This window comes from Anomaloglossus baeobatrachus, chromosome 4 (genome assembly GCF_048569485.1).
Source record: "Anomaloglossus baeobatrachus isolate aAnoBae1 chromosome 4, aAnoBae1.hap1, whole genome shotgun sequence".
NCBI classification, from domain to species: domain Eukaryota; kingdom Metazoa; phylum Chordata; class Amphibia; order Anura; family Aromobatidae; genus Anomaloglossus; species Anomaloglossus baeobatrachus.
This window is the reverse complement of record NC_134356.1, coordinates 449,190,249-449,450,793: the sequence shown is the minus strand read 5'-3', so window position 1 is coordinate 449,450,793 and position 260,545 is coordinate 449,190,249. Positions and strand designations below refer to the sequence as shown.

The window sequence follows — 260,545 nt, the reverse complement described above, 5'->3', positions numbered from 1 at the left end:
ATAATTGTGCTGACAGGTTCTCTTTAAATACTTACTCATCTGCGGCTCATTTTCAGTTAGCCATTAAAAGGTATCAACCACTGAGGACTCTCAGTTCTTTTAAACAATTTTTTTTTTTACTCATCTGCTGGTAATTTTGCTGACTGTATTTCTTTTACATTAACTAGAACTCTATAAGCCCATAGAGATGAGCGAACCCGAGGTTTGGTGTTCGTACCAAACACAGACTTTACACAAAAAACAGCGTTTGGTGGCTTTACATATGAACGCCACTCATGCAAGCATCGCTTTGCTTGAGTACGCTCGTTACAGTACAGCCAAGTGCGAGCCGCTTGCAGTATTTGATTGGCTCGGACTGGGGGTAACAACAGTGTGATTAGATGTAGTGTGCACCCAAGACAAATTTTATAAAATAAATAAAAATGGAAAAACCCCACTCACCCGCCCCCGGAAGTTATCTGTTTATAGCTGGCTGCATGTGGGCAGACACTTGAACTGCCAAACAGTGACTTCCATTGGGGTTCAGGTCAAGTTTGGATCCCAAACATATCTTGATTTAAAGTTCGGCTTAACCTGCCAAACCGAACTTTCACGGATCCGCTCATCTCTAGTCTTCCACAACAAGTTTCTTTGATGACGTAAGGTACCTTCACACTTAGCGATGCAGCAGCGATCCGACCAGCGATCTGACCTGGTCAGGATCGCTGCTGCATCGCTACATGGTCGCTGGTGAGCTGTCAAACAGGCAGATCTCACCAGCGACCACTGAACAGCCCCCAGCCAGCAGCGACGTGCAAGCGACGCTGCGCTTGCACGGAGCCGCCGACTGGAAGCTGCGGAGACTGGTAACTAAGGTAAACATCGGGTATGGTTACCCGATGTTTACATTAGTTACCAGCGCTGTGTGCAGGGAGCCGCGCACACTGCTTAGCGCTGGCTCCTTGCTCTCCTAGCTGCTGTACACATCGGCTTAATTAACCCGATGTGTACAGCAGCTACATGTGCAGAGAGCAGGAGCCGGCAGCACAGGCAGCGTGAGAGCTGCGGAGGCTGGTAACTAAGGTAAATATCGGGTAACCACCTTGGTTACCCGATGTTTATCTTGGTTACAGCTTACTGCAGCTGCCAGACGCCGGCTCCTGCTCCCTGCTCGCTTCATTTGTCGCTCTCTCGCTGTCACACACAGCGATCTGTGTGTCACAGCGGGAGAGCGGCTTTGAAGAAAACGAACCAGGGCTGTGTGTAACGAGCAGCGATCTCGCAGCAGGGGCCAGATCGCTGCTCAGTGTCACACACAGCGAGATCGCTAATGAGGTCACTGCTGCGTCACAAAAAGCGTGACTCAGCATCGATCTCGGCAGCGATCTCGCTATGTGTGAAGCACCCCTAACACATGTGATCTGTCCAAACAGAGCTTAAAGACTAAAGGGTGCTTTGCACGCTGCAACATTGCTAGCGATCTCGTTAGCAATGTGACAGAGATCGCAGATAAGATTTGCCGAGATTGCACATAGGTCATTTTTTGTAGCGCCGGTCACATGTGCGATCTCGGCAAATCGTATTTGCGATTTGGTGTGTTACATCGCTAAAGAGATCGCTAGCGATGTCACAGCATGTAAAGCACCCTTAAGGCCTTGGAGTTCCCCAATACTTGAAACATTGACTTTGATCAGTCATGGATATATGGAATTGTCTGTGAGATGATCCCAGGCAAGCAGTGCCCTAATTTCCAGCCCCCAGTGAGGTGAAGAGGTTGGCAGGCCAAATACTTTAACAGCTGTTTGTTGCTTTAGGTCATGTGCACACTAAAAACTGACTTTTTTTTTCTTTTTTTTTTTTTTAAACTTCTTTTCATTGAGTTTTAACCGAATTTCTTTTACAATCTGCTCTTATACAATCAAAACAGTCCCGCCCACCCCTCCCCCTGCTCTGCGTGCGACCACAAACAACTTAAAATGCTAACTTATGTAATTGCTATGTGTCCATTGAGCAGTTCAAGAAGGTACCAAGAGGTCTGTCCAAACTGAGATTTAAGTCTATCCTTAAGCACTGTAGCCAAGTTAGGTATAAATAAAAACCATGTTTCAAAGAAACGCTTAGTCAACTTCTACTTATTCGACAGGGCATCCAGCCAGTCCATTTTGAATATGAACATTAGTTTTGCTTGGATAAACACTAGAGAGGGTGCTTCAGGATTTACCCAGAGATGTAGGACACTTTTCCTAGTGGTCGAGGCCCAAATAGTTAACATTGACCTGGTACCTCTCGGAAGACTTTGTTGAGCCTCCTCCAACATGTTAAAAATCGCCCACTGTGGTGTCAGAGCAAACTGAATATTGTATGTGTTTTGTAAGACTGAGTGAACGCTTCTCCATACTCCCTGTATCTGAACACAGTCCCATAAGTGGTGAAACAGGTCAGTGTCTCTTATGCCACATTTAGAACAAGAGTATAAGGCATTTGTGTCCATTTTTGATTGAATTTTTGGCGTAATATATGCTCTATGTAGAATCATCAAGGCCATATCTGTGTAGCTACTGGACGACAGAAATTTATGTTGCAACAGCGTGGCTTGTAAAAAATCCTTTACCTCGAACTCTGGCATGTCTACCTTCCATTTTGCTGGACCTGTTGTTTTCCCCTCCCATGTCCAAACTGTACGCAACATTGAATAAACCTGACTAGTCGAGGATGCCTGGCTTCTTGCCCTCCTAAGAAAGTTATCCACACTTCCTCCAAGATCTCCCTTTGGCTTGTCAACAAGATATTTTTGTGCCAAGCTATGCGCCTGAAGAAAAAGAAAAGGCTGACCCACAAAAGCTGGAAATCGGTGTGCCGCCTTCTCGTAAGAAAGCAACGACCAATCAGGCTCCATTAGATCTGCAGCATAAGCACAACCCTGCATTGACAATGTTTCATAAATCCTCGGAGGGCGACCCTGAAGGAATCTCGGATTTCCAATAAAGGGTTGAAATGGGGAACTTGAAGTGTTAATTTTACCAAGTTTCCTCACCTTCCTCCACGTTTGTATAGTATGCCATAGTGTTGGATGATCCCTAACCTCACTCGGTATTTCCTCGTTCCCTAAATGCAGCAATGCTGTTAACGAGACTTGTGAACATAGCTGTTGTTCCAGTTGTACATTGGCAAAGTGAGATACTCCTCGCACCCAGTCCACCACATATCTAAAATTTGCTGCTAGATTATATCTGCCCAGATCTGGAAGATTTATGCCCCCTGCCCCTTTTGGTACTTGAAGCTTGATTAAGCTGATCCTAGTACGCCCCTTGTGCCCCCAAATGAATTTTCCAAAGGATGAATTTAGTAGCTTAATCTCTGATTTGCGTAGAAGCAACGGGAGAGTCTGAAATAAGAACATTATTTTGGGGAATGCTACCATTTTAATTAAGTGACATCGGCCCGAAAAGGATATTTTCAGATGTTTCCAAGATTGGAGTAGATGTATTAATGAATTTATAAGAGGCTTATAATTAATTTGATATAGTAACAAGGGGTTTGCTGGGAGCTGAATCCCCAAATATTTAATGGACCTGGTACACCACTGGAAGGGAAATAAGTTGTTATCAATTTTACCCGATTTGTACATTGCCAATGCCTCCAGTTTTTTTGTAATTCACCCTGAAGCCTGAGGCCTTTCCAAAATTATTCAATGTGTTCATTATCTCTGGAATCGCTTGAGAGGGATTGGCAATAAACAATAAAATTTCATCGGCAAAAGCCAAAAGTTTAATTGTTGTCCCACCGACTCTCATGCCCTGAAATATTGCTAAATTATGTAGGGTCCTCAACATTGGGTCCAGAGCCAAATTAAACAATAAAGGTGACAAGGGACACCCCTGCCTCATTCCCCTCTGTACCTCAAATGGCTCAGAGAATGTATTATTTATAGATAGTCTGGATTTGGGTTCTGTGTATATCATCTTGACAGCTTCGCAAAACCAGGATCCCACCTGGCGACATGCCAAAAGATTATGTAAATAGGCCCAAGAGACCCTGTCAAAGGCCTTGTCCGCATCAAGGCTAACTACTATATGTTTGGTACATCTATGCTTCCTGCTATAAGAGAGAGCCCCAATAACTGACTTTTTCTTAAGAAAAAAATCGGACCCTGTGAAAGAATCCCGCACCTGCGGTAAAAACTGCACCAAAACCGTGGTTTACTGCGGAATTGCTGCGGTTTTTCCGCAGGTTGGTCCCTGCGGGTTTTTACCAAAAATTAATGGCAAAACCACAGGGACCTGCGGAAAAGAAGTGACATGCACATTAATTCCGTGGGTAAATCCGCAGGTATAAAAAAAAATGCAGTGTGCGCACAGCATTTTTTTTTTTTTTTTTTTTTTTTTTTTAAATACCCATAGCTTTTGCTGGAGAATGACTGCAGAAATTTTAGACACATTTTCTGCAGCAAATCCGCGGTAAAATCCGCAGCGTGCGCACATAGCCTTAAGGTGGCTTTACACGCTACAACATCGCTAAAGCGATCTCGTTGGGGTCATGGATATTGTGACACACATCCGGCCGTGTTGGCGATGTCGTTGCGTGTGACACCTATTAGCGATTTTGAATCGTTGCAAAAACGTTCAAAATCGTTGACATCCCCCCCCCTAATCTCAATTATTGTTGCTGCTGCAGTAACGATGTTGTTCCTCGTTCCTACGGCAGCACACATAGCTACGTGTGACACCGCAGGAACAAGGAACCTCTCCTTACGTAAGTCCCGCCAGCAATGCGGAAGGAAGGAGGTGGGCGGGATGTCGGGATGTTCGTTGCGCTCACCTCCGCCCCTCCGCTTTGATTGGGCGCCCGCTTAGTGACGTCGCTGTTACGCTGAACAAACTGCTCCCTTAGAAAGGAGACTGTTCGCCGGTCACAGAGACGTCGCTAGGCAGGTAAGTAGTGTGACTGTTCCTAGCGATGTTGTGCGCCACGGGCAGCGATTTGCCCGTGTTGCACAACCGATGGGGGCGGGTACGCACGCTAGCGATATCGGTAACGATATCGCAGCGTGAAAAGCGGGCGTTACTGTGCTCACTCTCAATCTTTTGAACTTCTTTTCAGCAGCTTTGTGTCTTTCTAAACCTGATGTGGTTAAGAGGAGACCTGGCTATTCTTGTGAAGATTTCATCTTTGAACTTCTTGCTAGGTTATTCAATACAAATTTATAATAATAATAATTTTAAAAAAAAGTCAGCCAAAGATGACGCAAAGAAAAGACGCTTCAGGACAAAAGATGTGTTTTGGAAAAACACCAGGTTTACACACTTCTAAGGGTATGTGCGCACGTTGCTTTTTACCTGCTTTTTACCTGCTTTTTACCTGCTTTTTTGCTGCTTTTTCTTCTGCGCTGTTTAATGCCAAAATGGATGTGTTCTTCTATTCAAGCAAAGTCTATGGGAATTTGGGTTTCTTGTTCACACTATGTTGTTCAAAATGCTGCCTTTTTGTGGCAGAATTTTGGTCAAAAACTCAGCTTTGCAGTGCAAAACCCAAATGGCAAAAACAATTGACATGTTGCTTCTTTGAAAAGCTGAGTTTTTGACCAAAGTTCTGCCTCAAAAAGGCAGCATTTTGAACAACATAGTGTGAACAAGAAACCCAAATTCCCATAGACTTTGCTTGAATAGAAGAACACATCCATTTTGGCATTAAACAGCGCAGAAGAAAAAGCAGCAAAAAAGCAGGTAAAAAGCAGGTAAAAAGCAACGTGCGCACATACCCTAAAAGACATCACATGCACATACCATAAAGGGATTTGGAGAGATGAGTGTCAAGCCAACAGTGATTTAAGGGCTCTTTCATTAGGATAGCATGAAGTTTTATCTTTTTAAAAATATTACACAGACCACTCTTATCGTGCATTTTTTTTCCCCTTTTAAATGTGTTTTTAAAAAATGGGGGGAAAAAAATTGGATGTGTGCAGATTTTCTTTTCCTTATCCCTCATAGAATGTGATATCTGGCGATTCAGATGTAGCAACAAAAGGATTTGATAATCCTTTTGTTATTGAGCTGGTAGGCTTATTTGAAAAATAAAAAATCTTTTAACACTACCCATTCCAGTCTTCAAAACTAGCAGAGTCTAGAAAGGCATTAATTCCACCTTCTGCAAATGGATCAATTTGGTCTGTTTTACAAAACCCTGCAGGGGATCAGCTCTTATAGGATTCCATGACAAGACAGGGAAACACTAGCATTACAAAAAGACAAAGAATGACCTTTATGTTCTAAAATGATGGACCGACTGCAACACAGCTGGAATCCCTGTTACGCCATGTTCATACTAGCAAATTGAAAAATTGTCAGATTTTCAATCAGAAAAAGTGGAACATAGTCATGAACACCTATAAAGACAAAATTGTGGATATTTGCCACAGGTAAGTTTACAGGTGTGTTCCTAGCTTAATAATATAAAGAGATTCTATAAAAAAAAACAAAACAAACTACTGGGCACAGTTTATTTGATAAACAAACAAAAAAATCAATGTAAGGGCTCATGTGCACGTAACTGCTGAATATTCTTCAGCGATTTGACAGCACATGTGCGCGTCAAATCGCTGCAGAAACGCTGCATAATGGATGCAGTTTGGTTTTTTTTAAAAAAAAAAGACTTTCATGCGCTATGGCTGCTGCCCACACCATAGACAGAGTGGGAGCTGCATCCATAGCGCACGGAATAATTGACATGCTCATTTTATGAATGCACGGATTTGGGTCAAAATTTTAGCACTTAAATCGCTGCGTTCATAAAACCATCGTGCGCACGTATCATGCACAATCTTCATAGATAGTGCAGAGGACGCATGCAGTTACGCTGCAGTGCTATATCTAGCGTAAATGCATGCAATTACGCAACTAGCCAGGTTCACAATGTAATTTTGCCGAATTTTTTTGGAGAGTATGACAACTACATTTCTGGAAAGGTTATTGTATAAGTAATAAGAAAAACAATGTTTCCATTTGCCCTGACTCATACGCGGACGCCATATTGGATTTCACAAAATGGTTGACTTGACATCAATTTTCTTTATATATATCAGCTTGTAAATAATATAAACATACTTGATTTTCATAAACATACATTTTCAGGGCAAAGAAATGCAAGGGTATCCAAATAAATACTCTACATTCAACAAATTTTTTTTTTTTATTTGGTATTATTACTTGTTATACAAGTTGTCGTTCACGAACAATATACAGTGTAATGTTTTTAATTTTTTGATCCCACGAGACATTTACATATCGCCACCATCACTGTCATCATCACTTTCATACTGGATCTGGGTGTCCTCGTCGTTCTGACACTCACCGTCGCAGTGACAAAGATCGGTACAGGATAACGCATGTGTTTGGCAGGAACACCCTGCATAAGAACACTCTTTTTTGCATTTACAATTAATCATCTCAATTATTGCCTTTGGAGCTGGAAGAGCATCTGTCATGGTTGGTTTCAGCTGGCCATCCAAGTCTTTGTGGTAGCCATTCTGCATAGGATCCAGCAGAGAATCCTGCAAAGCAATGTTAGCCTGTCCCCACACTCTGGCTTGGATATGGACTCTGAGGACCTGTTGTTTTAGAGCTCCAAGTGTAGGAGGTAGCTTGTCACTTTCTGCCATGTGCTTGCAAAAAAGATGCCATCGCAGTTTGATTGTTGATGTATATACCTTTGGGAGAGTAAGCTAAACAGACGAAGCTAGCAAGTATTGACAACATAGCGTCTGTGACTTCTGTCTCTGTTGAAAGCATCTGCAGAGAACTGGTTACATCTGGAGTTGCCTTCATGTAAGCTTGCAGCCAGGTTGCTTTGCCTATACGAGAGAACCTTCCAGTGTTGTCTGCACCAGTGAATGCATGGAAGGCTGGCAAAGCCTGTGCTCTTTCTGCCCCTATGATTCTCCTTATTGGCTCTATCTCGATAATTCCTGGGACCATTGAAATGGATGTATTCTTCGGCATGAAGTCATAGTAAGCAATTAGTAACATCAGGACATCGGTATCTGGGGAGAAGAAAACCATCCTTGCATCCGGTGGGTTTCGTTGTGATGCCAGGATAGCCTGGTAAATCAACAGTGTGTCTGTTTCTTCATGATTGTTGTCGTCAAAAACTAATGACTGTATCACAAACAATTGGATTAGATTTAGGGGTACTTCTCACATAGCGAGAACGCTGCTGAGTCACAGGTTTTGTGACGTACCAGTGACCTCATTAGCGATCTCGTTGTGTGTGACACTAAGCAGCGACCTGGCCCCTGCTGTGAAATCGCTGATGGTTACACACACTGCTGGTTCATTTTTTGCTCGTTGCCCTCCCGCTGTGAAGCACACATCGCTGTGTTTGACAGCAAAAGAGCAACGATCTGAATGTGCAAGGAGCCGGCTTCTGTGGACGCTGGTAACCAAGGTACACATTGGGTAACTAAGCGAAGCGCTTTGATTGGTTACCCAATATTTACCTTGGCTACTAGCGTACGCCGCTCTCAGGCTACCAGTGCCGGCTCCCTGCTCCCGTAGCCAGAGTACACATCGGGTAACCAAGCAAAGCGCTTTGCTTAGTAACCCGATGTGTACCCTGGCTACGAGTGAAGGGAGACAGTGCTAAGTGGTGTGCGCTGGTAACCAGGGTGAATATCAGGTAACCAAGCATTTTGCTTAGTTACCCGATATTTACCTTGGTTACCAAGCGCAGCATTGTTTCCACGAGTCGCTGGTGGCTGGTCACTGGTGAGATCTGCCTGATTGACAGCTCACCAGCGACCATGTAGCGACGCACCAGCGATCCTGACCAGGTCCTACCGTGGTCGGAATCGCTGGTACATTGTTTAGTAAGACAGTACCCTTAGTCTTTGTTGCTCCTGGTACGCTCTGAAGAACAAGTTATGACCAGTGTTTGTGATGATGAGTTGTACTCTAGAGTCATTGCAGCAAGATAGTTTGTTAGGTTAGTCTTTGTATTGTCATGTGAAAGGAACCTGTTCATTGGGATCAGGGCCGGATTATAGGCGGGGCAGGCGGGGCTGGAGCCCAGGGGCCCCCACCAAAAGAGCTTCTAAGGGGGCCCCCACCATACTTGGCACTAGGCACCTGTCAGCATTTTTTTTTTCACACCCTCTCCCCCTCCGTAAAGACAGTCTAATAAATCAGCTGTGTTTTCGGAGGGGGGGGGGGCACCGCTATTTATTTGCATCTGCGTCTTTAAGACGCAAAAACAAACTGCGGGCACAGGACGCTGATTGACCTCGGAAGTACCAGCGGCCGCTTGAACTTCCGGGGTCAGAGGTGTGCTAATGCTCTCTGCTATGTGCTGCGGCCGTACCTAGAAGCAGGGGCACGGTGTGGTGGGCCGCTGTCTGCTGTCCCCGCTGCGCTCCTTACATGCCAGGCACACTAGCAGGAGCAGGAGGCAGCGCTGTGTGCCGGCTCTGCTGTGTGCCGGCTCTGCTGTGTGCCGGCTCTGCTGTGTGCCGGCTCTGCTGTGTGCCGGCATGTACACTGCAGAGGAGCGCAGCAGAGCCGATGACCGCAGCTTCCTGTTTCCGTTCCTATTCAAATGTATTTGCGTCTTTCAGACGTAAATACATTTGAACAGCGCGCCGGGACTGGGCCCCGCCCCCGACGTGCAGCAACGTGATGAGATCAGCACCTTGCTGACGTCATCACAGTGCTGCCGGCGCCACACTGGGGACATGAGGAAGCGAGCGCTCCATGAAGGAGCTGAAGAGACAGGTGTAATTAATGGGGATGAGTGAGGAGGGGCTGAGGACACAACGGGGAACATTTGTGAAGGAACACAGCTCTGTGACAGGCAGAGGAGGAGTACTGTATTCCGAGGGAGGGGGGGAGGCAGGAGTGTGTAGGGATGGAGCAGTGTAATTTGTGTGTGTAGGGGGTGATGAGGGTTGTATTGTGTGTGGGGGGAGGGGTAATGGAGGGTGCATTGTATTGTGTGTGGAGGGAGGGGTAATGGAGGGTGCACTGTATTGTGTGTGGGGGGAGGGGTAATGGAGGGTGTATTGTGTGTGGGGGGAGAGGTCATGAGGGGTGCAGTGTTTGTGTGTGGGGAGAGGTAATGAGGGGTGCATTGTATTGTGTGTGGGGAGGGGTAATGGAGGGTGCACTGTATTGTGTGTGAGGAGAGGGGTAATGGGGGGTGCATTGTATTGTGTGTGGGGGGAGGGGTAATGGAGGGTGTATTGTGTGTGGGGGGAGAGGTCATGAGGGGTGCAGTGTTTGTGTGTGGGGAGAGGTAATGAGGGGTGCATTGTATTGTGTGTGGGGAGGGGTAATGGAGGGTGCACTGTATTGTGTGTGAGGAGAGGGGTAATGGGGGGGGCATTGTATTGTGTGTGGGGGGGAGGGGTAATGTGTGTGGGGGGAGGGGTAATGGGGGTGCATTGTATTGTGTGTGTGTAGGGGGAGGGGTAATGGGGGGTGTATTGTATTGTGTGTGTGTGGGGAGGGGTAATGGGGGGTGCATTGTATTGTGTGGGGGGAGGGGTAATGGGGGGTGCATTAGATTTAGGGTGCATTGTATTGCATTGTATTGTGTGTGGGGAGGGGTAATGGGGGGTGCATTGTATTGTGTGTGGGGAGGGGTAATGGGGGGTGCATTGTATTGTGTGTGTGTGTGTGGGGAGGGGTAATGGGGGGTGCATTGTATTGTGTGTGTGTGTGTGTGTCTGTAGGGGGTGATGGGGGGTGCATTGTAGTGTGTGTGTGTGTGTGTGTGTGTGTGTGTCAGAGATGTGTGTGTAAGAAGCAGTACTGTGTGTATATATGAATTAGAGCAGTCTGTGCGCCCCCCCTCCCCAGAACTATATGGGTTCCCCAGAGCGCTGTCACCCATCGCAGTGATGAGTACACCACCAGAGCTGTTTGCCACTCCAGTAACGTCTATGCCCCCTGCCCCTCCTGTAATGTATATATCGTAGCCCCCAGCCCCTCCTGTGATGTATATACAGCAGTGCTGTCAGTGTGCAGTCATGTGTGTTAGTGACAGCCATCGTGAAACAGCCACATGTCCTGAAGGAGCTGGACGGAAACAAGCAGGAGAGGTGAGTGAGGCTGCTGGTGACTTTCCCATATTAATACCTGTAAGGGCTCATGCGCACGTAACTGCTGAATATTCTGCAGCGATGTGACAGCACATGTGCGCGTCAAATCGCTGCAGAAACACTGCATAATGGATGCAGTTTTTCTGTACAAAAAAAGCCGATTTCCTGCGCTCTGGCTGCTGCCCCCACCATAGACAGAGCGGGAGCTGCATCCATAGCGCACGGAATAATTGACATGCTCATTTTATGAACGCACGGATTTGGGTCAACATTTTAGCACCCAAATCGCTGCGTTCATAAAAGCAATGGGTGCACGTATCATGCACAATCTACATAGATTGTATAGGGGACGCAGGACGCATGCATTTACACTGCAGTGCTATACGCAGCGTAAATGCATGTAATTACGCAACGTGCGCACGAGCCCTAATGCGTCTGTGTCTGCATGTATGTCAGTGTATATAACTGTGCATATATTTGTCTGTTTATATGTATTTTTCTGAATTTGTCTTCAAATATGTATATACGCATGCCTGTATGTGTATGTGCGTGTCTGTGTGTGGATGGGGCCCACTGAGACTCACCCGGAGGCCACAAAAACCTGGAGCTGGCCCTGGCTGCCTTAACATTGGGATCAATAAAAAATATGTGACAAAAGCGGGCTTTACACGCTACAATATATCTAACGATGTCTTGGCGGGGTCACGTCGTAAGTGACGCACATCCGGCATCGTTAGTGATATTGTAGTGTGTGACAGCTACGTGCGACCCTGATTGTGCGTTAAAACGTTGATTGCATACACGTCGTTCATTTTCTAAAAATTGAACGTCTTTGTTCATCGTTCTTGAGGCAACACACATCGCTCCGTGTGATACCCCGGGAACGATGAACTGCAGCTTACCTGCGTCCCGCCGGCAATGCGGAGGGAAGGAGGTGGGCAGGATGTTTACGTCCCGCTCATCTCCGCCCCTCCGCTTCTATTGGCCGGCCGCTGTGTGACGTCCCTTTCACTTCAGGAAGTGGATGTTCGCCGCCCACAGCGAGGTCATTTGGAAGGTAAGTACATGTGACGGGGGTTAATAGTTTGTGCGACACGGGCAACAAATTGCCTGTTCCGCACATACGATGGGGGCGTGTGCGATCGCATACGAGATCGAAATGTGTAAAGCAGCCTTAACTCTACTTTCTGTGTGTAAGTGGACAGCTGTGATTTATCCTGGACTGTGTCTGTATTGTAGCACTGTAAATCTGAATGTGGCAGAACAGGATAAGATAAATGTTCATTGGATTTATATCTAAATGCTACGGTTCGTGCTCTACTGTTATGGCTAAAAATGTTAACGTTATGGGGCCCCCACCAGATTTTCTGCCCAGGGGCCCCCACCAACCTTAATCTGGCCCTGATTGGGATACATTTAATGTTTTTGTCATCTCTGACCTGATACTGAATTGGTGCTTTCCCTTGCCTTCTTTTATCCCTAGTAGCACTCTTGAGAGAATATTCCCTGTACGTATCAAATACAAGGATGATTTCATCATAATTTCCTGCCAGAGACATAAGCATGGCGTTGAAGCAGTAACTGAGATCCTTGACTGTCACTATCGTTGCTGGTTTCTTGGCCATCCTTTGGAGAAGAACTATTCCATCTTCCTGGGATATCTGGCAGCTTGGAGCATCTGATCTGGTGTCCATCCCACTGTGCAGATCTTCCTGCACAGTTTCTACTGTTGCCAACTTGTTGAGGACACTGATCAATTTTGACTTGTCAAGGCATGGTAAGATTGTACCATCTGGAGCAAAAAAAGGCTCTTGGTGTTACAGTGAATTCGTAGTTCCCTATTGCCGCTTTTTCATTTATGTCTCTGTTAGACCTTGCCAAGACCACCATTCTGCCATACAAGTTCTTGGTCTCCTTTAGATCCACAGTCTTGTCACGGAGTTTCACTGTGGTTTTCTTGTTTGCTGACATGAACATTTTGTTGTTTTCCTTCTTAACTGGTGCCCATAGGCTAACATCTCCATTGATTCGCTCAGACACGTACTCTTCATACAACTTTTGACCAGTATGATCTGCATTCAGGATCATTTTGACATAGTCATCAGGGATGTAGGCATGAGTGATCACATTGTGCAACTTGTCACCTACAACAGCAAATGGGTTTCCATGTTTCAAAATTGCTTCCTTTATCTTGTCAATAACGTGATGATACTTCTTGACTGCACCTGGCCCAAGGTCATGGTGCTCTTTTCTTTTGTCAAGTTCTAAATCAAACTGACTCGTAAACTCTTTGACTACACGGGAGAGTTCAGGTATGGCCATGAAGAATCTCTGTCGAGCATTACTATTGTTCGAGATGCCGACAATCCCAGAATGAATTTTTAGGACCTTGTTCAGTTGCTCGCATGCATGGTCTGCCCCAATAGATACAAAAGGGATTTCATTTTTTGTGACTGAAATGTTACCCGCTTTAATTTCTTCCCATGTTTCAGGGTGATTGTTCCTAAGGTCATCTTGGCCACAGTTGCTTGTATTTGATCCAGTAAAATGCAACGAAGAGCTTGTTCATCTGCTCTCTGGCTTGAAGATGAAGCTCAAGGTCAAGCTCAAGGAAAACACAACATAAATATGTGATTTCTGTACCTTTATGCAAATATATGTTTATATTATTTACAAGCTGATCTATATAAAGGAAAATTGATGTCAAGTCAGCCATTCTGTGAAATCCAATATGGCGTCCGCGTATGAGTCAGGGCAAATGGAAACATTGTTTTTCTTATTGCTTATACAATAACCTTTCCAGAAATGTATAGCTTTCATACTCTCCAAAAAATTCCGGCAAGGGTCAAAGTCGAAACATAGTGACCCTAACTAAACGTGCGCACGAGCCCTAAGCAAATGACTGTTCATTACACAAAGGCAAAGTGAGGCAAATAATGGTCAAGGGTTGACCCATAATAGAAATAAGGAGTTTGTATGTTCTTGCCATGTTTGTGTGGGTTTCCAGTTTCCTTCCACACTCCAAAGACATACTGATATGGAATTTAGATTGTGAGCCCCAATGGGCACAGTGATGATCATGTCTGTAAAGCGCTCTGGAATTAATGGCGCTATATAAGCATGCAAATCAAATAGTCACTACTTTCATATCAGTATATTGTATAACAAATCAAAATGGCAGCAATTCATATAAGATTAAAAAAGTGTGTGTAATAATACCTATAAAAATGAACATAAAACCATCAATGTTTAACATAAACATAATTCCCAAAACTACCCAAATCAGATATTCGAACATTAAAGGATGCAAATGATTATACCCAACTCAGTCACAAAAATACACATATGAATACCTCCAGAACATACCAGATGGGGGGAAATGCCATAATGCAGATGCCATGCTTACCAGCTCAATGTATCATTTTATGTACTAGCATCTGATTATTCCCACTTTTTTGCATTTTGTGTGGTATGTTTTTAATATATTAGTCATGGATGGGGAATATGTACATATAATAGGTATTAGAACACGATCTTTAATCACATATGAATTTTTTCACTTCTTGATTTTTTTTATACAATGTATGGCATGAAAGTAGTGACTGTAATAGCTCTTATCAACCTGTGACCATTATTTTCCGCACTTTTTCTTTGCATGATAACCAATTATCTCTTTGGAGTGTTTTTATGAAAAAAAATTGTTTAAAAGAACAGAGAGTCCTCAGTGGTTGATACCTTTTAATGGCTAACTGAAAAGATGGTAATAAATAGCAGCTTTCAAGCCTACGTAGGTCTCTTCATCAGGCATGGTAAAGCTGAGAACACACTGGGATTACTGCGAGTGCTTGCCTGACACTCGGCTCACGCTCGCAGTACAGCGGGAGCCGAGTGTCATGCGAGTGTGGTCCGATCATGCAATCAGATCACAACTGTGGAGGGGCGGGAGGGATTTATCTCCCTCTCTCCTCCGTAGCCGGTTGATGCGAGAATCGAACTGCTCTCGCGTTACACCGGTGTAACGCGATAGCAATGCGATTTTTCTCTCGCCCCATAGACTTGAATGGGTGCGACTGAAAAAAAACGGATTTTTGTGTACTCACCGTAAATTCGTTTTCTCTTAGCCATCATTGGCGGACACAGGACCATGGGTGTTATGCTGCCTATCCATAGGAGGACACTAAGTAGATGCAAAAGCATAGCTCCTCCTCTGCAGTATACACCCCCTGGCCGGGCCAGGCAACCTCAGTTTTAGTACACAAGCAGTAGGAGAAAAAAACAGTAAAAACTTCTCAACAGAGGAACATGAGAAAAGAAGAGTCATAACCAAATAAGGTACTGAGAGAACCAAGGCCCAACAGGGCAACAGGGTGGGTGCTGTGTTCCCCAATGATGGCTAAGAGAAAACGATTTTACGGTGAGTACACAAATATCCGTTTTTCTCTGACGCCTCATCGGAGGACACAGGACCATGGGACGTCCTAAAGCAGTCCATGGGTGGGAAACATAAAAGAAGACAACACAACCCAAGGACTAGGAACCAGTCCCAGACAGCTTGGAGCACCTACTGAGAGAGGTGCTCTACTGCCGTTTGCAGAATTTTCCTACCCAGTTTTGCCTCAGTTGAAACCTGGGTATGGACTCTGTAATGCTTTGAAAACGTATGTAGGCTAGACCAGGTCGCAGCCTTACACACCTGTTCCACTGAAGCCTGATGCCGAATCGCCCACGAAGCGCCAACTGCTCGCGTGGAATGAGCCCGCAGCCCACTAGGAATGGGCTTGAGTTGCAAGCGGTAGACTTCCTGGATCGCAGAGCGAATCCAGTGAGCCAGAGTCGCCTTTGAAGCTGCCTGTCCCTTCTTAGGCCCCTCAGGAATGACGAACAAAGAGTCCGTTTTCCTAAAGGGGGCTGTCCTGGATATGTAATATCTGAGAGCTCTGACGAGGTCTAACGAATGCAGAAACCTTTCCACCCTATGAACCGGGTTTGGACAAAAGGAAGGCAGAACAATGTCCTCGTTCAAATGAAACGGGGTAAGAACCTTTGGAAGGAACTCCGGAAGGGGGCGCAGAACCACCTTGTCCTGGTGAAAGATCAGAAAAGGCTTGCGGCAAGAGAGTGCTGCTAGCTCCGAAACCCGTCTGATGGACGTAATTGCCACCAGGAATATTACTTTCCAGGACAGAAAAGCAAGGGAGGATTCCTTGAGGGGTTCAAAGGGAGACCTCTGGAGACCGTCCAGAATGAGGTTGAGGTCCTATGGTTCCAGCGGCCGTTTGTACGGGGAAACTAGATGGGAAACGCCCTGGAGGAAGGTCTTGACTTGCGTTTTTTGAGCCAGGCGGCATTGGTAGAAGATTGAGAGCGCTGAGACCTGCCCTTTAAGGGAACTGAGAGCCAACCCCGCTTGCAAGCCAGGCTGTAGAAAGTCGAGAATTCTGGGGATGGCCAGGGGCATAGGCTGGATGTTAGTTTCCCTGCACCATGAAAGGAAGATTTTCTACGTACGGTGGTAAATGCGGGATGAAGCAGGCTTTCGGGCGCTGATCATGGTGGAAATAACCGCGGGGGAGAATCCCGCTCTTGTTAATACCCTGGTCTCAATGGCCATGCCGTCAGCTTCAGGGCTCTGGAGTTCTGTTTGGAAATGGGCCCTTGGGTCAGCAAGTCTGGGATGTCTGGAAGGCGCCACGGTGCGTCTGTGAGCATTTGTATTAATTCGGCATACCAGGCGCGCCTGGGCCAGTCCGGTGCTATCAGTATCAACGGGACTCCCTCTGCCTTGATCTTCCTGATTACCCGCGGCAGCAGGGGTAGAGGTGGAAATATGTAAGACAGGCGGAAGTGGTGCCAGGAGCAGACTAGAGCATCCGCGCCGATGGACTGCGGGTCGTGTGACCTGGCTATGAACGTGGGTACCTTTGCATTCAACCTTGAGGCCATTAGGTCCACGTCTGGTGTGCCCCAGCGAGTACAGATGTGTAGAAACACATCTGGGTGGAGAGACCATTCTCCGGCGGCCAGGCCTTGGCCACTTAGAAAGTCTGCTGCCCAGTTCTCTACCCCCGGTATGTGTACCGCTGATATCACTGATCCCGTCGATTCGGCCCAGCTGAGGATCTTGTGGGTCTCGAGATAAGCCGCTTTGCTGCGGGTGCCCCCCTGCCAAATGATATAGGCTACAGCTGTCGCATTGTCCGATTGGACTCGAATCTGACGACCCACTAGCAGAGGGCAGAACGCTCTGAGCGCGAGGAAGATCACGCGGAGTTCCAGGATGTTTATGGGTAGGAAAGACTCCTGGGGCGTCCAACATCCTTGAGCAGTGTGGTGCTGGTACACTGCTCCCCAGCCTAGGAGGCTGGCGTCTGTGGTCAGGACCAGCCAGTTCACTGGGAGAAAAGATCTCCCCTTTGATAGGGATGAGGACCGAAGCCACCAGTGGAGTGCGTACCTGACTGAAGGCGTCAGGTTAAGATGTCTGTGCAGGGAGAAGGGGCTCTTGTCCCAGGCCGCTAGAAGGGCTAGCTGCAGTGGGTGGAGGTGCAGTTGAGCAAAGGGTACTGCTTTCATAGCCGCCACCATCCTGCCGAGTACTTTCATGCTGAATCGAATGGAGCGAGACGGAGGACGTAGAAGGCAGCATACCGCTCGTTGAAGAGCGAACGCCTTGTCCTGAGGGAGAAGGATCAAACCCCGACGGGTCTCCAGGGACATGCCCAGGAAGGTGATGGATCGTGATGGGATAGGGGATGATTTGTCCAGATTCACTAGCCACCCTAAGCGGGATAGGGTGTCCACAGTGATCTGTACGCTGGTTGAGCAGTCGCGGAAGGAGGGGGCCTTGATGAGGAGGTCATCCAAGTAAGGGAGAACGACTACTCCCCTGGCGTGAAGGACGCTCATGGCGGCCGCCATGACTTTGGTGAAGACCCTTGGTGCGGTGGCAAGGCCGAAGGGTAGAGCTACGAATTGAAAGTGGGAGTCCTGAATTGAGAAGCGGAGGCACTTTTGGTGATCTGGGGCGATGGGTATGTGCAGGTACGCGTCCTTGATGTCTATGGAGGCGAGGAATTCCCCTTCGACCATGGATACAATAATGGACCTTAGGGACTCCATTCTGAATCTCCGTACGTGCACATATTTGTTTTGGTGTTTGAGGTCCAGGATGGGTCGAACTGACCCATCCTTTTTGGGGACCACAAAGAGGTTGGAATAAAAAAAACCCGAACTTCTTGTCGTCTGGGACAGGTATTATCACTCCTGCTGTTTGGAGCGAGTGGATTGCTGAGAAAAAAGCTTTGCGTCGTTTTCGAGTCTTTGGGGGGTTTGAGAGAAAGAACCGACTCGGGGGTCGGGTCTGAAATTCTATGTGGTAACCGGAAAACACAAGGTCTCGCACCCATTTGTCGTCTGAGGCGGCAGCCCAGATGTGTTGAAAGAGCCGCAGTCGACCTCCTACAATGAGTGTGTCTTCCGGGCGCCGAAGGAGTCATGAGGGCGGAAAACGTCGTGGCCGAGTCTCCCTAGTCCTGGACTGTTTCGGTCTAGGCTGCCATGACGAAGTGGGTTTCGGGGAGAGCTGAGAAGGTCGGTCCCTGCATAGTCCGTGGCTGGTGGCGGGGACAGCACGGGATGTGGACCAGCCAAATGAGTTCCGAAAGGAGCGGAATGAGGACTGTGGACGTCTGGTGAAGGACGTCCTGGACTTCAGCTGGGGAAGGGAGGTACTCTTTCCTCCTGTGGCATCAGAAATGAGCTTGTCCAGACGTTCTCCAAACAATCGGTCTGGAAAAAAGGGAAGGCCCGTGAGAGACTTCTTGGAGGCAGAGTCCGCTCACCATTGTTGGAGCCAGAGAGCTCTATGGATAGCTATGGTATTTGAGGCGGCAAACGCTGCGCAGGTAGCAGCGTCCATGGAGGCCTGCACGAGGTACTCCGCCGCAGCGGCAATTTGAGCTGTTATTTCTGTGAAGGTATGAGTGAACTGGGATTCCTCAAGCGAAGTGTTAAGGGATTCTGCCCAGACCGAGATCGCCTTTGCGACCCACACAGAGGCAAAGGAGGGTGAGAGGGAGGAACCCGCAGCCACAAAAGCAGAGCGGGCGAGGTGCTCCACCTGTCTGTCGGGTCCTTGATGGAGGGACCATCGGGTAAAGACAGGAGCGTCATTGTGGTAAGGCGGGTGACCGGGGGGTCGACCGAGGGCGGATCGGCCCAGCCCTTAGGAGCAGGTGAAGCAAAAGGGTACCGGGACTCCATGAGTTTTCGGTTACCGAAGCGCCTGTCAGGCTTCTCCCTTTGCTTTGACAGGATATCCTGAAACTCTGGGTGATCAGCGAAAACCTTTTGGGGTTTCCTTGCCCTCTTAAAGGAGACCGCATGGTCAGTGGTAGTGGATGGGGGATCCTCCGCATGCAGAGTTTGGTTCATTGCTGCTATAAGGGAGTCTATTGCAGTTTGATCATCTGGGGAGGCTGAAACCAAGGAATCCTCTTGGTATAAACAGCATTCTCCCTCCTCCAGCTCTTCAGAAGCCATGGAGCGTGTGGGAGAGCCTGCCCTGTGTGCTCCCGAGGGAGAGCCCGCTGGAGACACCAGGCCGTGTGCTCTTTTCCTGATCCCTGCAACCGGTGAAGCATGTGCCCGCATTACCTCAGAGGGATCCTCCATAGGGGTATCCTCAGGGTGCGTTCCGTCCAGGGACCCAGAAGGGTGTGGAGGACGACATTGCATAGCCAGCACCAGGTTCTGTGACAGATTTTCCATGGATTGGGACAGAAACTGAACCCATTCCGGTGGGCTGGGAGCCCTAGGCTCTGGGCTGACGGTTGCGGCGGTGGTGGCAGATGGGTCTTGGGGGGCTATAGGGGCACAGGACTCACAGAGAGAAGAGGTGTGTTTACGTGGTAGCTCAGCGTGGCAGGCAGTGCAGGCTGAATAATAGACTATGTGGGCCTTAGCACTCTTAGTGCCCTTAGAATTCTGCATGTTCCTAATAGGAGTATGCCAGGAGGGGGAGCAATGGTCAGCAGAGCTACAAGTGAAGCAAGCACCTCACCAGAATCAGCCGATGGCCCTGTCCTCAGGAAGGAGTAAGCTCTGTGGAGATTTTCCCACACTTTCCTGGGGGCGGGGCTTATAGCGGCCGCAGGGGGCGGGGCTTAGCGCCAAAAGAGCATGAAGAAATCAGTGTGCCCCCCCCTGCTGTGGGTAGTAAAAAACGGCGGAAAGGGAGCTTCTGATAGTTTTCCTCCCTCTCCCTCCAGTCAGCACACAGCTTGTCACTGGTGGTTATCAGCCGGCTTTTCTGCTAGAGCAAATAAAACAGAGCCAATAAACAGCGTGAGTTCCTGAGCTCTGTGCCCTCCCCCTGCCACCGGGAATTATCTGTGCAGGACTTTCTGGAAACAGCGAGTGACTTCCCCCCTCCTCCAGCCAGCAAGCTAGAGAAAAGTTAACACTGTGTGTTCAGGATCCTTGGGGCTCTCCTCCTTGCAATCAGCAAGGGACTTTCTCATAATAAATACTGTAAATTCAAGCTTCTGACAGATTTCAGTCCTGGGAGCCTTCCCTGCACCTTCTTTTCTCCCCTTGTCTGGGAAACCAGTTAGGGGGGATATCACCTTAAACACTGCTTCAGTCCAGGCAGTGAAAATAGCAGAGTCAGCTTGCTGTGTCCGGTCACACCGGTGCCATATTCAACTCAGAGCCTGCAAAGAGGGGCTGAGGAATTGGGCTATAGGGGCACAGGCCTCTACCCTGGGCTTTGGAAAATCGGTGTCTGTGGAACCCGTCGTCCAGCCCAGGATCCAGCGTTGCAGGAGGCGACACTCCACGTTCCCGCCCGTTGATGGTAGTGGGAGATCGGTCCCAAAAGGAAACCGTCGCCCTCAAAAAATAACAAACCTTGAAAGGAAGTGCCTCCTACAGACACTAAGCTAAAACTGAGGTTGCCTGGCCCGGCCAGGGGGTGTATACTGCAGAGGAGGAGCTATGCTTTTGCATCTACTTAGTGTCCTTCTATGGATAGGCAGCATAACACCCATGGTCCTGTCCCCCAATGAGGCGTCAGAGAAAGAATCGCATTACACTCGCAGCATGCTGCGACTGTTTTCTCGGTCCAATTATGGCTGAGAAAATAATCGCTCATGGGTACTGCACCACAGAGTAATATTGGTCTGAGTGGAAAGCGATTTTTTTATCGCATTTCACTCGCTCCGTTTTTCTCGCCGTGTGTCCTAGTCCTAACACAAAATCTGAAGAGTCACATATTTATACACAACAGGACATAGAATAGTGCAGTAAATAAGACAAGTTATGTGAAGCAGAACTATCAGTATGGCAAGGGGACAATCAGTTGTGGCAGTAAATATTGCAGCAGTTCATAGATAAGCAGTGTGAACATTTTATTGTCCTCTGATTGAGGTCTGGTTCACATTGTTTTTATGAAACGCCTTTAACCTTTGTCAATGGTAATGGTTATACCTGGCTCACTGTGTAAATTAGTAGGTGCTCAGAAAAAAAGAACGTACAATGAATAGAAAATTGTGGCACACTCAATGAAAAATGAGAAAATAGAGATGCTGGTGATGCTTCAAACGTATATTTTATTTGTGCAAGGATCAAAAACAATTTTTCACATTTCATCCAACGTTTCGACCGCGTGTTTTACGGTCTTTATCAAGGATGGAATTTATCTAAGATAAAAGATCAGATGGTCAACATCCATTATATACATTACTATACAACATGATTTGTTCCAAAAATCGTGCATGATTTGTCACAAAATTCTTATTATCTCACAGACTTTTTTTAAAACAGAAAAAATATACATTCATGAATGATATGACGGCATGGCAAAACATCTGGATATAATAAAAAATAGCCTAAGGAAAAGTAAGGGATTAACCATGATATATTGAACATAAAGTCATAGTCAGAACACCCACCTAATCTTGGGATGAGTGGGGTTGGTGATATTTGACAATTATTTGCCACAACGAATCAAATGAATAGATATGCTTGAGATCCTGTGCAAAATAGTGAAAATACTCTTGTGAATATCATCTGATATACGAATCTATCCCAAACAAACAGGCTCAAAAAAATTTTTTTACAAAAAGCTGAAAAAAATATATTTTTTTGATCTGAAAAAAATATATATTTTTCTGATCTTAGTGCGCACATAAATTATCTACCTTCTGCAACAAATTTTGATAGGCAGTTGATGATGAAATCCACTTTCATGAATGAGGCATCAAGGCGCCTGAATAAAGATATGCGAAGTATTCTAAACAAATATATGTTTCAGTATTAGTATGATTTATGCAACATACATAAGAGGAAAACACTGCGCACTGTAACCAATATATTTCTAGGGATTCTCCTATGTATACAATCAGAAAAAGTAAAGGACACATAAAGCATAAGACTACCTTGTACGCTTTGTCTTAACAGACGCAATAGGAGGAATTAGTAATTCTGTAAAGGGTATTCTCCTTTCTCTATAGGAAACAAATGACTCCATATTAAGGACATCATGAGAATCAACATGATAAAAAATGAATTCTCAGTATGTCAACCCCAATACAAGGCATATATAGCAATGAATGAACAATACATGAGAATTACCTTAGCCTGGTGTGAATAGATGAACCACCAGGACAATAGGTGATATGTGATGCCTGCTTTACACGCTTCAATAAATCTTTCAATCCGTCGTCGGGGTCAAGTTGTAAGTGACGCACATTCGGCATCGTTCGTGACGTATTTGTGTGTGACACCTACGTGTGATCAGGATTGAACGAAAATACGGTGATCGCATACACGTCGTTTATTCCTCATACATTGGACGTTTTGTTGTATGAACCTAGTCAATTGTAACGTGTGACATCCCTCATACGATTTTGATGTCTGTGGCTATGTGCGCAGGTGTGCGCTCTGCACCGCAGCTTAAAAAAGGTCTGCTTCAGAGCGCAGCTGAAAAGCTGCGTTCTGAAGCGCCTCACAATGTCTGTCATTCACTAATCTCTGTCAGTCGGTCACTATCTCTGTCCCTCTCTCTCTATCCATATCAGTCTATCCCTCTTACCCCCTCTCTCATACTCACCGATCTCCGATCTCCGGCCCGGCTCTGCACGGCATTCACACTGCTCCGGCGGCTTTTACTGTTTTGAAAAAGCCGGCCGCCCATTAAACAATCTCGTATTCCCTGCTTTTCCCGCCCACCGGTGCCTATGATTGGTTACAGTGAGACACGCCCCCACGCTGAGTGACAGGTGTCACACTGCACCCAATCACAGCAGCCGGTGGGCAGGTCTATACTGTGCAGTGAAATAAATAATTAAATAATCAAAAAAAACGGCGTGCGGTCCCCCCCAATTTTAAAACCAGCCAGATAAAGCCATACGGCTGAAGGCTGGTATTCTCAGGATGGGGAGCTCCACGTTATGGGGAGCCCCCCAGCCTAACAATATCAGTCAGCAGCCGCCCAGAATTGCCGCATACATTCGATGCGACAGTTCTGGGACTGTACCCGGCTCTTCCCGATTTGCCCTGGTGCGTTGGCAAATCGGGGTAATAAGAAGTTATTGGCAGCCCATAGCTGCCAATAAGTCCTAGGTTAATCATGTCAGGCGTCTATGAGACACCTTCCATGATTAATCTGTAAATTACAGTAAATAAACACACACACCCGAAAAAATCCTTTATTAGAAATAAAAAACACACACATATACCCTGGTTAACCACTTTAATCAGCCCCAAAAAGCCCTCCATGTCCGGCGTACTCCAGGATGGTCCAGCGTCGCATCCAGCGCTGCTGCATGGAGGTGACCGGAGCTGCAGCAGACACAGCCGCTCCGGTCACCTCCACGCAGCTAATGAAGACAGCCATGCGATCAGCTGAGCTGTCACTGAGGTTACCCGCTGTCACTGGATCCAGCGGTGGCCGCGGGTAACCTCAGTGACAGCTCAGCTGATCACGCTACTCACCTCAGTTGCTGCGTGGAGGTGAGAGGAGCAGCGGTGAGTAGCGCGATCAGCTGAGCTGTCACTGAGGTTACCCGCGGCCACCGCTGCATCCATCGCTGGATCCAGTGACAGCGGGTAACCTCAGTGACAGCTCAGCTGATCGTGCGGCTGTCTTCATTTGCTGTGTGGAGGTGACCGGAGCGGCTGTGTCAGCTGCAGCTCCGGTCACCTCCATGCAGCAGCGCTGGAAGCGACGCTGGACCATCCTGGAGTACGCCGGACAAGGAGGGCTTTTTGGGGCTGATTAAAGTGGTGAACCAGGGAATGTGTTTGTGTTTTTTATTTCTAATAAAGGATTTTTTCGGGCGTGTGTGTGTTTATTTACTGTAATTTACAGATTAATCATGGAAGGTGTCTCATAGACGCCTGACATGATTAATCTAGGACTTATTGGCAGCTATGGGCTGCCAATAACTCCTTATTACCCCGATTTGCCAACGCACCAGGGCAAATCGGGAAGAGCCGGGTACAGTCCCAGAACTGTTGCATCTAATGTATGCGGCAATTCTGGGCGGCTGTTGGCTGATATTGTTAGGCTGGGGGGCTCCCCATAATGTGGAGCTCCCCATCCTGAGAATACCAGCCTTCAGCCGTATGGCTTTATCTGGCTGGTTTTAAAATTGGGGGGGACCCGCACGCCGTTTTTTTTAATTATTTAATTATTTATTTCACTGCACAGTATAGACACGCCCACCGGCTGCTGTGATTGGGTGCAGTGTGACACCTGTCACTCAGCGTGGGGGCGTGTCTCACTGTAACCAATCATAGGCGCCGGTGGGCGGGGAAAGCAGGGAATACGAGATTGTTTAATGGGCGGCCGGCTTTTTCAAAACAGTAAAAGCCGCCGGAGCAGTGTGAATGCCGTGCAGCGCCGGGGATCGGGGATTGGTGAGTATATGAGAGAGGGCTGCTCAATTCACTTACTCAGGAGTTTAGCGGTCACCGGTGAGTCCTTCACAGGTGACCGCTAATCAGGACGCGACACAGACAAAGCCGCAGAATGACCATGAAGTCGGGTGAGGTTCACCCGAGTTCATTCTGACAGTGCGGCTCTGTCTGTGTCTGCTGTCATCTGCCATTCAGCTCTGCTACATGGCTGTCTGTGGCTGCTGTTAGCGGCCATGTAGCAGAGCTGAATGGCAGATGACATAGTAAAAACGCATCCCTACACATTACACATGCTTGGCAAGTCAATAAATAAAAAAAAAAAAGGGTGCCCAATGCATACGTCACAGAACACATGATCTAAAGGATCGCACACAAAATTGATCAATTTAACATAGACTACTAACGCTCGTGTGGCAGCAAATGAGCGACCTACGTTCAATCTCATTCAATCGCATATGCGACCTGGGCGTGTCACATCGCATACGAGATCGCACACCTAATTGTAAGGTATAAAGCTGGCTTTATATCTTTTTTAGGTTCCTTTTACCTCCCGTGACATTAACCACCCATGATCTGAACACGGCACTTCACCTCTCCAGAGCACTACCTGGCACTGTAATGCATGTTGATAGGTTTAGTATACCGCCAACAATAAGCGGTTTTCACTGTATAATGTTATTTGCACACTGGCTTATGCTCCATGCCCTGCAAATGTGCTGCACAATATACTGTGCGGCGGATGCGCGGGCGCGATCCATATGTCAGTACACCATGCCTCTTATTTATTCTGCATAATTCATATTCTGGCCGATGTTCTGCGCCCGGCGTCTGCGCGGTCCAAACTAATTGGGCTGCGCATACGTGGCGTGTACTACAACGCCCAGCACACACATGTCCATCCCTTGCAAGATAGGGGTGGGCATAACAGTCTAACACACCTCCTTGACACCACCTATCCCTTCACACTGACCGGTGCTCCAAGCCCCAAGCCTGCGCGGTACGCTGCGTTCCACTTCTGAAGGACGCGGCTGACACGTCATCCACACATACTGGCCTGTGCTCCGTGCCCGGCGCATGCGCGGTGCGTTCAGCGCACTGCGCATACGCGGCGTGCGCTCCACAGGTCAGCACACTGCGTTCCACTTAGCAGGAAGTGGACGCAGCCACTACTATATTAAGCGCCCTCACTTCAGCCACCCTGCACATTCTCCTGAGGGCCCCCACCCTGGATCACCAATTACAAGGTATACTAAGAGGCGTTTACCACTATTCTTTTACCTGACATAGACACTGAACCTTTTGTTGTCTCTTTATAGACCTATGTCTTTACAGCTTGGCTGTCTTCCCCCCCTAACCAAAAGTGTCTTGAGAGGTATGCACCTTACTGAGCACTTTTTTATTTGTAAAGCACGCCAGACTAATTGCCTAATGTTTGTCATACATCAGCAGGTTTTTCTGCATAGCCTTTCAGAGACGTGTCTCTTACATATCACCTATTGTCCTGGTGGTTCATCTATTCACACCAGGCTAAGGTAATTCTCATGTATTGTTCATTCATTGCTATATATGCCTTGTATTGGGGTTGACATACTGAGAATTCATTTTTTATCATGTTGATTCTCATGATGTCCTTAATATGGAGTCATTTGTTTCCTATAGAGAAAGGAGAATACCCTTTACAGAATTACTAATTCCTCCTATTGCGTCTGTTAAAGGGAACCTGTCATCAGAAATTTCGCCCAAAAGCTAAAAGATTCCCCCTCTGCAGCTCCTGGGCTGCATTCTAGGAAGATCCCTGTTATTATTGTGCCCCATGTGAGACCAAAATAAAGCCTTTATAAAGTTCTACCTTTTTGTATGCAGCTTCTGTAAATCCGTCCCGGGGGCGGGCTCTCTGCCGTCCGTTATTCTGCCTCCTGGTCCTGTATGCCGCCCCCATCGCTCCTTTCCATATCTGATGCACCGCCCACTGCTCCAGCCATCCCCGCGCATGCCCAGTGCCAGTCTCACAGGACTGAGCAGTTTGACCGCTGGTGACATGTGCGCAGACAAGTGATTATGGACGGGGCTGTGACTGTTATCAGCAAGTACCCGGCCATAATCTCTTGAGCGCGCAAACCTCTCCAGCGGTCAGACACACTGTGCTCAGGGTAGTGCTAGACTGTATGGGCTGCTTCCAGGGATGACGTCCCTTTGTCATGTGATAGGGGCGTGTTCAAAATACTATCACATGACAAAGGGACGTCATCCCTGAAAGCAGCCCATACAGTCTAGCACTACCCTGAGCACAGTGTGTCTGACCGCTGGAGAGGTTTGCGCGCTCAAGAGATTATGGCCGGGTACTTGCTGATAACAGTCACAGTCCCGTCCATAATCACTTGCCTGCGCACACGTCACCAGCGGTCAAACTGCTCAGTCCTGTGAGACTGGCACTGGGCATGCGCGGGGATGGCTGGAGCAGTGGGCGGTGCATCAGATATGGAAAGGAGCGATGGGGGCGGCATACAGGACCAGGAGGCAGAATAACGGACGGCAGAGAGCCCGCCCCCGTGACGAATTTACAGAAGCTGCATACAAAAAGGTAGAACTTTATAAAGGCTTTATTTTGGTCTCACATGGGGCACAATAATAACAGGGACCTTCCTAGAATGCAGCCCAGGAGCTGCAGAGGGGGAATCTTTTAGCTTTTGGGCGAAATTTCTGATGACAGGTTCCCTTTAAGACAAAGCGTACAAGGTAGTCTTATGCTTTATGTGTCCTTTACTTTTTCTGATTGTATACATAGGAGAATCCCTAGAAATATATTGGTTACAGTGCGCAGTGTTTTCCTCTTATGTATGTTGCATAAATCATACTAATACTGAAACATATATTTGTTTAGAATACTTCGCATATCTTTATTCAGGCGCCTTGATGCCTCATTCATGAAAGTGGATTTCATCATCAACTGCCTATCAAAATTTGTTGCAGAAGGTAGATAATTTATGTGCGCACTAAGATCAGAAAAATATATATTTTTTTCAGATCAAAAAAATATATTTTTTTCAGCTTTTTGTAAAAAAATTTTTTTGAGCCTGTTTGTTTGGGATAGATTCGTATATCAGATGATATTCACAAGAGTATTTTCACTATTTTGCACAGGATCTCAAGCATATCTATTCATTTGATTCGTTGTGGCAAATAATTGTCAAATATCACCAACCCCACTCATCCCAAGATTAGGTGGGTGTTCTGACTATGACTTTATGTTCAATATATCATGGTTAATCCCTTACTTTTCCTTAGGCTATTTTTTATTATATCCAGATGTTTTGCCATGCCGTCATATCATTCATGAATGTATATTTTTTCTGTTTTAAAAAAAGTCTGTGAGATAATAAGAATTTTGTGACAAATCATGCACGATTTTTGGAACACATCATGTTGTATAGTAATGTATATAATGGATGTTGACCATCTGATCTTTTATCCTAGATAAATTCCATCCTTGATAAAGACCGTAAAACACGCAGTCGAAACGTTGGATGAAATGTGAAAAATTGTTTTTGATCCTTGCACAAATAAAATATACGTTTGAAGCATCACCAGCATCTCTATTTTCTCATTTTTCATTGAGTGTGCCAGAATTTTCTATTCATTTAACCTTTGTCAGGCTGCATAATTTTGCCAAAATTTCTCGACCCCTTATCTCGGAAGGGGGTGGAGATATTTTATTGAAATTTGTCCAATATATTCTGGACCAAAACGGCTGAGATGTCACAAAATTTCAGCCCTCTATGGCTTTTCGGAAAAAAAAACATATTGCAATTTAAAAAGGGAATAGTTACAATTCAGCCGGACAAAGGTTAAAGAATAAAGGTTGATTTTTTTTTTATTTTTTATATATGCAGTAAGTGAGGTGAGCACTATCTACAGGGTGGGCCATAAGTATGGATACACCCTGATAAAATTGACGTGGTTGCGGATATCACCTTAACGTTTGTGGCATATTAGTACATGGGAGGGGGCCAAACATATGAGGCTGGGTGATGCCCATGGCGACCATCTGCAAAGCCGCCATTTTGAATTCAACTTTCCTTTTTTCAATAGGAAAGGGGTCATGTAACACATCAACCACATAGAGAATTGCACAAGAAAAACAATGGTGTGCTCATTTTTAACATAGATTTATTCATTATAAAGTTATTGACACGTTTGTGACATGGAGCAACGACAGTAACCCACTAAAGGATGTGCTCAAAGTGCTGCCCATTGTTTTGAATTGTCAATGCGATTCTCTTCTCCCACTCGACACACCGAGAGCAATACCGCAGATTCAGGATGTGGGGCACCTGAAACAATGGATACAGGAGGCCTGTGGTAGCATTTCTTCTGCGGTATTGCTCTCGGTGTGTCAAAAGTGGGAGAAACATAGTGCTAAAACATCACTTGAGTGTTTAAGGGGAAACGTATAAATGTATTGGAGTGGCCTAGGCAAAGCGCAGATCTTAATCCAATTGAGAATCTTTGGTCAGGCTTGAAGATTGCTGTTCACCAGAGGAAACCATCTAACTTGAAGGAGCTGGAGCAGATTTGCCTTGAGGAATGGGCATAAATCCCAGGGGCAAGATGTGGAAAGCTCAGAGACTTATCCAAAGCGACTTGCAGCTGTAATTGCAGCAAAAGGAGGCTCTACAAAGTACTGACATTAGGGGGTGAATACTAAGGCTATGTGCGCACTAGGCCGTTTTACCCGCGGATTTACCCGCAGATTTGCTGCGGAAATTTCTGGAGAAATGTCTGCAATCTTTGTACAGACATTTCCCAGCAAATCATATGAGAAAAAAAATAGCTGTGCGCACGCTGCGGATTTTTCTCAAGAAATTTCCTTGAGAAGATTTTCTTGAGAAAATTTCTTGAGAAAATGAGCATGTCAATTCTTTTCCGCAGGTACCTGTGGATTTCTGCAGTACAGCCTGCAAAATCCGCAGGGAACAACCTGCGGGAAAATCACGGCTAATCCGCGGTAAATCCGCATGCGGATTTGGTGCGGATTTTTTCCAGAGGTCCGGAAATCTTCCACTCCCAGAAGTTTCTCAAGAAATTTTCTTGAGAAACTTCACATTTCTAGTGCGCACAAAGCCTTATACACACTGACGTTTTCAGTTATTTTGTCCTATTTGGTGTTGGCTGCACAAAAAAGAAATATAAATGTTTGCAGTTGAAAGCATTGTTCTTTACATGATCTGATGCAAATCCTCCAAAAAATAAACCAAAACAGTGAACTTACAGGTTGTAAAGTAGCAAAATATGTCAAATGCCAAGGGGGTGAATACTTTAATAATCTGATGACAGCACAATGTAGGGATTTAAAAAGTAATTTCAGTGATGTGTCTTTTGTCAAGCTGTGTGCTGTTGTTTACTTCTAGTAAAAGATTTTATCACCAGGACCTTATCACTGCTTGGACTACAGAATGCCTGCAAGTTTAACCACGCCTTCTCCTGTAATAAGCAGCTCACAAGTCTATAGACTTTATACAGAAAGCTGAGGTGTGGGCGGGGACAGCTTTTTGAGCACTGCAAACATCTCTAATTGTGTCACAATGGCTGCACCTAGTACCAGTGCCACACCTGTCCGAAAATTTTGTTTGGTACTCTAGCTCTACTCTTCCGAAGGGAACATAGCGGAGCTCTAACCTCACACACATATTGGGGACAATTGTAGCACTTTTTGAGGAGGGGGGGACCTCATGGCTTTTTTTTTTATCTTGTAGAATTCATAAAAACATTTCCATAAAGCAATGGTAGACTTCTATGGGCAGCGAAGCGTCCTGTGTATGGATTTTTTACTAATGACTGAGAGCAAAGAACCAGAGTCGGTGTTGAAGGATCTGTTAACTTAAAAGTGTTATCCGCTACTGGTCAACCTCGGCTTAATCAATTTGGGACCTAATTTAAATGAAATATTCCCACCTCCTACAGTGGCACTGCTGTTCATAATAGGAACGTGACATTGTTGTGGTTGTATTATCTGTCAGCTGCAGCTCATCCAGTCCCGACAGAGTGGACATCTGCTCTGATGAATGGCTGCAGCTGAGTAGCCGCACACTGGCTGTAGCTTTCATATGATACAATGTCACGTCACCGTTGAAAAGAAGTGCCATAATCAAGGGATGATTGCCGCTGCAAGAGACAAGAATGCACCATTTTTATGTTATATTAGGTTTGAAATGAAGCTGTGGTTGTTCAGTAGGTTTCTTCATATTCCCCCCCACCTCCTTCAACATCTGCTAACAGCCTCTTTGTTCCTATGACCGATAAACTACGGATAGTAGCTTATGGAGGAGTTGATAGAAATAATGTTCAGCCAGTAGTATTTTACAGTGCGGACACTTTAAAGGGGCAATCTGGTTCTGGTCACTTGTTTCGGGACAGACGCACCACACCTGCTGCTCATGCACAGGATCCAGTAGCATCTGTAGGTGTGACGTCACCGTCTCGGCTCACCTCATGATACAGACGTCTGTTACTTCACTATTCATTGGCTTGTTGGACAGAAGCCCTGCAAAGTGCCTCCTACCTGTCAGTATCCCTGGTTAATTTTTATTAGTTGGAAATTAAATTAATTCTGCTCAATGTTAACATATTAACTATATTTTATATTAATTGTATCACCTAATATTGACCGGAATTAGGTATGCCGACATCCCCCTATATACAGCATGGGCCCCCACACAGTCCCCTATATACATCAATGGGCTCCACACAGTCCCCTATATTCAGCATGGGGCCCCACACAGTCCCCTATATTCAGCATGGGGCCCTACATAGTCCCCTATATACAGCATGGGCCCTCCCCACAATATACTCATTGCACTGCCATTTCCCCAATACTCTGCTCCAGTGCCTGGGGCTCCACTTCTTCTTGTGGCCAGCGTCAGTTGATGTTGCCATCATGTTGGCACGACACACAAGAGGTCACATGAGCTCCCATGTAGTGACGTCATTGTATCGGTTGTCTCAGTTGCACATGCTGATTGATACACCAATATATTCAACACAATCTGCATCTTGAGGATTCAGAGAACAGTAATATCGGTATGCCGGTTGGCGGAGACATGTTTTCAGCCTCAAGCTGTCTCAATCCGCCCTGGTACCGCACGAGGGCCATATTTTGCCAAAACCTGATTTAGATCATAGCATATTCATATGTGTAAATGGCGCAGTCACAGTTGAGATCTAAATCCCACTGAGACCCTGTGACAAAACTTGAAAATTGATAACAGAAGTTCTCCATCCAATCTCACTGGTTAGATAGAGCTATTTTGCAAAGAATAATGGTTAAAAATAAGACTTGCAACAGTAAATGCAGCAAAAGGTGGCCCTATAAAATATTGACTCGGGGGGCTGAATACAAATACATTTGACAATTTTCAGATTAGTATTTAAAAAAAATATTCCTAAAGCCATGTATAATTTCCTTTACACCTCACAAATACTTGCTGTATCACATAAAAGCCCAATAAAATACATTTAAGTTTGTGGGTGTAACATGAAAAAAGAAGGAAAAGTTCACGGGGTATAAATACTTTCTCAAGGCACTGCCGCTCCCACTTGTGATTAACACGGACTTTGCACTCGCACGAGTGCTAATAAATGGGGCAGTGTCTATCTATTTTTTTCTCATGCTGATCCTGCAAGAATGGCAGCATGCTATGTTTGGCAGAGAGTCTCACATCATACGCACCCATACAAGTCTATGGGTGCAAGTGAAACATCGTACTGCACTAGGATGTAATACGAGTACAGTGCAATATACGCACAGAGGCAGCGAAGAAAACGGAGAAAGCAATCTCTCCCTCTGCTCCCCACCTGTGATCCGATTGCAGAGCCTGAGCCGAGGGTCACTAGCATATCGCATTCGATGCTCTCACATCCGATACCATACGCTAGTGGGAGTGAGGCGTAAGTTGTATTCTGTATAATATTGCACTTGCTGAAATTGTAAACTTCTGGCTGGTATTTATTGACGATCTGTTGGTTCAACTCGACTTTGTTCCCACCAATTCTGCCCAGTTCCACATCCAAAATCAGTAAATTGGTATTCCCATCTCCGAGATGCTATCCCAATATGTAGTAGGTGTAATAATAAGATTAGCAAATATTTCCAATTAGAAATGTACCAGTAGTATTGTTCTCCTTATGAGCTATGTCACTGACCTCATGTGCAGGGCATTACAGCAGCTTAGGTATCCATGGTTATGACCATGAGCAACTGACTGACTATATGAGTGGCTATAACCATGGATACCTAAGCTGCAATGCCCTGCATATGAGGTAAGAGACATGGCTATATTATGAGAACTATACTATATTTCTAATTGGAGGGATTTGACAATATTGTTACGCTTATTACATATTGGGATAGGATCTTGGAGATGGCAATACCCCTTTAATACATTAGTCAAATTCCCCACTTTCCAGAGAAGCCATCGACATTGTTCAGCTCTAACATTAAAGGGAACCGGTTAGCAAAAAAGAAAAAAAAACAAACAGTATTTACCAGCTGGCATTTGTATTTGTTCTCGAAAGGGAAAGGAGATTCCAAGCACCACTCCAGTTTTTTTTTTATTTTTTTATTGGAGTGGGTGCTTTAAATGTAAGTCTCCTGCCCTCTATGTTACTGCCGCCATCTTCACCTGTTTCCAGCGCCGCTCTGGTCAGTCTCTGCTGACAGCTCCAATGTTTCATGGAGGTCACAAATCAGTGCATCTCTATAAGAGCCTTGTTCTGGCTCTCATAGACTTACAGTGTTGTTCATAAGTCCTGCATAGGCATAAAGAAAAATCTTAATTACTTACTGGTAATGGGATTCTTAGTAGCCCATGACAGCACCACCTGAGAGATAAGTTCCGCCCACATCAGGACAGGAAACCCACTGATAAAAAGGCGGCACCTCTCCTCCACATCAGTATGTTTACAGAGCCAGAGAGGACCAACAAAACAAAATCAGAAATTGTTAATCACACCACCACCAAGGAATACACCACTAACGGTAACACTCCCCGAAGGGTGCCCATAACCAGTGAAAAAAGGGGGGGGAACTAAGGGTGCTGTCATGGGCTTCTGAAAATCCCATTACCGGTAAATAATTAAGATTTTTCCCCTTCGCCCATGACAGCACCACCTGAGAGATTCTATAGGCCAATCACCTTAGGGAGGGACCACCGCTTGCAGAACCCGTCTACCGAAAGAAAGGTCAGCCGTAGAGGATAAGTCAAGTCTATAGTGACGAAAAAATGTAGAAGCAGAGGCCCAAGTGGCGGCCCTGCAAATTTGTTCAACAGAGACCTCAGCCCTTTCAGCCCACGAAGTGGAGACTGACCTAGTGGAGTGAGCCCTAATGTGAAGAGGAGCAGGGGCACCCTTGGCCGAGTAAGCTAGGGAGATGGCGTTCCGAAGCCATCGCGCCACAGTAGCCTTAGACACCTGGCAACCCTTAGTACTGCCCTGAAATGCCACAAAAAGGGCCTGGGACTTCCGCCAGTCCCTAGTCCTATCCAGGTAGGTAAGAAGGGCCCTTCTCACATCCAATCTATGAAGCCTGGCTTCCTTGTCATTTGAAGGAGGGTCACAAAAGGAGGGCAAAATAATTTCCTGTGACCTGTGAAAGGGCTTAACCACCTTAGGAAGGTAGGAAGGGTCTGTGCCCAATACCACTCTGTCTGCCAGAACCTGGGTATATGGATGGACAATAGAGAGTGCCTATAAATCCCCCACCTGCCTAGCAGACGTCAGTGCAATGAGGAGTGCCACTTTTAGGGATAGGATTTTAAGGGGAACTTCCGAGATGGGCTCAAAGGGAGTGTCTACAAGGGCATCCAGGACAAGATTCAAATCTCAGGGGGGCATACGAGGAATGAGAACCGGGGCAGATCTAGCACATGACCTAATAAAGCGGCTAATCCAGTGATTCCCAGCCAGGTTCTGATTATAAAGGGCACCTAGGGCTGAAACCTGGACTTTTAGGCCCTGTGCGCACTTACCGTTTTTTACCGCGGATTTCCTGCAGTTTTGCTGCAGAAAATGTTCATAACATCTCTGCAGTGAAAAACCTATGGGAAAAAAAAATGCTGTGCACACTATGCGGAATTTGACAGCTGCATGTTTTGCTGCGGGATTCCAGAAGCAAAAACAATTGCATGTCACTTCTTTTCCGCACGTCGCTGCGGGATTTCACTCCATTGACTGCCATGTAATCGTGAAATCCCGCAGGGAATAACGTAGGCAGCAAATTCTGTGCGGTTCATTGCGTTTTCCTGCGTTATTCCCTCCGGTATTTCGCGGTTTACCTGCGGTAATGTACATCGCTGCCTGCAGTTTGCAGGGAACTGATGTCATTATGACAGGAAAAGGAGCAGAGTAAACACACACACATCACAGACACACACAGACATCACAGACACAGACATATAGAATACACATAGAAAGCAAACGGAAATATAGAAAACAAAACACGTGGGCTCCGCCGTATTTTTACCTTCCAGCCGAGGTAAGCACACAGCGGCGGCCCGGTATTCTCAGGCTGGGGAGGGCGAGGGGCAGGGTTAATGTCCCCCGCCTCCCTCCCACCTCCCGCAGCCGAGAATATCAGCCGCAGCTGCCCCGGGACTGTCGCATGCATTATGCGACAGTCCCGGAGTGTCCCCGGCTCTTCTTGTTGCCGTGATGCGGTGGCAATCTAGGTAATGTAAGGAGTTAATGGCGGTGGATTGCCGTCATTAAGTCCAGGCTTGATCATGGCAGCGTCTATGAGAAGCTGACATGATCAACCCGTAAGTAAAGTGAAAAAACACACCACGAAAAATCCTTTATTTTAATTAAAAACACAAAAAAAGCTCCTGGTTCACCATTTTATTAACCCCCCCGAAACACACAGCTCCGGCGTAATCCACAGGTCCGGCGTAATCCACGTCCTGCGATGCTTGCATCCAGCCGCGACTGACAGTGCTGAATGCAGCCTCTCAAGGAGACAGCAGAGGTAACCACAGGGCATTTCCCACGGACGGTAATGTGAACTCACTACCGACCGTGAGAAATGCAGCATGTGCTCACTGGGACTCTATCTATCCCTCTATCTATTCTTCTGTCTATTTCTCTATCTATCTCAGAATGAAATGACTTTTTTTTTTCTTTTTTCAATGTGCATTATTGCATTGAATGCAATAAAGCACATGTACCAACCCGCACGCGGCAAAACCGCGAACAATACCGCGGTAAAACCGCGACAAACCGCATGCGGTTTTCGGGTGCGGTTTGCCGCGGTTTTTACCGCGGGTGCGGTAATCTTTCAATGCCTGCGGAATTTTCTTGAGACAATTCCATTTTCCAGTGCGCACAAAGCCTTAAGGTGTTAGTGGCCAGGCCCATTTCCACTCCTTTCTGAAGAAAATCCAAAATGGCCGAGATAGGAGGAGGACCCATCACCTGTGCACCGGAAACCTGCAGGAACTTTCGCCAGGCCCTGCCATAAATACCTGTGGTAACTGCCTTCCTACTTTTAAGGAGGGTAGATACCACGCCCTCCGAGAAGCCCCTGGCTAAGAGGACCTGCCACTCAAATGGCAGGCTGTCAGGTGGAGGGCAGGATCCCTGGCGTGGCAGACTGGGCCCTGCACGAGAAGGTCCATTTCCTCTGGAAGGACCCAAGGTTCTGATATTGCCAGCTTCTGAAGCCAGTAAAACCAGGCCCTCTTGGGCCAGAATGGAGCAATGAGGATTACATGAGCCTTGTCCTCCCGAATCTTCCTGAGCACTGCCGGGAGAAGGATCAAAGGAGGGAAGGCATACAGAAGACCCTGAGACCAGGATAACTGCATTGCGTCTATTGCCCAGGGACAATCTCTGGGATTGAGGGAGCAGAATTTCTCCAGCTTCCTGTTGGCCCTGGTTGCGAACAGGTCTAAAACCGACATCCCCAAAGATCTACGATCAACTAAAAGACTCGGGGGTTCAGGGCCCATTCCCCCTGACGGGGATGATGCCTGCTTAGGAAGTCCGCCTCTATGTTGTCCTTCCCAGGAATATGAAGGGCACGAAGGTGGAGACGGTGGGACTCCATTAGATGAAAGATCCGTATAGTGAGGGCAAGGAGTCGTGAGGACCTGGTGCCTCCTTGATGGTTCAGATAGGCCACCACTACTCTGTTGTCCGAAAAGACCTGAATACTCCGACCTGTAAGATAATGGAGGAAATCCTGGAGGGCCAGATTCACCGCCATGAGCTCCCTGAAGTTGGAAGACTGATTTCGTAACTGAGTGTCCCAAATACCCTGTAGCTTCTGAGAACCCAAGTGGGCCCCCCAGCCCAGGTGACTGGCATCGGTGGTAAAAATGTCTGGGACCCTGGGACACCATGCCACTCCTGCAGATAGATGCGTTAAGTCCTGCCACCAGGACAGGGAATGTAGGACTTCGGGATCTAACCGGATCAGGTGGTCCAAACAGCCTCCTGACCGTAGCTGCCAGCCCAGGACCTCTATCTGAAGGGATCGCATATGTATCTGAGCCCAGGGGACCGCGGGGATGCAGGCTGAAAGGGACCCTACCAGAGACATAGCTTGACGGAGGGACATTACCGGATTGTGAATTGCCGAGGTGACCAGAGAACGAATCCGGAGTTGTTTCTCCTCTGGGAGAAAGGACATCTGCGTGATCGAGTCCAGGATGAGACCCAGAAAGGCCTGACGTTGTAGAGGATGAAACCTGGACTTCTCCCGGTTTATGATCCAACCTAAGCCCTGAAGGATGGAGATTACTACCGCCACATGTGTTCTGCAGAGGGACTCGGATGGACTCACCAACAGGTCGTCCAAGTAAGGGACAATGAGGATCTGGTGAGACCTGATGTGCGCCATTACCTCTGCCATCAGTTTTGTGAAGACCCTTGGGGCCATGGAGATACCGAAGGCTAGTGCCCTGAACTGATAATGAAGCACCGATCCGTCCTTTTGATGGGCAAATCTGAGGAACTGCCGAGACGCAGGGTGAACTGGAACGTGATAATATGCGTCCTTTAAATTGAGGATTGCCATGAAACAGCCGGGATATAACAGTTTGATTGTAGACCGGACCGTCTCCATCTTGAAAGGGTGTTGTGCCAGATACTGATTGAGGACCCTGAGGTTGATGATTGTTCGAAAGGATTAGTCCGGTTTGCGGACTAGGAACAGAGGAGAATACATTCCCTGACCTCTTTCCCCCGTAGGAACCTGCTGTATGACCCTTTTCAAAAGGAGAGATTGGATCTCGTCCTCCAAGGCTCTGGCTTTCTCTGAGTCATGGATGTTACAACGAAATACCCCCGAGGGGGCGAACTGAGTTCTAAGGAGAGACCGTCTGAGATGACTCGCAGAATCCATTGGCTGGAAGAGATCCGTTCCCATGCGGGGAGGAAGAGAGAGAGCCTTCCTCCCACCGGGATGATGGCGTCATTGGCGACCTTTGGACTTTGAGGAGGAGGAAGGGGCAAACATATATCCAGACGTCTTTCGTCGTTTCTCCCGCCAGGAGTCCTGCTCCTTGGGGGGCTTCTTATGAAAAAACTGCTGTCTCCGAAAATGCCTATTACGTGGAAACTGCTGTTGTACAGTCGGAAAGCCCTGCTTTCTGTCCGATGCCTTGGAGAGGAGATCATCCAGTTGTGATCCAAAGAGAAAGTCTCCTTCACAGGGCATACTGCATAGACGGCCCTTGGATTGGACATCTCCCTTCCAAGATTTCAGCCATAGGGCCCGCCTGGCTGAATTGGAAAGGGCCGCAGCTTTGGCTGACAATGGAAGCATCGGCAAGAAATGCCGCTGCCCCTTGAATGCGAGGTATGGAGGAGAGGATCTCCTTTCGGGGTGTGTCATCTTTAAGCCGGTCTTCCAGCTGTTGGACCCAGAGGGAACGTGCGACACAGGTCCCCGCCACCGCTGGTCTTAGAGATCCCGTGGTAGCCTCCCAAGTGCTACGGAGAAACCCATCCGACTTTCGGTCCAGCTGATCACGGAGGGAACCGAAATCCTCAAAGGAAGGATTGTGGATTTGGATGCCTTTGCCACTGCCACATCGATCCTAGGAGTTTTGTCCCATGATGTGGCAGCGGCTTCATCAAAGGGATACTTTCTCTTCAAAGAGGAAATCGGCATTCTCTTTTCAGGTTTCTGCCACTGATCCCTTATCACTTCCTGGATCTTGTGGTGGATTGGGAAGACCTTTTTCTTTCTACTTTCCAGGCCTCCGAACATAAGGTCCTGTGTAGATTCATGACTCTTATCGTCCACCAGCCCCATAGTAGCGCAGACCGCCTTAACCATGGATGCTACCTCAGAGGGAGGAAAACACGGTCTGCCACCTTCATCCGAAGAAGAGGACAAGTCAGAATCTGAGGGAAAGGTAGGGGAAGAAAATCCAGAGCCCTTCTCAGAGCTATCGGACTTAGTGAACGATCCAGCCCGCTTCCTAGCTGCCTTCTTATGCTTCTTTGGAGCTGACTCGGACCTGGAGCCCATAGAATTCCGCACCTCGGCCCTAATAATGTCCCGTAACTCCGCCGTGAAACTCGGTGTTTCAGTACACAGGACCTTCTTAATACAGGAGGTACACAGGTCTTTCCGGTAATCAGAAGCCAGAGTCTCCTTGCACACCCCACATGATCTATAGTTCTTTTTTGAGGTATGCTCTTTGGGCACCTGAGAAATAATGGGACATAACGAAACATAAGGAAGCAATAAGACAGCAGGCAGTCACCCCCCAAGATGGCGGTTAAATACCGTTTTCGGTGATTTACGAGTTCCAGACTTCCTGGAATCAGAGTGACGACCCACCTGACTGGAGGGGCTTGCCCTGGCAGGGGGCGATCCCCCCTCTGCTGAGGGTGGGAAGCCTGAGAGTCCTTCGGCCTGTCTGGGACATCCTTCCCTGATGGGGAGCTGTCAGCCATCCTAACGGAGGAGATATACTCACCATATCCCCGTGAGCGTCACATCTTTATATCTCACGAATTTCAAATTTGCCGCCCGAATCCTGTTCCTGGGCGCCGCCATCTTGGCTGACCCCGCGCATGCACGGGGAAGAATTTCCGAGTGTTGCGTCACATCCTCTTCTCCCCCGGCGTGTACAGCAGCAGCAGGGCGCCCAGCACACGGGCTCCATGTGAGGACACCGCCGGGGGCGTCGCAGAGCAGAGCTCCCGCTCCAGGCTCGCGCCCCACCACCGCATAAGCATAAAGCCCTGGGGAGGTGCTTCCAGGCCCGAATGCCGGCTTTTGGTAAGTACCAATCTTGCACACTGGGACGGACCTGGGAGAATCCATGGGTTCGTCGCATCAGGACAGGAAACCAAAACTGATGTGGAGGAGAGGTGCCGCCTTTTTATCAGTGGGTTTCCTGTCCTGATGTGGAAGGAACCTATCTCTCAGGTGGTGCTGTCATGGGCGAAGGGGAAAAAGAGAATTTTGTTTACTTACCGTAAATTCTTTTTCTTATAGTTCCGACATGGGAGACCCAGACCATGGGTGTATAGCTTCTGCCTCCGGAGGACACACAAAGTACTACACTAAAAGTGTAGCTCCTCCCTCCGAGCATATACACCCCCTGGATGACAAATCTAACCAGTTTAGTGCAAAAGCTGAAGGAGGACATCCACCCATAAGTAGAGATAGAGTAAAACCCGGAATAACCGGAACCTCTGTCTACAACAGGGGTGGGGAACCTCAGGCCCGCGGGCCGTATGCGGCCCGCGACGACTTTTTATATGGCCCCTGGGCACATTGCTGGTGACTACTCCCGCGGCAGCCACGATCATGTCGGCTGCTGGCCCTTTAAATCACACATTGTGGTGCGCATAGCATAGGCTCTCAGCACAGTGGCCTGTACCAGTGTTCTTCCGACGTACTTTGTGGGCGGGATAAACGTGAGATACGCTCACGCTGTGTGCTCCTGTCCCACAGAAGAAGAGGAGCAGCTTTACCGGATTCCCTGCTGTATGTGCTATCTTACTCCTGTCTCCCTGCTTTTCATGCCTCACTGGGCTGTGCGAGTCCTGCCTCCCTGTGCTGTGTGACTCATGCCTCCTTGCTGTGCATGCCTCACCATGCTGAGTTAATCCTGCCTCCCTGCTGTGCATGTCTCCTCGTGGTGTGCAAGTCCTGCCTCCCTGCTGTGCATGCCTCCCCGGGCTGTGTGACTCATGCCTCCCTGGGCTGTGTGAATCATGCCTCCTTGCTGTGCATGCCTCACCATGCTGAGTGTATCCTGCCTTCCCTGGCTGTATGACTCATGCCTCCCTGCTGTGCAGGTCTCCTCGTGCTGTGCAAGTCCTGCCTCTCTGCTGTGCATGTCTCCCGGGCTGTGTGACTCATGCCTTCCAGTGCTGTGTGAGCCCTAATTCTTGTGCTGTGTGACTCATACCTCTCCCTCCCTGCTGTGCATTTCTCCTGGTGCTGTGCAAGTCCTGCCTCCCTGCTGTGCATGCCTCCCCGGGCTGTGTGACTCCTGCCTCCCTGCTGTGCATGTCTCCTCCTGCTGTGTGACTCATGTCTCCTGTGCTGTGCAAGTCCTGCCTCCCTGCTGTGCATGCCTCCCCGGGCTGTGTGAGCCCTGATTCTTGTGCTGTGTGACTCATACCTCTCCCTCCCTGCTGTGCATGTCTCCTGGTGCTGTGCAAGTCCTGCCTCCCTGCTGTGCATGCCTCCCCGGGCTGTGTGAGCCCTGATTCTTGTGCTGTGTGACTCATACCTCTCCCTCCCTGCTGTGCATGTCTCCTGGTGCTGTGCAAGTCCTGCCTCCCTGGGCTGTGTGACTTATGGCTTCCTGCAGTTTATGCCTCTCAGTGCTGTGTAACTCCTACCACCCCAGTGCTGTCTGTGTGTCCCCCCAGTGCAGTCCCAGCCCCTCCTGTGATGTGTATATACGCCCCCAGCCCCTCCTGTGATGTGTATATACGCCCCCAGCCCCTCCTGTGATGTGTATATACGCCCCCAGCCCCTCCTGTTATGTGTATATACGCCCCCAGCCCCTCCTGTGATGTTTATATACGCCCCCAGCCCCTCCTGTGATGTTTATATACGCCCCCAGCCCCTCCTGTGATGTTTATATAAGTCCCCAGCCCCTCCTGTGATGTGTATATACGCCCCCAGCCCCTCCTGTGATGTTTATGATTTACCCATTTGTTAACTACGCTCCCGACTGAGACAAACCTGGAAAAGCAGTTGTGAGAAGCAGCATGTTCAATATCGCCGAATATCACAGCCACAACAAAGAAAAGCAGCTCTAGCCACCATAGTTGGGGTGTAGGGGTGAGTTAAATTGTTTGACCAAATATATTAGGGTAAATTTCAAGCTGTTAATTTTTTGCGGCCCCCGAAGGTTGGTAGAAATTTCCAAATGGCCCCCGGCAGAAAAAAGGTTCCCCACCCCTGGTCTACAACAACAGCCGGTGAAAACACACGGAACAAGAACTGCCAACAGGCAACAGAGAGGGTGCTGGGTCTCCCATGTCGGAACTATAAGAAAAAGAATTTACGGTAAGTAAACAAAATTCTCTTTTTCTTCATCGTTCCTTATGGGAGACCCAGACCATGGGACGTCTCAAAGCAGTCCATGGGTGGGAAATAAACAGAAACTGAGAAGTAGGCAAAACCTAACTTCACAAATGGGCAACAGCCGCCTGAAGGATGCGTCTGCCCAAGCTCGCATCTGCAGAAGCATGAGCATGCACTTGGTAGTGCTTCGAAAAGGTGTGCAGACTAGACCAAGTGGCAGCCTGACAAACCTGCTGAGCCGTAGCCTGGTGCCTGAAAGCCCAAGAGGCACCGACAGCTCTGGTCGAGTGCGCCTTAATCCCCGGCGGGGGAGGCACCTGAGAACATTGGTAGGCATCGGATATGGCCGACCTAATCCAACGAGCCAGAGTCGGTTTAGAAGCCGAGAGACCCTTGCGCTGACCTGTGGTTAGCACAAAAAGAGAGGTGCACCGCCTGAGAGCGGCGGTGCGTGACACATAGATCCGGAGCGCCCGCACCAGATCTAAAGTATGCAACGCTTTCTCAAAGCGATGCACAGGGGCCGGACAAAGGGAAGGCAATGAAATGTCCTGGTTAAGGTGGAAAGGAGACACCACCTTAGGGAGAAAGTCCGGAGTCGGACGGAGAACCACCTTGTCTTGGTGAAAAACCAAAAAGGGTGACTCCGAAGAGAGCGCAGCCAAATCAGAGACTCTACTGAGAGAAGTTATGGCCACCAGAAAGACCACTTTCTGTGAAAGTCGAAACAAAGAAACCTCCCTAAGAGGCTCAAAGGGGGGTTTCTGTAAGGCCGTGAGGACCAGATTAAGGTCCCAGGGATCCAAAGGTCGCCGGTAAGGAGGAATGATGTGAGATGCGCCCTGCATGAAGGTGCGCACCTGAGCCAGTCGGGCGATACGCCGCTGGAACAACACTGACAGAGCCGAGACCTGTCCCTTGAGGGAATTGAGGGATAGTCCTAGCTGCAGACCGGACTGTAGAAAGGACAGGATGGTCGGCAAGGAAAACGGCCAAGGAGCATGGCCGGAAGAGCGACACCAGGACAGGAAAATTCTCCAAGTCCTGTGGTAAATCCTGGCCGAGGAAGACTTCCGAGCCTGAGTCATAGTGGAGATGACCTCGGAAGGAATGCCTGAAGCTGTCAGGATCCAGGACTCAAGAGCCACGCCGTCAATCTGAGAGCCGCAGAATTCTGGCGGAAAAACGGACCTTGAGAGAGAAGGTCTGGGCGGTCCGGGAGATGCCACGGCACCTCTCCGGACAGACGGAGCAGGTCTGGGTACCAAGCTCGCCTGGGCCAGTCTGGAGCAATGATTATGACCCGACGGCCCTCCATTCTGATCTTGCGCAGGACTCTGGGCAAGAGAGCTAGAGGGGGAAACACGTAGGCCAGACGGAACTGGGACCAATCCTGAACCAGCGCGTCCGCTGCCAAGGCCTGAGGATCGTGGGAGCGAGCCACGTAAACCGGGACCTTGTTGTTGTGCCGGGATGCCATTAGATCCACTTCCGGAGTGCCCCACTTGCGGCAGATTGACCGGAACACTGCCGGATGCAGGGCCCACTCGCCGCTGTCCACGGTTTGACGGCTGAGATAATCTGCCTCCCAGTTTTCTACGCCTGGAATGTGGACTGCGGATATGGTGGACTTGGAGTCCTCCGTCCACTGAAGGATGCGTTGAACCTCCAACATCGCCAGGCGGCTGCGAGTCCCGCCCTGGTGATTGATGTAGGCAACTGCTGTCGCGTTGTCCGACTGGACTCGAATGTGCTTGCCCGCCAACAGGTGGTGAAAGGCTACGAGAGCTAGGAGCACAGCTCTGATTTCCAGCACATTGATCAAGAGGGCTGATTCGGACGGAGTCCAAGTGCCCTGTGCTCGGTGGTGGAGAAATACTGCTCCCCAGCCGGAGAGACTGGCGTCCGTGGTGAGGATCACCGAGGACGGAGACAGGAAGGAGCGTCCCTGAGACAGAGAGAGGGGCCGAAGCCACCACTGAAGAGAGCTCCTGGTCTGTGGCGACAGAGCCACTAGCCTGTGCAAGGAAGAGGTCCACTTGTACCAAAAGCGGAGAATGTCCAGCTGCAGAGGACGCAGATGGAACTGGGCAAATGGAACCGCTTCCATTGACGCCACCATCTGACCCAGCACCTGCATGAGGTGCCTGATGGAATGACGGCGGGGCTTCAATAGAGAACGCACTGCCAGATGAAGGGACTGCTGTTTGACTAAGGGCAGCTTCACAAGTGCCGGCAGAGTCTCGAATTGCATCCCTAGGTACGTAAGTTTCTGGGTCGGGGTCAAAGTGGACTTGGGCAGATTGACAAGCCACCCGAATTGAACAAGCGTGGCGAGAGTGAGCGAGACACTCTGCTGACAGTCTGCACTGGACGAAGCCTTGACTAGAAGGTCGTCCAGGTAAGGAATCACTGCCAACCCCTGGAGGTGCAGAACCGCAACCACTGCTGCCATGACCTTGGTGAATACACGAGGGGCCGTGGCTGACCCGAAGGGGAGAGCCACGAATTGGAAATGTTCCTCTCCGATTGCAAAACGTAGCCAACGCTGGTGTGAAACTGCAATTGGCACATGCAGATAGGCATCTCTGATGTCGATGGATGCCAGGAAATCTCCTTGGGTCATTGAGGCAATGACTGATCGCAGAGACTCCATGCGAAAGTGCCGCACCTGAACATGCTTGTTGAGAAGCTTGAGATCCAGGATGGGCCGGAAGGAACCGTCCTTCTTGGGGACTAGGAAGAGGTTTGAGTAGAAACCTCTGAACCGTTCCCGGGCGGGAACCGGAACAATTACTCCGTTGGCCGCTTTTCTTCCAAATCTTTGAAATCAAAAATCAGATGAGAATGCATGTGTGTGCCTCCTGAACACAAAGCATTGAACTGGTTAGATTTGTCATCCAGGGGGTGTATATGCTCGGAGGGAGGAGCTACACTTTTAGTGTAGTACTTTGTGTGTCCTCCGGAGGCAGAAGCTATACACCCATGGTCTGGGTCTCCCATAAGGAACGATGAAGAAAACTATATATTTCATACTTCTGCATCTCTACAGTGAACCTGGTGGAACATATATGTTTTTGTAATCCCTCATTGTATTCCATACTCATTTTTGAATGTCCCAAGTGTATAAATTGTTATTGTATGTGCATTTTTGATATATTTTTTTTTTACAGCATAACCATACCTACACCAGTACGGTGTGTAGAATGGTGAACAGGTTTCTAAGTTCATTAACTTCCAATGCAAGTTCACACAGACTTAAATTTTACTTTTTAAGATTTATTATTTTTTATTTAATTTCAATGTCCTGAAAAGGGCCTTTTGAGTGTTTAGCGTCTAATACTTTATTGGCCAGCCTTTGCTCTTGAGCACCAACTTGCATCGCTGTGGCATTGAGTGAACAAGCTTCTGCAGATGTTCACAAGTGATGATGTGGTTCCAGGCCTATATCAGAGCCTCAATCAACTCTCTCTTGGTCCTTTTTTAGATATCTCTATTGATACCTAGTGCCACAAATTTTCAATTGGATTGAGGTCCAGGGACTGGCCTGGCCAGTCAATAGTAGCCACCTTGTTCTTTTTTTTCCATTCCGTTACTGTCTTAGCTCTGACAAGGAGCATTATCATCCTGGAAGATATAATCCCCTGAAAACAGGTGTTGAGCAGAAGGCAGCATTTTCTTATTAAGGATGTCTATGTATTTTTTTGCATTAACCATACCCTCCACAATATGAAGCCTTCCAACACCATTGGCTGCCATACAGCCCCAGACCATTACTTTTATCGGATGTGTCACAGAGAAGCTCAAACACTATGGCTTGTACTCTTCATGTGGAAACCATCTCACATAAGACTTGCCATTATTTCCTAAAATGCAAAAAGTGCTTTCATCACTAAATAGCACTTTTTCCCACTCCTCCTTCCTCCATTTTGAATATTTCAATGCCCACAGTTTAAGCCTTTGTCTTTGTATGGCTGTCATCAATGGCTTCTTACGGGCCTTCACCCTCTCAATCCTGCTTCGAAACATCTCTTCCTAACAGTTGATGTTGCTACCTCAATATTGCACTTTTCTTGCCATTCTCGCAGAAGCTGAGGAGAGGTGAGCTTTCCATTGGCAAGGGATGTTCTGATCAGTACTCTATCCTCCCTTTTAGTTGACTTTCTGGGCTGACCAGATCTGGGCCTGTCCTGGGTAATTCCAAGCTGCTTATGTTTCTACAAAATTCTTACAACTGTACTCTGATTACAGCCGACCTTCCTTGCGATCTGGGGGCCAGTATAACCCTCTTCATGTAGCACCACAACTCGCACACGATGCTCCGCTGACAAAAATCTGAAGGCTCCCATCATAAAGCTCTACAGTATGATTCACTAGATAGACCTACAGATAAAACAAACAAACTAAGCAGCAGATGTGATGCAATGTAATGGAATGTGATTGGCTGCCATATCCAGGTTATGATTGGTCACAAGAACCTCATCTGTGATTGGCTAATTTTGAATCTGAAGCTGTACAATATTTAGTTGTGCTTTCAATTCCCATATTGTTGCAATAATTTCAGGCAAAATTGCTTCAAAAGCGAAAAATATTACAGGGAGAGAATGCAAAATTGTTTTATGAACAAAACCATATATAATATGTCATATTAGCATCGAAGATATTCGACAAACGTTTAAAACTTGAAAAATCAATTTATCCTATGCAGGACTTATGAACACCAATGTACATTGAGACCTTGTGATGTAACTTCTGCCTTCAGGCCAGTCAGAAGTCATGGTTGCAAGATGGCGCTGCAGGACTGAAGCGGCGCTAAAAAGACGATTAACCAGCTGGAGGGTGAGTATTATAGAGGGCTGGGGGCTTACATCAAAGAGCCACTCCAGCACTGGAAAAAAACAACAAACAACGCTGGAGTGGTGCTTTAGGCAGCTGCCAGTTGTTGACGACAGCATGGGAGCAAACAAGTGGGCTTTCTCAGAACTGAAGGTGCCAAATCTGCAAGAATGTTTGAGCCACACCAATACACATTAGATAGTTGTGCGGTGGATCCAAAATTTAAGGGCTCAGTGCGCGGTCAGTAGTGCAAGATGAGTGTGGTGCTGCCTGAGCAGAAACCAATCCATACATTGTGATGAAAATGAAATACAATTGTGTAAACTGTAAAAGGGGTTTACGGACCCTAAAAAAATGATTTTAAAATGGTTGACATGTAAGATTAGTCACTTGCAAAGTTATGTTACCTATATACAGTACATTGGTAATCCAGGTATCAAATAGAAAAATAACTGAGAATTTTGACATTTATAAGCCAGTCCTAACCAACTGCACCAAAATGGGCAGAATCATGGTATGGCACATCCCTGGCAAATTCATCAAAATTTACGACACTTTACTGGCATAACTTGCTCTAGAAATATACTCCAGTCTTAGTGAATTAGGTGTGTCTTACCGTACCTGTCTCTTCATAAACCCCAGTGTTAAGGTGTTTGGTGTAAATCCATAAGTCTGCGGTCACTCTATATGACTGCAGACTTGTGAATCCTCACATCGCGAGCACTGTGTACTGTAAGGATCCTCCGGGGTCAGTACAGGGAACGGCGGGGTCACATGGCTGAGCGTATGCGATACAGACTCCTGGCCAGAATCCGACAAGATAGGCGCGGCCTCGCTCAATGCCCTTGCAAAACTTCTTCACATGACTGTTACCACTCATGGGCGATAGAAAAAGTCGAAAATAAAAAATTCCACATTTTTGGTTCTTAAAATATGTAACTCCTTGATATTTAGTGTTCCTAAAGGAACAATGATCGGAAGAAGGGAATTTTGTTTACTTACCGTAAATTCCTTTTCTTCTAGCTCCAATTGGGAGACCCAGACAATTGGGTGTATAGGCTATGCCTCCGGAGGCCGCACAAAGTATTACACTAAAAGTGTAAAGCCCCTCCCCTTCTGCCTATACACCCCCCGTGCTCCCACGGGCTCCTCAGTTTTGGTGCAAAAGCAAGAAGGAGGAAAAAATTATAAACTGGTTTAAAGTAAATTCAATCCGAAGGAATATCGGAGAACTGAAACCATTCAACATGAACAACATGTGTACACAAAAAAACAGGGGCGGGTGCTGGGTCTCCCAATTGGAGCTAGAAGAAAAGGAATTTACGGTAAGTAAACAAAATTCCCTTCTTCTTTGTCGCTCCATTGGGAGACCCAGACAATTGGGACGTCCAAAAGCAGTCCCTGGGTGGGTAAAATAATACCTCGTAATAGAGCCGTAAAACGGCCCCTTCCTACAGGTGGGCAACCGCCGCCTGAAGGACTCGTCTGCCTATGCTGGCATCCGCCGAAGCATAGGTATGCACCTGATAGTGTTTCGTGAAAGTGTGCAGGCTCGACCAGGTAGCCGCCTGACACACCTGCTGAGCCGTAGCCTGGTGCCTCAAAGCCCAGGACGCACCCACGGCTCTGGTAGAATGGGCCTTCAGCCCTGAAGGAACCGGAAGCCCAGCAGAACGGTAAGCTTCGAGAATTGGTTCCTTGATCCACCGAGCCAGGCTTGATTTGGAAGCCTGTGACCCTTTACGCTGGCCAGCGACAAGGACAAAGAGTGCATCCGAGCGGCGCAGGGGCGCCGTACGAGAAATGTAGAGTCTGAGTGCTCTCACCAGATCTAATCAAGTGCAAATCCTTTTCACATTGGTGAACTGGATGAGGACAAAAAGAGGGTAAGGAGATACCCTGATTGAGATGAAAGGGGGATACCACCTTAGGGAGAAATTCCGGAACCGGACGCAGAACCACCTTGTCCTGGTGAGACACCAGGAAAGGGGCTTTGCACGACAACGCTGCTAGCTCAAACACTCTCCGAATTGAAGTGACTGCTACTAGGAAAACCACTTTCTGCGAAAGGCGTGAGAGAGAAATATCCCTCATAGGCTCGAATGGTGGTTTCTGAAGAACCATCAGCACCCTGTTCAGATCCCAGGGTTCTAACAGCCGTTTGTAAGGAGGAACGATGTGACAAACCCCCTGCAGGAACGTGCGTACCTGTGGAAGTCTGGCTAGGCGCTTCTGGAAAAACACAGAGAGCGCTGAGACTTGTCCCTTAAGGGAGCCGAGCGACAAACCCTTTTCCAGTCCAAATTGAAGGAGGGACAGAAAAGGGGGCAAGGCAAATGGCCAGGGAGAAAAAACCCTGAGCAGAGCACCACGACAGGAAAATTTTCCACGTCCTGTGGTAGATCTTGGCGGACGTTGGTTTCCTAGCCTGTCTCATAGTGGCAATGACCTCTTGAGATAATCCTGAAGACGCTAGGATCCAGGACTCAATGGCCACACAGTCAGGTTGAGGGCCGCAGAATTCAGATGGGAAAAACGGCCCTTGAGACGGCAAGTCTGGTCGGTCTGGTAGTGCCCACGGTTGGCCGACCGTGAGATGCCACAGATCCGGGTACCACGACCTCCTCGGCCAGTCTGGAGCGACGAGGATGACGCGGCGGCAGTCGGCCCTGATCTTGCGTAACACTCTGGGCAACAGTGCCAACGGAGGGAACACGTAAGTGAGCTGAAACTGCGACCAGTCCTGAACTAAGGCGTCTGCCGCCATAGCTCTGGGATCTTGAGACCGTGCCATGAACGTCGGTACCTTGTTGTTGTGCCGGGACGCCATTAGGTCGACGTCCGGCATGCCCCAGCGGCAACATATCTCCTGAAACCCGTCCTGGTGAAGGGACCATTCCCCTGCGTCCATGCCCTGGCGACTGAGAAAGTCTGCTCCCCAGTTTTCTACGCCTGGGATGTGAACTGCGGATATGGTGGAGGCTGTGGCTTCCACCCACAGTAGAATCCGCCGGACTTCCTGGAAGGCTTGCCGACTGCGTGTCCCGCCTTGGTGGTTGATGTATGCCACCGCTGTGGAGTTGTCCGACTGAATTCGGATCTGCTTGCCTTCCAGCCACTGCTGGAACGCTTTTAGGGCCAGATACACTGCCCTGATCTCCAGAACATTGATCTGAAGCGAGGACTCTTGCTGAGTCCACGTACCCTGAGCCCTGTGGTGGAGAAAAACTGCTCCCCACCCTGACAGACTCGCGTCCGTCGTGACCACCGCCCAGGATGGGGGTAGGAAGGAATTCCCCCTCGATAATGAATTGGGAAGAAGCCACCACCGAAGGGAAGCTTTGGTTGCCTGAGAGAGGGAGACGTTCCTGTCGAGGGACGTCGGTTTCCTGCGTAGGATGTCCCATTGAAGAGGACGCAGGTGAAACTGCGCGAAAGGGACTGCCTCCATTGCTGCCACCATCTTCCCGAGGAAGTGCATGAGGCGCCTCAAGGGGAGTGACTGACCTTGAAGGAGAGATTGCACCCCCGTCTGTAGTGAACGCTGCTTGTTCAGCGGAAGCTTCACTATCGCTGAGAGGGTATGAAACTCCATGCCAAGATATGTCAGCGATTGGGCCGGTGTCAGATTTGACTTTGGAAAATTGATGATCCACCCGAAACTCTGGAGAGTCTCCAGAGTAGCGTTGAGGCTGTGCTGGCATGCCTCTTGGAAGCCTTGACTAGCGGATCGTCTAAGTAAGGGATCACCGAGTGACCCTGGCAGTGGAGGACCGCGACTACTGTAGCCATGACCTTGGTGAAAACCCGGGGGGCTGTCGCCAGGCCGAACGGCAGTGCCACGAACTGGAGGTGTTCGTCTCCTATGGCGAAGCGCAGGAAGCGCTGATGCTCTGGAGCAATCGGAACGTGAAGATAAGCATCTTTGATATCGCTCGATGCAAGGAAATCTTCTTGGGACATTGAGGCGATGACGGAGCGGAGGGATTCCATCCGGAACCGCCTGGTCTTTACGTGTTTGTTGAGCAGTTGTAGGTCCAGGACAGGACGGAAAGACCCGTCATTCTTTGGAACCACAAACAGGTTGGAGTAAAAACCGTGACCCTGTTGCTGAAGAGCAACAGGGATCACCACTCCTTCTGCCTTCAGAGTGCCCACCGCCTGCAGAAGAGCATCGGCTCTTTCGGGGGGCGGAGATGTTCTGAAGAATCGAGTCAGAGGACGAGAGCTGAACTCTATCCTGTAACCGTGATACAGAATGTCTCTCACCCATCGGTCTTTTACCTGTGGCAGCCAGGTGTCGCAGAAGAGGGAGAGCCTGCCACCGACCGAGGATGCGGTGTGAGGCTGCCGTATGTCATGAGGAAGCCGCCTTGGTAGCGGCACCTCCGGCGGTTCCCGTAGCCACAAGGCCCTGCGTAATGCCACCGAATTGTCGGCTGCAACCGCCGTACGGCTCGCAGAGTCCAGGATAGCATTAATAGCGTAGGACGCAAATGCCGACGTTTGAGAGGTTATGGAAGCCACTAGCGGCGCAGACGTACGTGTGAGTGCGTCAATTTGGGCTTGACCCGCTGAGATAGCTTGGAGTGCCCATACTGCTGCGAATGCTGGAGCGAAAGACGCGCCGATAGCCTCATAGATGGATTTGAACCAGAGCTCCATCTGTCTGTCAGTGGCATCCTTGAGTGAAGCCCCATCTTCAACTGCAACTATGGATCTAGCCGCCAGTCTGGAGATTGGAGGGTCCACCTTGGGACACTGAGTCCAGCCCTTGACCACGTCAGGGGGGAAGGGATAACGTGTATCCTTAAGGCGCTTGGAAAAAACGCTTATCTGGACAAACTCGGTGTTTCTGGACTGCCTCTCTGAAGTCGGAGTGATCCAGAAACATACTCGCTGTACGCTTGGGGAACCTGAAACGGAACTTCTCCTGCTGAGAAGGTGACTCCTCTGCTGGAGGAGCTGAGGGAGAAATATCCAGCATCTTATTTATGGACGCAATAAGATCATTCACTATGGCGTCCCCATCAGGGGTATCAAGGTTGAGAGCGGCCTCAGGATCAGAACCCTGATCAGCTACCTCCGCTTCATCATACAGAGAGTCATCTCTCTGAGACCCTGAACAATGTGATGAGGTCGAGGGGATTTCCAAGCGAGCTCGCTTAGGCGGTCTGGGACTGCGGTCCGTGTCAGAGACCTCACCCTGGGATCTATGAGACACCCCGGGGGAACATTGTTGTTCCAACTGAGGGAAACTAGGGGGCAGTGATTCCACAGTGCCCATGATCTGAGATACCGGTCTGGACTGCAAAGCTTCTAGTATTTTAGCCATAGTCTCAGAACGTCTGTCAGTAAAAACTGCAAACTCCGTCCCTGTCACCTGGACAGTGTTAGCTGGTTGTTCCCCCTGGGCCCCCCTTAGCAGAGGCTCCGGCTGAGTAAGTGCCACAGGGGCCCACAATGAGGGTCAGTGGAACCTGCCGGTAGCGAGGTTGTACATGCGGCGCAGGCAGCATAGTAAGCCTGTGTTTTGGCACCCTTGTCCTTTGAGCAACACAACAGGGTATATAACCAGAAATCAACTGTGCACCATACAGTGTAAAGTATAGCCTGCAAACATATAAACTATAATCACACTTCTACACAAGTGGGGTCAGCACCTCAGGTGCTGCTTACCGCCCGCTTAAAGCGGTTGTGTGGCCACCAGAATCCCTGCCTGGGTCCCCCAGAGTTTGTCTCCCCTCTGCAGCGTCCTAGGAGCTGACAGGAATGGCTGCCGGCGTCCTGAGAGGAGGGAGCCGTGGGCGTGACCCAGAAAGTGCGGGAGCTGGTGCCTCACTGTGCACAGTGAGGGGGGTGGAGTATGCAAAGCATGCTCCAGCCCTCAGTGCTGCCGTGCTGTACAGCGTCCCGCCCTTCCCCTGACTGGCAGGGCTGAGGGCGGGAAGAAACGGAGACTAGGCCCAAAAGCCGGGGACTCGAGTTATAAGCGCGGCCGCCGTATAAGCGCGGCCGGCGCAGAGTCCCCGGCGCACTAACAGTCCCAGCCGCGCTTCAGTAAAAACAATGGCAGCGGCGGTCAGCGCGGTAGTCCCCATACACAAACACACTCAGCGACGCTGCAGTGTATAATGGCACAAACGCGGTCAGCGCCGCGGTCCCCGGTGCACTAGCACACCCAGCAATGCTGGAGTGTTGCTGTGCGCGGTCCCCACGGGGACACAGAGTACCTTAAAGTAGCAGGGCCATGTCCCTGAACGATACCCGGCTCCTATCCAGCAGGCTCCTCAGGAGTTGTGGATGAAGCACGGTCTCAGTGCCTGGAGACCGATGGGATCCCACTTCACCCAGAGCCCTAAGGGGGATGGGGAAGGAAAGAAGGGAATTTTGTTACTTACCGTAAATTCCTTTTCTTCTAGCTCCTATTGGGAGACCCAGACGATTGGGTGTATAGCACTGCCTCCGGAGGCCACACAAAGCATTACACTAAAAAGTGTAAGGCCCCTCCCCTTCTGGCTATACACCCCCCGTGGGATCACGGGCTGCTCAGTTTTAGTGCTAAAGCAAGAAGGAGGAAAGCCAATAACTGGTTTAAACAAATTCACTCCGAAGTAACTTCGGAGAACTGAAAACCGTTCAACATGAACAACATGTGTACCCGAAAAAACCCAACAATCCCGAAGGACAACAGGGCGGGTGCTGGGTCTCCCAATAGGAGCTAGAAGAAAAGGAATTTACGGTAAGTAACAAAATTCCCTTCTTCGGCGCTCCATTGGGAGACCCAGACGATTGGGACGTCCAAAAGCAGTCCCTGGGTGGGTAAAGAAATACCTCATGTTAGAGCTGCAAAGACAGCCTTCCCCTACGGGGAGGTAACTGCCGCCTGCAGGACTCTTCTACCTAGGCTGGCGTCCGCCGAAGCATAGGTATGCACCTGATAATGTTTGGTGAAAGTGTGCAGACTCGACCAGGTAGCTGCCTGGCACACCTGTTGAGCCGTAGCCTGGTGTCGTAATGCCCAGGACGCACCCACGGCTCTGGTAGAGTGGGCCTTCAGCCCTGATGGAACCGGAAGCCCAGCAGAACGGTAGGCTTCAAGAATTGGTTCTTTGATCCATCGAGCCAGGGTGGCTTTGGAAGCCTGCGACCCTTTGCGCTTACCAGCGACAAGGACAAAGAGTGCATCCGAGCGGCGCAGGGGCGCCGTGCGGGAAATGTAGATTCTGAGTGCTCTCACCAGATCTAACAAATGTAAATCCTTTTCATACCGAAGAACTGGATGAGGACAAAAGGAAGGCAAGGAGATATCCTGATTAAGATGAAAAGAGGATACCACCTTAGAGAGAAACTCCTGAATGGGGCGCAGCACTACCTTGTCCTGGTGGAACACCAGGAAGGGAGCCTTGGATGACAGCGCTGCTAGCTCAGACACTCTCCGAAGAGACGTGACCGCCACTAGAAAGGCCACTTTCTGTGAGAGACGAGAAAGTGAAACATCCCTCAGAGGCTCGAAGGGCGGCTTCTGGAGAGCAACTAGTACCCTGTTTAGATCCCATGGATCTAACGGCCGCCTGTACGGAGGGACGATATGACAAACCCCCTGCAGGAACGTGCGCACCTGAGAAAGTCGTGCTAGACGCTTCTGAAAAAACACGGATAGTGCCGAGACTTGCCCTTTAAGGGAGCCGAGCGACAAGCCCTTTTCCAACCCAGATTGCAGGAAGGAAAGAAAAGTAGGTAACGCGAATGGCCAGGGGGATACTCCTTGTGCAGAGCACCAGGATAAGAAAATCCTCCACGTTCTGTGGTAGATCTTAGCAGAAGTGGACTTCCTAGCCTGTCTCATGGTGGCAACGACTCCTTGGGATAATCCTGAAGACGCTAGGATCCAGGACTCAATGGCCACACAGTCAGGTTCAGGGCCGCAGAATTCCGATGGAAAAACGGCCCTTGGGACAGTAAGTCTGGTCGGTCTGGTAGTGTCCACGGTTGGCCGACCGTGAGATGCCACAGATCCGGGTACCACGACCTCCTCAATCGGATCTGATCTTGCGTAGCACTCTGGGCAAGAGTGCCAGAGGTGGGAACACATAGGGTAGCCGGAACTGCGACCAATCTTGCACTAAGGCGTCTGCCGCCAGAGCTCTTTGATCGCGAGACCGCGCCATGAACGTCGGGACCTTGTTGTTGTGCCGCGACGCCATTAGGTCGACGTCCGGCACCCCCCAGCGGCGACAGATTTCCTGAAACACGTCCGGGTGAAGGGACCATTCCCCTGCGTCCATACCCTGGCGACTGAGGAAGTCTGCTTCCCAGTTTTCTACGCCCGGGATGTGAACCGCTGATATGGTGGATGCTCTGTCCTCCACCCACAACAGAATCCGCCGGACTTCCTGGAAGGCTTGCCGACTGCGTGTCCCTCCTTGGTGGTTGATGTATGCCACCGCTGTGGAGTTGTCCGACTGAATTCGGATCTGCTTTCCTTCCAGCCACTGCTGGAAGGCTAGTAAGGCAAGATACACTGCCCTGATTTCCAGAACATTGATCTGAAGGGTGGACTCCTGCTGAGTCCACGTCCCTTGAGCCCTGTGGTGGAGAAAAACTGCTCCCCACCCTGACAGACTCGCGTCTGTCGTGACCACTGCCCAGGATGGGGGTAGGAATGATCTTCCCTGTGATAATGAGGTGGGAAGAAGCCACCATTGCAGAGAGTCCTTGGCCGTCTGGGAAAGGGAGACTTTCCTGTCCAGGGAAGTTGACTTCCCGTCCCATTGGCGGAGAATGTCCCATTGAAGTGGGCGCAGATGAAACTGTGCAAACGGGACTGCCTCCATTGCTGCCACCATCTTCCCTAGGAAGTGCATGAGGCGCCTTAAGGAGTGCGACTGACCATGAAGGAGAGACTGTACCCCTGTCTGTAGTGACCGCTGCTTGTCCAGCGGAAGCTTCACTATCGCTGAGAGAGTATGAAACTCCATGCCAAGATACGTTAGTGATTGAGTCGGTGACAGATTTGACTTTGATAAGTTGATGATCCACCCGAAAGTCTGGAGAGTCTCCAGCGCAACATTCAGGCTGTGTTGGCATGCCTCTTGAGAGGGTGCTTTGACAAGTAGATCGTCCAAGTAAGGGATCACCGAGTGTCCCTGGGAGTGCAAGACTGCTACCACTGCCGCCATGACCTTGGTGAAAACCCGTGGGGCTGTCGCCAGACCAAATGGCAGAGCTACGAACTGGAGATGTTCGTCTCTTATCACAAAACGTAGAAAACGTTGGTGCTCTGGAGCAATCGGCACGTGGAGATAAGCATCTTTGATGTCTATTGATGCAAGGAAATCTCCTTGAGACATTGAGGCAATGACGGAGCGGAGGGATTCCATCCGGAACCGCCTGGCGTTCACATGCTTGTTGAGCAGCTTTAGGTCCAGAACAGGACGGAACGAGCCGTCCTTTTTTGGAACCACGAAGAGATTGGAGTAAAAACCTTGCCCTTGTTCCTGAAGAGGAACAGGGATCACCACTCCTTCTGCTCTTAGTGAGCCCACCGCCTGCAGAAGAGCATCTGCTCGGTCGGGATGTGGGGAAGTTCTGAAGAACCGAGGCGGAGGACGAGAACTGAACTCTATCCTGTACCCGTGAGACAAAATGTCTGTTACCCACCGGTCCTTGACCTGTGGCAGCCAAATGTCGCAAAAGCGGGAGAGCCTGCCACCGACCGAGGATGCGGAGGGAGGAGGCCGAAAGTCATGAGGCAGCCGCCTTGGAAGCGGTTCCTCCGGTTGCTTTCTTGGGGCGTGAGTGAGCCCGCCAGGAATCTGAGCCCCTTTGCTCCTTCTGAGTCCCTTTGGACGAGGAGAATTGGGCCTTGCCGGAGCCTCGAAAGGACCGAAACCTCGACTGCCACCTCCTTTGTTGAGGTTTGCTTGATCTGGGCTGGGGTAAGGAGGAGTCTTTACCCTTGGACTGTTTAATGATTTCAGCCAATTGCTCACCAAACAGTCTGTCTACAGATAGTGGCAAGCTGGTTAAACATTTTTTGGAAGCAGAATCCGCTTTCCATTCTTTTAACCACAAGGCTCTGCGCAAAACCACCGAGTTGGCAGACGCCATTGAGGTACGGCTCGTAGAGTCCAGGACAGCGTTGATAGCATAGGTCGCAAACGCAGACATTTGCGAAGTTAAGGACTCCACTTGCGGCACTGCTGGACGTATGATAGAGTCCACCTGTGCCAGACCAGCTGAAATAGCTTGGAGTGCCCACACGGCCGCGAATGCTGGAGCAAACGACGCGCCGATAGCTTCATAGACAGATTTCAACCAAAGGTCCATCTGTCTGTCATTGGCATCTTTAAGTGAAGCCCCATCCTCCACTGCAACTATGGATCTAGCCGCAAGCCTGGAGATTGGGGGATCCACCTTTGGACACTGGGTCCAGCGTTTGACCACGTCAGGGGGAAAGGGATAACGTGTATCCTTAAGACGTTTGGAGAAACGCTTGTCTGGATAAGCATGGTGTTTCTGGACTGATTCTCTGAAGTCAGCGTGGTCCAGAAAAGTACTCAGTTTACGCTTGGGATACCTGAAATGGAACTTCTCCTGCTGTGCAGCTGCCTCTTCTGCTGAAGGGGCTGGGGGAGAAATATCCAACAGTCTATTGATGGCCGCTATAAGGTCATTTACCATGGCGTCACCATCAGGAGTATCCAGATTGAGAGCGGTCTCAGGATTAGACTCCTGATCACCCTCCTCTGTCTCATCATGCAGAGACTCTTCCCGCTGAGACCCTGACCAGCGTGATGACGTGGAGGGTCTCTCCCAGCGAGCTCGCTTAGGCTGCCTGGGACTGTCATCTGAGTCAGAGCCTTCAGCCTGAGATGCCTGGGACCCCCTTGAAGCACGGATTAACTCCAACTGAGGGGGACCGGGGAACATTGACGCAGCAGTGTCCATGGTCTGAGTAACTGGCCTGGCCTGCAAGGTCTCTAGGATTTTTGTCATAGTGACAGACATCTTGTCAGCAAAAACTGCAAACTCTGTCCCCGTCACCGGGACAGGGTTCACCGGTGACTCTGCCTGGGCCACTACCACCATAGACTCCGGCTGACGAAGTGGCACAGGGACCGAACATTGCACACACTGGGGGTCATTGGAACCTGCCGGTAGATCAGCCCCACAAGCGGCACAAGTAGCGTATACAGCCTGTGTCTTGGCACCCTTGCGTTTTGCGGATGACATGTTGTCGTCTCCTCAGAGCAATATAGGGTATACAGCCAAGAAGCGACCTTACAGTGCAATTATATATATATATATGGTATAGAGAAAAAAATACACCAATATAACACTGTGGCACTAGTGGGGCCAGCACTAATGTGCTGCTTACCGCCCGCTTAACGCGGGTGTGTGGTCGCCAGAAATCCCTTGTCTGGGTCTCCCAGAGCCTGTGTCCGTTCTCCAGCCAGACTGCATGTAGGAATGGCTGCCGGCGTCCTGTGGAGAGGGGCGGGCCCTGGGCGTGTGCAGACAAAGTGCGGGAAACCTGCGCCCCACTGTGCTCAGTGAGAGGGCTGGAGTATGTAAATAAGACTCCAGCCCTCGGCGCTGACTATCGTACAGCGTCTCTCCCTTGCCCTGATTGACAGGGTGGGGGCGGGAACGAAGCGGAGCTAGGCCGCAAAAGCCGGGGACTAGATTTATAAGCGCCGCCGTCGTAAAAGCACGGTCGGCGCTAAGTCCCCGGCGCACCACAAGTCTCAGCCGCGCCGCCGCTCCAGGGGCGGCCGGCGCGGCAGTCCCCAACACATAAAGTCCCTCAGAGAAACTGCAGTGACTGTAACCCCAGCGCACAGCGCTACTGTCCCCGGCGCACTAGCACACCCAGCAAGTCTGGAGTGTGCGCGGCCTGTCCATACGGGGACACAGAGTACCTGAATGTTGCAGGGCCTTGTCCCTGAACGGTACCCAGCTCCGTATCCAGCAGGTTCTACGGGTCTGTGGATGGAGCCCGGCCTCAGGGCTTGGGGGCCGGTAAGATCCCACTTCCTCAGAGCCCCTCAGGGGGATGGGGAAGGAAAGCAGCATGTGGGCTCCAGCCTCCGTACCCACAATGGGTACCTCAACCTTAACAAACACCGCCAATAGGAATGGGGTGAGAAGGGAGCATGCTGGGGGCCCTAGTATGGGCCCTCTTTTCTTCCATCCGATATAGTCAGCAGCTACTGCTGACTAAACAGTGGAGCTATGCGTGGATGTCTGACCTCCTTCGCACAAAGCTTGAAAACTGAGCAGCCCGTGATCCCACGGGGGGTGTATAGCCAGAAGGGGAGGGGCCTTACACTTTTTAGTGTAATGCTTTGTGTGGCCTCCGGAGGCAGTGCTATACACCCAATCGTCTGGGTCTCCCAATGGAGCGCCGAAGAAACAGCATGTGGGCTCCAGCCTCCGTACCCGCAATGGATACCTCAACCTTAACAACACCGCCGACAAGAGTGGGGTGAGAAGGGAGCACAAAGCATAAAAACTGAGGAGCCCGTGGGAGCACGGGGGGTGTATAGGCAGAAGGGGAGGGGCTTTACACTTTTAGTGTAATACTTTGTGCGGCCTCCGGAGGCATAGCCTATACACCCAATTGTCTGGGTCTCCCAATGGAGCGACAAAGAAATACGTTCTTCACCTGTCTTGTATGTGCAAACAAGTAGAACATAGAAAACCACTGAATTCTTATTGCGTAATCCTTCATGAAAAACACAGCCATACCAAACCTTTTCTTTATTTACAGTGTTTAAAAAAAAGGGGGCAGAAGAAAGGACAGAAGTAAAAGATAAAATATAACACTCACACTGACGAGATACAGCAGAGAGGAACGTGGGGCAGTTTCTGACAGGTATACTGTAGTTCTATATATAAACCACACTCTCAATAGACTCCCTTTGGTAGAAACAGTAATAAAGGAGATTGTGGTTTCCAGATGTTCCCCCCAATCACTATGTTACAAAGATGGGTAACAGAAGGTTAAACTAAGACGGCGCTTGCTATAAAATAATGGCTGGGACAGAAGATGAATGGGAGATCTTTTGTTAACGGTATTTACACACTTGTATTTACATACCATGGGTGAGATTAGGTCTGCTAAGACTAAGGGGTCGGGAGATTGGCAGGAGATCCTCGGTAACACCAAACCCCTCATTTCTATCAGAGGGGCTTGCAGCAACTTATCTGGCAACCGGGGAGATCTAAGAACCCTCCAAGTGAGGGTACAGGGTCCACCCCATGCTTCTGTAAATGATCCTGCTGGTTTAGACAAAAGATTTCAACTTTCAAACGAGTCACTCTGGAAAGGAATTGCTGCTGGTCTTTATGAATCTTTTTAAGGGGTTTTAAAGGCTTGTCCATATTTTACTCGGTACTTGTTTATATCCACAAAATGAAGGATCTCCAAGTCCCGGGTAGTGGCACAGGGCACCATACCCTCCACCCCTTCTCCCATCAGCCACTTTCTGGTATCCACTGCCATCTCCCGGCTCACATGTTCAAGATTCCACTTGCTCAGCCATGTTTGGAAGCGCTGGTGCAGTCGTTTGCTGACTCGCTCATGGGACTAAAAGAAACAAGAATCTAAATTACACACTTTTAAATGAACACTAAACATAACATTTGAAAAGGTGAAGTGGTTCGAAAATATATAAAAAAAACATATAACGACGCTAAAACCATTGGAGAAAAGATGAGGGCTGATCCCACTGACTGTCAGTTTGATGCAGTTTATCACCACTTTATTGGCCTGAAGGACTCTTACAAAACATTGCTACATGATGTATCCAAGTTTATGATACCCCGATGATGTAGATAAAAATTACTGCATTGCTAGGGTTTCCCTGAAAATAAGCCTTACTCCAAAAATAAGCCCTAGCAGGAGTTTCAGCATTTTCGACGTAAGGCCTAAATAAAAGCCCTACCCCAAAAATAGCCCTACTTGCGGATCATTAATAAAGTGTCCATGCAGCCAAAAAAGTTAAAGAATACTGCAGGACACTTCATTATATAAAGCAGACACCCCCAAAAGAAAGAAGAAAGAACACCTCACGATCATACTCGCCGAACGGGAGGACCTGCAGCGGATCCCCCACTCACACACATCAGATCGAGAACACACACACACACACAAACACAAACACACACCACATCCAGCGATATCGATTGCTTACAGCTGGCAGAGTTGGACACAGTGCTTTGGAGCACAAAGGACCCGCGGAAGGAAACCTTACAGGACCTGCGGCTATATATATATATATATATATATATATAAAAGAGGTAAGAGTCCTGGTGCACCACCTACTCCGCGTGTTACTACACGTTCAGCTACTTGAGCCCTACTGAGCCATGGAGGGGATCATGGTGCAGACTTGCGGTGAAGACCAAGATAAATCCAAAGGAGAAAGAAAGTCGCACTCCAGATGATCACCATATCACTCCGTCTTTATTGCAGGGGAAACATGAAGGTACAAGCCGTGGGGAGGGTGAGACAAGCCATACAACGCCGGACGACGGCGTGCCGTTTCGCTAGAAGTTAGCTTCCTCTGGACCCGTGGAAGCTAAGTTCTAGCGAAACGGCACACCGTCGTCCGGCGTTGTATGGCTTGTCTCACCCTCCCCACCGCTTGTACCTTCATGCTTCCCCTGCAATAAAGACGGAGTGATATGGTGATCATCTGGAGTGCAACTTTCTTTCTCCTTTGGATATATATTATATATATATATATATATGTATATATATATATATATATATGTATATATATATATATATTATATATATTTATTAATATATATATATATATATATATATATATATATATATATATATATATATATAGGTATATCTCTCATATATATACACACACACACACACACTAACACACCGAGTGTGCATCGCGATCTGATGTATGTGAATGTGTTGGCCAGAAGCAGGGGAGGACGGTGTGCAGCATACCTGCTGGAAGTGCCCGCTAAGGATTGCAGGAGGAACCGGGAGCCACGCAGATGTCCGGGGGTCTGGTAAGTATGAATCTCCTGGAAAGGGGGGGGGGGGGACTGCTTTTTTTGAGGGGTAAAACTTTTCCCCAACCGTGTTTCCCCAAGAATAAGCCCTTGCGCACTTTCAGGGGAAAAAAAATTGTAAGCCAGTGTCTTATTTTAGGGGAAACATAGTAGTAAGTCTAGTGCGCGATTCCTTCTCTATGGTGTCTACAGATCCCACTAACTGCAAAAGGACGCTAAGTTCCTTTTAGTAAAGCCATAAGGGTCCACGTGTGACAGTTTATGTCCATAAAACAGTTTTTTACATTGCCTCAATAATGCCAAATAGCTTACACTATACAATGGCTATTCTTCATAGCCTGGAAAAATGAGATATTCCTACCAGAAAGCTAGAATACGCTATACAGACACTGCATCTTCACATATGGGTGCAGGTGAATACCCCAAAAAGGAGTTGAACAGACATTGCAAAATTTAATGGGATATGTTACCCCTCTGAATACTATAATTTAAATATATACACACACATTTACATTTATACACAGGCCACCAATACGCTGGTAGATGCAGGAAACACTCCTTCAGGGCCCGCTGTCATGGCACCTACATACACACCTGCTGTGCCCTTAGTAAGGCGGTGCGACGGTACATGTAGTCCTCAGATTTGATGACGTATACCATCTTGTAAGAGTTCAGCTTGAATTTGCACTGCAGCTTGTCCAGACTCTCTAGATTCTCCAGCGTCCGCTTTCCATTGCCTTCCTTCTCCTGTTGCTCGCGGCCTCGCTGGCACTTCCGGATTCTCCGCAGGTTCCTGTGTAACAATAAGTGATCGGTAACAGCTATAAAGTTAGAACTTTTAAATCCTCTTTTGATCTGTGTGGGAGGAAAAAATACCATAAAAAGTTAGGTGAAAGTAGTTCATACAAGAAAAAGCTGAATAGTGGAGTGGTCAGACTAAATGTGAAGATAAGAATACTGGAATAGCTTCCCAACAGAGGTGGTAGAGACTAAAACAAGGAAAAACCCTACAGGAAAAAAAGGCAAATGTGGTTACGGACTAAAACCAGGGATAGTGTCGTTGGCACAGGTATCAGATGATGAGCTCACCTGGGTAAGAAAACAGGTTTCTGTGCGAGATGCTCTCTCAGCTCTGGGGAAGTAGAGTCACAGTTCATGTATCTTTCCACATAGTCCGACCAGCGCTTAAAGAAAGAAGACAATTTGTGCAGAATTAGTCCCAGAGCCCAGAATGCCGAGACCCAATACAGGCAAGCAGACAATAAGAGTAGAACTGCACAGTGGAGCAGCAGGAGGGCCAAGACCATGACACTTTGGCTATGTTCACATGCAGCATTTTTTTTCTGCATCCATGGCAGTAAAATGCAGGTTTTGCTGAATATTTTAGCTGCGTTTTTTGGTGCAGATTATGTGGGTGATTTGTATACAGTACATGATTAATAGTTTGATTCACCAAAAATGCAGCAAAAAAGAGATGCAAAAACACCGCGTGTGAACACAGCCTTAGGCCCAGTGCAGAGAACCTGTGATTGTCAAGCTTTGTTATTTGGTCAGCTTGAAAATCTCAAAAAAGGTGAAGTATTTTGCTGGTTTTTGCTTGTTCAATTTTTTTTTTTAACAAACATCACCAGCTATTTTGTAGTAAAACTACTTGTACTACTGATGATTTATACGTGCGCAACACAGAAATTATTGTTCCAAGATAAAAGTATCACTCCTTATTACACGCTATACACATTACTAATGGCGAATAGTGTAAGGATTCAGATACTTACCGGTCACTGTCTTCTAAAGTTTACAGCCCTGTTCTGGTCCTCTCCTGCATCATGTAACAGCAGCACTTTCTTTCCGGCTCACACAGACGACAATTCGCTCTTTTCCTAATATAAGTCTATGAGAGCACTGTTAGGAGTCTCATAGACTTACATTGAGAAAGTGACTTCCAGTCTATACAGTAACTCTGTGTGAGGTGATTGGTCACAAGATGCAGGAGAGGACCAGAGCGGCACTGGAAGGAGCAATGTACACAATGATTGTATTACGGATTGTTAACGGTTGGGAAAATTCTATATATTTTTTAAATGTATTTATTTCACTTGCTTATATAACGCTATTAATTCCACAGTGCTTTACAAGTGTGATCATCACTTTCCCCTTTGCAACTCACAAGCTACTGTATTTTTTGGACTATAAGACGCATTTTTTTACCCCCCCAAATGTGGGCCCACTCATTAGCCTCTTTTCATATGCATGCATCTTCCCGCCCATCATCTCTCAGCGCTGAAGCCGGCGCTGACAGGTGGGCGGGATGATGGGCGGGGGATGCATGCATAATTAACAGCTGACCCGCGTGATCATCCCTGGCAACTACAGCCTGGAGTGATCATGTGTGGCTATATTCACTCCTCCTCCCCCCCCCCCCCGCGCATCATCATCATACTCACGGGTCATCGATCCCTGCAGCATCACGATGACCTCCTGTCTGCCGACCCCTGATGTGTGTGGAGAGCGGTGCACACAGGGATAACGTCATCGCTGTGTGCACGGCTCCACACAGGTCAGCGGCGCTGCAGCCGGCACAGACAGGAAGATGAGCGATGCTGCGTGGAGTGAGGAAAGGTGTGTATAAACGTTTATGTTTTTATGTGTGCCACAGGATGCAGGCCATATGCCAGGATGGGGGTATATAGCAAAATGGGGGCACATACAGTACCTGGATGTGGGCACATACCAGGATGGTGGAGATATATACAAGGATGGCAGGAGGATCATTACCAGGCTGGGGTACCTTAGTAGAGAATTTGGGGACATTACCCCCATAACAGTGTCAGCAGTAAATCCTCGCCCCATAACAGTGGGTCATGACCACATTTTTTGCTTAAAATTTTATTTTCCTATTTTCCTCCTCTAAAACCAGGGTGCGTCTTATGGTCCGGTGTGTCTTATAGTCCGAAAAATACAGTAATTTCCCTACCAGTATGTCTTTGGGTTGTGGGAGGAAACTGTAGAACCCGGAGGAAACCCACACAAACACAGGGAGAACATAAACTCGCTGCAGATGTTGTCCATGGTGGGTTTTGAACCCCAGCGCTGCAAGACTACTGTGCTAACCACTGAGCCACCGTGCCGCCCTATATATATATATTTTATACGTGATCTGTTAGATCATATCATGAATCAGGCTGGATCTTGGTTCGTGTCATTAGACCTATGGTTGCGTCTTGGAGAAGTGTAGCAGGGGGGCAGATGATAACCTGCACAGTCCTTTTAATAGATGCAGCAATATTTAGTTTAGCAACTCATTCTGTTCTTATTTGCAATATTTTTGTATTGGGATCAGGAGACAAAAAGGTACAGTTTAGATGTTATTAACTTAAGAATGGACTTCAATTACAGCTGGTAAAGCCCCAACATCATCTCTGACTGTTTAGTGAGGCTCCAGGAGAACGTCTGAGAGGTTGTGGTGGATGGAGACGATCTGATTATAATGTGGGCGGGTGGGGAGTGTGCAGATTACAGGAAAATAATAATACCGAGGTGCTCAAAATAAAGGACGTAGGTGAACAATGTGTGCGGCCACATCATCTTATTGCATCGGTTTAGAAGTTTGGCAGCAGTCACCATGATAATCTAATTGTGGGGTTGGCTCCTTATTGTAAAAGGGTCGTTATCATAAGATGGAATAGAGCGTTCTTCATGGCAGGAGTTATTACTATCAGTTTCCCTATTTGAAACAATACGGCCACTTATTTATTGGATTGCTGCTACACAATTACGCTGTTTAGACCTACCCTGTACATCTACCTATACACGTAGGATAACTGCAAAAGAAGCCATTGGCAGGGATCAGCTGGACGTGCTCCAGATTATTAGGTGCCGCAGACACAAATCCATCCACCAAAAATGTCTCCTAATAAAGTGATTGGGATTTTCACAATTAATTGAAACCCTTCACAGAATAATAGGGAAAATATACATATTAAGATTTAGCATTAATAATGTACACATTTCTTCAATGAAATGACAAATAGAAGTCACTGTGTAAATGACTGGTGAGATGGGGGAAGCCTCGCCTGTCAGCTAGGTGGCGATGGCGGGCGGGGGGTATATTGTATAGGGGGCTCTCCTGGCATGCACCAACATTTGTTATTGGTATATTAAAGATTCTTCAGGTTGAGGTACCACCATTGAATTACAGGCCCACTTTAAAGGATAGATGGTTAACAGAGAAAGGATCAGAGGATATCACACCCAATGACACATTGGTAGTTATTAGTAATGATGCATTCTGCAAAAGAGTTTTGAAACTTTCTTTTTTTCCTAGAAACTTATTTACAAAACATAAAAATGTTGAAGCTTTTGAATTTTACAATAATTCACTACTCCTGAATATTGTATATAGTGCAGAAGAGTGTAAATGATGCCATACAAGTCCTTGTACATGGTCACGAAGCATCTATTTTGTATGTCGGTGCCTGCAGTCACAGGGCTGGAGACAAGCGTTACTTTATTGTACGGCTAGTTAGATTTTAATAACTATTTAACCTAATTAATCTACATTTAAAATAAATAAATATTAATAAAATAAAACACGAGAACTATACTCCTCTGCATAGCCAATCAGTGGGAAAGGCAGATCTCCCTGATCTTACTGCAGGGTACATCAAAGAGATCTTTATACTAAACCTCGGCTTTAGTAAGCAGATTGCTGGATGTAAAAGTCATTGGAGTGATGTGCTGTAGTGATGAGTGCGCACTACCATGCTCGGGACTCATAACCAACAGTTGGATGCTCAGATGGGCGGTACTCATGTACCGCGTATAATGGAAGTCAATGGGGAAGTCAAGCATTGTTCCTGAAGATCTTCCTTATTGTCTTCCATTATACTTGGTACATGACTACTGCCCTTCCGAGCATCTGACTGCTGGTTACCAAGTACGGTAGTGCTCGATCATCACTAATACTCTACCAAACTGGATTACTAGCAAGCAGTGGAAGGGAAGCCAAGGTCGGCCAAACACAGATGTAGATAACAGAAGAGATGTACATTCTGTTTCAATTGTGTTTGGGAAATAAACCCACTATATGTGTAATTCCTACCTAAAATAAGGCAAGTGTGACATTAGCCATAGGGGCATGCACAGCTGCCGGTGGCTGACATCTCATAGGCTGTATAGACCAGACACTTCCATGTACACACAACCATCATTAAAGGGAACCTGTCAGCAGAAATTTGGCTTTCAACCTAAATGTTTCCCCCTCTGCAGCTCGTGGGCTGCATTCTAGCAAGGTTTCTATACTTTTTGTGCCCCCTTTTAAACCAAAATAAATACTTTATAAAGTTATACCTTTTGGTATGAAAATCTTGTAAATTCTCCATGGGGGCGGGCCGTCTAGTGTCCGTTGCTGTCCCTTACGCCGTCCCCCCACGCTCCAAATCATCCCTCAGGACGCCATCCACTGCGCCCGAGGTCCCGTGCACGCCAGGAGACCTGGTGACGAGGTCGCAGGCACGAGAGTACGGGCGGCGCTGTGATTGCATCTCAAGTGCCCGCCCATACTCTCGTGGCCGCGCTCTCCCCTCTGTACGTCGTTCAGATTCTCTCCGCTTCTCCTGTGCTGCTCCGCACCTCCCATCTATTTCCTGCTGCAGGGTACGATGGGAAGGAGGTGACGTCTGGTCATTTGGCTGGCGCAGAACGCTGGAGGAAGAGGGGAAAGTGCGGTCACGAGGTTATGGGCGGCACTTGCTGATGACACTCACAGCACCGCCCATAACCTCGTGCCTGCGCAAAACGTCACCAGCGGTCACATGTGCACGCAGTGCACAGTCCCACAGCGCATGCGCGGGACCTCAGGCGCCCAGGGGTGGCGTCCTGAGGTTTGAAATTCAGCGTTCGGGGGCGGCGTAAATCGGCAGGAGGACAGTAACGGACACCAGGCAGCCCGACCCCATGGATAATTTACGAAATTTACATACGAAAAGGTACAAGTTTATAAAGTGTTTATTTTGGTATAAAAGGGGCCAGAAAAACTAGAGGAACCTTGCTAGAATGCAGCCCAGGAGCTGCAGAGGGGGAAACATTTAGGTTTATAGCTAAATTTCTGATGACAGGTTCCCTTTAATATAATCATTCTGTGTGCATAAAATAAATTATATATGTATTAATAATGCAACCTGATCTGATAATAAAACCTCATTATTTCTAGAATTCCCCGACCTCATGGAATATGCCGAAGCAGGCCAGATGAACCATACGGGTATATGGACACCAGACTCACGTCCTAAGGACACCATTTTCCTTTGCTGAACAAGTGTCCTATGGGGTGGTTTGTAGATTTCAAGAACTCAAAATGAGGTGTGAACACTTTCTAGGCAAAGAAATGCTGCTGCCAGTTTTTAGCTTAATGTCAATAGGGAGATCTAAACAGGTAAGGATTAAAGGGAACCTGTCAGGTCCAATATGCACTCAGAACCACGAGCAGTCCTGGGTGTATATTGCTAATCCCTGCCTAAGCGTTCCTGTATACACTAGCATAGATAAAGAGAGCTTTAGAAAAATTATTTCTAAAGATCTTTTACCGTATGCCAATGAGTGAGGGGACTAGTCCCCTGGGCTTTACTTCCCTTGGCTAGTTGCCCTCAGTAGCATGTTAGGACGCCCCTGTGGGTGTGCTGACATGCTAATAAATGCAGTGTCAGAGGATGAGGTCACACACCTCTCTGCCGCCATCACCACCCATCGCTGGATTTTGGCTCAATGCGCATGACCCCAGAGTTTTAACTACATGACTACTTCAGTTTGAAGCCAGGAAAACGTACACCCAGATTCATAGTGTGCATGATTGAAACTCCGGGGTCATGCGAACTGAGCCGAAATTCCCCGTCAGACGCGAAGGTGGCATAGAGGTGAGTGGTATCATCCTGTGACACTATGTATTCATTAGCATATTAGCACACCCACAGGGGAACACTAACATGCTAATGGAGCCGACTAGCCAGGAAAACGAACGCCCAGGGGACTAGTCCCTCGCTCATTAGCATATGATACAAGATCTTTGGAAATACTTTTTCTATAGATCTCTTTATCTATGCTAGTGTATACAGGGACAGTTAGGCAGGGATTAGCAATATGCACAGAACTGCTTGTGGTTCTGGGTGTATATTGGACAAGACAGGTTCCCTTTAAGTGTGCTATAATATGTTTAATATAGTTAGTTTTAGTCCTAAAATACGCTGCAGTGTTTTTGCACTCTCGTTTTCAATGGATCTCTAATTCAGTCAGGAAAAAAAAATAAACAAACAATCAAGCGTGTTAAGGAGATTTCTGAAATCTCACAGCTTTTGCTGATCATGTAAAAAATAGCTGTTAATTTGTATAAAAAAACGCTGCATGTGAACATAGCCTTACTCTGATGAGTTGTTGTTTTTTTGTTTGTTTTTTTCTTGAAATGCAGCATGATCTGGGAATAGTATAGTATACTTTTTCCATAGACTTCATAAGAGGAATTATATGGTTAATACTGCTCCTTCACTTCATGTTTGCTGATACCTGCCACATTCATTAACAGGAATAACCCTTTATTGATGGTTTAAACCAGGGGTCTCAAACACGCGGCCCGCGGGCCGCATGCGGCCCTTCAGGTGGCTTCTTGCGGCCCGCAGGCCCGTGGACCTGGTAAAGATGGCGACCGGTGCAGGGGCCGCAGCTGTCAGTTATTTATTTCAGCCTACAGTTTTGTGTTTGCCGCGCACAGTGAAGTTCTCGCTGCAGAACGCAATAACAGCCGCCTGCCAATCAGAGGCAAGCACCTGCTGCATATGACCTCAGATGCTTGCCTGTGATTGGCCAGTGGCTGTTGTGCAGTGAGAACTGCTCTGCACGCGCCGGCCGAACGTTCAGCGATGACAGCAGCTGTGATCATTACCGGGTCCACGTGCCTGCGTGCCGCTGACAGCAGGTGAGAAGAATGTTTTCGTGTTGCTGGCTGAGGCTGCAGTGTGTGTGTGTGTGTGTGTGTGTGTGTGTGTGTGTGTGTCTCATGCCGTGTGTGGTTCTGTTGCTGCCTGAGGCTGCACTGTGTGTGTGTGTGTGTGTGTGTGTGTGTGTCTCTCATGCCGTGTGTGGTTCTGTTGCTGGCTGAGGCTGCACTGTGTGTGTGTGTGTGGTAGCTGAGGCTTCACCGAGTCCACGTGCCTGCATGCCGCTGACAGCAGGTGAGAAGAATGTTTTCGTGTGTGTTAGCTGAGGCTGCACAGGGTGGGGGGGATGTGTATTAGCTAAGGCTGCACAGGGTGGGGGGATGTGTATTAGCTGAGGCTGCACAGGGTGGGGGGATGTGTATTAGCTGAGGCTGCACAGGGTGGGGGGGATGTGTATTAGCTGAGGCTGCACAGGGTGGGGGGGATGTGTATTAGCTGAGGCTGCACAGGGTGGGGGGGATGTGTATTAGCTAAGGCTGCACAGGGTGGGGGGGATGTGTATTAGCTAAGGCTGCACAGGGTGGGGGGATGTGTATTAGCTAAGGCTGCACAGGGTGGGGGGATGTGTATTAGCTGAGGCTGCACAGGGTGGGGGGGATGTGTATTAGCTGAGGCTGCACAGGGTGGGGGGGATGTGTATTAGCTGAGGCTGCACAGGGTGGGGGGGATGTGTATTAGCTGAGGCTGCACAGGGTGGGGGGGATGTGTATTAGCTGAGGCTGCACAGGGTGGGGGGGATGTGTATTAGCTGAGGCTGCACAGGGTGGGGGGGATGTGTATTAGCTGAGGCTGCACAGGGTGGGGGGGGATGTGTATTAGCTGAGGCTGCACAGCGTGGGGGGGATGTGTATTAGCTGAGGCTGCACAGGGTGGGGGGATGTGTATTAGCTGAGGCTGCACAGGGTGGGGGGGATGTGTGTGTTAGCTGAGGCTGCACAGGGTGGGGGGGATGTGTGTGTTAGCTGAGGCTGCACAGGGTGGGGGGGATGTGTGTGTTAGCTGAGGCTGCACAGGGTGGGGGGGATGTGTGCGTGTGAGCTGAGGCTGCACAGGGTGTGTGTGTGTGTGTGTGTGTGTGTGTTAGCTGAGGCTGGGGCACATTGCTACAAGGGGACAAGGATGCACACATTTTTACAGAATGGGAAACAAGATGGGGCACATTACTACAAGATGTTGGCCAAAATTACTATGCGGTGGTTATTGTAAAACTGTATTACTTACAAAAAGGGGAAAAAAATGTAAAAAAAAGTGTATGTATTTTTGTATATATATACATACATATACACACACTACACATTTGTTATAATGGACAAATGAAAAATGTTCAAAAACAGTGATTCAAGGGTGTATAGAAAGAAAAAATGGTACCACTACCAATGTCACTTTGTCCTGAAAGGAATGTGGCCCCTCAAATTATTTTTTTCCTGTGTGCGGCCCATACACCCAGCCGAGTTTGAGACCCCTGGTTTAAACCATGTGTAAGAAGCCTAATGCTGATGGAGCTCGCTCCGATATCTACATTACAGGTTTGGAGATTCAGTCACTTTTCGCATGTTTCAGTGTTTAGCAGAAATCAAAAAGTGAACAGTGTCGCAGGTCCAGGTCACACGCAGCAGTATCAATTAATCGGAGCTGGAGGTAAAAGGTGCACCAGTATATGGTTTTAAATGAGCATTTCATAACAGTACTAGGTCATAGTAACACTTCAGATGCCAGGTCTGGCCCCCGTTTCCCCTTACAGTTGTCCACTACCCGGCCACTCCCTCCTCAATTGTTATAGTCCACCATAGATCATTAGACAGCCTATACTCACCCTAGGTGCTGGCGGAGTTGCAGCTATGTCGCAGCCTGGTCTTTCATGACGTTATGCCACGTGAGCCCTGCAGCCTATCAGCGGCTGCTTTATTGTCACCTCTTTTGGACAGAACATTCAGATTAGAGGGCAGCAGCTCTCACCTCTTCTCAGAGGTGCCATTTTTTTTGCAAAAAAAAAAAAGAAGTGAAAGTGAAATGAGAGTGAAATGGCCGGTGTGTGGCTGCAGGGCTCACATGGCGTACAATCATTTGAGCTCAGTGAGAGTCTGACGTCGCTGGAACAGCGATAGCACTGGAGACTTTTGTCATTTTCCACCAGGTAAAGTAAATTCAGAAGGGGTTATCTGAGCTCTGAGCAGTGGTTATCTCAGTTGTGGAGTTAGCTGTAAGCCTGAGAATGTGTTGTACCAAGTCATCGACAATTTCATGCTGCCTGGAGAGTCCAACACCATCACTAATGTATCTTCCACCTTCAAGTCTAAGAACCGCCAGAACACACACACACACACACACACACACACACACACACAGAGTGGTCCAAATGTAGGAGGACAGTATGTGTACACACACACACACACACACAGAGTGGTCCAAATGTAGGACAGTATGTGTGTACACACACACACACACACACACACACACAGAGTGGTCCAAATGTAGGAGGACAGTATGTGTACACAAACACACACACACACACACACACACACACACACACACACACAGAGTGGTCCAAATGTAGGAGGACAGTATGTGTACACAAACACACACACACACACACACATACAGAGTGGTCCAAATGTAGGAGGACAGTATGTGTGTACACACACACACACACACACATACAGAGTGGTCCAAATGTAGGACAGTATGTGTACACACACACACACACACACACACACACACACACACACAGAGTGGTCCAAATGTAGGAGGACAGTATGTGTGTACACACACACACACACATACAGAGTGGTCCAAATGTAGGACAGTATGTGTACACACACACACACACACACACACACACACACACACACACACACACACACACACACACACACAGAGTGGTCCAAATGTAGGAGGACAGTATGTGTACACACACACACACACACACACACACACATACAGAGTGGTCCAAATGTAGGACAGTATGTGTACACACACACACACACACACACACACACACACACACACACACACACACACACACACACAGAGTGGTCCAAATGTAGGAGGACAGTATGTGTGTACACACACACACACACACACACACACACACATACAGAGTGGTCCAAATGTAGGACAGTATGTGTACACACACACACACACACACACACACACACACACACACACACAGAGTGGTCCAAATGTAGGAGGACAGTATGTGTGTAGGGTTATCAAACGTGGTGTAAAGTGAAACGGACTCAGTTGCCCTTAGCAACCAGACTCCACCTTTCATTTTCCAAAGTCTGTGAAGAATGAAAAGTGAGTGCAATCTGATTGGTTGCTAAGGGCAACTGAGTCAAGTTTCACTTTACACCATGTTTGATAACCCGATTACACACACTGTCCACCTACTTTTGGACCACCCTGTATATATATTTAGTATATGATGAGAAGTTCCTTGTAAGGGTTATATATTTTTACAGGCCAAGAAATATCCAATCACAATAAAACATTTCAATGTGTTTCCTCTTCATGAGCCACCAGGTACTCTCCACTTGTCATGAAGATGTCCTTAGAACATGAAGTCTCAATAAGATTTATTAGGCCACACCATCAGATCTGGGTTTTGGGCTTCTCATGAAAAGGTTTTAGAAACTAAAGCAGCTGAGAAACCAAATGTATTTTTAAAGAGGATATATGGGACATTTTTTTTCCCAAAATATGTCCAAGCATGAAAGGCAGGTAGTTGCTACTTACATGGCTGTTGTGCTCGGAGCAGTCGATTGCCGGCACAGAGATGTCACACACCACTCCTGCCGGTGATTCAGCTGCTTCTGCTGACATCGCATCAATAGAGTGGCGGCTTCTCATCTGCTCTACTGTGTGGACAGGGTGGGACAACTGACATCACGCTGATTTACAGCCGACTCCCCAAGCAGTCAATCAGGATGATGCCGGCAGTTCCACCAAGTGTACAGAGCAGAGTGGAAAAGAAGCCTCAACTCTGCTGACAAAGCCATAGTATCAATGGGAGGAGCCATCTGTGACTGCTCCGTTAACACAAATAACGACGCCGGGCACAGCAGGAAGGTAGGTAGCAACTACAGGCTTGTTTGTGCTTTTTAAAGTCCTGGATATACCTTTTAAGTGTAATCCAATAAAATCCTGGTTTAGAGATTAGACTATATGCTTAGATGTTACAAGCCTTCCTTCTGTGAAAGCTACTGAACTCAAATGTGCAATAGTTTCTGCTTCAGAAGAAATCTGCATAGAGGGTTCACTCTTATGAGCGGGAAATGGCCAATAAAAGTAAAGGAGGGAAGAAAAAAAAAATAAAAAAAAATCCCACTTTCCTAGAATGCGATGCTGAACAAAGCTGTGCAAACCTGAGTCCAAAGTGTGACTAATGGCTCCTGAAAGCAAGCTGTAAAGGCAGCTCTGGCCTAGAATATGGCCTGCTCCTACAGACCGGTATTAAAGAAGTAACACAGAGTTACCTAAAGGGAACCTGTGAGGTGCAATATGCACCCAGAGCCACGAGCAGTTCTGGGTGTATATTGCTAATCCCTGCCTAACCGTCCCTTTATACACTAGCATAGATAAAGAGATCTTTAGAAAAAGTATTTCTAAAGATCTTTTATGATATGCTAATGAGCGCAGGGGCTAGTCCCCCAGGCATTAGTCGCCCCTCATTAGCATGTTAGTATGTCCCTGTAAGTATGCTACCATGCTAATGAATATGACGCGTCATAAGATGATCTCTCACCTCTCCGCCGCCATCGCTGGATTTCGGCTCAGTGCGCACGACCCCGGTGTTTGGGTCATGCGCACTACTTTTACAGTTTGAAGCCAGGATGCATATACCCAGCTTCATAGTGCGGTCATACGCACTGAGCCGAAATCCAGCGATGGCGGCGGAGAGGTAAGGATCATCCTGTGATGCTGCGTATTCATTAGCATGCTAGTAGACCTACAGGGGCCCACAGGGACGTACTAACATGCTAATGAGGGGCAACTGGATGGGGAACTAACGCCCAGGAGGCTAGTGCCCTCACTCATTAGCATATGATATAAGATCTTTATAAATACTTTTTCTAAAGATCTCTTTATCTATGCTACTGTATACAGGGACGGTTAGGCAGGATTAGCAATATACACCCAGAACTGCTCGTGGTTTTGGGTGCAAATTGGACCTGACCGGTTCCCTTCAATGCGTCATGTAGCCTTGGGGCCCGATTCATCAATTGTGGTTTTCTTATGTCATTTGTTGTTTTTTTTTGTCTTCTAGCGTTCGCTGATTTTTGCATTTAATTCTTCAAAATGGCACAATAAGTTATTGAATTTAGCGCAGACTGAAAAATACTCGTCTCAACTTTTTTTTTTTTTAAGCGCAAAAAGACATGAAATGCTAAAATTTTCAGGGGTACATAAAATCACTGTATAAGAGCGCATTTGCTTTAAAGTACATGATGACCACAAATAGAAAAAAAAAGAAAGAAAAAGAAGCAAACACATAATATAGATTTCAAAAAAGGCACAAACGAAAAAAATAGGTAAAAAACCCTAAAACAAAGCAAACGCAAAAAGGAATCAGGTCCCGAGTCTACACCTAAGCTGTAATATACAGTCATATGAAAAAGTTTGGGCACCCCTATTAATGTTAACCTTTTTTCTTTATAACAATTTGGGTTTTTGCAACAGCTATTTCAGTTTCATATATCTAATAACTGATGGACTGAGTAATATTTCTGGATTGAAATGAGGTTTATTGTACTAACAGAAAATGTGCAATCCGCATTTAAACAAAATTTGACCGTTGCAAAAGTATGGGCACCTCAACATAAAAGTCACATTAATATTTTGTAGATCTCCTTTTGCAAAAATAACAGCATCTAGTCGCTTCCTGTAGCTTTTAATGAGTTCCTGGATCCTGGATGAAGGTATATTTGACCATTCCTGTTTACAAAACAATTCCAGTTCAGTTCAGTTTGATGGTCGCCGAGCATGGACAGCACGCTTCAAATCATCCCACAGATTTTCAATGATATTCAGGTCTGGGGACTGGGATGGCCATTCCAGAACATTGTAATTGTTCCTCTGCATGAATGCCTGAGTAGATTTGGAGCGGTGTTTTGGATCATTGTCTTGCTGAAATCTCCATCCCCTGCGTAACTTCATCTTCGTCACTGATTCTTGCACATTATTGTCAAGAATCTGCTGACAATGATTTGAATCCATGCGACCCTCAACTTTAACAAGATTCCCGGTGCCGGCATTGGCCACACAGCCCCAAAGCATGATGGAACCTCCACCAAATTTTACTGTGGGTAGCAAGTGCTTTTCTTGGAATGCCGTGTTTTTTTGCCTCCATGCATAACGCCTTTTTGTATGACCAAACAACTCAATCTTTGTTTCATCAGTCCACAGGACCTTCTTCCAAAATGTAACTGGCTTGTCCAAATGTCCTTTTGCATACCTCAGGCGACTCTGTTTGTGGCGTGCTTGCAGAAACGGCTTCTTTCGCATCCCATACAGCTTTTCCTTGTGCAACGTGCGCTGTATTGTTGACCGATGCACATTGACACCATCTGCAGCAAGATGATGCTGCAGGTCTTTGGAGGTGGTCTGTGGAATGTCCTTGACTTTTCTCACCATTCTTCTTCTCTGCCTTTCTGATATTTTTCTTGGCCTGCCACTTCTGGGCTTAACAAGAACTGTACCTGTGTTCTTCCATTTCCTTACTATGTTCCTCACAGTGGAAACTGACAGTTTAAATCTCTGAGACAACTTTTTGTATCCTTCCCCTGAACAACTATGTTGAATAATCTTTGTTTTCAGATCATTTGAGAGTTGTTTTGAGGAGCCCATGATGCCACTCTTCATAGGGGATTCAAATAGGAGAACAATTTGCAAGTGGCCACCTTACCTTTTCTCATGATTGGATACACCTGCCTATGAAGTTCAAAGCTCAATGAGGTTACAAAAGCAATTTAGTGCTTTAGTAAGTCAGTAAAAAGTAGTTAGGAGTGTTCAAATCAAGAAATTGATAAGGGTGCCCATACTTTTGCACCAGTCAAATTTTGTTTAAATGCGGATTGCACATTTTCTGTTTGTACAATAAACATCATTTCAATCCAGGAATATTACTCAGTCCATCAGTTATTAGATATATGAAACTGAAATAGCTGTTGCAAAAACCCAAATTGTTATGAAGAAAAAAAATTAACATTAATAGGGGAGCCCAAACTTTTCCATATGACTGTAATAGGTTATACCGTATACCAGGCACATCTGAATATCACTCACAAAGCGCATTAAACATTGGGGATGTTACTAATACATTAGAACAAGATCAGATGTCTCGTAGGAAAGATGTAGTCATTCATCAGGTGCCATATGAATAGTATAGGAGGAGAAGCAAGTAGTGGCGTAGAGGTTAGTGATTCAGGAAGGTGGTGAAGATGAAGAGTGCCATTGTTATATAAGAGATTCAATGGGAGAAAGAGCGGAAAAAAAACAAAACCAGAACAAATCACTACGTCACCCTGGATCGTTAAAACATGTTTATTATATTACAATTTGAGTCTTGCTCCAAAATGTTTTTTTTTTTTTTGTTTTTTTTTTAATTTAAGTATTGCCTGGATTCTGTAACAAAGCACAGATTGATAACGTTCTGTACAAGTATGGAAAAATCAGATCGTACACACGCTGCAGGTTTTGTTTGACCGGGGTGGGCTGTGATTTGATCCCAGAAGGCGATTTAGTAAGTGTTGTCACACATCCCCCCCCGTGACCCTTTCCCCAATAGGTCCTAGAGGTCGGGGTCTTGCCTATGGTGGCGGTAACCGAGAGCCCCTCAGGAACGAGTAGGGCTTACCTCGGTCTCCGCTGGGTCATCTGAGTTTTCTTCCTCAGTGTCCAGCAGTTCAATTGTTAATTGGACCTGTCCACAACCCTGGGAAAACATCAACTGTACAAAAGAAAAGAAAAAGTAAAAAAAAAGGTCAAACATTTTATAATTTCAAAAGCACAAAACACACACAAATATCTAGGACACGTGGTCACAAATACCGGACAAGCCATTAGGCCACTAAAATGCTGAAGAGCAGGAGAGAACCCCAATGAACCCGTTAATAGTTTACGTGGTCTGACAGACATGCCGTGGCTCTGCCACCGGAACTATTGAATCAAAGAACCCAGGTATGGAGGAGGCTAATCATACTGAACTGGGTACATATGACCAACATTATCGGCCTCCAAAGCTTCTAATTAGGAGAGGGCAAAACAGCCACAAGTTCTCCAGAACGTTGCGCCTGACAAATCAGTGGTGCAGCCTCAGGGTTTTGTAATAGAAACTTTAGCACAGACATATTTCGCACGAAAATGCTTTTGATTAAAGAGATATAAGGTTTGTAGGATTACTACTAACTTTTCGGGGATGTTGTGACCTAATGGACAGCTCAGTACTGGACCCTATTAGGACCTCCTACTCTACTGGACATAATTTACGCAGTGATTCAGAATATTCTTGATCAACCAACCTGTCATTCTTATGAAGAAACCTCATGCAAGGCACTACAAGGGCGAGGCATTCTTATACATTTCAGAATGCCAACACTCTGTTTTTGGATAAGATGTTGTCCAGTTAAAAACAAGTGCTCACATCCCTGAGGATTCGTGATGACTTGCCGATCGGTGGGTGTCTTACTGCTGAGGCAGTATCCCCGCAATATTAGCTCCTTTACAAGATATTGCAGTAGAACAGATGCCCCGACTGCCAATCCATTGTAAAAGGGATACACATTTCCAAATCTGCCGATTGTTGTGGCCCCCAATAGACAGACAGCCACTGATCAACAAGTTATCACCTATCCTGTGAAAATGGACAACCCTTTAAATAGAATGATAAGATAAGATAAGACATTCGTACACAAGTGTTAACTAAGGGGTGCTTCACACACAGCGAGCTCGCTGCCGAGATCGCTGCTGAGTCACGCTTTTTGTGACGCAGCAGTGACCTCATTAGCGATCTCGCTGTGTGTGACAATGAGCAGCGATCTGGCCCCTGCTGCGAGATCGCTGCTCGTTACACACAGCCCTGGTTCGTTTTCTTCAAACGCGCTCTCCCACTGTGACACACAGATCGCTGTGTGTGACAGCGAGAGAGCGACAAATGAAGCGAGCAGGGAGCAGGAGCCGGCATCTGGCAGCTGCGGTAAGCTGTAACCAAGATAAACATCGGGTAACCAAGGTGGTTACCCGATATTTACCTTAGTTACCAGCCTCCGCCGCTCTCACGCTGCCTGTGCTGCCGGCTCCGGCTCTCTGCACATGTAGCTGCTGTACACATCGGGTTAATTAACCCGATGTGTACTGTAGCTAGGAGAGCAAGAAGCCAGCGCTAAGCAGTGTGCGTGGCTCCCTGCACATGTAGCTGCATTACACATCGGGTTAATTAACCCGATGTGTACTGTAGCTAGGAAAGCAAGGAGCCAGCGCTCAGTGTGCGCGGCTCCCTGCACACACAGCTAAGCGGTGTGCGCTGGTAACTAATGTAAACATCGGGTAACCATACCCGATGTTTACCTTAGTTACCAGTGTCCGCAGCTTCCAGACGCCGGCTCCGTGCAAGCGCAGCGTCGCTTGCACGTCGCTGCTGGCTGGGGGCTGGTCACTGGTCGCTGGTGAGATCTGCCTGTTTGACAGCTCACCAGCGACCATGTAGCGATGCATCAGCGATCCTGACCAGGTCAGATCGCTGGTCGGATCGCTGCTGCATCGCTAAAGTGTGAAGGTACCCTTAGGATACATACATTGATAATATTTTTAAACGTTCGTCTACCCTTTCTTTGAGGTTTTAGCCCAAGTTTATTGTAGAAATTAAATTGTAATTCCCAACAGTGAAAGCTGTCACTTATTCACAGGCTTCATAGCATATAGCCAAAGCAAGGGAGCAGACAGGGAGCTGCTGAAGACAGGGTAACAAGGGACTCACCTTGAAACAGTTCTCATCAGCCATTAGCTGCTCAGCTTTTCGCTGGTAATTGGCCTCACCCAAGGTGCGGGATGTTTGGGTGGCCAGGAGACCCCCTGTAGCATTGCAGCCGCTCTCGGAGAGGTAGAGATCTGTCACTTGCACACAGATTTCATCACTGACTATGTGCTGGAGCTACAGATCAAAAAGAAAAAAAAAAGAACTATAGTAAGAAAAGCTAGACTGGCAGAACATAAATCCCAGAGTATGTCTGGCATCAAGCTGGACAAAGGCGCACTTGCTCTGGAGAAAAAATGAGCCACCACTTTTTTGGGGGTTTTTTTTGCAAGAAATTGCCTATACCTGCAGCTTTGCAGTTACATTTTTGTTTTTCTATATACCATATTTTCGGATTATAAGGCGCATGTTTCCTTTCAAAAATTTGGGAAAAAAATGAGGGGTGTGTCTTATAATCCAAATGTTCCTTACCGGGGATGGTGGAGAGGGGGTTGCAGGAGCAATGCCGTGGGCGATGTGCTGTAGCTGCTTTGTGCTGGGGCTGCAGGCCGAAGGCGCTGTACTGTGGTTGCGGGCGCCATCCTGAAAATGTCGGCGGTACGGATTTCAAAATAATGGCGCCCGGAGTTGGCGAGTGTGCAGATGGAGTTCTCGGCTCAAGATACCATCATAGTCCGCTGCTGGAAAGATTAATGGCCGACTCCGGGTGCCATTATTTGAAGTCCACACTGCCAACATTTTCAGGATGGCGCCAGCAGCCCCACCACAGCGCAGTGCCCTCGGCCTGCAGCCTAAGCACAGCTCCAACACAGCGCACCCGCAGCCCCAGCACAGCATCGCCCTATTCCTGCCTCCTGTGACCCCGCTCCACCTTCACCTTTACCCGACACCACCGGCTTGTAAGACTGACCCCATTTTCTTTTTTCTTACCTTTTTTCCCCCTCTAAATTTGTGGTTCGTCTTATAATCCGATGCATGTTATAAACCAAAAAAAAGAGAATTTTGTTTACTTACTGTAAATTCTTTTTCTTATAGTTCCGTATTGGGAGACCCAGACATTGGGTGTATAGCTTCTGCCTCCGGAGGACACACAAAGTACTACACTAAAAAGTGTAGCTCCTCCCGCTGAGCCTATACACCCCCTGGAGAACCAGATCTAGCCAGTTTAGTGCAAAAGCTGAAGGAGAATAACCACCCACAAGTAAAAACAGAACAAGAACCGGAACAACCGGAGACTCTGTCCACGACAACAGCCGGTGATAACACGCGGAACAAGAACCTGCCAACAGGCAACAGGGAGGGTGCTGGGTCTCCCAATACAGAACTATAAGAAAAAGAATTTACGGTAAGGAACAAAATTCTCTTTTTCTTTATCGTTCCTATGGGAGACCCAGAGATTGGGACGTCTCAAAGCAGTCCATGGGTGGGAATAAACAGAAAAACTGAGAAGTAGGCAGAGCCTAACTTCACAAATGGGCGACAGCCGCCTGAAGGATGCGTCTGCCCAAGCTCACATCTGCCGAAGCATGAGCATTCACTTGGTAGTGCTTCGAAAAGGTATGCAGGCTAGTCCAAGTGGCAGCCTGACAGACTTGCTGAGCCGTAGCCTGGTGCCTGAAAGCCCAAGAGGCACCGACAGCTCTGGTCGAGTGTGCCTTGATCCCCGGCGGGGGAGGCACATGAGAACACTGGTAGGTATCGGAAATGGTCGACCTAATCCAACGGGCTAAGGTCGGCTTAGAAGCAGAGAGGCCCTTATGCCGACCTGTGTTTAGCACAAAAAGAGAGGTGCACTGCCTAAGAGCAGCGGTGCGAGACACATCGATCCGGAGCGCCCGCTCCAGATCCAGAGTATGCAACGCTTTTTCAAAGCGATGAACAGGAGCCGGACAAAAGGAAGGCAGGGTAATGTCCTGGTTAAGGTGGAAAGGAGAAACCACCTTAGGGAGAAAGTCCGGAGTCGGACGGAGAACCACCTTGTCTTGATGAAAAACCAAAAAAGGTGACTCCGAAGAGAGCGCAGCCAAATCAAAGACTCTCCTGAGGGAAGTTATGGCCACTAGAAAGACCACTTTCTGTGAAAGACGAAACAAACAAACCTCCCTAAGAGGCTCAAAGGGGGGTTTCTGCAAGGCCGTGAGGACCAAATTGAGGTCCCAGGGATCCAAGGGCCGCCGGTAAGGCGGAATCATGTGAGACGCGCCCTGCATGAAGGTGCGGACCTGAGCCAGCCGGGCGATACACCGCTGGAACAGCACTGACAGAGCTGAGACTTGTCCCTTGAGAGAATTGAGGGACAGTCCTAGCTGCAGACCGGACTGTAGAAAGGACAGAAGGGTCGGCAAGGAAAAAGGCCAAGGAGCATGGCCGGAAGAGCGACACCAGGACAGGAACATTTTCCAAGTCCTGTGATAGATTTTGGCCGAGGAAGACTTCCGGGCCCGAGTCATAGTGGAAATGACTTCAGGAGGAATACCAGAAGCCGTCAAGATCCAGGACTCAAGAGCCACGCCGTCAATCTGAGAGCCGCAGAATTCTGGCGGAAAAACGGACCTTGTGAGAGAAGGTCTGGACGGTCCGGAGATGCCACAGCACCTCTACGGACAGATGGAGCAGGTCTGGGTACCAAGCTCGCCTGGGCCAGTCCGGAGCAATGAGGATGACCCGACGGCCCTGCATTCTGATCTTGCGCAGGACTCTGGGCAAGAGAGCTAGAGGGGGAAACACGTAGGACAGACGAAACTGGGACCAGTCTTGAACCAGAGCGTCCGCTGCGAAGGCCTGAGGATCGTGGGAGCGAGCCACGTAAATCGGAACCTTGTTGTTGTGACGGGATGCCATTAGGTCCACGTCCGGAGTGTCCCACTTGCGGCAGATTGACTGAAACACTGCCGGATGCAGGGACCACTCGCCACTGTCCACGGTTTGACGGCTGAGATAATCTGCCTTCCAGTTTTCCACGCCTGGGATGTGGACTGCGGATATGGTGGACTTGGAGTCCTCCGTCCATTGAAGGATGCGTTGTACCTCCAACATTGTCAGGCGGCTGCGTGTCCCGCCTTGGTGATTGATGTAGGCAACTGCTGTCGCGTTGTCTGACTGGACTCGGATGTGCTTGCCCGCCAATAGGTGGTGAAAAGCTAGGAGAGCCAGGAGCACAGCTCTGGTTTCCAGCACATTGATCGAGAGGGCTGACTCGGACGGAGTCCAAGTGCCCTGAGCTCGGTGGTGGAGACATACCACTCCCCAGCCGGATAGACTGGCATCCGTGGTGAGGACCACCCAGGACGGAGCCAGGAAGGAGCGTCCCTGAGACAGAGAGAGGGGCCGAAGCCACCACTGAAGAGAGCTCCTGGTCTGTGGCGACAGAGCCACTAACCTGTGCAAGGAGGAAGGCCGCTTGTCCCAACAGCGGAGAATGTCCAGCTGCAGAGGACGCAGATGGAACTGGGCAAAGGGAACAGCCTCCATTGACGCCACCATCTGACCCAGCACCTGCATCAGGTGCCTGATGGAATAACGGCGGGGCCTCAGCAGAGAGCGCACTGCCAGTTGGAGGGACTGCTGTTTGACCAAGGGCAACTTCACAAGTGCCGGCAGAGTCTCGAACTGCATCCCTAGGTACGTGAGCCTCTGGGTCGGAGTCAGAGTGGATTTGGGCAGATTGACCAGCCACCCGAATTGGGCTAGAGTGGCGAGAGTGAGCGAGACACTCCGCTGACAGTCTGCGCTGGATGAAGCCTTGACTAGAAGGTCGTCCAGGTAAGGAATCACTGCCAACCCCTGGAGGTGCAGAACTGCAATCACTGCTGCCATGACCTTGGTGAATACCCGAGGGGCCGTGGCTAACCCGAAGGGGAGAGCCACGAATTGGAAAATGTTCCTCTCCGATTGCAAAACGTAACCAACGCTGGTGTGAAACGGCAATTGGCACATGCAGGTAGGCATCTCTGATGTCGATGGATGCCAGGAAATCCCCTTGGGTCATTGAGGCAATGACTGACCGCAGAGACTCCATGCGAAAATGCCGCACCTGAACATGCTTGTTGAGAAGCTTGAGATCCAGGATGGGCCGGAAGGAACCGTCCTTTTTGGGGACTAGGAAGAGATTTTAGTAGAAACCTCTGAACCGTTCCCGGGCGGGAACCGGTACAATTACTCCGTTGGCCTGCAAGGATGCCACGGCCTGAGAAAAGGCGGCGGCCTTGGAACAGGGGGGAGTTGACAGAAAAAATATGTTTGGCGGGCTGGAAGAGAATTCTATCCTGTAGCCGTGGGAGATGACATCCCGCACCCACTGATCGGAGACGTGTTGAAACCACACGTCGCCAAAGTGGGAGAGCCTGCCACCGACTAAGGACGTTGCTGGCGCGGACAGATAGTGAAGAGGAGGCTGCCTTAGTGGCAGCAGCTCCTGCGGTCTTCTGTGGACGCGCCTTTGTGCGCCAGTTGGATTTTTGGTCCTTGGCTGAGTTAGTGGACGAGGCCGAGGGCTTAGAGGACGACCAGTTGGAGGAACGAAAGGAACGAAACCTCGACTGGTTCCTACCCTGGACAGGTTTCCTGGTTTTGGTTTGTGGCATGGAAGTACTCTTCCCGCCAGTAGCTTCCTTAATAATTTCATCCAGTTGTTCACCGAATAGCCTGGACCCTGCAAAGAAGGGAATTTTGTTTACTTACCGTAAATTCCTTTTCTTCTAGCTCCAATTGGGAGACCCAGACAATTGGGTGTATAGGCTATGCCTCCGGAGGCCGCACAAAGTATTACACTAAAAGTGTAACGCCCCTCCCCTTCTGCCTATACACCCCCCGTGCTCCCACGGGCTCCTCAGTTTTGGTGCAAAAGCAAGAAGGAGGAAAAAAATTATAAACTGGTTTAAAGTAAATTCAATCCGAAGGAATATCGGAGAACTGAAACCATTCAACATGAACAACATGTGTACACAAAAAAACAGGGGCGGGTGCTGGGTCTCCCAATTGGAGCTAGAAGAAAAGGAATTTACGGTAAGTAAACAAAATTCCCTTCTTCTTTGTCGCTCCATTGGGAGACCCAGACAATTGGGACGTCCAAAAGCAGTCCCTGGGTGGGTAAAATAGTACCTCGTAATAGAGCCGTCAAACGGCCCCTTCCTACAGGTGGGCAACCGCCGCCTGAAGGACTCGTCTACCTAGGCTGGCATCCGCCGAAGCATAGGTATGCACCTGATAGTGTTTCGTGAAAGTGTGCAGGCTCGACCAGGTAGCCGCCTGACACACCTGCTGAGCCGTAGCCTGGTGCCTCAAAGCCCAGGACGCGCCCACGGCTCTGGTAGAATGGGCCTTCAGCCCTGAGGGAACCGGAAGCCCAGCAGAACGGTAAGCTTCGAGAATTGGCTCCTTGATCCACCGAGCCAGGGTTGATTTGGAAGCCTGTGACCCTTTACGCTGGCCAGCGACAAGGACAAAGAGTGCATCCGAGCGGCGCAGGGGCGCCGTACGAGAAATGTAGAGTCTGAGTGCTCTCACCAGATCTAACAAGTGCAAATCCTTTTCACATTGGTGAACTGGATGAGGACAAAAAGAAGGTAAGGAGATATCCTGATTGAGATGAAAGGGGGATACCACCTTAGGGAGAAATTCCGGAACCGGACGCAGAACCACCTTGTCCTGGTGAAACACCAGGAAGGGGGCTTTGCATGACAGCGCTGCTAGCTCAGACACTCTCCGAAGAGAGGTGACTGCTACTGGGAAAACCACCTTCTGTGAAAGGCGTGAGAGAGAGATATCCCTCATTGGCTCGAATGGTGGTTTCTGAAGAACCATCAGCACCCTGTTCAGATCCCAGGGTTCTAACGGCCGCTTGTAAGGAGGAACGATGTGACAAACCCCCTGCAGGAACGTGCGTACCTGTGGAAGTCTAGCTAGGCGCTTCTGGAAAAACACAGAGAGCGCTGAGACTTGTCCCTTAAGGGAGCCGAGCGACAAACCCTTTTCCAGTCCAGATTGAAGGAAGGACAGAAAAGTGGGCAAGGCAAAAGGCCAGGGGGAAAAACCCTGAGCAGAGCACCACGACAGGAAAATTTTCCACGTCCTGTGGTAGATCTTGGCGGACGTTGGTTTCCTAGCCTGTCTCATAGTGGCAATGACCTCTTGAGATAATCCTGCAGACGCTAGGATCCAGGACTCAATGGCCACACAGTCAGGTTGAGGGCCGCAGAATTCAGATGGAAAAACGGCCCTTGAGACAGCAAGTCTGGTCGGTCTGGTAGTGCCCACGGTTGGCCGACCGTGAGATCCGAGTACCACGATCTCCTCGGCCAGTCTGGAGCGACGAGGATGACGCGGCGGCAGTCGGCCCTGATCTTGCGTAACACCCTGGGCAACAGTGCCAGCGGAGGAAACACATAAGGGAGCTGAAACTGCGACCAATCCTGAACTAAGGCGTCTGCCGCCATAGCTCTAGGATCTTGAGACCGTGCCATGAACGTCGGTACCTTGTTGTTGTGCCGGGACGCCATGAGGTCGACGTCCGGCACCCCCCAGCGGCAACAGATCTCCTGAAACACGTCCGGGTGAAGGGACCATTCCCCTGCGTCCATGCCCTGGCGACTGAGATAATCTGCTTCCCAGTTTTCCACGCCTGGGATGTGAACTGCAGAGATGGTGGAGGCCGTGGCTTCCACCCACATCAAAATCCGCCGGACTTCCTGGAAGGCTTGCCGACTGCGTGTGCCGCCTTGGTGGTTGATGTATGCCACCGCTGTGGAATTGTCCGACTGAATTCGGATCTGTTTGCCTTCCAGCCACTGCTGGAACGCTTTCAGGGCAAGATACACTGCCCGTATTTCCAGAACATTGATCTGAAGTGAGGACTCTTGCTGGGTCCACGTACCCTGAGCCCTGTGGTGGAGAAAAACCGCTCCCCACCCTGACAGACTCGCGTCCGTCGTGACCACCTCCCAGGATGGGGGTAGGAAGGATTTCCCCTTCGATAATGAAGTGGGAAGAAGCCACCACCGAAGGGAAGCTTTGGTCGCCTGAGAGAGGGAGACGTTCCTGTCGAGGGACGTCGGCTTCCTGTCCCATTTGCGTAGGATGTCCTATTGAAGAGGGCGCAGGTGAAACTGCGCGAAAGGGACTGCCTCCATTGCTGCCACCATCTTCCCCAGGAAGTGCATGAGGCGCCTCAAGGGGTGTGCGTGACCTTGAAGGAGAGATTGCACCCCTTTCTGTAGTGAACGCTGCTTGATCAGCGGAAGCTTCACTATCGCTGAGAGGGTATGAATCTCCATGCCAAGATATGTCAGCGATTGGGTCGGTGTCAGATTTGACTTTGGAAAATTGATGATCCACCCGAAACTCTGGAGAGTGTCCAGAGTAGCGTCGAGGCTGTGTTGGCATGCCTCTTGAGAGGGTGCCTTGATCAGCAGAACGTCCAAGTAAGGGATCACCGAGTGACCCTGAGTGTGGAGGACCGCTACTACAGTAGCCATAACCTTGGTGAAAACCCGTGGGGCTGTTGCCAGGCCGAACGGCAGTGCCACGAACTGCAGGTGTTCGCTTCCTATGGCGAAGCGCAAGAAGCGCTGGTGCTCTGGAGCAATCGGTACGTGGAGATAAGCATCTCTGATATCGATTGATGCAAGGAAATCTCCTTGGGACATTGAGGCGATGACGGAGCGGAGGGATTCCATCCGGAACCGCCTGGTCTTTACGTGTTTGTTGAGCAGTTTCAGGTCCAGGACAGGACGGAAAGACCCGTCCTTCTTTGGGACCACAAACAGGTTGGAGTAAAAACCGTGACCCTGTTGCTGAAGAGGAACAGGGACCACCACTCCTTCTGCCTTCAGAGTGCCCAGCGCCTGCAGAAGAGCATCGGCTCGCTCGGGAGGCGGGGATGACCTGAAGAATCGAGTCGGAGGATGAGAGCTGAACTCTATCCTGTAACCGTGAGACAGAATGTCTCTCACCCAACGGTCTTTTACCCATGGCAGCCAGGTGTCGCAAAAGCGGGAAAGCCTGCCACCGACAGAGGATGCGGATTGAGGAGACCGAAAGTCATGAGGAAGCCGCTTTGGTAGCGGCACCCCCGGTGGTCTTTTAAGGACGTGACTTAGACCGCCATGAATCAGAGTTCCTTTGAACTTTCTGAGGCCTTTTGGACGAGGAGAATTGGGACCTGCCCGCGCCCCGAAAGGACCGAAACCTCGACTGCCCCCTCCTCTGTTGGGGTATGTTCGGTTTGGGCTGGGGTAAGGATGTATCCTTCCCCTTGGATTGTTTGATGATTTCATCCAAACGCTCGCCAAACAATCGGTCGCCAGAAATTGGCAAACTGGTTAAGCGCTTCTTGGAAGCAGAATCTGCCTTCCATTCCCGTAGCCACAAGGCCCTGCGGAGTACCACCGAATTGGCGGATGCAACCGCCGTACGGCTCGCAGAGTCCAGGACAGCATTAATAGCGTAAGCCGCAAATGCCGACGTCTGAGTGGTATGGACGCCACCTGCGGCGCGGACGTGCGCGTGGCTGCGTCAATTTTCGCTTGACCTGCTGTGATAGCTTGTAGCGCCCATACGGCTGCGAATGCTGGGGCAAAAGAAGCGCCGATAGCTTCATAGATGGATTTCAACCAGAGCTCCATCTGCCTGTCAGTGGCATCTTTGAGTGAAGCCCCATCTTCCACTGCAAGTATGGATCTAGCCGCCAGTCTGGAGATTGGAGGGTCCACTTTGGGACACTGAGTCCAACCTTTGACCACGTCAGGGGGAAAGGGATAACGTGAATCCTTAAGGCGCTTAGAAAAACGCTTATCTGGACAATCATGGTGATTCTGGACTGCCTCTCTGAATCAGAGTGGTCCAGAAACATACTCGGTGTACGCTTGGGAAACCTGAAACGGAATTTCTCCTGCTGAGAAGCTGACTCCTCCACCGGAGGAGCTGAGGGAGAAATATCCAACATTTGATTGATGGACGCAATAAGATCGTTCACTATGGCGTCACCATCAGGAGTATCAAGGTTGAGAGCGGCCTCAGGATCAGAATCCTGATCAGCTGTCTCCGCATCATCCACCAGAGATTCCCCCCGCAGAGACCCTGAACAATATGAAGATGTCGAGGGAATTGCCAAGCGAACTCGCTTAGTCGGTCTGGGGCTGGGGTCTGTGTCAGAGCCCTCAGCCAGGTATCTATGAGAATCCCCGGGGGGACATTGTTGGTCCAACTGAGGCTTCTAGTATCTTAGCCATAGTCTCAGAGAGTTTATCCGTAAAGACTGCAAACTCCGTCCCTGTCACCTGGATAGTGTTAGCAGGTGGTTCCCCCTGGGCCCCCCCTAGCAGAGGCTCCGGCTGAGTAAGTGCAGCAGGGGCCGAGCAGTGCACACAGTGAGGGTCAGTGGGACCTGCCGGTAGCGGCGTCGTACATGCGGCGCAGGCAGCATAGTAAGCCTGTGTTTTGGCACCCCTGTGTTTTGTGGGCGCCATGCTATTGTCTTCCCTGAGCACACAATAGGGTATATAGCCAGAAATCAACTGTGCACCATACAGTGTAAATAAACATATAATTTATAATTACACTTCTGCACAATGGGGCTAGCACCACAGGTGCTGCTTACCACCCGCTTAAAGCGGTTGTGAGGCCACCAGAATCCCTGCCTGGGTCTCCTAGAATTTGTCCCCCTCTGCAGCGTCCGAGGAGCTGACAGGAATGGCTGCCGGCGTCCTGAGGAGAGGAGGGAGCCGTGGGCGTGACCCAGAAAGTGCGGGAACTGGAGCCCCACTGTGCACAGTGAGGAGGGTGGAGTATGCAAAGCATGCTCCGGCCCTCATTGCTGCTCGTCCCGAACAGCGTCCCGCCCTTCCCCTGCCTGTCAGGGCTGGGGGTGGGAGAAAAAGAGACTAGGCCGCAAAAGCCGGGGACTCGAGTAATAAACGCGGCCGCCGTAAAAGCGCGGCCGCGCGGAAGTCCCCGGCGCACTACAAGTCCCAACCGCGCCTCAGTGTTAAACATGGCAGCGGCGGTCAGCGCGGTCGTCCCCAAACACAAACACACTCAGCGACGCTAAGTGTGTAATGGCACATTTAACCCGGTCAGCGCCACGGTCCCCGGTGCACTAGCACACCCAGCAATGCTGGAGTGTTGCTGTGCGCGGTCCCCACGGGGACACAGAGTACCTCCAAGTAGCAGGGCCATGTCCCTGAACGATACCCGGCTCCTATCCAGCAGGCTCCTCAGGAGTTGTGGATGAAGCACGGTCTCAGTGCCTGGAGACCGATAGGATCCCACTTCACCCAGAGCCCTAAGGGGGATGGGGAAGGAAAAACAGCATGTGGGCTCCAGCCTCCGTACCCGCAATGGATACCTCAACCTTAACAACACCGCCGACAAGAGTGGGGTGAGAAGGGAGCATGCTGGGGGCCCTATATGGGCCCACTTTTCTTCCATCCGACATAGTCAGCAGCTGCTGCTGACTAATCTGTGGAGCTGTGCGTGCATGTCTGCCTCCTTCGCACAAAGCATAAAAACTGAGGAGCCCGTGGGAGCACGGGGGGTGTATAGGCAGAAGGGGAGGGGCTTTACACTTTTAGTGTAATACTTTGTGCGGCCTCCGGAGGCATAGCCTATACATTCAATTGTCTGGGTCTCCCAATGGAGCGACAAAGAAAGGGAGCCCAGCAAGGTACTTCTTTGAAGAAGCATCTGCCTTCCACTCTCGAAGCCACAAGATCCTGCGGATAGCGAGGGAATTAGCCGAAGCCACCGCAGTGCGGTGAGAAGCCTCCAGCATGGCAGACATGGCATAGGATGAAAAAGCGGAAGCTTGGGAAGTTAAGGCAACCATTTCGGGCATAGATTCCCTGGCGAGGGAATGCATCTCCTCTAAAGAAACAGAGATGGCTTTGAGAGCCCACACTGCTGCAAAAGATGGGGAGAACGAGGCCCCTGCCGCCTCATACAGATTTGGCCAGAAGGTCAACCTGGCGGTCAGTGGAATCCTTAAGAGAGGTGCCATCAGCCACTGATACAACGGTCCGGGCTGAGAGTCTAGACACCGGGGGGTCTACCTTTGGTGAATGAGCCCACTCCTTGACCACCTCAGGTGGAAAGGGAAAATGGTCATCAGAACCACGCTTTGGGAAGCGTTTGTCAGGACAGGCCCTAGGCTTGGTCACAGCGGCCTGAAAACTGGAGTGGTTAAAGAACACACTCTTTGTCCTCCTAGGCAAGGTAAACTGGTGCTTTTCTGCCAGAGAGGGTTGCTCCTCTGATACTGGCGGATTGAGGTCCTGTACAGAATTAATGGACGCAATCAAATCACTAACATCTGAGTCACTTTCGGACAGATCAATGGGGCACATGGAGGTAGCCTCCGAGCCCCCAGTAAAGGCATCCTCCTCGTCCCGCGAGTCAGCTTCTGAAACAGAGCCGCGGGACGAGGAAGGGGAGGGAGCCCTACGTCTTCTCTTAGGAGGACGGGGTCTGGGACCAGATGAAGAATCCTCTGTGAGCTCCGCTGAAAAAGCCCTAGCAGCAGAGGCACCCTGTGAAGGGGGCTGATGCATGTTCAGCAAAGCCCGGGACAGCTGTCCCATGGAGTCGGCAAAAGACTGGGAGATTGACCTAGAGAAGGATTCTACCCAAGCCGGGGGTTCAGCCACAGGAGCCGGAGCAGCCGGAGAGACCACTGTGGGTGCGATTCCAGGCCGAGGCATTGTCAGGTTAGAGCAGGCATCACAATGTGGATATGTGCTCGGTTCAGGCAGCACGAGCTTACATGCAGTGCATACTGAATATAGCTTTGGAGGCTTGCTCCTCGTGTGAGACATGCTGCTGAAGTGGGGGCTCTGCCAGAGTGACCCCCAGAGAGTATATACAGAGGCCCACAACCAGAGGTTTTGGCTTACCAGACCACTGGAGCGGTGTTGTGTGCCCTCCAGATCCCAAAGCCCGGACCCCCAAGCACCTCAGCAGGGATGCTGCAGCCAGTGCTGATCGCAGAGAAAACGCTGATAAAATGGCGCCGGAGCGAGGAGAGGGGACGGCACAAACCCTGAGAGCGGGATCTGGAGGGCCAAAGAGACTTACAGGGGAGGAGACATGTACCCAGTGAGGAGTGTCCCTCCCCTGTGCAGAACTGCCGCTGGGCGGAGCCGCACTGTCCCTCTGCATGAATGACATGCGAGGGCAGTGAAACCGAAAGTAGGCCTCCGGCGAAGCCGGGGCCTAAATTTGAGAGGTGCGGCCGGCGCGCAGGCACCATCGGCGCGGTTCTCAGGCGACAGCCAGAGAACCGGCCAGAAATGTCAGAAAACTCACTCAGCACACTCTCCCGACATAATAAAGTACAGGGACCCCCAGAATATAAACGTCTCAGGTACTTCGCTTGCTGAGACGCAGGGTTCCAAGTCCCTGGGGATGAGTGCTCCGTCCAGCAGGATCCTGAAGGGCTGCGGATGGAGACCGGTCTCCTGCAAAGCATGGAGAACCGTGCTGGCTCCCACTTCAAGCCAGAGCCCGAGGGATGGTGAAGGAGCGCGGCATGTAAGGCTCCAGCCTTGGAATCAACCTTAACAGCACCGCCGACACAGTGGGGTGAGAAGGGACATGCCGGGGGTCCAGACTTGGACCCGCTTTTCTTCAAACTCTTTCCAAAAATGAAAAATCAGATGAGAATGCATGTGTGGATGTATGCCTCCTGAACACAAAGCAATGAACTGGCCAGATCTGGTTCTCCAGGGGGTGTATAGGCTCAGAGGGAGGAGCTACACTTTTTAGTGTAGTACTTTGTGTGTCCTCCGGAGGCAGAAGCTATACACCCAATGTCTGGGTCTCCCATAGGAACAATAAAGAAGAAGGGAATTTTGTTTACTTACCGTAAATTCCTTTTCTTCTAGCTCCTATTGTGAGAACCAGACAATTGGGTGTATAGCTTCTGCCTCCGGATGCCACACAAAGTATTACACTTTAAAAAGTGTAACCCCTCCCCTCTGCCTATACACCCTCCCGTGGACCACGGGCTCCTCAGTTTTGGTGCAAAAGCAGGAATGAGGAAACTTATAAATTGGTCTAGGGTAAATTCAATCAGAAGGATGTTCGGAGAACTGAAGACCATAACCCAAAAGAACAACCAGCCCAAAGGGCACAGGGGTGGGTGCTGGGTCTCCCAATAGGAGCTAGGAGAAAAGGAATTTACGGTAAGTAAACAAAATTCCCTTCTTTGTCGCTCCATTGGGAGACCCAGACAATTGGGACGTCCAAGAGCAGTCCCTGGGTGGGTAAAAGAATACCTCAATAAGAAGAGCCGAAAACGGCCCCCTCTTACAGGAGGACAACCGCCGTCTGAAGGACTCGCCTACCTAGACTGGCGTCTGCCGAAGCATAGGTATGCACTTGATAGTGCTTCGTGAAAGTGTGCAGACTAGACCACGTAGCTGCCTGACACACCTGCTGAACCGTTGCACGGTGCCGCAATGCCCAGGACGCACCTACAGTTCTGGTAGAATGGCCTTTCAGCCCTGAAGGGAGCGGAAGGCCCGAAGAACGGTAGGCCTCGAGAATCGGTTCCTTGATCCACCGAGCCAAGGTCGACTTGGAGGCCTGAGAGTCCATACGCTGGCCAGCGACAAGTACAAAAAGCGCATCTGAACGGAGCAGGGGCGCCGTGCGAGACACGTAGAACCGGAGTGCTCTCACTAGATCCAAGGAGTGCAAAAACCTTTTCACACTGGTGAATTGGATTAGGGCAACAGGAAGGCCAGGAGATATCCTGATTTAGATGAAAAGGAGATACCACCTTAGAGAGAAATTCCGGGACAGGACAAAGAACCACCTTATCCTGGTGGAAAACCAGGAAGGGAGCCTTGCATGACAGCGCTGCAAGCTCAGACACTCTCTGAAGAGATGTGACTGTCACCAGGAAGGCCACCTTCTGCGAAAGACGGGAGAGAGAGACATCCCGCAGCAGCTCAAAAGGCGGCTTTTGAAGAGCCGTCAGGACTCTGCTAAGATCCCAGGGTTCCAACGGACGTTTGCAAGGTGGGACCATGTGGCAGACCCCCTGCAGGAACGTGCGGACCTGCGGAGCCTGGCTAGACGCTTTTGAAAGAAAAACACGGAGAGCGTGGATACTTGGCCCTAGAGAGAGAGTCGAGGGACAAACCCTTGTCCATTCCAAATTGTAGGAATGAAAGGAATGTGGGTAAGGCAAACGGCCATGGAGGAAAGCTGTTATCAGCGCACCAGGATAGAAAGACTTGCCAAGACCTGTAATAGATCTTGGCGGACGTTGGCTTCCTGGCTTGTCTCGTGGTGGCAATGACATCCTGAGATAACCCTGAAGACTCTAGGAGTCAGGGACCAATGGCCACCTAGTCAAGTTGAGGGCCCCAGAATTCAGATGGAAAAAACGGGCCTTGTGACAGCAAGTCTGGGCGGTCTGGAAGTGCCCACGGTTGACCCACCGTGAGATGCCACAGATCCGGATACCACGACCGTCTCGGCCAGTCTGGAGCGACGAGAATGGTGCGACGGCAGTCGGACCTGATCCTGCGTAGTACCCTGGGCAGCATCGCCAGAGGGGGAAACACATAAGGCAGTCGAAACTGCGACCAATCCTGGACTAAAGCGTCCGCTGTCAGAGGTCTGTGATCCTCAGACCGTGCCATGAAGGCCGGGACCTTGAGAGATCGACGTCCTGCGTTCCTCAGGGGCGATGGATCTCTCAAAGCACTTCTGGGTGCAGAGACCATTCCCCCGCGTCCATGCCCTGATGACTGAGAAAATCTGCTTCCCAGTTTTCTACGCCCGGGATGTGAACTGCGGAGATGGTGGAGCCTGTGGTTTCCACCCACTGCAGAATCCGCCGGACTTCCTGGAAGGCTTGACGACTGCAAGTGCCGTCTTGGTTTGCGAACGGCACTGCCTCCATAGCTGCAACCATCTTCCCCAGGAAGTGCATGAGGCACCTTAAGGGGTGTGACTGACTCCGAAGAAGTGATTGCACCCCCGCTTGCAGAGAAAGCTGTTTGTCCCTGGAGAGTCGCCAGAGCGACGGCAAGGCTTTGTTGACACGCCACCTGAGAAGGTGCCCAGAGGTGAAGAAACGAGCCGCAGGACGAGAACTGAACTCTATCCTGTAACCATGAGACAGACTGTCTCTCACCCATCGGTCTTGAACTTGTGGCCACCAGGCGCCGCCAAAGCGGGAGAGCCTGCCACCGACCGGGGATGCGCTAGGGTAGGCCGAGAGCCATGAGGAGGCCGTTTTGGAGGCAGTGCCCCCTGCGGCCTTTTGGGGTCGTGACGTGGGCCGCCTCGCATATGAGTTCCTCTGGCCTTTCTCCGGCCTGTTGGACGAAGAAGAATGTGGCTTGGCGGAGGGACGAAAGGACCGAAACCTCGATTGGATTTTTCTTTGCTGAGGTCTCTTAGGTTTGGACTGGGGTAAGGAGGAGTCCTTTCCCTTGGATTCCTTAATAATATCATCCAACGTTCGCCAAATAAACGGTCGCCAGAAAAAGGCAAACCAGTTACGAACCTTTTTGAAGCCGAGTCTGGTTCCCATTCGCGCAGCCACATGGCCCTGCGAACTGCCACGGAGTTAGCATATGCTACAGCCGTGCGGCTAGTGGAGTCCCGGACGGCGTTCATGGCGCAGGAGGAAAAAGGCTGATGCCCGAGAGTCAAAGACGGAACATGCGGAGCAAAATTCCATGTGACAGCATTAAACTCCGTCAGACAAGCCTAGATTGCTTGGAGAGCCCACACGTCTGCAAAGGCCGGGGCGAAAGACGTGCCCGTGGCCTCATAGATGGACTTCACCAAGAGCTCTGTCTGTCTGTCAGTGGCATCCTTCAGGGATGAGCCATTTGCAACAGACACCACGGACCTAGCAGCCAATTTGGAGACTGGAGGATACATCTTGGGAGAACGAGCCCAACTCTTAACGACTTCAGATGGCAAGGGGTAACGCGTGTCAGTGTGACGTTTAACCCAGCGCTTGTCCGGGACCGCTCCGGGTTTCTGGACAGCATCCCTGAAGTTAAAGTGATCAAAAAACGTATTGCGTGTACGTTTGGAGAACCGAAACTGGTGTTTCTCCTGCTGAGAAGCCGACTCCTCTACAGGAGGGGGCGGAGGAGAGCGAACAAGCACCTGGATGATGGAGATCATTTACTAAGGCGTCCCCCTCAGGAGTATCAAGGTTAAGGGTGAAGTCAGGGCCAGAGCCCTGAGCTCCCCCGTCCGCCTCGTCTTCCTGAGAATCCTCAAGCTGGGATCCCTAGCAGCTTGAGGAAGTCGGGGAAGAGTCCCAGCGAGACCGCTTAGCCGGTCTTGGACTGCGGTCCGGGCAGGAGTCCTCCGCCTGAGACCTAGGGCTCAACCTGGGAGCGCGCTGCGGCGCCAACCAAGTGGGGCCTAGATGAGACAAGCTAACAGGGCCAGGGCCTGTGAAAGGTCCGGTCTGGACTGCAATGCCTCAAGGAGCCTAGAAGACCATTTGATCATATGAAAATGACTGAGGGCCAACACCGGTGACTCTGTCCCTGCAGCCTGCTCAGGGGGAGCAGGGGGTCTACATGAGCCGAGGGGCCCACCAGTGCCCGAGGCTCCGGCTGAGCAAGCGAGGCAGGAGCCGATCATTGCTCACAGTGAGGGTAGGTGTATCCCGCCGGTAACATAGCCCCACAAGAGGTACAGACCGCGAGAAAAACCAGTGCCTATTGTCTCCTAGGAGAGTGACCACTGAAGGTTAAATGTGTACAAAGGTATACAGTCTGTCCGAACCGAAATATATATAATATATACATATGTATCCGGCACCCTAGGGGGATCAGCACTGGGTGCTGTGTTCACCCTGAGCTTCCCTGAGAAACACCCACCGGCAGAATGCCAGAAAATGGCCGCCGGAGCTCTCAGGGGAGGAGCGGGGCCGAGGGCGGCGCCAGCAAAGAGCGGGAGTCTGGGTTCCCCACAGTGGTCAGTGAGGGGGGAGGAAGACATGCAGGATGTTCCAGCCCTCACATCCGACGTCATGTCGGTAATCCCGCCCTTAGCCCTGACAGGCAGGCCCGGGGGCGGGATTTTCGCGACTAGACCGCGGTGAAGCCGGGGACTAAATTTGAGGCCGCGCCCGACCAGCAGGCCCGGTCGGCGCGGAAGTCCACCTGCCTCCTCAGTTTTACAACTACCACGGCTTCCGGGAAGAAGGTGCGCTCCCTGTACAGTCCCCAATGGGGACACAGAGTACCTTCAAGTAGCAGGGCCCGGTCCCTCGGGTTGAAGAGGCTCCGGTCCGGCAGGTTCCACCAGGGGCTGCGGATGGAGCACGGTCCCAGCAAATGGATGACCGCTCAGGTCCCACTTCTCCCAGAGCCGCATAAGGGATGGTGAAGGAGACGGCATGTGGCTCCAGCCTTTGTACCCGCAATGGGTACCTCAACCTTAACAACACCGCCGACATAGTGGGGTGAGAAGGGAGCATGCCGGGGACCCCGTGGGGGTCCTCTTTTCTTCCAACCGACAACTAAGTTATGAGAATGCATGAGTGGATGTGTGCCTCCTTCCACACAAAGCATAAAACTGAGGAGCCCGTGGTCCACGGGAGGGTGTATAGGCAGAGGGGAGGGGTTACACTTTTTAAAGTGTAATACTTTGTGTGGCCTCCGGAGGCAGAAGCTATACACCCAATTGTCTGGGTCTCCCAATGGAGCGACAAAGAAGAAGGGAATTTTGTTTACTTACCGTAAATTCCTTTTCTTCTAGCTCCAATTGGGAGACCCAGACAATTGGGTGTATAGCTTCTGCCTCCGGAGGCCACACAAAGTATTACACTTTAAAAAGTGTAACCCCTCCCCTCTGCCTATACACCCCCCCGTGCATCACGGGCTCCTCAGTTTTGGTGCAAAAGCAGGAAGGAGGAAACTTATAAATTGGTCTAAGGTAAATTCAATCCGAAGGATGTTCGGAGAACTGAAAACCATGAACCAAGAACAATTCAACATGAACAACATGTGTACACAAAAGAACAACAGCCCGAAGGGAACAGGGGCGGGTGCTGGGTCTCCCAATTGGAGCTAGAAGAAAAGGAATTTACGGTAAGTAAACAAAATTCCCTTCTTCTTTGTCGCTCCATTGGGAGACCCAGACAATTGGGACGTCCAAAAGCAGTCCCTGGGTGGGTAAAAGAATACCTCGGTAAAAGAGCCGTAAAACGGCCCCTTTCTACAGGTGGGCAACCGCCGCCTGAAGGACTCGCCTACCTAGGCTGGCATCTGCCGAAGCGTAGGTATGCACCTGATAGTGTTTCGTGAAAGTGTGCAGACTCGACCAGGTAGCCGCCTGACACACCTGCTGAGCCGTAGCCTGGTGCCGCAATGCCCAGGACGCACCCACGGCTCTGGTAGAATGGGCTTTCAGCCCTGAAGGACCGGAAGCCTAGAAGAACGGTAGGCTTCAAGAATTGGTTCCTTGATCCACCGAGCCAAGGTTGACTTGGAAGCCTGCGACCCTTTACGCTGGCCAGCGACAAGGACAAAGAGCGCGTCCGAGCGGCGCAGGGGCGCCGTACGAGAAATGTAGAGTCTGAGTGCTCTCACAAGATCTAACAAGTGCAAATCCTTTTCACATTGGTGAACTGAATGAGGGCAAAAAGAAGGTAAGGAGATATCCTGATTGAGATGAAAAGGGGATACCACCTTAGGGAGAAATTCCGGAACCGGACGCAGAACCACCTTGTCCTGGTGAAACACCAGGAAGGGGGCTTTGCATGACAGTGCAGCTAGCTCAGACACTCTCCGAAGTGATGTGACTGCCACTAGGAAGACCACCTTCTGCGAAAGGCGTGAAAGAGAAATATCCCTCATTGGCTCGAAAGGTGGTTTCTGAAGGGTCGTTAGCACCCTGTTCAGATCCCAGGGTTCTAGCGGACGCTTGTAAGGCGGGACTATGTGGCAAACCCCCTGCAGGAACGTGCGTACCTGCGGAAGCCTGGCTAGACGCTTTTGAAAAAACACAGAGAGCGCCGAGACTTGTCCCTTAAGAGAGCCGAGAGACAAACCCTTTTCCATTCCGGATTGAAGGAAGGATAGAAAAGTGGGCAAGGCAAATGGCCAGGGAGTAAAACCCTGATCAGAGCACCAGGATAAGAAGATCCTCCACGTCCTGTGGTAGATCTTGGCGGACGTTGGTTTCCTGGCCTGTCTCATAGTGGCAATGACCTCTTGAGATAACCCTGAAGACGCTAGGATCCAGGACTCAATGGCCACACAGTCAGGTTGAGGGCCGCAGAATTGAGATGGAAAAATGGCCCTTGAGACAGCAAGTCTGGTCGGTCTGGTAGTGCCCACGGTTGACCCACCGTGAGATGCCACAGATCCGGGTACCACGACCTCCTCGGCCAGTCTGGGGCGACGAGGATGGCGCGGCGGCAGTCGGACCTGATCTTGCGTAACACTCTGGGCAGCAGTGCCAGAGGAGGAAAGACATAAGGTAGTCGAAACTGCGACCAATCCTGAACTAAGGCGTCTGCCGCCAGAGCTCTGTGATCTTGAGACCGTGCCATGAATGCCGGGACCTTGTTGTTGTGCCGAGACGCCATTAGGTCGACGTCCGGCTTCCCCCAGCGGCAACAGATCTCTTGAAACACGTCCGGGTGAAGAGACCATTCCCCTGCGTCCATGCCCTGGCGACTGAGAAAATCTGCTTCCCAGTTTTCTACGCCCGGGATGTGAACTGCGGAGATGGTGGAGGCTGTGGCTTCCACCCACAGCAGAATCCGCCGAACTTCCTGGAAGGCTTGCCGACTGCGTGTGCCGCCTTGGTGGTTGATGTATGCCACCGCCGTGGCGTTGTCCGACTGAATTCGGATCTGCCTGCCTTCCAGCCACGGCTGGAACGCTTTTAGGGCTAGATACACTGCCCTTATCTCCAGAACATTGATCTGAAGGGAGGACTCTGGCTGAGTCCAGGCAGCCTGAGCCCTGTGGTGGAGGAAGACCGCTCCCCACCCTGACAGACTCGCGTCCGTCGTGACCACAGCCCAGGATGGGGGCAGGAATGATTTCCCCTTCGACAAAGAAGTACGGAGAAGCCACCACTGAAGGGAGGCCTTGGCTGCCCGAGAAAGGGAGACGTTCCTGTCGAGGGACATCGACTTCCTGTCCCATTTGCGGAGAATGTCCCATTGAAGTGGACGCAGATGAAACTGCGCAAATGGAACTGCCTCCATTGCTGCCACCATCTTCCCTAGGAAGTGCATGAGGCGCCTCAAGGGGTGCGACTGGGCTCGAAGGAGAGATTGCACCCCTGTCCGTAGTGAACGCTGTTTGTCCAGCGGAAGTTTCACTATCGCTGAGAGAGTATGAAACTCCATCCCAAGATATGTCAGCGATTGGGTCGGTGTCAATTTTGACTTTGGGAAATTGATGATCCACCCGAATCTCTGGAGAGTCTCCAGAGCAATGTTCAGGCTGTGTTGGCATGCCACCCGAGAGGGGGCCTTGACAAGAAGATCGTCTAAGTAAGGGATCACCGAGTGTCCCTGAGAGTGTAGGACTGCTACCACTGTTGCCATGACCTTGGTGAAGACCCGTGGGGCTGTCGCCAGGCCGAAAGGCAGTGCCACGAACTGAAGGTGTTCGTCCCCGATGGCGAAACGCAGGAAGCGCTGATGCTCTGGAGCAATCGGCACGTGGAGATAAGCATCCCTGATGTCGATGGATGCTAGGAAGTCTCCTTGGGACATCGAGGCGATGACGGAGCGGAGAGATTCCATCCGGAACCGCCTGGTTTTCACGTGTCTGTTGAGCAGTTTGAGGTCCAGAACGGGACGGAAAGATCCGTCCTTTTTTGGCACCACAAACAAGTTGGAGTAAAAACCGTGGCCCCATTGCTGAAGGGGAACAGGGATCACCACTCCTTCTGCCTTCAGAGTGCTCACCGCCTGAAGAAGAGCATCGGCTCGCTCGGGGGGCGGAGATGTTCTGAAGAAACGAGTCGGAGGACGAGAGCTGAACTCTATCCTGTAACCGTGAGACAGAATGTCTCTCACCCATCGGTCTTGGACATGTGGCAACCAGGCGTCGCAAAAGCGGGAGAGCCTGCCACCGACCGAGGATGCGGTTTGGGGAGACCGAAAGTCATGAGGAGGCCGCCTTGGTAGCGGTTCCTCCGGCGGTCTTTTTAGGACGTGACTTAGACCGCCATGAATCAGAGTTCCTCTGACCCTTCTGTGGCCTGTTGGACGAGGAGAATTGAGACCTGGCTGAGGGGCGAAAGGACCGAAACCTCGATTGTACCTTCCGTTGTTGAGGTCTGTTTGGTTTGGACTGGGGTAAGGACGAGTCCTTTCCCTTGGATTGTTTAATGATTTCATCCAATTGCTCGCCAAACAGGCGGTCGCCAGAAAAGGGCAAACCGGTTAAGAACTTTTTGGAAGCAGAGTCTGCCTTCCATTCACGTAGCCACATGGCCCTGCGGACTGCCACTGAATTGGCGGATGCTACCGCCGTATGGCTCGCCGAGTCCAGGACAGCATTCATGGCGTAGGACGCAAACGCCGACGCCTGAGAGGTTAAGGACACAACCTGCGGAGTAGAGGCACGTGTGACTGCATTAATCTCAGACTGACAAGCTGAGATAGCTTGGAGTGCCCATACGGCTGCGAATGCCGGAGCAAAGGACGCGCCTATAGCTTCATAGATGGATTTCATCAGGAGCTCTATCTGCCTGTCAGTGGCATCCTTGAGTGATGAGCCATCTGCCACCGCAACTATGGACCTAGCCGCCAGTCTAGAAACTGGAGGATCCACCTTGGGACACTGAGCCCAACCCTTGACTACGTCAGGGGGGAAGGGATAACGTGTGTCATTAAGGCGCTTAGTAAAGCGCTTATCCGGAAAAGCTCGGTGTTTCTGGACCGTATCTCTGAAGTTGGAGTGATCAAGAAACGCACTCCGTGTACGTTTGGGAAACCTAAATTGGAATTTCTCCTGCTGAGAAGCTGACTCCTCAATCGGAGGAGCTGGAGGAGAAAGTTCTAACACCTGATTGATGGACGCTATAAGGTCGTTTACTATGGCGTCCCCTTCAGGTGTATCAAGGTTGAGAGCGGCGTCAGGATCAGAGCCCTGATCTGCCACCTCCGCTTCATCCTCCAGAGAGTCCTCATGCTGAGACCCTGAGCAGTGTGATGAAGTCGAGGGAATTTCCCAGCGAGCCCGCTTAGCCGGTCTGGGACTGCGGTCCGTGTCGGAGTCCTCACCGTGGGACCTATGAGTCGCCCCAGGAGCACTTTGCTGCGCCGACCGAGGGGGGTCTGAGAGCAATGATTCAACCGTGCCCGGGGCCTGTGTTACCGGTCTGGACTGCAAAGCTTCTAGTATCTTAGCAGACCATCTATCCATAGACTCAGAAAGTTTGTCAGTGAATGCTGCAAACTCTGTCCCTGTCACCTGGACAGTGGCAACAGGTGGTTCCACATGGGCCGAGGGTCCCACCGGTGGCTGAGGCTCCGGCTGAGTGAGTGTCACAGGGGCCGAGCATTGCACACAATGAGGGTAGGTGGAACCTGCAGGTAGCATAGCCGCACATGAGGTACAGGTTGCAAAATAGGCCTGTGCCTTGGCACCCTTGCTTTTTGCGGACGACATGCTGTTGTCTCCTCTTAGAGCAATCAGTGAGGGTATATAGCCAAAAGCAAATAGTGCGGCCGTACAGAGTAAATGTATACAATATAAGCATATAAATATACACTTCGGCACCCAGGGGGGCCAGCACCTAGTAACAGGTGCGGCTTACCGACCGCCCTCAGCGGTTGTGTGACCACCAGATTCCCTGCCTGGGCCTCCCAGAGCTGTGGAGCTCGGTGTTGTCTCCCCTCTGAAGTTCTCCAGCGTCAGAAGTGCTGAAAGGAATGGCTGCCAGCGTTCTGAGAGGAGGAGGGAGCCGTGGGCGTGCCTCAGAAAGTGCGGGAACCTGGTGCCCCACGGTGCTCAGTGAGGGGGGAGGAGGATACTAAGTATGCTCCAGCCCTCAGCGCTGACGTCCAGTGCAGCGTCCCGCCCTTACCCCTGACTGGCAGGCCCGGGGGCGGGAGTATGCGGTACTAGGCCGCAAAAGCCGGGGACTAAAGTTATAAGCGCGGCCGGCAAACAAGCGCGGTCAGCGCGGTAGTCCCGGCGCACAAACACACCCAGCAGCTGCTGTAGCGTCCATTACACAGGCGCTCTATGCGCCGTCCCCAAGGGGACACAGAGTACCTCAGAGTAGCAGGGCCTTGTCCCTGATGATACCCGGCTCCTGTCCAGCAGATTCCCCCAGGGGCTGCGGAGGGAGCCCGGTCCCAGAGCATGGTGACCGGTTAGGATCCCACTTCACCCAGAGCCCCTAAGGGATGGGGAAGGAAAACAGCATGTGGCTCCAGCCTTTGTACCCGCAATGGGTACCTCAACCTTAACAGCACCGCCGACCAGAGTGGGGTGAGAAGGGAGCATGCCGGGGGCCCTGTTATGGGCCCTCTTTTCTTCCATCCGATATAGTCAGCAGCTGCTGCTGACTAAATTGTGGAGCTTGCGTGCATGTGTCTGCCTCCTTCAACACAAAGCATAAAAACTGAGGAGCCCGTGATGCACGGGGGGGGTGTATAGGCAGAGGGGAGGGGTTTACACTTTTAAGTGTAATACTTTGTGTGGCCTCCGGAGGCAGAAGCTATACACCCAATTGTCTGGGTCTCCCAATGGAGCGACAAAGAAGAAGGGAATTTTGTTTACTTACCGTAAATTCCTTTTCTTCTAGCTCCTATTGGGAGACCCAGACAATTGGGGTGTATAGCTTCTGCCTCCGGAGGCCACACAAAGTATTACACTTTAAAAAGTGTAACCCCTCCCCTCTGCCTATACACCCTCCCGTGCATCACGGGCCCATCAGTTTTGGTGCCAAAGCAGGAAGGAGGAAACTTATAAATTGGTCTAAGGTAAACTCAATCCGAAGGATGTTCGGAGAACTGTAACCATGAACCAAAGAACAATTCAACATGAACAACATGTGTACACAAAAGAACAACAGCCCGAAGGGAACAGGGGCGGGTGCTGGGTCTCCCAATAGGAGCTAGAAGAAAAGGAATTTACGGTAAGTAAACAAAATTCCCTTCTTCTTTGTCGCTCCATTGGGAGACCCAGACAATTGGGACGTCCAAAAGGAGTCCCTGGGTGGGTAAAAGAATACCTCGATAAAAAGAGCCGTAAAACGGCCCCCTCTTACAGGTGGGCAACCGCCGCCTGAAGGACTCGCCTACCTAGGCTGGCATCTGCCGAAGCATAGGCATGCACCTGATAGTGTTTCGTGAAAGTGTGTAGACTCGACCAGGTAGCCGCCTGACACACCTGCTGAGCCGTAGCCTGGTGCCGCAATGCCCAGGACGCACCTACGGCTCTGGTAGAATGGGCTTTCAGCCCTGAAGGAATCGGAAGCCCAGACGAACGGTAGGCTTCAAGAATCGGTTCCTTGATCCACCGAGCCAAGGTTGACTTGGAAGCCTGCGACCCCTTACGCTGGCCAGCGACAAGGACAAAGAGCGCATCAGAACGGTGCAGGGGCGCCGTGCGAGAAATGTAGAGCCCGAGTGCTCTCACGAGATCTAACAAGTGCAAATCCTTTTCACATTGGTGAACTGGATGAGGGCAAAAGGAAGGTAAGGAGATATCCTGATTGAGATGAAAAGGGGATACCACCTTAGGGAGAAATTCCGGGACCGGACGCAGAACCACCTTATCCTGGTGAAACACCAGGAAGGGGGCTTTGCATGACAGCGCTGCTAGCTCAGACACTCTCCGAAGTGATGTGACTGCCACTAGGAAGACCACCTTCTGCGAAAGGCGTGATAGAGAGACATCCCGCATCGGCTCGAAAGGTGGTTTCTGAAGAGCCGTTAGCACCCTGTTAAGATCCCAGGGTTCTAGCGGACGCTTGTAAGGTGGGACTATGTGGCAAACCCCCTGCAGGAACGTGCGGACCTGCGGAAGCCTGGCTAGACGCTTTTGAAAAAACACAGAAAGCGCCGATACTTGTCCCTTGAGAGAGCCAAGAGACAAACCCTTGTCCAGTCCAGATTGAAGGAAAGACAGAAAAGTGGGCAAGGCAAACGGCCAGGGAGTAAAACCCTGATCAGAGCACCAGGATAAGAAGATCCTCCACGTCCTGTGGTAGATCTTGGCGGACGTTGGTTTCCTGGCCTGTCTCATAGTGGCAATGACCTCTTGAGATAACCCTGAGGACGCTAGGAGCCAGGACTCAATGGCCACACAGTCAGGTTGAGGGCCGCAGAATTCAGATGGAAAAATGGCCCTTGAGACAGCAAGTCTGGTCGGTCTGGTAGTGCCCACGGTTGACCCACCGTGAGATGCCACAGATCCGGGTACCACGACCTCCTCGGCCAGTCTGGGGCGATGAGGATGGCGCGGCGGCAGTCGGACCTGATCTTGCGTAACACTCTGGGCAGCAGTGCCAGAGGAGGAAATACATAAGGCAGTCGAAACTGCGACCAATCCTGAACTAATGCGTCTGCCGCCAGAGCTCTGTGATCTTGAGACCGTGCCATGAATGCCGGGACTTTGTTGTTGTGCCGAGACGCCATTAGGCCGACGTCCGGCGTTCCCCAGCGGCAACAGATCTCTTGAAACACGTCCGGGTGAAGAGACCATTCCCCTGCGTCAATGCCCTGGCGACTGAGAAAGTCTGCTGCCCAGTTTTCTACGCCCGGGATGTGAACTGCGGAGATGGTGGAGGCTGTGGCTTCCGCCCACAGCAGAATCCGCCGAACTTCTTGGAAGGCTTGACGACTGCGTGTGCCGCCTTGGTGGTTGATGTACGCAACCGCCGTGGCGTTGTCCGACTGAATTCGGATCTGCCTGCCCTCCAGCCACAGCTGGAACGCCTTTACGGCTAGATACACTGCCCTTATGTCCAGAACATTGATCTGAAGGGAGGACTCTGTCGGAGTCCAGGTTCCCTGAGCCCTGTGGTGGAGGAAGACCGCTCCCCACCCTGACAGACTCGCGTCCGTCGTGACCACAGCCCAGGATGGGGGCAGGAAGGATTTTCCCTTCGACAAAGAAGTGGGAAGAAGCCACCACTGAAGAGAGGTTTTGGCTGCCCGAGAAAGGGAGACGTTCCTGTCGAGGGACGTCGACCTCCTGTCCCATTTGCGGAGAATGTCCCATTGAAGTGGACGCAGATGAAACTGCGCAAAGGGAACTGCCTCCATTGCTGCCACCATCTTCCCTAGGAAGTGCATGAGGCGCCTCAGGGGGTGTGACTGGGCTCGAAGGAGAGATTGCACCCCTGTCTGTAGTGAACGCTGCTTGTCCAGCGGTAGCTTCACTATCGCTGAGAGTATGAAACTCCATCCCGAGGTAAGTTAGCGATTGGGTCGGTGTCAATTTTGACTTTGGGAAATTGATGATCCACCCGAACCTCTGGAGAGTCTCCAGAGCAGTGTTCAGGCTGTGTTGGCATGCCACCCGGGAGGGTGCCTTGACTAGAAGATCGTCTAAGTAAGGGATCACCGAGTGTCCCTGAGAGTGTAGGACCGCCACCACTGTTGCCATGACCTTGGTGAAGACCCGTGGGGCTGTCGCCAGGCCGAAAGGCAGTGCCACGAACTGAAGGTGTTCGTCTCCGATGGAGAAACGCAGGAAGCGCTGATGCTCTGGTGCAATCGGCACGTGGAGATAAGCATCGCTAATGTCGATTGATGCTAGGAAATCTCCTTGGGACATCGTGATGAAGTCGATGGAAGTTCCCAGCGAGCCCGCTTAGCCGGTCTGGGACTGCGGTCCGTGTCGGAGTCCTCACCGTGGGACCTAGCACTTTGCTGCGCCGACCGAGGGGGGCCTGGGGGCAATGATTCAACAGTGCCCGGGGCCTGTGTTACCGGTCTGGACTGCAAGGCTTCTAGTATTTTAGCAGACCATCTGTCCATAGACTGAGCCATGGATTGTGAAAGTGACTCAGAAAGTTTCTCAGCCAACACTGCAAACTCTGTCCCTGCCACCTGGACAGTGGAAGCCGGTGGTTCTACCTGGGCCGAGGGTCCCACCAGTGCCTGAGGCTCCGGCTGAGTGAGTGCCACAGGGGCCGAGCATTGCACACAATGAGGGTAGGTGGAACCTGCAGGTAACATAGCCGCACAAGAGGTACAGGTTGCAAAATAAGCCTGTGCCTTGGTACCCTTGCTTTTTGCGGACGACATGCTGTTGTCTCCTCTTAGAGCAATCAGTGAGGGTATATAGCCAAAAACAAATAATGCGGCCGAACAGAGCAAATGTATACAATATATAGATATATATATACACTTCGGCACCCGGGGGGGGCCAGCACCTGTAACCGGTGCGGCTTACCGACCGCCCAAAGCGGTTGTGGCGCTCGTTCTGAAGTTCTCCACCGGCAGCAGTGATTATAACAATGGCTGCCAGCATTCTCAGAGGAGGAGGGAGCCGTGGGCGTGACTCATAAAGTGCGGGAATCTGGTGCCCCACAGTGCTCAGTGAGGGGGGAGGAGGATACCTAAGTATGCTCCAGCCCTCACCGCTGACGTCCAGTCTAGCGTCCCGCCCTTACCCCTGACTGGCAGGCCCGGGAGGATATGGTACTAGGCCGCAGAAGCCGGGGACTAAATTTAGTAACGCGGCCGGCAAACAGGCGCGGTCGGCGCAGTAGTCCCGGCGACACAATAAACACAGCAGCCGCTGCAGCGTCTGTTACACAGGCGCTCTATGCGCCGTCCCCAAGGGGCCACAGAGTACCTCTGAGAAGCAGGGCCTGTCCCTGATGATACCCGGTCTCCTGTCCGTCAGATTCCCCCAGGGGCTGCGGAGGGAGCCCGGTCCCAGTGCATGGTGACCGGTTAGGATCCCACTTCTCCCAGAGCCTCTAAGGGATGGGGAAGGAAAACGGCATGTGGCTCCAGCCTTTGTACCCGCAATGGGTACCTCAACCTTAACAGCACCGCCGACAATAGTGGGGTGAGAAGGGAGCATGCCGGGAGCCCTATTAGGGCCCTCTTTTCTTCCCGGAGTAGAGGCACGTGTGACTGCATTAATCTCAGACAGACAAGCTGAGATAGCTTGGAGTGCCCACACGGCTGCGAATGCCGGAGCAAACGACGCGCCTATGGCTTCATAGATGGATTTCATCAGGAGCTCTATTTGCCTGTCAGTGGCATCCTTGAGCGATGAACCATCTGCCACTGCTACTATGGATCTAGCCGCCAGTCTAGAGACTGGAGGATCCACCTTGGGACACTGAGCCCAACCCTTAACTACGTCAGGGGGGAAGGGGTAACGTGTGTCATTAAGGCGCTTAGTAAAGCGCTTGTCCGGAAATGCTCGGTGCTTCTGGACCGCATCTCTGAAATTGGAGTGATCGAAAAACGCACTCCGTGTACGTTCCTTCAACACAAAGCAAAAAACTGATGGGCCCGTGATGCACGGGAGGGTGTATAGGCAGAGGGGAGGGGTTACGCTTTTTAAAGTGTAATACTTTGTGTGGCCTCCGGAGGCAGAAGCTATACACCCCAATTGTCTGGGTCTCCCAATGGAGCGACAAAGAAATACGGTATAGTTACTCTAAAATCAAATAATTGACATATATATTGTACACATAGTATTGCCTGTATATAATATATATGACTGTCAAGTGAATATTTTTAGAGCTTGACTCACAAATCCTCTAATAGGTTTAAAGATTTTCAGAAAAAAAAAACAAAACAAAACCTGGAAAAGAAGGGAATTTTGTTACTTACCGTAAATTCCTTTTCTTCTAGCTCTTATTGGGAGACCCAGACGATTGGGGTATAGCTACTGCCCTCCGGAGGCCACACAAAGCACTACACTAAAAAGTGCAAGGCCCCTCCCCCTCTGGCTATACCCCCCCGTGGTATCACGGGTTCTCCAGTTTTAGTGCCAAAGCAAGAAGGAGGAAGCCAATAACTGGTTTAAACAAATTAACTCCGAATAACGTCGGAGAACTGAAAAACCGTTCAACATGAACAACATGTGTACCCGCAAACAACCAAGAAATCCCGAAGGACAACAGGGCGGGTGCTGGGTCTCCCAATAAGAGCTAGAAGAAAAGGAATTTACGGTAAGTAACAAAATTCCCTTCTTCTTCAGCGCTCTATTGGGAGACCCAGACGATTGGGACGTCCAAAAGCTGTCCCTGGGTGGGTAAAGAGATACCTCATGTTAGAGCTGCAAAACAGCCCTCCCCTACGGGGATGTCACTGCCGCCTGCAGGACTCTTCTACCTAAGCTGGCATCCGCCGAAGCATAGGTATGCACCTGATAATGTTTGGTGAAAGTGTGCAGACTCGACCAGGTAGCTGCCTGGCACACCTGTTGAGCCGAAGCCTGGTGTCGTAGCGCCCAGGACGCACTCACGGCTCTGGTTGAATGGGCTTTCAGCCCTGAAAGAACCGGAAGCCCTGCAAAACGGTAGGCTTCCAGAATTGGTTCTTTGATCCATCGAGCCAGGGTGGCTTTAGAAGCCTGCAACCTCTTGCGCGTACCAGCGACAAGGGCATCGGAACGGCGTACGGGCGCCGTGCGGGAAATGTAGATTCTGAGTGCTCTCACCAGATCTAGCTAATCATTCTCATACCGGTGAACCGGATGAGTGCAAAAGGACGGTAAGGAGATATCCTGATTAAGATGAAACGAGGATACTACCTTAGGGAGAAACTCCGGAATGATGCGCAGCACTACCTTGTCCTGGTGAAACACCAGGAAGGGAGCCTTGGATGACAGAGCTGCCAGCTCAGACACTCGCCGAAGCGATGTGATCGCAACGAGAAACGCCACCTTCTGTGACAGGCGAGAAAAGGAAACTTCCTTCAGAGGCTCGAAAGGCGGCTTCTGGAGAGCAACTAGAACCCTGTTCAGATCCCATGGATCCAACGGCCGCTTGTACGGGGGTACGATATGACAAACCCCCTGCGGGAACGTGCGCACCTTAGAAAGACGTGCTAGACGCTTCTGAAAAAACACGGATAGTGCTGAGACTTGCCCTTTGAGGGAGTCTAGCGACAAGCCCTTTTCTAACTCCTATTGTAGGAAGGAAAGAAAGATAGGCAATGCAAATGGCCAGGGAGACACTCCCTGAGTAGAGCACCAGATTAAGAAAATCTTCCACGTTCTGTGGTAGATCTTAGCAGACGTGGGCTTCCTAGCCTGTCTCATGGTGGCAACGACCCCTTGGGATAATCCTGAAGACGCTAGGATCCAGGACACACAAGCCACACAGTCAGGTTCAGGGCCGCAGAATTCCGATGGAGAAAACGGCCATTGAGACAGTAAGTCTGGTCGGTCTGGTAGTGACCCCGGTCGGCCGACCGTGAGATGCCACAGATCCGGGTACCACGATCTCCTCGGCCAGTCTGGTGCGACGAGTATGACGCGGCTGCAATCGGATCTGATTTTTGCGCAGTACTCTGGGCAAGAGTGCCAGAGGTGGAAACACATATGTGAGCCGGAACTGCGACCAATCTTGCACTAAGGCGTCTGCCGCCAGAGCTCTGTGATCGCGCGATCGTGCCATAAATGCCGGGACCTTGTTGGTGTGCCGAGACGCCATTAGGTCGACGTCCGGCCCCCCCCAGCGGCAACAGATTTCCTGAAACACGTCCGGGTGAAGGGACCATTCCCCCGTGTCCATGCCCTGGCGACTGAGGAAGTCTGCTTCCCAGTTTTCTACGCCCGGGATGTGAACTGCGGATATGGTGGATGCTGTGTCCTCCACCCACATGAGGATTCGCCGGACTTCCTGGAAGGCTGCTGACTGCGTGTCCCTCCTTGGTGGTTGATGTATGCCACCGCTGTGGAGATGTCCGACTGGATTCGGATCTGCTCCCTTCTAGCCACTTTTGGAAAGCTAATAGGGTAAGATACCCTGCCCCGATTTCCAGCACATCGAACTGAAGGGTGGCCTCCTGCTGAGTCCACGTCCCCTGAGCCATGTGGCGGAGACAAACTGCTCCCCACCCTGACAGACTCGTATCTGTCGTGACCACTGCCCAGGATGGGGGCTATGGCAATGAGGTGGGAATAAGCCACTATTGCAGAGAGTCCTCGGCCGTCAGGGAAAGGGAGACTTCCCGTCCAGGGAGGTTGACTGCCCATCCCATTGGCGGAGAATGTCCCATTGCCGTTGGCGCAGATGAAACTGCGCAAAGAGAACTGCCTCGATGGCTGCCACCATCTTCCTTAGGAAGTGCATGAGGCGCCTTAAGGGGTGCGACTGGCCTTGAAGGAGAGACTGCACCTCTGTCCGCAGTGAACGCTGCTGGTTCAGCGGAAGCTTCACTATGGCTGATAGAGTATGAAACTCCATGCCGAGATACGTTAGTGATTGAGTCGGAGACAGATTTGACCTTGCCAAATTGATGATCCACCCGAAAGTCTGGAGAGTCTCCAGCGTAACATTCAGGCTGCGTTGGCATGCCTCGAGGGAGGTTGCTTTGACGAGTAGATCGTCCAAGTACGGAATCACCGGGTGTCCGTGAGAGTGCAAGACTGCTACCACTGCTGCCATGACCTTGGTGCCCACCCGTGGGGCTGTCGCCAGACTGAATGGCAGAGCTACGAACAGAAGATGTTCGTCTCCTATCACAAAACGTAGAAAACGTTGGTGCTCCGTAGCAATTGGCACGTGGAGATAGGCATCTTTGATGTCTGTTGAGGCAAGGAAGTCTCCTCGAGACATTGAGGCAATGACGGATCGGAGGGATCCCATCCGGAACCGCCTGGCGTTCGCATGCTCGTTGAGCAGTTTCAGAACCAGAACAGGACGGAAGGAACCGTCCATTTTTGGAGCCACAAAGAGATTGGAGTACAAACCCTCGCCCTCGTTCCTGAGGGGGGACAGGGATCACCACTCCTTCTGCTCTTAGAGCGTCCACCGCCTGCAGCAGGGCATCTGCTCGGTGGAGAGGTGGGGCCGTTCTGAAGAATGGAGTCGGAGGACGAGAACAGAACACTGTCCTGTGCACGTGAGCACAATGTCCGTCACCCACCGGTCAGTGACCTGTGGCAGCTAAATGTCGCCAAAGGCGGGGGAGTCTGCCATCAACCGCGGATGCGGAGAGAGAGAGAGAGAGCTGAGAGTCCTGAGGAGACCGCCTTGGTATCGGTTCCTCCGACTGCCTTCCTTGGGCGAGATTGAGCCCGGCCGGAATCTGAGCCCGACTGAGGTTTTGTAGCCCTTTTGCACGAGGACAATTGGGACCTGCCGGAGCTTGGGAAGGACCGAAACCTCGACTGTACTTTTAGGACAGTATTAACAGGGTAAGTCGCAGTGCAGACATTGCGGGGTTACGGACGCCTCTGCGGTACAGATGTCCCTGCTCAAGGTCAGCTGCGCAAGAACAGCAGAAAAGGTTAGGTTGCCAATACGGCTGTGGATGCCGGAGCAACCGACACGCCGATAGCCTCCTAGACAGATTTCAACCAGAGTCCATCTGTCTGTGAATGGCATCTTGAAGTGAAGCCCCATCTCCAGTGCAACTATGGCTCTATATGCAAGCCTGGAGATTGGAGAATCCACCTTTGGACCCTGGGTCCAGCGCTGACCACGTCAGGGGAAAAAAGGGATAACGTGTATCCTAAAAACGTTTGGAGAAGACGCTTATCTGGTAAGCGTGGTGTTCCTGGACTGCTTCTCTGAAGTCAGCGTGGCCAGAAAAATACTCAATATCTGCGTGAGACACTGAAAAGGAACTTCTCCTGTTCGTCTCCTATCTCCACTGGGGGAGCTGAGGGAGAAAGATCCAACCTTCCATTGATGGACGGTATAGGATCATTCCGTATGGCGTTACCACCCGGTGTATCCGGATTGAGAGCGATGTCAGTATCAAAGCCCTGAAGAGCTGCCTTTTGGTCAAGTAGATTGCCCATGGGTGCAAGTCTCTATATTATGACTACTCCGTCCCTGTCCATGGACAGGGTTGACAGGAGGTTTCTTTGGCCACAACTAGTAGAGCCCCGGCAGACGAAGTGCTAGAGACCCCGGCAGACGACGTGCTACAGGGGAGCATGCACACAATGGGACGGTGTCATGAACAGCATCCCATGTAGTAAAAACAGCACTGAAATCTGTGTTGCTTTTTTGCCGCTGCCGACTAGCTATCTAGAAGTATATAGCCAAGATTGGTGACCGTACATTGCAATGTATAGCATACAGGCATAAAGTACAAATGACCACTGCAGCACAAGCAATACAAGCAGCATAGAAGCCTGTGCCCTGGCACCCCTGCTCTTCTGCTGCTGTATACTAGTCATCTAGGGGAATATAGCCCAGAAGAGTGACCCTACAGTGCAATGTATAGCATACAAGCACAAGTACAAATGAACACTGCAGCACATGCAATCCAAGCAGCATAGAAGCCTGTGCCCTGTCACCTCTGCTCTTCTGCTGCTGTAGACTGGTCATCTAGGGGAATATAGCCCAGAAGAGTGACCATACAGTGCAATGTATAGCATACAAGCACAAGTACAAATGCACACTGCAGCCCATGCAATACAAGCAGCATAGAAAAAAAAACCTGTGCCCCAGCACCCTTGGTTTTCTGCTGCTGTAGTCTAGCCATTCCAGAAGAATATAGCTAAGACTAGCGACTGTACAGTGCAATGTATAGCATATCAGCATAAACACAAATGAACACCTCAGTCGTGCAAAACAAGCAGCCTAGAAAGCCTGTGCTTTAGCACACCTGCTTTCCTGCTGCTGATGTGTCGCTCCCCAAGCGGGCATATAGCGACCTATGTAGTTAAAAACAACACATGTATACACTGCAGTTATATCGTGGTCAGCACTATGTGTGCCTCTTACCGCCCGCCTATAAGCGGGTGTATGATCGCCACCGTCCTGCCTTGGAGCCGAAAGTCCGAGCTCTGCAGTAATGGCTGCCGGCTTCTTCCCCAGCTCGTGTGAGTAGGGGCGGGCCGTGGGCGTGCCCCCAAGGCAGAGCGGGAATCCGGCGTCCGACAGAGTGCAGTGAGAGGGCTGGAGCCTGTAAAAAGGCTCCAGCCCTCGGCGCTGCTGATTGCTCAGCGCCTGTCCCCTTCCCTGAGTGACAGGGAGGGGGCGGGAACGAAGCGGCACTAGGCCGCAGAAGCCGGGGACTGGAGTTATAAGCGCCGCCGCCGTAAAAGCGCGGTCGGCGCCCAGTCCCCGGCGAACTACAAGTCCCAGCCGCGCCGCCGCTCCCGGAGCGTCCGGCGCGGTAGTTCCCAAAACACAAAGTCACTCAGCAAAGCTGCAGTGACTGTAACCCTTTACTGTCCCCGGCGCACTAGCACACCCAGCAAGTCTGGAGTGTGCTGTGCCTGTGTGTACGGGGACACAGAGTACCTGTAATGGTGCAGGGCCATGTCCCTGAACGGTACTCCAGCTCCGTATCCAGCAGGTTCAAATGGGTCTGTGGATGGAGCCCGGCGTCAGAGCTATGAGGCCGGCAGGATCCCACTTCCTCAGAGCCCCTCAGGGGGATGTGGAAGGAAAGCAGCATGTGGGCTCCAGCCTCCGTACCAGCAATAGGTACCTCAACCTTACAACACCATCCAGGGGTGAGAAGGGAGCATGCTGGGGGCCCTATATGGGCCCTCTTTTCTTCCATCCGAAATAGTCAGCAGCTACTGCTGACTAAAATCTGTGGAGCTATGCGTGGATGTCTGACCTCCTTCGCACACAAAGCTAAAACTGGAGAACCCGTGATACCACGGGGGGGTATAGCCAGAGGGGGAGGGGCCTTGCACTTTTTAGTGTAGTGCTTTGTGTGGCCTCCGGAGGGCAGTAGCTATACCCCAATCGTCTGGGTCTCCCAATAGAGCGCTGAAGAAAATACAAGAGACCAGTTTAAAAATGGAAACTGAAATGATTTAATTGGTGGGCAAAGCTGCGATCGATTCAATTGTCCAAAGCCATATATAGCGGTGTCAGTAATGGAGAGGCGTACCGGATGGCATATAAAGTGAACCGATCTCGCTTCCCCTTGTATAACCACAGCGCACACTGTGGTTTCTGGTCACTGATGGTTTCCTTCCCAAAGATACACACACAATTCACATGTGCACTCGCATTTAAAAACACAACCTTTTTTGTGGTTTATATCCAATCAAATTCTCAGTTATTACCGATCTAAAAGACATAGTCCTACACCAGTCAGTCCTGATTTTCTTCTTTTGTCCTCTGTCCAGCCACTGACCACTTACCTGCCTGACTATGCTCTGTATCAGCTTGTCCATAGTGAAAGCAATAAAGGCATGGATGGTGAACATCTCCCGCAGGGAGTCTTCATACTGGTTCGAATCCATATTCCCGTCCAGCAGGTTACGAACCATGTCTAGGAATGCCGGATAATAATCCACAGCCTCGATATCCACTACGGCAGAGAGAAAGCAGACGTATAAGTACAACTAATAAAGGAGTCTCAAAAAACAAACCTGCGTACAGCCCAACATAGATAGAAACTAATAGATGATAGAATGGCTCATATAACAATTGGGAAACTACACCATTACAGGTAATCTGCACTAACCCCTGAGGATATGGAGTAAAGATGGTGGGGAAAACAAAAGAAGATGAACAGAAGGAGAGTTAACAAAAGTAAGGAAGATAGAAAAGACGTGGCACAGACAAGTCATTGCCAGCTCCTCGGGAGAGATTAGGTCAAACTTACTTGGCTCTTTGAGCCGAAGCTGGATGGCCGGACTGTCGTTCTTGTCTCTCTTTAGGCCCAGCACCTCTCTTTCCCAATCTCTTTCTCTCACCTCCTCCTCTACTTGTTTTTCGGCTTGGTTGTAAATGCGTAAGAGGCGAGAGCAGAGAATCTGGTGCAATCTCAGGAAAATGTACCAGTTATTGTTAACATAGAATAGGTTGTAGGCATCCTCCATGCTCCTGAACTTCTGTGCTGCAGTGTTTGCAAACATCAACTTAGTTTTTGGTGGGCTACTAGCCCCAGCACCCCCCACCCCATTGTGTTTCTTGGTAACCCCATCTTCTGTTTCGGCAGTCTCTTCCTCTTCTTCCTCCTCAACATCAGACAACTCCCCTCTCTGGGAGAAGAGCAGATCGGGGATGAAATGATAGATGATTTGTTTGATCTTGTACTTGTCCTCCTTCTGTATACCAGTCTGTCGCTTCACATGATGGATAATGAGAGAGGCCGCATCCTCCAGAATTTGTTTGTCCTCATAAGTCAGTGTGAGATGAGGTCCTGTGGGGACGCCCGAACTGTCCTCTGACGCTTGCTCTTGTCGCTGTGTGAAACATACAGACATTATGTTTCTAACAGGTTTGCACAAGTAAATACAAAAGACTCAAAACACAAGCCAAAAGTTACAAAAAGAAAAAAGTTAAATTTAATGTCTATACTTGCCAAAAGCAAGGAGAATAACACACCAAATCCAGTGGGAACCGACTAAACCCCTTAACGACCGCGGGCAGTAATATTACGTCCCTGCGGTCAGTGTTAATCCCCACCTGCTGCTGCGGGCTGCAGGCGGGGATACGTGCACATGTCAGCTGATTTGTACAGCTGACATGTGTGCCTAGCAGGTACGAGTGGAATCGCAATACACCCTTACCTTTTAACCCCTTAAATGGCGCTGTCAAAATGTGACAGCGCCATATTAACGGCGATAGTGGTACAAGTTTACTCACCGCCCGATACCGGAAGTCATGTGACGTGATCATGTGGTTGTCATGGTAGCTAGCCAGCAGCCAAGTACTGCCAGTTAGAAGAGATTATCATTTCTCCCGGCCTGAGCGATCCTGCTCTGATCGGGAGAAATGAATGAGGGATCCGATTGGTGATCCTTATAGTCCCCTATGGGACTAGCAAAATAAAATAAAAAAAGTTTTAAAAAATTAAAAAAAAAATAGATAAATAAAACCTAAAAGTTTAAAATCACCCCCCTTTAGCCCCATTGAAAATTAAAGGGTTAAAAAAAAAACCACAAAAAAAAAACAACACCGCAACAAAAAAACCCACACACATACATACACACATTTGATATCGCTGCGTTCAGAAACGCCCAATCAAATTATAAAATCAATTAATCTGATCGGTAAACTGTGTAGCAGCAAAAAAAATACAAAAGGCAAAATTATGTTTTTTAGTCGCCACAAATTTAATTCAGCGCAAAAGGCTACAACAGGCGATAAAAAAATAAACAAACAGTCACTGAGCCATAGAGCTAAAAAAATAAGAACGCTACAAGTTGTGGAAAATGGCGCAAAATGTACGCCACTTTTTCTGGACAAACGTCTGATTTTTTCTTAACCCCTTAGATAAAAGTAAACCTATTCATGTTTGGTGTCTACGAATTCGCACTGACCTGAGGCATCACACTGACACATTAGTTTTACCATTTAGTGAACACAGTGAATAGAATACCTCAAAAACAATAGTGCAATCGCACGTTTTTTTTTGCAATTTTTCCGCATTTGGAATTTTTTTTGCCATTTTCCAGTACACTATATGGTAAACCTCATGGTTTCATTTAAAAGTACAGCTTGTTCCGCAAAATAACAAGCCCTCACATGACCATATTGACTGAAAAGAAGGGAATTTTGTTTACTTACCGTAAATTCCTTTTCTTCTAGCTCCTATTGGGAGACCCAGACAATTGGGTGTATAGCTTCTGCCTCCGGAGGCCACACAAAGCATTACACTTTAAAAAGTGTAACCCCTCCCCTCTGCCTATACACCCTCCCGTGCATCACGGGCTCCTCAGTTTTGGTGCAAAGCAGGAAGGAGGAAACTTATAAATTGGTCTAAGGCAAATTCAATCCGAAGGATGTTCGGAGAACTGAACCATGAACCAAAAGAACAATTCAACATGAACAACATGTGTACACAAAAGAACAACCAGCCCGAAGGGAACAGGGGCGGGTGCTGGGTCTCCCAATAGGAGCTAGAAGAAAAGGAATTTACGGTAAGTAAACAAAATTCCCTTCTTCTTTGTCGCTCCATTGGGAGACCCAGACAATTGGGACGTCCAAAAGCAGTCCCTGGGTGGGTAAAATAATACCTCAATAAAAAGAGCCGAAACGGCCCCCTCTTACAGGTGGGCAACCGCCGCCTGAAGGACTCGCCTACCTAGACTGGCGTCTGCCGAAGCATAGGCATGCACCTGATAGTGTTTCGTGAAAGTGTGCAGACTAGACCACGTAGCTGCCTGACACACCTGCTGAGCCGTAGCCCGGTGCCAATATCCAGGACGCACCCACGGCTCTGGTAGAATGGGCTTTCAGCCCTGAAGGAATCGGAAGCCCAGAAGAACGGTAGGCCTCGAGAATCGGTTCCTTGATCCACCGAGCCAAGGTTGACTTGGAAGCCTGCGAACCCTTACGCTGGCCAGCGACAAGGACAAAGAGCGCATCAGAACGGCGCAGGGGCGCCGTGCGAGACACGTAGAACCGGAGTGGTCTCACCAGATCTAATGAGTGCAAATCCTTTTCACATTGGTGAACTGGATTAGGGCAAAATGAAGGTAAGGAGATATCCTGATTGAGATGAAAAGGAGATACCACCTTAGGGAGAAATTCCGGAACAGGACGCAGAACCACCTTATCCTGGTGAAAAACCAGGAAGGGGGCTTTGCATGACAGCGCTGCCAGCTCCGACACTCTACGGAGCGATGTAACTGCCACTAGAAATGACACCTTCTGCGAAAGACGTGATAAAGAGACATCCCGCAGCGGCTCGAAAGGTGGTTTCTGAAGAGCCGTTAGCACCCTGTTAAGGTCCCAGGGTTCCAGCGGACGCTTGTAAGGTGGGACTATGTGGCAAACTCCCTGCAGGAACGTGCGGACCTGCGGAAGCCTGGCTAGACGCTTTTGAAAAAATACGGAGAGCGACGATACTTGTCCCTTGAGAGAGCCGAGAGACAAACCCTTGTCCATTCCGGATTGAAGGAAGGAAAGAAAAGTGGGTAAGGCAAACGGCCAGGGGGTAAAACCCTGATCAGAGCACCAGGATAAGAAGATCCTCCAAGACCTGTGATAGATCTTGGCGGACGTTGGTTTCCTGGCCTGTCTCATGGTGGCAATGACATCTTGAGATAACCCTGAGGACGCTAGGAGCCAGGACTCAATGGCCACACAGGTTGAGGGCCACAGAATTCAGATGGAAAAACGGCCCTTGTGACAGCAAGTCTGGGCGGTCTGGGAGCGCCCGCGGTTGACCCACCGTGAGATGCCACAGATCCGGGTACCACGACCGCCTCGGCCAATCTGGAGCGACGAGAATGGCGCGACGACAGTCGGACCTGATTTTGCGCAGCACTCTGGGCAGCATCGCCAGAGGAGGAAATACATAAGGCAGTCGAAACTGCGACCAATCCTGAACTAATGCGTCCGCCGCCAGAGCTCTGTGATCTTGAGACCGTGCCATGAATGCCGGAACTTTGTTGTTGTATAGTGACGCCATGAGGTCGACGTCCGGCGTTCCCCAGCGGCGACAGATCTCTCGAAACACGTCTGGGTGAAGAGACCATTCCCCCGCATCCATGCCCTGACGACTGAGAAAGTCTGCTTCCCAGTTTTCTACGCCCGGGATGTGAACTGCGGAGATGGTGGAGGCTGTGGCCTCCGCCCACAGCAGAATCCGCCGGACTTCCTGGAAGGCTTGACGGCTGCGCGTGCCGCCCTGGTGGTTGATGTACGCGACCGCCGTGGCGTTGTCCGACTGTATGCGGATCTGCCTGCCCTCCAGCCACCGATGGAACGCCTTTAGGGCTAGATACACTGCCCTTATCTCCAGAACATTGATCTGAAGGGAGGACTCTGTCGGAGTCCAGGTTCCCTGAGCCCTGTGGTGGAGAAAAACCGCTCCCCACCCTGACAGACTCGCGTCCGTCGTGACCACAGCCCAGGATGGGGGCAGGAAGGATTTTCCCTGCGACAGCGAAGTGGGAAGAAGCCACCACTGAAGAGAGGTTTTTGGCTGCAAGGGAAAGAGAGACGTTCCTGTCGAGGGACGTCGACCTCCTGTCCCATTTGCGGAGAATGTGCCATTGGAGTGGGCGCAGATGAAACTGCGCGAAGAGGACTGCCTCCATTGCTGCCACCATCTTCCCCAGGAAGTGCATGAGGCGCCTCAAGGGGTGTGACTGGCCCCGAAGAAGAGATTGCACCACCCCTGTCTGCAGCGAAAGCTGTTTGTCCAGCGGTAGCTTGACTATCGCTGAGAGAGTATGAAACTCCATCCCGAGGTAAGTCAGTGATTGGGTCGGTGTCAACTTGGACTTTGGGAAGTTGATGATCCACCCGAACCGCTGGAGAGTCTCCAGAGCGACGGTCAGGCTGTGTTGACACGCCACCCGGGAGGGTGCCCTGACTAGGAGATCGTCTAAGTAAGGGATCACCGAGTGGCCCTGAGAGCTGAACTCTATCCTGTAACCGTGAGACAGAATGTCTCTCACCCATCGGTCTTGGACATGTGGCCACCAGGCTTCGCAAAAGCGGGAGAGCCTGCCACCGACCGAGGATGCGGTTTGGGGAGGCAGAAAGTCATGAGGAGGCCGCCTTGGAGGCAGTGCCTCCGGCGTTTTTTTGGGGACGTGACTTAGACCGCCACGCATAAGAGTTCCTCTGGCCCTTCTCTGGCCTGTTGGACGAGGAGGATTGGGACTTGGCTGAGGGCCGAAAGGACCGAAACCTCGATTGTATTTTCCGTTGCTGAGGTCTCTTCGGTTTGGACTGGGGTAAGGACGAGTCCTTTCCCTTGGATTCCTTAATAATTTCATCCAATCGCTCGCCAAACAATCGGTCGCCAGAAAACGGCAAACCGGTTAAGAACTTCTTGGAAGCAGAGTCTGCCTTCCATTCGCGTAGCCACATGGCCCTGCGGACTGCCACCGAATTGGCGGATGCTACCGCTGTACGGCTAGCAGAGTCCAGGACGGCGTTCATGGCGTAGGACGAAAAAGCCGACGCCTGAGAAGTCAAAGACGCAACTTGCGGAGCAGAGGTACGTGTGACCGCATTAATCTCAGACAGACAAGCTGAGATAGCTTGGAGTGCCCACACTGCTGCAAAGGCCGGGGCAAAAGACGCGCCTGTGGCTTCATAGATGGATTTCACCAGGAGCTCTATCTGCCTGTCAGTGGCATCCTTGAGCGATGAGCCATCTGCAACTGATACTACAGATCTAGCCGCCAGTCTAGAGACTGGAGGACCCAACCCTTAACTACGTCAGAGGGGAAGGGGTAACGTGTGTCAGTAAGGCGCTTAGTAAAGCGCTTGTCCGGAAAAGCTCTGTGCTTCTGGACAGCATCTCTGAAGTTGGAGTGATCGAAAAACGCACTCCGTGTACGTTTGGGAAACCTAAACTGGTGTTTCTCCTGCTGCGAAGCCGACTCCTCTATAGGTGGAGTTGGGGGAGAAAGATCTAGCACCTGGTTGATGGACGCTATAAGGTCATTTACTATGGCGTCCCCTTCAGGTGTATCAAGATTGAGAGCAACGTCAGGGTCAGAGCCCTGGGCTGCGACCTCCGCCTCATCCTCCAGAGAGTCCTCAAGCTGAGACCCCGAGCAGCGTGAGGAAGTCGGGGAAGATTCCCAGCGAGCCCGCTTAGCCGGTCTGGGACTGTGGTCCGTGCCGGAGTCCTCCACGTGAGACCTAGGGGCCACCCCGGGAGCACGCTGCGGCGCAGACCGAGAGGGGCCTGGAGGCGATGATCCAACAGTGCCCGGGGCCTGTGTAAGGACCGATCTGGACTGCAAGGCTTCTAGTAGCTTGGCAGACCATTTGTCCATAGACTGAGCCATGGATTGTGAAAGCGACTCAGAGAGTTTCTCAGCAAAAACTGCAAACTCTGTCCCTGCCACCTGGACAGGGGAAGCAGGCGGGTCTGCCTGAGCCGAGGGTCCCACCAGTGCCCGAGGCTCCGGCTGAGCAAGTGCAACAGGGGCCGAGCATTGCTCACAGTGAGGGTAGGTGGAACCTGCAGGTAACATAGCCGCACAAGAGGTACAGGTTGCAAAATAACCCTTTGCCTTAGCGCCCTTGCTCCTTGTGGACGACATGCTGTTGTCTCCTAGGAGAGAGATCACTGAGGGTATATAGCCAAAAGCAAAACAACTCGGCCGAACAGAGAAAGAAGGGAATTTTGTTACTTACCGTAAATTCCTTTTCTTCTAGCTCCTATTGGGAGACCCAGACGATTGGGTGTATAGCTACTGCCTCCGGAGGCCACACAAAGCATTACACTAAAAAGTGTAAGGCCCCTCCCCTTCTGGCTATACACCCCCAGTGGGATCACTGGCTCACCAGTTTTAGTGCAAAAGCAAGAAGGAGGAAAGCCAATAACTGGTTTAAACAAATTCACTCCGAAGTAACATCGGAGAACTGAAAACCATTCAACATGAACAACATGTGTACCCGAAAACAACCAAAAATCCCGAAGGACAACAGGGCGGGTGCTGGGTCTCCCAATAGGAGCTAGAAGAAAAGGAATTTACGGTAAGTAACAAAATTCCCTTCTTCTTCGGCGCTCCATTGGGAGACCCAGACGATTGGGACGTCCAAAAGCTGTCCCTGGGTGGGTAAAGAAATACCTCATGTTAGAGCTGCAAGACAGCCTTCCCCTACGGGGAGGCAACTTCCGCCTGCAGGACTCTTCTACCTAGGCTGGCGTCCGCCGAAGCATAGGTATGCACCTGATAATGTTTGGTGAAAATGTGCAGACTCGACCAGGTAGCTGCCTGGCACACCTGTTGAGCCGTAGCCTGGTGCCGTAATGCCCAGGACGCACCCACGGCTCTGGTAGAATGGGCCTTCAGCCCTGATGAAACCGGAAGCCCAGTAGAACGGTAGGCTTCAAGGATTGGTTCCTTGATCCATTGAGCCAGGGTGGATGTTGCAGCCTGCGATCCCTTGCGCTGACCAGTGACAAGGACAAAGAGTGCATCCGAGCGGCGCAGGAGCTGCGGGAATGTAGATTCCGGGTGCTCTACACCCGATCCAACAATGCAAAGCCATTACATATCGATGAAATGGAGAAAAGGAAGGTAAGGAGATATCCTGATTGTGATAAAAAGGGGATACCACCTTAGGGAGAAACTCTGGGATCGGACGCAGCACTACCTTATCTTGGTGAACACCAGGAAGGGAGCTCTGGATGACCGCGCTGCTAGTTCTGACACTCTCCGAAGAGACGTGACCGCTACCAGAAAAGCCACTTTCTGTGAAAGTCGAGAAAGTGAAAACAACCCTCAGAGGCTCGAAGGGCGGCTCCTAGAGAGCAATTAATACCCTGTGCAGATCCCATGGGTCTGACGGCCTCTTGTACGGAGGGACAATGTGATAATCCCCCTGCAGGAACGTGCGTACCTGAGGAAGTCGTACTAGGCGCTTCTGAAAGAATACCGACAGCGCTGCGACTTGTCCTTTAAGGGAGCCGAGCGACAAACCTTTTCCCAATCCAGATGCAGGAAGGGGGGAAAAAGGAGACAATGCAAATGGCCAGGGAGACACTCCCTAAGCAGAGCACCAAGATAAGAATAACTTCCACGTCTTGTGGGAGATTTTGGCAGACGTCGGCTTCCTAGCCCGTCTCATGGTGGCAATGACGTCTTGAGATAATCCTGAAGACGCTAGGATCTCGGACTCGATGGCCACACAGTCCGGATCAGGGCCGTAGAATTCAGTGGAAAAAACGGCCCTTGGGACAGTAAGTCTGGCCGGTCTGAGAGTGCCCACGGTTGGCCGACCGTGAGATGCCACAGATCCGGGACCACGACCTCCTCGGTCAGTCTGAGACGACGAGGATGGCGCGGCGGCAAGCGGAGCTGAGCTTGCGTAGCACTCTGGGCAACAGTGCCAGAGTAGGAAACACATATGGTAGCTGGAACTGCGACCAATCCTGAACTAGGGCGCCTGCCGCCAGAGCTCTTTGCTCGTGAGACCGCGCCATGAAAATCGGGACCTTGTTGTTGTGCCGAGACGCCATTAGGTCGACGTCCGGCATCCTCCAGCGGCTACAGATTTCCTGACACCATACTGGGTGCAGAGGCCATTCCCCTGCGTCCATGCCCAGGCGACTGAGGAAGTCTGCTTCCCAATTTTCTACGCCCGGGATGTGAACTGCGGATATGGTGGATGCTCTGTCCCCCACCCACATCAGAATCCGCCGGATTGCCTGGTAGGCTTGGCGATGCGTGTTCCGCCTTGGTGGGCGATGTCTGCCACCGCTGTGGAATTGTCCGACTGAATTCGGATCTGTTTTCCTTCCAGCCACTGCTGGAAGGCTTGCAGGGCAAGATGCACTGCCCAGATTTCCAGAACATTGATCTGAAGGATGGACTCCTCTGGAGAGAGTCCTTGACCGTCTGAGAAGGGAAACGTTCCTTTCTAGGGACGTCGACTCCCCAACCCATTGGCAAAGCATGTCCCATTGAAGTGGACGCAGTGAAACTGCGCGAAAGTGACTGCCTCTAGTCATCTATGCAATGTACAACATACAAGCATAAACACTTCAGCACATGCAGTACAAGCAGCATAGAAAGCCTGTGCCTTGGCACCCTTGCTTTTTTGCTGCTGCTGTCCAGCCATCTAGGAGAATATAGCCCAGAGTAGCGACCGTACAGTGCAATGTATAGCATACAAGCATATATACAAATGAACACTTCAGCACATGCAGTACAAGCAGCCTAGAAAACCTGTGCCTTAGCACCCTTGCGTTTTTGCTGCTGTTATCTCGCCATCTAGAAGGTCATATAGCCAAAGATAGCGACCTACAGTGCAGTGTATAGCATACAGGCATAAAATACAAATGGACACTTCGGTAGTTAGTGGGGTCAGCACTTCAGGTGCTGCTTACCGCCCGCCTATAACGCGGGTGTGTGGTCGCCAGAGCCCTGTGTTGGTTGCCCAGAGCATGTCTCCGTTCCCCAGCTCGGACGGCGTGCAGGAATGGCTGCCGGCGTCCTTCTCCAGCTCGTGTGACGAGGGGCGGGCCGTGGGCGTGCCCCAGACAAGAGCGGGAAACTGGCGTCCCACTGTGTCCAGTGAAGGGGGCTGGAGAATGCAAAGCAGACTCCAGCCCTCGGCGCTGACTGTCTGTACAGCGTCCCGCCTCTCCCCTGACTGGCAGGGCTGGAGGCGGGAACGAACCGAAACTAGGCCGCAAAGCCGGGGACTCGAGTAATAAGCGCGGCCGTCCATGTGCACGGCCAGCGCGGAAGTCCCCGGCGCACCACAAGTCCCAGCCGCGCCACAGTGTAAAAAACACCCAGCAACGGCCGGCGCGGCAGTTCCCAATACATAAAGTCACTCAGCAAAGCTGTAGTGACTAATAGCACGAGCGCTCTGCGCTGTTGCCCCCGGCGCACTAACACTCCCAGCAATGCTGGTGTGTGTGTGCGCGCTTGCCCGGGGACACAGAGTACCTTAATGTAGCAGGGCCTGTCCCTGACGATACTCAGCTCCATATCCAGCAGGTTCTCTGGGTCTGTGGATGGAGCCCGGTCTCAGTGCCTGGAGACCTGTAAGATCCCACTTCACCCAGAGCCTTGAGGGGGGATGGGGAAGGAAAACAGCATGTGGGCTCCAGCCTCCGTACCCGCAATGGGTACCTCAACCTTACAAACCGCAAGTGGGGTGAGAAGGGAGCATGCTGGGGACCCCATATGGGCCCACTTTTCTTCCATCCGACATAGTCAGCAGCTGCTGCTGACTAAACAGTGGAGCTATGCGTGGATGTCTGACCTCCTTCGCACAAAGCAGAAAACTGGTGAGCCAGTGATCCCACTGGGGGTGTATAGCCAGAAGGGGAGGGGCCTTACACTTTTTAGTGTAATGCTTTGTGTGGCCTCCGGAGGCAGTAGCTATACACCCAATCGTCTGGGTCTCCCAATGGAGCGCCGAAGAAATATATATATATATATATATATATATATATACACTTCGGCACCCAAGGGGGAGCAGCACCGGGTGACCGGTGTGGCTTACCGACCGCCCAAAGCGGTGTGTGTCCACCAGATTCCCTGCCTTGGGTCTCCCAGAGCTGCAGAGCTCGTTCCTGAAATCCTCCACCGGCAGAATGTGTTGTAAAAATGGCTGCCGGAGCTCTCAGGGGAGGAGGGAGCCGTGGGCGGCGACTAGTAAAGTGCGGGAATCTGGTGCCCCACAGTGATCAGTGAGGGGGGGGAGGAAACCTAAAGTATGCTCCAGCCCTCACTGCCGACGTCAGGTCGACCGTCCCGCCCTTACCCCTGACTGGCAGGCCTGGGGGCGGGAGTTATGGTACTAGGCCGCATGAAGCCGGGGACTAAATTTAATACCGCGGCCGACAAACAGGCGCGGTAGTCCCGGTCGTCACAAAACCAGCAGCAGCTGCAGCGTCTGTGAAACAAGCGCTCCATGCACCGTCCCCATGGGGACACAGAGTACCTTTAGATGCAGGGCCCTGTCCCTGATGATACAAAGTCTCCTGTCCGGCAGATTCCCACAGGGGCTGCGGAGGGAGCCCGGTCCCAGTGAATGGATGACCGGTTAGGATCCCACTTCTCCCATAGCCTCTAAGGGATGGTGAAGGAAAACGGCATGTGGCTCCAGCCTCTGTACCCGCAATGGGTACCTCAACCTTAACAGCACCGCCGACTTAGTGGGGTGAGAAGGGAGCATGCCGGGGGCCCTGTGGGGGCCCTCTTTTCTTCCAACCAATATAATCAGCAGCTGCTGCTGACTAAAATGGGAGCATGAGTGGATGTGTGCCTCCTTCAACACAAAGCATAAAACTGAGGAGCCCGTGATGCACGGGAGGGTGTATAGGCAGAGGGGAGGGGTTACACTTTTTAAAGTGTAATGCTTTGTGTAGCCTCCGGAGGCAGAAGCTATACACCCAATTGTCTGGGTCTCCCAATGGAGCGACAAAGAAATAAAAAAGTACCGTCTCTCGGAAGAAAAATGGCGAAAAAAAAATGGAAAACGCAAAATCGGCTGGTCGTGAAGGGGTTAATATTCACCAAGCAGACAAGATGGTTTGGGGACATGTTCATACGCAAGTACACATGCTGCAGGGTGGTAAGAAACCTACGGAATCGGAGCTACAGTATGATAAGAAACCTACAGAAACAAACCTGCTCGGGTACGCCCAGTACTCAGGTACGCTCAGTGCTCAGCCCAGTGCAATCCGCTTGCAGTATTTGAACTACTCTCAGGTAGTCCAGCATATTCATGAGTTGTGTATAACCCTTCCCCAATCTGCAACTTTCTGTGTACAATGTATATGGGAAGAAAGCTGCCAATCAGTGGTGGGGGCAGTGTTATAGAGCTCCACATTCAAATAACTGGGAGTTCTGCAGCAGAGGAAACTGATTTTATCAAAACTACAGCAAGCCGCCCAGTAAGTGACATCACTGGAACCACGGTCCAATTTCCTACATCATGTTGGCTTTAAGTTATTGCAAGACTGTGCAGTCAGTTTCAGTGACAGGCTTTCTAACTAGAAGACATGATTTGACAGATTTACTAAGGTGACAGCGCCACCTTGTGGTTACTAGGCAGTATAGCAGCGCGATTACAGGACACTAACCTCGTCATAGATGCTCTCAATCTCATTAAGAAGGCTCTTTGAGCGAAGGACCTTTGTGTCGATTTGTTTATAGTTTATACCCTGGTGGTCTAGTGATTTCAGGTAGTACTTTTCATTCTGTTCTCTCCAAATCTTGTTGAAGCCTCGCTGGGCTTCCCTCCATTCCTCTTCCTTCATTTTCAACCTAGAAGATAGAAGAAAGAAAGAAGGCAATCATGGATGTATCAGCGAGAAGCAGGTGATCAGCACCTACAGTCAATAAGTCACACACACTACAGTCAATAAGTGTAATATACAGGATATCTAGCTTTATGACGAGCAATCTGAGACTACAAACCTTTTCAACACTATTGGGACGGCAACAGCTGGGTTTTTCTTTAGGCCATCTATGATATCTGCGGCCTTGTCCGCGTATATCCTTTGCAGGGCTTTGCGGTGGATGACTTCTGATGTTCCCCCTAAAGTGTTGTCCAAGCGGAACTTTGCTTGATCCTCAGCTGATAATCGTGACAGCTTCTTCTGAATTGACTCCAGGACACGGATAGTGGCCAGATTGGTCTCCAGCACAACATCAAGCTGTAGCAGAACAAACACAGAGGTCAGCGAGAGCAGGTCTATGGCTACCAAGAAGAAAGTTACATGAGCAGAAAGGATAACCTGAACTACGGAAATAAGGACATTGGTGTAATATCCTGATACTAGTGAGCACCTAAACAGCTGTCAGAGGCGTCAAACATTGAGCGGGTGGGGAGACAAGAACCATGCTTCTACACAGGCAAAGCCGCCAAGCTCAGTGACTGGCTGCAGTGGTGATGTGCTGCAGTGGTGATGTGCTGCAGTGGTGATGTGCTGCAGTGGTGATGTGCTGCAGTGGTGACGTGCTGCAGTGGTGACGTGCTGCAGTGGAGACGTGCTGCAGTGGAGATGTGCTGCAGTGGTGACGTGCTGCAGTGGTGACATCACCGCAGCAGCCAGTTCAGAGAGCTAACATTGTAACAGAATGCATACATGAGGTCCAGGGAAGCGGCTGAGCACAGGTCAGCACTCTGACAATGAACTACTATTGCCAGACTACCAAGCGGTTCTCATAGCTGGAAGTTACCACCGCAGATCTGTTCTTACCATTCAGAGCAGAACTGTAGAGGTAACTTCTTCAATCAGAGAACAGCTTGATAGCCTGGCATTAGTAGTTCATTGTCAGGCTGGCGACCTGTGCTCCCTGCCGCTGTCCAGAGCACACTAGTATAACCATCACATTAGCTTTGCTTAGTTAGTATAAAGCCTCATTTAGATGTCTGTAAGGCAGAAATGTCTGAATGAGGCTTTACCGCTGCATCTGCAAAGCAGTCTGCTGAGCTGTGTATCTAAGCCCACCATGTGTGATGCAGTAATATACTCACAATCGCCATCTTCCTTGGTTTCCAACACCATTTCAGTCCTCTTCTGAGTGACATGAGTATTCTTCTGATTTGCCGGCTCACATTGGGCTCTACATGTTAGCTGCAAATCTCTTTTACAATGTAAGTTTATGGAGAACCAGAAGAGACTTCACAGACTTACAATCATCTTGCTCTTATGTAGGCCCTGGTTCATCAAGACCGGCATGATCAACGTCAGTCTTGATTAAGGGGCGTTCTGGAGTTAGAGGCTGCTGATTCACATGAGAAGGGGCATGCCACTTAGGCAAGCTTCACAGATCCGGCTTTTCGCCGGTTTCAGCGCACGCCAGTTGTGTATACAGTACAACGGCAGCACCACAACTTCCGGGTCACATGCTCCGGTCACGACAGCATGTGACCGGCGCTTGTCGCACTGCCATTGTACTGTATACACTGTACTGGTGTGCGCAGAATCCGGCAAAAAGCCGGATGTGTGAAACTATCCTTAATGAATCAGGAAAGTCTGACAAGTGGCAAGCGCTTCCATGCACCTTGCCACTAATATTACTCCAGTCAGGGACTACAGTAAAATGTCTGGTGTAAGATGCTGGGCAAAACTGGCATAAAAACATCAAAGGTTGCTCAAATTTTATGCAACTCCGAATTGCATAAAAATTCTGTCACTTTTCAAAGAAATTTACATCTTTGATGGATCATGGTATTTTAGCGCAGTGTGATCTGTCTGCTCGGGATCACGGTCATGTGACTCAGTAGAGGACTGATGCGGCGCTGAATACTGGAAAAGATGGCAATCGGTGAGTATATTAACACACTTATACTACACTAACATTTAGATAAGTTTAGGCAACAAAATAAGTAACAGGTGTTCTTTAAGCAAAAATAGGTATCTTTATCTGGACTGTTGTAAGTGCACATAAGTCATCTGCATGATATGGGGCTCCTCCATATAAAGGACGGGTAGGAAGGAGCGGACACACGTTACAGGAGATGTAGCCTTGTGGCGTAGCCTTACCTCAAACCGTTCATCTTCACAACGATATATGTGCTCCTCGTACTGAGTCTTTTTAGAACTTACAAACGTCGAATCTTCTGACCAGGAGGGAAAGGAAACCCAGGTGTCATTCAGGACCTGAGGAGTAAGGCAGGTACAGGTCAGACAGGAAAGATGTGGAGGGCCACACATATTATTCCAGGGTCTGCAGGTGGTTGTCACATACTGTTTCTTACTGTTCTAAAAACTGTCCATCCAAATAAATAATAATTTAGATTTCTGAAAAATGATCTTAAACAGGAATGTAATGGTAGGCAAGGTGCTTACAATGACCACAAACCTTATGTATACTCTAACCCTACTATTGATTTTAATGGCTAAAACCAGAATTATTGATTAGCGCGTCCATTTACCTCTTTGCAAAGCGGGGTTCGCCCTGTACATTTGGGCTGCTGGAAGCTTTTGGGTAGTGCTCTGTAACTGGAGCCTAAGCGCTTACATGACGCATAATCAATTTCCATGGCAATTCCTTCCGTATTCCTTTCTTTTGGGAAGCTTTCCAGATGTGAAGACTCCTTGTAACCCAAAAAGTTTTTGAACCAGGTAAACAACTCAGGAAACTTGCTGTTTAGAAAAGAAATCAATAGGTTGTAGAATTAAGAACAAGCTTATTGCAAGTCAAAAACACCCCAATATTAAAGGGTGTTAATACTTTAGCCTTTAAAACACATTTTATACATTTGTAAGAATGATTGAAAGTAGTGGACTCACGCAAGGAAAGGAGACACCAACTGTACTAGTTCTGAGCGAGAGATGACCTCCTGATTGAAGATGACCAGACATCGTAAGAAGTTGTCATATGCCTCTGTACTTCTCAGAGCTTTACGGACCTAGAAAAGTGGAAAATGAGAATGAAACTTTCCAAAGAAGCTATAATCAATAGGTGGTCAATAAAGTTGCGCAAATTATAGGTACTGAAGTTAGTAGTGCTGCATTGTGCACATTGGCTAGAGCCCTGATCAAGACTAGAGGAAAGGTTCCATGTGACAGACGTCCTACCATCTGGAACATCTCGCAGAATCCGATTCCAAACTACTCTATCACGAAAAGGAATAAATAAGTGACAAGAGACGGTATCTCTCAGCCATAGTTACCTTATCAAAGAATTGAGACTCCGCCCCTGCTCCATGTTTGTTTGCATCCGCCAAGGATGGGTCCTTTGGAATCAGTATTTTCGGTTTCTTCTATTAAAAAGAAAAAAAAAGTAATAAATAGTAAAGTGTAGTGTTTAGGAACATTACCATCTTACACCTGGGGTTGGCACACAATGAACCAGTATTGGTTTTTCTAGTCTGACTATGGCACTTTAGACGCACCTTAATAGGCGGAGTGACTCCGGGTCCTGAATGTCGACGGATCTGACAACCATTCTGGCTGGGCCTTTGCTGCTTATTGTTCATCTGAGGTTTTTTCACAGTGCCCCCATGGTCATTCCGGACAGACTCAACCTTTTCTGCTGTGGTTTTGCTTAGAAGCTAAAAAGTACCAAAAAAAACAAAAAAACACAAAACATGCAGGTAAAATATTAGGTAGTCCGGAATATTCATAATGGTTTTTGGTAATCTTTCAGATTCAATCTTGTCAGTTCGACTTCAACTTTTCTTGAATGGTTTTTGAGCAAATGCAACAAAGATGAAGCATGAAACCGCTTGATATTATTTTGTACTGGGATTAAAGAAACTTCTAACAACTTACCACTGAGCTATTGGCATCCGGCAGGAACTGGCCAAACTCTGACAAAAGATCTTCCTGATTCTTGAACAGCCGAGCCACCTGGGCATAGACCTCTTGCTCCGTCAGGGCAGGAGTGTAGTTTCCCCCTGCCTCCTTGGCATTACGTTGTTCCTTCTATGAAGAGAAGAGGCGTTTGTACATTGCGGGTAATAATGTAGTCAAAACAAATAATAAACTATTTGAAGAAATCTTTAAAGGGGTCAGCCACTTTCCTCACACACTGACCAGGACTTCTGTCCATACAATGTCTGCTGGTGGAGGAGCAGTGACCAGGACTTCTGTCCATACAATGTTTACTGGTGGAGGAGCAGTGACCGGACCTGTCCATACAATGTCTACTGGTGGAGGAGCAGTGACCGGACCTGTCCATACAATGTCTGCTGGTGGAGGAGCAGTGACCGGACCTGTCCATACAATGTCTACTGGTGGAGGAGCAGTGACCGGACCTGTCCATACAATGTCTGCTGGTGGAGGAGCAGTGACCAGACCTGTCCATACAATGTCTTCTGGTGGATGAGCAGTGACCGGACCTGTCCATACAATGTCTGCTGGTGGAGGAGCAGTGACCGGACCTGTCCATACAATGTCTGCTGGTGGAGGAGCAGTGACCAGGACTTCTGTCCATACAATGTCTGCTGGTGGAAGAGCAGTGATTGGACCTGTCCATACAATGTCTGCTGGTGGAGGAGCAGTGATTGGACCTGTCCATACAATGTCTGCTGGTGGAGGAGCAGTGATTGGACCTGTCCATCAGCCGCTTCCAACTGTAAAACACCTCAAAGGGAAAGCTGCTTTTCTACTGGAGGAGGCTGATGGACAGATCTGGTCACTGCTCCTCCATCAGTAGTCATATTACGGACAGAAGTGCTGGTCAGTTTGTTAGGAAAGATGCATTAACAAGAGAAGGTGGCTGGCCCCTAGTAGTTGTCAACTATTAGCAGGCAGTGATTGTAGCGGCTAATTGGCTTCAGTGGTCACCTGATGCCCCTTGCCAGAAGAGGAACCCAGGAGATCAGTGGGAGAAACAGAAGGAAGTAGTAGAATTGGTCTGAGAGGTGACTTTGTTTTATTTGTCATGTTGCCTCTCCCATTAGGCCATTGGTACATTAACCCCTTAACGACCAGCAAGCATCCGAGCACATGTCAGATGATTTGTACAGCTGACATGTGCCTCACAGATTCCACCTGTGCCTGTTAACCCCTTAAATGGTGCTGTGAAAATGCAGTTTGCAGTCAATCTTTACTCTGCAGTTAATCTTTACTCACCCGGCTAGGCGTCGCAGTGACGTGATCACCATGAGCCGATGGTTGTTACGGTAGCACTGGGTCATGTGATAACTCCTATAGCTAGTGAAAGACACTTCCTGTTTCACCCAGCCGGCTGCTGCGCATGCGCGAGACTTCAGGGTGGCGGCCTCATCTATGTAAATGAACACTGGGGGACGGCGAACAGCGGCAGGAGGGGGGATAACGGATGAAATACAGCCCTCCCACGGGGCCAGCAAATTTCATTACCATAGCAAAGGTAATATTTTATAAAGTGTTTATATAGGTCTGAAAGGGGGGTCAGTAGCAAGAGGAACCTTTCTAGAATCCAGCCCAGGAGCTGCAGAAGGGGATTCTTTTAGTTTAATAGCGAACATTCTGGTGACAGGTTCCCTTTAAGTATTACAGAGACAGATTTGTCTTTCTTATTTTCATTTTGTGACATTGATTAAAATATGAAAATTAATTCTGCTATTTGAGATGCCAACTATGAAATAGGAGCAGAATCCACACAGCAAACATCCATTAGTGCCAAAGCTCAAGCTCAGCCAGGATTTGGGATGACCAATGCAATTTGATCGTTTCTGTTGTGTCAATTGGTTGGTCCACTGAATACATAAAGAGAATTGACTGACTGATCTACAATAAATCTGCACAGAATAAGTAACACCCTGGTATTATTTTAAAAATGCAATCTAATGGGCAGCAAGTCGGAGAGAAGCAAATCTGACATTGCACCGAGCCTACTAATCAGAAGCGGTGTCGGGGATGCGAGCAGGAAGAAGGAGGTTTGCCCATCTTACAGACAAGAACCGATGTGGCAGCTGGATCAAGGTCCTAAGTTATAAGATTTCCCTTTGGAAGAGAACGAAACCACTTGCAAAGTGTTTATCTGCTAGAAGATGACACAGTTATTAGTAAAGGGTCTATCTGCAAACAGGAGAGTACAGCTGCTTGTAAAGGGTTAATCTGAGTCTCTCAATACGTCCACCTAAAAACAGCAGCAGCCACACACTGTGGAGAATGTGGGAGGGAAGCGGAGACGGATGTACCTTCCTTATGACTCTGCTGCTTCCAGTGAGAGTCTCCTAAGGTTATCCAGCAGCCACCATCCTGCCCCATAACACATACTGCAGCTAGCATGTCACCATCCGGCATGGTGTCCACTGAACACACTGCTGTCTCCAGCCGCTCCAAAGCAGGAAGTCTCACAGGGCGGTCCAACATGAAAACACTTGGAATGTTGCATTTCGAGCGGACGTCTGCTTAGGTCACCCTAGCTCTTAAAGGCCAAGAGAATGTATCCAAACTTTCCTCAGCATGTATATCTTTTAATTAATGAGGCTATCCCAGAAAATGATTAATACATTTCATGCACATTTGCTTTCATATCATCTCAATATATAAACAGAGAGATTTTTGCCCACACTACAATAGTTTGGTGTTAGATTTTAGTTCCTTTACCCTGTTCTAATCTGAAGTGGTGGGTTAAGATGACCATTTCTGAGTTAAGAAACGCAAGTACCCCCATCCTTACCTGGTATGTGTGCAGGATCTCGAGGAAGGCTTTGTAAATGTCAGGCTGGCCCTGGAAGCGATTTTTTATTTTGTTCACATAATTGATGGCATGGTTGAACTCCACTGGCTGGTTATTTTGCATGGCTGGCGTTGCTGCCGTAGCAGTTGGGGTGGCGTGTGCCAACGGTCCTGGGGTGTGTGGCTGTGCTGGTGGAGAACGAGGAGATGGGTACTGGATTGGTGTGCTCGGATGATTTGTTGGTGTGTGTACCTGAGATGGCACCGGCTGTGAACAGAAAGGAGTATCAATGTCAATATGTTATATATGTTCTCAATTGAAACGATACACGGCAAAGCATAGTATAGAGAACAAGAGGAGCAACATTGTGCAACATTCATACCATATCAATCATCTGCCGATTACACAGTGGGGTCAGGGCACTAGTGACTAATCAATTTAGTAAAAGACATTTGCATTTTGCCATCTTGACCCACAGGCTAAATTCATGGTCATATAACAGCATTACACTATAGAGGTCACTAAGTTTAGACATGTCCAACCTCGACTGGTAGGTTCACGTTCCACTTACCTTATTAACTTTTGCTGGGGCTGGTGGAGGAGTTGGATGCACTGGAGGAGGGGCAGTCTGCGTGGACGGTTGTGAAGGTGGAGGAACTGGTGGGACGGGAGGCTGAAGACCATGGGTTGTGATCTGGTGGACCTGTCCAGGTGTTGTGACATTGACCAAGTCATTCGTCTGCACCTCTATTTTATACCCAGGTGGCAAAAACGTGTTAAAACCCATTATGAGGTCTGGATGGCCTTTGAATAGCTGGGAAACTCGACTGATGACCCCTGGAGTGTCAATACTGGTAAGGAAGCAACAAACAAGAAAACATGTAAGCATGAATTTTTTTTGTTACAATCATTAAAAATGAAGGGGATTGTTCGGCCTTGAGGGATAAGTCTTGTCACTCTATGTGACTGCGGACTAATGGATCCTTGCAGTGCGTGTGCTGTCCACAGTCTTCTGTGCCAGGAGCAATCCAGCCACATTCTGACTAGACATGTCCGGCCTTACTCTTTCACTTATATTGAGTGAGGCCATGCACGTCTAGTCGACAGGTGACCGCATGTGTGCAAATTGCATATTTCCGTCATGCGCCCACCTACTCTTGGCATCGAAAAATACAGACAGTGCACATGAAGATTCACAAAACTGCAGTCATATAAAGCGAATGCAGACTCGTACCCCAAGGGTTGGAAAACCCCTTTAAATTCTAAGCAATCCGGTCACAAGCAGTTTGGAGACATCCTAGAACTTTACGACTGTGTGCCCATGTCACAAACCACCGGGGGGGTCACTCAGAAATCCCCCGCGCTGGCTACCAGTACGTCACAATCGGGGGGTAACAAGTGGGGGTCACCCCTCCTTTATACCTCCCGACCGACAGACAGAGCACGTGACGCGCTCTCTAGCGCCCCTCTTATAGTCAGGCCAATTATGGAATTGCCCGACAATAAGCAAGGAGGCCGCTATACTACTTATGCCGATTATTGAAGGGTCCCCGGTGAGAGTAAGGTATATATTCCCCCGACCTCCGCGGGCGGAATATATAAAATCTCCCCGAATCTCACTGGCCTCCCCACAATAATCCTTGGCACAATTCGCTGCCACCAACCGATTTACGGTAACTATTAGCCGAACACACAGACGTGGGATTCAAGATCGAGATAACAGAACAGCCCAAGATTAATTATATAATTTAATCAGCCTAAAGCACACTAGAAACTACAATATATACAATAGGGAATCTACAGAATATACATATGTCAGAGTACAGTTACAATCGAAGCATGGGTTACAAACAGGCATACACAGTTCCAGCAGTTACCTTGTTGCGTCTGGCCACAGGGGGGCGCTGTACCCAGGTTTCTAGGATCCTTCCCACAGATGTTTCCTACACGTGCCCCCAGCGAAAAGACCACTGGAAAATGGCCGAAGTAGGGTTATCAACCTGGGCAATCCAGGTCCCCTCCTACCTTAGTGACCTCACAGGGAAGCACTGCCACTCCCCCTGCATGGATCAGAATTATCCAGCAAAGGGGATATTGGCCATAACTTTGCCTGGGAGCGTCGTAGGCAGACGCCAATGCTCTCATTGTGACAGTTATGAATTTAGCTACAGAACGAGGGGACTCATGACCTGTCTGCCAGTTCCCCATTGGCTGATATCACGCCTGGGCATTTCCCAATGTCCTGCTCCCATAAAAAGGGTGTGCCGGCATCGTCTGCATGCAGAGACACCATTTTTATGGTTGCCATATTTATCGGAAATATGGCTTGCGAGATATGAACCATTTTTTACTGGAGTCGTTCTGTCTGGCTATTTCCATAGCCTTGTAATGAGATACAACTCTTGTTACAGGGTGACGGCAGGGAGTCATCCTGTGTCCTTTGTTCCCACACCACCTCATCTCCATATCACAGGACATGGCCATGGAGGTGTAAGTGGAACACTGAGAACAAGAAGGGAGGGGGCACTGCCAGGGAGTGATGAGGGATTATGACTGGAGTCATAATTCACCTTCATATCCCGGGATTTGCCTCACACCTCCCCCCTTTTGAGGGCGCTAGGGGGCAGCACACTCCGGTGTTCCCCCGTGCGCCCGTCCGCGACCTCTCCTTGTCGGGACAGCCCGTCTGCGTTACCGTGGTCACGGCCCCTTTTGTGGCGAATGGTGAAGTTGTATTGCTGGAGCGCAACAATCGCCCATTCGTCCCAGAGACGGTGTGCAACCAGCTGAGGGGATTGTGGTCCGTCTCCACGATGAAGTGGCGCCCGTATAGATAGGGTTGCAGACGCTGCAGGGCCCACACTATGGCCAGGCACTCCTTCTCCATCGTGGAATAGGCAACTTCCCTTGGTAACAGCTTCCTGCTCAGGTACAAGACTGGGTGCTCTTGGCTCGCAGAGTCCACCTGGCTGAGCACCGCACCGAGGCCGAAGTCACTGGCGTCGGTCTGTACTACAAACGGCCGCGTGAAGTCGGCTGCCTGTAGCACGGGCGGGCTGGACAGGGCGTCCTTTAGGGCCCGGAAGGCTGTCTCGCAGTCCATTGTCCAATCGACTGCAGAGGGCAGCTTCTTCTTGGTGAGGTCCGTCAAGGGCTTTGCCAGGCTACTATAGCATGGAACAAACCTCCTATAGTACCCAGCGGTCCCCAAGAAGGACATCACCTGCTTCTTGGTCCTGGGGGTGGGCCAGGATGCGATGGCTTCCACTTTCTCAGGCTCGGGCTTCAGTGTTCTCCCACCTACCTGGTGACCGAGGTACTGGACCTCGCTCATGGCCAGCTGACACTTTCCCGGCTTGATGGTCAAACCTGCCCGGTGGATCCGCCTGAGCACCTGTGCTAGATGCTCTAGGTGGTCCTCCCAGGTGGGACTGAAGACGGCAATGTCATCCAGGTACGCGGCCGCGTACCCTTCAAGTCCCTTGAGCAGGGTGTTGACCATCCGCTGGAAAGTGGCAGGGGCATTCCTCATCCCGAATGGCATCACCGTGGACTCGTACAGTCCAAATGGGGTAATAAAGGCAGAGCGTTCCCTGGCCTTGCGAGTCAGGGGGATCTGCCAATATCCCCGGCTCAGATCCATGATGGTCAGGTACTGAGCCCCGGCCAACTGATCGAGCAGGTCATCGATGCGTGGCATTGGGTACGCATCGGCGACCGTGACAGCATTGAGCCCCCTGTAGTCCACGCAGAACCGAGTGGTTCTGTCCTTCTTAGGGACGAGGACTACAGGCGAGGCCCAAGCGCTGTTGGATGCCTGGATCACCCCCAGCTTCAGCATCTCGTCAATCTCCTGGCGCATGTGTTGCTGCACCTCCAGGGAGACCCGATATGCTGAACGCCGGATCGGGGGATGATCCCCAGTGTCCACGTGATGGACAGCCAAGTCAGTCCTTCCGGGCTGGTTGGTAAACAACCCCCGGAAGGGGTGTAGGGTGGCCCACAGCTGGGACCGTTGGTCCTCCAAGAGCTGGTGGCCAACCTCCACATCCTCAATGGATCCGCCTGCCCTAACCTGGGCTAGCATATCCAAGAGGGTTTCCGCTTCTCCCTCCTCGGGCAGGTTGCACACGGGGAGCGCACATGCCTCCCGCTCATGATGTGCCTTCATCATGTTCACATGGAAGGGCTTCCGCCTTCCACGGGCAGGGTCCAGGGTGACCAGGTACGTCACAGGGTTGAGCTGCTGGTACACGAGGTATGGGCCTTCCCAGGCTGCCTGAAGCTTGTCCTGTGGTACGGGGACCAGTACCCACACCTTTTGACCCACTTGGTAGGTCCTCTCACAAGCGTTCTGGTCGTACCAACGCTTCTGATCGGCCTGGGCTTGAGCCATATTGTCGTGTACCAGTTGCGTCAAGGCCTGCATTTTGTCCCGGAAGCGCATGACACACTCGATAACCGACACTCCAGGGGTGGCCAAATCCCCTTCCCAAGCCTCTTTCACCAGAGCCAGGGGGCCCCGCACACGTCGCCCGTACAGGAGCTCAAACGGTGAGAATCCTGTTGAGGCCTGTGGAACCTCCCGGTAAGCAAATAACAGGTGTGGGAGATACCGCTCCCAGTCACGCCCATGGGAGTCGACCAACATCTTAAGCATCTGCTTTAAGGTGCCATTGAACCGCTCGCACAGGCCATTAGTCTGTGGATGGTACGGGCTGGCCACCAGATGTCGCACCTGGACTTGCTTACAGAGGGCCTCCATCAGCTGGGACATGAATTGGGTCCCCCGGTCAGTGAGCATTTCCTGGGGAAAACCCACTCGGGAGAAAATCTCCAGCAATGCGGTGGCCACCTTGTCAGCCCGAATGGACGACAAGGCCATTGCTTCTGGGTACCGGGTGGCATAGTCCACTACCGTCAGTATGAAGCGTTTCCCGGAGCTGCTGGGGATGGCCAGCGGGCCGACCAGATCCACAGCCACCCTCCTGACAGGCTCATCGATGATTGGCAGAGATACTAGTGGGGCTTTGGGGCGTGGCCCCGCCTTCCCCACTCTCTGACAGGTTTCACACGAACGGCAGTAGGCAGCCACATCGGCCCCCATTTTTGGCCAGTAGAAATGCTGGTTTAACCTGGCCTTGGTCTTAGCGATCCCTAGGTGTCCGGCCATCGGAATCTCATGTGCGATCCGCAACAACTCCGTCCGGAACGGATAGGGTACCACCAACTGTCGGTCCCTGGGCCACGCCTCCGGTGAACCCTGCTGGACCGTGGCCCGGTACAGCCGTCCTTGGTCCCAGACCACTCGCTCCGGGTCCGAGTCCGAGGGAGGCTGTGCCGCCTGCTCCTTAAGAGCTTTCAGGCTGTCGTCAGCTTCTAACGCTGCCTGAAACCCCTGACTAGATGTGGCCAGAATCGACGAGACTGTCACATCTTCAGTCAGTACCCCGGGACCTGTGTCCTGGCCTCCACCTGACTCGGCTGCCACTTGGTCAGAAGGGGAAGAGCTATCGGACCTCCGGGAGGCCCCTTGGCTTCCAGCACTCCCACTGCGGGTGACAGCGGCCACAGCCGCTGCGACCGTGGGTCGTGCCTGCTCCTCCTCCGTTCCTGACCAAGTCGCCGGTTCAGGCAGACCTACCTGGCTTCCTGACACCCCGGTTGTGGGGGAACCATGCACCGAGATCTTACCTGGGAGCACTTCCGCTCCTGGACCGGCCCCAATCTCACCTGCCTGTTCCCCTCCTGCAGCAACAGAACCCCGCTGTGAAATCTCTGGGGACCCCACATTTGCTGTGGTAGCCCCCACCCCACACACTGGTCCTCCCCCTGCAGCACCCTGCTCTCTGCTTATCCCTGCAGAGGGCAACAGATCCCAGCTCACAGGCTGGTTACTTGTAGAGGCATTGTCACACCTTTCTCTGACCCCCTCCCCTGTCACAGCTGCAGCTGAGTGTGTGTCTATGGTGTCTATGCAAGCAGAAATATCAGAGTTCACTCCCTCCTCCCTTACATCATTCATAGATAACACATTAACATTGTTAGGAGTCATGTCAGTACGGGCTGAAGGTTCAGCCCTTGGGGGGGGCCCAAACTGGGAGGTTATCTGCCCCAAATCTGTCCCAAGTAGCACGTTTGCAGGGATCCGATCAGTTACCCCCACCTCCCTCACCCCTCACCCTGCGCCCCAGTCCACATAAATGTCAGCAACAGGCAGCGCCGGGTCAATGCCTCCAATCCCGGAGACAGCGAGGGTTTTTCCAGGGATCAAGTCTTGGGGGGACACCATCTCAGGCCGCACCAGAGTCACCTCCGAGGCGCTGTGTCGCAGTCCTATGGTCACAGACCGGCCGACGGTGACAGGTTGGAAGCTGTCCAGGGACCTACCACCACCCCCACCCACACAATACACCTTGGGCGGCCCTTGGGACGGGGACGGAGCCGGGGCCTTGGGACGCTGAGGGCACATGGCCTTGAAGTGTCCAGGTAGGTTGCACTGGGGGCACCGTCTTGGTTCCGCCACGGGCCTGGAGAGGGGAGTTGAGGGGGACACCCCCTGCAGTCTAGGGGCAGGTGGGGCAGTCGCCGAATTCATCTTACCCCCTCTCCAGGTGCTGCTGGTGGCCGCTCTCCTGGCCTCAGGGGCCCGGTTGTTGGTGTAGTCATCGGCAAGGGCAGCTGTAGCCGTGGACCCCTTTGGCTTCTGGTCTCGGATGAACTGGCGGAGATCCTCAGGGCAGTTCCACAAGAGTTGCTCCGTGATGAACAAGTCCAGGATCTCCGGTCCGGTGGAAAGCTGCAGGCCTTGGGTCCAGTGGTCGGCAGCTCGGGCAAGTGCCCGCCGGTGGTCAGCCCAGGAGTCCTTTGGTCCCTTCTGCAGGGTCCGGAACTTCTTGCGGTAGGACTCCGGAGTGAGGTTGTACTGTTGGATCAGGGCCCGCTTGATGGTGTCGTAGCCCTGATCTGCCTCAGCAGGCAAGTCCCCAAGGATATCCAGGGCCTTACCCCTTAAACGGGGGGTCAGGTATTTGGCCCACTGGTCCTTGTCCAGATGGTGCTGCAGGCAAGTCCGTTCAAAAGCAGTCAAGAAAGAGTCCAAGTCTCCATCCTTCTCCAGCACTGGGAAGTCCTCAACACGGACCTTTGGAAGTTTGGTGTCTCGAAGGTCACATGTGGCTGATGAGGGCCGGAGCTGAGCTAGCTGCAGCTGGTAGTCACGGTCTGCCTGTCGCTCTCGCTCTTCACGCGCTGCCTGCCGCTCTCGCTCCGCAGCCTCACGCTCTGCGTGCCGCTCCGCAGCCTCAGCGTCACGCGCTGCCTGCCGCTCTGCCCTGCGCTCTGCCAGGAGTTCCTTGTAGCCCTTCTGGTCTCCAGCCTGGAGAAGGGCCATAGCCATTTGAAGAAGGCTATCCGAGCCTCCCAGGCTCGGTGGAATGGCACGTGGTGATCTGCGGCACGCTGCAGAGCTAGGCGATTCACTGTCCCTTTCAGAGCGGAGGGCTGGCATCTGGCTCGTTGAGGAACCTTGGGCGAGCTCCTCCTCATCTTGTCCAGCAGTGCCAGGTTGTGCAATGTCCTCTGCAGAGCTGTTCTCTGGCGTCGAGCTCCTGGAGGACTCGTGGGCAACCTCCTCATTGCTGTCCACAGCACCGTCCTCCCTCTCTTCGGCTCCTGCCTTAGCATTGGCCAGTTGCATAGCTCTGCTCCTGGTGCCATCAGCCATTCTTGCAGACTTTTGGTCACTGACACAGAACTGACACCTGATGCCTCCACACACCTTACAGTATCTGCACTCTGACACTCTAGTGTTGAGCTAGTCTGAAGACCCCAGCAGCCACAGCTGCTGCAGGCAGTCTTTAGTGTCTGGGAGTATGGGTCTCACACTCACACACACTATTATCTCGATCCCACCGCTATGCCACCAATATGTCACAAACCACCGGGGGGGTCACTCAGAAATCCCCCGCGCTGGCTACCAGTACGTCACAATCGGGGGGTAACAAGTGGGGGTCACCCCTCCTTTATACCTCCCGACCGACAGACAGAGCACGTGACGCGCTCTCTAGCGCCCCTCTTATAGTCAGGCCAATTATGGAATTGCCCGACAATAAGCAAGGAGGCCGCTATACTACTTATGCCGATTATTGAAGGGTCCCCGGTGAGAGTAAGGTATATATTCCCCCGACCTCCGCGGGCGGAATATATAAAATCTCCCCGAATCTCACTGGCCTCCCCACAATAATCCTTGGCACAATTCGCTGCCACCAACCGATTTACGGTAACTATTAGCCGAACACACAGACGTGGGATTCAAGATCGAGATAACAGAACAGCCCAAGATTAATTATATAATTTAATCAGCCTAAAGCACACTAGAAACTACAATATATACAATAGGGAATCTACAGAATATACATATGTCAGAGTACAGTTACAATCGAAGCATGGGTTACAAACAGGCATACACAGTTCCAGCAGTTACCTTGTTGCGTCTGGCCACAGGGGGGCGCTGTACCCAGGTTTCTAGGATCCTTCCCACAGATGTTTCCTACACGTGCCCCCAGCGAAAAGACCACTGGAAAATGGCCGAAGTAGGGTTATCAACCTGGGCAATCCAGGTCCCCTCCTACCTTAGTGACCTCACAGGGAAGCACTGCCACTCCCCCTGCATGGATCAGAATTATCCAGCAAAGGGGATATTGGCCATAACTTTGCCTGGGAGCGTCGTAGGCAGACGCCAATGCTCTCATTGTGACAGTTATGAATTTAGCTACAGAACGAGGGGACTCATGACCTGTCTGCCAGTTCCCCATTGGCTGATATCACGCCTGGGCATTTCCCAATGTCCTGCTCCCATAAAAAGGGTGTGCCGGCATCGTCTGCATGCAGAGACACCATTTTTATGGTTGCCATATTTATCGGAAATATGGCTTGCGAGATATGAACCATTTTTTACTGGAGTCGTTCTGTCTGGCTATTTCCATAGCCTTGTAATGAGATACAACTCTTGTTACAGGGTGACGGCAGGGAGTCATCCTGTGTCCTTTGTTCCCACACCACCTCATCTCCATATCACAGGACATGGCCATGGAGGTGTAAGTGGAACACTGAGAACAAGAAGGGAGGGGGCACTGCCAGGGAGTGATGAGGGATTATGACTGGAGTCATAATTCACCTTCATATCCCGGGATTTGCCTCACAGCCCATGATAGGCTTTTAGTGAGTTTTTGATGCTGCATATATTCTCTGTGTGGAAAATACACAGTGTCTTATATTTCCAGAAATCTCCTGCCCACTGTGTGTCTTTATTTACTTAGTTTCTGTAACATGTCAATTTCTCTTACAGGTATGCTAAGTTTTAAGTGGATTTTTTTCCCCACATACTTGCATTAGATGCGGAAAATGCACACACAAAAAAAAAAAGTGGTTTTAGTGTGTTTCCATGGCGGCGGAAACGCACTAAAAACTCATATGATCCGCATTATGGTTTGTCAAAGCCAAATATCAGGAAATATCAAAAACAAAGCATCATTATATACTGTGTATATATATATATATATCTATATATATAATTGCCTTATTCTGTCTGTCTGTCTTGCTCCAAAATTGTGTCACCGTGACAGTGTCGTTAGAGTGACAACTGTCGGATTGGCCGCTGGGCTCGGCCTGGCCCCGCCCCCCCCACACAGATTGGCCGCTCGCCTTGGCCTGGCCCCGCCCCCGCATGGATTGGCCGCTCGCCCCGACCCTCTGCACGCATCGACCGCTCGGCCACGCCCCTTCCCCCGAATTCAAACGAAGCCCCGACTCCCCCAGCCCAGACATAACCTTGCGATGCTGGGATCGTGACGGAGCCGGTGTACGCTGGTAACCATGATAAACATCGGGTAACTATAGGAAGCACTTCCCTTAGTTACCCGATGTGTATCATGGTTACCAGCGAACACCAGCTCCCGGTACACATGTGCAGGGAGCCGGCATACGCTGCGGTCAATAATGAAGTATCATGCAGCGGTGAAAGAGTTAAAGACACTGCAAGACACTTCATTATAGGCAGCGGGCACCCCCAGAAGAAGACCCCGAAGTCATACTCACCAGACGCCGACCGGGAGCAGGTGAGCGCATCAAGGTCCTGCAGTGGCGGAACACACACACACACACACACACATAAGAACAGACACACACACATCAGATCACACTCACTCACTCTCACACACACCTCACACACACATCAGATCGCATCCACACACTCACAACATCCAGTGATATCGCTTACTTCTCGGCGGCGATACTGTGCGTGCAGTGACCTTCCAGGACCTGCCGGAGGATCACATGGCCGGAAGCATGTGGTATCTCCGGATGTTGTGAGTGTGTGAGCGCGTATGTGCGATATCGTCAGTGTGTGTGTGCGTGTATGCAATCGGATGAGTGCGTGTATGCGATCGGATGTGTGCGTGTGTTCTGATGTGTGAGTGTATGCGATCGGATCTGTGAGTGTCGGCAGAGGAGCACGGCGTGCAGCACAGCTGCTGGGACCGCCCACCGGAGGGCACAGGGAGAAGTGGGGTGTGAGTGTATGCGATCAGATGTGTGCGTGTATACTGTCTGATGTGTGACTGTGGAGCACGATGGGGAGTGCGTAGCATGGGGGATGGAGCACGATGGGGGGTGCGCAGCATGGGGGATGGAGCACGATGGGGGGTGCGCAGCATGGGGGATGGAGCACGATGGGGGGTGCGCAGCATGGGGGATGGAGCACGATGGGGGGTGCGCAGCATGGGGGATGGAGCACGATGTTGGGTGCGCAGCATGGGGGGTGCGCAGCATGGGGGATAGAGCACGATGGGGGGTGCGCAGCATGGGGGATGGAGCACGATGGGGGGTGCGCAGCATGGGGGATGGAGCACGATGGGGGGGTGCGCAGCATGGGGGATGGAGCACGATGGGGGATGGAGCACGATGGGGAGTGCGCAGCATGGGGGATGTAGCACGATGGGGAGTGCGCAGCATGGGGGATGGAGCACGATGGGGAGTGCGCAGCATGGGGGATGGAGCACGATGGGGAGTGCGCAGCATGGGGGATGGAGCACGATGGGGGGTGCGCAGCATGGGGTATGGAGCACGATGGGGGGTGCGCAGCATGGGGGATGGAGCAAGATGGGGGTGCACACCTCCCCCCAAAACACACACACCGCCGAACAACACACCACACACACACTGGGAACCACAAACACCGCCCTACACAGACACCCACACACAGACAACGCCGCACACACACAACACCCAACACACAAACACCGCGGCATACACAAATATATGCACATACCGCGCAACACACACTGCACAAAACATACCTCCCCTGAAACACACATGTAAGGGGTAGTCGGACCCCTGGTAGTGAAGGAACGTTTTCCCCCCCTGAAGACGCCACATAGTATGGTGGCAAATGTTAAATGTTAATGGTAAAATGTTACCTGTTGTTGTAGTGATTAAACAGTTTCCCCACTAGGTGCCAGTGTAGAGCAGTGGTTCCCCTGGTAACAGTGGCAGGGAAGGAAGGAGGGGCAGGGCAGCCTAGGTGGGGAAGGGAGGTCTCTGAAGGCAGAGCAGAGCAGTGTGCTGGAGATGTAACATGAGAGAGAGCTGAGGAGAAGTGCCGGGGCAGAGTGCAGCAGTGGGTGCTGTGGCAGTGGAGCAGAGAAGTTGGAGCTAATCCGGAGCCGGTGGTGTGTACTAGAGTGGAGTGCAGCTATCAGGGGGATAACAAGTGGCCCCTGCAGGCGAAGGTTAGTGCCCTGACAAAGAAGTGGAGAGGTGAGAACTTATCCGGAGCCGGTAGTCTGTGCTAGATCTGCCCTATAGTAAATCCGGGTTCAGTGTGCGGCTACTAGGGGGTTAACGCATGTCCCCTGCAGGCGAGGGAAAGTTACCGGGGAAAGAAGAAACCGTCAGCAAGAAGTGTAACGTGTAAACCGATGTGACTTGATGCTGAAAGGTGTAACGAGGAGTTGGAACTCATCCGGAACCGGTAGTGTGTGCTAGATCTGCCCTGCAGTAATTCAGGGTTCAGAGTACAGCTACTAGGGGGTTAACAAGTGTCCCCTGCAGGTGAAGGAGAGTGACCGTCAGCAAAAAAGGGGAAACCGTCAGGAAGGAACGTAATCTGTAACATTAAAGTGAAGTACTGAAGTAACTTGCTGCTGAGAAGTGTAACAGAAAATGGAAGCCTCGTTCAATAAAATGTTTCTTAGGGTACTTTCACACTTGCGTTATTTTCCTTCCGTTACAATCCGCCCTTTTGGGAAACAGCGGAATCCGTTAACGGATTCCGCTGTTTCCCATAGACTTGTATGGTTGACGGATTGTACCAAAAGGAGCTGCGTTGCTTCCGCTGGGCGACGCTCCGTTGCTTCCGCCCAGCGGGAGCAACGCAGCATGTAACGTTATTTTGAGCAGCGGAATCCTCTGGATTTCACTGCGCATGCTCTTTTTTTTTTTTTTTTTAAATCAAACTTTATTTTGGCTCGCGGTGGCCGAACGTTCAGCTGAGCGCCCGGCTGCCGGCAAGCGACAGCGCTCAGCTGAATGACCGGCCACCAGCATGCCCGGCCGCCGGCAAGTCACAGCGCTCAGCTGAGCGCCCGCCCGCCGGCATGCCCGGGCGCCGGCAAGTGACAGCGATCAGCTGATCACCCGGCGGCCGGCTGCAGGGAGCGATCAGCTGATCACCCGGCGGCCGGCTGCAGGGAGCGATCAGCTGATCACCCGGCGGCCGGCTGCAGGGAGCGATCAGCTGATCACCCGGCGGCCGGCTGCAGGGAGCGATCAGCTGATCACCCGGCGGCCGGCTGCAGGGAGCGATCAGCTGATCACCCGGCGGCCGGCTGCAGGGAGCGATCAGCTGATCACCCGGCGGCCGGGAGCGATCAGCTGATCACCCGGCGGCCGGCTGCAGGGAGCGATCAGCTGATCACCCGGCGGCCGGCTGCAGGGAGCGATCAGCTGATCACCCGGCGGCCGGCTGCAGGGAGCGATCAGCTGATCACCCGGCGGCCGGCTGCAGGGAGCGATCAGCTGATCACCCGGCGGCCGGGAGCGATCAGCTGATCACCCGGCGGCCGGCTGCAGGGAGCGATCAGCTGATCACCCGGCGGCCGGCTGCAGGGAGCGATCAGCTGATCACCCGGCGGCCGGCTGCAGGGAGCGATCAGCTGATCACCCGGCGGCCGGGAGCGATCAGCTGATCACCCGGCGGGCGGGAGCGATCAGCTGATCACCCGGCGGCCGGCTGCAGGGAGCGATCAGCTGATCACCCGGCGGCCGGGAGCGATCAGCTGATCACCCGGCGGGCGGGAGCGATCAGCTGATCACCCGGCGGCCGGCTACTGGGAGCAATCAGCTGATCACCCAGCGGCCGGCTGCAGGGAACGATCAGCTGATCGTTCACTATAGTCTGCCGCTGGTAAAACCGGGAAAAAAAAAAAAAAAAAAATCAAAACGAATTGCGTTGTTTTGCAGCATCCGTTGCATCCGTTGTGTCACTATATGCAACACATCCGTTGCATCCGTTACACAACGCAATGCAACGGATACCGTTCAACGCAAGTGTGAAAGTAGCCTTAGTTTACCAGCTGCCTGTCAGTGGCTCTTTTCTGTAACTGATGAAGGGGCTGGCGAGCCGAAGGAAAACGGCGTCACGGAGAACTCAGGTACCGGCACGAACGCGTCCCTGCCACCCACACTCTGCCCCACAAACAACACCCCTGTTTTAATAGTGACGGCCGGGCCGGGGGTCAGCCTGTCGCCCAAAGGGGCCACGACTACACCCCCTGAGGCGACCCCTGCCCCCGTTACACATACACGCACTCCACACCCACACAAACCGCGCAACACACACAGCACCACACACAGACAACACTGCAGACACACAGCGCTCCACAAACAACGCAACACACACAACGCAACACACAAACAACACCGCTCTCACACACACCCACACCCAGAACATTTACAGTGCCCTATACAAACACTTGGTAACTGCACACAACAATATCTATATCCATATATATATATCCATATATATGTACCCATATTATATATATATATATATATATATATATAATTGCCTTATTCTGTCTGTCTGTCATGCTCCAAAATTGTGTCCTTACGGTGACACAAAGCTGATTGGCCGCTGGGCTCGCCATGGCCCCGCCCCCCCACACGGATTGGCCTCTCGCCCCGGCTCTCTGCAGGCCCCGCCCCCCTCACGCAATGCACGCTCGCTCTGGCCCAACTGACACGGAGCTCCGACTCCCAGGTGAGTACACACACACACATCAGATCACACTCACTCTCACACACACCTCACACATCACATCCACACACTCACAACATCCTGGGATATCGCTTGCTTCTACACCGGCTCCGTCACGATCCCAGCAGCGCCAGACATAACCTTGCGATGCTGGGATCTTGACGGAGCCCGTGAACGCTGGTAACCATTATACACATCGGGTAACTAAGGTCCCTTAGTTACCCGATGTGTATCATAGTTACCAGTGTACACCGGCTCCCGGTACACATGTGCAGGGAGCCGGCATTATACTCCTCTCCCCCCAGGACTACTCCTCCTATTAAGGTCCTCCTATTATACCCCTCTCTGAGTATAATAGGAGAACTATTATAGCATGGGGGATGTAGCACGATGGGGGGTGCGCAGCATGGGGGATGTAGCACGATGGGGTGCGCAGCATGGGGGATGTAGCACGATGGGGAGTGCGCAGCATGGGGGATGTAGCACGATGGCGGGTGCGCAGCATGGGGGATGTAGCACGATGGCGGGTGCGCAGCATGGGGGATGTAGCACGATGGGGAGTGCACAGCATGGGGGATGTAGCACGATGGGGAGTGCGCAGCATGGGGGATGTAGCACGATGGGGAGTGCGCAGCATGGGGGATGTAGCACGATGGGGGGTGCGCAGCATGGGGGATGGAGCACGATGGGGGGGTGCGCAGCATGGGGGATGGAGCACGATGGGGGATGGAGCACGATGGGAAGTGCGCAGCATGGGGGATGTAGCACGATGGGGAGTGCGCAGCATGGGGGATGGAGCACGATGGGGAGTGCGCAGCATGGGGGATGGAGCACGATGGGGAGTGCGCAGCATGGGGGATGGAGCACGATGGGGAGTGCGCAGCATGGGGGATGGAGCACGATGGGGGGTGCGCAGCATGGGGGATGGAGCACGATGGGGGGTGCGCAGCATGGGGGATGGAGCAAGATGGGGGTGCACACCTCCCCCCAAAACACACACACCGCCGAACAACACACCACACACACACTGGGAACCACAAACACCGCCCTACACAGACACCCACACACAGACAACGCCGCACACACACAACACCCAACACACAAACACCGCGGCATACACAAATATATGCACATACCGCGCAACACACACTGCACAAAACATACCTCCCCTGAAACACACATGTAAGGGGTAGTCGGACCCCTGGTAGTGAAGGAACGTTTTCCCCCCCTGAAGACGCCACATAGTATGGTGGCAAATGTTAAATGTTAATGGTAAAATGTTACCTGTTGTTGTAGTGATTAAACAGTTTCCCCACTAGGTGCCAGTGTAGAGCAGTGGTTCCCCTGGTAACAGTGGCAGGGAAGGAAGGAGGGGCAGGGCAGCCTAGGTGGGGAAGGGAGGTCTCTGAAGGCAGAGCAGAGCAGTGTGCTGGAGATGTAACATGAGAGAGAGCTGAGGAGAAGTGCCGGGGCAGAGTGCAGCAGTGGGTGCTGTGGCAGTGGAGCAGAGAAGTTGGAGCTAATCCGGAGCCGGTGGTGTGTACTAGAGTGGAGTGCAGCTATCAGGGGGATAACAAGTGGCCCCTGCAGGCGAAGGTTAGTGCCCTGACAAAGAAGTGGAGAGGTGAGAACTTATCCGGAGCCGGTAGTCTGTGCTAGATCTGCCCTATAGTAAATCCGGGTTCAGTGTGCGGCTACTAGGGGGTTAACGCATGTCCCCTGCAGGCGAGGGAAAGTTACCGGGGAAAGAAGAAACCGTCAGCAAGAAGTGTAACGTGTAAACCGATGTGACTTGATGCTGAAAGGTGTAACGAGGAGTTGGAACTCATCCGGAACCGGTAGTGTGTGCTAGATCTGCCCTGCAGTAATTCAGGGTTCAGAGTACAGCTACTAGGGGGTTAACAAGTGTCCCCTGCAGGTGAAGGAGAGTGACCGTCAGCAAAAAAGGGGAAACCGTCAGGAAGGAACGTAATCTGTAACATTAAAGTGAAGTACTGAAGTAACTTGCTGCTGAGAAGTGTAACAGAAAATGGAAGCCTCGTTCAATAAAATGTTTCTTAGGGTACTTTCACACTTGCGTTATTTTCCTTCCGTTACAATCCGCCCTTTTGGGAAACAGCGGAATCCGTTAACGGATTCCGCTGTTTCCCATAGACTTGTATGGTTGACGGATTGTACCAAAAGGAGCTGCGTTGCTTCCGCTGGGCGACGCTCCGTTGCTTCCGCCCAGCGGGAGCAACGCAGCATGTAACGTTATTTTGAGCAGCGGAATCCTCTGGATTTCACTGCGCATGCTCTTTTTTTTTTTTTTTTAAATCAAACTTTATTTTGGCTCGCGGTGGCCGAACGTTCAGCTGAGCGCCCGGCTGCCGGCAAGCGACAGCGCTCAGCTGAATGACCGGCCACCAGCATGCCCGGCCGCCGGCAAGTCACAGCGCTCAGCTGAGCGCCCGCCCGCCGGCATGCCCGGGCGCCGGCAAGTGACAGCGATCAGCTGATCACCCGGCGGCCGGCTGCAGGGAGCGATCAGCTGATCACCCGGCGGCCGGCTGCAGGGAGCGATCAGCTGATCACCCGGCGGCCGGCTGCAGGGAGCGATCAGCTGATCACCCGGCGGCCGGCTGCAGGGAGCGATCAGCTGATCACCCGGCGGCCGGCTGCAGGGAGCGATCAGCTGATCACCCGGCGGCCGGGAGCGATCAGCTGATCACCCGGCGGCCGGCTGCAGGGAGCGATCAGCTGATCACCCGGCGGCCGGCTGCAGGGAGCGATCAGCTGATCACCCGGCGGCCGGCTGCAGGGAGCGATCAGCTGATCACCCGGCGGCCGGCTGCAGGGAGCGATCAGCTGATCACCCGGCGGCCGGCTGCAGGGAGCGATCAGCTGATCACCCGGCGGCCGGGAGCGATCAGCTGATCACCCGGCGGGCGGGAGCGATCAGCTGATCACCCGGCGGCCGGCTGCAGGGAGCGATCAGCTGATCACCCGGCGGCCGGGAGCGATCAGCTGATCACCCGGCGGGCGGGAGCGATCAGCTGATCACCCGGCGGGCGGGAGCGATCAGCTGATCACCCGGCGGCCGGCTACTGGGAGCAATCAGCTGATCACCCAGCGGCCGGCTGCAGGGAACGATCAGCTGATCGTTCACTATAGTCTGCCGCTGGTAAAACCGGGAAAAAAAAAAAAAAAAAAAATCAAAACGAATTGCGTTGTTTTGCAGCATCCGTTGCATCCGTTGTGTCACTATATGCAACACATCCGTTGCATCCGTTACACAACGCAATGCAACGGATACCGTTCAACGCAAGTGTGAAAGTAGCCTTAGTTTACCAGCTGCCTGTCAGTGGCTCTTTTCTGTAACTGATGAAGGGGCTGGCGAGCCGAAGGAAAACGGCGTCACGGAGAACTCAGGTACCGGCACGAACGCGTCCCTGCCACCCACACTCTGCCCCACAAACAACACCCCTGTTTTAATAGTGACGGCCGGGCCGGGGGTCAGCCTGTCGCCCAAAGGGGCCACGACTACACCCCCTGAGGCGACCCCTGCCCCCGTTACACATACACGCACTCCACACCCACACAAACCGCGCAACACACACAGCACCACACACAGACAACACTGCAGACACACAGCGCTCCACAAACAACGCAACACACACAACGCAACACACAAACAACACCGCTCTCACACACACCCACACCCAGAACATTTACAGTGCCCTATACAAACACTTGGTAACTGCACACAACAATATCTATATCCATATATATATATCCATATATATGTACCCATATTATATATATATATATATATATATATATATATAATTGCCTTATTCTGTCTGTCTGTCATGCTCCAAAATTGTGTCCTTACGGTGACACAAAGCTGATTGGCCGCTGGGCTCGCCATGGCCCCGCCCCCCCACACGGATTGGCCTCTCGCCCCGGCTCTCTGCAGGCCCCGCCCCCCTCACGCAATGCACGCTCGCTCTGGCCCAACTGACACGGAGCTCCGACTCCCAGGTGAGTACACACACACACATCAGATCACACTCACTCTCACACACACCTCACACATCACATCCACACACTCACAACATCCTGGGATATCGCTTGCTTCTACACCGGCTCCGTCACGATCCCAGCAGCGCCAGACATAACCTTGCGATGCTGGGATCTTGACGGAGCCCGTGAACGCTGGTAACCATTATACACATCGGGTAACTAAGGTCCCTTAGTTACCCGATGTGTATCATAATTACCAGTGTACACCGGCTCCCGGTACACATGTGCAGGGAGCCGGCATTATACTCCTCTCCCCCCAGGACTACTCCTCCTATTAAGGTCCTCCTATTATACCCCTCTCTGAGTATAATAGGAGAACTATTATAGCATGGGGGATGTAGCACGATGGGGGGTGCGCAGCATGGGGGATGTAGCACGATGGGGTGCGCAGCATGGGGGATGTAGCACGATGGGGAGTGCGCAGCATGGGGGATGTAGCACGATGGCGGGTGCGCAGCATGGGGGATGTAGCACGATGGCGGGTGCGCAGCATGGGGGATGTAGCACGATGGGGAGTGCACAGCATGGGGGATGTAGCACGATGGGGAGTGCGCAGCATGGGGGATGTAGCACGATGGGGAGTGCGCAGCATGGGGGATGTAGCACGATGGGGGGTGCGCAGCATGGGGGATGTAGCACGATGGGGGGTGCGCAGCATGGGGGATGTAGCACGATGGGGAGTGCGCAGCATGGAGGATGGAGCACGATGGGGAGTGCGCAGCATGGAGGATGGAGCACGATGGGGAGTGCGCAGCATGGGGGATGGAGCACGATGGGGGGTGCGCAGCATGGGGGATGGAGCACGATGGGGAATGCGCAGCATAGGGGATGGGGCATGATGGGGGGTGCGCAGCATGGGGGATGGAGCACGATGGGAGGTGCACACCTCCCCCCAACACACACACACACACAGGGAACCACAAACACCGCCATACACAGACACCCACACACACAGACAACGCTGCACACACACAACACCCAACACACAAACACCGCGGCATACATAAATATACGCACATACCGCACAACACACACATTGCACAAAACATACCTCCCCCCAAAACACACCACACCCACACAAACCGCGCAACACACACACACACACAACGCGACAGACACACAGCGCTCCACAAACAACGCAACACACATACAACACCGCTCTCATGTAAATAAAATGCACACAAAAATGCAAGAAAACGTAAAAAGTAACCTAATTGACCTAAAAGCTCACAACATCAAAAACTCACAAATAGCTCATTGCGGGAGCATAGCCTAACGGACACTCCATTCAATATGGTATCCCAGAGGTTTGGACAACATTAACCCCTTCACGACCTCCCGATTTTGCGCTTTCTGGGGTTTTTCTCCGCTATTCTTCTTCTTCCGAGAGACATAACTTTTTTTATTTTTCAGTCGAGCTGTACTTTTAAATGAAACCATGAGTTTTACCATATAGTGTACTAGAAAACGGCAAACAAATTCCAAATGTGGAAAAATTGCATAAAAAAGTGCGACTGCACAATTGTTTTTGAGATAGTTTATTCACTGTGTTGACTATATGGTAAAACTGTTGTGTTGGTATGATGCCTGAGGTCGGCACATGACTGGACGTGCCCAGCATTCAGAAGCACGGTCACTGCGAAAACGGTGACGCTGTATTGAATAGCATGTTAGCACACCCTTGGGACTAGTCCTTGCGCTCATTAGCATACGATATAAGATCTTTAGAAATACTTTTCTAAAGATCCTTTTACCTATACTAGTGTATACAGGGACGGTTAGGCAGGGATTAGCAGTATGCACCCAGAACTGCTCATGGTTCTGGGTGCATATTACACCTAACATGTTCACTTTAAGAATGGGATGTCCAGGATAGGACAGGTGCCTGTGAGCATGTGCAGTAGGAAGCTCTGACCCTTTCCCTTCTTGTGTAGGAAGGTGTGATATTCTGATCCAATACTGGAGACACCAGGGCTGCTGAGGTAAGATGAGGCTGCTTACACTGCTATCCACCATGTCTATGTGTTCTAATACTGGAAACACCAGGGATGCTAAGGTAAGAAGAGGCTGCTTACACTGCTGTCCAACCTGCTTATGTGTTCTAATACTGGAAACACCACGGATGCTGAGGTAAGAAGAGTCTGCTCACACTGCTATCCACCATGTATATCAGATCTCATACTGGAGACACCAGGGGTGCTGAAGTAAGAAGAGGCTGCCAACACTGCTGTTTACCAAGTCTAGCTGGATGATGAGAAGTTTGTTCTGAGCAGATTGCTTAACAGTGTGTAGTATCGGTATCTCCAGGTCACAGCAGCGAAGCTTGATACTACACACGCTCAGGAAGTAGCTATCCTAATAATCTATGACACGATTCTCTCAGTGTACTAAGACCGTGGCAATTTTAATTCAATTGTGATTACCAGCCTAGAGAAAATGAGTGTGATTAGCTAAATTAAGGTATTTAGATAGTAATTTATAAATGGCATTTCTTTAGGTGTTTTTCTCTATTCCCGGAAAACCACTTTAAAGACCTCATCAAATGGTCCCTTTTCTTGTCTGCCTAACCCCTTCACGACATCCACTGTACATCTACGCTGCATGTTGGAAACGGGTATATGGAGCAGGCTCACAGGGTGAGCTCCCCCCATGTATTACAGCCATGACCTGCCGCTAACAATTACGGTTGGAGTGGACTTATGCCCAAGATTACTAACCTGTTAAATTCCTTTGTCAACTGAATATAACATGCACCAGTATAGGGTCACGCCATTTTCAGCTCCAAATCGCTGCCCCGTTATATGATCATGGGTTTCTATGGCAGCAGGGGGTCTGCTGAACACCTCCGTTCTGGTCATAACAGAGCTCCTTTGAAAACTGCCTTGTGGCCGGGCTTCAAAGGAGACTGATTTTTAGTACATAGAGCAATGCTATGGCATTGCTGTATATAGCACAAGAGATCAGACGATCACAGGTTATAGTACCCTAAAGAGACTAGTAAGAACAGTGAAACGCTAAAAAAAATATACTTATTTTTTTCTAAATATGAAAAAAACGAAATAAAACTTATCCCCCTTTTTCCCCATTCAAAATAATGATAATCTATATATAAATATATAAAAAAAAAATGCACATCGTATCACCGCGTTCAGAAAAGTCTGATCTAGCAAAATATTAAAATAATAACCCTGATTAAAAAACACTGTAAAAAAAAACACGAAAAGAGCCACTGTTAATTTTTTGTGCAGTGCCACAAGAAAAAAAAGAAGGGAATTTTGTTACTTACCGTAAATTCCTTTTCTTCTAGCTCTTATTGGGAGACCCAGACGATTGGGTGTATAGCACTGCCTCCGGAGGCCACACAAAGCAATTACACTAAAAAGTGTAAGGCCCCTCCCCTTCTGGCTATACACCCCCAGTGGGATCACTGGCTCACCAGTTTTAGTGCAAAAGCAAGAAGGAGGAAAGCCAATAACTGGTTTAAACAAATTCTCTCCGAGTAACATCGGAGAACTGAAAACCGTTCAACATGAACAACATGTGTACCCGCAAACAAACCAACAATCCCGAAGGACAACAGGGCGGGTGCTGGGTCTCCCAATAAGAGCTAGAAGAAAAGGAATTTACGGTAAGTAACAAAATTCCCTTCTTCTTCGGCGCTCTATTGGGAGACCCAGACGATTGGGACGTCCAAAAGCTGTCCCTGGGTGGGTAAAGAAATACCTCATGTTAGAGCTGCAAGACAGCCCTCCCCTACGGGGAGGCAACTGCCGCCTGCAGGACTCTTCTACCTAGGCTGGCGTCCGCCGAAGCATAGGTATGCACCTGATAATGTTTGGTGAAAGTGTGCAGACTCGACCAGGTAGCTGCCTGGCACACCTGTTGAGCCGTAGCCTGGTGTCGTAATGCCCAGGATGCACCCACGGCTCTGGTAGAATGGGCCTTCAGCCCTGATGGAACCGGAAGCCCAGCAGAACGGTAGGCTTCAAGAATTGGTTCTTTGATCCATCGAGCCAGGGTGGCTTTAGAAGCCTGCGACCCTTTGCGCTTACCAGCGACAAGGACAAAGAGTGCATCCGAACGGCGCAAGGGCGCCGTGCGGGAAATGTAGATTCTGAGTGCTCTCACCAGATCTAACAAATGTAAATCCTTCTCATACCGATGAACTGCATGAGGACAAAACGAAGGCAAAGAGATATCCTGATTAAGATGAAAAGAGGATACCACCTTCGGGAGAAACTCCTGAATAGGACGCAGCACAACCTTGTCCTGGTGGAAGACCAGGAAGGGAGCCTTGGATGATAGTGCTGCCAGCTCAGACACTCTCCGAAGAGATGTGATCGCTACCAGAAAAGCCACTTTCTGTGATAGTCTAGAAAGTGAAACCTCCTTCAGAGGCTCGAAGGGCGGCTTCTGGAGGGCAACTAGTACCCTGTTCAGATCCCATGGATCTAACGGCCGCTTGTACGGGGGTACGATATGGCAAACCCCCTGTAGGAACGTGCGCACCTTAGGAAGGCGTGCCAAACGCCTCTGAAAAAAGACGGATAGCGCCGAGACCTGACCTTTAAGGGAGCCGAGCGACAAACCTTTTTCTAACCCAGATTGCAGGAAAGAAAGAAAGGTAGGCAATGCAAATGGCCAGGGAGACACTCCCTGAGCAGAGCACCAGGATAAAAATATCCTCCACGTTCTGTGGTAGATCTTAGCGGACGTGGGCTTCCTAGCCTGTCTCATGGTGGCAACGACCCCTTGGGACAATCCTGAAGACGTTAGGATCCAGGACTCAATGGCCACACAGTCAGGTTCAGGGCCGCAGAATTCCGATGGAAAAACGGCCCTTGGGACAGTAAGTCTGGTCGGTCTGGGAGTGCCCACGGTTGGCCGACCGTGAGCTGCCACAGATCCGGATACCACGCCCTCCTCGGCCAGTCTGGGGCGACCAGTATGACGCGGCTGCAATCGGATCTGATCTTGCGTAGCACTCTGGGCAAGAGTGCCAGAGGTGGAAACACATAAGGGAGCCGGAACTGCGACCAATCTTGCACTAGGGCGTCTGCCGCCAGCGCTCTTTGATCGCGAGACCGTGCCATGAAGGTTGGGACCTTGTTGTTGTGCCGTGACGCCATTAGGTCGACGTCCGGCACCCCCCAGCGGCGACAGATTTCCTGAAACACGTCTGGGTGAAGGGACCATTCCCCTGCGTCCATGCCCTGGCGACTGAGGAAGTCTGCTTCCCAGTTTTCTACGCCGGGGATGTGAACCGCGGATATGGTGGAGGCTGTGGCTTCCACCCACATCAGAATCCGCCGGACTTCCTGGAAGGCTTGCCGACTGCGCGTCCCCCCTTGGTGGTTGATGTATGCCACCGCTGTGGAGTTGTCCGACTGAATTCGGATCTGCCTTCCTTCCAGCCACTGCTGGAAGGCTAGTAGGGCAAGATACACTGCTCTGATTTCCAGAACATTGATCTGAAGGGTGGACTCCTGCTGAGACCACGTACCCTGAGCCCTGTGGTGGAGAAAGACTGCTCCCCACCCTGACAGACTCGCATCTGTCGTGACCACCGCCCAAGACGGTGGTAGGAAGGATCTTCCCTGTGATAATGAGGTGGGAAGAAGCCACCACTGCAGAGAGTCTTTGGCCGTCTGGGAAAGGGAGACTTTCCTGTCCAGGGATGTTGACTTCCCGTCCCATTGGCGGAGAATGTCCCATTGAAGTGGACGCAGATGAAACTGCGCAAACGGAACCGCCTCTATTGCCGCCACCATCTTCCCGAGGAAGTGCATGAGGCGTCTTAAGGAGTGCGGCTGACTTTGAAGGAGAGCCTGCACCCCAGTCTGTAGAGACCGCTGCTTGTCCAGCGGAAGCTTCACTATCGCTGAGAGAGTATGAAACTCCATGCCAAGATACGTTAGTGATTGGGTCGGTGACAGATTTGACTTTGGGAAGTTGATGATCCACCCGAACGCCTGGAGAGTCTCCAGTGCAACATTCAGGCTGAGTCGGCATGCCTCTTGAGAGGGTGCCTTGACCAGTAGATCGTCCAAGTAAGGGATCACAGAGTGTCCGTGAGAGTGCAAGACTGCTACCACTGCCGCCATGATCTTGGTGAACACCCGAGGGGCTGTCGCCAGACCAAATGGCAGAGCTACGAACTGAAGATGGTCGTCTCCTATCACGAAGCGTAGAAAGCATTGGTGCTCTGTAGCAATCGGCACGTGGAGATAAGCATCTTTGATGTCTATTGATGCTAGGAAATCTCCTTGAGACATTGAGGCAATGACTGAGCGGAGGGATTCCATCCGGAACCGCCTGGCGTTCACATGCTTGTTGAGCAGTTTTAGGTCCAGAACAGGACGGAAGGAGCCGTCCTTTTTTGGAACCACAAAGAGATTGGAGTAAAATCCTCGCCCCCGTTCGTGAGGGGGGACAGGGATCACGACTCCTTCTGCTCTTAGAGAGTCCACCGCCTGCAGCAGGGCATCTGCTCGGTTGGGGTGTGGGGAGGTTCTGAAGAACCGAAGTGGAGGCCGAGAACTGAACTCGATTCTGTACCCGCGAGACAGAATGTCTGTTACCCACCGGTCTTTGACCTGTGACAGCCAAATGTCGCAAAAGCGGGAGAGCCTGCCACCGACCGAGGATGCGGAGGGAGGAGGCCGAAAGTCATGAGGTAGCCGCTTTGGAAGCGGTTCCTCCATTTGCTTTCCTGGGGCGTGAGTGAGCCCGCCAGGAATCTGAGCTCCCTTGTTCTTTCTGAGTCCTTTTGGACGAGGAGAATTGGGCCTTGCCCGAGCCTCGAAAGGACCGAAACCTCGACTGCCACTTTTTCTGTTGAGGTTTACTTGCTCTGGGCTGTGGTAAGGAAGAGTCCTTACCCTTGGACTGTTTTATGATTTCAGCCAATGGCTCACCAAACAGTCTGTCTCTAGATAATGGCAAGCTGGTTAAGCATTTTTTGGAACCAGCATCTGCTTTCCAGTCCTTTAACCACAAGGCTCTGCGCAAAACCACAGAATTGGCGGACGCCATAGCGGTACGGCTCGTAGATTCTAGGACAGCATTGATAGCATAGGTCGCAAACGCAGACATTTGCGAAGTTAGGGACGCCACTTGCGGCACTGCTGGATGTATGAAAGCATCCACCTGTGCTAAACCAGCTGAAATAGCTTGGAGTGCCCACACGGCCGCGAATGCTGGAGCAAACGACGCGCCGATAGATTCATAGACAGATTTCAACCAAAGGTCCATCTGTCTGTCGTTGGCATCTTTAAGTGAAGCGCCATCCTCTACTGCGACTATGGATCTAGCCGCAAGCTTGGAAATTGGGGGATCCACCTTTGGACACTGGGTCCAGCGTTTGGCCACCTCAGAGGGAAAAGGATAACGGGTATCCTTAGAACGTTTAGAGAAACGCTTGTCTGGATGAGCGTCGTGTTTCTGGATCGATTCTCTGAAATCAGAGTGGTCCAAAAAAGCACTTAATTTACGCTTGGGATATAGGAAATGGAACTTCTCCTGCTGTGCAGCTGCCTCCTCTGCAGAAGGGGCTGGGGGAGAAATATCCAACAGCCTATTAATTGCCGATATAAGGTCATTAACCCTGGCGTCACCATCAGGGGCATCCAGATTGAGAGGGGCCTCAGGATTAGAATCCTGGTCACCGTCCTCAGTCTCATCACAGAGAGACTCTTGTCGCTGAGACCCTGAACAGTGTGAAGACGTGGAGGGTCTTTCCCAGCGAGCTCGCTTAGGCTGCCTGGGACTGTCATCTGAGTCAGAGACTTCAGCCTGTGATGCTTGAGACCCCCCTGAAGTACGGATTAGTTCCAACTGAGGGGGACCGGAGAGCATAGACACAGCAGTGTCCATGGTCTGAGCAACTGGCCTGGACTGCAAGGTCTCCAGGATTTTTGCCATAGTCACAGACATTTTATCAGCAAAAACTGCAAAGTCTGTCCCCGTCACCGGGGCAGGGTTCACAGGCGTCTCTGCCTGGGCCACTACCACCATAGGCTCTGGCTGACGAAGTGCCACTGGGACTGAACATTGCACACAATGAGAGTCGTTGGAGCCTGCTGGTAGATTAGCCCCACATGCAGTACAAACAGTGTACACAGCCTGTGCCTTGGCACCCTTGCGTTTTGCGGATGACATGTTGCTGCCTCCTCAGAGCAGTACAGGGTGTCCAGCCAAGAAGCGACCTTACAGTGCAAATATATATATATATGGTACCAAGAAAAAAGTACACTAATATAACACTGAGGCACAAGTGGGGCCAGCACTAAAGTGCAGCTTACCGCCCGCTTAGGAGCGGGTGTGTGGTCGCCGAAATCCCTTTAGTCTGGGTCTCCCAGAGCCTGCTGCCTTTCCCCAGCCAGACCGCATGTGTAATGGCTGCCGGCGTCCTTGTGGAGAGGGGGGGCGGGCCCTGGGCGTATACAGACGAAGAGCGGGAAGCCTGCTTCCCACTGTGCCTAGTGAGAGGGCTGGAGCATGTAAATAAAGCTCCAGCCCTCGGCGCTGCCTATTGAGCAGCGTCTCTCCCCTACCCTGATTGACAGGGTGGGGGCGGGAACGAAGCGGCGCTAGGCCGCAGAAGCCGGGGGCTAAAGTTAGAAGCGCCGCCGCCGTAAAAGCGCGGTCGGCGCAAAGTCCCCGGCGCACCACAAGTCGCAGCTGCGCCGCCGCTCCAGTAGCGGTCGGCGCAGTAGTTCCCAACATGTAACGTCACTCAGCAAAGCTGCAGTGACCTAACCCCAGCGCACAGCGCTACTGTCCCCGGCGCACTATAACGCTCAGCAAGCCTTGAGAGTGTCCGTGCCTGCCGGGGACACAGAGTACCTGAAAGTTGCAGGGCCTTGTCCCTGAACGGCACTCCCGCTCCAAATCCAGCAGGTTCTCTGGGTCTGTGGATGGAGCCCGGCCCCAGGGCTTGGGGGCCGGCAAGATCCCACTTCCACAGAGCCCTCCAGGGGATGTGGAAGGAAAACAGCATGTGGGCTCCAGCCTCTGTACCAGCAATAGGTACCTCAACCTTACAAGCACCACCGCGGGTGAGAAGGGAGCATGCTGGGGGCCCCATATGGGCCCTCTTTTCTTCCATCCGATATAGCCAGCAGCTACTGCTGACTACAAACAGTGGAGCTATGCGTGGATGTCTGACCTCCTTCGCACAAAGCAGAAAACTGGTGAGCCAGTGATCCCACTGGGGGTGTATAGCCAGAAGGGGAGGGGCCTTACACTTTTTAGTGTAATTGCTTTGTGTGGCCTCCGGAGGCAGTGCTATACACCCAATCGTCTGGGTCTCCCAATAGAGCGCCGAAGAAAAAGAAAATTGCTGTAACAAGTAATCACAAAGTCTCATCTTTCCCAAAATGGTATAAATAATAACGCCGTCTCGTCCTGCAAAAATTAAACTATTCCATGGCTCCACTGACTGAAAACGTTACTGGTCTTGGAAAACGTTTAACAGTATGCTATGTGAAATGAATGGATGCTGCGGGCTCAGAGGGAGGTGTCGCGGCTCAGGAGGGTCAGTGGACGGAGGGCTGGCAATGATGTGGGATCGGAGGAGGGGGTGTTGAAGCTGGCTCCATTGACCTGCCGGCGGTTGACAAGATGGTCTTCAAGAAAATGGCCGCAAAAGCGGCTCGTGTGCAGATTGGCCTCCACAGCCATTTTCTTGAAGTCCATCACGTCAAGCGCTGGCAGTTCAATGGAGCCTGCAGGCAATCAATGGCGCCCGCCGCTGCGATATCCCCGGGCCCGCAGTATCGCTGACCCTCTTGAGCCACTCCATTGCAGCGACACCTCCTCCTCTGAGCCCTCGGTATCGCCATCCCTGCCTCCTGTAACCCCGCTTCACCACCGCCGCTGTGGTAAGACATATCTGGATTATAAAATGTACCCCCATTTTCCCCCTAGTTTGGGAGGAAATAAAGTGTGTCTTTTAATCTGGAAAATACGGTATATTTACATGATTGGCATCTTTCCCGGACCTTGACAGCCGATTTAATCGCCAGCAAGTGCCTCTATAAGCTGCGGACGGGAGGCTGTTAGTCAGTTATATGCTGCTGTCAATCACTGACAGTTGCATTTAACACGCGCTGACAGGAAGCGCATCACTAATCCCACCCATTGGCAACCACATCACGTGATCGTGAAGGGCAAATGGGTTGCTATGACAGCAGGGACTCAGCCAATGACCCGTGCCTTTAATCACGATCCTTCTGTGAACGCCGGCTAATACACTGCTCTGTATAGCACGTGCAAGTGGATGATCGCAGCTTTAAGTCCCTTAAGGAGACTAGTAAATACAATAAAAAGTAAATTAAAAAAAAGCTTTAAAAAGGTATATACACACACATATTATATATGAATATAAATATTTTAAATATAAAAAAAACAAAAACAAAAAAAAAATCAGACAAAATTAATTTTTTTGATGGCATATCAGTAAAAACTTCAGCTTGTGGTGCAAAAAATACGTCCCCACCCTGCTTCAGATCGGCGACAAAAGCCAAATTATTTTTTTTTACAAAGTTTCAGATTTTTTTTTTTTTACACCACTTAAATAATAAAACAAAACTAAAAAAACTATACACATTTGGTATTTATGTACTTGTACTGGGGAACCATATTGCCAGGTGAATGTTACAATATAATGAATACAGTAAACAAAAACCCTCCAAAACCCCTAAAACATTGTGGAACTGGACTTTTTTTTTGCAATTTCACCAGACTTGGATCTTTTTTACCGTTCTCCAGAACAATATAAAGAATAAGAATGAACAATGCCATTCAAAAGTACAACTCGTCCCACAAAAAAAAAAAAAACAAACAAAACAAGCCCTCAGATGGCTGTATTGACGGAAAAATAAACACGTTATGGCTCTTGGAAGAAGCGGAGGAAAAACGAAAAAAAAAAAAAAAGAGAAAAAAATCACGTGGGGATGAAGGGGTCAAAGCGTGACATATCAAAAGCAGGCAAAGTAAGAAAAATTAAAAAAAAAAAAAAATGCCAGCAACTTAATTCTAATTTAGCTATTTGGTTTAGACATGCTGCAGAAACACAACCTCACTAAGTACTGATCATAGGAACGTAATGTATGCTCACGCAGCAGAACACAGTAAATAAGAGAAAAAAAACAAGCCATAAAATGGTGACTGTGTAAAACGCTTCTACTAAAGAAAAAAAACAAAAGCTATATGAATTCTAGCAGTGCACACTACTCCATATTTTATTAACGCTCGAATGCAAAACAAAGAAAGAGCACAAATGGATAACAACCACTTAAGAAAGCACCATTGTGCTACACACAGATCCTCACTGACTCACTACGGTCGGCAGCCACAATTACCTCCTATAAAACAAAGGAGCCTATCCAATGCAAAAGTACGTAAGTACCATATCGCATAAATCACAATTATGTAGTGTAACAAAACATATGCATGCATTAAAGCAGATCTGCCAAAGCCAGGAATAGTCTAAAGCCTAACAGTAAAGTGTTTTTGTGCAATAAATTAATAACATATAAGACCACAGAGACCCTGTGGGAAGTAGGGGTCTGTATGTCCACACACGTTTCGCCACATCCAATGTGGCTTCCTCAGGGGTACCAGACAGTATTGTTCCAATGTTTAACCCCTTCATGACTGGCCAATTCTGCGCTTTCCGTTTTTTTTTGTTTTTGTTTTATTCCGCCATTCTTCTTCCTAGAGACGTAACTTTTTGTATTTTTCAGTCAATATGGTCATGTGAGGGCTCATTATTTGCGGAACGAGCTGTACTTTTAAATGGAAGCATGAGGTTTACCATACAATGTACTGGAAAATGGCAAAAAAAAATTCCAAATGCGGAAAAATTGCAATAAAAAAGTGCGATTGCACTATTGATTTTGATATATTTTATTCACCCTGTTCACTATATGGTAAAACTGATGTGTGGGTCTGATGCCTCAGGTTGGTGCAAGTTCATAGACACCAAACATGAATAGGTTTACATTTATCTGAGGGGTTAAAAAAAAAAAAACCAAATCAAAAGTTTGTCCAAAAACAAAAGTGGCGCACTTTTTGCACCATTTTCCGTGACCCGTAGCGTTCTCATTTTTCGGTATCTATGGCTCAGTGATGGTTATTTTTTGCGTCTCGAGCTGACATTTTTAATGGTACCATTTTTGCGCAGATGCTATGTTTTGATCACCTGTTATTGTACTTTGTGCAAAATTTGTGGCAATTTACCGATTTACAAAATTTACCGATTTACAAAATTTACCGATCAGATTACTTGATTTTATATTTTGATAGATCTGGCTTTTCTGAACGTGGCGATACCAAATGTTTGTATATTTTTTTAACCCTTTAATTTTCAATGTGGCAAATGAGGAGTGATTTAAACTTTTAGTTGTTTTTTTTAAACTCTTTTTTTAAACTTTCTTTTAAAATTTTATAGTCCCTCTGGGGGACTATAACAATCAGAAGTCTGATCGCTCATTCATTTCTCCCGATCAGAGCAGCATCGCTCAGATCGGGAGAAATGGTCATCTCTTATAACAGCCAGTACTCGGCTGTTTGTTTGCAGGACCTTAGTCATGTGAGCACAGGAATCATCACGTGACCCAGTGCTACCATGACAGCCTCCGGATCCACGTGATCACGTCACGTGACGTGACTTCCGGTGGAGGCCTTGTGAGTAAACGTCTACCGTGATTGCTATTATAACATATTGACAGCGCCATTTAAGGGGTTAAAAAGCACATGCGGAGCGCGATTCAACTCGTGCCTGGCAGGCACACATGTCAGCTGTATAAATCAGCCGAGAAGTGTGCCGATCTTCCCTGGCTACAGCCAGGGGAGATTAACACTATGACCGCTAGGATGTAAGATTACTGTCCGCGGTGGTTAAGGTGTTAAATAACCATGCGTTCCAATTATTGTGGTGTGCCTTAAGACATGGGAACAATATTGGGTACCCCTGATGGAGCGACATGGGATGTGGCAATACCGTTAGGGACGTACAGTCAGTATTCCCATAAGGTCTGTGCTCTTATGTGTACTTTATAGTGTTAAAGTACCTATATACTTTTTGCACTGATCAGGCTCCTTTGCGTACAGGACGTAGGGTGTAATTCTGGCTGTCGTGCCAGCCTAATTTCTACATTGGTGCTTTTTTTTAGATTGCTTTAACCATTTATTTATTTTTTGTATTTTGCATTGAAGCTTTAATAACATTGTACTTTTAATGATACCCAGTAGTGTGCACTGCTATTACTCGTATAGCTCTTGGCCTTTACTTTTGGTATATGCGTTTTGCTTTGTGAATATGTAACACCTAAAGTTTATATGTAGCTGATGATTATCGATTTTCTACATATATAGTTTGGTAAAAACACTGTGGGAATCCTGCCTTACAGTGGAAGGTTGGGAGAATACCTTTTATTAGCTTAGGCTACTTTCACACATCAGTTTTTTTCCATCAGGCACAATCTGGAAAAAAACGGATAAAACGGATACGGCGCAGGATCCGTTTTATCCCCATTGATTTGTATTAGCGTCGTATTGTGCTTGATGGCCTTGTGTTGCATCTGGCTTTTGCCGGATCCGGTGTAATTGGCTAATGCGGTGGCCGGATATAACGTCTCCTGTAACGGTTTTTGTTTGTCTCTGACAAAAAAAAAAACGTATTGCGCGATACAGCATAATTTACAATGGAAGCCTATGGATGCCGTATCCGGCGTAATGTGGCAAAAAAACGGATGCGGACGCCGTTTTTTTAAACTGAGCATGCTCCAATGTATTGTAAAAAAACGGATCCAGCAAAAAAATTACGAAACGGATGCGCCGGATCCATTTATTGATGGATCGGGTATACTGGAGCCGTCAAAAAAAATGATCCAGCGAAACAGTTTTTGCATATTCTGCGCCGGATCCGTTGCATCAGGCACACGCCGGATTGTGCCTGATGCCAAATAACTGATGTGTGAAAGTAGCCTAACTTGGAAGATTGAAAATGTAGGACTCCCAACAGCTAAAACTTCTTCATCAGGTACCAGCAATAGCCAAGACAAGTCTACTGTACTAATAGTTACAGAATTACACACATTTAGATAGGACAGATCACCACTGCCCTGAGAATCTACTGCCCAGGGGGGTTATATTTTGGCTTTGTAGTCATTAGCAGAGGATTACACCACTACTCTGTGCATCTTATAGAGAAGCAGAAGTAACACATACAGCAGACATGAACTAGGGCTACCAGAAATCAAGCAGGTGCCAACAGCCCTTTACCTCTGAGATTTAAACTCCTTCATAATGTCGAGAAAGTCATTGTACACCTGGGGTTGGCTTCCAAACTGTAGTTTAACCTGATCCAGGTAAGAAAGTGCATCTTCCACCTTGAAGGAATAAAAAGAGACTTTTGTAATCTATGCTTTTTCGCTGATGGTACAAATAACAGAATAGTGACAACTGACTACATTCCTACACTATACAGACAACATAGTGAGGAGGCGGGTGACACCACTAGCTTTACTCCTCGTACCTTTAGTCTCTGGAACTGCTGTCCCTGGGCAGGAGCAGCTGGCGGGGTAGAATGGGTATGACTTTGAACCCCAGGACCTCCATGGCCAGGCACCGGGCTGCTGTGATGGTGAGCCCCGTGTACTGCTGCCAGAGCGGCCTGTCCATGGCTGCTAGAACTTTGAGGCACTGTTGAAACCTAAGGGGAAAGTAAGAACAACCATTGAAATAATGATGAAAAAAGAGAATTTTGTTTACTTACCGTAAATTCTTTTTCTTATAGTTCCGTCATGGGAGACCCAGACCATGGGTGTATAGCTACTGCCTCCGGAGGACACACAAAGTTACTACACTCAAAACGTGTAGCTCCTCCCTCCCAGTATATACACCCCCTGCTAGCCAGTCCTAGCCAGTTTAGTGCAAAAGCTGAAGGAGGACATCCACCCACAAGAAGAGACAGAGTAAAAACCGGAAGAACCGGAACCTCTGTCTACAACAATAACAGCCGGTGAAGACACCGGAACAAGAAACCTGCCAACAGGCAATAGGGAGGGTGCTGGGTCTCCCATGACGGAACTATAAGAAAAAGAATTTACGGTAAGTAAACAAAATTCTCTTTTTCTTTATCGTTCCTATGGGAGACCCAGACCATGGGACGTTCCAAAGCAGTCCATGGGTGGGAATAACCAGACAACTGAGAAGCAGGCAAAACCTAACTTCACAAATGGGCAACAGACACCTGAAAGATGCGTCTGCCTAAGCCCGCGTCTGCCAAAGCATAAGCATGCCTTGGATAGAGCTTCGAAAAAAGTATGCAGACTAATTCGAGCTGAAGTCTGACAGACCTACTGAGCCGTAGCCTGGAGCCTGAAAGCCCAAAAGGCACCGACAGGTCTGATCAAATGTGCTCTGATCCCCGGCGGGGAAGGCACTTGAGTACACTTGTTGGGCCTCGGAAATGGCCAATCTAAGCCAACGACCCAGGGTCGGCTTAGATGCCGAGAGACCGCTACGCTGACTAGCGGTCAGCACCAGAGAGAGGTGCACTGCCTAATAACGGCGGTGCAAGACACATAGATCCGGAGCGCCCGCACCAGATCCAGGATATGCAACGCTTTCTCAAACGATGAACAGGAGCCGGACAAAAGGAAGGCAGGAAAATTGCCCCGGATAAGGTGGAAGCAGTAACCACCTCAGGGAAAAAAGTCCGGAGTCGGACGGAGACCACCCTGTCTTGATGCAAAAGGCCAAGAAGGGGGTGACTCCGAGAGAGTACAGCTAGAACTCTCTGGCGGGAAATTATAGCCACTAGAAGACTACTTTCTGTGAAAGATGAAACAAAGAAACCTCCCTAAGAGGCGCAAAGGGGGGTTTCCGGGAACCGGGAGGACCGGATTAAGGTCCCAGGGCTCCATAGGCCGCAGGAAAGGCGGAATAATGTGAGATGCGCCCTGAAAGGAGCGCACCGGAGCCAGCCGGACGATACGCCGCTGGCACATACTGACAGAGCCGAGACCTGTCCCTTATGAGGGATAGTCCTAGCTGTAAACCGGACTGTGAAAGAGACAGGAGGGTCGGCAAGGCTAAAAAGGTCAAAGGACACTTTGAAGCTCGAGTCATAGCGGAGATGACTTCAGGAAGGATACCAGAAGTCGCCAAGATCCAGGACTCAAGATCTGCGCCGTCAATCTGAGAATCCAGAATTCTGACGGAAAAAACTGACCCTTTTGAGAAAAGGTCTGAACGGTCCGGAAGATGCCATGGCAATCCAACGGACAGAAGGAGCAGGTCAGGGTACCAAGCCTGCCTGGGTCAGTCTGGAGAATGAGAATGACCCGACGGCCCCCTTAACTGATCTTGCGCAGGACTCTGGGCAAGAGGTAGAGACGAAGCTGGGATCAAACATGAACCAGTGTGCCTACCGCAAAACCTGAGGATTGTGGACCACGGTTGGACAGCTGAAATAGTCTGCCTCGCAGTTTTCACATCTAGGATGTGGGCTGCGGATATGGTGGACTAGGAGTCCCTTGTCCACTGAAGAATGATGAGCCGCCAAGATTGCCAGACGGCTGAATGTCCCGCCCTGGAAGTTGATGTAGGAAAACGCTGTCACGTTGTCCGACTGGACTCGATGTGCCTAGCCGCCAACAGATGGTGAAGGCTTAGAGAGCTAGAAATACAGCTCTGATTTCCAGCACATTGAACCAGAGGGCTGAATCGGACAGAGTCCAAGCGCCCTGCGCTCCACGGTGGAGATATACTGCTCCCAAGGCGGAAAGACCAGCACCCTGGTGAGGATCACCCGGGACGGAGCTAGGAAGGATCATCCCTGAGACAGAGTGGCCGAAACCACCACTGCAACGAGCCCCTGGTCAGTGGCGAAGCCACCACTCCGAGAAGGAGGGAGGTCGCGTGTACAGCGGAAACCCTCCAGTCTCAGAGGACGCAGGAGAAACTGGGCAAGGAATCGCTTCCAATGACGCCACCGTCTGACCAGCACCTTATTTGGTGTCTGATAGAACGACGTCGACCCGGAGGGACTACTGATCGACTAAGAGCAGCTTCACAAGTGCCGACAGAGTCTCGAATTGCGTCCCTGAAAACCTCTGGTGCGAAGTCAGAGTGGACCTGGACAGAATGACAAGCCACCCGAATAGATTAGAGTGGCGAGAGTAAGCGAAGTACTCTACTAAGAGTCTGCGCTGGATGAAACCCCGAGAAGAAAACCGTCCAGGGCAAACGATCACTGCCAACCCCTAGGGGTGCAGGACCCTAATCACAGTAGCCCCAAGGAGAATACTCGAGGGGCCGTGGCTAACCCAAAGGGAAGAGCCACGAATTGGACCACTCCGATGGCAAAACGTAGTCAACGCTGGTGTGAAACTGCGATTGATCCTTGCCGAAAGGCATCCCTGATGCCGATGGCTGCTAGGGAATCTCCTTGGGTTCTTGATTGATCCGGTGAAAAACACACGGAACAAGACCGAGACTCCATGTGAAAACGCCACACCAGACCATGCTTGAAAAGCTAAAGATCCAGGTCGGAAGGCACCGCCCTCTTCGGGGACTAGAAATAGATTTAAGCAAAAATCTCAGAACCGTTCCCAGTCGGGAACCGGAACAATTACTCCGTTGGCCTGCAAGAAATGCCACGGCCTGTGAGAAGGCGGCGGCCTTGGAGCCGGGAGAAGTTGACAGAAAAATCTGTTTGGCGGGTGGACAGAATTCCATCCTGTAGCCATGGGAGATATAAACTCGCCCCCACTGAACGGAGACGGGGTAGAACCATACGTCGCCAAGTGGAGAGAGCCTGCCACCGACCAAGGAGGTGGTTGGCGTGGCCAGATAGCTCGGAGGAAGCTGACTCCGAGGTAGCATCTCCTGTGGTCTTCTGAAGACGCAGCTTCAAGCCATTTGGTTCTATGAACTAAGGCCGAGCTAGAGGACGATCAGAAGGAGGAACGGAAACCACCGAAACCTCAACTGATTCCTGCCCTGGTTTAGGTTTGCGGCAAGGAAGAACTCTCGTCGCCGAGAGCTTCCTAAATTTCACCTAGTTGGTTCCGAAGAGACTGGTCCCACCAAAGGGGAGCCCAGTAAGGAACCTCTATAGAGGCATCTGCCTTCCATTGCCGAAGCCACACCTGCGGATAGCGAGGAAAGTAGCCAAAACCACCGCTGTGCGGTGTCCAGCATGGCAGACTTGGCAGAGGATGGAAAGACTGAAGTCTGGAAGTTCAGGCAACCGTCTTGGGCATAGAGTCCCTGTGAGGGAATGCATCTCCTCTGAGGAGCCATCAGCCACTGACATAACGGTCCGGGCTGAGCCACCTGAGGTGAATGAGCCCACCTCTTGACCATCATTGGTGGACGGGGGAAACCCAGTCCTCAGAATCACGCTTCATGGGAAGCGACTGTCAGAGCGGACCCTGCTGGTTACAGGGGCCTGAAAACTGGCGTGGTTAAGGAACACACGTTGTGTTCACCTAGATAAGGTAACTCCGGCGGATTGAGGTCCAGTACAAAGTTAATGTACCGTGTGATCCTTATAGAGGTGCCGTCAGCCACTGATACAACTATCCGGGCTGAAAGTCTGGACACCGGAGTGGCCACGCTTGGCGAATGAGTACACTCCTTGACCACCTCTGATGGGAGGGGGAGACAGGCAGCAGAACCCCGCTGTGGGTTGAAAACTGGAGTGGTTAAGGAACACACTCCTCGTCTTGTTAAAGGTATACTGATGCCTTTTTGCCAGCGGGGAATACTCCCCTGATACAGGCGGCTGGAGGTCCAATGTAATGGACTCTAATCATTCGCATCCCCGTCATCTACGGACGGATCAAAGTACGTAAAGCAGCGTCCGAGCCCCTGATAGAGACATCCTCCTCGTCCAGTGGGTCAGCTCGTATCGGAGCTACGGGACGGGGAGGACAGGGGACCCTGCGTCTCCCTGTCAGGAGGACGGGGTCTGTGAGCTTTGCTGAGCAAGCAAAAAACGCCCTGAGAAGGGGGTTGCATGCTCAGGGGATGCCGGGACGGCCGACCCCTGGAAAAAGAGATTCCCCCAGGGGTCAGCCACCGAACCCGGAGCAGCTGGAGGGACCATGCATGAGGCTCTAAGCTGAGGGGCCACAGCGGTTATGAGCTCGGTACAGCCGTACGAGACTACCAGCAGTGGATAATAAAAAACAGCCTGCAGCCTCGCTCTGTGAGACATGCTGCAGAGGTGGGGGCTCTGTCTAGAATGTCTAGAAAACACAAGACAGGGGTTCAGCCTGGGGAGACTCCAGGCTGAGGCACCACCACCTAAGAACCATGACAGTATGGGTCTGTGCCGGTTCAGGCAATATGAGCTTACATGCAGAACATGTAGTGTACAGCCTTGGAGCTTTGCTCCTAGTGAGACATGCTGCTGAGGAGGAGGTTCTATAATAAAGAATTAACTCCTTCACGATGCCCTGATAGTATATAAAAGTGCACAACCAGAGGTTGTGACTTGTCAGGCCGCTGTGAGTGCCCCCCCAGGTTCCAAGCCTGGACCCCCAGCCATATATTCACTCCCTCTGCACTGCAGAGCAGCCAGCGCCGATCAGCGTACTAAGAACGCTGAGAAAATGGCGCTAGAGTGAGGGGGGAGGGCGGGGGTTAACCCAGGAGCGGGAAACGGAGGGCTAAGAAATGTACAGGGGAGGGAATCATCTCCTCAACAAGAAGTGTCCTCCCCTGTGCAGAGCGGCCGGCGGGCGGCACTGCAGCGTCCCCCTGCATGACTGACATGCAGGGGAACGAGACGAAACTAGGCCGCGGCTGAAGCCGGGACCTAGAGTTAAACATGCGGCCGAAAATCAGGCATCATCGGCGCGGTACACAGAAAAAAACAGTGGAACCGGCCGGAAACACAGTACAAGCAGCATTATCAAAGTCAAACACTGTCCCCCTAATAAAGTGCCCCACATTGCAGAAGGACCCTCTGAATAACGTCTCTATACTTAGCTTTGAGACGCAGGGTCCAGTCCCTGGTGGGGTGGGGGTCCAGTGCTCCGTCCAGCAGGGTCCTGTCAAAGGGCTGCGGATGGAGGCCGGTCTCCTGCAAAGCAGTGAGAACCGTGTTGGCTCCCACTTCAAGCCAGAGCCCCAGCATGGGATGGTGAAGGAGCGCGGCATGAAGGGCTCTTGCCCTGAATCAACCTTAACAGCACCGCCGCCAGGGGGGTGTGAAGGGACATGCCGGGGGTCCAGTGGACCCGCTTTTCTTCCAAATCTGTAGAAAAAAATGAAAATCAAAAAAGGATGCATGTGTGTGTGTGATCTCTCCTGACACAAAGCAAAAAACTGGCTAGGACTGGCTAGCAGGGGGTGTATATACTGGGAGGGAGGAGCTACACGTTTTGAGTGTAGTAACTTTGTGTGTCCTCCGGAGGCAGTAGCTATACACCCATGGTCTGGGTCTCCCATAGGAACGATAAAGAAAACAGACCAGTGGGCAAGATCACCACCAATTTTAGTGTTCGCTTAAAGGGAATCTATCACCTGAAAATGATCTATTGTTTATATCAGGGTTTTATGGTATATTATATATATCTATACACACACACACACACACACACACACACACACACACACACACACACACTATATATACCGTATTTTTAGGACTATAAGACACACTTTTTGTTGGGGGAAAGTGGGGGGTGCGTCGTATGATCTGAATATAGGTCTGCGGCCGGGAATGAGGGTGCTGCGGTGGAGCGGGCCATCGGGGGCACGAGCAGGCTGTAGCAACGCCTGCCGTGACCACGTGGGCCCGCTCATTACATATGCACGCCCATCCTCCTGCCCATCATCCCTCAGCGCTGAAGCCGGCACTGACAGGTGGGCGGGATGATGGGCGGGGGGTGAGCGCATAGTAAATGGCCAGCCGTGATCACCTCTGGCAACTACAGCCTGAAGTGATCATGTGCGGCTGTATTCACTGCTCCCCGCGCATCATTATCAGCGCAGGGTGCAGTGAATAAGTACGGTACGCTCACCGGCCACTTCCCTGCAGCATCGCGATCTCCTCCAGTATGCCGGTCAGCTGATCTGTATAGAGAGCGGTGAGCACATCGATGACGTCATCGCTGTGCGCGCTGCTAGTCTCCACGCAAGTCAGCTGACAGGCAGACAGGAGGACGAGCGATGCTGCAGGGAAGTGACCGGTGACGGCTCCACACAGATCAGCGGCGCTGCTGCCGCCACAGACAGGGGGAGGAGCGATGCTGCATGGAGCGAGGAAAGGTGAGTATAAACGTTTATTGTTTTTTGTGTGATACAGGATACATGCCATATAGCAGGATGAGGGTATATAGCAGCATGGGGCCATATAGCAGGATGGGGGTATATAGCAGGATGGCAGTATATAGCAGGATGGGGGTATATGGCAGGATGAGGGCATATTCCAGGATGGGGGTATATAGCAGGATGGGGTACCTTAGCAGAGAATTTGAGGACATTACCCCCATAACAGTGTCAGCAGCAGATCCTCGCCCCATAACAGTGTGTCATGATCACATTTTTTGCTTAAAATTTTATTTTCCTATTTTCCTCCTCTAAAACCAGGATGCGTCTTATGGTCCGAAAAATACGGTAGGTAATCTTGCAATTTTACCACTGGCCGTTAAGTTGTTTGCTGAAACAAATATTTCCTGACCTGTCAGAGGGTTTTAGGAAGTCTCATTTCAGAGGCAGAATTACAATGACAGGTAACACCTCTATATACAGCTGATAACATGGAGTACAAAATTTATAATGTGGATGCAGCACCTGCCCGTCCTCCCCTCTTCACAATGACAGGTGACACCTCTATATACAGTATTTGTTATGAGTATAATAAGTACGACTAGTTAGGTACTTGCTCAACTCTAGTTACCTGTCATTGTGAAGGGTCAGCTGTGACCTCATATATTGTGATTTTTGGATCCTGGATTACACGGGATCCAAAAATCACAATATGTGATATCACAGCTGACCCTAACCCTTCACAATGACAGGTAACTAGAGTTGAGTGAGTACCTAACTATTCACACTCGCTATACTCATAACGACCACTGTCTAATACTTACGTATTTGTTACGAATAGCACATGCAATGCAAATGAATGGAGAAAAACTTGCAAAGTAATGAGTAATCCTAATGCCTTACTATTTGTTTGAGTAGCGAATAGTACGGCATTAGGGTTACTCGTTACGTAGCAAATTGTTCCCCATTGACTTGCATTGCACGCGCTATTTCTAACAAATATGCGAGTATTAGACAGTACTCGTTATGAGTATAGCGACTACGAATAGATGCTCGCTCAACTCTCCAGGTAACACCTCTGTATACAGCTGATTACACAGGATCCACAAATCACAATATGTGATGTCACAGCTGATCCTGCCCCTCCCCCCCCTTCACAATGACTGACAACACCACTGTATACAGCTGACAGCACGGGATCCACAAATTATAATAAATGATGTCACAGCTGACCCTGCGCCCCCCATCGCCTCTTCACAATGATATTTCCACATGCTCATTAGATGCTTCAATACAAAACATATGGTTGGGTGTCTATTCATTGTGGCTAAGGCGTGTGTTGTTTCCTGCAACACTAAAAGAAAAAAAAGATACTGACAAAATATTTAAAAAAAAACCAAACTGTTTAACCATAGATTTGTCTTCTGACACATTTCCTTTTTGTGATTTGTAAAAGCTTCCAAGCTCTGTATAGCAGGGGGCCAATATGTGGAAGTCACGGAGATATCCCGATTGGGTTTATACTAGTTGCCTATTAGTCGGTAGAGCTTATTTAGATGAAAATGATATGTGAAGAATTTACTGGTATTTAAAAGAAATACATCTAAATCCAAGAATTTCGTAAACATGGCAAAAAAAAAAAAAATTGCACACAATGAAAAAAAAAGAGATAAAAAAAAAAAAAGAAAATGTGCTACAGAATTTAGAAAAGTTTTACCTGATATCCAGGCGTCACAGAGTATTGGATGCCCGCAGCGGGCTGCATGGCATCAGACTGTGATTCATAAGCAGGAGGAGCTGGAGCAAGGACACGGTGTTGATGGGCAAATGGTTCAGTAATGCGCCGTGGCTGGGGTGGGGGGTAGGGTGCTGGCTCCGGGTCATCCAGTCTCCGCTTCATCCTGAAAACATAGTCGGGAGCCCGTAATGGCCCTGCAAAAAAGCAAAAGAGTCATCAATCTGCCATTGCACAGTTTAAGATTAAAGCCCAGAAGAACCTGAAATGTGAATAAGAAGTGAGAGCGGGCAACCTTCACGTCACACCATCCGCTAAGTAACCCACCGATGCCAATATGCACACTAGACACACAGGGGCACTCATTAAATACAGGGTCAGCTTTCATCTATGCATCAATCAAGTAAAGAAAAAAAAGCAGGAGTTCTGCTGTACAATCAGATTAACCATTTCATATCAAGGAAACATGTAAATTCCCATGACATTTAAAGTCTTGAGGCAGATAGAATATTGGGACTTGAGCTGAGATCTCCGAATCATATTACAGTTCTGATTCTAAGGCTAGGTTCCCATTTCCATTGTTTTGCATCAGTCACATGCGTTGCTTGACGCTTGTGACTGATGCGTTGTACAACGGATGACAAAGAACAGAATTCATTGTCGGACTCCGTTGTGTGCGGGGGGCGGAGCCGTGGCCCTGAGGAAGTCAGTGCTGCGGGGACTGCAGGGCTGGGGACAGGTGTGTGTGAGTGTGTACACATGCGGAGTGCGGGAGGGGGCGGAGCCGAGCAGGGAAGTGTCGGCCTCCCTGCACACGTATCCAGGGTAAATATCGGGTAACTAACCAAAGCGCATTGCTTAGTAACCCGATGTGTATCCTGGTTACGTGTGCAGGGAGCCAGAGAGAGCATGCGCAGCAAAATCCTACGGATCCTACACCCACTGCCCCTGATGAAGCTAACATAGCGACACGCGTTGGGCCAGGTTCTCCACCTCTATTTTCAGATAGGGAATCACCATGATAGGGATTTTCTGCCTATGAGGCAATGCAGTTGCTGTTCTATTTGGTCACAATGCTGCTTGAAAGATAGAATGTCTGTCTCAATGTATACCTATTTATAAGATGGTTATATCTCTGATTCATTATCTGTATTGTTATACATTTTGAACTATCTATGGTGATTCTGGTACAATATTTATCTTTGAGAGGACTTATTCTGGATTGGGTCTCATTATTATTGTCCTTGATGTTTTTTAATATGTCTGCACTGTGTTGTATTTTGTATGTGTGTTTTTAAACTTTTTGATACACAAATAAAAATCGTATTATCTAATTCTGGAGTGAGTGCCTTTTGGTCAAGCGCTTTTCTTGTGATTGATAGGGTCAGAGAAATATGGCACAGTTCTCAGAAAACTTCCCTTTGATGCAAAATTGAAGGTGCCCATAACTAAAAAATGCAAATATTTTCAACAAAAATTACTGAAAAATACAGCTACTGGGAAAAAATGCACATCTTTCCTTGCAGGAGCTGCTGCTTTCAGTCATTGGAGCGATTACAGTCCTTCCTCACAGCACCACCCCCTACACTGAGCGGCGGCTGTAAGCATGGACCGGCACTTTTACAGATTGTGCTGTCAAAGTGTCAGTGTGCTTACAGTATAGTGAGCAGTGCTGTGAAGAAAGGCTAATCGCCCCTATGACTGAAAGCCGCAGCTCCTGGGAGGAAAGCAGTTCATTTTCTTCTGAAGAGGCGGCCGGGCAGCATCATGACGCTGTTTATCTGCAGATTATGTATGTAAATAGTGAGTGTGAGATACAATATGATTTATATTTTATACGTTGTGATTGCAATGTATGAGAATTGTCCTAACCTTTATTCTGTTAAGTGTTTACATACATTGAAACACTAAAAGTTGGGTCAAAATTTTCATCTGCAAACTACATTTCCATATTCTTGGAAACATGAAGACCTTTCACCTGTATAAAGCCTTGAACATAAGGCTACACAAAGGAGAAGACTTGTACATAAGGCTACACGAAGGAGAAGACTTGTACATAAGGCAACACGAAGGAGAAGACTTGTACATAAGGCAACACGAAGAAGACTTGTACATAAGGCAACACGAAGGAGAAGACTTGTACATAAGGCTACACGAAGGAGAAGACTTGTACATAAGGCAACACGAAGGAGAAGACTTGTACATAAGGCAACACGAAGGAGAAGACTTGTACATAAGGCAACACGAAGAAGACTTGTACATAAGGCAACACGAAGGAGAAGACTTGTACATAAGGCAACACGAAGGAGAAGACTTGTACATAAGGCTACACGAAGGAGAAGACTTGTACATAAGGCTACACGAAGGAGAAGACTTGTTTGACGCCACATCAGAACGGCCTCAGAAAAATAGAGTAGGAATATTAATCCTACCCCACGTTCCTGCAGGCAGTTGAGCTGCACGAATAGTTGTGGTGGTTAGGAAATAAAATTTAAAAAAAAAAAAAAAAAAAAAAAAAAGGTGCCAACTTGTGTGAAAATCCCATACATGAAGTAATCAGGGCAGTGCAGCACCCGGCCGAGTCACAGAGACATTCTCTTCTTATTGATTGCTCCACGCTGCTGTGATATCCTGTGTGTGCTCTTCTAGGGCTGAGAACACGTCCGTCATGTGCGGTGAGATGAAGTGTGTATTCCTCAGCCTCACCAAGCGTACAGCGCATGATCTATCCCACAGGCCAGTCCAAAGCATACCACTCCTGCGCAGTACTCGGATCCAGCAGAGCAGCACTTGCAAGCCATATGGCCAACCGAGGTGGCCAGTAACTGTGGCAATCAACAGTCCACTACAAAGGGGTAAAGGGACTTTATCAGCACAGAACGACTGTTCAAACCAAATACAGGCGTTTGGTGCATGATGGCGGCTAATCATTAAAAAGACACCCTCCCATCTGCATGTTTTCCCTCTGTCTCTACCCTCACTTCTTTGATTGACAGCTTTGGCTTCATAGAGCCATAGAAGGGAGGAGATAGATGGAAAACAAGCAGGTGGGAAGTTGCCCTTATACAGTGTGTCCACCGCCATTAACTTGAGAACGGCGGAAGCTATAGACATAGAAGTGGTGTCTAGGTATAGTAAAGTAGCCATGCGCTACGCAATGAAAACACCTATTGCGCCACCTGGTGGAAAACAACAGAGTTAGCATTTTCATCTCGAAATTGGAACGAGATAGACAAAAAAAAAGTGAATTACAAAGTTGTAGGGCATAATCAATTCAATACGAATCGACACCTTGCATACAGAAATGCTATGATTAGAACATGTAAAACTCACAAGGCTGCGGACATGAAGCGATACCTCATGGAGACCTTCCTACAAGTCATTGGGTATGGTGGCTGCATGTTGTGGCCTCCACACTCACCTGACCTGACCCCATTGGATTTTTCTGTGAGGTCACATCAAACAGCAGGTGTATGCGACCCCTCCACCAACATTGCAGGACCTATGACGACGTATCATAGATGCTTGTGCAAACGTGTCACCTACCATATTGCACAACATTCAGCAAGATACAGTATGCTGTCCAGAGTCTAGATGTGCATTGCAGCTGACGGTGGCCACTTTGAGCATCAAAGTTAAATGAGGGCCATATGCGTGACCAGCATTCAATGTTTTGGGGGGGTCATGGGGTTCATATCATAGCATTTCTGTATACAAGGTGTCGATTCGCATTGAATTGATGATGTCCTACAATTTTGTAATTCACTTTTTCTTCGGCGCTCTATTGGGAGACCCAGACGATTGGGTGTATAGCTACTGCCTCCGGAGGCCACACAAAGCATTACACTAAAAAGTGTAAGGCCCCTCCCCTTCTGGCTATACACCCCCAGTGGGATCACTGGCTCACCAGTTTTCTGCTTTGTGCGAAGGAGGTCAGACATCCACGCATAGCTCCACTGTTTAGTCAGCAGTAGCTGCTGACTATATCGGATGGAAGAAAAGAGGGCCCATATAGGGCCCCCAGCCCTTCTCACCCCGCTGGTGGTTTGTAAGGTTGAGGTACCTATTGCTGGTACGGCGGCTGGAGCCCACATGCTGTTTTCCTTCCACATCCCCCTGAGGGGCTCTGAGGAAGTGGGATCTTACCGGCCCCAAAGCCCTGAGGCCGGGCTCCATCCACAGACCCAAAGAACCTGCTGGATGTGGAGCGGGAGTGCCGTTCAGGGACAAGGCCCTGCAACTTTCAGGTACTCTGTGTCCCCGTACACACAGGCACAGCACACTCCAGACTTGCTGGGTGTGCTAGTGCGCCGGGGACAGTAAAGGGTTACAGTCACTGCAGCCTAGCTGAGTGACTTTATGTATGGGGAACTACCGCGCCGGACGCTCCGGGAGCGGCGGCGCGGCTGAGACTTGTAGTGCGCCGGGGACTTAGCGCCGACCGCGCTTTTACGGCGGCGGCGCTTATAAATCCAGTCCCCGGCTTTTGCGGCCTAGCGCCGCTTCGTTCCCGCCCCCACCCTGTCAATCAGGGTAGGGGAGAGACGCTGTACAATCAGCAGCGCCGAGGGCTGGAGTCTTATTTACATGCTCCAGCCCTCTCACTGGACACTGTGGGATGCCGGTTTCCCGCTCTGACTTGGGGGCACGCCCACGGCCCGCCCCTACTCACACGAGCTGGAGAAGGACGCCGGCAGCCATTCCTGCAGTCCGAGCTGAGAGATCGGACTCTGGGCAACCAAGCACAGGACTAGGGCGACCACACACCCGCTTATAGGCGGGCGGTAAGCGGCACCTGAAGTGCTGACCCCACTAAATACCGCAGTTGTCCATTTGTATTTTTATGCTTATACTGCATAGGTCGCTATTTTTGGCTATATGCCCTCTTAGATGGCGACACATCAGCAGCAGGAAAGCAGGGGTGCTAAGGCACAGGCTTTCTATGCTGCTTGTATTGCATGTACTGAAGTGTTCATGTGTATTTATGCTTGTATGCTATACACTGCACTGTACGGTCGCTAGTCTGGGCTATTTTCGCCTAGAATGACTAGACTACAGCAGCAGAAAAGCAGGGGTGCTGAGGCACAGGTTTTTTCTATGCTGCTTGTATTGCAGGGGTTGCAGTGTTCATTTGTACTTATGCTTGTATGCTATACATTGCACTGTATGGTCGATATTCTGGGCTATATTCCCCTAGATGGCTAGTCTACAGCAGCAGAAAAGCAGGGGTGCCAAGGCACAGGCTTTCTATGCTGCTTGTATTGCATGTGCTGCAGTGTTCATTTGTACTTTATGCTTGTATGTTATACATTGCATTGTACGGTCGCCATTCTTGGCTCTATGTCCTAGATGGCTAGTCGGCAGCAGCATATAAGCAACACAGGCTTTCGATGCTGTTTTTACTGCATGTGACACTGTTCCACGGCACTGAACCCCATTGTGTGCAATGCTCCCCTGGAGCACTTGGTCAGCCGGGGTCTCTACTAGACGTGGCCAAAGGAACCACCTGTCAACCCTGTCCAAGGACAGGGATGGAGTTGCATTGGGTTAGAGACTTGCAGTCCGGACAGGCCATGGGCAAATCATTCCCTGGCCACCCTCATTGGGAATAAAATCGGTTCCCCGGGGGGGGTCCCAGGAGGCTCTCTGTATGATGAGGCAGACGTAGCTCATCAGGACTTTGATCCTGACAACGCTCTCAATCCGGATACACCGGATGGTGACGCCATAAGGAATGATCCTATAGCGTCTATCAATGGAATGTTGGATCTTTCTCCCTCAGCTCCCCCAGCGGAGGAGTCAGCTTCACAGCAGGAGAAGTCCCATTTCAGTAGCTCAAACGTATTTTGAGTTTTTTTCTGGCCACGCTGACTTCAGAGAAGCAGTCCAGGAACACCACGCTTACCAGATAAGCGTTTTCTCCAAACGTATTAAGGATACACGTTATCCTTTTCCCCCTGACGTGGTCAAGCGCGGGACCCAGGGTCCAAAGGTGGATTCTCCAATCTCCAGGCTTGCGGCTAGAGCTATAGTTGCAGTGGAGATGGGACTTCACTTAAAGATGCCAGACAGATAGACTGTGGTTGAAATCTGTCTATGAGGCTATCGGCGTGTCGGTTGCTCCGGCATTTACAGCCGTATGGGCACCCTAAGCTTTTCAGCTGTCCTTGCACAGCTGGTCTTGAGCATATGTACATTTGTGCCGCAGGGGCGTCCGTATCCTCGCAATGTCTGCATTGCGACTTACCCTATTAATGCTGTCCTGGAAGGACAGTCGAGGTTTCGGTCCTTCCCAAGCTCGGGCAGGTCCCAATTGTCCTCGTCCAAAGGAGCTGAAAATCCTCAGAGGGGCTCAGTTTCCGGGGGCTCAATCACGCCCAAGGAAGGCAGCCGGAGGAACCGCTACCAAGGCGGTCTCCTCATGACTCTCAGCTCTCTCATCTCTCCGCATCCGCGGTTGATGGCAGACTCGCTCGCCTTTGGCGACATTTAGCTGCCACAGGTCACAGACCGGTGGGTGAGGGACGTTGTGCCCACATGCACAGGACAGAGTTCTGTTCTCGTCCTCCGACTCGATTCTTCAGAACGTCCCCACCTCCCCACCGAGCCGATGCTCTTCTGCAGGCAGAAGGAGTGGTAATCCCTGTTCCTCTTCAGGAACAAGACACGGTTTTCCTCCAATCTGGTTGTGGTGCCAAAAAAGGATGGCTCTTTCCGTTCCGTTCTGGACCTAAAACTGCTCAACAAGCACGTGGAGGCCAGGCGGTTCCGGATGAAACCCTCCGCTCCGTCATTGCCTCAATGTCTCAAGGATATTTCCTAGCATCAATAGACATCAAAGATGCTTATCTCCACGTGCCAATTGCTACAGAGCACCAATGTTTTCTACGTTTCGTGATGGGAGACGACCATCTTCAGTTCGTAGCTCTGCCATTCGGTCTGGCGACAACCCCACGGGTGTTCACCAAGGTCATGGCGGCAGTGGTAGCAGTCTTGCACTCACAGGGACACTCTGTGATCCCTTACTTGGACGATCTACTTGTCAAGGCACCCTCTCAAGAGGCATGCCAATTCAGCCTGAATGTTGCGCTGGAGACTCTCCAGACGTTCGGGTGGATCATCGACTTCTCAAAGTCAAACCTGTCACCGACCCAATCACTAACGTCTCTTGGTATGGAGTTTCATACTCTCTCAGCGATAGTGAAGCTTCCGCTGGACAAGCAGCGGTCACTACAGACTGGGGTGCAGACTCTCCGTCAAGGTCAGTCGCACTCCTTAAGACGCCTCATGCACTTCCTCGGGAAGATGGTGGCGGCAATGGAGGCGGTTCCGTTTGCGCAGTTTCATCTGCGTCCTCTTATTGGGACGTTCTCCGCCAATGGGACGGGAAGTCAACATCCCTGAACAGGAAAGTCTCCTTTTCACAGAAGGACTCTCTGCAATGGTGGCTTCTTCCCACCTCATTATCACAGGGAAGATCCTTCCTACCACCGTCTTGGGCGGTAGTCACGACAGGCGCGAGTCTGTCAGGGTGGGGAGCAGTTTTTTCTCCACCACAGGGCTCAGGGTACGTGGACTCAGCAGGAGTCCACCCTTCAGATCCATGTTCTGGAAATCAGAGCAGTGTATCTTGCCCTACTAGCCTTCCAGCAGTGGCTGGAAGGAAAGCAGATCCGAATTCAGTCGGACAACTCCACAGCGGTGGCATACATCAATCACCAAGGAGGGACACGCAGTCGGCAAGCCTTCCAGGAAGTCCGGCGGATTCTGACGTGGGTGGAAGCCACGGCCTCCACCGTATCCGCAGTTCACATCCCCGGCGTAGAAAACTGGGAAGCAGACTTCCTCAGCCGCTAGGGCATGGACGCAGGGGAATGGTCCCTTCGCCCGGACGTGTTTCAGGAAATCTGTAGCCGCTGGGGAAGGCCGGACGTCGACCTAATGGCGTCCAGGCACAACAACAAGGTCCCAACCTTCATAGCACGGTCTCGCGATCACAGAACTCTGGCGGCAGACGCCTTAGTGCAAGATTGGTCGCAGTTCCGGCTCCCTTATGTGTTTCCACCTCTGGCACTCTTGCCCAGAGTGCTACGCAAGATCAGATCCGACTGCAGCCGCGTCATACTCGTCGCCCCAGACTGGCCAAGGAGGGCGTGGTATCCGGATCTGTGGCATCTCACGGTCGGCCAACCGTCGGCACTACCAGACCGACCAGACTTACTGTCCCAAGGGCCGTTTTTCCATCGGAATTCTGCGGCCCTGAACCTGACTGTGTGGCCATTGAGTCCTGGATCCTAGGGTCTTCAGGATTATCCCAAGGGGTCGTTGCCACCATGAGAAAGGCTAGGAAGCCCACGTCCGCTAAGATCTACCACAGAACGTGGAGGATATTCTTATCCTGGTGCTCTGCTCAGGGAGTGTCTCCCTGGCCTTTTGCATTGCCTACCTTTTTTTCTTTCCTGCAATCTGGGTTAGAAAAAGGTTTGTCGCTCGGCTCCCTTAAAGGGCAAGTCTCGGCGCTATCCGTCTTTTTTTCAAAAGCGTCTAGCACAACTTCCTAAGGTGCGCACGTTCCGGCAGGGGGGTTGTCATATTGTACCCCCGTACAAGCGGCCGTTAGATCCATGGGATCTGAACAAGGTACTAGTTGCCCTCCAGAAGCCGTCCTTCGAGCCTCTGAGGGAGGTTTCACTTTCCAGACTATCACAGAAAGTGGGTTTTTCTGGTAGCGATCACATCTCTTCGGAGAGTGTCTGAGCTAGCAGCGCTGTCATCCAAGGCTCCTTTCCTGGTCTTCCACCAGGACAAGGTAGTGCTGCGCCCCATTCAGGAGTTTCTCCCGAAGGTGGTATCCTCTTTTCATCTTAATCAGGATATCTCTTTGCCTTCGTTTTATCCTCATGCAGTTCATCGGTATGAGAAGGATTTACATTTGTTAGATCTGGTGAGAGCACTCAGAATCTACATTTCCCGCACGGCGCCCTTGCGCCGTTCGGATGCACTCTTTGTCCTTGTCGCTGGTAAGCGCAAAGGGTCGCAGGCTTCTAAGGCCACCCTGGCTCGATGGATCAAAGAACCAATTCTTGAAGCCTACCGTTCTGCTGGGCTTCCGGTTCCATCAGGGCTGAAGGCCCATTCTACCAGAGCCGTGGGTGCATCCTGGGCATTACGACACCAGGCTACGGCTCAACAGGTGTGCCAGGCAGCTACCTGGTCGAGTCTGCACACTTTCACCAAACATTATCAGGTGCATACCTATGCTTCGGCGGACGCCAGCCTAGGTAGAAGAGTCCTGCAGGCGGCAGTGCCTCCCCGTAGGGGAGGGCTGTCTTGCAGCTCTAACATGAGGTATTTCTTTACCCACCCAGGGACAGCTTTTGGACGTCCCAATCGTCTGGGTCTCCCAATAGAGCGCCGAAGAAGAAGGGAATTTTGTTACTTACCGTAAATTCCTTTTCTTCTAGCTCTTATTGGGAGACCCAGCACCCGCCCTGTTGTCCTTCGGGATTTTTGGGTTTTTTTCGGGTACACATGTTGTTCATGTTGAACGGTTTTTCAGTTCTCCGATGTTACTCGGAGTGAATTTGTTTAACCAAGTTATTGGCTTTCCTCCTTCTTGCTTTTGCACTAAAACTGGTGAGCCAGTGATCCCACTGGGGGTGTATAGCCAGAAGGGGAGGGGCCTTACACTTTTTAGTGTAATGCTTTGTGTGGCCTCCGGAGGCAGTAGCTATACACCCAATCGTCTGGGTCTCCCAATAAGAGCTAGAAGAAAAGGAATTTACGGTAAGTAACAAAATTCCCTTCTTTTCTCTCTCGTTCCATGTAAAGATAAAAATGCTAACTCCGTTGTTTTCCACCAAGTGGCGCTATAGGTGGTTTCATTGCGTAGCGCATAGATACTTTACTATACCTAGACACCACTTCTATGCCTATAGCTGCTGCTGTTCTCAAGTTAATGGCGGTGGACAGGATATGGGTGGACACACTGTATAATTAGCCAGTCATGGTGTACCGAGCTCCTGCACTTGGTTTGAACAGACATTCTGTGCGGACAAACCCTTTATATTATTTTCATAAAGATGTTGCATGCAAAGTTGCTTGTTTTGCTAGCCCTTTGCAATTTGACTTACAAGGTGACAACAACTCCTACAATGCAGGTGGTATAGGACTAGTTAGATAACGCCAGGCTCTTTCATAGCCATCAGTGAACAGGCTCAGTAGGAACACTTCTCAGCTTGAGTTCAGGACTCCAGATGTGTGATTTGGCGAGCCTTCATCCACTGTAGATGGACATGCGCTGATCACCAGGTCCCTCTGTGCATGCCTGGGAGCCATGGCTGCCGCACACTCTGGGTGGCTATACTCCTGAAGACTCAGACCCGGTAACTTGCCTACAGCATGTGGATGATTACAACTTTTGTAAACAAAACAATATCACATACATTATGTAAGGAGCACAACTTGGTGCAGAGAACCATCGCTGAGGGGAGTAAACCCAGCCATTCCTCTAAGCCTCCGGCCCATACAGCTGTCACAACTCTGCCCTCTATGAATGTACCTAGAACTCAACAGCTGCAACATTGTATTTCCCGCAGATCCTCACCCCATTAGTTCGGTGTGATTTCCAGACTTGGCATAAGAGATGGAATGAGCAGAAGAGCCACAGAAAGCAGCATGTGTAGTCAGGATGAGCGCCCGAGAGCAGGTAGGAGCTCGGGGAATCGCTGAACACGGATTACCTGTGTCTATGCCATTAACAAGGCTCTTTAAAGAAACTTTATTTTTGCCTGTACAGTGCAGCATAGATTAGTATTAAAATTAAATTAGATTGTAATGTGTCTGCCTTATATACGCTATTTTTAAATCAATGTTCTATGTATGGGCTGTGTGCTGTCTTGCTTCCTACTTTCCCTAATGTGGACTACATTTCCCATCTGCTCGTATATAGTAGAAGCAGTGATAGATCAGTGACCCAGAGATGTCTCCCCCGATGTATACTGCAGCCTAAAGGCCCCGTCACACACGAGATCGTTGTTCTTGTTATGTGTGACACCTACCAGCGATCAGGCCGCTGCTGTGAGATCTCTAGTCGTTGCAGAATGATCCAGACCATTTTCTTCAAAGGCGATGTCCTGCTGGGCAGGACACATCGCTGTGTTTGACACCTACCAATGACCTCCTAACACGGTCCCAACGCCCGCCGAGATCGTTATACAGGACGCTAATCGTTACTGTGTCGTTGGTAAGGCCTGACTGTGTGACATCTCACCAGCGACCTCCCAGCGATCCCCAAAAGGGCCTGTCGTTTTCAGGATCGTTGGTAAGTCATAGTGTGTGACTGGGCCTTAAGGCCTACAGTATAAGTGTCTCCCATTTCAGATAGAGATTGCTCTATATCTCTCTCTCCTCATATATATCTATCTTTATATATACAGTATATTATAGAGATATCTATCTATCTATCTATCTATCTATCTATCTATCTATATATATATAGAGTGAACTGCAGCCAAGGGAGCATTAATAAAAAAAAGAAAAAAAAACAACTGCTTTGGAGTTTTAATACATGTGCATACCATTATATACATATTTAGGAAGGATTATGTGGTAAAAATATAAAAATACACTCCTAAAAGTTGAGAATACAACACCAAGAAGGAAAAGTAGTGGTATTATTGAAAGGCCAGGATGGAAAAGTGAATTTATTAAAGGGAACCTGTCAGCAGAAATTTCGACTTAAACCTAACAGATTCCCCCTCTGCAGCTCGTGGGCTGCATTCTAGCAAGGTCCCTGTTAGTATTGTGGCCCCTTTCTGACCCAAAAAAAGAGTTTATATCGAGGTACCTTTTTGGCTTCTGATTCTCTAAATGTGTCACGGGGGCGGGCTGCCTGATGGCCGTTATTCTGCCCCCTGTTCCTGTATGCCGCCCCCATCGCCGATTTCTATACTTCTGGACGCCGCCCACTGCTCCAGCCATCCCCGCGCATGCCCAGTGCTCATCTCTCGTGGATGAGCACTGTGCCCAGTGTCACCGGTGGTGACGTGCGCGCAGGGTTTAGATTATGGGCGGTGCTGTGATGTTAATTACCAAGCAACCGCCCATAATCGCGGGACCGCGCATTCCCCCTCGGCCTGCTTCTTTCTGCGCAAGCGCGCTGCAGCTGAACTCCTCCTGATCGGTGTAGTCACTGCTCCGCGCTCCTCCCATCTATTTCCTGCCTCAGGGCAAGATGGGAAGGAGGTGGCGCGAGTTCAGCTGCAGCGCGCTTGCGCAGAAAGCAGGCCGAGGGGGAAAAAACAAAAAACAACAAACCAGCAATGTTTTCACTGTACAATGGCCTATGTCAGGTCAGATTAGGCTGCTTTCACACATGCGGTTTTTGCAGTGCGGCTCAATCCGGCTCAAAAACCTATGCAACGGATGCAGCGAAAAAAACGGATCCGTTGCATAAGTTTTTCCATGCGGTCCGTCCGTTTTTTGATGGATGCGGCTTGATACTGAGCATGCGCAGTTCAAAAAACCACATCCGGCGTCCATAGGCTTGCATTGTAAATTGCGCCGTATCCGGCGCGATGCGTTTTTTTCGCCGCACAAAAAAAACGTGCCAGGCAACGTTCCATCCGGCCGCCGCATGGGCTAAATATGTCGCATCCGGCAAAAACTGGACGCAACGCAAGCCCATGCGGCACAATACGGCGCTAATGCAAGTCTATGCGGAAAAAAACGTAACCGGCGGCAAAAAAAACAGTTGCGTTTTTTCTGCAAAGCGCCGTATTGTACCGTTCAGCAAAAGCCAGGTGTGTGAAAGCAGCCTTATACTTATTACTGTTGAATTTACTCTGGCTGGTCACAGGCCGATACAGACAAATCATTGCATTTTTCTTTTACCTATATGTTAATGAAAAAGAATTGGATCAAGGTAACAGATACATCTACTGTATTGGAGGTTTGGTGACGTGTCGCTCCAAGGGTGGAAGTATAGGAATGGTACCGGGAGACCAAGCTGTCTGATGTAGGACAGTCTGAAAATCATCAGTCCAAGTTTATTTATTACGAGTTGCTTATACAGCGCCATCATATTCCGCAGCACTTCACTGTCCCCATTGGAGCTCCCAATCTAAATTCCATATTTGTATGTCTTTGGAGTGTGGGAGGAAACCAGAGAACCTGGAGGAAACCCACGCAAACACGGTGAGAACATACAAACTCCTTGCAGATGTCCTTGGTGTGCTAACCACTGAGCCACTGTGCTGCCCCAAGGTCAGGTTTGGTGCATCTGCACCCTATTTATTCCTAGTTTTACATCCGTTTACATTTAGAACAATTTGCGTCTTTCTTTTACAATTAAAATTGCTGCAATTTAATGTATTGGTTTCATGCTGATCTTTCTAAGATGGCCATTTGTGGTCTAGAATCTGCGACTTTTGTAGAAATGCAATCAAAGATCTTGTACTACAACCCAAAATGTTAGCTATGCTTTCACGTAGTTTATTACTTGTGCCAAAACTAAAAAGTGTAATAAATGACATAAAACAATGGTAAAAGGGGATAAATATTTATGACAAAAGGTCTCAATCTGCGCAAACTGTTGGCACCCATGCAGTGATAGAGGTCCGTCTGTGTGTGCCGAAATATCACCAGTGTCTGGTAAATAAATACTATGTTGGGAGATTTACCATCCATCTGGTGTAAAAAAAGAAAAATAACAAAAACACAGTATATTTGTGCATAGGAATTGTGACTTTTTGGCCATTCAAATCACAATAGTGGACGATGCATAGCAAAACGGGCCGGTCAGCACCAAATGACATTTCCTAACGTAGGCCAGAAATCTATGGTGGCTCCGTATACATCCCAGACTAGGGTATACTACAGAAGGGGGGTATCCTGCCCATGTGCACGGACACACAGGTTACTATTGGGTCAGTGTGCTTGCTGTATGGCCCTGCACGCCTCGGCCCGGCCTAAGGCTGCGTTCACACTGTGGCTGTACACTACAGCAGCCATTCCTCTGTGTTCTTCCCCCAAATCCCCCTGCACAATCACTTAATCCTGCAGGATAACCACTATTCCATCCGCAAGACCACACAGCAATAGTAATGCCAGTTTTATGGGTGAAACTGTGAGATAAGTGACTGTAGGGAGATGCTGCAAAGACTGCAGAGGCACAGCGACTGCTGAGATTTAAAGCCCGGCTACATATGGCCGCAGCCCAAAACCTACATATGCGAGCCATCAGTCTTGATAAGATACAGCAAAGCTCTGGGCTTAAAAATCACTTGGCGGCTTTTGGCTTGGAGCTGAACTATATTTTTAGATCATTAACAGGGACTGTCCCCAGGTTTTTGCCACCAAATCTGAGTGTAGCATAATATAGGGGCAGAGACCCTGATTCCAGCGATGTGTTACTTACTGGACTGCTTAGTGTAGTTATGATTCCCCTTAAGAAGAGAAATACAAAAGCTTTGATCTTGTGATCTGTGCAGCGTTTATCCTAGAGATTGAATGTCATTTTGATATATCACACGTACGGATGTGTTGCTTCCAAATGTAGGAGGAAAAAAGTGGATTTAAACTTGTTTTTAAAATAATTTTTATTACTTTTTTTGTCTCCCTATTGAGTCCACTCCACCTACCTGCACCATGGAGCGGGAAGGGGTTAATAACATCTGTTCCACTTTTCATTTGTGTGTAAGGCTATGTGCGCACGTTGCGTTCTGTCCCTGCAGAAATTTCTGCAGCGATTTGAACAGCACATGTGCGCTTCAAATCACTGCAGAAAGAGTCCGTAATGAAAAGCCGATTCCATGCGCTCTGAGTGCAGCTCCTTCCATAGACAGCGCGGGGGATGCAGGCAAAGCACGGAAGAAGTGACATGTCACTTCTTAGAACGCGGGCTTCGGGCAGCAGCCGAAGCGCTGCGCTCTAAGACGCCACGTGCGCACGGCCCCTGCATAATCTTCATAGATTATGCTAGGGACGCAGGCAGTTACGATGCAGTGCAGATCGCAGCGTAACTGCATGCAAATACGCAACGTGCGCACATAGCCTAATGGTGACGGCTGCGCTCAAGACTGTATAGCCTGGACAAAAGCTCTCGGATAGCACTTGGCCCAATGTTACACTATGGGGCACTGATGACAATCTGGCATGAGAAAAAGCGCATATCTTGATGCGAGAGGCAGCATGGGATCACTCCCCCCCATACAGGTCTATAGGAGCGTGTGAGACACAGAAGTGCACTGATGACATCCGAGTGCAGTGCGATATTCACAGTGGAGATGATGGAGAGGCTAGCCTCCTCACACTAAGCCCGCACTCCGATCAGGGTCATCTCCACCGCTGATCTGAGTCTCTAGCATGAGACGTTGTGTGGCTCCATTGATGGAGTTGAGTGAGCTTTTTTTTTGCTTGGTGAGATGATGCCTTTATTGCTACCACTGCGGGGTACATATGACATTTTGATCGCTTTTTACTGCATTATTTTAGAGGCACAGCAAAAAAAAAACAAACAATAAAATAATAAATTCTGCATTTTTTTTTTAAAAAAAAGAGTTTACTGTTGGGGTTAATTTTATATTTTGATGGCGGCGTCCCTCAGTAGGCCCCCGGCTGTAATGACCCCCCCACAATCACACAGCAGGCTGGAGATAGGGGCTGACACAGGCGAGCACGCCACCAAAGTGAACTTTCACCAAATTTTTCATGTTGAATTGGACAAAAAAATATCAACAGTCAAATATCTGTCACCTAATGAGTTAACTTTTGCTACATCTAGAGGGCGTTATCAGATAGCGACTCAGGGAGACATACACGTCCCCAAAGAAACTAATAACCTTGATTAGGCTTTGCGTTAACCCATTAGGTGTTAAACGCTGATCCTTAATATCTACGAGAGGCAAAATTAAGAAACACAAGAATGTGTTCTTCCGTCCTATCACATCACATACTGATGGAACACAACATGCTCTATGCCATGGCTTCCTGCAGCCACTAGAGGGAGCACAGAGGCACAATCCGCACTGCTATACACTAATGGTATACAGAAAGCTCGCATGCGCCCTCTAGTGGTGGCCAAAATGTATATACATGGGAGACGGACCAAGTGCCGGTGTCTGAGAATGTGGAGTGCCATCCCTGTACTGAACTAGGGAACACTGTGCATCTTCTTCCCGTAGCTGGCCATGCCTTGAGAAAAGAAAAAATTACTCTCCTTCTGTGTGAACTTTAACCAAGATATAGTGATGGCAGAGCTCTCTGCAGGGCGTAGGATGGCGCTTACAGCAACTGCACAACAAAGTCGGAGGTAAAACCTGCATGTATCACATGTCGCAAAACCCCAGGAGGACTTACCTGCGGCATGTAGGGGCTGTAAGCAGGAACAACAAGCCCCGCTCACCATGGAGAAGGCAGCCACCATGTGTATGTGGAGAACGTGGAATACTCCAACGGAAGAGAAAGCCTGAAGCCTCCGGCTGCTCTCCAGTAAGGAGGGCTAATGACGGCAGACAGACACCCACCATCAGTGCCCTCTGCCCGCACCATGGAGAGCAAGAAACCCCCAGGGTACCAGAAGCCGTATACACAAGACCTGTCCGCTGTACAATGGCAGATAGTCTGACTTTATTCCCACTCACGGCTGAAGAGATAAGGACTTTTGATTTAGCACTAATTCTTCTGGTGTTTATCAAGGAGGAGGCAACAATAGACTGCATACAGCACAGAGGATCCATCCCAGAATGGTCATACCCTCTACCAGCCAGCATCCTAGGGTCCAGGCCTCACTGACACTGCTGCTGAAATCCTGCACATCAGTGTGTGACCACAGTGCACCAGGGCTCATCAGCACATGTACAGCGTCACTGACCACAGCGCACCAGGGCTCATCAGCACATGTACAGCGCCACTGACCACAGCGCACCAGGGCTCATCAGCACATGTACAGCGCCACTGACCACAGCGCACCAGGGCTCAGCAGCACATGTACAGCGCCACTGACCACAGTGCACCAGGGCTCAGCAGCACATGTACAGCGCCACTGACCACAGCGCACCAGGGCTCAGCAGCACATGTACAGCGCCACTGACCACAGCGCACCAGGGCTCAGCAGCACATGTACAGCGCCACTGACCACAGCGCACCAGGGCTCAGCAGCACATGTACAGCGCCACTGACCACAGCGCACCAGGGCTCATCAGCACATGTACAGCGTCACTGACCACAGCGCACCAGGGCTCATCAGCACATGTACAGCGCCACTGACCACAGCGCACCAGGGCTCAGCAGCACATGTACAGCGTCACTGACCACAGCGCACCAGGGCTCATCAGCACATGTACAGCGTCACTGACCACAGCGCACCAGGGCTCATCAGCACATGTACAGCGCCACTGACCACAGCGCACCAGGGCTCATCAGCACATGTACAGCGCCACTGACCACAGCGCACCAGGGCTCAGCAGCACATGTACAGCGCCACTGACCACAGCGCACCAGGGCTCAGCAGCACATGTACAGCGCCACCGACCACAGCGCACCAGGGCTCAGCAGCACATGTACAGCGTCACTGACCACAGCGCACCAGGGCTCAGCAGCACATGTACAGCGTCACTGACCACAGCGCACCAGGGCTCAGCAGCACATGTACAGCGCCACTGACCACAGTGCGCCAGGGCTCAGCAGCACATGTACAGCGTCACTGACCACAGTGCGCCAGGGCTCAGCAGCACATGTACAGCGTCACTGACCACAGCGCGCCAGGGCTCATCAGCACATGTACAGCGCCACTGACCACAGCGCACCAGGGCTCATCAGCACATGTACAGCGCCACTGACCACAGTGCACCAGGGCTCATCAGCACATGTACAGCGCCACTGACCACAGTGCATCAGGGCTCATCAGCACATGTACAGCGCCACTGACCACAGTGCACCAGGGCTCATCAGCACATGTACAGCGCCACTGACCACAGTGCACCAGGGCTCATCAGCACATGTACAGCGCCACTGACTACAGTGCACCAGGGCTCATCAGCACATGTAAAGCGCCACTGACCACAGTGCACCAGGGCTCATCAGCACATGTACAGCGCCACTGACCACAGTGCACCAGGGCTCATCAGCACATGTACAGCGCCACTGACCACAGTGCACCAGGGCTCAGCAGCACATGTACAGAATTACCGACCACCCGGCGCCCGTCAGGCATTGAATATTGATGAAGCACAGGTCTGCTGGACCAGCCCTCAGGCAGGACTTACAGTAGGGTCATCCCAACAAGCACTGAACAGAGCAATGAGCCAGCGCTTGGAGACCACGGTGGGCATGGTTGTCTTCGTAACAGTCTTACGTGAAAATAAATTATACCGTGTACATGAAGGCTCCGCTGGGCAACTCCCCTCCAACATCTCCGTGCTCCATGATCCACAGGCGTCTCCCAGCTTGAGTGGCGAGAGACCAGTCAGTCAAGCCCAGCTGGGCACGGAGATGCTGGGGGGGGGGGGGAATTGCCCAGCGGAGCCTTCATGTACACAATATAGTTGGTTTCACACGAGTGTTACTAAGACAACCATGGTCCCCACCGCACCGGCTCATTACACTGCTCATTTAGGACAAAGCACATAGTGGTGTATAGTGACTGTCCGCACTGCACGGGCTCCAGTCATATGGATACAGCGCCATTTACCAAGACATCAATAGGAAAGACAAGGGAATCTCCCCTCCTGTAAGGACTAAACTGATGGGCTCTGTGCAGACCTCACTGGGGAAGCTGACTGTGTACCACCACACCTCTAGAGGCGGGGCCAGGTATTACAGCTCACCTATCAGAGGCACAGAGCTGGGCCATGTGCAGGTCTCAGTAGGGCAGCTGATTGTGTACCACCACAGCAGTGCCGTGCCTCTGTAGTGGTGGGGCCAGGTATTACAGCTCACCTATCAGAGGCGCAGAGCTGGGCCTGATGGGCCATGTGCAGACCTCACTGGGGAAGCTGACTGTGTACCACCACACCTCTAGAGGCGGGGCCAGGTATTACAGCTCACCTATCAGAGGCGCAGAGCTGGGCCTGATGGGCCATGTGCAGGTCTCACTGGGGAAGCTGTGTACCACCACACCTCTAGAGGCGGGGCCAGGTATTACAGCTCACCTATCAGAGGCGCAGAGCTGGGCCTGATGGGCCATGTGCAGACCTCACTGGGGAAGCTGACTGTGTACCACCACACCTCTAGAGGTAGGGCCAGGTATTACAGCTCACCTATCAGAGGCGCAGAGCTGGGCCTGATGGGCCATGTGCAGGTCTCAGTAGGGCAGCTGATTGTGTACCACCACAGCGCCATGCCTCTGTAGTGGTGGGGCCAGGTATTACAGCTCACCTATCAGAGGCGCAGAGCTGGGCCTGATGGGCCATGTGCAGGTCTCAGTAGGGCAGCTGATTGTGTACCACCACAGCGCCATGCCTCTGTAGTGGTGGGGCCAGGTATTACAGCTCACCTAGCAGAGGCACAGAGCTGGCCATGGCGGGACAGGACCTGGAGGCATGGGACCCTCAGGCTATGGGTTTATTCCTAGCCCTTCTGCAGGACACCAGGAGGAGGCTCCGGCACACAGCGCCCACCCGGGACCCGAGCACTGCCCCCCAGCTCACACTGCCGGTCACCCGCACTACAGAGGGGAGGACACACCAAGGTCTCCCCAGGGGCTCTGCCCACCCGCAGAGGGCACCCGATGGGGCACATCATGGCCGGGACCCGGCTGAGGAGCCCGGGGCCGCTCACCACCCATACCCCACCGGCTCCGCCGTCTGCAGACAGTGCGCACCCTCCCCCGGTCCGGGGCCCCATCAATCTCGTCATCAACACCGGGACATCGCACACACGAGCTGCGATCCTGGACCGTCGCCCGATCCTCAACAACGACCTGATCGGAACAGACTCCTATGCACGACCACCTGCCTACGAGTCTGTCCCTCCGTTCTACAACGCCTCCGCCCACAGTGCCCGCATTACCCGCTCTGTTCCGGTCTCCGGTGCGCGTCCACCCGTTCTTCTCTGTCACAGGGGGGAAATCCCGCCTCCGACACCTCGTACTGGACGCGACAGCTTATTGGTCAGTCATACACGTCCATCACAAGACCCAACCAACAGCCAGCATGGCCCAAACCACTTGGGAGGCACTTGGGGGCGGAGATACAAGCCACGCCCCACAGATAAAACCCTACCGGGCAAGCGCGAGCGGAAAATGGCCGTCAATGGAATGAAAAGTAAGATCCCGCCCACAAAATGACGTCAGACCCCATCGATAACCCGCCCCTTTTTATAGCTATTGGTTGCCATGCACAGTGCTGGGCGTCCACCGCAACTGTGTACGAGTAAAGAGCAGCGAACCACGCCCCCTCTGGAAGACACGCCCCTTCATGTCGTGTTTACATGGTAAAAAAGGGAGGCCAGGCCTTAGAGCGGCAGTGGCTGCGAGGACGGCCGTGGCGGTGGCAGCAGCGAGGAGCAGAGTGTACCTAGTGAACTGCTCCAGCTGCTGTGGGGCAGCGCTCTTCCAGACACACACCGGGGCCGCCAGCCGTGTGCTCCGTGCACAGCGGACGGGGCAGCACCGGAGCTGCTGTGATGACGGGTACAGCCCGGATGTGGCGGACGGTGCTCAGCACAGCTGTGAATAGTGGGGGGAGGGTCACAGGACATGACAAGCGGGGAGCAGCCGCACATGCATGTGGCGCCCCGGGATCGGCCGGCACGTCTGGCATGCACAGGTCGGGGGCTGAGCCAGCACGGGCCGGTCACTAAGCGCTCCCCCCGGTAACGTGGGCACCATACGGCGGCTCCATCATCCAGGACGGCGCTGCCAGGCTGCACCGATCAGAGAGCAGCTGTCCCGGCCGCATCCCCTCCACCTGTCCGCCGCCTGCCGGACCTCCCTCACGCGGTCCCTCCGCCACTACCACTCGGGCACTTGCCACCTTGCAGCCCACCGGAGTGCCCGCCCGCTCTCCACGCGCCGCGTGCACGCCCTTCGTCTGCCCCCAATACTCCGTCCTCCTTACCGCACTCTCTGTGTCCTCTCGGTTCCGGTCTCCGGTTAATGTCCACCCGTCGCTCTCTGTCACGGGGGAAATCCCGCCTCCGACACCCAGCACAGGGCGCCACCGTGCGCGACAGCTTATTGGTCGAGTACAAACGCCCATCAAAAGCAGAGACCAATACGTTATCGAGACAAAGAGCTCAGCGACCGAGGGAGTGGGCGGGGATACAAGCCCCGCCCCCGAGCCTGGGCTCTGCTAGGCAGGCGCAAGCGGAAAATGGCCGTCAATGGAATGAAAAGTGAAGCTCCGCCCATCACTCAACGTTGATCAGGTACCATACACCGCCTCCTTCAATCGCCAGTGGCTGCCATCCTGGGAGATGGGCGTGGCTACCAAGAAGAGGACTGTAATGACTACGCCCCTTCATAGAGACACGCCTCCGGGTGGTGTTTACTTGCTGTAACATAGGAGTGCGGGCCTGAGAACTGAGGAGGGAAGGGAAGTGAGCGGCCGTGGGGCGCTGAGCGGCGGCAGAGCCGAGGTGGGCGTGCTGCTGAACGGCGGCGGGCTGCTCAGCCGGGGGACGGGGCGATGAGTGGTGGCTGGGCCGTACTGTGGGCGGGGCGCTGAGCGGCGGCGGCTGGGCCGTACTGGGGGCGGGGCGATTAGCGGCGGCTGGGCCGTACTGTGGGCGGAGGCTGGGCCGTACTGTGGGCGGAGGCTGGGCCGTACTGTGGGCGGAGGCTGGGCCGTACTGTGGGCGGAGGCTGGGCCGTACTGTGGGCGGAGGCTGGGCCGTACTGTGGGCGGGGCGCTTAGCGGCGGAAGGGCCATAAGGGGGCGGGGCGCTGAGCGGCGGCAGCCGGCATGCCATTAGCTGTGTCCTGCTGTTGTGCGGTCGTTGCAAAGGCGGCTTGTCATGGATGCAGTGCGCTCTGTTCCTGCGCCGAGCTCTAGCCCAGGACACAGGTGCTTGTAGTCCGGCCGTATTTACTGCTGCTGTAGACACTAGCCCTAATGCCGCCCCCGTTACAGGGGATGTTCTGTGCACTCCCTTGACTAGCATGGCACCACATATAATATGAAGCGCCTCCCGGACCCTCCTTCCCTGCGCTCTTGGAAGCTGGGCGGTGGGGGCTTTGCTGGGTGCGTGAGTAGTATTTAGGGCTTCTCCTGGCAAAATAGAGGTGTATCGGTCTCCGCCTGTCAGACCCGCAGTGTATGGGCTGCTCCCGGCTGTCCAGCGGCGTCTGGGGGCAGCACCTGGCAGACCAGCCGTATCGGGGGTGTGGGGGCTACAGCACCATTTAGAGCAGGGGTCCCCAACATCCGGCTCTCAGTTGTCTGCCAGGTTGGTGCTTTAGTACCAGAGCTAACAGCTATGTTAAAAGGAACCTGTAAGGTTGCCATGAGCAGTTCTGGGTGTGTGTTGCCCCAGTGTTGGTCGGGCTGCTCGGATCCGGGATCGTTGTGGCTGGAGGGGTCCGAACCCAGCTTGGCGGATACTTTGATATGTAAAAGGGGTTATTTACAGGGGGAAAGTTCGTGACGCCACCTGCGTGTTGCAGTAATGGGAGTACCGCCGCTGCTGGAAGGTGGACCGGGGCAGATGGTGTGAAGCAGCAAGGTGTCAGTCCCTCTGCAGGTAGGGAAGGCCCCAGGCTCAGGGGGTTGGTAGTTTGGGAGGACAGGGATCAGGGTACTCGCTGCATGTAGTCTTGGTGCTGGATGAGGTGGTGAAAGGAGACACACACACTGTAGGTAAACTAAAGTCCCTGCGTACAGCTGCCGGGAGCCCGTCCAAGTACCCGGTCCCACCAGTGTCACTTGGTGATTCGGAGCCTTCCTCCGTGCACAATTTGTTGTCCGTAGATGGTCCCCGTGGCTAGAAGCTGTTGGGGGCCCTGCTCACTGTGTGGTGTAGCTGTGCTCTTAAGGGTTGGGACTTCAGTGGGTTGTGGTGTCCGGAAAAACCCTGTCCCCCTCGTTGTGCTGATGCACTCAATTTCTGAGCGTGTAGGGAAGTCCTTGAAGATCCTCTCCCTTTCAGGTGAATTGTAAGGATATTGACTTGGCTCCTGACCTAGGTTCTTGTACCCCGTCGTGCTCAGTACGAGTCAGTTCTGTTGGGCCCTTCTGGAGCCGGCAGTGCCTCCAAGACTACGTCCGTCACACCCCTGTCCAACGTCCCTACAACCGGTCCCCTACTTCTCTGGACCCGAATCACTGATTGCGACCCAATCAGTTCTCCTTAGCTCCCAAGGAGCTCATTCTCCCAGCTCCTCACTCTCAGGAGCCTCTTCCGGTCTCCCTCTTACAGCCTGCTTGACCCCTAAGTGGGTGGCACTTATACCCAGCTGGACCAATCCACTGGTGTGTCTGACAGTGACTGATGTGAGGTGATTGGGTTTTGTGGTGCAGATGGGAGTGACACCAATTTCTTGGGTACCTGAAACCATGGGGGGTTGATCCTGCACCCTGGGTAAAAATTCTGTTCCCTGTGGCACCCTGATGTATTCAGGGGCGCCACATTCCCCCTTGGTTAAACTTAGCTCATCTCTGAGCTACAGCGCACACAGAGTTTTATTTAACTGGAAGTAACAGATAACAACATATTAAATATTCTTCCCATGCAGGGGAGGCACATTTCTTATAACGTTTCAAACATGTAGAGTCCAACACTGGAACACCTGGGAACGCTACCAGTTGTAGCGGTAGTTGGGGACTCAGCCTGCTCCACTGCATCCCCTTCCTGCGACAATCCATTCCCATTGTCCCTTTTCCTTCAACTTGCCACCCAAAACACCTGAACCCCTGGTGCCACCTCTAGTCCTGGTGTCGCACCACCCAGAATTCCTTGATGTCCTGGTGTTGCAGAGGACTACTCTGGTAGGCACACTAGGTGCAACAATTTACAAAGAGCACAAGTTCGTGCTGGCTGCTGCCAGTCCTGCAGCCATGGTCCACTTTTAATAACGTTACTAAGCTTTGGAAATTCAGGTTACTTTCCCGGAATGATTCAACATGTTTCAACATTTTTAAATGATTAGCAGCAATATAACATCTATTATAACATTTTAACATGAACAACTGTAACACTTCTGGGGTAACCGTGTTCAGCTACCACTACTCTCTTGGGACTACTGCGGAGGTTGGTACTATCTTCCTTTTTGAAATGGCATATCTGTTGACATCTAAGGCATACCAGCCCTGCTACCCACAATGCCGGGAATAGGAAACCATATCATCTGGTTTCAGGTTTCGATCGGGGTGTCCCTTTTGGGAGGTGTTCCGCGACATCCCTCCTGGAAACAAACACCCCAGCAGCAAGGCCCGCCTCAGCAATAAACCCACGCCCCTTGATGGGGTCAAAACGCTCTACTAGGCCCCGGCACCGCGGCCCTCTGACCCGGAAGGTAGCCTTCCTCAGATTATCCTTCTCACGGTGAGTACAACCGACGCTGCTCACTGGCAGACATCTCCGCGAGCAGCTGCTGCTGGTGTCTGTCCCAGTATGGAGCATGCACCTCAGGTTCCGCCTCCTCCAGGGGAACCAGATGTATTTGGAGTCCCGCGGCCCCGGCAGCTACCGGGAGGCCTGGCTGCAGTGGAGCCAGCATGTCAGCGGGTTCCCCCCCTACAGCAGCAACAAGATGAGCCGGCTGTTCCGCAACCAGGGTAGAAGTGGCCGGGTGCTCTGTAGCGGGGTACAGATCCAGTGATGCGGCCTGGTCTGGTCTTACCGGGGATGGCACCGGAGGCGTTGCGGTCTGTTCTGGCCGGTGGTAGGGCCGGAGGCGTTGCAGCCTGCACGTCTTCCGCGGGGCAGGAGGCTTCACTGCCGATGTCGGGGGCAGTGTCTCAGCCATGGCTTCAGCCGAGGGTGGAGGAGGTGGCATAGCTGTCACGGTGGCCGGGGGCAGACCGAGTTCTGCGGCCGGGTAGGCCGGATCAACCGGAACTGGGTTTCTGCTTACCCGCTCCACACGCAGGGCTTCCACTTCACGGGCCCGCATCGCCGCAACCACACTCCTCATCTCGATCCTCCAGTCATCCAACAAGAACAGGAACTGCGTCCCCATCCTCCTGCAGAGCCACTCCGTCTCCTCCTCAATCCAGGTACTGGTTCCGGGAGCGGAACACTCAGGTGACCTGTCTCTCGGTACCGATATCTTGTTGCTCTTTTTGCCAGGAACTTTTGTGCAAAGTCCTGTATCCCTGTGCCAATCTCCGCCCTGACATCCTGTTACTCCCACAGGGCGGAGCTCCGGCTTCGCGTCCTTTTGCAAGGATGATGGTGCAGTTGTTTTTAGGCGCCAAAATGGTGGCAATTCAAAGAAACGGTCACAGCACAGTTTTGAACAGTTCTGTAAAAAGCACGTCACCATTAATGGGTCCAGTCCTTATCCTGTTCGTGATGCCAGGTAAGATTCAAGGTGTGCCGCCCCGGTGTTGGTCGGGCTGCTCGGATCCGGGATCGTCGTGGCTCGAGGGGTCCTGACCCGGCTTGGCGGACACTTTGATCCGTAAAAGGGGTTATTTACAGGGGAAAAGTTTGTGAAGCAACCTGTGGGTTGCGGTAATGGGAGTACCACCGCTGCTGGAAGGAGGACCGGGGCAGATGGTGTGAAGCAGTAAGGTGTCAGTCCCTCCGCAGGTAGGGAAGGCCCCAGGCTCAGGGGGTTGGTAGCTTTGGGAGGGCAGGGATCAGGGTATTCACTGCGGGTAGTCGTGGTGCTGGATGAGGTGGAGAAAGGAGACACACACACTATCGGTAAACCAAAGTCTCTGCGTACAGCTGCCGGGAGCCCGTCCAAGTACCCAGTCCCACCGGTGTCATAGTGATTCGGAGCCTGGCTCGGTGCACAATTTGTTGTTTGTAGATGGTCCCCGTGGCTTTAAGCTGTTGGGGGCCCTGCTCACTATGTGTAGTGTAGCTGTGCTCGTAAAGGGCTGGCACTTGGGACTTCAGTGGGTCGCTGTGTCCGGAAATACCATGTCCACCTCGTGTGCTGATGCCCTCAATCTCTGAGCGTGTAGTGAAGTCTTTGAAGATCCTCTCCCTTTCAGATGAATTGTCAGGATGTTGAATCAGCTCCTGACCTAGGGTCCTGTACACAGTCATGCTCGTTACCGGTCAGTTCTGTTGGGCCCTTCTGGTGCCGGCAGTCCCAAGAGTACGTCCGTTACACCCCTGTCCAACGTTCCTGCAACAGGTCCTCGACTCCTCTGGACCCGAATCACTGATTGCGACCCAATCAGTTTTCCTTAACTCCCCAGGAGCTCGCTCTCCCAGCTCCTCACTCTCAGGAGTCTCTTCCTCTCTCCCGGTCTCCCTCTTACAGTCTGCTTGACCCCTAGGTGTGTGTGGCCCTTTTTCCAGCTAGACCAACCCACTGGTGTTCCTGACAGTGACTGATGTGATTGGGTTTTGTGGTGCAGATGGGAGTGACACCAATTGCTTGAGTACCTGAAACCATGGGGGGTAGGCCCTCCACCCTGGGTAAGGATGCAATTCCCTGTGGCACCCTGATGTATTTAGGGGCGCCACAGGTGCATATTGCTAATCCCTGCCTAACTGTCCCTGCATCTAGTAGTATACATAAAAAGATCTTTAGAAAAAGTTTTTCTAAAGATCTTAAATCGTATGCTAGGGAGCTTGGGGACTAGTCCCCTGGGCGTTAGTTCCCTTGGGTACTCTGCCCCATTAGCATGTTAGTGTAACCCTATGGGGTCGAGGGGTTTTCTCTCGATACGTCGCTGGGCCGGGGGTGCAGATCCTCTGCGTCGTCATGGGCTGGCCTGGCCCGGTTTCATGACCTCGAAGCGTACAGGAGGGAAGGAAGGCGGACGGGAGAAAGGATGGGGGTGGTAGTGACTGTGAGGAAAGTCTTTTTAGATCGTGACGCCACTTGTGGTCCACGGCCAGGGACGGGCCACCGCTGCGGGTGCTGCTCTCCGGAGCAGATGGGGAAGGTCGCAGCCTGGATGGTGTCGCTCCCCTCAGGCGGAGCGGGGTTACCCCAGGGAGGATGATGGGGGTAGTGGTAGTCCCCGTTAGTGCCGCAGCGCTGGGCAACGGCAAAGCGGGGGCAGGGTCTGTGGTTCCAGGTCTTACAGGTAGTTCAGGCGCTGCAAAAGAGTACCGATCTCTGCCACGATGGGCTCCAGCCGATCCCAGATATTCGGCGGTCATCGCCGGTGCCCGTGAAGATCTTTCTAGTGAAGTGTCTCTCGGTTGCTATCCGGAACCTGGGCCGAGCCTCCAGCTACGAGCCACGGGCCCACGAAGAGAGAGGAACGCTCAACTCCTGTTGTCTGGGCAAGATGTTATCCAAAGCTGTGCCCAGGAAAGTCTGCTGTAGTGTGATGGTTGCACCTACTTCTTACCCCAAGTGGTGCCCGTCCCCTGGGGTTGTCCTAGCGACCGGGGAAGTCCCATGCTTCATGATGGCTAACTTCCCTGTCTGCCCTAGTCCACCCCCCTGTGGCAAAGCACCTTATTGTTTTATGTGTGTGGTTTTGTGAAGACTCCCGCAGTTAATCACCTCCTAACGCGGGATGGATATTACCCCTTAAAAGAGGTGCAATACCCTGTGGCGGCTGAATCCCAGGGGTGCCACATTAGTACACCCCTGTGGGTGTACATTTACCCTCCGATGTTTTCAACTTTTTTGGCGTCAGTCCTGCGATGCAATCTTGTGCCCCTAACTTCTGAGTGGCCAGAAGTTGTCACAAGGTCTCAGTAAAGTCTGAGATCCAGAAAAATACTCTCATAGAGTTGTATTGAGTTGTGACCTACAATGCTCTCCATGATACACAAAGTGCCAGAGACCAATTGAAAAACACTGAGTTTGACACTAGGGGCAGGGAACTTAGATTTAACGCATCATTCCAACATTGGAAAAATAAATGGTGGAGTGGATCACATCAGTGTGCGGTCCGTGTGACATCCGTGCTGCCGGAGAAAAAACGGGCACGTCTCCGTGTGAAATGGCGGGGCCACGCGGTCCGTGTGAAAACACGGCCATGTGAGTACACAATAGGGTAACATGGGTACGTGTGACATCCGTGTTAAAAACGGATGTCACACGTACCTAAAACACGGATGTCTGAAACCAGCCTTAGGCTACATGCGCACGCTGCTTTTTTTGCTGCTTTTTTGGCTGCAGTTTTGTCAGCAGAACTTTCTGACATTTGACTTCCCAGCAAAGTCTATGAGAAGTCAGATTTGTCATGCGCACATTGCAGTTTATTTGTCAGCGTCTTTTTTGTCAAAAGTTTGTGAAAAAAAAAATGCAGCATGTTCATTCTTCCTGCGTTTTTGTTAACATTTGTCACCCATTGAAATCAATGAGGGCATCAAAAACGCAGGAAAAATGCATGCTAATCAAAAGTGGTGCATTTTACCTGCGTTTTTGGTACCAAAAACGCAGGTGATTTGTCAGGAAGTGAGGTCAGGCAAGTTGTCCCGTCCCGTCCTCCATGTGTTCCCCGAAGTACCGCTGTCCCCAGGGGAGATTATGTGGAGGATGGGGGACGATCAGCGGCAGCGAGAGGGAAAAATCAATGTTTTCAGCTGCCAATGTCCATCCCCCTCTCACTGCCGCCGCTGATAGTCCCGTCCTCCACGTGTTCCCCGAAGTACCGCTGTCCCCAGCATGCACGCACAGGGGAGATGATGTGGAGGACGGGACTATCAGCGGCTGAGGCGAGAGGGGGATGGACATTGGCAGCTGAAAACATTGATTTTTCCCTCTCGCTGCTGCCGCCGCTGATAGTCCCGTCCTCCACGTGTTCCCCGAAGTACCGCTGTCCCCAGTGTGCACGCACAGGGGAGATGATGGACCCCTCTCACTGCCACCGCTGAAAGTCCCGTCCTCCACGCTCCTGTCAGCTCCACGCAGTAGCGCGATCAGCTGAGCTGTCACTGAGGTTACTCGCGGCCACCGCTGGATTCAGCTATGGGCTGCCAATAACTCCTTATTACACAGATTTGCCAAAGCACCAGGGCAAATCGGGAAGAGCCGGGTTCTGTCCCAGAACTGGGTGGCTGCTGACTGATATTGTTAGGCTGGGGGGCTCCCCATAACGTGGAGCTCCCCATCCTGAGAATACCAGCTTTCAGCCTTATGGCTTTATCTGGCTGGCATTAAAATTGGGGGGGGACCGCACGCCGGGTTTTTTTTTTAATTATTTATTTCTAATTTTTTATTTTTTTTTCAATTCAACAAGCTTTATGGGCTTGTTTGAACTGAAAAATACATGAAAGAATTGTTGACAAAACTGCAGCCAAAAACGCACCAAAAAAGCATGTACATTTTTTGTGACATTTCCAGGCTCTCTCTGACAAGGTGCAGTTTTGGCTGCAGTTTGTGAACACGAAAAAGAAGCAGCGTGCGCATGTAGGGCTACATGCGCACGCTGCTTCTTTTTCGTGTTCACAAACTGCAGCCAAAACTGCAGCCAAAACTGCACCTTGTCAGAGAGAGCCTGGAAATGTCACAAAAAATGTAGGTGCTTTTTTGGTGCATTTTTGCTGCTTTTTTTGGTGCGTTTTTGGCTGCAGTTTTGTCAACAATTGTTTCATGTATTTTTCAGTTCAAACAAGCCCATAAAGCTTGTTGAATTGGAAAAAAAAAAAATTAGAAATAAATAAATAATTAAAAAAAACGGCGTGCGGTCCCCCCCAATTTTAATGCCAGCCAGATAAAGCCATACGGCTGAAGGCTGGTATTCTCAGGATGGGGAGCCCCACGTTATGGGGAGCCCCCCAGCCTAACAATATCAGTCAGCAGCCGCCCAGAATTGCCGCATACATTAGATGCGACAGTTCTGGGACTGTACCCGGCTCTTCCCGATTTACCCTGGTGCGTTGGCAAATCGGGGTAATAAGGAGTTATTGGCAGCCCATAGCTGCCAATAAGTCCTAGATTAATCATGTCAGGCGTCTATGAGACACCTTCCATGATTAATCTGTAAATTACAGTAAATAAACACACACACACCAGAAAAAATCCTTTATTAGAAATAAAAAACACAAACACATTCCCTCATTACCAATTTATTAACCCCGACAAACCCTCCATGTCCGGCGTAATCCAGCATGCTCCAGCGTCGCATCCAGCAGTGCTGCATGGAGGTGACCGGAGAAGCAGCAGACACCGCCGCTCCGGTCACCTCCATGCAGCTAATGAAGACAATAGCGCGATCAGCTGAGCTGTCACCGAGGTTACCCGCTGTCACTGGATCCAGCGGTGGCCGCGAGTAACCTCTGACAGCTCAGCTGATCGCGCTACAGCGTGGAGCCGGCGGCAGGAGCGTGGAGCCGGCAGGAGCGTGGAGCCGGCCGGCGGCAGGAGCGTGGAGCCGGCCGGCGGCAGGAGCGTGGAGCCGGCCGGCGGCAGGAGCGTGGAGCCGGCCGGCGGCAGGAGCGTGGAGCCGGCCGGCGGCAGCAGCGTGGAGCCGGCCGGCGGCAGGAGCGTGGAGCCGGCCGGCGGCAGCAGCGTGGAGCCGGCCGGCGGCAGGAGCGTGGAGCCGGCCGGCGGCAGGAGCGTGGAGCCGGCCGGCGGCAGGAGCGTGGAGCCGGCCGGCGGCAGGAGCGTGGAGCCGGCCGGCGGCAGGAGCGTGGAGCCCGGGACTGTCAGCGGCGGCGGCGGTGGCGGTGAGAGGGGTCCATCATCTCCCCTGTGCGGGGACCGCGGTACTTCGGGGAACACGTGGAGGACGGGACTATCAGCGGCGGCAGCAGCAAGAGGGAAAAATCAATGTTTTCAGCTGCCAATGTCCATCCCCCTCTCGCTGCCGCTGCTGATAGTCCCCGTCCTCCACATCATCTCCCCTGGGGACAGCGGTACTTCGGGGAACACGTGGAGGACGGGACGGGACCACTTGCCTGACCTCACTTCCTGACAAATCACCTGCGTTTTTGCTAGCAAAAACGCAGGTAAAAGGCAGGTAAAATGCACCACTTTTGATTAGCATGCATTTTTCCTGCGTTTTTGATGCCCTCATTGATTTCAATGGGTGACAAATGTTGACAAAAACGCAGGAAGAATGAACATGGTGCATTTTTTTTGTCACAAACTTTTGACAAAAAAAACGCTGACAAATAAACTGCAGTGTGCGCATGACAAATCTGACTTCTCATAGACTTTGCTGGGAAGTCAGATGTCAGAAAATTCTGCTGACAAAACTGCAGCCAAAAAAGCAGCAAAAAAGCAGGAAAAAAAGCAGCGTGCGCATGTAGCCTTAGTTGGACTTGTTTGCACAAACTGCACCCATCAATGAATTTATACAGGGGTGCAGTGAGCATATTGACACTACTGGTGTTTCACAAAATTTTATACTATTTTATACTATTGGGCGGTTAATAAAAAATAATTACATTTTTACCACTAAAATGTTGTTTTCAACTCAAATTTCCAATTTTCCATTCACTGTAATGAGGCAGCAGAATTACTCCTGATTCCGTTAGGCCTCTGTTCAGTGGTGTGCATCATTTCAAAAGTGAACAAAACTGTTGATGACCACACTTTTGTGTACGCCAAAAAGACCCATAAAAAGATGGACACTGCTAGATCACAGGCCAGAAAGGAGGTCAAAGTGATTCTCTCTGCCTCATTAAAGTGAATTTACCCTTGGAAATTTTGTCTAAATCACGTTTTTCAGAAATGTACATGTAATTTCTGGTGTAAGCGCTCAGCGTAGAGAGCAGGATAAATATGAGTTCCGGGTTCTTTGGGAGGCAGAATACACAAATCAACAGCAGTTGAAGAATTGGCTTTATTTATCTCTTAGGCATTTCACCTTGTGGTATACATTATTAGGTGACTTTATTCCTCTGGTCAGTACAATTACAGCGATAACAGATATATATAATATATATATATATATATATATATATATATATATATATATATATATATTATATTATATTATATATATAATTATTATTATTATTTTTTTAGGTTTGGCTACTATCACACAAAACACTTTTTTACAAAATAAAAGGGTTTATGGTATCACTGAATTTTGAAGGCTATAGTTTTTTTTTTGTTTTTTTTTATTTCTTTGTCGCTCCATTGGGAGACCCAGACAATTGGGGTGTATAGCTTCTGCCTCCGGAGGCCACACAAAGTATTACACTTTAAAAAGTGTTCCCCTCCCCTCTGCCTATACACCCTCCCGTGGACCACGGGCTCCTCAGTTTTATGCTTTGTGTGGAACGAGGCACACATCCACTCATGCATTCTCATAACTTAGTTGTCGGTTGGAAGAAAAGAGGACCCCCACGGGGTCCCCGGCATGCTCCCTTCTCACCCCACTATGTCGGCGGTGTTGTTAAGGTTGAGGTACCCATTGCGGGTACAACGGCTGGAGCCACATGCCGTCTCCTTCACCATCCCTTATGCGGCTCTGGGAGAAGTGGGATCCTGAGCGGTCATCCATTTACTGGGACCGTGCTCCATCCGCAGCCCCTGGTGGAACCTGCCGGACCAGAGCCTTTTCAACCCCAGGGACCGGGCCCTGCTACTTAAAGGTACTCTGTGTCCCCATTGGGGACTGTACAGGAAGCGCACCTTCTTCCCGGAAGCCGCGGTAGTCGTAAAGCTGGGGAGGCACGTGGACTTCCGCGCCGACCGGGCCTGCTTGTCGGGCGCGGTCTCAAATTTAGTCCCCGGCTTCACCGCGGCCTAGTCGCGAAAATCCCGCCCCTGGGCCTGCCTGTCAGGGGTAAGGACTGGATTACCGACATGATGTCGGATGTGACGGCTGGAGCATCCTGCATGTCTTCCTCCCCCCTCACTGACCACTGTGGGGATCCCAGACTGTACCCATTGCGGGTACGGAAGCTGGAGCCACAGGCCGTCTCCTTCACCATCCCTTATGCGGCTGGGAGAAGTGGGACCTGAGCGGTCATCCATCTGCTGGGACCGTGCTCCATCCGCAGCCCCTGGTGGAACCTGCCAGACCGGAGCCTCTTCAACCCCAGGGACCGGGCCCTGCTACTTAAAGGTACTCTGTGTCCCCATTGGGGACTGTACAGGGAGCGCACCTTCTTCCCGGAAGCCGCGGTAGTTGTAAAACTGAGGAGGCAGGTGGACTTCCGCGCCGACCGGGCCTGCTGGTCGGGCGCGGCCTCAAATTTAGTCCCCGGCTTCACCGCGGTCTAGTCGCGAAAATCCCGCCCTCGGGCCTGCCTGTCAAGGGTAAGGGCGGGATTACCGACATGACGTCAGATGTGAGGGCTGAAACATCCTGCATGTCTTCCTCCCCCCTCACTGACCACTGTGGGGAACCCAGACTCCCGCTCTTTGCTGGCGCCGCCCTCGGCCCCACTCCTCCCTTGAGAGCTCCGGCGGCCATTTTCTGGCATTCTGCCGGTGGGTGCTTCTCAGGGGAGCTCAGGGTGAACACAGCACCCGGTACTGGTCCCCCTAGGGTGCCGGATACATATGTATATATTATATATATTTCTGTTCGGACAGACTGTATCCCCTTTTCTTTTCACATTTACCTTCAGTGGTCACTCTCCTAGGAGACAACAGGCACAGGTTTTTCTCGCGGTCTGTACCTCTTGTAGGGCTATGTTACCTGCGGGATCCACCTACCCTCACTGTGAGCAATGCTCGACTCCTGCCTCGCTTGCTCAGCCGGAGCCTCGGGCACTGGTGGGCCCCTCGGCTCATGTAGACCCCCCTGCTCCCCCTGAGCAGGCTGCAGGGACAGAGTCACAGGTGTTGGCCCTCATTTTCATATGATCAAATGGTCTTCTTAGCTCCTTGAGGCATTGCAGTCCAGACCGGACCTTTCACAGGCCCTGACCCTGTAGCTTGTCTCATCCAGGCCTCGCTTGGTTAGCGCCGCAGCGCGCTCCCAGGTTGAGCCCTAGGTCTCAGGCGGAGGACTCCTGCCCGGACCGCAGTCCAAGACCGGCTAAGCGGTCTCGCTGGGACTCTTCCCCGACTTCCTCAAGCTGCTAGGGATCCCAGCTTGAGGACTCTCAGGAAGACGAGGCGGACGGGGGAGCTCAGGGCTCTGGCCCTGACTTCACCCTTAACCTTGATACTCCTAAGGGGGACGCCTTAGTAAATGATCTTATCTCGTCCATCAACCAGGTGCTGGTTCGCTCTCCTCCGCCTCCTCCTGTAGAGGAGTCGGCTTCTCAGCAGGAGAAACACCAGTTTCGGTTCCCCAAACGTACACGCAATACGTTTTTTGATCACTCTAACTTCAGGGATGCTGTCCAAAAACCCGGAGCGGTCCCGGACAAGCGCTGGGTTAAACGTCACACTGACACGCGTTACCCCTTTTTATCTGAAGTCGTTAAGAGTTGGGCTCATTCTCCCAAGATGGATCCTCCAGTCTCCAAATTGGCTACTAGGTCCGTTGTGTCTGTTGCAAATGGCTCATCACTGAAGGATGCCGCTGACAGACAGACAGAGCTCTTGGTGAAGTCCATCTATGAGGCCACGGGCACGTCTTTCGCCCCGGCTTTTGCAGCCGTGTGGGCTCTCCAAGCAATCTAGGCTTGTCTGAAGGAGTTTAATGCTGTCACATGGAATTTTGCTCCGCATGTTCCATCTTTGACTCTCGGGCATCAGCCTTTTCGTCCTGCGCCATGAACGCCGTCCTGGACTCCACTAGCCGCACGGCTGTAGCATATGCTAACTCCGTGGCAGTTCGCAGAGCCATGTGGCTGCGCGAATGGGAACCAGACTCGGCTTCAAAAAGGTTCTTAACTGATTTGCCTTTTTCTGGCGACCGTTTATTTGGCGAACGATTGGATGATATTATTAGGAATCCAAGGGAAAGGTCTCCTCCTTACCCCAGTCCAAACCTAAGAGACCTCAGCAAAGAAAAATCCAATCGAGGTTTCGGTCCTTTCGTCCCTCCGCCAAGCCACATTCTTCTTCGTCCAACAGGCCGGAGAAAGGCCAGAGGAACTCATATGCGTGGCGGCCCACGTCACAACCTCAAAAGGCCGCAGGGGGCACTGCCTCCAAAACGGCCTCCTCATGACTCTCGGCCTCCCCTAGCCGCATCCCCGGTCGGTGGCAGGCTCTTCCGCTTTGGCGGCGCCTGGTGGCCACAAGTTCAAGACCGATGGGTGAGAGACATTCTGTCTCATGGTTACAGGATAGAGTTCAGTTCTCGTCCTGCAGCTCGTTTCTTCAGAACCTCTGGGCCCCTTCTCAGGCGGCGTGTCAACAAAGAAACAACAAAGAGCCAGCACCAGTGTGCACTAAGGCATCAAATATTCCAAACTGCATTATAAAAATTTTTTTCATGTGTGAGGCCGCATGGCACATTTTATAAAAATATTTTAGTGTAGGACTGCTTCAAATGAGATTTGCCGTGACGTGGCGAAGCAGCTCAAGAAATTGCAATTTTTTGCCAAAAATCTCAAAAAAAAATTTTTATAATGCAGTTTGGAATATTTGATGCCTTAGTGCACATTGGTGCTGGCTCTTTGTTGTTTCTTTGTTGAATTGGTCGGTGGTTGACCTCCACCTTGCTACGCACCCCAATTTGGGATGTATTCCATCTGTATAGATTTTGGCGTTTGGTGACTGTTCACATTGGGTCATCAGGCTTTGTCCACAGGCTATATATATACTTCATGCAGCATTTGCTTGGACCTGTCCCGCCCACAACCGTGACTCAGTCATGGGTACGGGACTGCAATAGACCAGGTGAGTGCTGCTGAGAGCAGTTCTGTTATTCATGTGTGAGGCCGCATGGCACATTTTATAAAAATATTTTAGTGTAGGACTGCTTCAAATGAGATTTGCCGTGACGTGGCGAAGCAGCTCAAGAAATTGCAATTTTTTGCCAAAAATCTCAAAAAAATTTTTTTATAATGCAGTTTGGAATATTTGATGCCTTAGTGCACATTGGTGCTGGCTCTTTGTTGTTTCTTTGTTGAATTGGTCGGTGGTTGACCTCCACCTTGCTACGCACCCCAATTTGGGATGTATTCCATCTGTATAGATTTTGGCGTTTGGTGACTGTTCACATTGGGTCATCAGGCTTTGTCCACAGGCTATATATATACTTCATGCAGCATTTGCTTGGACCTGTCCCGCCCACAACCGTGACTCAGTCATGGGTACGGGACTGCAATAGACCAGGTGAGTGCTGCTGAGAGCAGTTCTGTTATTCATGTGTGAGGCCGCATGGCACATTTTATAAAAATATTTTAGTGTAGGACTGCTTCAAATGAGATTTGCCGTGACGTGGCGAAGCAGCTCAAGAAATTGCAATTTTTTGCCAAAAATCTCAAAAAAAAAAAAAAAAATTTTTTTATAATGCAGTTTGGAATATTTGATGCCTTAGTGCACATTGGTGCTGGCTCTTTGTTGTTTCTTTGTTGAATTGGTCGGTGGTTGACCTCCACCTTGCTACGCACCCCAATTTGGGATGTATTCCATCTGTATAGATTTTGGCGTTTGGTGACTGTTCACATTGGGTCATCAGGCTTTGTCCACAGGCTATATATATACTTCATGCAGCATTTGCTTGGACCTGTCCCGCCCACAACCGTGACTCAGTCATGGGTACGGGACTGCAATAGACCAGGTGAGTGCTGCTGAGAGCAGTTCTGTTATTCATGTGTGAGGCCGCATGGCACATTTTATAAAAATATTTTAGTGTAGGACTGCTTCAAATGAGATTTGCCGTGACGTGGCGAAGCAGCTCAAGAAATTGCAATTTTTTGCCAAAAATCTCAAAAAAATTTTTTTATAATGCAGTTTGGAATATTTGATGCCTTAGTGCACATTGGTGCTGGCTCTTTGTTGTTTCTTTGTTGAATTGGTCGGTGGTTGACCTCCACCTTGCTACGCACCCCAATTTGGGATGTATTCCATCTGTATAGATTTTGGCGTTTGGTGACTGTTCACATTGGGTCATCAGGCTTTGTCCACAGGCTATATATATACTTCATGCAGCATTTGCTTGGACCTGTCCCGCCCACAACCGTGACTCAGTCATGGGTACGGGACTGCAATAGACCAGGTGAGTGCTGCTGAGAGCAGTTCTGTTATTCATGTGTGAGGCCGCATGGCACATTTTATAAAAATATTTTAGTGTAGGACTGCTTCAAATGAGATTTGCCGTGACGTGGCGAAGCAGCTCAAGAAATTGCAATTTTTTGCCAAAAATCTCAAAAAAATTTTTTTATAATGCAGTTTGGAATATTTGATGCCTTAGTGCACATTGGTGCTGGCTCTTTGTTGTTTCTTTGTTGAATTGGTCGGTGGTTGACCTCCACCTTGCTACGCACCCCAATTTGGGATGTATTCCATCTGTATAGATTTTGGCGTTTGGTGACTGTTCACATTGGGTCATCAGGCTTTGTCCACAGGCTATATATATACTTCATGCAGCATTTGCTTGGACCTGTCCCGCCCACAACCGTGACTCAGTCATGGGTACGGGACTGCAATAGACCAGGTGAGTGCTGCTGAGAGCAGTTCTGTTATTCATGTGTGAGGCCGCATGGCACATTTTATAAAAATATTTTAGTGTAGGACTGCTTCAAATGAGATTTGCCGTGACGTGGCGAAGCAGCTCAAGAAATTGCAATTTTTTGCCAAAAATCTCAAAAAAATTTTTTTATAATGCAGTTTGGAATATTTGATGCCTTAGTGCACATTGGTGCTGGCTCTTTGTTGTTTCTTTGTTGAATTGGTCGGTGGTTGACCTCCACCTTGCTACGCACCCCAATTTGGGATGTATTCCATCTGTATAGATTTTGGCGTTTGGTGACTGTTCACATTGGGTCATCAGGCTTTGTCCACAGGCTATATATATACTTCATGCAGCATTTGCTTGGACCTGTCCCGCCCACAACCGTGACTCAGTCATGGGTACGGGACTGCAATAGACCAGGTGAGTGCTGCTGAGAGCAGTTCTGTTATTCATGTGTGAGGCCGCATGGCACATTTTATAAAAATATTTTAGTGTAGGACTGCTTCAAATGAGATTTGCCGTGACGTGGCGAAGCAGCTCAAGAAATTGCAATTTTTTGCCAAAAATCTCAAAAAAATTTTTTTATAATGCAGTTTGGAATATTTGATGCCTTAGTGCACATTGGTGCTGGCTCTTTGTTGTTTCTTTGGCGTGTCAACAAAGCCTTGCGTCGCTCTGGCGACTCTCCAGGGACAAACAGCTTTCTCTGCAGGCGGGGGTGCAATCACTTCTTCGGAGTCAGTCACACCCCTTAAGGCGCCTCAGAAACTTCCTGGGGAAGATGGTTGCAGCTATGGAGGCAGTGCCGTTCGCGAACCAAGGCGGCACTCGCAGTCGTCAAGCCTTCCAGGAAGTCCGGCGGATTCTGCAGTGGGTGGAAACCACAGGCTCCACCATCTCCGCAGTTCACATCCCGGGCGTAGAGAACTGGGAAGCAGATTTTTTTCAGTCGTCAGGGCCGCTGAGGAACGCAGGACGTCGATCTCTCAAGGTCCCGGCCTTCATGGCACGGTCTCAGGATCACAGACCTCTTGCAGCGGACGCTTTAGTCCAGGATTGGTCGCAGTTTCGACTGCCTTATGTGTTTCCCCCTCTGGCGATGCTGCCCAGGGTACTACGCAGGATCAGGTCCGACTGCCGTCGTACCATTCTCGTCGCTCCAGACTGGCCGAGACGGTCGTGGTATCCGGATCTGTGGCATCTCACAGTGGGTCAACCGTGGGCACTTCCAGACCGCCCAGACTTGCTGTCACAAGGCCCGTTTTTTCCATCTGAATTCTGTGGCCCTCAACTTGACTAGGTGGCCATTGGCCCCTGACTCCTAGAGTCTTCAGGGTTATCTCAGGATGTCATTGCCACCACGAGACAAGCCAGGAAGCCAACGTCTGCCAAGATCTATTACAGGTCTTGGCAAGTCTTTCTATCCTGGTGCGCTGATAACTGCTTTCCTCCATTGCCGTTTGCCTTACCCACATTCCTTTCATTCCTACAATTTGGAATGGACAAGGGTTTGTCCCTCGGCTCTCTCTCTAGGGCCAAGTCTCCACGCTCTCCGTGTTTTTCTTTCAAAAGCGTCTAACCAGGCTTCCGCAGGTCCGCACATTCCTGCAGGGGGTCTGCCACATGGTCCCACCTTACAAACGTCCGTTGGAACCCTGGGATCTTAGCAGAGTCCTGACGACTCTTCAAAAGCCGCCTTTTGAGCTGCTGCGGGATGTCTCTCTCTCCCGTCTTTCTCAGAAGGTGGCCTTCCTGGTGACAGTCACTTCTCTTCAGAGAGTGTCTGAGCTTGCGGAGCTGTCATGCAAGGCTCCCTTCCGGGTTTTCCACCAGGATAAGGTGGTTCTTCGTCCTGTCCCGGAATTTCTCTCTTAAGGTGGTATCTCCTTTTCATCTAAATCAGGATATCTCCTTGCCTTCCTGTTGCCCTAATCCAATTCACCAGGGTGAAAAGGTTGTGCACTCTTTGGATCTAGTGAGAGCACTCCAGTTCTACGTGTCTCGCGCGGCGCCCCTACGCCGTTCAGATGCGCTTTTTGTCCTTGTCGCTGGCCAGCGTATGGACTCTCAGGCCTCCAAGTCGACCTTGGCTCGGTGGATCAAGGAACCGATTCTCGAGGCCTACCGTTCTTCGGAGCTTCCGCTCCCTTCAGGGCTGAAAGGCCATTCTACCAGAGCTGTAGGTGCGTCCTGGGCATTGCGGCACCGGGCAACAGTTCAGCAGGTGTGTCAGGCAGCTACGTGGTCTAGTCTGCACACTTTCACGAAGCACTATCAAGTGCATACCTATGCTTCGGCAGACGCCAGTCTAGGTAGGCGAGTCCTTCAGACGGCGGTTGTCCACCTGTAACAGGGGGCCGTTTTCGGCTCTTCTTATTGAGGTATTCTTTTACCCACCCAGGGACTGCTCTTGGACGTCCCAATTGTCTGGGTCTCCCAATGGAGCGACAAAGAAGAAGGGAATTTTGTTTACTTACCGTAAATTCCTTTTCTTCTAGCTCCTATTGGGAGACCCAGCACCCACCCCTGTGCCCTTTGGGCTGGCTGTTCTTTTGGGTTATGGTCTTCAGTTCTCCGAACATCCTTCGGATTGAATTTACCCTAGACCAATTTATAAGTTTCCTCCTTTCTGCTTTTGCACCAAAACTGAGGAGCCCGTGGTCCACGGGAGGGTGTATAGGCAGAGGGGAGGGGTTACACTTTTTAAAGTGTAATACTTTGTGTGGCCTCCGGAGGCAGAAGCTATACACCCCAATTGTCTGGGTCTCCCAATAGAAGCTAGAAGAAAAGGAATTTACGGTAAGTAAACAAAATTCCCTTCTTTTCTGCCGACTGAGTCATGTCAGGGCTTGTTTGTTGCTGGATGAGTTGGGCTAGGTTCACATTTCCGTTGTTTTGCATCAGTCACATGCGTTGCTTGACGCATGTGACTGATGCGTTGTACAACGGATGACAAAGAACAGAAATCATTGTCGGACTCCGTTGTGTGCAGGGGGCGGAGCGTGAGGGGGCGGAGCCGTGGCCCTTAAGACGTCAGTGCCGCAGGGACTGCAGGGCTGGGTACAAGTGTGTGTGTGTGTGTGTGTGTGTGTGTGTGTGTGTGTGTGTGTACACATGCGGAGTGCGGGAGGTGGCGGAGCCGAGTGGTGAAGTGTCGGCCTGCTTGCACACGTATCCAGGGTAAATATCGGATAACTAAAAGCAAAGCACTTTTTGCTTGGTTACCCGATATTTATCTTGGATACCAGCGTACACCGCTTAGCGCTGGCTCCCTGCACACGTAGCCACTGTAAATATCGGGTAACTAACCAAAGCGAATTGCTTGGTTACCCGATGTGTATCCTTGTTACGTGTGCAGGGAGCCAGAGAGAGCATGCGCAGCAAAATCCTACGGATTGCGCTGCTCAAAAAACGTTACAGGCTGCGTTGCTCCCGCCCGGCGGTCAGTTAAAAAACGACTGACCGCGATGCAGCGGATGCAACGCAGCATCATCAGTCGCAATCCGTCACCAATAGAAGTCTATGGGTAAAAACTGGATTCCTGCAAAATATTTTGCAGGATACCGTAATTCCTCAAGGCGACGGATTGTGACTGATGCAAAACAACGGAAGTGTGAACTTAGTCTTAGCGTTTTTATTAGTACCATTTTAGGCCACATAATAATTTTTTATCACTTTTTATTCCGCTTTTTGTGAGGCAGAATCAAGAAGAAACAGCAATTCATGAATTGTTTGGGTTTTCTTTTTACGTTGTTCACCGTATCGTGAAAGTGATGACAGTCTTATTCTTTGGGTATATAGAATTGCAGCAATACTACATGTATATAGGAGGTTTTTTTTATATATATATATATCTTGCCATTTTTACACCATCAAAACTATTTTATAAGCGAAATAAAGCCCAGTTTTTGCATTGCTGTATTCTGAGAGCTATAGCTTTTTATTTTTCTGCTGATGGAGCTGTACGGTGGCTTGTTTTTTGCAGGACAAGATGTTTTCAGCGATACCATTTCTATTTATATATGACTTTTTGATCACATCTTATTCCACTTTTTTGTCAGCTGTATGATGAAGACAGTTTTTGCTATGTTTTTTCTTTAATTTTTTTATGTTCACTGAAGGGTTAAATACTGACAGTCTTATAGATTGGGTTGTTACGGATGTGGTAGTACCAAATGTGTACTTTTTTTTTTTTTTTTTACACAAATAAGTATATATTTATATATTTGGTCTTTATTTTCTGATTTAATTTTAATATTTTTATTTTTTTGTTTTCACTTTTTTAGTCTCTGTATGGGACATTACGTTTTGCTGCTCTGATTGCAGCTGCACTGTACTGCAATGATTGTAAGTAGTTTTTTGCAACATATTTATTAGTGAATAGTGTTATAGAGGGCTGGTTAGTGAGATAATTTGGGCACACAGGTATGAATGCTGCTAGGTTGGAGAGCAGAGGGGACCTGACAGGTTCCCTTTTGGGCAGAATCACGCACAAATAAGCAACTACTGAAGTCAGCTGTAGTAAAGGCCTGGGCAACCATCACAAAGGAGGAAACAGAGTGTGGTGACGTCCATGGCTTTCAGACTTCAGGCCTGGACTGAGCATAGGGCAATTCTGGCAAAATGCCAGATGGGCCGGTCCCTGTAGTGGCCTGCTCTCTGCTGTCACCGCCGCGCTGCTCAGCAGTGTGTGCAGGCCGGGCACACACTAGCTGCAGGAGGCAGCGCACTGTGCTGTGCTGTGTCGGCCCTGCTGTGTGACAGTGTGCCCGGCCTTCACACATTGCTGAGGAGTGCGGCGGTGCCAGTGACCGCAGCTTCCTCCTTCCTATTTAGATGTATTTGAGTCTTTCAGACATAAATACATTTGAATAGTACGCTGGGACTAGGCCCCGCCCCCGACGTGCAGCAACGTGATGAGATCAGCACCTTGCTGATGTCATCACAGTGCTGCGGGCGCCATACTGGACGCATCAGGCAGCGGTAAGCGCTCCATGGAGGAGCTGAAGATATTAATGGGGATGAGTGGGGAGGGGCTGAGGACACAACTGGGAAGGAACACCGCTTTGTGACAGGCAGACGGGGCGTACTGTATTCCGAGGGCGGGGGGGGCAGGAGTGTGTCGTGATGGGGTAGTGTTGTAATTTGTGTGTGTGGGGGGTGCATTGTATTATGTCATTGTATTATTTCTGGGGAGGGGGTAATGGAGGGTGCATTGTAGTTTGTGTGTGTGTGTGTAGTGGGTGATGGGGGGTGCATTGTAGTGTGTGGGGGGGTAATGGAGGGTGCATTGTTTTGTGTGTGTGTGTGTGTGTGTGTGTGTAAGGGGTGATGGGGCAGTGCATTGTATTTTGTTTGTGTGTGTGTGAGGGGAGGGGTGATGGGGGTGCATTGTATTGTGTGTGTGTGTGGCATGACAATATAGTCGGTAATATGTTTTGATACTTATGCGACCTATGAGTTTTCTTGCTGTCCTAACATATTATTACCATCGGCATTCGCATTTGTAATGTCACTTTTTAGTGAAGCTTGACAATTAGTCGGTAATCTATTTAAGATCAGTAACTGTGACTTACAGGTTATTTCTGTCCTATTACATACCTGTCATTATTGGTAATTTTCTTTTATACAATGTATACTATGTTCATCTTCTATACTGTGTATATGGTAACCTATTGGTCTTCATGGTTGAAATTGTGATCATGTCTATTTTGCCGGTAAATTCCTGATGCTGGTGTTCCTCTTGCAATTGTGCCGCTCACCAATTCCCTCAATAAAGTTTTCACTTTCAGCTATTGGGCTTTGTTGGTCGTTCTTTCTTTGGTTCTTATGTGTTTTTTTGCGATTAGCCCTAGTCCATCCAAAATTTATTACCATGAATTTCTATGTACTGTAATCCAGACATAATAATTTTTGGAGCTATGTATTGGTTCATAATTCTGTTTATTAATAATAATAATAATAATAATAAAGGGGCAATATGGGGGGACATTATGGAGAGAAGCTGTGTATGGGGACATTATGGAAAGATGCAGCGTGGGGGTATATTAAGGAGAGGGGCAGTGTGGGAGGTATTTTGGATAAGGGCAGTGTGGGGGGAAATTTTGTGAAGGAAGCACAGCAATTATTTATTTAGGGGCACAGCATGGGAGATATTTATATTTATGGGGGAGTATAATGATACTTTTATTTGTAAAGTTGCTGTGTGGGGATGTGCTGCTGAAGAATAAAGATGGAGGGCTTCAGAGACAAGCAGTGGGCACGAAACCTCATCCTGGCGTCTGTACTACATGGAGACAAAAAGGATGGGAACGACTCTGAAGATGTCAACTATAAAGGTACCTGGATGTAAATGATTATTTGTGATATTGCCTGCGTCTTATCAGTATTGTGGTTCCTGTATGGTCCAGAGTCTGATAACAACTCCCAGCATCTCCTTACCATTGTTAAGGACAACCCGGGAGGAGTTGTAGATTCCGGCATCTTCCGAGTCTTCCCATTGATCTGCATTGTAAAATACAGAACGTTTTCCGAGTGGAAAACACCAGAAGAATGGAGCGGTCACTTCTTGTAATCACTTGGTGTTTTTAGGAACCTGAAGTGGGTAAAAGATGCTGAAAAGCCTGAACCTGTGCACAGCGAGGAGATGCATATGGTCATTCATGGCCAGTATTTTTCATAATAGTTTCCATGGTGGGATCTGCTCCCCAAAAAAATGTCATTGCACCTTCCCTAAGTGGTATGTGTCCAAAATTATCACCAGTGACAACAGCTTCCCTGATCACCTATCTGTAGAATAGGTCATCAGTATTAGTTCAGGGGGATGTGATTTTGTATCCCTGCCCATCAGCTATATGACCGCAGCATTATATGGAGATCAGCATCCTCTTCATTATCTGTGAGACCCAGCTCTGTAGGGAAAATAGCGTCTTCATCAGGTCCTGTAACTAAGAGCAATAAATAGGCCTGAGCTGTAATACTGGACACAGCCGTGACTATATGTTATATGGTCGTGTTACACAATCTACAAGTGCAGAAAGATATTACACATTCACCATGCAAAAAGTGGCCTGTGCACCCCCAAATGCCAGGGCTGAATTTTAGTCCCAGTCCGGCCCTGCTTCAGGCAGTCATAGCCTGCAAAGCATTCTCTACAAAATGTTAATTAAAATTTTATTTATCGATTAGTAGATTTGGCCAATTACTTTTGAGCCCCTACATAAGGAGGTTGTGCCAATATTTTGGGACTTTTCATGTTTTCACTCCAGTTTTAATCAGCTCTGCCGAAATGGACGGAGCTGTGGAGAAGCCGGAATGGGGCGTGGGTGTGCTCAACCATTAAATTAATCAAATGTGCTGGCATTTTGTACACCATAGAAAAAGCACCACTGTGAATATTAAAATGTAACGTTTAATAGAATAGATAAAAAAAAGTTAATCTTATAAAACGTGAATGTGGATCCCCAACCATAGGTTAAAAAGAAGATGACAGAGAATGGACAAAAAAGTGGTCAAGTAACTTCCCAACACTTCAGAGGGAAAGCTGCCACATGACTGGTGTATGACACAATGAGCGGGCTCGCTCTGATGGGAAGCTGCCTACATTATGATGCACTGTCGTGTCATGTGACTGCCTAGTGACAGGTGCTATCATGTGATCCGGCAGAGATATTCAACCAGGAAGTAATTTTGCGTTCCACCGGATCATGTGCGCTGATCAGTGTGCATTACAGTAAAATACTAGGTGTACAGGATCACCTGAAAGTACCTCCAGTGATTGCCAATAATTTACCTGAGGTCAGTGGCGTAGCAACTGTTTTTACCGCCCAGGGCGGTCTTCAAATTTGCCACCCCCCTCTGTTGGCCATCGATAATCCAGAATATATATAACTTGGGTTTTGGGTGACGGATGGAGGGGGGCAGCGGCTGATGGGGAGAGCGGTGACGTATGAAGGGGAGAGCGGTGGTGGATGCAGGGGGGCAGCGGCTGATGGGGAGAGCGGTGGTGGATGCAGGGGGGCAGCGGCTGATGGGGAGAGCGGTCGCGGATGCAGGTGGGGGCAGCAAATGGAGGAGGGCGGTGGCAGATCGTAGGCAGTAGCAGCGGTGGATCGGGGGCAGTGACTACTGCTGCTGCGGCGTGGCTGAAAGGGGGCAGTGGTGGATCGGGGGCACTTACCAAATGGCACTTGCAGGGATCACTCTCCTCAGCTTTCACAGATGAAGTGAAGCTGAGGGTAGTGGTCACCTACAGGTCACCGGCCCCAGATCCAAGGTGATTGGAGAGATCGTGTCACAAGGCCGATCTCTCCAATCAGAGCTGGGGGCGAGTGAAACAAGGTTCGTGGCTGGATTTCAATGTTTCAGCCATTTTCAATGGCTGAAATATCACAGTGGCTGTGATTGGCTGACGAACGCCGCTCAGCCAATCACAGCCTCAGTAGGTCCGGGGGGAGACACCACCCCTCCTGAGGTCAGGCAGAAGTCCCCTCCTCCCCACATTTAAGGTTTTTGCACACCGATCGCAGCCACCGGGGCTGCAATTTTGCCATGACATACTGGGTACGTCATGGGTCGTTAAGTACCAGGTCACTATGACGTACCCAGTATGTCATGGGTCGTTAATAGGTTAATCAACAATTATTATTTCTTCTATGTTTTTTATTTTTTACCCCCAAAATGCCCCCCTGACATGTGCCGCCTGGGGCGGAGCGCCCCCCTTTGCTACGCCACTGCCTGAGGTCAACATACCATGGGTGTGTGTATATATATGTATGTGTGTGTGTGTATATATATATATATATATATATATATATATATATATATATATATATATATATGTATGTGTATATATATATATATGTATGTGTATATATATATATATGTATGTGTATATATATATATATGTATGTGTATATATATATATATGTATGTGTATATATATATATATGTATGTGTATATATATATATATGTATATATATATATATATATATATATATATATATCTCTATATATATCTATATATCCTTATGGTTGATAGCGCTATTAAGTTTTGAGGTTCAGTGTTTTTCCTACCCCTCATGATCTTTAATAGTGAACCACGTGGGTTAGATGCATTGTCAGTCAAAATGAGGGCCAGTTGTGGACTGCCCTTGTAAGGGCGGACGTTTCCTTGGATTTGGATGCCTGAGTAATCCCATGTAGGCATAGTGACTCAGTCTCCAATACTGCCTTCAAGATTGGTTTATACATGACTAAAGGGTACTTTACATGCTGTGATATCGGTATCGTTAGCGAGTGTACCCGCCCCCGTCGGTTGTGCGACACGGGCAAATCGCTGCCCGTGATGCACAACATCACTAAAACCCGTCACACGTACTTACCTTCCCTGCGACGTCGCTCTGGCCGGCGATCCGCCTCCTTTCTAAGAGGGCGGTTCGTGCGGCATCACAGCGACATCACACGGCAACCGTCCAATAGAAGCGGAGGGGCGAAGATGAGCGGGCAGAAGATCCCACCTCCTTCCTTCCTTTTTCGGTGGACGAAGGTAGGAGATGTTCGTCGTTCCTGCGGTGTCACACGTAGTGATGTGTGGTGCCACAGGAACGACGAACTACATCGTACCGGCAGCAGCGATATTATGAAAAGCAGCGATGTGTCAACGATTAACGATTTTTCACGGTTTTTGATCGTTGCTCCTTGGTGTCACACGCTGTGATGTCGCTAACGGCGCCGGATGTGCGTCACTAACGACGTGACCCCGACGATATATCGTTAGCGATGTCGCATGTAAAGCACCCTTTGCTTTCACCTGACAAACGGAGCAACATGGGTGAGAACATTCTATGTTTGCGGTTGAGGTATTTATGGAGTGTTGGGGATTGTATGAAGCCACTTGGACCACTGTCTAGTGTTGGTTTTTCAACATTGATCTCCAACTCCTGCTAAAGTGAGTTTTTCTATTTTTTTTTTTTTTCTTCACCATGCCTCTGTTTAAGTGGATGATTAAATTGTATACTCTCTCTGAAGTGTTGGGAAGTTACTTGACCACTTTTTTTTCTGTTGTCGTTTGTTGCCTGTTTAACCTCTGGTTGGGGATCCATATTCACATAAGATTAACATTTTTAATTTATTCTATTATACCTAACATTTTAATATTTACAGTGGTGCTTTTTTTATAATTTATAATCTGAGATTTATTGTCTCAGTTGCTATTCATTTTGTACTCCAGTCCCTGACTGCATCAGCATTTCTTGCATGAAGACGCACACCACTCTGAAGTGGCGGCAACTTGATTACCGTAAGTGGCGTGTGCCTTCTACTACAGCTAGACTGGTTAACATGAGTGTGTGCTACACCAGTCTTGATTGATCAGCTCAATCTGTGTGAAAAAATTCATTTTTCACATGGATACTAGAGGCCCAGTCACACACAACGACTTACCAGCGATCCCGAAAACGATGCGACCTGATAGAGATCGCAGGTAAGTCGCTGGGAGGTCGCAGGTGAGATGTCACACAGTAAGATCTTACTAGCGATGCAGGAACAATACAGGTTGCAGTAGCAACCTGTATAACGATCTCAGCAGTCACTGTGACCCTGTCACACAGTGTCAAACTCAGCGATGTGTCCTGCCCAGCAGGACATCGCCTTTGAAGAAAATGGCCTGGACCATTCTGCAACGACTAGAGATCTCACAGCAGGGGCCTGATCGCTGGTAGGTGTCACACATAACAAGAATGTTAAACCGTGACTCAGCTGCGATCTCGCTAGCGATCTCGTTATGTGTGACGGTACCTTAGGACATATTGGTCATTGTGTTGTCTAATTTATTATTACTCAGACAGCACACGTTTGAACATAAACCAGATACAGCGTGAACATGTCACCATTTTTCCAAGTAAATTTATTTTTAAAGGTGTTCTTGACATAAATGTCTCACCTGATGTCAGTAACAACCAATGCAATCCACACAATCAAACAAATGAAACCATAGATGTCCATAAACTTAGTGATGTGTAAAGGGTACTTTACACACAACGATATTGCTAACAATATATCGTCGGGGTCACGGTGTTCATGACGCACTTCTGGCGCCGTTAGCGATATCGCTATGTGTGACTAAAAGGAGCGACGATCAACGATCGCAAAAACGTCAAAAATAGTTGATCATTGACACGTCGCTCCTTATCATAATATCGTTGGTGGTGCATGCCGTTGGTTGTTCCTCCTTTAAATTTGGGGTGCATCTTATAATCCAGTGCGCCATTTAAATTGAAAAATACAGTATATAATTTAATAGCTTTGTTCCGCTTCCTCTAAAACTCACTTCCCGAAGCCATACGCTGCCTGTAAAACGATATGGTGGTGGGATTATTTATGTATTTTTCTTTTTTATTCCTCTTGGGTTATTGTGGCGGTTTGTATTGCCGATAATGAGGTATATAAACATTCCATGTATTGGAATTGGTTGTGTTATTATTATTTATTATTATAGCGCCATCAATTCCATGACGCTTTACATGTGAAGGGGGTATACATAATAGGGCAAGTACAATAATCATAAACAAGACACAGACAGGTACAGGAGGATTGAGGCCCCTGCTCGTGAGGGCTCATAGTCTACAAGGGATAGGTGAGGATACAGTAGGTGAGGGTAGAGCTGATTGTGCGGCGCTGCATCAGACTGAGGGTTTCGGCAGGTTGTAGGCTTGTCGGAAGAGGTGGGTCTTCAGGTTCCTTTTGAAGCTTGTCAAGGTAGGCGAGAGTTTGATGTGTTGTGGCAGAGCATTCCAGAGGATGGGGGAGGCAAGGGAGAAATCTTGGATGCGATGGTGGGAAGAGGAGATGAGGGGAGCAGAGAAGGAGATCTTGTGAGGATCGAAGGTCACATGCAGGTAAGTACCGGGATACTAGGTCAGAGATGTAAGGAGGAGACAGGTTGTGGATGGCTTTGTAGGTCATGGTTAGGGTTTTGAAGTGGAGTCGTTGGGCAATGGGAAGCCAGTGAAGGGATTGGCAGAGAGGAGAGGTCGGGGAGTAGCGGGGGGACAGGTGCATTAGTCGGGCAGCATAGTTTAGAATAGATTGTAGGGGTGCGAGACTGTTAGAAGGGAGGCCACAGAGCAGGAGGTTGCAATAATCCAGGCGGGAGATAAGGGCATGTACTAATGTTTTTGCAGCTTCTTGGGAAAGGAGTGTTCAGATCCGTGAAATATTTTTAAGTTGGAGGCGGCAGGAGGTGAAGAGGGCTTGGATATGTGGCTTGAAAGAAAGATCAGAGTCTAGGAATACTCCCAGGCAGCGAGCACGAGGAACCGGGGAGAGTGGGCAGCCATTGACATTGATGGATATGTCAGGTGCGGGAGTTGAGTGATGGGGGGGGGGGGACAATGAATTCTGTTTTGTCCATGTTCAATTTTAAGAATCGGGCAGAGAAAAAGGATGAAATAGCAGACAGACATTGTGGGATTCTGGTTAGTAGGGCGGTGATGTCAGGACCAGAGAGGTAGATCTGCGTTTCATCAGCGTAGAGATGATACTGAAAGCCGTGGGACTCTATGAGCTGTCCCAGGCCAAGGGTTTAAATTGAGAACAGCAGGGGTTCAAGAACTGAACCTTGGGGGACCCCGACAGATAGGGGGCGAGATGAGGAAGTGGTGTGAGTGGGAGACGCTGAAAGTTCGGTCGGTTAAGTATGAGGAGATCCAAGATAGCATCAAGTCTGTGATGCCCAGAGACGAGAGAATTTGTAGTAGAAGGGAGTGGTCTACTGTGTCAAAGGCAGAGGACAGGTCCAGAAGGAGGAGGACAGAGTAGTGTCGCTTGGATTTTGCGGTTAGTAGGTCGTTAGTGACTTTTGTTAGGGCAGTTTCAGTGGAATGATAGGGTCGGAAGCCAGATTGTAGTCTGTCAAAGAGGGAGCAGGAAGAGAGGTAAGAGGACAGTTCAAGATGGACATGCTGTTCCAGTAGTTTTGAGGCATAAGGAAGAAGTGATATGGGGCGATAGTTTGACACAGAGGAAGGATCAAGGGAGGGCTTTTTGAGGATGGGTATGATGGAGGCATGTTTAAACCATGAAGGAAATACATCAGTTGTTAATGATAGGTTGAAGAGATGGGTTAGGGTTGGGATGAAGACTGTGGTGAGATTGGGGATGAGGTGAGATGGGAGTGGATCGAGCAGGCAGGTTGTGAGATGTGATCTTGAGATTAGAGTGGAAAGATGATCTTCTGTCATGGTGGAGAAGCTGGATTTGGAGGAAAAAGCCCGCTTTACACGCTACAAGATATCTTACCCTCCTAACTGGGGAGGTCGGCACCCTAATTTATGGTATTGGCGCCTCCACTTCTCGTCATTTGTCTTAGTTGCCCTATATCACCCTGTCATAGCATACTCACAAGTGAAGTAAACTTCCGTGCTCGTATCATAGAGTGCAGTCCCCAAATATAAGTAATGATACGAGATTGACATTCACATATCTTTATCATTTCTTCCAAAATTTTATTTCCCCAAAATTAACAGTCACAAATACAAAGACTTGTTTCGGCTTGTATCCTCAAGCCTTTCTCAAATAGTAAACTTGAGGATAAAAGCCGAAACACGTCATTGTATTTGTGGCTTCTAATTTTGAGAAAATAAATATTGTAAGAATAGATAAAGAAATATGAGTGACAATCTCGTGTTATTCCTGTCAGAGCATAGCGAGAATAAATTGCAATAACTGCCAAAGATAAATAATATGATAATAAAATGCAAAATGTACATGGACTCCTAATCAGATACACCAGGTTACATATAGGGTCAATAATGATATAAGGGATATCAAAAATGATTTATCCTATCATAAGCTTCTAAATCAAAGCATGATCCTCTCCCTTCGGAAACTGCGTCAGAGGGCAGTATTCTAAAAGAACGACCCCTAACACACCTCCAAGATGACCACTGCCTTGCTAAAGAAACTGAGGGTAAAGATGCAAACAGAGGAAAGGAAAATTTCAAAGTAATAGATTGAGGAAAGTTATAACTTAATCACAAAAACATGGGCACCAACCTCTCACATGTTTCTGGCACACAATGCGCCCTTAGTCATCAATAAAAACAATGCAAAGATGGACATGTGACGCACCCCAGGGCTTTGGGGTACTCTGTCTCTGGCTGTAATTTACTGGGACAGTTCACTTGGTTGCCATTGCCCGGTCCCATGACCCTGGGGGTCACTTAAAAGGGGTTTTGTACAAGGGAAAAATAAAATAAAGAGTTTTTTGTGACACCACTTGCGGTATGTGGCTATATGGGGAAAGCCGCCGCTGCAAAGTCGCTCACTGCCGGGGCTGGTGGTATTGGGCAGCTTAGGTGTGATGGCTCTCCGCAAGTAGAGCTAGGCCCCAGGGGAGGATGATGGTGGTTGTAGTATATTGGTGCAGAGGTGCAGGAAGAATTCAGACAACACAGGGCTGCGGTTTAACTTGTGCTTTAGGCTACTTTCACACATCAGTTTTTTGCCATCAGGTTCAATCCGGAAAAAAACGGGTAAAACGGATCCGGTACCGCATCCGTTTATCCCCCATAGACTTGCATTGTTGCCGGATTGTACCTGATGGCTTTGCGTTGCATCCGTTTTTTTCCGGATGCGGCAAAATAATTGAATGCGGCGGCCGGATAGAACGTATCATGTAACGTTTTTTGTCCCCTTAAAAAAACCGCATTCTGCCGGATCCGGCGCAATACGGCATTGTATACAATGGGTGTCTATGCATGCCGGATCCGGCGCAATGCGGTTTAAACCGGATGCGGTGACCGCATCCGGTTTGTTAAACAGAGCATGCGCAAATTTTTTTTTTTCCTCATCACAAAACTTATAAAAGGATCCAGCACATTCTACACACTTCCTGCCGGCTCCTGACTTCAACTTCTGCTGTCCTCCAGTCCAGTGCTCCAGGGAAGAGGTATGTCCACAGTACTGTCCACAGATCACTGCTGTGAGCTGCGTACATGTACTTAGACATTTTTTTTTCTTTTTTTGCAGGTGCAGTGTTGCGGTACATTTCTGGGCAGCCTGTTGCTGGGTCCTTTTATCTTCCGTGGCAGTGCAAGAGTGTTCCTGAGGTAATGTCCACAGTACTGTCCACAGATCACTGCTGTGAGCTGCGTACATGTACTTAGACATTTTTTTTTCTTTTTTTGCAGGTGCAGTGTTGCGGTACATTTCTGGGCAGCCTGTTGCTGGGTCCTTTTATCTTCCGTGGCAGTGCAAGAGTGTTCCTGAGGTAATGTCCACAGTACTGTCCACAGATCACTGCTGTGAGCTGCGTACATGTACTTAGACATTTTTTTTTCTTTTTTTGCAGGTGCAGTGTTGCGGTACATTTCTGGGCAGCCTGTTGCTGGGTCCTTTTATCTTCCGTGGCAGTGCAAGAGTGTTCCTGAGGTAATGTCCACAGTACTGTCCACAGATCACTGCTGTGAGCTGCGTACATGTACTTAGACATTTTTTTTTCTTTTTTTGCAGGTGCAGTGTTGCGGTACATTTCTGGGCAGCCTGTTGCTGGGTCCTTTTATCTTCCGTGGCAGTGCAAGAGTGTTCCTGAGGTTGAGGTCCTGTTGTGCGTGGCCTGTAATCAAAAAAATGTCGTCTTCTGGTAGCCCGCCCTTCGGTTCACAAACTGAGGTATTTTTTTTTTTTTTGTTTTTTTTGTAAAAAATACAAAAAAAAACATTTTTTTAAATCAACGACATTTACACAGGTGGCCGAAACATCACAGGAGATGCTGCCAGAAGAGGACGGAAGGGGTGGAGAAAGACACGGAGCGGGCGATCATAGTGTAAGTTTCATACAGGAATTGTTTACCACAGCACACCAAACATATAAGTAAATAATTTTTTTTTGTTTTCTTCACTAAAGGCTTCAACTTCTAGGGCTCATGATAGAGCTCCCCCAAGACCGTCCCAGGGTCGTCGTCGAGGTGGCGGTGGTCATAGTGTAAGGTTTTTTTTTTTTTTTATTTTTTTTTTTTTCATGTCAGTGTGAATTTTTGTCTATTTTTTTTTTTAATTTCTTTTTTCTTTGAACAGGCATCCCAGCGTGCTCCCGATTCTGACGGTGAGGAGGCCGGATTTATCAACATCGACCTCCTCATCGATGAAGTTAGAGAGAGGGAGCCGCTGTGGAACATGGCTGACCGCCGCCACGCTGATTCGATCGTAACCCGTCGACTCTGGGACGAGGTATGCCACGCAGCGGTAGAAGGTTGGGGGGAGCTCAATTCTCGTGGCCAGAAGAAACAGCGTAAGTATTCACAGTTCAGTAGGTTATGCTGCATGATGTAATGTGTTGTATAATAACCACTTTCTGCTTTCCACTTTCAGGTGACAAACTTCAGAAGCGGTGGCGGTCTATCAGGGATCGCTTCAAAAAGGAGTTAAATCAAGAGATGCAGGCCCCGAGTGGATCCGGAGGACGCAGATCGAAGTACCGTTACTTTAGAGCGTTGTCGTTCCTCCGGACAACTATGGTGTGCAGAAGGTAAATATTCCACACAATATGTACAAAGTATAATATTTTATGTCTGTTTTTTTTTGCTTTTTTTTTTTAGTCAGGGCCAATGTATAGCAATTAAATTAATTATTGTTTTGTTTTTCCTCTTTTTAACAGCACCGTCTGCAGCACTCAGGAGCCTGCATCGAACCCGACAGGAGCGATCCCTGAACAGTCCGCCACTGGTGAACACACGCACAGACCCCACCCATCTGAACCTTCCCTTCAATCTACATCTGTCCCATCCACCTGCGCTGGAGCTTCCCGTGAGACTTCATTACCTGAAGCTGCTGGTGATGAGATAGCTTTTCCCCTACCCCACCCCTCTGACACTGCTGCCCTCAGTAGAACACCTTTGGGTTCTGGGCGTCAGCGTCATAGGGGTCAGGAAAAGAGCTATGCGCCAGAGTTCTTGCATCTAAATGCAGCCTTCCAGAACGCCATTCAATTATTATCCGAACAAAATCGTGCATCTTTTAGCTTCCTAAATGCAAATATGGAAAAAAATACACACGAATTGTGCACGCGTCTGGACAGGCTGCATTTAGATGCAAGTAAATCTCCCAATCATTGTTTTTTTCAAGCCGTACTAGAGCGCATGGAAAAGCTATCTCTTGACCAGCAGATGCATGTAATGCAAGCCACACGGAAGGCTCTGGGGCAGGTTGACTCCCAACCACCTCCACCCACCCCTACAAGACCACCTGCCCCCCCTCCAGCCATTGTCCCTACTCCCCCTGCTGCCCAGTACCAGCCTGCTGCCCAGTACCAGCCTGCTGCCCAGTACCAGCCTGCAGCCCAGTACCAGCCTGCAGCCCAGTACCAGCCTGCTGCCCAGTACCAGCCTGATGCCCAGTACCAGCCTGCGGCCCAGTACCAGCCTGCGGCCCAGTACCAGCCTGCGGGCCAGTACCAGCTCCCAACCACATCTGCCCCTACACTTCCTACCCACTACCACATCTCGCCTTCCACAACCATCATGACCCCAACTCAAACCACTAATTCACCCGCCACCTCTTCTGTCTCCCAATCCCTCCACTCCACCCCTCAATCCTTACCAAATCCCATCCCATCTCCTGGTTTCCCTCTTGGTTTCTCTACCACACCTTCATCTTCTGTTACTTCCCCACCACCACCACCAACACCACTTTCCACCCTCAATACTCCAACTGTGCGTGTGTTCCCACCTGTCAGCCCCTCCAGTACTATCTCCACCCCAAGCCCAAGATTTACAAATTTATAATTTATTTATCTATGTAATAAAAAATAAAAGTTTTTGGTTGAAAAGTATTTATTTGTTCTTGTTTTTTTTGGTGTGAATATTATTTAGCAAGTTAAGTTAATAATAAGGTAATACAAAAACATAACATGTTGTAATTTGACGGGGTAAAAATTACAAATTTTTAAAGCGAGTGAAAGATTAAAATTAACAAGGTTAACAAGATATTATTTAATTTATTTATAATTATTTTTATTTGTTATAAAACTGAAGAAAAATCTTACACCATTTGATCTTGCCAATCTACTCTACCTTCTGGGGACACAAAATAGTTAGCATATATGTCACGGATTGTTGAACAGGCAACACTACTCCTAAATCCAGGACTGGTGTAGTCTGACAAAGAGGTGGATTCCAAACTCTGGTCATCCAACGACAAAGGTTCCTTTGTTAAAACAAAATTGTGCAGTACCACACATGCTTTCACTATTTCATCAACAGTTTCAATGTTTAAATTAATGGCTGTTAACAAGACTCGCCATTTGCTGGTTAGTATCCCAAAGGAGCATTCCACCATTCTTCTGGCTCTGGATAATCTGTAATTATATATTTTTTGTGTTTGCGTCAATCCACGGCTTGCATATGGCTTCAATAGATGTTGGGATAGTTGAAAGGCTTCGTCGGCCACAAAAACAAAGGGCATTGGGGGCTCACATGTGCCAGGAAGAGGTCTTGCAGGAGGGAAATCAAAAGTATTCCCATAGATTCGCCGCCCCATTGGGGACATTTTAAAGACCTGAGAGTCATTGGATCTCCCATATGCGCCAATGTCCACTGAGATGAATTTGTATTCCGCATCCGTTATTGCCATTAGGACAATTGAAAAATACTTTTTATAATTGTAGTATTCTGACCCCGAAGCAGCAGGTTTCACAATTCTGATATGTTTGCCGTCCACTGAGCCAAGGCAATTTGGAAACTGACAAATGTTATAGTATTGTTCAGCAATTGCAAGCCATCTTTCCCTGGTGGGCTGGGGGATGAAATCCTCATGGAGGCAATCCCACAAGGCTTGGCAAGTGTCTCTAATGATTCCCGAGATGGTGGAAATTCCTAGTCGAAACTGGTAGTGGAGGGATGAAAGCGACTCTCCAGTTGCAAGGAATCTGTAAAGGAAAGACAATAATTATAAAAAAATAATAGCAAACACATTACAGTTAAAAGTCAATTTACAGGAGGATACAATTTAAAAAAAAAAAAACTTACCTAAGCGTAACCAGCAAACGCTCCTCGGGTGTTATAGAGAACCGGCTGTAGGTGTCCGTTTTACGGATGTTGTCCGCAACAAGGCCAAGGAGGACGTCAAAATTATTCACTGCCATCCGGACATAGCTTGTGAATTTTTCATGGTTTCCACGGAGCTCCAGGTATAGGGTTGAAAACACCCCACGTGTCAGTCTCTGGGCAGTCAGGGGATGGATCCAAAAGCGTCGATGTCGCTGACGCCTCAGTCGCTGTCGCTCCTTTTCTCTGACGATGATAGCCAAGCGATTTGCCTCAAATATAAAATCTGCAGCGATCTTTGTGTAATTTGCAAGAATAGCATCCATGGTTTCTGCTTGTCTCTGTCTTCATTCTGTAATATATGCTTCAAAATACTGTATATATACTATATGTTCCCAATAGCCAATCAGAATACGGAACTCGTTAATTGTTTGTTTAGTGTTAAAAAAACGGATCCGTTAAAAAACGGACATAACGGATGCAAAACGGATGCAAACCGGACCCACCGGATCCGTTTTTTAACGGATCCGTCCTAAACGGATCCGCAAAAAAACGGATCCGGTGGGTCCGGTTGGCTCCGGTTTGCACAACAAAAACGGAAACGTTGGATACGGCAAAAAAAAGGACTGTGCCTGAATACAGAAAACTGATGTGTGAAAGTAGCCTTAGGCTAAGTTCACACATCCTGTGTTTTCAATCCGTCAGGTCCGTCAGCAACGGATCAGTCATTTTCAAGATGTCAACTGATGCAACTGATGTGTTTTTCACAGGATTCCTTTCACAGGAATCCTGTGAAAAAACGGATCAGTTGCGTCCGTTACATCCGCTGTGCGTCCGTTTTTTGACGGATCAGTCATGATCCGTCTGTGTTTGGGACAGCCCAGTGGGCGTGCCAAGCATGCTGGGCATGCTCAGTAGAGCATGACGGAATCCTGCGCTGGATTCCGTTGTAAGACGGATTACGACGGAATCCAGCACCATAGACATGCATTACAAGCTTGACGGATGGCGACGGATTCCTGCGCGGCGCGTTAATTTTGACGGCCCGAAAAACGTTACATTCTGCGTTGCTCCCCGCTCGGCGGTCAGTCAAAAACGACGGACCGCGACGCAGCGGATGCAACGCAGGGTCATCAGTCGCAATCCGTCGCTAATAGAAGTCTATGGGGAAATACAGGATTCCTGCAAAATATTTTGCAGGTTACCGTAATTCCCCAAGGCGACGGATTGTGACTGATGCAAAACACAGGATGTGTGAACTTAGCCTTACTCACTGGTTTGGAGTTGCTGCTACCCGGTTTGTGCTGGTCTTTACCAATCCGGTATTCCCTTTGTTCCAGTGCCGGTGTAGTGAACTGGTGAGTTTTACTTCAATGCACCCTGTAGTAGTTGCGTGGCTTGGATAGTTTTTGGGGCCCCCCTTCTGTTGTCACTTCCTGGCCCGTACCTCTTGGACCAGACCTCTGTCCCTGTTCCCAGGTTCCCTCTTTGCTGCTGTGCCCCGGACACTAATATCGGTAAGGATCTTGATGGTCCCCTCACTGGGCAGGTCTTTCTCAGGTGAGCCTGAAGCGTCTTCCTGAACTTGGGCCCTGTGCCCCGTCGGTGCTCAGTCCTGTGCATACTGGTACGTACTCTCCCAGCGACTGTACTCCTTTTCACTCAGTAGTCACTTTACACTTTCTGACAGACTGTCTTACTTCTCCCCTCTCCTTCCTCAGACTGTCACTTCCTGTCTGTCTGTGTGAAACTGCACTGACCAGCCCCTCCTCCTCCCAGATTCCTAACTAGTGGAATGGATGCGTCCCAGCCAATAGGTCTAGTCCATCTCTAGCCTGTCACCCAGTCTGGGGAAAAGGGCATGGATTTGTGTGTGTGTTGATGTGGTTACCAGCACTGGTCTTCCAGGAATCCGGGGTTGGATAAAGGTGCCCCGTGGCACCTGACACTCAGGGGCGCCACACATGGATTTATACAAAAGCATAATCTCTTGCAATCATGAGTAATTAATCAGTAGTTTAGACACACCCATAATAACAATATGTGCACTATAGCACTGAAAACACATTAATATATAAACATTGTATTTTTTCTGCTATTCATTCCTTTAGGCTGTTTAGTGTCTAATTTTATGGTCAATTATGTTCCTCTCATAAAGAGGTTTTTTTGCCAGCTATCTCTGTGATGTCCTAAAGGAGGGAAGAGTGACTCCTGAGAAGCTCTAGTGAACTCCATGCTCAAAGTTAATGTAGTGCTTGAAAATAATGGTGGCCAGACAGAATATTGACACCTTGGGCACCAATAGGCCATTTTCACTTAGGGGTGTACTCACTTCTGATGTCGGCGGTTTACAGATTAATTGCTGTTTGAGTTATTTAGAGGACACACTAAATTTACAGTGTTATATAAGCTGGACACTGACTACTTTAGATTTCATCAAAGTATCATATTTTCAGTGTTGTCCCATGAAACAATACAATAAAATATTTACAAAAAAATGTGTAGGGTGTACTCATTTGTGCGATATACTGTATATGAAAAAACCCAACAAAGTGTAAAAATGCTTTTGCCGCTAAAAATGCTGGTATTGTTTAAAGGGAACCTGTCATGTGAAAAAAGGCGGGCAACTGGACTACTATAAGGAATGGAAGGCCTCCCATATGATGAGAGGTTAAACAAATCCAACTTTTCTAACTTAGAAAAAAGACGTCTCAGAGGATATCTCATTTATATATACTAGCTGTACTACCCGGCTTCGCCCGGGTTAATAACTGTTGTTAACAAAATAGAATGTATTAACCCCCGGGATAGTAACTGTCTCTGTTTCGCTCCCATTCTCTGTCTCTCTCTCTGTCTATCTCTTTCTCAGTCTGTCTCAATCTCTTTCTCAGTCTATCTATCTCTGTCTCTTTACCTGTCTGTCTCTTTCCCTCTCTTTTCCTGTCTGTCTCTTTCCCTGTGTCTGTCTCTTTCCCTGTCTTTGTCTGTCTCTTATCCTGTCTCTCTTTCCCTTTCCCTTTCTTTCCCTGTCTGTTGCCCTGTGTCTGTCTCTGTCTCTTTGTCTGTCTCTTTACCTGTCAGTCTGTCTTTGTCTGTCTCTTTGTGTCTGTCTCTTACCCTGTCTGTGTCTGCCTCTTTCCCTGTCTGTGTCTCTCTTTCCCTGGCTGCATTGTGACACGCCAACATTCCATATAAGGGCGTGGCTGCGCATTCTTCTGAAGTTCTGGCTGCACTGTGGCTCCCAGCTCCATTCGCTTTAATGGAGGCAGGTTTTTTGGCGAATAACTGTAAAGCGCGGGGTTAAAATTTCCCCTCATAACATAGCCTATGACGCTCTCGGGGTCCATATGTGTGACTGTGCAAAATGTTGTGGCTGTAGCTGCGACGGTGCAGATGCCAATCCCGGACATACATGCACACATATACACACACATACACACACATACAGCTATATATATATATATACATACACACTACATGTGTGGTCAATATAGAGGACTGACACATGACTTATTCCGGCAGCTAAATAGGAAAGAGTTCTTTACAGTTAGAGCAGTCAGACTGTGGAATGGTCTACCACAAGAGGTAGTAATGGCAGACACTATAACAACTTTTATAAAAGGGCTGGATGATTTTCTCAGTACACAAAACATTGTCGGTTATAAAGGATTTAGTGACAAAATGTGTAACTGGTGGAGGAAGATTGAACTAGATGGACCTAGGTCTTTTTCCAACCTATGTAACTATGCATTTAACCATACATATAAAAATGCATTTCTAACAGCGGCGTTTGGGTTTCAGTCACCAGGCGGCGGCGGTACAGGTTCAGTCACTGTTCTGTGTATTGAGAGTGGTGGCTGTAACTGCCTATGAACCCCACACTAATGGACAGCCAGCTCTAACGCTAAGCGACAGCCACCGCTCTCAATACTTAGAACGGTAACTGATCCATGGAGGAATACAGTAAAATTAATTTCCTCACCAGCAGTAGGGTTCGATGTGCAGGCTCCGGGCCGGTGCCAAACGCTATTAACCTGCTGAATAACCCTATATCTATAGGTTCATAGCATTTTTTGCAAGAGACCAGTTCCCTTAAAAACAAAACTAAGCAATAAAGTAAACATGCGTAAGTGGTATCACTGTGTCCAGAACAATCTAAGCTTTATACGGCTAAGTGCACACGCTAAATATTTGATGGCAGAAATTTCTGCATTTCTTGGCAGAAAAAAAATGCAGGTTTTCTATGCTTTCTGGGGTGGAAAAACGCTGGCAAAAACGCTGAAACAATTGACATGGTACACATTTTTTTCTACACCAAATCTGCAAGGGAGAAAAAAGCAACATGTGCACAAGCCTTCAGGATTCTTATTGACTTTGCTGGTATCAGGATAGGCATGACATTTTGGGACAAAACTGCACTAAAAACATGATAAATACACACATACCCTAACTGTGCCATTGTTTAAAGTGAACACTGTGACAAAAACACACACAAAATATGTGTTTCCCTCATACTCACACACAATATGGAATAAGAAATGAAAAAGTTATCAAAAAGCCATATGTTTAAAAAAAATATCACTGAAAATATCATCATGTCTTGCACAAAACAAGTACTAATAAAGTGAAAAAAAATAAGAAAAGTTTTGCAGAGTATTAGACCTGTCAATTTTACCCCGACAGAAGGCCCTGCTTCTAGTAAGGCTTAACATGCCACTATAGCAAGCTGACCCCAAAGACAATTACTTAGCCTGCAGTTGCCATGAAAACTTATTGGCACCCTGTGATGATGGCATGCCGATAGGGTTAAAGAGGGAGCACTATTCCTAAATAAGATATTAACAACAGCTTCTACTAAATGACCATGATTGGTGCTATATATACTGACACCTGCTGTTGATGAAGCTGATGTCAGCCCGCTTAATTATCATGCCATATATTGTGAATTTACCACTATGCCGTACACATATGGTGGAAATCGGAAAGAGGTTAAAGGGTTATCCCCATCTTCATAGATGGATATTGTCTATTAGTGATTGTAATTACAAGCAGTTTAGTATCAGCACTTCCTGTGATGGTGTGATATGGTGGGTTTGGTATTATTTTGTCTATGTTTATAATTTTACTAATTCTTGGAGTGTTGCCTTTTATGTTCTGTGTTATTGTGTACCATACAGATGGTTCGATAATTGAATTAGTCCATTTCCTAACTGTCAATTCATTACTCCCTTGCTCTCCAAATGCCGAAAATCACCCCCTGTAGTGCCTTTGTCTTAAGGGAGGTCTGAAAACCAGCCTACCTGCCTACTTACCCCTGGAAAGAAGGATTGAACCTGAGGAGGACATATAGGTGGTAAGATTTATCTTTTGATGGGACGCTGAGGCTATGGCCAGCACCCCAGAAAGACTTGAAGAAACGCTGATTACTCTGGAAAAGACAACTGGAGGATTGTGACTCTCACGTCCCGGGTATTTATTCTGTTACTGGACTATATCAGTGTTCCTGGACTATTTTACCCTCTGTGTAGTGGATGGTTTTATAGACCTTCTGGTTTGCATGTAATAAAGGTTCTTAGGATTGTTTACTCATTTCTCACTCTGGTGATTGTCTGATACCGGAATAGTACCCTGTGACACTTCGCTTTGCAGCTCATTGCCTTAGAGACCGACCACTACTTGTAGACAGAACAGCACTGGTTTTAGGCTGGCCAGGATCACTGGAGCGTGCTGTTATCTCAGCCAGCTTTAGCTTGACAGCAGTGATAGCCATTCTCATAGTCAACGAGCTGTAAACAAAAGTGTTAATATCTTAAGCAACAATAAAAAGACAAATCCATCTCCAAAAAATCCTGGTTCAAATCAAAAGGCTTTATTACAGAAGATTGCTATAAAATTAAAATAGGCAAAAAATGCAAAGGTAAAAAATACATGATCCAAAGGGTAATACGACCATGAATTAATCACACACTGTTAATATCTTAAGAACTGAAAACTTTTATAAGCAGCACATTGCAAAACTGCTTGTTTTTACAGATGTTATCCGACAATATCCATCTAGAAAGATGGGAATAACCTTTGGTTTGAAAATATAAATCAATTTTACCACATAAAATACAGTTATGGCCGAAAGTGTTGGAACCCTTGATATTGTTCCAACAATTAAGTATTTTCCCCAGAAAATTATTGCAATTACACATTTTGTTATAGACATATTTATTTCCTTTGTGTGTACTGGAACAACACGAAAAAAAAAAACCCCAGAAGGCAAATTGGAAATAATTTCACACAAAACCCCCAAAATGGTTAGGATAAAATTGTTGCCACCTTTCCAAAATTGTGGGCAAACAACTTTGTTTCAAGTATGTGATGGTCGTTCGAACTCACCTGTGGCAATAAATGGGTATGGGCAATATAGCAATCACACCTGAAACCAGATAAAACAGGAAGCAGTTGACTCAATCTTTGCATTGTGTGTCTGGGTGTGCTATACTAAGCGTGGAGAACAAAAAGCGAAGAAATGAGGACTTGAGAACCAACATTATTGAACAATATCAACAATCTAAAGGTTAAAAGTCTCCAAAAATCTTGTTATTCCTTTGTACATGGTACGGAACACAATCAAGACATTTACAACCCATGGCATTGTAACTAATCTGCCTGGACGTGGACGACCGAGAAAAATTGGTGAGAGGTCGCAATGCAAAATAGTACAGATGGTGGATAAGCTGCTCCAATCAAGCTCCAAAGAACTTCAAGCTGTCCTGCAGGCAAAGGGTGCATCAGTGTCAATGCAAATCAGTCGACATTTGAATGAAATTAAATGCTATGACAGGAGACCCAGGACAACCGCATTATTGACACAGAGATAAAAAAGCTAGACGGCAGTTTGCCAAAAAGTATGTGATTAAGCCAAAATCCTTCTGTGAAACTGTCGTGTGGCCAGATGAGTCCAAATAGATCTATTAGGCAATGCACATTATTCTATTGTTTACCGAAAATGGAATGAGGCCTACAAAGAAAAGAACACAGTACCTACAGTCAAAAATGGTGGAGGTTCAAAGATGCTTGGAGTTGTTTTGCTGCCTCTGGCACTGGGGGCTTTAATTGTGTGCAACATATAACTGAATAGGATAACTGAAGTGAGCACTAATATATATATTATGAGTGCAAGCCAAAAAATACATACTATATACGGATAAGGCTGCACATCAAACTTAGATAATAGTATAATGCCTCAAGCATATGGAAAAATTTGAAAATACAATGAAAAATGCTACTTGCTAACTTGAACATGTGAATAATGAATTGCATACCTGCCATGAATATTAGGAAAAGGAGATATTTAGCAATTGCATTGATCAATGTAACTGAGCCCCAAAACCTCGTCAAGGTATATCTCTATATTGGGGTCCCTAGCTCTGTGACCCTAACTGTGTGTCATCTCATTGCTAAATATCTCCTTTTCCTAATATTCATGGCAGGTATGCAATTCATTATTCACATGTTCAAGTTAGCAAGTAGCATTTTTCATTGTATTTTCAAATTTTTCCATATGCTTGAGGCATTATACTATTATCTAAGTTTGATGTGCAGCCTTATCCGTATATAGTATGTATTTTTTGGCTTGCACTCATAATATATATATATATTAGTGCTCACTTCAGTTATCCTATTCAGTTATATGTAGTTTTTTTTTTTTTTTTAATGTGAACACAGCTCCGCCCCTTTCGGCCATGTTTTTTCCATCTCCTATATAAGAAAGTCCTTAGTTACCCCTCTCTACCCACAGCAGTTTTTAATTGCAATGAGATGACACACAGTTAGGGTCACAGAGCTAGGAACCCCAATATAGAGATATACCTTGACGAGGTTTTGGGGCTCAGTTACATTGATCAATGCGATTGCTAAATATCTCCTTTTCCTAATATTTATGGCAGGTATGCAATTCATTATTCACATGTTCAAGTTAGCAAGTAGCATTTTTCATTGTATTTTCAAATTTTTCCATATGCTTGAGGCATTATACTATATACTATTATACATGGAATCAATGGTGCTCTATAAATAAACAATAATAATAATAATAATTATCTAAGTTTGATGTGCAGCCTTATCCGTATATATTTATTGTGTGCAAGGCATCATGAAATCTGAAGGTTACCAAAGGAGTTTGGGTCACAATATAGTGTCAAAAAGCTGGATTTGTGTCCTAGATCATGGGTCTTCCAGTAGAACAATTACCCCAAACATACTTCAAGATACACCCCAAAATGGATGGAAACAAAGCACTGGAGAGTTCTGAAGTGGCAGCAATGAGTCTGGATCTAAATCCCATTGAACACCTGTGGAGAGATCTTAAAATTGCTGTTGGGAGAAGGCACCTTTAAATGTGAGAGACCTGGAGCAGTTTACAAAAGAAGAGTGGTCCAAAATCCATTTAAGTTGTAAGAAGCTTGTTGATGGTTATAGGAAGCAAGTGTTTGCAGTTATTAATTCTAAAGGGTGTGCAACCAAATATTAAGCTGAGGGTGCCAACAAGTTTGTCCGGCTCATTTTCAGTGTTTTGTGTGAAGTTATATCCAATTTGCCTTTTTATTATTATTTTTGTGTGTGTGTTGTTCTGTGGCGCCCCTGACCTGGTCAGGCACCACTGAGTACTGCACCCATGCTGGGGACAGTACAATACAGGTAATCCAGAAGGCTGACTGGGGTGTGGAACACAGGCGCATAGTGATCAGGTCTCACACATGTACCCATGAGAGGACCCCTGGGGATCCCAGGAGGGGGAAAAGCCTTCACCTTCACTGGAATAGTGGAGGGGGCCAAAAGCCTCCATCTCCTCTCAAGGGGTGTGGTAAGAGAGTCTGGTTGCTAAGTGGCGTAGGCAAGAACAGGAGAGGAGGAGCAGTGAGTCAGTTAGAGGAGAACTCCAGAGGGCTCAGTGAGGAGCAGACCTGTGGGGTTGATGCTGTCTAACAGCGCCCGCGCAGTGGCTACTGACGGGGGAGAACGGTCAACTAGGAGTGCTGCCTGAAAGCCAGCTTCAGCTAGAGAGAAAGCACGGAGTGGGAAGTAAGGAGACTGCTAGAGAGCACCAGGCCCAACCGGGCGGCAGATCCCGAAGCGAAGATAGATCCAGCTTTCTTCTGCTAAACCTGCCGGTGTGGGGCTCTCAAAGCCCACACCACAACACCACAAAAGCCGCAGCCACGTAACCGCAGTGAGGGCCCATAGGTCACAGGAGGCAAGAAGCTGGAGTGGCCTGGTCCGGGGAACAAGCAAACGGCAAACAAAAGGGGGAGAGAGGCTGCAGCATCTTCCCTGGGCGACCCCCATAGGGACTAAAAGTCGGGGTCACCCCAAACCACCAAGCGCTAAGGAAGGCGAGTCAGTAGTCACCCTCATAAAGTCAGCCTGAAGGATACCTGGTTCCCACCTGGTTCATCTCAGCTACGCCCGGGCTACTCACCCTGCCATCAAATGTGAGTAAAGCCCTTGAAAGACAATTCTGCCTGTGTGGAGTTATTCTGCGCCTTGTGGTACTACAAACCTACACCGGGCCCTGGGGCTTGCCTCACTCTCAGGAGGCTATTCCAACTAACTGCACACACCATCAGCCCCAGGCGTCCCCTAACCTGCAGTGGCGGTCCCCACTGACCGCAATACTGAGAGTGGCGTCACGATCAAAACTGAAGATTCCCTACCTGTGACCAGAACCAGCTACGTGGAGTCCCTGAAGGTATGCACCGATACAGCACCGGCGGGGCTTCACATCTGGCGCTGTGAACAGGATAAGGACTAGACCTGTTCAGACAGGTGACCATGTGCCTGGGCGGTCCGCTTGAAAAATTGGAAGCGCCGCCATATTGCCACCATGAAAAGCGCGCTGAAAAACAACAGCAGCCCGCGCTGGAAGAAGTTACCGCCCACGAAGAGGTGTGGCTACCCAGAGATCCCTTGCGGAGTTCGGAGCTTGCCAGCAAAGAGAGCGGAAGCGTCCGGAGACGGCGGAGCAGAAGAGAAGCCAGCAGCTTGCTAATGAAAATGGCGTCTGAGTGCAGAGACTCAGAGCCAGGCTCCGCTGCCTGGTGGTGTCGGGAGCTTGCTGAGTTCTGCGATCAACTGGAAGCCAGGGTCGGAAGGCTGATCAGAGAGGGACGCGAGGAGTTCCTATGGATGACCGCGGCGGTTCGGGCCTACGAGGAGAGAGCCGCGCACCGAGTGCCAGATCGGGCGGTGACAACTCAGACCCCGATGCTGCCAACGATGGGTGAGTCGAGTGATGCCCCGGCTAGCGCAAGTGCCCCGACCCCTACTGCCACGCCCGCGGTCCCTGAAGAGGCGCCCGGCGCGGCGACGCAGAGCCAGGCCGCAGCCACGCCAGGTGCGGCCCGCCAAGCCCAGGCCGCCGCAGCGATGCCCTGCTCGGCCCGCCAAGCCCAGGCCGCCGCAGCGATGCCCTGCTCGGCCCGCCAAGACCCGGTCCCTGCAGCGATGCCCAGCCCAGCCTGCACAGACCCCATCGCAGCTGCGACGCCGATCCAGGCCGCCGCCATGCCAGGCGCGGCCCGCCAAGACCAGGCCGCCGCCATACAGGGCGCGACCCGCCAAGACCAGGCCGCCGCCATGCCAGGCGCGGCCCGCCAAGACCAGGCCGCCGCCATACAGGGCGCGGCCCGCCAAGACCAGGCCGCCGCCATACAGGGCGCGGCCCGCCAAGACAAGACAGACGTACCATTGTTTACCCCGGCCTGCAAGGCCAGAGCAGACACCGCTCCCCAGTCTAAAGAAGTCCCTGCTAGGACGTCCCTGATAGGTGCGGACCCCGAATACTGGAGACTGAAGGCTGACCTGGAGGCCAAGTTCCCACAGGAGATGGTGGACCGGTATCTGCTCCCTCCGCATACCCCCAAGGCGACTCCAGCAGCAACCACGGCAAAGAGTTCCCCACCTGGGCCGACAGAAAGAAGTCCATCCCCAGCACTGCTACCCAAGGAGTGCCAGGAAGAACTAAGGGGGGGAGGAGGCCAGGAGGTTGAGGGGCTGACTCCAGAGCCATACCCAGAGCCAGAGATGCTGCCCTATTCTCGCTGGGATGAGGAAGATCTGACACCATCTGCAGAAGAAGAACTGCCCAAAAGCCTTACCTGGGAGTTTGTGAGCTGCACCCTACAGAATCCAGCCCGTAAGACACACCGCAACAGAACGCAACTATCCTCTGCACCGTCATCCCCAGAGCAGAGAGAAGTCACCGTCAGAGACCTGCAAGAAAAACGAGCCCTGAGAAGGTCCAAAGCCCAGGCCAGAGGACCCCTTTTCAGAGGAGTAGTGGAGGATTTTAATCTGAGAAGTGGATACGGATTCATTGTAGCACCTGGTATCAAAGAAGGGATATTTGTCAACAGAAGAGATGTGAGAGCTCATCTGCCTCGAGGACACCCTGGCAGAAACTTAAAGATGGGAGACTCCGTACAATTTACCCTGCATCAAGGCGAAAGAGGCTGGTACGCGCTAGATGTAGTGCCATGTCCCAAAGAAGAAAGGAAAGACAGCCATAAAGAAAGAAAAGACAAAGGACCTACTGACGAGACAACTACAGATGAGGAAAAAGGTCAAGAAAGCAACAGGTGCCGCAGCCCTACAGGCCCAAGCCCTGGTGAAGAGGAATCTGCATAAGTTCAAGTAAAGTAAGCAAGTTTTGACCAGTTGGAAAGTTTGTTTTGCAACGTTTTAAAAGTTCAAGTATGTGCCCACATAAACTCATGTGAGAAATGAACCTTAAGGCTATGAACTGGCTATAGCCACAAACTCTCGCAGTGTAAATAGTTACACCAGAGGGCACCACCACCACCAGAGTCAGCCTGTTTAGGGGCTTGGCTCGTCTGCAACCAGGAGGAGCCCGTCCGTATATAGGGCCTTGGCTCGCCTGCGACCAGAGAGCATGCCTGTTTATGGGGCCTGGCTCTCCACCACAAAGAGGGTACCTGGTCAGCACCAACTGTGGAGGCCGCCTCTGCATCCTGCCAGAAGAGGCTGAAGGCGCGGATCCACCAGGCCAGGTATACCCTGAAACCACCAGCCCATGAAAGCCGCCTCTACATCCTGCCAGAAGTGGCTGAAGTCGCGGCCAACGTGAAAGGGTTTTGGGTGGGTTAACGGACTTGTGGGTGGAGGGTGGTGAGGTATGGTACCTGGTGCTTTTAAAAATGTTTTACATGTTTTAATGTTTTATGCATTTTAAAATGTTGTCTTGCAGCCCGAGGACGTGCTGGTGATAACTAAGGGGGAATGTGGCGCCCCTGACCTGGTCAGGCACCACTGAGTACTGCACCCATGCTGGGGACAGTACAATACAGGTAATCCAGAAGGCTGACTGGGGTGTGGAACACAGGCGCATAGTGATCAGGTCTCACACATGTACCCATGAGAGGACCCCTGGGGATCCCAGGAGGGGGAAAAGCCTTCACCTTCACTGGAATAGTGGAGGGGGCCAAAAGCCTCCATCTCCTCTCAAGGGGTGTGGTAAGAGAGTCTGGTTGCTAAGTGGCGTAGGCAAGAACAGGAGAGGAGGAGCAGTGAGTCAGTTAGAGGAGAACTCCAGAGGGCTCAGTGAGGAGCAGACCTGTGGGGTTGATGCTGTCTAACAGCGGCCGCGCAGTGGCTACTGACGGGGGAGAACGGTCAACTAGGAGTGCTGCCTGAAAGCCAGCTTCAGCTAGAGAGAAAGCACGGAGTGGGAAGTAAGGAGACTGCTAGAGAGCACCAGGCCCAACCGGGCGGCAGATCCCGAAGCGAAGATAGATCCAGCTTTCTTCTGCTAAACCTGCCGGTGTGGGGCTCTCAAAGCCCACACCACAACACCACAAAAGCCGCAGCCACGTAACCGCAGTGAGGGCCCATAGGTCACAGGAGGCAAGAAGCTGGAGTGGCCTGGTCCGGGGAACAAGCAAACGGCAAACAAAAGGGGGAGAGAGGCTGCAGCATCTTCCCTGGGCGACCCCCATAGGGACTAAAAGTCGGGGTCACCCCAAACCACCAAGGGCTAAGGAAGGCGAGTCAGTAGTCACCCTCATAAAGTCAGCCTGAAGGATACCTGGTTCCCACCTGGTTCATCTCAGCTACGCCCGGGCTACTCACCCTGCCATCAAATGTGAGTAAAGCCCTTGAAAGACAATTCTGCCTGTGTGGAGTTATTCTGCGCCTTGTGGTACTACAAACCTACACCGGGCCCTGGGGCTTGCCTCACTCTCAGGAGGCTATTCCAACTAACTGCACACACCATCAGCCCCAGGCGTCCCCTAACCTGCAGTGGCGGTCCCCACTGACCGCAATACTGAGAGTGGCGTCACGATCAAAACTGAAGATTCCCTACCTGTGACCAGAACCAGCTACGTGGAGTCCCTGAAGGTATGCACCGATACAGCACCGGCGGGGCTTCACAGTTCCAAAGCACATGAAGAGAATAAATATGTTTATAACAAAACGTATAATTGCAATAGTTTTCTGGGAGAAATACTGTACTTCATTTTTGGAACAATTTCAGGGGTACCAGCACGTTGTCCATGATTAATTGTAATTTATAATTATTTGAAATAGTAGTTACATAGTAATATAGGTTGAAATAGACATATGTCCATAGAGTTCAACCTTTCCCCACAGCAAGTAGCTATTTTACTATAAGTGGCTGGAAATACCAAATGCATGTGTGTGTTCTAAGGAAATCAGAACTGGTAGTTTCTCAGCTACAAAACAGTCTTATCTTCAAATGTACTTTACCAACGTTTATATAAGTATCCAGGTGATAAAATGTCCTTACGGCCTCTTTCACACGTACGTGCCTCCGGTACGTGTTTGGCAGTTTTCTCACATAGTGGAGACACGTACACACATAGACCTATGGATTCCTATGGATTTGGACACACGTATTTTGGCATGGAACGTGTGTCTGTTCCGTACTTACATGTGTCCGTGCGCTCCACACGCCGACATGTCCGTTTTCTCTCCGGCATCACGGGTGTCACACGTAATGCACACGGACCACACAGATGTGTTCCGTGTGACGCGCATCGGAGAAAAGACATGTGTCTGTGTGAAAAAAAACCAAAACTTTACTCACCTTCTCCAGCCCTCCTGTCTCTGCCGCTGCTGTCACTTGCTGCCGACCGCCGTTCATTGAAAATTCACTTCACTGCGGCCGAAAGCAGCAGCAGCGGGGAGTCGGCAGGACCGGAGACTGAAGATCAGCACCACGGACAGCAACGCCAGGGACAGGTGAGTTGAAAGTTCCCGTTCTCCGTGTGTTATCACAGATAACACACGGAGAACACACGTAGCCCATAAACACGGCTCACGGAGGGCAAAACGCACCTTTGACACGTCCGTGAAAAAACGTGAGTGGTTTTTCACGGATGTGTTAGAGAGGCCTAAAGGGGTTTTCCAGTCTTAAGCTACAAGTGTGTAGTCATTGCATATGATTGTAGACTTGTGAATTCTCACATCATGCGCAGTGAGGATTCTTTGGTGCGGCAGCGGGGGTTCATGTGATCGCAGGTATGCGATATGTAGTACAGTGGAACCTGGGATTAAGAGTAACTTGGTTTCAGACCATTTTGCAAGACAAGTAAAGCTTTTTCCAAATTTGTAACTTGGTTTAAGAGCAAATACTCATTGTGCACACTTCTGGTTCTGTCCTTTCACCGTGCTCTGACCCGCTCTGGAGGTAACTTTCTGTACATATGTACTGTATACTGTATACCATTGTACAGTACAATATATACTTTATAGCATGTCCATCAATTTGCATTTGTGGATACAGTATTGTGCTTTATTTCTGTTAACCAGTGCAGCACATTGCTTGTACTGTAATCTACTTTCTTGTGCAGTATTCCTACCCCACATTTGGCTTAGTTCTGCCCTTATTTTGGGGAGAAAAGATTTGGGGTTTTTTTTTGTGTGTATTGTAGTAGAATAAAGGTTGTCATATGTATACATCATATTTTCTCTCTATATTGTACCTTTTGCACACCAACAATTTTATTGTAAGCTAACGTACAGTTTAATTTGCTTTATATACTTTTTACTGTACAGTATCTTGTGTTAGTGCACTGTAATAATTTTATATGAATACAGTACATTATTTTGTGTTAATGTAATAATTTTGTATAAATACAGTAAATATTTTTGGATTGTTGAATGAATTTTCTGCGTTTCAATTATTTCCAACGGGAAAATTTGCTTTGATATAAGAGTAACTTGGTTTAAGAGCACACTCCCAGAATCAATTATGCTCGTAATCCAAGGTTCCACTGTACTTGCAGGCTATATGCAAGTGTATTGAATATATGCAGAACAACAGGTTGATGCATCTAAATGAGCATTATTAGGAGGCTGCTAGCCACTCTGCTTGATGAGGAGTTGTATAGAGGAAAGTAAAATACAAAGACTAAATTTATGTCCTGTTTGGCACAGCTAGCACTGAAATACAAGCCCAGCGGTGCGTCACTCAGGGCAGAGTGTGGGAGAATAGCATGGAGAATAGTCAGTTCTGCAGCACCGTCCAGATGATTATTCGTAAGCAGTGAACAGTAGTTCTATAACTTTACTCTGCCCCTCCTAGTAAAGCTGGCAGTGTCAATAGGTCTCCAAAATATTAACAAGCCCTGTAGCTGCCTAAAGGTTCTATTTCATCTGGTTGTCCAGCACTGAAACATATAATTTTCAGCCTTGGATGGTTTTAAAATAATAAATGGAGGCGTACTCCGCTTCCAGCGCCCTTAAGGATCCAGTGCTTGCCATTCCGGTGGCCTGTTCCATGTGGAAGTCACAGGAACGCTGCAGCCTATAATTAGTTGGTTGTAGTGATCCTGTGACTTCCAAACGCACTAACATTTTGAGCAACCCATGATAGATCTGCGGGGCGCTGGAAGATGATTATGCCTCTAACCCTTCATGCTTGGGGGAAAAAAAAACATAAATAAAATTTTTTTTTATGTATAATCTTTCTTTATTGAGTAGAAGAAAGAAAAAAAAATAAAGAAGCATAGAAAAAACATACAAGCATCCAAGGTTATAGATAGATCATTGCGTATGATACCACAGTTTGGATAACATTTCTATAACATATTTCCACTAATGACTTAAAATCATTCGAACACTGTTTCAGTTCTTACGTTCCGCCCTTTCTGTATCACATACTAGAGACTGCTGTCTGCTTATTTAATGAGAGAAAAAAAAAACAACAAAAAACCTATCCTATCCTGCATATTTTATAACATATTCCTCATGTCCTTTGTTTCCTCTCTTCATTGGCGAGAACTTGATAACTAAACTTCCCGTACAACCTTGAACCATATCCTAGCTCTACTCATTGTCTCTTTATCAGTGAATTTAAAAGAAATAATAAAAAAAACGAAAGAGATGAGAAAAGAAGGGAAATAAGTAGTCATGCATGAAATAGAAAAGAAAGCTGAAGAAACTAGGAAGGAGAAGGGGGGGGCATTTTAAGGGTTAGGAGGGAGGGGGGGGGGGCGCAAACAGGTCTATCATAGCCCTTCTACTATCTCTGCTCGAACTGCACCTTCAAAATAACGTATGGTAATCGTCTGAACTTTTAAATATTATCCATGGCGTCCAAATTCTCAGGTATCTTTCAGTGTGTCCCTCTGCGTCTGCCACTAGTTCCTCCATATGATGTATGTGCTCAAATTCCTGTGTCCATTCCCTCAAGGACGGGGCCTCCTGTGTTCTCCAAAGTCTTGGAATCACTGCTCTTGCTGCTACCTGACAAAACCGCAGTATATCCCCTTTTTGAGCTTTAATTGACCCGGGGAGCATTGACATCAAGGCTATTTGTGGGGTCTGTGGTGTTCCTCTCCCTGTTATTTTTGTATATGTTTGAAAGATTGCCTCCCAGAATGACTTGACTTTAGCACAGTCCCACCATATATGTATCATTGTACCCTTTATCGTTCCACATCACCAACACATCTCGGAGACCGAAGGAAAAATTCTGTGTAGCCTCACCGGATACTGATACCATCTTGTTAGGATCTTATAATTCTTCTCTTTGGTGTACCCAGCAATCGACATTTTATGTGTAAATATATAAGCTTTCTGTTTTTCTGTGTCTGTGAATGTCGTTTCCATTTCTTCCTCCCACTTGGTCATATATGAGGGATCCGAGCCCGCAGAGGGATCCGCCTGTCCTATCATCTTATATATAAGTGACATCAAATGCGTGGGTATAGTATCCTGCATAAATAATTTCTCGAAGGGTAAGGCCATGCCCTCTGATATTCCATCCATTCCTTGTGTCTTAGAGTTAACAAATGAATAGAGTTGTCTATATTCTATCCAGGATAATGTCTGGGGAGGTTCCATGGTTTGCATATCCTCAAAGGATCTTAATTTAGACCCCCTAAGGGTATGATAAATCCTACCATCCTGTTGTGCTCTCCATCGTAGAAATTTGGCCCAACCGACTCCCGGGGGGAATTCTGGATTGGATATAATAGGAGCAAGGAGAAAGGGGCAACCCACCAATCTGCCATTCTGTTTAACCTGATCCCGTGTCCTCAGTGTAGCCTTAATAAAAAGACTTGCCGCAGACAGTCTCACCCCTTCCCTGGACCCAACCCATGGTAGATATTTTAGTGGAATAGATGAGCTTTCCTGTTCAAGTTTGACCCATTTCTTATTCTGGTCGTTAAAATGCCAGTCAAACATTCGAACCATCAGTGCCGCCCGGTGATATCTGCGCACGTCTGGGAGTCCTGCGCCCCCTGCAGTGATATGCCTAGTAAGTGTGTGATATTTTATTCTAGCCCGAGTGTCCCCATATAAATTGAGTTAGGGCAGACCTGAGTGTCCGAAAAAACCCGGTAGAGGGGAGAAGCGGGACTGCTTGAAATATATATAAAAACCGTGGAAGGATGTCCATTTTAAATGTGTTTATACGGCCAAACCAGGACAAGGGTTTTTTATGATATGCCCTAAGCTCTTTGATTGTTCGTGTCAATAGCGGTAAATAGTTCTTTGAATACAATAATTCCAGATCTGCAGGGACATTGATGCCTAGGTATTTCAGAGTCTGGGATTGCCATTTAAATGGGAAGTTACTTTGAGCTAATGAAACCTCTTGAGGCTGCAGTGTGACGTTTAAAGCTTCAGTTTTTGAACAGTTAACTTTGAAATTACTTAAGTCCCCAAATCTCTCAAACTCCGCTATCAAAGAGGGGAAAGATATATGTGGCTGAGACACGTATATCAACAAGTCGTCCGCATATAGCGCCGTCTTGTATGTTTTCCCCCCTACGTCTATACCGTGCACATTGGGATTTCTCCTGATTGCGTTGGCAAGATGTTCCATTGTAATTACATATAATAGCGGAGAAAGAGGGCACCCCTGCCTTGTTCCATTTCTGATTTGTATAGACTGTGATAAGGAGCCATTTGCCTTTATCCTAGCCGATGGACATGTATAAAGGGCCAATACTTTATTCAAAAAGCCAGGGCCTATCCCTATTTGTTTTAATGCCGCCCTCAAGAAGTCCCACTGTACTCGATCAAACACTTTTTCTGCGTCTACTGATAGTATTCCCAGGGGCTGATTCGTGCTTTTAGCGTGGGCTATAAGCAGTAAAGTTTTATTGACATTGTCCCGCGCCTCCCTACCCTGTATGAATCCTACTTGGTCTGTATCAATGATGGAGGGGAGAAGGGGAGCCAGGCTGTTAGCCAAGATCTTGGAGAATAACTTTATATCTACATTGAGTAAAGATATTGGTCTGTAATTAGACACTAGCATGGGGTCTTTGCCAGGTTTCGGAAGGACCGTGACATGTGCCTCCAGTGACTGAGCCGCAAAGGGAGTCTCTGTTGAGATTGCATTAAAGACCTTAGTCAGAAATGGGGTAAGCAATTCCGAAATGTTCTATAAAATGTAGGAGAAAATCCGTCCGGGCCCGGACTCTTCCCATTTGGGGTATTCCTAATTGCTTCTCCCACTTCCTCCTCTGAGAACCGGTTTTCCAGTTGTTGCACTTCCTCATTTTTCAGAGTTGGCAAAGCCGTGTCCATCATATATCCCTTAATGCGCTCAGTCAAAGCCTGTGACGACATGCCAGAGAACCTCCCTTGGATGTTATACAGTTCCGAGTAGAAACCCCTCAATTCTTCCAAGACCTCCGCCGGGTTGCTCGCTTCCCCTCCTCCCCGTTTTCGCAAGCTAGGTATAAATGTTGTAAGATTGCGGGGATGTAGAAGATTGGACAAGGATCTGCCGCATTTGTTAGAATGCTGATAGAGGAAGCGCTTATAATGGTTCCGGTATCGGAGAAATCTTTCATTCAGCACTGCCCTAAGTTCCTCTCTGTATTTTGTGAGTTCTGCTAGTGTTACCCTCAACTGCCTATTTTTGTGTGCTGTTTCCAACTTATGAATCCTGTCCAACAGTTCTTTTATGCGGATATTCCTTATTTTTTTGGTACGCGCCCCATGCTTTATCAGCACCACTCTTATGACACAGTTGAACGCCTCCCACTGTAGGGGCATCGAAGTGGAGTCCGTTTCGTGAGAGGACATGAAGACCCCAACCGTCTCCCTGATGTCAGTCATACAGATTACATCTTTGAGCAAGTTATCGTTGAGTCTCCATGTCCACTCCCGCTTCCTCCCATCCGGGGGAACAAAGGCCAAAAAGACCGGGGCGTGATCGGACCAAACTATACTACCGATCGTGGGATTCGGTCTCCAGGCCAAAACACACTGACTCACTAAAAATAGATCTATGCAGCTGTACGAATCATGAGGGGTGGAATAAAAGGTGTAGTCCCTACTCGTAGGATGCATGCTGCGCCACACGTCGTTAAGGTGCATCTGATGTATATCCCGCTTCAAAGAAGTCAATCTTTTTATGGAAATGTTGCTCCTTCCAGTCGAGGTATCTACTAAGGGATTCAAAGACAGATTAAAATCTCCCCCAGAATCATTATTCCCTCTGCGAACTCGGATAGAACTTTTAGGAAGGCCCTGCATGTCTGTGTCTGTCCCGTATTAGGGGCATACCATCCTGCCACCGTATACACTGCATCATATATCCGTAGTTTAACTATTATGTATCTGCCTTCTGCATCCTGTTTCGTGTCTAGAATAGAATGAGGCAGATTTCTGTGTATGGCCAGCGATACCCCCCTTGACCGGGATTCAGTATTGGCGCTGTGGAACCATGTTACATAGTTGCGATCTCTCAAGTTTGGGACATGGCCCACTTTAAAATGTGTTTCTTGAAGGAGCAATATATGGACTTTCTGTTTGTGCATTTCAGCTAGTATTTGGGTCCTTTTTTGTGGCGTATTGAAGCCCTTTGTGTTGAAAGATCCAAATTTTAGTTCCGCCATGTCTATTTTTAGCTGTTAAACAAACAAGGGAAGGACACGAATGGACGGGGAAAACTGTCAGAGAAGGGTTAGATCAAGTGTGATTTTTAACAGATTTATAGCAAAAGATATAGGAAAGCCCAGAAATAAAGGAAGGAAAAGTAAATGGATATAGAAGTAAAACAGAGGAAGAGAAAAACCAAGAGAGAGAGAGAACAAAAAAAAAAAAATTTGTTCTCAAGTGTAGGAAGGTGGTGATGGACTAAGGCACCAGCAACTATGTCCTGATGTCCCAACCCACCTACTTTGTTGGGGGAGGCTATATCTAACTATACCTTGTCCAGCACGGTATAGCACCCCCTCAAGTGCAGTAGACTTTCCAGGGAGAGTTGCTCCCCGCCGGCGCGGATCTGCATCCTCTATCTATACATAAATTTCCCATCTGTATTAACTGTGTTAGTCCATAAACGATTTGGGACTTGGTCCAACATATATTACTATGTCTCTACTCCATATACCTCTCTGTCTCCCCCATACTATATCATAAACAATATCCTGATATTATTCCCTTTTCATATCAGAACCCCTATTTTCAGCTTGACTTTAACTATAACTATAACAATGAGTCATCTTCCAAACTTCAACCAAACTGTCCTGTTCATGTGTTGTCTTTAGTAAAACTCAAAATTCTCTTTTTCCGCTTAGTGAGACTCCATATTCAGCCGAGATCCATAGGCGCCTCTCTTCGCCTTCTCTGGGGGGCTTCTCTAGGTGGATCCACTCCGGGAGCCCCCGGAGGTAGGAATGGCCAGTCCCGAATCGTCACTGATGGAATTTGGAGGGCTGCGGTGAACGCAGGTATGCCCCCTGGGTGACTGAGGACGTGCATCCTTCCCGTCCTCCGGACTTTCAGGCGGAAAAGGAAGCCCCAAGTGTACTGTATGTTCTGTTGGCGTAATATGTCCAATAAGGGTCTCAAAGCCTTTCTCTTCTGTAGAGTCCACTTGGACAGGTCGGACAGAATTAGGATCTTTTGCCCTTTAAAGGAGATATTGTCAAGTTTCCGTGCTTGGGCCATAATATTATCTTTCAACTTATACTTGTGTACTTTGCATATGACGTTTCTGGGGAACTCTGGATCCATTGCTTTCGGGCCCAGTGCTCTATGAGCCCTGTCTAGCTCCAGTGGAGAATCTATGGGTACATGCAGTATGTCATTGAAAATGTGGCATAAAGTCTCATCCAGGGCTGTATGTTCAACCGACTCAGGAATGCCGCGTACTCTATTATGCCGGTTTCTGTTTTCTGCATCATCTAGCATTTCTGCCAAGTACTGAAGTTGTATATTATGAGATGCATATCCAGCCTCCTGTTCTGTTGCCTTTACTGACAGTGCCTGTACTGTGGATTCTGCTGTTGTGACTCTTTCCCCCAGCTGTTGTACTTCATCTTTGAGTCCAGATAGTTCAGCCTTATATGAATTCTCTAGTCTGGATATATACTGCTCCATATCCTTTTTTGTGGGGATGTTTTTAATATGTGAACTCAGTTCCCCAATGGTCCGCCATAGTTGGCTAATATCTTGGCCCACCTGCACCCCTTCCTGACTATTGGTTTGTGGCATGTCAGTGTTTGGGGATTTACCAGGGGCTGGGAAGGTAACTGTTGTTGTATTTGGCTGCAGCATAATATGTGTCTGAGCTTGGGTGCCTGCTGCATGCTCTGTTCTGCTCCCTGCTTTAGCCCCCTCTTCTCCTGCGCACTCTGACCGCTTCTCCTCGGGCATTAGTCGGTGCCCTCCCACACTGCCTGTCTGCCCGCTTGGCTCCGGCGTCTCGGCGCCATTTTGCTCTTCCAGCGCGGCCGCCCCACTTGCTCTATCATCCTTGGGCTGGCCTGCACTCACCGCTCCCCAAGCTGCCTCCACCTTCTCCGCTGCCTCCGCCGCCCACGTCACCCGCTCAGCTTCCTCCATCTCTGCAGCCGCCGCCATCTCTCTGCAGGAGGCGCGGCTGCTTCTGGTGGTTATTGCAGCGTCGGCCATCTTGGGATCGGGCCCTGCTGGCGCTGTCCACACCATATACCGGCGAATGCTCTGACCTGGGGTGCTTGCACGGGATGAGGTGAGCTGGGGGTCTTCCTTCTGTTGCCCATTCGTTTCTTTAGGGATCCTGAATTGTTGCTCTGGCTTGATGAATCCCCGCGTCGGCTGAGGAGCTGAGGTATCACACGTCTCTATCCCTCCATGGCCAGGCCACGCCCCCCTAAAAAATTTTTTTAGATACACACACACACACACACACACACACACACACACAGTGTGTCCACCCATATCCTGTCCACCACCATTGACTTGAGAACAGCGGCAGCTATAGGCATAGAAGTGGTGTCTAGGTATAGTAAAGTATTTATGCGCTGCGCAATGAAACCACATATAGTGCCACCTGGTGGAAAACGGAGTTAGCATTTTTATCTCAAAAAGGAACGAGAGAGAAAAAAAAGGGAATTACAAAGTTGTAGGGCATCATCAATTCAATAACAATCAACACCTTGCATACAGAAATGCTATGATTGGAACGTGTAAAACTCACAAGGCTGCGGATGTGAAGCGATACCTCATGGAGACCTTCCTACAAGTCATTGGGTATGGTGGCTGTGTGGAGTGGCCTCCACGCTCACCTGACCTGACCCCATTGGACTACTTTCTGTGAGATCACATCAAACAGCAGTTGTATGCGACCCCTCCACCAACATTGCAGGACAAACGACGACGTATCACAAATGCTTGTGCAAACGTGTCACCTACCACATTGCAAACGTGCAGCAAGATACAGTATGCTGTCCAGAGTCCAGATGTGCATTGCAGCGGACGGTGGCCACTTTGAGCATCGAAGTTAAATGAGCGCCATATGCGTGACCAGCATTCAATGTTTTTTTTTTGGGGGGGGGGGGTCATGGGTTTCATATCATAGCATTTCTGTATGCAAGATGTCTATTGAATTGATGCCCTATAAATTTTTAATTTACTTTTTTTCTCTCTCGTTCCATTTTCGAGATAAAAATGCTAACTCCGTTGTTTTCCACCAGGTGGCGCTATAGGTGGTTTCATTGCCTAGCGCATGGCTACTTTACTATACCTAGACACCACTTCTATGCCTATAGCTGCCACTGTTCTCAAGTTAATGGCGGTGGACAGGATATGGGTGGACACACTGTATACAGTTAGGTCCAGAAATATTTGGACAGTGACACAATTTTCGCGAGTTGGGCTCTACATGCCACCACATTGGATTTGAAATGAAACCTCTACAACAGAATTCAAGTGCAGATTGTAACGTTTAATTTGAAGGTTTGAACAAAAATATCTGATAGAAATTGTAGGAATTGTACACATTTCTTTACAAACACTCCACATTTTAGGAGGTCAAAAGTAATTGGACAAATAAACCAAACCCAAACAAAATATTTTTATTTTCAATATTTTGTTGCAAATCCTTTGGAGGCAATCACTGCCTTAAGTCTGGAACCCATGGACATCACCAAACGCTGGGTTTCCTCCTTCTTAATGCTTTGCCAGGCCTTTACAGCCGCAGCCTTCAGGTCTTGCTTGTTTGTGGGTCTTTCCGTCTTAAGTCTGGATTTGAGCAAGTGAAATGCATGCTCAATTGGGTTAAGATCTGGTGATTGACTTGGCCATTGCAGAATGTTCCACTTTTTTGCACTCATGAACTCCTGGGTAGCTTTGGCTGTATACTTGGGGTCATTGTCCATCTGTACTATGAAGCACCGTCCGATCAACTTTGCGGCATTTGGCTGAATCTGGGTTGAAAGTATATCCCTGTACACTTCAGAATTCATCCGGCTACTCTTGTCTGCTGTTATGTCATCAATAAACACAAGTGACCCAGTGCCATTGAAAGCCATGCATGCCCATGCCATCACGTTGCCTCCACCATGTTTTACAGAGGATGTGGTGTGCCTTGGATCATGTGCCGTTCCCTTTCTTCTCCAAACTTTTTTCTTCCCATCATTCTGGTACAGGTTGATCTTTGTCTCATCTGTCCATAGAATACTTTTCCAGAACTGAGCCGGCTTCATCAGGTGTTTTTCAGCAAATTTAACTCTGGCCTGTCTATTTTTGGAATTGATGAATGGTTTGCATCTAGATGTGAACCCTTTGTATTTACTTTCATGGAGTCTTCTCTTTACTGTTGACTTAGAGACAGATACACCTACTTCACTGAGAGTGTTCTGGACTTCAGTTGATGTTGTGAACGGGTTCTTCTTCACCAAAGAAAGTATGCGGCGATCATCCACCACTGTTGTCATCCGTGGACGCCCAGGCCTTTTTGAGTTCCCAAGGTCACCAGTCAATTCCTTTTTTCTCAGAATGTACCCGACTGTTGATTTTGCTACTCCAAGCATGTCTGCTATCTCTCTGATGGATTTTTTCTTTTTTTTCAGCCTCAGGATGTTCTGCTTCACCTCAATTGAGAGTTCCTTAAACCGCATGTTGTCTGGTCACAGCAACAGCTTCCAAATGCAAAACCACACACCTGTAATCAACCCCAGACCTTTTAACTACTTCATTGATTACAGGTTAATGAGGGAGACGCCTTCAGAGTTAAATGCAGCCCTTAGAGTCCCTTGTCCAATTACTTTTGGTCCCTTGAAAAAGAGGAGGCTATGCATTACAGAGCTATGATTCCTAAACCCTTTCTCCGATTTGGATGTGAAAACTCTCATATTGCAGCTGGGAGTGTACACTTTCAGCCCATATTATATATATAATTGTATTTCTGAACATGTTTTTGTAAACAGCTAAAATAACAAAACTTGTGTCACTGTCCAAATATTTCTGGCCCTGACTGTATTACTGTTAGATAATTTTTTAATTTAAAAAAAAAAAAAAAAAGTAGTAGTGGTGGAAAGAAATGGCCTCAATAAAAAAAAAAAGGTTCCTAGAGATGGCTACAATATCGAAGGTAAGAATAATATGAAATAGAAATAACCTATAGTTCAGTCAGTCACAAGAGAGCATCACGCAGAGCGTGGGCGAACAAACATAAGGCCACGTGAACACGTTAAGTATTTGGGGAGTTTTTGTAAGTCAAAACCAGGAGTGGAACATTCAAGAGGAACAGTCAAGAGGAAAAGTATAATAGAAACACATCACCACTTCTGTATTTATCACCCACTCTTGGTTTTAGCTGCCCCTATGTGGCACCAATGAAACTCACAATCCTCGTGTCTCGAATTGCTGCCTCCCTGGGCATACGCAGTGCGCCGGTGAAGTCTGGAAGTAGAACATCGAGGCCAAGCATCACACATGTGACGTTTACAGTGACGGGGGATTGATAACATGATTAATCTGGGGAAATCAATGCCCCCACAACTAGTCACCCACTATTTACCAGAATGTGAGCGCAGTTTTAAAATGAAGTTTCTACAATTAATAAAACACAATAAGGGGCTTGTTGGACAGTAGATGTAGGGTGTATAAAGACATGGCAGTTTTGAGAGGCTCGGGCAGCGGATAGGTTTTTTTTTTTTAACAGTGTAATATACAGTATACCAGTGAATGAAGCATATTGGACAACACGGGCAAGGTACACTTTTATTAGGATGACTCAATAAGCACTTCATATCAAACAACTGGAAAATTCATTTGAATGAAGACAATATAGGCACATTATCAAATTTTTTTTTCATTGAAGAAAATTTTTTTGGTGAAGAAAAAAAAAAATAGGATAATTTAAAGATATTGTAATGTACAGATGTAGAACTAAAATCCAGAACTTTTTCGGAACCACATTTACAGGTAATTTTTCACCATTACATGCAGTATGCTGTACTAAATGTTCAGCAATAATACACACCAGCCAATCCAGCAGAAAGGCTTCAGTCTAAAAATATACAAACCGTGATTGTACAAGATCACATAATACTGATAAAATTCATGTGCTGGAGAACATTCATTGAGTCCTGCCGCTAGTAAAATCTAGAGTTTGTGCCCAGCAGCACTAATGGCCTCGCCTTTAATGATTTTTGGCTTGGAGTGCGTTCCTGCTGAAGAATTCATCAATATTTTTGTTTCGCAGTCATTTTATTATTTTACAAAATCTGAAAAAACAACATGATAAAACGTATACAAATTTTCATTTTGGAATGATTCACGAGTAGGCGAAAATCTAAAGATGTATAAGATATAAAAAATAATATTTACATAGTACATTGTATTTATATAGTACTTCATTAAATTCTTTCTAGGACAATGTTGGCCCAACAGTACATCCTGAGTTACTGGTAAACTTCTGGGAAAGGACCAGTAGATCTGAATACCGGGCCACTAAGCTGTTGTGTTCATAGGAGTGTGACCTCTGCATCCGCATGAGACCACGGTTCAGTATGTCGCTTACATTACCACTCGTAAAAAGCTGATTATCAACTTGTGTGGGGACATGTGCGTCTGAGCCAGTGTCATTATCTGGTATACATCTCCTGCCATCTTAATCTAGCACAGTACAAGGCAGGAGCAGCATGGTCATGTATGGAGCAAGGCACTGGCGGACAGACAGAAAAGGGCCCTTGCACAATAATATATGGGCCCATTGCAGCCCAAGAACTCATCAAAATGCACAATGCCACCTGCCTTTGGAGGTAGCTTAGGCTGCTCTCATATCAGCGATCAGTGTTATTTAGTCGGAAAGCTGGATCCGGCACAAATGCGTTACAGTTCAATGAAATCGTGGCAAGGTAAGGTCACATGCGACCTTATCTTGTTGGGATTCTACTGAACTGTATCGCATTTGTGCTGGATCCAGCTTTCCGGCAAAATAACGCTGATGTGAGAGTAGCCTTACTTCTTGAGCCCCGATGCGGCTGCACCAATGATATGTCCGCCTCTGGAGCAGGTTATACCATGGAGCAAGAACAAATAAGGGATGCGGTTGTACAGGCACTGAGGCAAAAAACATCAGAAACAGCATCTTCTGTCCATGGTTTCCTAATACATGACCCAACACAGGCCCCACAAAAGGTAGAAGTATGGACACTGCTACCCTAGAAGGACAGGGGCCTGATAGTACAATGCTTTCGGATGAGATTTTTACATCTTGAGGTTACCAACACTAAATATATGCTCTCCTTCCCAGATAGTCTACTGCATCAGTTTATCACTAGATCTTATAGATCCTATACTGATGCTCCCCGACTTGTGATT

The 260,545-nt window shown here is 49.6% G+C and overlaps 2 protein-coding genes and 2 long non-coding RNA genes across 7 annotated transcripts; 2 read left to right on the top strand and 2 right to left on the bottom strand.

Moving 5' to 3' along the window:
- Window positions 1-21,732: 21,732 nt before the first annotated feature.
- On the bottom strand, window positions 21,733-22,347 carry LOC142301657 (uncharacterized). The gene is made up of 3 exons (XR_012752861.1): window positions 22,270-22,347; window positions 22,021-22,101; window positions 21,733-21,768 (listed from the first exon to the last, which is right to left on the bottom strand). It is a non-coding gene; the product is annotated as an uncharacterized LOC142301657 (long non-coding RNA).
- A 5,527-nt stretch (window positions 22,348-27,874) lies between these two features.
- LOC142301656 (uncharacterized) lies at window positions 27,875-28,504 on the top strand. Its single transcript, XR_012752860.1, has 3 exons — window positions 27,875-27,964; window positions 28,133-28,213; window positions 28,466-28,504. It is a non-coding gene; the product is annotated as an uncharacterized LOC142301656 (long non-coding RNA).
- A 31,642-nt stretch (window positions 28,505-60,146) lies between these two features.
- Window positions 60,147-197,532, bottom strand: SIN3A (SIN3 transcription regulator family member A). 4 transcript variants are annotated; one of them, XM_075345587.1, is made up of 21 exons: window positions 197,448-197,532; window positions 176,371-176,585; window positions 167,899-168,075; window positions 167,646-167,752; window positions 135,543-135,822; window positions 134,972-135,238; window positions 132,130-132,282; window positions 131,751-131,909; window positions 131,529-131,618; window positions 131,146-131,264; window positions 130,788-130,998; window positions 130,396-130,512; window positions 128,321-128,559; window positions 127,984-128,167; window positions 116,113-116,695; window positions 115,646-115,815; window positions 80,406-80,579; window positions 78,288-78,380; window positions 63,537-63,631; window positions 63,042-63,240; window positions 60,147-60,990 (listed from the first exon to the last, which is right to left on the bottom strand). In XM_075345587.1, the coding sequence occupies exons 2-21, from the start codon at window positions 176,551-176,553 to the stop codon at window positions 60,760-60,762; spliced, it is 3,831 nt and encodes a 1,276-aa protein (XP_075201702.1). In that variant the 5' UTR covers window positions 176,554-176,585; window positions 197,448-197,532; the 3' UTR covers window positions 60,147-60,759. The 4 variants fall into 4 exon arrangements, with proteins under 4 accessions (XP_075201702.1, XP_075201704.1, XP_075201701.1 ...); XM_075345589.1 differs by lacking the exon at window positions 197,448-197,532 and adding an exon at window positions 196,399-196,487; XM_075345586.1 differs by lacking the exon at window positions 197,448-197,532 and adding an exon at window positions 192,748-192,861.
- Window positions 197,533-229,423: 31,891 nt separating this feature from the next.
- Window positions 229,424-231,728, top strand: LOC142303822 (uncharacterized). Its single transcript, XM_075345585.1, has 6 exons — window positions 229,424-229,578; window positions 229,655-229,732; window positions 229,813-229,890; window positions 229,983-230,196; window positions 230,277-230,433; window positions 230,563-231,728. Exons 1-6 carry the CDS (start codon window positions 229,537-229,539, stop codon window positions 231,686-231,688), a joined length of 1,695 nt encoding a protein of 564 aa, XP_075201700.1. The 5' UTR covers window positions 229,424-229,536; the 3' UTR covers window positions 231,689-231,728.
- Window positions 231,729-260,545: the final 28,817 nt, after the last annotated feature.

What these genes read in the sequence shown, in the direction of transcription:
- SIN3A (XM_075345586.1), bottom strand. Translation starts at nt 192,814, where the DNA reads ATGGTGGCTGCCTTCTCCATGGTGAGCGGGGCTTGTTGTTCCTGCTTA. An exon ending in AGTCTCAATTCTTTGATAAG is followed by an intron (nt 131,265 to 131,528) that starts GTAACTATGGCT and finishes CCACTTTTCTAG; the next exon opens with GTCCGTAAAGCTCTGAGAAG. An exon ending in ATGACCCAGCGGAGACCGAG is followed by an intron (nt 63,632 to 78,287) that starts GTAAGCCCTACT and finishes TCTTTCTTTAAG; the next exon opens with CGCTGGTCGGACTATGTGGA.
- LOC142303822 (XM_075345585.1), top strand. Translation starts at nt 229,537, where the DNA reads ATGTCGTCTTCTGGTAGCCCGCCCTTCGGTTCACAAACTGAG. An exon ending in GAGGTGGCGGTGGTCATAGT is followed by an intron (nt 229,891 to 229,982) that starts GTAAGGTTTTTT and finishes TTCTTTGAACAG; the next exon opens with GCATCCCAGCGTGCTCCCGA. An exon ending in ACAACTATGGTGTGCAGAAG is followed by an intron (nt 230,434 to 230,562) that starts GTAAATATTCCA and finishes TCTTTTTAACAG; the next exon opens with CACCGTCTGCAGCACTCAGG.